At 37.4% G+C, this 277,269-nt stretch overlaps 34 protein-coding genes, 8 long non-coding RNA genes and 1 other non-coding gene across 68 annotated transcripts; 28 read left to right on the top strand and 15 right to left on the bottom strand.

Moving 5' to 3' along the window:
* Positions 1–3,488: 3,488 nt before the first annotated feature.
* On the bottom strand, positions 3,489–15,571 carry LOC103404172 (uncharacterized). Of its 14 annotated transcripts, none has more exons than XR_011577866.1 (9): positions 15,373–15,571; positions 14,993–15,164; positions 14,383–14,477; positions 14,092–14,196; positions 13,841–13,921; positions 12,994–13,112; positions 12,479–12,594; positions 10,100–10,177; positions 6,130–6,270 (listed from the first exon to the last, which is right to left on the bottom strand). It is a non-coding gene; the product is annotated as an uncharacterized lncRNA (long non-coding RNA). The 14 variants fall into 14 exon arrangements; XR_011577868.1 differs by having other exon boundaries at positions 10,111–10,177; XR_011577869.1 differs by having other exon boundaries at positions 10,115–10,177.
* Positions 15,572–20,013: 4,442 nt separating this feature from the next.
* On the top strand, positions 20,014–21,794 carry LOC103425779 (uncharacterized). Its single transcript, XR_527999.4, has 2 exons — positions 20,014–20,482; positions 21,442–21,794. It is a non-coding gene; the product is annotated as an uncharacterized lncRNA (long non-coding RNA).
* LOC103425780 (protein LAZY 1-like) lies at positions 20,547–23,399 on the bottom strand. The gene is made up of 4 exons (XM_029097690.2): positions 23,327–23,399; positions 22,071–22,834; positions 21,226–21,508; positions 20,547–20,923 (listed from the first exon to the last, which is right to left on the bottom strand). Exons 1-4 carry the CDS (start codon positions 23,397–23,399, stop codon positions 20,904–20,906), a joined length of 1,140 nt encoding a protein of 379 aa, XP_028953523.2. The 3' UTR covers positions 20,547–20,903.
* A 3,191-nt stretch (positions 23,400–26,590) lies between these two features.
* Positions 26,591–31,195, top strand: LOC103425778 (probable metal-nicotianamine transporter YSL6). The gene is made up of 7 exons (XM_008363877.4): positions 26,591–27,405; positions 27,590–27,762; positions 28,107–28,204; positions 28,411–28,548; positions 28,915–29,104; positions 29,343–29,475; positions 30,063–31,195. The coding sequence occupies exons 1-7, from the start codon at positions 27,033–27,035 to the stop codon at positions 30,995–30,997; spliced, it is 2,040 nt and encodes a 679-aa protein (XP_008362099.3). The 5' UTR covers positions 26,591–27,032; the 3' UTR covers positions 30,998–31,195.
* Positions 31,196–38,922: 7,727 nt separating this feature from the next.
* On the top strand, positions 38,923–40,665 carry LOC103425776 (transcription factor TCP20-like). The gene is made up of 2 exons (XM_008363876.4): positions 38,923–40,379; positions 40,471–40,665. The coding sequence occupies exon 1, from the start codon at positions 39,217–39,219 to the stop codon at positions 40,159–40,161; it is 945 nt and encodes a 314-aa protein (XP_008362098.3). The 5' UTR covers positions 38,923–39,216; the 3' UTR covers positions 40,162–40,379; positions 40,471–40,665.
* A 1,468-nt stretch (positions 40,666–42,133) lies between these two features.
* Positions 42,134–42,674, top strand: LOC139193654 (uncharacterized). Its single transcript, XR_011578004.1, has 2 exons — positions 42,134–42,250; positions 42,410–42,674. It is a non-coding gene; the product is annotated as an uncharacterized lncRNA (long non-coding RNA).
* A 7,351-nt stretch (positions 42,675–50,025) lies between these two features.
* Positions 50,026–53,277, top strand: LOC103404170 (ACT domain-containing protein ACR6-like). Its single transcript, XM_008343059.4, has 7 exons — positions 50,026–50,357; positions 50,831–50,876; positions 51,038–51,152; positions 51,262–51,329; positions 51,719–52,327; positions 52,499–52,603; positions 52,690–53,277. The coding sequence occupies exons 1-7, from the start codon at positions 50,290–50,292 to the stop codon at positions 53,029–53,031; spliced, it is 1,353 nt and encodes a 450-aa protein (XP_008341281.3). The 5' UTR covers positions 50,026–50,289; the 3' UTR covers positions 53,032–53,277.
* Positions 53,278–57,335: 4,058 nt separating this feature from the next.
* On the bottom strand, positions 57,336–60,341 carry LOC103425773 (cation/H(+) antiporter 15-like). Of its 3 annotated transcripts, none has more exons than XM_029097336.2 (3): positions 59,969–60,341; positions 58,725–59,738; positions 57,336–58,605 (listed from the first exon to the last, which is right to left on the bottom strand). In XM_029097336.2, the coding sequence occupies exons 1-3, from the start codon at positions 60,221–60,223 to the stop codon at positions 57,391–57,393; spliced, it is 2,484 nt and encodes an 827-aa protein (XP_028953169.1). In that variant the 5' UTR covers positions 60,224–60,341; the 3' UTR covers positions 57,336–57,390. The 3 variants fall into 3 exon arrangements, with proteins under 3 accessions (XP_028953169.1, XP_028953170.1, XP_008362094.2); XM_029097337.2 differs by having other exon boundaries at positions 58,725–59,664; positions 59,969–60,327; XM_008363872.3 differs by having other exon boundaries at positions 58,725–59,667; positions 59,969–60,109.
* A 1,791-nt stretch (positions 60,342–62,132) lies between these two features.
* Positions 62,133–69,167, bottom strand: LOC103425850 (protein ESSENTIAL FOR POTEXVIRUS ACCUMULATION 1-like). Of its 3 annotated transcripts, none has more exons than XM_029096943.2 (11): positions 68,744–69,167; positions 68,215–68,280; positions 67,982–68,073; positions 66,665–67,504; positions 66,397–66,493; positions 66,149–66,307; positions 65,934–66,046; positions 65,398–65,815; positions 63,170–65,308; positions 63,018–63,090; positions 62,133–62,813 (listed from the first exon to the last, which is right to left on the bottom strand). In XM_029096943.2, exons 1-11 carry the CDS (start codon positions 68,817–68,819, stop codon positions 62,405–62,407), a joined length of 4,482 nt encoding a protein of 1,493 aa, XP_028952776.2. In that variant the 5' UTR covers positions 68,820–69,167; the 3' UTR covers positions 62,133–62,404. The 3 variants fall into 3 exon arrangements, with proteins under 3 accessions (XP_028952776.2, XP_028952777.2, XP_028952778.2); XM_029096944.2 differs by having other exon boundaries at positions 68,218–68,280; positions 68,744–69,138; XM_029096945.2 differs by lacking the exon at positions 68,215–68,280 and having other exon boundaries at positions 68,744–69,127.
* A 730-nt stretch (positions 69,168–69,897) lies between these two features.
* Positions 69,898–72,019, bottom strand: LOC103425774 (large ribosomal subunit protein eL8y). Its single transcript, XM_070816883.1, has 7 exons — positions 71,818–72,019; positions 71,638–71,688; positions 71,312–71,513; positions 70,769–70,938; positions 70,546–70,674; positions 70,367–70,459; positions 69,898–70,239 (listed from the first exon to the last, which is right to left on the bottom strand). The coding sequence occupies exons 1-7, from the start codon at positions 71,818–71,820 to the stop codon at positions 70,108–70,110; spliced, it is 780 nt and encodes a 259-aa protein (XP_070672984.1). The 5' UTR covers positions 71,821–72,019; the 3' UTR covers positions 69,898–70,107.
* Positions 72,020–73,008: 989 nt separating this feature from the next.
* Positions 73,009–77,184, top strand: LOC103425775 (actin-related protein 2). Its single transcript, XM_029097683.2, has 15 exons — positions 73,009–73,205; positions 73,388–73,498; positions 73,660–73,794; positions 73,883–73,954; positions 74,083–74,161; positions 74,472–74,521; positions 74,697–74,800; positions 74,908–74,976; positions 75,079–75,142; positions 75,437–75,505; positions 75,712–75,795; positions 75,896–75,954; positions 76,276–76,342; positions 76,588–76,671; positions 76,804–77,184. Exons 1-15 carry the CDS (start codon positions 73,164–73,166, stop codon positions 76,882–76,884), a joined length of 1,170 nt encoding a protein of 389 aa, XP_028953516.2. The 5' UTR covers positions 73,009–73,163; the 3' UTR covers positions 76,885–77,184.
* Positions 77,185–78,024: 840 nt separating this feature from the next.
* Positions 78,025–80,036, top strand: LOC103404168 (omega-hydroxypalmitate O-feruloyl transferase). Its single transcript, XM_008343057.4, has 3 exons — positions 78,025–78,160; positions 78,391–78,861; positions 78,942–80,036. Exons 1-3 carry the CDS (start codon positions 78,158–78,160, stop codon positions 79,800–79,802), a joined length of 1,335 nt encoding a protein of 444 aa, XP_008341279.3. The 5' UTR covers positions 78,025–78,157; the 3' UTR covers positions 79,803–80,036.
* Positions 80,037–80,790: 754 nt separating this feature from the next.
* Positions 80,791–86,367, top strand: LOC103404167 (uncharacterized). 2 transcript variants are annotated; one of them, XM_008343055.4, is made up of 8 exons: positions 80,791–81,093; positions 82,754–82,890; positions 83,329–83,576; positions 83,830–83,949; positions 84,062–84,212; positions 84,311–84,450; positions 84,550–84,585; positions 85,162–86,367. In XM_008343055.4, exons 2-8 carry the CDS (start codon positions 82,815–82,817, stop codon positions 85,945–85,947), a joined length of 1,557 nt encoding a protein of 518 aa, XP_008341277.3. In that variant the 5' UTR covers positions 80,791–81,093; positions 82,754–82,814; the 3' UTR covers positions 85,948–86,367. The 2 variants fall into 2 exon arrangements, with proteins under 2 accessions (XP_008341277.3, XP_070672983.1); XM_070816882.1 differs by having other exon boundaries at positions 80,862–81,093; positions 82,792–82,890.
* A 17,537-nt stretch (positions 86,368–103,904) lies between these two features.
* LOC103404149 (glutaredoxin-C1-like) lies at positions 103,905–104,796 on the top strand. Its single transcript, XM_070817037.1, has 2 exons — positions 103,905–104,465; positions 104,672–104,796. Exon 1 carries the CDS (start codon positions 104,046–104,048, stop codon positions 104,424–104,426), a length of 381 nt encoding a protein of 126 aa, XP_070673138.1. The 5' UTR covers positions 103,905–104,045; the 3' UTR covers positions 104,427–104,465; positions 104,672–104,796.
* Positions 104,797–107,458: 2,662 nt separating this feature from the next.
* Positions 107,459–110,803, top strand: LOC103404150 (membrane-anchored ubiquitin-fold protein 4-like). Its single transcript, XM_008343033.4, has 4 exons — positions 107,459–107,969; positions 108,145–108,354; positions 109,803–109,973; positions 110,489–110,803. The coding sequence occupies exons 2-4, from the start codon at positions 108,225–108,227 to the stop codon at positions 110,542–110,544; spliced, it is 357 nt and encodes a 118-aa protein (XP_008341255.1). The 5' UTR covers positions 107,459–107,969; positions 108,145–108,224; the 3' UTR covers positions 110,545–110,803.
* A 1,477-nt stretch (positions 110,804–112,280) lies between these two features.
* Positions 112,281–115,071, bottom strand: LOC103404515 (GRAS family protein RAM1-like). The gene is made up of 2 exons (XM_008343445.3): positions 114,076–115,071; positions 112,281–113,402 (listed from the first exon to the last, which is right to left on the bottom strand). The coding sequence occupies exons 1-2, from the start codon at positions 115,069–115,071 to the stop codon at positions 112,281–112,283; spliced, it is 2,118 nt and encodes a 705-aa protein (XP_008341667.3).
* A 4,011-nt stretch (positions 115,072–119,082) lies between these two features.
* On the top strand, positions 119,083–120,302 carry LOC103404151 (uncharacterized). Its single transcript, XM_008343034.4, has 2 exons — positions 119,083–119,585; positions 119,749–120,302. Exons 1-2 carry the CDS (start codon positions 119,387–119,389, stop codon positions 120,090–120,092), a joined length of 543 nt encoding a protein of 180 aa, XP_008341256.3. The 5' UTR covers positions 119,083–119,386; the 3' UTR covers positions 120,093–120,302.
* An 893-nt stretch (positions 120,303–121,195) lies between these two features.
* LOC103404153 (exocyst complex component EXO70C2-like) lies at positions 121,196–124,768 on the bottom strand. The gene has a single exon (XM_008343035.4). The coding sequence runs from the start codon at positions 123,910–123,912 to the stop codon at positions 121,465–121,467; it is 2,448 nt and encodes an 815-aa protein (XP_008341257.3). The 5' UTR covers positions 123,913–124,768; the 3' UTR covers positions 121,196–121,464.
* An 834-nt stretch (positions 124,769–125,602) lies between these two features.
* Positions 125,603–128,622, top strand: LOC103404154 (uncharacterized). Its single transcript, XM_070817232.1, has 7 exons — positions 125,603–126,051; positions 126,246–126,408; positions 126,580–126,780; positions 126,865–127,107; positions 127,512–127,659; positions 127,906–128,137; positions 128,220–128,622. The coding sequence occupies exons 1-7, from the start codon at positions 125,706–125,708 to the stop codon at positions 128,555–128,557; spliced, it is 1,671 nt and encodes a 556-aa protein (XP_070673333.1). The 5' UTR covers positions 125,603–125,705; the 3' UTR covers positions 128,558–128,622.
* A 2,407-nt stretch (positions 128,623–131,029) lies between these two features.
* On the top strand, positions 131,030–134,949 carry LOC103404155 (probable protein S-acyltransferase 7). Its single transcript, XM_008343037.4, has 5 exons — positions 131,030–131,495; positions 132,100–132,282; positions 132,994–133,290; positions 133,740–133,973; positions 134,085–134,949. Exons 1-5 carry the CDS (start codon positions 131,397–131,399, stop codon positions 134,607–134,609), a joined length of 1,338 nt encoding a protein of 445 aa, XP_008341259.3. The 5' UTR covers positions 131,030–131,396; the 3' UTR covers positions 134,610–134,949.
* A 387-nt stretch (positions 134,950–135,336) lies between these two features.
* Positions 135,337–137,858, top strand: LOC103404156 (double-stranded RNA-binding protein 3-like). Its single transcript, XM_070816623.1, has 4 exons — positions 135,337–135,535; positions 135,660–135,908; positions 136,013–136,232; positions 136,329–137,858. Exons 2-4 carry the CDS (start codon positions 135,663–135,665, stop codon positions 137,315–137,317), a joined length of 1,455 nt encoding a protein of 484 aa, XP_070672724.1. The 5' UTR covers positions 135,337–135,535; positions 135,660–135,662; the 3' UTR covers positions 137,318–137,858.
* LOC139193537 (uncharacterized) lies at positions 137,177–138,887 on the bottom strand. The gene is made up of 2 exons (XR_011577739.1): positions 138,758–138,887; positions 137,177–137,272 (listed from the first exon to the last, which is right to left on the bottom strand). It is a non-coding gene; the product is annotated as an uncharacterized lncRNA (long non-coding RNA).
* A 4,400-nt stretch (positions 138,888–143,287) lies between these two features.
* Positions 143,288–146,048, top strand: LOC103404157 (glycerophosphodiester phosphodiesterase GDPD1, chloroplastic-like). The gene is made up of 7 exons (XM_008343040.4): positions 143,288–143,660; positions 143,758–143,939; positions 144,523–144,582; positions 144,684–144,965; positions 145,091–145,186; positions 145,284–145,480; positions 145,587–146,048. The coding sequence occupies exons 1-7, from the start codon at positions 143,564–143,566 to the stop codon at positions 145,804–145,806; spliced, it is 1,134 nt and encodes a 377-aa protein (XP_008341262.3). The 5' UTR covers positions 143,288–143,563; the 3' UTR covers positions 145,807–146,048.
* A 2,249-nt stretch (positions 146,049–148,297) lies between these two features.
* On the top strand, positions 148,298–150,073 carry LOC103404158 (NAC domain-containing protein 83-like). Its single transcript, XM_008343041.4, has 2 exons — positions 148,298–148,997; positions 149,270–150,073. Exons 1-2 carry the CDS (start codon positions 148,811–148,813, stop codon positions 149,881–149,883), a joined length of 801 nt encoding a protein of 266 aa, XP_008341263.3. The 5' UTR covers positions 148,298–148,810; the 3' UTR covers positions 149,884–150,073.
* Positions 150,074–156,489: 6,416 nt separating this feature from the next.
* On the top strand, positions 156,490–161,710 carry LOC103404159 (uncharacterized protein At2g33490-like). Of its 2 annotated transcripts, none has more exons than XM_008343044.4 (11): positions 156,490–156,890; positions 157,336–157,408; positions 157,868–157,942; positions 158,220–158,281; positions 158,398–158,466; positions 158,921–158,949; positions 159,029–159,236; positions 159,332–159,583; positions 159,929–159,982; positions 160,091–161,108; positions 161,453–161,710. In XM_008343044.4, the coding sequence occupies exons 1-11, from the start codon at positions 156,777–156,779 to the stop codon at positions 161,461–161,463; spliced, it is 1,965 nt and encodes a 654-aa protein (XP_008341266.3). In that variant the 5' UTR covers positions 156,490–156,776; the 3' UTR covers positions 161,464–161,710. The 2 variants fall into 2 exon arrangements, with proteins under 2 accessions (XP_008341266.3, XP_008341264.3); XM_008343042.4 differs by having other exon boundaries at positions 161,444–161,710.
* Positions 161,711–162,806: 1,096 nt separating this feature from the next.
* LOC103404160 (probable inactive shikimate kinase like 1, chloroplastic) lies at positions 162,807–165,379 on the top strand. Of its 2 annotated transcripts, XM_008343045.3 has the most exons (10): positions 162,807–163,107; positions 163,202–163,248; positions 163,351–163,405; positions 163,522–163,594; positions 163,688–163,775; positions 163,870–163,952; positions 164,049–164,175; positions 164,303–164,381; positions 164,467–164,531; positions 164,641–165,379. In XM_008343045.3, exons 1-10 carry the CDS (start codon positions 162,933–162,935, stop codon positions 164,707–164,709), a joined length of 861 nt encoding a protein of 286 aa, XP_008341267.3. In that variant the 5' UTR covers positions 162,807–162,932; the 3' UTR covers positions 164,710–165,379. The 2 variants fall into 2 exon arrangements, with proteins under 2 accessions (XP_008341267.3, XP_028953586.2); XM_029097753.2 differs by lacking the exon at positions 163,202–163,248 and having other exon boundaries at positions 163,340–163,405.
* Positions 165,380–167,924: 2,545 nt separating this feature from the next.
* Positions 167,925–172,700, top strand: LOC103404161 (uncharacterized). 2 transcript variants are annotated; one of them, XM_008343048.4, is made up of 7 exons: positions 168,084–168,375; positions 168,459–168,624; positions 168,917–170,664; positions 170,752–171,003; positions 171,200–171,280; positions 171,735–172,331; positions 172,508–172,700. In XM_008343048.4, exons 3-7 carry the CDS (start codon positions 169,354–169,356, stop codon positions 172,559–172,561), a joined length of 2,295 nt encoding a protein of 764 aa, XP_008341270.3. In that variant the 5' UTR covers positions 168,084–168,375; positions 168,459–168,624; positions 168,917–169,353; the 3' UTR covers positions 172,562–172,700. The 2 variants fall into 2 exon arrangements, with proteins under 2 accessions (XP_008341269.3, XP_008341270.3); XM_008343047.4 differs by lacking the exon at positions 168,459–168,624 and having other exon boundaries at positions 167,925–168,375.
* A 470-nt stretch (positions 172,701–173,170) lies between these two features.
* On the bottom strand, positions 173,171–178,760 carry LOC103404163 (phytyl ester synthase 2, chloroplastic-like). Its single transcript, XM_070816586.1, has 14 exons — positions 177,969–178,760; positions 177,270–177,321; positions 177,049–177,104; positions 176,639–176,797; positions 176,281–176,385; positions 176,049–176,149; positions 175,659–175,780; positions 175,351–175,459; positions 174,917–175,047; positions 174,335–174,707; positions 174,108–174,221; positions 173,925–174,010; positions 173,678–173,787; positions 173,171–173,580 (listed from the first exon to the last, which is right to left on the bottom strand). Exons 1-14 carry the CDS (start codon positions 178,399–178,401, stop codon positions 173,390–173,392), a joined length of 2,142 nt encoding a protein of 713 aa, XP_070672687.1. The 5' UTR covers positions 178,402–178,760; the 3' UTR covers positions 173,171–173,389.
* Positions 178,761–184,458: 5,698 nt separating this feature from the next.
* LOC103404164 (CASP-like protein 1F2) lies at positions 184,459–185,557 on the top strand. The gene is made up of 3 exons (XM_008343052.4): positions 184,459–184,826; positions 184,931–185,060; positions 185,146–185,557. The coding sequence occupies exons 1-3, from the start codon at positions 184,603–184,605 to the stop codon at positions 185,368–185,370; spliced, it is 579 nt and encodes a 192-aa protein (XP_008341274.1). The 5' UTR covers positions 184,459–184,602; the 3' UTR covers positions 185,371–185,557.
* A 245-nt stretch (positions 185,558–185,802) lies between these two features.
* On the bottom strand, positions 185,803–188,984 carry LOC103404165 (uncharacterized). Of its 3 annotated transcripts, none has more exons than XM_008343053.4 (12): positions 188,678–188,984; positions 188,211–188,459; positions 187,999–188,073; positions 187,850–187,908; positions 187,607–187,742; positions 187,433–187,529; positions 187,274–187,340; positions 187,012–187,110; positions 186,789–186,878; positions 186,529–186,683; positions 186,313–186,414; positions 185,803–186,230 (listed from the first exon to the last, which is right to left on the bottom strand). In XM_008343053.4, exons 2-12 carry the CDS (start codon positions 188,407–188,409, stop codon positions 186,059–186,061), a joined length of 1,251 nt encoding a protein of 416 aa, XP_008341275.3. In that variant the 5' UTR covers positions 188,410–188,459; positions 188,678–188,984; the 3' UTR covers positions 185,803–186,058. The 3 variants fall into 3 exon arrangements, with proteins under 3 accessions (XP_008341275.3, XP_070672686.1, XP_017179311.3); XM_070816585.1 differs by having other exon boundaries at positions 188,607–188,681; XM_017323822.3 differs by lacking the exon at positions 188,678–188,984 and adding an exon at positions 188,597–188,673.
* Positions 188,985–196,179: 7,195 nt separating this feature from the next.
* On the top strand, positions 196,180–199,060 carry LOC103404166 (uncharacterized). The gene is made up of 5 exons (XM_070816584.1): positions 196,180–196,515; positions 197,922–198,020; positions 198,115–198,223; positions 198,307–198,506; positions 198,644–199,060. Exons 1-4 carry the CDS (start codon positions 196,334–196,336, stop codon positions 198,394–198,396), a joined length of 480 nt encoding a protein of 159 aa, XP_070672685.1. The 5' UTR covers positions 196,180–196,333; the 3' UTR covers positions 198,397–198,506; positions 198,644–199,060.
* Positions 199,061–200,962: 1,902 nt separating this feature from the next.
* Positions 200,963–201,806, top strand: LOC103404147 (uncharacterized). Its single transcript, XR_011578443.1, has 2 exons — positions 200,963–201,123; positions 201,317–201,806. It is a non-coding gene; the product is annotated as an uncharacterized lncRNA (long non-coding RNA).
* Positions 201,807–202,943: 1,137 nt separating this feature from the next.
* Positions 202,944–204,900, bottom strand: LOC103404148 (GEM-like protein 5). The gene is made up of 2 exons (XM_029097569.2): positions 204,062–204,900; positions 202,944–203,689 (listed from the first exon to the last, which is right to left on the bottom strand). Exons 1-2 carry the CDS (start codon positions 204,597–204,599, stop codon positions 203,160–203,162), a joined length of 1,068 nt encoding a protein of 355 aa, XP_028953402.2. The 5' UTR covers positions 204,600–204,900; the 3' UTR covers positions 202,944–203,159.
* A 3,005-nt stretch (positions 204,901–207,905) lies between these two features.
* On the top strand, positions 207,906–209,873 carry LOC103404146 (cysteine-rich and transmembrane domain-containing protein WIH2-like). Of its 2 annotated transcripts, XR_011577726.1 has the most exons (4): positions 207,906–208,062; positions 208,172–208,469; positions 209,509–209,737; positions 209,840–209,873. XR_011577726.1 is itself a non-coding variant. In XM_008343029.4 (3 exons), the coding sequence occupies exons 1-3, from the start codon at positions 208,020–208,022 to the stop codon at positions 209,558–209,560; spliced, it is 393 nt and encodes a 130-aa protein (XP_008341251.3). In that variant the 5' UTR covers positions 207,906–208,019; the 3' UTR covers positions 209,561–209,873. The 2 variants fall into 2 exon arrangements, 1 of the variants encoding a protein (XP_008341251.3); XM_008343029.4 differs by having other exon boundaries at positions 209,509–209,873.
* A 197-nt stretch (positions 209,874–210,070) lies between these two features.
* LOC103404145 (protein AUXIN SIGNALING F-BOX 2-like) lies at positions 210,071–214,078 on the bottom strand. The gene is made up of 3 exons (XM_008343028.4): positions 212,675–214,078; positions 211,121–211,616; positions 210,071–211,020 (listed from the first exon to the last, which is right to left on the bottom strand). Exons 1-3 carry the CDS (start codon positions 213,124–213,126, stop codon positions 210,250–210,252), a joined length of 1,719 nt encoding a protein of 572 aa, XP_008341250.3. The 5' UTR covers positions 213,127–214,078; the 3' UTR covers positions 210,071–210,249.
* A 5,530-nt stretch (positions 214,079–219,608) lies between these two features.
* Positions 219,609–220,541, bottom strand: LOC103404144 (histone H2A.Z-specific chaperone CHZ1-like). The gene has a single exon (XM_008343026.4). The coding sequence runs from the start codon at positions 220,342–220,344 to the stop codon at positions 219,775–219,777; it is 570 nt and encodes a 189-aa protein (XP_008341248.1). The 5' UTR covers positions 220,345–220,541; the 3' UTR covers positions 219,609–219,774.
* A 652-nt stretch (positions 220,542–221,193) lies between these two features.
* Positions 221,194–225,350, top strand: LOC103404143 (long chain base biosynthesis protein 2a). The gene is made up of 12 exons (XM_008343025.4): positions 221,194–221,750; positions 221,850–221,915; positions 222,126–222,214; positions 222,312–222,457; positions 222,560–222,684; positions 222,767–222,860; positions 223,225–223,388; positions 223,574–223,735; positions 224,157–224,283; positions 224,447–224,613; positions 224,713–224,820; positions 224,973–225,350. Exons 1-12 carry the CDS (start codon positions 221,625–221,627, stop codon positions 225,069–225,071), a joined length of 1,473 nt encoding a protein of 490 aa, XP_008341247.1. The 5' UTR covers positions 221,194–221,624; the 3' UTR covers positions 225,072–225,350.
* Positions 225,351–228,649: 3,299 nt separating this feature from the next.
* LOC103404513 (B3 domain-containing transcription factor FUS3-like) lies at positions 228,650–231,882 on the top strand. Its single transcript, XM_008343443.3, has 6 exons — positions 228,650–229,000; positions 230,744–230,833; positions 230,965–231,065; positions 231,218–231,264; positions 231,360–231,436; positions 231,533–231,882. The coding sequence occupies exons 1-6, from the start codon at positions 228,650–228,652 to the stop codon at positions 231,842–231,844; spliced, it is 978 nt and encodes a 325-aa protein (XP_008341665.1). The 3' UTR covers positions 231,845–231,882.
* Positions 231,883–232,223: 341 nt separating this feature from the next.
* Positions 232,224–232,296, top strand: TRNAK-CUU (transfer RNA lysine (anticodon CUU)). The gene has a single exon. It is a non-coding gene; the product is annotated as a tRNA-Lys (tRNA).
* Positions 232,297–232,418: 122 nt separating this feature from the next.
* Positions 232,419–236,018, top strand: LOC103404142 (V-type proton ATPase subunit C). Its single transcript, XM_029097269.2, has 11 exons — positions 232,419–232,685; positions 232,792–232,860; positions 233,098–233,225; positions 233,334–233,433; positions 233,787–233,854; positions 233,943–234,084; positions 234,281–234,397; positions 234,603–234,728; positions 235,093–235,176; positions 235,261–235,340; positions 235,565–236,018. Exons 1-11 carry the CDS (start codon positions 232,572–232,574, stop codon positions 235,665–235,667), a joined length of 1,131 nt encoding a protein of 376 aa, XP_028953102.2. The 5' UTR covers positions 232,419–232,571; the 3' UTR covers positions 235,668–236,018.
* Positions 236,019–236,969: 951 nt separating this feature from the next.
* Positions 236,970–244,057, top strand: LOC103425770 (uncharacterized). 2 transcript variants are annotated; one of them, XR_527995.4, is made up of 4 exons: positions 236,970–237,337; positions 237,432–237,501; positions 237,821–237,893; positions 243,731–244,057. It is a non-coding gene; the product is annotated as an uncharacterized lncRNA (long non-coding RNA). The 2 variants fall into 2 exon arrangements; XR_011577980.1 differs by lacking the exon at positions 237,821–237,893.
* Positions 244,058–261,162: 17,105 nt separating this feature from the next.
* LOC139193738 (uncharacterized) lies at positions 261,163–262,497 on the bottom strand. Its single transcript, XR_011578193.1, has 3 exons — positions 262,426–262,497; positions 262,126–262,184; positions 261,163–261,292 (listed from the first exon to the last, which is right to left on the bottom strand). It is a non-coding gene; the product is annotated as an uncharacterized lncRNA (long non-coding RNA).
* A 2,869-nt stretch (positions 262,498–265,366) lies between these two features.
* LOC139193526 (uncharacterized) lies at positions 265,367–269,677 on the bottom strand. The gene is made up of 2 exons (XR_011577725.1): positions 269,480–269,677; positions 265,367–265,545 (listed from the first exon to the last, which is right to left on the bottom strand). It is a non-coding gene; the product is annotated as an uncharacterized lncRNA (long non-coding RNA).
* Between the last annotated feature and the right edge of the window lie 7,592 nt (positions 269,678–277,269).

Here is a 277,269-nt window from a genome sequence, read left to right as displayed (position 1 = left end):
CCAGTTGAATTAGTGAGTGAGCCTCGCCTCTAGCCACGTCAGCAATTAACAAAAAAATTAACAAAAAAACTGACAGATATCTGACATTGGAACAAATTTGTAAGATGGGGTATGAAATTGTCATTTTAAAAAGATGAGGTATGATAGTGTCATTCGACCCATAATTGAGGTAGTTTTGTGTAATTTACCCATTGAGTTATCTGGTGAAGTGGTGTTAAAGTTTACATAAGTGTCAAAAATGAACTTCTTTGCAAAAGAATACAATAATTTATGATGAAAATCTATGAATACCAACCAAAATTATATAGGGGAAAGAAACCTTACCAAATTAAAAGGATATGATTAGACCCAATACTCTTTGATGAATTCCAACAAACTGAATAGGGGTTTAGACAAATAGGCAGAAATTAAAAAAAATGCATTCAAATACATGAACAAAAGATAATAAAATAACAAAAAATCAAGAGAAATCAACTTTGTAGTAAACTCTAGATCCCAAAACAAAAAAAATTATTCCTTCACTATTTCCTTAGCTAGCCACCGCTCTCAAAATTCCTCAATCCCTTATATCTCACAAAGAGACACATGCATGTCCATTTCAACTCTTAAAACCGAAAGAAATGTTAGGGTTTCTTAGTTTCTTACCCAAATCCACCAATTTGAATCAAATCTCTGCAACACAGATGTGAAACAGATACACAAAACACCAACATTACAATGGTTTTTTTCTTTCATTCAAAGCTTGCATAATTGAGAAAGTTATATTTCTAAGAAAGATTAAAACCTTTTTACAAAACACACTTATTGAAAAACCTCACATTTATAAAGACCGGAAGTTTTTGCTCTAATTTAGTTCCTACTGAGAGAGTAGTGTTGAATCTACTTTTATTATACGTTTAATTTATAATCTAATCTTATTTTGTCTTAAATTTCTTTAGAAATAAGAATTTCAATTTCAATTTTTTTTTTTTAATTCATATACTTACCTTTCTCTTTACATATTCCTGAAGCTTATGATATGCCTTCCTCTTTAGATATAGATATATCTTCATTTTATGCATTTGGATGCTTTAGTTTTTTATGAACAATTGTTTTGGCTGAACAATTTATATGTGCAGAGTAATGAAATCTATCATTGGTATCAGTGGCATTCTAATGATATATCTAATGAATGATAGAAAGGATGGATATAATAAGCATTTTCTTTGTCATTTCAATGCAGTGATAAGCTAGGTTTAAGCTTTAAGCGTTGAATTGGGTTCCTTTGCGATTGAACTAATTATATCAACTACTGATCTCATATGGTCAATAAATATGTAAGCTGTCTTTATACTCGAGAGAAATTAAGTACATTGGACAACATCAATCGTCCTCATTGTTTTTTTATTTACTTTTTTTTAAATTTATTTTCCCCCTCAATTTTTCTGCCATGCTATTTCATTTGGTTTTTTATTTTCCTAAAAGTTTTCATTTGAAAGGAAAGTATTGCATTCGAAAGAATTCTACGTCGATGCTCAGGTTTATATTTTTTTTTTGTTTTTTTCCTTGCTTAGTCATTATCTTCTTTTCGCTGCATATTGATATTGAGTTTCTGTTTGGAAATGCCTCTGTTTTTTTTTTTTGTTCACTTGCTAAAAATGTCTCTGCCAAAATTTAAAGGGCCTTTTCTTTGTTTCTTCTTATATTCCTCTCTCTTTGTCCAATTATAAAGCAGTTTTTAGTTTTTGTCAACTCTTTCTAATTTAAATGCACTCTTTTTGTCACACATTGTATCTGATAGAGCAAATGAAAAAAGAGCAAAAAACGGTTATATATGCTCCCTCATTATCATAAGAAAACTCCATCTTAGCTTTTGGTTATGTGTCCCCCATTTGTTTACTTATATGTTGTACTGTTTTGAGTTAAATTTAACAAACCATCCACACTAAGAGCTCCCTATTTCAAAATGCGAATACAGAGAAAATCCATAAGAGAAAATTGCAAAATCCTTTTTTTTTTCTAGAATAACAAATTCCATTTCCAGCTTACCTTATATATTATTCTACATATGTATGCCCTCCTCCAATACAACATTGTACAACAATGTCTTCTCTATTTTAACTTTACATGTTATTCATTTGTATGTTGTTGCTCTCATACTTCAAATAATCCTCAATCGCTTTTTAACACTCTAATGTTGCATTGTTTGCACAAGATTCCTTTATATATGGTTTCTTTGTGAAATTAATCACATCAAATTATTACATCTTCGCCATAATGATACCTTATTTACTATTTTAATTTCTACATACACATTTGTTTTTTGACTGTTTTTGTTGCTACAAGTGATTTATTTGAACTCCCCGACTGTCAAATTAGTATCACTGAGATATATTTGATATAGGACTGAAGTGCGAAAAATGGGTTGGTTTGAATGCACTCATTTTAGTTTTTTTTTGCATCTGATAGAGCAGATGAAAATAGAGGGAAACAAAAATCTCATTTGCACCTTCAGGATCACAAATGAACTATATCTCAGTTTTACTTATGTTCCCCTTTTGTTTTCTTATATGTACGAACTAACAACTCCTTTTTTTTTTTCAAAATTTGTAGGAACTAGCTGAAACCTTAAACCTCAACATAATGAAGATGAAGATGAGCTGGAAACAGTGAAGTAGGAAAATCTAGATTCAATAACATGTTCATAGTCTATCTAAATATTTTGAATAATGAGCAGTTTAATGCTGCTAATTTTTTTATCACGGTAATATGTTGCTAATTTACCTTCTTAAACAACAGACATGTAAATATTGATATATAAAACTTATTTTATGTTAAATAGTATTGTCTTAAACGGTGTTCTTAAAACCCACAGCAAAACGCGGGTATTCATGCTTGTAGCCCCTAACTGTGGATGGAGGGCAGCATTTCCATCCTCCCTATTTCCTCATAAGCCTGGAAATCTTTTCCCAAATATGGGAAAGCCAATAATTTCTCATATTGGCACCAACCCGCTTTCCCACCCGATAAAATCATCAAGTTTTCTGCATTAAGTATGATATGGTTTGCACCAACCCGCTTATTCACTTTCTTTTTAGGAAAAACATAATGAAAATTACTAAAAAACTTTAAATTTTAACCATAAGTACAAAATAAAAGATAAAATAAATAGTACCATTATTGACTTTTTAGTATAAAAAATGTGATTTTTCGTTAAATCGAACAGCACCTAAAACTTTTCGTTAAAATTCCATTCTTTTTTATTCCACAAGACAACAAACCATACATGTTAAAAATGCCAAGAAATTTTTATTTTTATTTTTCAGGCCTAGGCATGAAGGTGACGTTTTGTCAACAAAAGAACCTAGAAGTGATTTAACAGACGGTTATGTCAGCTTACACGTCACACCTTAGCAAAGCGAGTTAATATCTATTACCTAGTAATTTGAATATGTTATGTGTCAAGTAACCAGGGTTGCACAATGCAACTGCACACATCGAATCTAAACTTCGCAATATAAAATGAACAGAAACTGTTCAAGTAATTCTTCAATTTCAAGTTGGATTCTAAGCTTTCAGAATGCAAAATCATACAGAATCAAATCTGTAATTGAAGATGTCAAACAACGAAAAAATTTCACAAGTAGAAGTACAACAATGACTAAATCAACAATATTATATCAGCAAAATCCAAATAATTTAATGGCTTAGGTTGAGACATCAGCGGAAGAGGTCTTCCTCACGAAGCTCCTTTAGATCTGACCACCTTGACTGCCTCAAAGGGGCAAAGGGCAACGCGCTTGCATTGCCGGAGGGAGGATTGGAGGAGGAGAGATTTCGAGAAGATAGCCATGGCAAAGGGCAACACGCTTCCTCTCGAAATATCCGATGATAATTCCATGGCTATCAAGATACAAACAGTCAGGGATTCAAATCTTTCCAACTTACATGAATTTAACGTCCCCAGTGTGGAACAATATCCTTGTAAAACCTGCATTGAAAAATATTCACATGTTAATCTTAACGACGACAATTTTGTTTGAAGCAACAAAACATGTATATGTGGGTGATCATAAACATTACAATGATGATGCAGTACAACTTGATAAGAACTATAGATCGATCAAAGTATAAGAATCAGGAGAAAATCTAGAGAGAGAAGGTGGTGAGAGTGAGTAACTTATGCAATGTTTCAATTTCTTCATAATGAAGTAATACATCATTTTACAAAGAATATTTATGCCCTGTTAGTTTTACAAACTTCATATGATACACTCAAAAGATTTTCACATAGTTGGAGTGAAGCTGAAATTTCCAAGTCACATAGTTTCATCCAATTTTACAGTGACGGTGTTAGAAACACCTGGGAATCAAGATGAAATCGGTGACTAAGTTTAGACTAAATGACTGGCAGAAACCATCATGACACACAGCAACAAGAACAACACTCTCAAAATGTAGAAGAAACAAACAATTGATTATCCCCAAAATCTAGGGTTGCACAATGCAATTGCACACATCAAATCAGAACTTTGCAATATAAAATGAACAGAAACTGTTCAAGTAATTCTTCAATTTCAAGTTGGATTCTAGACTTTCAGAATGCAAAATCACACAAAATCAAATCTGTAATTGAAGATGTCAAACAACGAAATTTTTTTACAAGTAATTCTTCAATTTCAAGTTATATTCTAGGCTTTCAGAATGCAAAATCACATAGAATCAAATCTGTAATTGAAGATGTCAAACGACGAAAAAAATTTCACAAGTAGCAGTACAACAATGACTAAATCAACAATATTATATCAGGCAAATCCAAATAATTTAGTAATTTACCCATTTGTTGGCTTAGGTTGAGACAACAGCGGAAGAGGTCTTCCTCTCGAAGCACCTTCAGATCTGACCACCTTGACTGCCTCAAAGGGCAACGCGCTTGCATTACCTCTTGCAATTCTTATTGTAAGTACCACGAGATACATGGTAAAAAACCTAAATGTGTGAAAAGCTTGTTATGAATAGTATTATGCAAAGGGTAGTGGGGTTGTAAGCTATCTTTCAAAAATAAGATTTCCAAAATCGAATCTTTCGTTTGCAGATTTTTCTTTTGTGGTTCCAACATCGAAAGTAAAAGGAACAACTGTGATTGGAATCCATCATGGAATACTATTAGCTTATGATTCCAGGGTAACAGGCCAAGTCGACAAAAAAGAGCCTCAAATACGTAATTCCCGATATGGTTTTTCCTTATTATTCTCATCTTTTTGTTTTGGATATTGCAGGACTGTTATTTCCTACTTATCACTAGTCTAATTTCCAATCTCAGATAATTACAAAAAGGTTATAAAGTTTGGGAGGGTCGAGATTGCTATCATTGGTGAAGTTGAGAACCTCAAAATCTGCTAGGTGATAAGCAGGATCATCGTGTCTTGGGAAGTTCAATTAATTCAGATCCTGGAAGTGACTCACTTCTCAAGACACGATGATCTTGCTTATCACCTGGCAGATTTTGCGGTTCTCAACAGCACCAATGATAGCAATCTGGAGCCTCCCGAAATTTATAAACTTTTTGTAATTATCTGAGACTGAAAATTAGACTAGTGATAAGTAGGAAATAACAGTTCTGCAACATCCAAAACAAAAAGAGAAGAATAGTAAGGAAAAATCATATCGAGAATTACGTATTTGAGGCTCTTTTTTATCGACTTTGCCTGTTACCTTGGAATCATAAGCTAATAGTATTCCATGACATTCGAGGATTCCAATCACATTTGTTCCTTTTACTTTTGATGTTGGAACCACAGAAGTAAAACCTGCAAACGAAAGATACGATTTTGGAAATCTTATTTTCGAAAGATAGCTTACAACCCCCACTTCCCCTTGCATAACTATTCATAACAAGCTTTTCACACATTTAAGTTTTTTTTTACCAATGTCCTTATGCAGTTTCCCAAAGGAAAAAAAACATAGAAACTATGTGGTCCACTTTTAAATTCATCATATCAGTTAGTAAAGAAAACAAAAACTTCAATGGGAATTTTAAAGTTACCTCTTGCAAACTTTGTTGTAAGTATTACGAGATACAGTGGCCATGTATCCACTAGCAAAATTCACACCATGCTGCAAAGATTTAGTAAACTCGAACCAGCAAAATTTTGTTGGATACTTGTCCGTTGTATCTTGTGATACTTGCAACAAGAATTTCAAAAGGTAACTTTAAAATTCACATGTATTGAAGTTTTTGTTTTCTTTTCAAACAAGGTTTCATGTCAATGCGTTATGAGCGATGCCCTCCTGCGCATCAAAACACAAAAAACATTCAACTTATTGGCAAGGCAATGCCTAAGTACCCTAAATTCCAACGTTAAACACTTCAAAAGGGTTTGACGTAACTAAAAAACAAGTGCAAGAATCCTAAAATAAATGTTATAGACATTATAAGTGGCATCGTAGCAATTGTGTTTACAAAATAAATAATAAAAATTGCAGAAACGAAGAGGGGCACTGTCACAGCAAACTTACCTCTCGGATAGTTGAGCAAAATTTCTCTCCATACTAATAAGTCATGTTATTATGATGTAGTGGAGCATGTCAATTTACAAGATGTAGACTCTGAAAAAGTTATACAGCTAAAAATAAATCCTTGTTCTTGGCAACCTTTGAGAAATATTTTATTTCATCTTTACACTATCACGATTCACGACTAACTTACCTCTTGGATTGGAGGAGAACTTTCATGGCACGAGGACAGCAACATGGTACCCGTGGAACTTGTTATCATCGGCTAGTTGAGCAAATTCACTTAAAATAGCTACTAACTTTAGTTAGATTTTGTCGAGCATGCCAATGTTTAGAGTGTAAACATTGAGGGAAAACTATTTTAATTCATCTTAAATTAATATTCCGACCTTGAATATATTTGGTCTTATTGACAATTATTAGTATGTAAAAGTAAATTTCTTAGGGCTTAAGTCTCATCCGTTAAACAACACCTAAAAAGTACTTACTGATACAATACGAATACTTGCAATACAAAAGATCATATAAACTTGCACTCAAGTCGTTAAACTCTTGAAACAATTTGAAAGCTCGCCTCGAAACTCTTGAAATATAAAGAGAAATGAAAATTCATATAAAACTGAGAATGCATAAGACAAACGTAAAGTTTGTAAAGGAAGAAATAAAAAAATCAAATGCACTTACCATACACTTGGAAAAGTTTTTTCGGTTTGCTTGAAACACGAGTATGACGGACAATGAAAATATATTCATCAATTTTGAGTTTGGTGTATGAATTAGTATGAATGTACGGTTTATATAAACAAAAAAAAAATGATGAGGTTGTGGGTAATGCCACGTGGCACTACGTGATTGGTTGAAAATCTTATTGAAATCTTGACTAAATCATTGTAACTAGATAGTGACAAGTGACGTGTCAGAATTGATTTAAAATCTTATCGGAAATCTATCCACAAAATAGTACTTTCGGATAATGACACGTGACATGATAAGATTGGTTAAAAATCCTATCCGAAATTAAAACTAAATTATTTTATTAAAAAAATAATAATAATATTTTAATACAAATTGACTACAGATTGTGCCAGCGCATATTTTAAAGGTGGAAATGCATTTGGTCAATTACTGTTTATTGGATCCTTTACTATTCATTTGAATGGATTAAATAGGCTGACTGTCAATGCATTTTTAGGGCTAGAATTGCTCTTAGAAAAAATGTTATGCATAAATAAATAAAAGTAAAAATAATCTAATGAACTCATTGGGTCATTCTTTGGCACAAATTAAGATGAAAACGTGCCACATTAATTTGAGTTACGGGCTTAGCCTAACACAGATAATAATTTGTTTGATTGACACATAGTTATAATTATTCTAATTATTAGTATGAATTTCATAACTAAGACAACCTAATCTAATTTAGATTGGGTTGTCTTAGTTATGAAATTCATTTTTTTTATCTCTGTGTTAAACTAAATTAGATTGGGTTGTCTTAGTTATGAAATTCATACTAATAATTAGAATAATTATGTGTCGCAGAGACAGGTATGGGTTGTCGACTATGATAGAAGGTGAACCAGCCTCCTATGTTTCTCACTATGAGGTGTATGGTTCTGGAAAAACATTTGCTTCCCAAATATTAGAGGCGTGCTTGGAACCTTATCAGACTTTCGAAGAAAGAATAAAAGTATGCAAAATGGCATTGCTAGATGCGGCAATTTGGGACCCATCACAAAGGATTCTTGAGAGGTAATTTTATTTACAAATCATTCCAATTGCCTTGTATTTGTATGAAGTGTCTCATAAGGTAATTGTTTACAGTTTGTTTTCTTAGCTTCAATCACTTATTGAAGCAACTGTGATCGAGTTGTATAGTGTGAGCTTTGATGATTGGAACCACAACTGCCAGAGATGCAGAGTCATGCTGATATATAACATTTTTGGGAGTGTTGTTCCAGCCAACGACATAAAAAAGCGGCTGCAGTTAGTAATAGTTTTATTTCGCCATTAAACAATCTTTTTTTTTTTAGAAGAACCATTAAGCAATCTATATTTAATTATATTTAGGGTTTTGGTAGGGTATTAAAAGAGCAGAAGTGAAGTTTGTCAGTTCATGTCTTACCAAGCTACATGGGGCATACTACACTCGATTGGTCATTTTTGCAAGTGAGGAAGGTGCTCGTTAGACTTTAGACACAGGAGAAGATTTGTACAAGAGATGCAAAAGCCTATTTTTGCGTTGCAAGGGAAAAGGTTGAAGAAGTTTTTTGCAGCAGCTAAGGAAATCTGGATGTGTTACCTAAGGAAGGAAAACTTGGATGCATTGGTCCCACAGATTCGTTGACACTTTAGTATCGTTTAATTTCTAATAGCTGAGTCTCATGACCTATTTGACAGTAAAATGACACAGATTCTCCGAAATTTCAGTCATGATACCCCTTGTTGTAAAATAATTACTGGTTCTCCAAATTTGAGTTATCGTGACTGAAAAAACTAAAAACTCGAACCAGTAATTGTTTTACAGCAAGATGTATCATGTCTGAAATTTTGGAGAATCTGTGTTATTTTACTATCACAGAGGCCATGAAACTCAGCTATCAGAAATTGAATAATACTAAAATGTCAACGGATCTATGGGACCAATGCATCCAAGTTTTCCTTCCTTGGTTAACACATCCAGATTTCATTGGCTCCTGCGAAAAAACTTCTTCGACACTTTTCCCCTGCATTGCAAAAATAGGCTTTTGGGACATCTTCTCCTCCATCTAAAGTTTGACAAACACCTTCCTCACTTGCAAAAATGACCAATCGGATGTAGTATGCCCCCACATAGCTTGGTAAGACTCTTTTAATACCCCTGCCAAAACCTCAAATATAATTAAATATAGATTGCTTAATGGCTCTTCTCACAAAAAGAAAAAAAAAATTGTTTAATGGCAAAATAAAATTATTACTCGCTCCAGCCGCTTTTTTATGTCGTTGTCTGGGACAACACTCCCAAAAATGTTATAGATCAACACGACTCAGTCGTGGTTCCAAATCATCAAAGCTTGCACCATACGACTCGATCACAGTTGTTTAAATAAGTCAGTTGTTTAAATAAGTGATTGAAGCCAAGAAAACAAACTGCAAACAATTACCTGATTAGACACTTCATACAAATATAAGGCAATTGAAATGATCTGTAAATAAAATTACCTCTCAATAATCCTTTGTGCAGGGTCACAAATTGCCGTATCCAGCAATGCCATTTCACATACTTTTATTCTTTCTTCGAAAGTCTGATAAGGTTCCAAGCACGACTCTAATATTTGGGAAGCAAATGTTTTTCCAGAACCATACACCTCATAGTGAGAAAAGGCTGGTTCACCTTCTGTCATAGTCGAAAACCCATACATGTCTCTGCGACACATAATTATAATTATTCTAATTATTAGTATGAATCTCATAACTGAGACAACCCAATCTAATTCAGTTTAACAATCAAAAAAATGAATTTCATAATTCCAATTCTCATACAACAGAAAAAAGAAAAAAAGTAAAATAGAGAAGAGGATGTGAAGCGATCTAAACAGACAGTATTGGACAAACAAAATCAAAGTACCGAGTTTGAACCTACTATCCCCTGCTCCAGCAGCCCAAAAGCCAAAACCCCAGATCAACTTCCATCCCGCCGCACCGCCTGTCCCTTGCCCCGGTTTGAAACACTCATTCGCATAACTGTGGTCGAGTCACTCAGTGCGAGTTTGGACCAGCACAACCCTACGGTTCAAAGTGACTTCATTCTCATCCATAGCCATCAGAGCGTTGCCTAACTGGACGACATTAAAAATTGGCTCGAGTGAGTTTAATAATTTTATTTTCACCATTAAAAATACATTTTAAACGTATATTTAATTTATATTTGCAACTTTCACATGGAGATGGGACCAACGAGAGTAGAGCGTGTCGGTCCACGGCTTACAAAGCTCTGTGGGCAGTACTACATGAGGCTGGTCTTCTTTGCAAATAGGGAATGTGCGTCTGGGACATATGATGAGGCAAAAGAAGTTCAGAAGGTGCCTATTTTTGCCACGAAAGGGGAGGGTTTCAAGAAATTCACTGGAGGAGCTGAGGAGATATGGGTGTGTTGGCTTACTAAGGCCAACTTGGAGGCAATGGTCCCTTAGATTGATGATTGAGGCAGCCCCACCGGAACTGGGATTTACTTCTCAATGTTTGAGAATATGTAGAGAGTTACTGAAAGTAGCTGAGTTGGATATCTATCCTATAGCTGTGAGATATCCAAGTCAGCTACTTTCAATAACTCTATATATTCTCAAACATTGAGAAGTAAATACCAGTTCCAATAGGCTGCATCAATCATCAATCTAAGGGACCATTGCCACCAAGTTAGACTTAGTAAGCCAACACACCCATATCTCCTCAGCTCCTCCAGTGAATTTCTTGAAACCCTCCCCTTTCGTGGCAAAAATAGGCACCTTCTAACTTCTTTTGCCTCATCATATGTCCCAGACGCACCTTCCCTATTTGCAAAGAAGACCAACCCAATGTAGTACTGCCCACAGAGCTTTGTAAGCCGTGGACCGACACGCTCTACTCTCCCTGGTCCCATCTCCATGTGAAAGTTGCAAATATAAATTAAATACACGTTTAAAATGTAATTTTAATGGTGAAAATAAAATTATTAAACGCACTGAGTGACTCGACCACAGTTATGCGAATGACTCTTTCAAACCCATAGCAGGTCAGGTAAGAAACATGTGCTGATAACCCCTCTATTGCTGTAAAACAAAATAAATTCGTTGTCTTTCTAATCTAACAATTTTAATTAGGATTTTTGAAAAGTTTATAATACTTCGATATTTCTAATTAGGATTTTTGAAAAGTTTATAATACTACAGCGATTTTCAATTACAATTTTAAGTATTTTTGAAAACTCTAGGCCTATTCAATTAGGATTTTAATAAAAGTTTATAATACTTTAGGTATTTCTAATTAGGATTTGATTTTGAAAAAATCGAGAGAATTCGAGAAATATCGTAAAGTATTTTAAGCATTCACAAATCTCGCGTCTCCTCTTTTAGATTTTGAGATAATTGAATTTCACTCATAATTTTGCTTGAAATCTCTAAAACAAATCAATTAAAAACACATCATATTCCACAGACTTATATAACTTAATTGATATATCTCAAAATCTTAATTGAAATTGAACACATGATAAGTAGCATTTGGAAAATTTTATAGCATTAATTACTATCTTTTTAAGTAGCTTTTAAAATAAAATCATTTTTATCGATTCTTATTTATTGTAACTACCTAAATTAGAGAGATAAAGTATGGTATGAATTAAAAAGGAAGTTAAACTACTAAGCAATCCACCACTTTTACGTTAGCTATCTTTCGAAAATAAGATTTCCAAAATCGTATATTTCGTTCTGTGGTTCCAACATCAAAAGTAAAAAGAAAAACTGTGATTGGAATACTACTAGCTTATGATTCCAGGGTAATAGGCAAAGTCGACAAAATAGAGCCTCAAATACATAATTCATTCTCAATATGGGTTTTCCTTATTATGCTTTGTTTTGGATGTTACAGGACTGTTATTTCCTACTTATTAGTAGTCTAATTTTCAGTCTGAGATAATTACAAAAAGATTATAAAGTTCGGGAGGCTTCAGATTAAGAGCATTAAAATAGCTCTAAATTACAACAATAGGATGAACTACAAAATGATAGAGGAAAGATTAAGAGCTTACCCTTGCAAAATCAAATGAAAGAAGCAAGACTTGTGTTAACAGTTATGTGATATGTGCATTTGCAGACATCAAGATTTTACATGTGCAAGAAAGGGAATCACTCCATTAAAAAGATAGGAACTACTGATATTGCAGGTACATCAACCGGACCACTAATTTTAAATGACAGCATATGCTCGAGTAAGCGAAAGACTAAAAGACGAAAAGAAGAGGGTTGTATACCCGTTTCAATGTCATTGTCAGGGCCCTCTTAAACCTGGTTCCAGAATGACGATAGTCCAACACTCTCATAGTAACTAATACTTATTGTGACCTTCACCCAGTTTGTGAATTAGAAGCTTGAAATACACCAAAAATTATATTAATAGCCATTCCCTTAATTTTAACTACTAACAGCGTAAAGAATTTGGAAATTACAATTAAGACCAACGTTTTCCCACTTTTTTTCATTGCCATAAAAGGCAGAAAAACAAAGGCTTCTAAAACTCAAACCAACCGTCTCATTTCTTCCCAAAAATAAACAAATTTTAATCCAACATTCATAAATGCATGGTCAAACAGGGGAAAAATTATGTTAATTTGGGTTTCAAATTTACAGACAGAACTGTTTACAATAAGCATATATAACATGATTTGGTCTGCAGTGCTTTCATCAATAGTTATAAAAAAATAAAAAATAAAAAATAAAAATAAAAATAAAGATTCTAAAGATATGCATGCAATAGAATGACTATTACCTCCAAGTAAGCAGTTGTATGGTTGCAATCTAAGTTGCACACATCATGTTCAAACTGATAGCTTCAGTATAGCACTTCGACAACATTATTTCAGGCTTTTCCTTAAATGAAGTATTTCCCTGGGAAAAGATTAGTAAACATAGAAATTGAAACAATACACATTAGTACATTGGTATCCCGGTTCTTTGCTAATAGAAAATGAAATTAAGGGGATGAAGAGATCTAATTTCAATTTTTTGAAGGAGAACACCATACTTCATTCATATCAAAGAATAGCATGATTCCAATTTCAATTTTGAACATAATAAAACATATAGCATTCATATATTACTTAAACTTCTTTCAAATTTACTTTTGTATTTAAAGATCGTATATTTTAATGAGTTTAAATTGACTTTATATATAAATTATAGGTTTTTATATTTAAATAATAATGTACATTGTATAATTACATTTATAATCCATGAATACAATTAGAGGCCCTTGAGTTGTATAATTACATTTATAGTCCATGAATACAATTAGAGGCCTTTGAATTTCTTTGCAAGAGAAGATTTAAAAGGAAAAGCAACTGCAAATATACAGACGGAGGGAATTTGAGGTTTGTAGACCATCTACTCATCAATTTTTTACTATAGATACAACTGAGTAGTGAGAGAGTTTTAGCTAATACTATTCCATTCCACAGGTAATTATAAAAAAATAATCATATAATTTCTCACAATAAAAATCAATGTACTAAAAACAAATGATATATATCAACTTTGATGATTTCTCTTATTTTCCCTCTCCTTCCCAGCAACCAAACAGGGGCAAAAATTACCAAAATATGAAAAGATTGAAGTACCTGAGCAAGTTGGAATGCCTGGGTTGCCATATACACTTGGTGTAAAAATATCCGGGTGGGCATTTTCAGAGCACCAAAATCCTTGATCCATAAACGTATGTGAAAAAATCAACAAAATAATATTGTGATTGCATTAATCCGTAGAAACAAATATGCTAAAATCGAACTTCTTTATCAGAAAGTAAAGACACGATCCAAAAATCCGTTAACATAAAAAAGATGTCAATGTCCATTAGCAGCAAGTGTCTCACCTGGAAGACAAATCTCTCTTTCATTCCTTGAACTGATAGAAGACCTTTCATACGATATATGTCCTCACTTCATTCAAACAACAGTGTACCAAGTCATATGTTAGCCTGAAAAAATAAAAACGAAATCAGTAGTCTTTGTCAGGTTTTCTTTCATACATGCCTGGACAAAGACTCTGGATGCAACTGGCCCTCAAATGTGTACTTGTCTCATTCAAAGGCAACAGGTCCACATGGAAGACACAGAATAAATTATCAAATATATTGCGAAATAAGACAAAACATAGATCCTACCTTTTCAAGATCTAAGTTCCCTTCACAAACTATGCTGACAGAAGAAACACCAGGATCATGAACATGATCATAGGTGTGGTGATCCTCATGATGGTCTGCATATCAGTTTCAAATGTGTGAATATTAGTTCATAAATCTATATTAAAAATAGTAGCAATGTCAAATTACAATTATAGTGGAAGATCAGAACTCTTAAAGCAAATCAAAATATTATCCAATCAAAAACCAAACTAAATAAATAAAAACCTAATTATCCCCAACTTCGAATATGTAGTTATCTATTATCCATTCCAAGAAATGCGAAATGCATAACAGAAAACGTAAGATAACTGGAGTAGGAGGGGAGAGACTGAGCTGCTGAGCGCAGGTAGTACAATAAAATCTTATCCTTTACACTTCGGTAATTAGTACCTTTCCTACAGAAATAAATTCAACAACAAATGGTAAATAAATCAACAAAATAATATTGTGATTGCATTAATCCGAAAGAAAAAAATATGCTAAAATTCGTAGTTCGGGTGCAAAGAACTTAATTTTCAGCAATCCAGAGTCAGAGATGCACACAACAGGGAAGAGAGTATATTTTTTGAGGCACAAACCGAGTCTTTACCTTTGCTTTTTGTGGATCTCGGAACTGGATCAATGTTTTGCTCTGAAACTGGAGGATCGAACATGGATCTGCGAGTTTGAGCGAAATATCATCCATAGGTTGACGATCCTAGAGCCCTAGCATGGAAATATCATCCTTGGGTTGTTGGGATCTAGACTGCAATGAACATGAGCTACGCAACAATTAAAACCAACCTGTTAATTAATTTTAAAAAAAAAATACTCAAATCATGCTTCTACAGAACAAAAACACAAAATTTATAAATTCCAAAAAACGAACATTCGTTATCAAACTTATGGAAACACGATAGGGTTTGGGAAAGAACGAATCTCGCTATCAAATTTCTGTAATGTTAGGGTTTGGGTCGGAGCTAGGATTACCTGATAATGCCAAAGTCTTCGCCGGGAGGGAGGCGGATGGAATCGGGGTGGAGCTGCTAAAATGGAGGCCGTGGTTGAGATAAATTGGACAAGGGACGGCTAGGGTTAGAGAAATTGAGTGGCTAGGGTTTTCTTTTAGAAAAATGGAGAAGAATAGGGGTGAGCGGCGCTGGGGCTAGAGGTTGGAGAAATGAAGAGAGAAAAAGAAGAAGTCGAAGGCGGCGAACTCTACGGACAAAATTACCCTAAGTTCTAATAATTACCCTTCCAATACAGCCCAAATCTGATGGGTTTCTTGTAAATAAGGTAAAATCAAGGGGTAAGCCGTCCTAAACCCTGCTGACAAAATTACCCTTCTAAGTTCTAATAATTACCCTTCAAACCCATCCCAAATCTCATGGGTTTCTTGTAAATAAGATGAAATCAAGGGACACAAAATTGACTATAGCTAAGCTACAGTTAAATCCTTTCTCAATTTTAGAATAGATAATAATAATAATATGAATCTGCTAGGGTTTCCATCAGCACGTGTGCTTAGCGCCTCATGTTGGATCAGCAGGTCACGAGTTTAACCCCCGGAGCCATGCATTTTTTGTGCTTTATTTTTAAATTTTGCCAGCGCCTCGGTTTCCCATGATCATGGTTGTCCAATCCCTTTTATTTTCTTTTGTTTTTATTTGTTATTTTATATTTTCTTTTTCTGTTTTTATTTTTCCTTTCCTAGTTTATTTTGTTTGCCTTTGCTCGATCTTTTTTTTTTAATTTGTTGTTCTAGAGAGTAGTCTTTTTTTTTTTCCACACCTTGATGACAATGTGTGATTTAAGTTTGGAGGTGGGAAGTAAAATTTTTAATTTGAGTCCAATAAAAAAATTCATTCTTTTTAAGTTAATATTCATAGATTATTTTAAATGTTAGACCAAATGGACATGGTGAAGGTTGATCCCACAATAGAGTCTTTTCTATTTATCGTTGCTTAGACACTAATTTATGAGTTATACTTTGAAAATTTGCACATTCACACCAACATGGTTTGTGGGGAGTGAAATTGAAGCACTTACTTTTCATCTAAGTTAATTTTTAATTTTTGTTCTAAATAAAATAAAGTTTTGTTATTATTATAAATAAAATAATAATTGTTCCACCCGAGACTTTGCTTAGTAACCGAGCTAGTCCTATCTGATCAACAGTGATTCTCGCGTCAAACGGTAGAGTCTTGGCATGAGACACGGTGGTTAGTTGGTTTTGTAGCCTTTTTAGCTCGAGTTAATAAGTTCTTAGGGGTGTTCTACACTTAGTACGCTAAAGCCTTAGGGTTTGGGGAGACATTGACCTAAAGCTTGCATGTGGGGTTGGTTAGAAAGCTTAAGGGAACTGACATTGCACGACCACTACTATGACTAGAAAAAATTATTATGAAAAGAAAAAAAAAGAGAAATAAAATCGAAATAAAATAAAATAAAATGACTATATAAGTGTGTGAAGGATTAAATAAATGAAGTTTTAACGAAACACTTCCGTTACTATTCACTTTGAATGAAGAATGACATTTTAACTTTCTTGTTACTATTCACTTACACATATATTTGCCATTTTTCATTAAAAATAAATAGTACAGAAGAATTTTCGTTAGTTTTCCTTTAAATAAAAGGGATGAGAGGTAAAGGTTTTAGTCGAGTCCCCTTAATTATGATGGTTCACTTTACACCGAATGAAGTTTGTGAATTCTTTTCTAATTGACTGGCTTAGACTCTGTTATAGGATTCGTTGGAACTTTGAAAATATGTTCTAAATTTTAAAGTTTTCTATGGATTGCAACTTGAAGGTGAAAATTGTCTTAGTTAAGTTTTGTTTAAGTTCGTACTTTGTTAGTTTTTCTTTTGTTTTTTGAGTTTTATTTTGCTTGAGGACAAGCAAAATGTTAAGTTTGGGGGTATTTGAGGAGTCAATATTTTACTATATATTTTACCATAATCTTAGTATTAATTTATTGGTTATTTTGTGTAAATTTTGATACTTTAAATTATATTTCTAATGTATAACATTCGACTTCCTCTTGAGCATAAAGTAATCAAATGGACGAATTTTGAAACAATTCCAATTAGAGAAGGTTTGTGAGTCTTTCAAGATTATTGTATCAAAGTTTCAGATTTTTCTACCAAGCTGTTTAACTATGACGATGAAATAAAGATCCAGCGCGCAGCTTTTTCAGATTGACGTTTCTAGACATTTTGGGTATTTTGGAGGTCAAGACGGTATATTTTGAGGAAGATTCATTCTGAGGATTTGTAGGGGACGACTTAAGCTTTCAAAAGAGACCTTTGGGCACCAAATCGGAGTTGATTTGGGGATCAAAAGTTTGGTTTTCTGACAAGTCCGAATTTTAGTTCAAATATGAAACATTTTATTTTCTATTTTATTATTTTATTATGTTTCCTAGTTTTATTCTAAACCCTTTTAGGGTTTTATTTTGTATTAGTATAAATAAAGATATTTAGCCATTAGGGTTTGGGGAAAAAAAGGAGTGGGGAAAACACATGAACTATTTTGGAGGATTTGTACTCTTCTTTCAAGGTGTTTTCTGTAACATCTCACATCACCCAGGGGTATGATCCTTAAATGTATATTCTCATTCCTACAAAGCACGAGACCTTTTGGGAGCTCACTGACTTCCGGTTTCATAGGAACTCCGAAGTTAAGCGAAAAGAGGGCCAGAGCACTCCCATGATGGGTGACCCACTGGGAAGTTGCTCGTGAGTTACTAGAAACAAAACCCTGAGGGCGTGGTTGGGGCCCAAAACGGATAATATCGTGCTACAGTGGTGGACCGGGCCGGGGAAGTGATCCGCCCCGGGCGGGGATGTGACAATTTCTTTCTATGTTCTTAATAATATTTTGTTTTATGATTATTTGTAACTAATCCGTTTTGCTAGGGCGAAGTCTTGAGCCGAATATGTAATTTTTATTTAATTACTTATGATATTATGCATGCATGTTTTGAATTATTAATCACCATTTTAAACTATCTAAGTGTATTCGCAACCATTAGGATATTTAGAAAGGTAATTTAATGCAGTTTTGGTCGAAATGTTCCTTGAAATTGGCGCTGACTTATTGTGGTTAATAATTGTAATTTAACTTAAGATGAACATCACGTCTTAAGGGTCGCATGGTTTTTCAAAAGGATTTTCATAAAACTTAATGAGTCTTTCATGTTCATATTTGATCCGAACGTCTGGACGGGTTGCATGTTAGATATACGTTATATGTTAGACGTTCCAAGTAGAACATATATTAGGAAAATCTAACATTCGAAATATGCATGGGTAATTTATAAGTAATTGGAATAACTACGTAAGATTGTTAAGGTGACGACTGAACCCTAGGGCTTTTACAAATTGATTTTCTTTAAATTGGTTTCTAGTTGATTTATTTAATTGTTCTTAATTTAAATTCGTTTTTATTATATTAAATTCTAAAATCAACATTTTCCAAACTTTGTTTTAAATAATTAATTAAGAGTTGGTTTTAAACATAAATTATTCATTCAATCACTGTGGAAGCAACCTTACTTGAGCTGCTATACTACGACAACCTTGTACTTTTGCAAGTATTTTTAAGTGTTTTTATCCTTACTTTTGCAAGTGGTATTATTAACTTTTTAACATACATATTCTACCATTTGTATAGTAACACGTGATGTACCGCTCTACGTACCGGTTATACCAAAAAATCTCTCCAAGGGCAAGTGGAGAAAGAGGACAAGTGAAGGCCGCACGCATAGGACTGCCATCCGGGAGAGAAGAAATTTGTACGAGTATTGTAAACACAAGCGTGTTCACAATAATAACGTCGCTTGACCCTCGAGGAGTAGGGAACGGTCAGGAATAAGACGTTAAAGATAACTAATAAGATCTACGACTATATGCATTTTGGCTCCCGGTATGCGAATTTGCGACAGAGCATAGCTATTTCCTAGTGAATTTCCATTTTAATTTTTGTCAATTGTTATAAGCGATGGCAAGTGGGCCTCTATCATAATGGTGTAGAGAAGTGTTGTTCTTGCACAATTACTGTAAGTTCGAACCTCGTCGGCTTTTTAATCCAACATCTAATCTAACAGATTTATCGTTTGACAAAAAAAAAAATAAAGAGGCTCAAAGGGCGTATTTAATTGAGGTTTAATTTTAATTCTTTCATAAACATAGCGATATTCAATTACAATTTTAAGTGATTTTTGAAAACTCTAGGCATATTCAATTAGAATTTTAATAAAAATTTATAATACTTTAGTTATTTCGTAAAGTATTTTAAGTAATCACAAATCTCACGTCTTCTCTTTCTAGATTTTGAGAAAATTGAATTTTGCTCATATTTTCCATGAAATCTTAAAAAAAAATCGATTAAAAGCACATCATATTCCATGGACTTATATAAATTAATTGATATATCTCAAAATCCTAATTGAAATTGAATACACGTTAAGTAGCATTTGGAAAATTTTATAGCATTAATTACTATCTTTTAAAGTAACTTTTAAAATAAAATCATTTTTATTGGGTCTTTTTTATTGTAACTCCCTAAATTAGAGAGAGAAAGTATGGTTTGAATTCGGTACAAAGTGAATTATAAAGGAAGATCAACTACCAAACAATCCACCACTTTTACGTTAGCTACAAACCGTTGGGGGCTGAGCTCAACATTTATATCTGCTCCGACAAATCCAAGGTCAATGCGTAGAGAGTGCCTTTCAAGGTTTATATCTGCTTCGGCAAATTTTAGTTTTATTTTTTAATGTAAAGATAAATTAAGCGGATTGGGTTTGTGGGGGTAATTTAGATAGTAATCTTGGTTTAAAAAGATAGTAATAGATAATTTAGGTACAATATGAGCGCTGGAGTAAGTTGGCTGAGATAATATTGGTTTTCTCTCGGTCTCCATTTCCGGAAATCCCAATGTGTAAGTTCATCTTACTTCCCCAAATTCACAATCCCTAAAACGTAATTTGCTGCATTTTCTGATCATTCAATATGTCGGCAACGTCAGCTACCAGCCGCCGGGGACTGAGCTCAGCCTCCTCAGTGATGTTAGCCTTTCGCTTCCGGAGAAAAGGTACGAATCTGTGGCCTGAAAATATCAAATCTTTTTATTAGTTTTCGCTTTCGAATAACTTGCTAGTCACCTATGGTGTTCTTGGATGCATAAAATCTTGGATGCATATGTATGACTAATTTGAGTACTTATTCAAGAAAACCGTGGATTTTTCTTAAGTCGTAACCGTTCGATAAGAAATGTAGATGATCAAAATCTTGCTTATTGATTCGGAAATTTAGATAGAACTTATTCACAAGACTCAATTTCATCACCACACTGGAGGAAGATAAATACCATCTAGTATTTTTCATCTTTTCTTGATTTAGCAACACTCAGCTCACTCACAAAGACGTACATTGAAAGATAATATTACAAAGCACAATATTGACGTTCTGTCTCACGAAGGACGGCATCTGTCTGTTTCTTACAACCGCGGTTGCTACAGCTCCAACACCAAATCTGCAATGCAAATAGTACCGGACTGTTAAATGTATTCGTAGTAGGCTCAGTTTTGAAGACGTCGAATGCATGATGGGGTGCATATGTGTAAAAACTTGCTATGATATGTCTAGATAGAGCCCGGCGAGTTAGGATATAGGTTCAGTTCGGTGTGGTTTCTTTTAAAGTTTCTTTTTTTGAAGAAGGCTGATGGTAGAGTTTGAACTTTTTGTTCTCCCAAATTTTTGGTGTTCTGTACTTGATTTGCCAAAACATGTAGGGACTAAATCAAAGTTTATCGGCGTATAAAAAGTAATACTTACATTCTGCATCTGTTTTAATCCAGTGCTCTGCTCTTGTCCCGTAAGTGCTGCCATTCAGCCTGTACTGGGGGAAGTTCATGTATTTCTTACAATTTTCAGTCCCCTCCTTTACCAGTGGCCCTTCAGGGAACCTTCTGTTGTCTCCACCCTTGAGCATCATGTTTTCATTACAACCACTATCTGCACTGAAAATTTTCTTCTTCTTGTATTTCTCAGACTTGACAACTTCTCTAGCAGCAATAGAGCTTTCAGGATGGATCGTTCTATGGAACATGCGTAAGACCTGCATGCCAGACAAAAGGACCAATAAGTTGTATTTGAAGTAATAGGTTCTTTTTTATCCTCAATATAAGACAACAGCAGGTAGTTTGGGAGAAATTATTCGAAGAAGGATTGTTCTCTAATGAAGACATCTAATGGAAACACTACTATTGGGTTTAGATAAACAAGGTTCTGTAGCGGGGTGCTAGGTTTTCCAGGGGTCAGTAAACTGGAAACAACACCTTACTTTGAGTGTGTAGATCATATTGTAAGACCTGGAGATGCTAACAAAGACAATTTTCATGCTACATTTGCTTCTCACAATTAATTTATGTGTCAGTGTTACATTCTTTGTGCGTGCTGAATCCCATAAACAACCATTGATGTTTCTTTGATCTAGATGCTGAAGATCAGATTGACAGCATTGGAGTATCGTGTTTGACTTAGCTGTATGTGGGATGACATTGGTGAAATTATTGCAAGGGAATGATGTATGTGTGTATGTAGTCATGTACATCTGTGTGTGTGTGATGAAGCGTCATCAGATGCGCTGTTCTCGGAAGATCCAGTTATAGGAACCCAACCTTATGGGGTTTCTTCTTGGTTGAAAGAGAATCAGATGCCTCACCACATTTCTTCTTGATGGAAACAGAATCAGTTGCATCACCACCTGAGCTCTTTGAAGAAGCATGGAACTTTTTAATCATCTTCTTCATGAACCCCATGGCAGATTTATGCTTATACTTGACTTCTGTCTCCTCACTTTCACTTTTCTCCTTATAATCAGTTGTGATTTTGGTCCTGTCAAACAGCTCTTGCAGTGATGCCTTTTCTTTCTTTGCTTCCATTGTTTCTGGTAATTCAGTTGAGGACCCAAAGAGATATCCTTTGAGCGGACATGCTGCATCCTTCCAGTACTCTTCATCTTCGGACTCCTCCATTTGCTTTCCATTGGGTGTAACAGAGCTAGCATGACTGTCCCTTGCTGACGATACACGAACCCCTTCTTCCTTTGTCTCAGCATCAAGAAACTTCTCTAGCTCGTATCTGATCAGCTTCAAGTCGTTTTCAGTCACCTCTGCTTTTTGCTGAGTTAAGTTCTCTAAGGTCGTCCCAAAAGTTGGTGTTTCGGGCTCATTGATACCTGACTCTGAGCCAAGAGTTCCAATGGTGAGAAAGCCAGGAAAAAGCTCTGAGATGATAGCAGATGTTTCTTCTTCTCTCTTGGCTTCAGATTCAGAAAAAGATTTTTCTCGGTCCCTTGCAGGTGGCTCCAAGGATGTAGATCTGTATCTGGAGCCAAAGCTTGACTTCATATAGGCATCTTGGTCATCAAGTGATGGCTGAGCTGAAAGGCAAACACAAGGGTTCCCTGAAATTAGTTACAGAAAGAATTAGGTCTGTTACTCACATTGGAAGAAAGGGTTGATACGTGCGTATAAGTACGTCATCTCAGAGGCTGCACGGCTGGCCAAATAAACTGGTCAGTGTGATATGGCTGAATGATTTCATTAGTTAGTATAAGTTGGTCGGCGGTCTTTGGTTCGAATATCGTGAATGGCAAATTCGATACCAAACTAGGTTGTTTATTGTGTGGCTTAGCCGAACTCCCCCTCCCCTTAGTGTAAAAATATCGATGTACTAAAAAAAAAAGTTGGTCAGCGGTCGTGAGGCCACTTGATTTCCAACTTTTTCTTGAGATTCCGAGTTAGTTCTAAACTGCAGCTTAATATATAGTAAAGTCAATGATTATTTGCTAATTTCTGTAACCTGATTATGTGTGAATTATTAGTGCTTAAGATGGGGAAAAGATGAAATGTACGGTGGTAGGAAGCAATACCAATAGTGAGATCCTTGAAAGGCTCAATGCTACCGTGCCGAAATTTGTGGTGCACCCACTGTAATAACTGCATCAATGTAATGCTAAGATAAAGTAAAAAAGATTGAAAACATCTCTCGTTCTAAATTTGGTTAGAGTTTACACTTACCTTCATTTTCAGGTGTTGGAGGGCTTGATGTTGATATTGTTTAAGTAAACATTGATGAAAGAAAATATATATAGATTTAGTTTGCAAACAAAGACTGGCTATAAAAAGAGATGTTAGGAGGAGGAACAGAATAACATCTTTTCATGAGGATTTCCGAAAAGCTGTAGACGTCACCAATTGCTAGAAGGGTCCGAGGGTGGTTGAGTAGAGAGAAACATTTAGAAAGATACAAGATTGTAGTTGGCTCTTCTTATCAAGGCCAAATCATGTAGACAAATTGAAGGGTGGTTTGAGTATGCATAAGTATATTAGTAAAGTTGCATGTAAGCTTTAATCAACGCGTAATAATGTTTCACATAAATCTCCATAAACTTGATAAACAATTGTCTTTTGGAGTAGCACAACGATGCACCCGAGGGGAAAAGGGGTGTAAGCAAATCTACCTGTTTCATTGTGAAGTATAGATTTCTGAATATGGTTACGATAAATTACTATTATGTTGCATTCACTTCCAGCGTTATAAGATAGCTTGCAGATCACTGATGTCATTGAACTTTACTTGCATATCACTGATGTCATTGATGCAGCATTAGGGTTGTTTTCTCTCTGTTACTTGTAATAGTCTAAACCTCATGTGCAGGTATAATTTTGACGTTAATAGCTATAGATCGAGGTTTGGATTTGACCAATTGTCTTGTTTATCATTGTCTAAGTATCTTATGGATGGAGGAGGAGGCATCAGGACAAGGTTGCTGGCCCAGAAATATTTGCATGCCCCCACACGCATCTCTGGAAGTTAAGTATTTAGCTTTAGGGAAAGGGTATAGCTGCTGTAGGCTTAGAGACAGTCATAGTCATTAACCATTCGTGCTTACATCCTTGATTAGACCTCATACTGTCTTACAAGTGGGCTCGATAATTACGCAGGGCAGAGGAATGTCGAAGATAAAGGAAGAGTCCTTTACAGAAAGAACATTCATAGTTTATGCATGTAAACTGATTTTATGAATTCGCTTCAAAGCATTGAATATAACTGGTTTTGCAGAAAGTATGTTGATAGTTGCAGAATTTGTTATGCAAATGCGAGCGATGCATCATGTTAGTCCGGTAGGGCTATATCGGACATTTTGTTGATACGTCATCGATACTGTGTTAAAAATGGACATCCTGCACATGGAACTGAGTATTCTGTAATATGAATAGCTTCTTTGTTTTGTTTTCCTTTTCTGCATGAGATGATTTTGGGACAAGACTGGTGAATGAGTCACCGTATATAATTGAAACCATGATTAATTAATTGAGACAAGCTTACTCAAATCTGTCAACATTCTAACCATTAGTTTTAGGGTATCCCTAGTTTTAGCTACTTTTGGAGGACTAAAGACAGAGAGAATCACTCCCCATTCGACCTTCCATACACCACAACAAACACTTCCAATCCAGTTGAACTTGGAAGAGAGAAAATCTTGTCTCCTTAAGGTCAAGGAGGATCTCCTTCTCAAAATATTTCGAGACCTATTCACAGAACTTAGTGTTTATGATCGAAACTGTTCATATTAGAAGTCACTTTGTAACATCATTCTTGCAAAAAATCAATCAACTAAGGTCGTTAGTCAATGATTTTACAAAATCTGTCAATTTGTTCTTATATAGTTCAATGACTAAACGATCTTGGTTTTATTTGATTTTTTGTAGAGATTATCTTTACATAGTGATGTATAATATGAATATTTCGATCATAAACACGAAGTTCTATTAATAAGCCACAATATTTTAAAGAGGAGTTCTTCGTCAATCCTTGAGGACTAGTCAAGTCTTTCGGATGAGGATCCTCTCCGGATCCTCTTTGTGGGGATCCTAGGAATCCTCACATCCTAACCGTTTATCGTACATCGTACGGCCAGTTTTCGTCAGGTATTATTTATATTTAATTTTAAATAAAAAAAGTCAAATGATTTTTTATTGTACAATATACGATAAATCGTTAAAATGTGAAGATCCCTAGAATTCTCACAATTTAGATCCTATGTATGTCTTTATTGTTTTTGTATTGGATGGAGTTATTGCACGATCATTACCATCATGTTTGTTCTTATTTGTATGGACCTGTCGCATGATATGATAAGACCCCAACTTAGGGCAGTTGAGCCATCTTAATTTTTTTATTTAGGGGATCAAACCAATTTGGTTTCTAGGCATTTGGATTATCATCGTGGATACCTCAGTGTTGTGGTTGATTGTTGTTGAGTTTCGAAGAAGTCATTGTGGACTTCTTGAATACATTTTTTCTTGTGTTTTCATAACGGAAGAATCAAAACTACCATTTGTGTACCTTTGGGTTACGAAAGACTACTTTCTCTAAGTGCTAATAACAAATCTTCTTAATATTTTCCCAACTTGTAGAATGGGAAAAAAACTATACATCGGAAAATTGAGTGGACCAAAATAAAGGGTCTCATGATTTTATAAGAGCCTCGTTACTTATGACGTTTTTTTCATGAAACCATACCAAGGCTAACAAGGAAAAGACATTCGAAATTGTTGCCCTACCAAGACAACTTTCACACCAAGTGAGACTTTATAGGGCTTGGTGGGACTAAGAGGAATGGCTTACTTATACCCCGAATGCCCCATGTCAACCCGAATAAATGACACATTATCATATATTTTAACTTTCTCACATTGCATTATATCATTAGTTTAAGATGTTACTGTGTAATCCTAAAAACATGAGTAGAGTTTCACCTGAAAAACGGTCAAGTTCAATCCCAAGAGTCTCGGAAAGTCTCTCCTGCAAATGATTTAGTCAAACATCTTACTAAAGTTTTTCTCCCAAGTAAATACTTATAAAACCAAAAAGGGTGATCGCTTCCATTCACCATAGTCATCTAGTGAATTAGTTTACACATTTAGTCTCTCTATTATTACTCTATATGTTTACTTTATAGGTTGTTCCTTATTCGCGTTCATAGTGTACATTATCCATGAACCAACTTAGAGTTAATATTTTTTATATTAACTAAATGATATGAAAATTGATGATTAAATTATTACTTAAACGTTAATAAATATGTTCATTTATATTGGTGACACATCATTTAGTTCGAAAATTTAGTCTAAAAATTCAATCTTACTAACATTACTATATCAAAATACAATGACTCAATGAGCATGAAGGGGAGACGGGCAACATATTTCAATTGGACCAAGCAAAATTTACCCATGGCCGGATTGGTTGGATAAATTGATTTTCAATTCAAAACGGCTCCGTAACCTTTCTCCCAATTGGATCATCTCCGGATACTTTTGATAAGAATCATGAAGATCGTGTTCAGTATTTATCAAATATTATTTATGTTTAATTTTAAATAATTTTTTACCGTACGAAGAAGATCCGGAATCACCTTTCTCTCTTGACAACAAAATCTCCAGCTACCTCTCTGCAACTGCACGCCTTCTCCACGCGCCATCCCCTGAAAAATCCATTGACCTCGATTGAACAAAAAAATCCCAATTAATATCCCAGCAATCCACACCGTCTGATCATCTCTCGCAGTCATGGGGACCGAATCATCAGCAGCGTCCGTGGAGATATCTGAGCCGTTGCTTCACAATTCCGACGACAAAATCAAGGCCGTAGAGTCCGACGACGACGACCGAATCCCCGAATGGAAGGACCAGATCACCATCAGAGGGCTGGTCGTCAGCGCCGTGCTCGGCAGCCTCTTCTGCATTATCACCCACAAGCTCAATCTGACGGTCGGGATTATCCCCTCCTTGAACGTCGCCGCAGGGCTGCTCGGGTTCTTCTTCGTCAAATCATGGACTGGCTTCTGGGGAAAATTAGGGTTTTCAGTTACCCCCTTTACCAGGCAGGAGAACACCGTCATCCAGACCTGCGTCGTTGCCTGCTATGGCCTCGCTTTTAGCGGTAAACCTAATCACTTCTGTTCCGTTCCGTTCTTCACTAATTAGTTTTAATCGCATCCCTAATTAACTGATTAGCTAGTTCTTAGCTCTTATTCTTCGTCTTTTGTTAGTTAATTTTGATCTCAGTCAAGGAAAATTGGTGTTTGTGTAATCATATAGTTTGTAAATGTGAAATGAATTGGCAGGGGGGTTCGGTTCGTATTTGCTTGCCATGGATGAGAGAACATATAATCTAATTGGTACTGATTACCCGGGTAATCGGGCGGAAGATGTTATCAATCCGAGCTTGTGGTGGATGAGTGGTTTCCTGTTTGTTGTCAGCTTCCTGGGCATTTTATGTCTCGTTCCGCTTCGCAAGGTGACTACTTTTTCTGTGGATATGGATATCTTATGGTTGCTACCCATGTGTTTGACCTTGTGCTAATACTGATGTTAACTTTCTAACTGAATTCTGCATTGGTTCTGGCATTTACACCGATAGAATTGTCTTTTTTAAGTTGCTATTGGCATCTCAATTCATTTCGCGAATGTTATAATCATTAGACCCTCTGATAGAAACAGTTGTTGCTTGATGTATGTTCATTGGCTAGGACGTTTTGATGGCAGAAGGTTAACGTGCCCGTTGGCTACCTATTATGGTATTTGTTGTATACTTGTCTTTTGTTAATGTATACTGTCTCATCTTTATTAATCTGATATCAGGTTATGGTCATGGATTACAAACTAACATATCCCAGTGGGACAGCCACAGCAATGTTGATAAATAGCTTCCACACTAAGAGTGGAGCAGAGCTTGCCGGGTAAAGTCTATGTCTCAACCTTTTGATGTGTTTTATAGTAGTGCACTACTGCACTTTGCTTCCACCGAAACTGGGAAACTGGTTATTCTTTCCACTCTAAATAGTTGGTCTGAAAACTCCTTAATCCCTTTGTATCTATTTTTATTAAAATGGATGAATTCAAAATGAATCTTTTAAATTAACACCGTCATAATCTTACTTTGCAGGAAGCAAGTTCATGCTCTAGGGAAGTATTTAAGTATAAGTTTAATTTGGAGCTGCTTCAAGTGGTTCTTTGGTGGTATTGGAGATTCATGCGGATTTGACAATTTTCCTAGCTTTGGTTTGACACTGTTTAAGAACACGTAAGGCTATTGGTTCTTTGGTTGTCTTCATGATTCTTCTCTTCATTCTCGCTCCCCTTCACATCCACATCCTTTCCACTCTTTCACCACTTGTTTATAAGTTGAGAAAGTGGCAAACACTACTTGGTGGAGCTAGTGGGGATCCTTTCTTTTTTATTATTTTCATACCCATTTTATGATGAAACAAATATCAAAATCAGAATAGAATTGGTATTTTGCATTCCTGATTATCAATGGTGAATTCGAGTTTGACAAAAAGAAAAGACAAAAAAGGCCTTCTGAGGAAGTGGCATTCTTTTTAGTAAGATCTACAATATTTGTACAACAGTGAAGTTGCTGATGTTTTACATGACTGGCTTCGTGCAGGTTTTATTTTGACTTCAGTCCAACATATGTTGGATGTGGTCTTATATGTCCTCACATAGTCAACTGCTCAGCTCTTTTTGGGGCTATCTTATCATGGGGTTTTCTTTGGCCGTTAATATCCCAATATTCTGGGGTCTGGTATCCAGCCGACCTTGGTAGCAATGATTTCAAAGGTCTTTATGGATATAAGGTATTATGCTTCGATTTCCATTTCAGGCACACTACCTTGATTCTTAGGCTAATTACATGGGTGTAGTACTATAGTGTAACTATTTCCAGTATGGATTTTGTTGCATTTCTTATGACAAAGACCTAAAGGTAGAGTAAGGGAAGAATAGACTGTTGCCTACACACTCATTCATAGTTATTGTTTTTGGTCATCTATTTGGCTCAAAATGCTATATTCTTACCCATTATGCTGTTTGCAGGTCTTTATATCCATTGCCCTCATCCTAGGGGATGGTCTCTACAATTTGATAAAGATTATAGCCTTTACTCTCAAGGAACTATCCAATAAGAGTAGCAAACAGAGCAACCTTCCTGTTGTCAAGGAGGCCTTAGGTCAGTATTTATATGGTCTCTGATATTCATTGAAAATGTCGACTATTCGTTAGATGCCAATGTTGTCACTCTTCACCGTAAACGGTTTGAACCCATAATCCATATAAGAAGGCATGTGTTCCCTGCAATGATGTTTGAACTGTATGATCCTGTAGTAGTGCTTGTGTATTAGTAATCTTGTTTGAGTTGTGACATAATAGCATAATTGGCTGAAATCTTAGTGCCAATTTTGGCTGTAGCAAAATCTATGTATTTACCACACAGGCAGTGTATTGTGCTAGAAATAGAAACTAAAATTGAGTTCTCTTTTGTATTTAAATGTATAAGGTATTTTCAAGAAATACTCAAAATTTATACTTACTTTTGGTTCCTTGAACCAAATTAATTGTTCATGGCAGCCTTTATTGGCTAAGATATCTGATTGGTATGATATTGCCACTTATTATCGGATAACCTGTCAAAGAAAAGAAGAGGGGATGACATCTTACACGTGGCATAGTATAAACAGATTAAAGTTCGCATGTATTAATTTTGAGGTAACCTATTTTATGCTGAAGAATAATAGGTTGTTGATATGTGCTAAGCAGGTGATGAGAGTTCAGAAGTACCACTAGAGCAAAAAAAGAGGGATGCAATATTTCTTAAGGATAGGATACCGACGTGGGTTGCTGGAGCTGGATATTTGGGCCTAGTGGTAATATCCACAGCAACAATGCCAATCATCTTTCCACCTCTGAAATGGTATTTGGTTCTATGCTCATACATCCTTGCTCCTGTCCTTGCCTTCTGCAACTCCTATGGCACTGGCCTCACGGACTGGAGTTTAGCTTCAACTTATGGGAAGATTGGTCTTTTCATCATTGCATCGTTAGTTGGAAGTGACGGTGGGGTTATAGCTGGGTTAGCAGCATGTGGGGTGATGATGACGATTGTCGCTACTGCAGCTGATCTCATGCAAGACTTCAAGACAGGTTACCTCACTATGTCCTCGGCCAAGTCTATGTTTGTAAGCCAGTTAGTGGGGACAGCCATGGGTTGTGTGATTGCTCCGTTAACATTCTGGTTGTTTTGGACTGCATTTGATATCGGATCACCTGATGGTCCATACAAGGCACCCTATGCTGTAATATTCAGGGAAATGGCAATCCTAGGTATCGAGGGCTTCTCTGAGCTCCCCAAGCATTGTTTGGCTATGTGCGTCGGTTTTTTTGTGGCAGCGCTAGTTATAAACCTGCTGAGGGATGTGTGTCCTAAGAAAATATCACAGTTCATTCCGATTCCAATGGCAATGGCAGTCCCATTCTATATCGGAGCATACTTTGCCGTCGACATGTTTGTTGGGACTGTGATATTATTCATTTGGGAGCGAGTGAATAGGAAGGATGCGGAGGATTATGCAGGGGCAGTGGCCTCGGGTTTAATATGTGGTGATGGGATTTGGACAATCCCGTCGGCGGTCCTCTCAATTTTCAAGGTCAATCCACCCATCTGCATGTACTTCGGGCCTTCTTTGAGCAGATGAGTTGAGGCACATGCAGTACTGTGATACTAGTGATTGTAAGTTCAAAATTTGAGGTGTTGGGAGGTTTGGTTAGATTTTTCTAAATTAGTACTCGAAGTATGATTCATTACTCAGTTGGGGTGGTTCTTCCAGTTCCATGTACATTAAACAAACAAACGGTTGAATGCTCCGAAATCAACGAACCACAAGATTGAAGTATATTGTTGTTTTTGTATGGTATGGAGTTATTGCATCATCATTCATTCCCAAAAACCTTACAGAAATCAAGCTTAATTAAAAACGTTTTTGTGCCACTCAATACTACGGTCTGTTAGTATTCTTCTTCACTTGGAAGTGAGAGGTCTTAGGTTCGACTCTCGTTGATGGCGAATTCGATACCAAATTAAGTTTTCCATTGTGTGGTTTAACCGAACTCTCGTTGATGGCGAATTCGATACCAAATTAAGTTTTCCATTGTGTGGTTTAACCGAACTCTCTCACCTGTAAAAATATCGATGTATTAAAAAAAAAAATGTTTTTGGTGAATGTTGTCACATGTATTAAACATTAGGCTGGAGTTTATCTCGGCCCAAACTTTGAGAAATATGGGCTTACCCTTTCGAGTTATCATCTCTTGCGCATCAAAACACAAACAATAAAGATTGAGATGTATAAATTTTTGTTTTAACCAGTGTTTTGTTCAGGACTCGTGGGGGAGCATGCTGTGTAACGATGCATTGCTATATTGTTTTTATTTTTATTTTTTAGAACATCGATATTTTTAGACTATGAGAAGGAAAAGTTCAGCTGAGTTACATAATGGGCAGAGCCTAATTTGGTATCGAATTCGCTATCCATGAGATTCGAACCTAAAACCTTTCACTTTCAAGTGAAAATAAATACCACCAGGCCGTACTACCGAATAACAAGAGAAATCCAATTAATATAACTAAATGTATAGGCTAAGTAATCACAAATGTGAGTTTTGGAAACGGGGCACATGGCATAATGGTGACCTCTCTAGTCTCTGCCTAGCACACTTGCACTTGCACTGGATTCTTTTTTTCTTTTTCTTTTTTCATATCTCTAATTTTGATAGATTGATGCATCTCAACGACCTATCAATTAGGTGATGGGTTATATCTATCTATCTAAAATTATTGCCATCAATTCGTCAAGTAACATCATCGATCTATACCAAAAATTGCAAATTCATCAATTGTTTTTCTACATGTATTTATATATTGTCAAATTTAGAGATTAACTAACCTATGTAACCTTATGAAATTTACTTTATGTATATTTCTCTGAGATTTAGTTTCTATTATTTTTTTTTATGAAATTTTTTCAAAACTTTGGCATGTTACAGAAATTGAAGAAAATCCGAATGTTCAGACAGAAAATTACACAACTTGAAAGTCCCAAAACAAAATAACAAATAAAAATTAAGCAAAAGAAAGGGATGGCACGTAGAGAGAGAGAGAGAGAGAGAGAGTGTGTGTGAGATGAGGATAATGGTGAGGTCCATTCCGTGAAGAAATTTTTAGTTGTGACGGGGAATATGGATGGTACACTACGTGTTTTTATGTAAGTGGTGAGAAATTTTATTTTTAAGTTATTAACTTTTTAACAAACATATCACACCATTTATACAGGGACACGTGGCGTATCATCTCGTGTGACGGTTACACTGAAAAATCTCTCCATTCCGTCTCTCTCTATCTCTCTCTTGATCTTTATCAAAAGGAAGGAGGCATTCAGTTAGAGATTCTGGCTTTTTATTAATTGGAGCTCAGCAATTGGAGTGATTTGGATCCTCTCCTGAGCCCAATGAGAGGATCCTCATAACCAAGGATTGTGGGCAGTTGGATGATAATCCAATAGCTATAATTATTATAATTTTAAAATGACAATCTGTTTGTAGTTGTTGGATAAAAATCCAACGGTCCACAATCCTTAGTTAGAAAGATCCTCTATTTGGGCTTAGGAGAGGATCCAAATCCCTATTGGAGGTTGTGGCAGTGGCGCTCCTGTTTGATGTGCAGCATGCAACTTCTGCTGCTTTTCCCATTTCTCATCATCATTCTTCCTATACAATTACCATATCATCCTATTCTATGGAAAAGGATTCTCGTCAGATCCCTTTTCTGGAGATCTTTAAGGATCTCGTGATCGGAACCGTTTATTGTACATCGTACGATAAGAAATTATTTAAAATTTTAAAAATTTAAATTAAATATATATAGTATTTAACGAAAACTGAGCGTACAATGTACGATGGACGATCCTGATCACGCGATCCTTTTCCCTATCCTATGACCTGCTTTAAGTCGTTGATTATCCAATATTGTTATTGTACGTTGTTAGTCCATCAAGTCCATCTATCTGGACTCTTGAAATTTGATTTAACGACTAAAATTATTATAACTTTTAAAGAGACCCTATGTTTGTAGCCGTTTAATCAAATTTCAAGAGATCAGATAGGTAGACTTGATGGAAGAAATCCGAAGAATATCAGTTTCCGTTTATATGCCCTACTGGGTGTTGAATGATATTAGTCTTTTATAAACCTAGATATATTTATATGAAGTGAAAGCAAAGTAGTTTTCCGATTGAAGAATTGAATTCGTGGGATAGTATGTATGGGGTATGAGATTTCAACAGCTAACTTTAGAGGAGAGGAGGGGCCTCCTTTGTCTCCGTGATGGGATGCACATACCACTATCAATTCAATCACCACCACACACGTCGCCCATTCCCGCCATTATTATCATCACACAAATCAATAGTCTTCTCCCACACCACACCATATCAAGCACAAACCTCATGAATATATACAAACAGCTATGAATATTTTCACACACAACCCATAAAAAGAGGAGGGAGAAAGAGAAAAAAAGTCATGCTCTTTAACGGCTTAATTAAAGTTTCTTATTAGCAATTAATCATGTTCATTATATATATATATATATATGAATATTAAAAATTAAATTGAAATATATGGTCACTCTACGGTGACCGAAGGCTGCATGCATGCATGAGTTCGATGCGTTCATTTCTTCATCATGCGGAGGAACTGAGGAAGCAATGAATTAGCTAGTGATGTAGGACAAAAATTAAATTATTTTACATGCAATAAAATTAAACGAAGGAAGCAACTTTAAATGAATAAAAGTGATTAGAGAATTAGGTTTGTAATTTTTTCGACTATTATTCCATAAATATGAGTTTTCCCTCTTTCTTCCTAGTAAATTTTAGAGTTTGCTAGTAGTTTGATAACGAAGGATTATTGTTCGATTTTCCATGTTCAATATATCCCCTGTGTCAGCTAAGTTTTCTAGTTCTTTTTAGAAGAAACGATAGTAATGTATTGATTCAAGGATGAGGCCAAAGCAGCCCCAAACCAAAAGTTACAGAGTGCAGTTACATAGATTCCTCCACAAGGAGGTCAGTGATAAAGCTACGAGGATAAGCAAACCAATCGCATTGGTTGCCAACATTTAAACTAAAAATTTAGCTAATTTGTGAGCAACCGTGTTGACTTGGCAGCAGATATGGGTGCAAAATTCTTCAGTGATTGTGGTAAGGATGCTCTTTGTATCTTCAACACTCTGCCAAATTATGGACAAATTAGTTGAGGAATCATCAAGGGCCGTCACAATCTGAAGAGAGTCTACTTTCAACAAGAAACCGATACATATATACGAGTCTACGACTGATATATATGAGCTATATATATACACATATGTACTGAACTCCTAATTAAATAGTAAAAATGGGAACACAATAATCATACCAACTTGCAAACTTTAGAACTTTGAAAACTAAGCAACTTTGGACCAACTAAACCGACTAATCAAACCACTCTCGTGGTTTATACATCACGAAAGCGATATCAAGTTTCCTTCAACAAATGTTGTATATAATTATTATTCAACGCTTTAGGTCAGAAAATATACAAGAGGCGATGCATGCGTCTCCTAGTCATTTATTGAGTTAGAAAATACACAAGAAGCAACACATGTCACCGTAGTCGCAAGTTTTTGCAACGAACAACTAATCACTCAACTTTTAAGAGTTGCACACACGCGATGATACGTGTAATGTGGTGCAGTTTCGATAAGGCAAGAAGAGTACCATATAATATATGATGTGCTAATTGAGGGTTACAATATAAACAAAAACTGAATTAAAGAAGTGAGGTAATGTACATTGACCGTAATGTGTATCATCATTGATTCTTCGACCTTACTATCCACATTGTATAATGATAGTTAGGGATAATTGGGTACATTTCATAGAGATTAAAATAACAATGTGAGCATTAACAAGTAGCTTCTTTTTTCTTTAAAAATGGACCAACTGGTGGCTTCGTGAGTCGTCACAGTAGGCCACTCTTTTGGGGACCGGCAAGACTCACAGAGGCATTCCAACCTTCCTGGGCACCATCGTGTGATTCACCAATGTCACTAAATCAAACCAAGACGTGCCGTGTAAAATACGAGTCTGGAATTCGTCCCCAACGAAGATGTGTCGTGAGGTAATGTACATTGACCGTAATGTTTTCCACATTGTATAGTGATAGATAGGGATAATTGGGTACATTTTATAGAGATTAAATAACAATGTGGGTATTAACAAGTAGGTTTTTTTTTTTTTTTTGTGGCTCGCCACGGCAGTCTATTATTTCAAAGGTTGGCAAGACTCAGAGGCATTTCAGCCTCCTCCTAGTCACCATCATGTGATTACCAACTTCAAGAATCAAACTCAATACATGTCGTGTAGAATACATGCCTGGAATTCATCCGAACTATTTAGCACTATGTGGTGGTTGGTATTAACAAGTAGCTTAAGTTGAACTTTATGTTTAAAAAATTGAACTTGTGTGCTTTACTTTTGTTCTTTTTTCTTTTCAAGTAATGGAAGAAAACATAACGTGTGTGCTTGTTGTGATTTTAGTATATTTGATGGTTGATATTTGTAAGTTTAATTAATCCCTTCTATTATGAACGGTAAATAACACACACACACACACACACCTACCTCATCAAAAATAATATTTCTTGTCGGGATTATTCATATTTTATTCATGCAAGATGATATCTAATTAATTATGTGGTGGACGCTAACACGTAGAAAATCGCTTTCAAATCACAATTAAAAATGGGTTAATAGTTTTAAGAAATTGGGATTAGGCATCTTTGTAATACGAGAAATTTAAGGTTAAAGATAAGGGACTCTTTTGTCACTTTGCTTACTTGTTATTGGCATCCAGTGCTCACACCAATTACATTGACAAAAGTGCATCTCTCTCTCGTGCAGAACAATCTCTTGTGCTTCTATCATCATTCTCGTGAAGGAGAATGATTTACACAAAACAAATTTATTACCATATAGTGTCTTCTGTTTATTAATATGTGATAATATATTATTAGATCGGGTCTTACGTGACGATGAATTTGTTCTATATAAGTTGTTCTCTAAAGACCATAAGAAATATAGATGAAAATTACAACATCGCCTTTTTCCGTGAACAAATTAAGGGAAATTTTGTTTTTTTGCAATTATATGTACTAAATTATGTAACTTGATATAACATTTAATTTTCAAGGTTGAATATAAGGGTATAAAAGTGCATGCACTTTAATTCAGCGAGCATGAAGGGAAGTAATATAAGCACATAATTCTTTTTTGTAAGTGTGTGAAGAAATTTAACATTATAATGTTAGGGAGACCAAAATTTTAGATCAAATTGTATAAACTAAATAATGTGGTTGTTGATGATTGGATTATTAATTAAATATCGATTAACCTACTTATTTACTATTAGTAACACATAATTAAATTTAAAATTTTAATCTCTCTAACATACCCTTTTAATTATTTATAGTTTGGGTGGAAAGTAATGTCTAATTGTAAACATCCAATAGAGCACACTTCGATGAGAAGTAAGATTTTGTGTATGGCCCAACCGTCAGAAACTAGAGTATAAGGCCCCACCCCACGGAGGCCCACCAAGGTAGTATATTCCTTAGAAAAAAAAAATTTCAATATGCGAGAAATACGACTTAATATACTAAGTGTTATAATATAAGTGGTTAGATATTTGAAAAAAATTTCAACCACTTGTATTATGACACTTGACACTTGTACTATAACACTTGGGGCACGTTTATTTGCCCTCTTTAGCTTTCATTGGACTACACTAGATTAAATCGTAGTGTAATCCTATGTTTGTTACACACATGGACTAACTTTAATGAGACTCGCTCCAACTAAGCTGGACTACAAGCTTTGCTAGAGGGTCTTAGTGAGACCCCCCAAAATCGGGTGAATTGCTAAGCCCAGCTCCGGAACGCTTCACCCTTCCCGCTTCGCCCCTCCAATTCTCTCATTCCTCGCCTCCTACAACCCTTTCAAACCCTGATCTCGCAAAACTCGAAACAAAAAAAAAGAAAATCTTTTTCAATTTTTCCCTTTTCAAAACCAAATCCAACTCCCAAAATTTGAACCTAGAAAAAAAAAAAACCCAGAAAACCAAACCAGATTCAACCCCTATCTCCCAGCTTCCAATAACACATGCATCCCACCCCAACTCAAAATTCAACACCTATCTCACACACGAAGGCAAAGGAAAAACAAAGGGAACAACAAAGCAAGGAGCAACTTGGTACAGAGAACAGGAGGGCAGAATAAGAGAGAAAAAGAAGAGAGGGGAGGAAGACAGTGGCGGAGAAAACAATAGGAAAATATGATTATGGAAAAGAACAAAAGAAAAAGTAGAAGTAATAATATAATACGAATAAATATAAATATAAATTAATAATAAAATATTAATAGGTACGAATTAAATAATATAATATTATAATCATGTTTCTTAATTCGATACTACACAAAACATTTCACTAAATCAGTCCAGCTTAGTCTATTCCAAGCTAGTCTAGCTTAGTCCTTGAAGTTAGTTCAGTCCGAGATAGTCCGGTGTAACAAACGCACCCTTGATGTACTAAGCCGTGTCCCCGACACCGATTCAATAATATAAGTAAAATTACATAACATTGTACTCTTGAATTAAAATGCTACTGCGGTCTTGTTCCATGCAAATTACTTTTAAATTGTATTATGTGTAAGTTGCTCTGTGCAACTTAAACAACAATATGCTTTGTGGCCTGTAAAAACTCCATATCATTAGCCTTGATGTTGCTGAATGCTGTTGATCCCATTACATAATCTTGTTTTTTCCTCTCCGTCTTTTAAAATTCCTATCAATTTTTATATCATATCTTAAGGATGGTCCTAGACCTAGAAGAGTGGGATAGAAGCAAACCCCACCACCAGCCATTCATGAGTTGCCACGTGTCGAAATCTCAAGCTGTCCAGCTTGGAAGTTGAGTTCCTTGTAAGAGATGGCATCATATATTGGTTTGCTATTGCAATTATAGCATATGCAGGCAGCAGGAGAAATCAATAATGAAGAAGGGGGTGAAGGGGGAATCCAATCAATCCATAGACCATAGTCCATGTGACTCCATAGAATGTGGGGAAAATTAGAGAATGGGCTTTTGATTTGTCTGCTCTATTGTTTTAGCGTACAATAATGTATAATGATGTTATTGAACTTAACGATAAGATGTTTATTTAATAATTTAAGAGAATTTAACGGGTTGATCCAAATCACTTAAAAGATAATGTGATATCATACATTGATGCACGAGAGGGAAATACTCTTGTCTGAGGGTACGAGAGAAAAATTTAAATTTAGGTGTAGATGACTAAACTTGACAGAACTCATATTTGCACAAAAAAAACTTTGTCTGACTAATCATATCTTGTTCTATGTCTCAGCTTATTTGTATTAACACATTAACATTCTGATACGAGGGTGTGAAAACACGAAACTGGCAGTTGTGTTCATATCTGCCTAGTCAAACCCCGCTGCAGTGTCAAAAGTAACGAGAGATAAAGTAAGAAAGGAGGACAGCTTGAAGAGAGAGAGAGAGAGAGAGAGAGAGGGAGAGTAAAAAACAACCAAAGCCAGTCTACCCGGAGGAGAGAGTAACATTTGACAATGGGGTACGCTGGGATTTTAATAGTATTTTATGGGTTTTGTCTTCTCTTTCTTTGCCAAAAACAGTGAAAACTCATGAAAGTGTAGGACTTTTCAGGTCACCTTCTTCAATCAAAGAGGACCCATTTTTCTCTTTTTTTTTTTTAAATTTTAATTTATTAATCCCCTGTTCATGGATCCCAAGGGCTCAAAGCAGACACAAGACATACCTAGCTTCTTGAGCCTCCCCCCACAACCTCAGCAGCAGCAGCAACCACCACCTCAACCCAACAACAACATGAACGACGACAAACCTGCTGAAATCAAAGACTTCCAGATTGTAATCGCTGACAAAGACGAGTCGGGGAAGAAGCAGTTGGCGCCCAAGAGAAGCTCCAACAAAGACAGACACACAAAGGTCGAAGGCAGGGGAAGGAGGATACGGATGCCGGCCCTCTGCGCCGCCAGAATATTTCAATTGACCCGAGAGTTGGGTCACAAATCCGATGGGGAAACAATCCAGTGGCTCCTCCAGCAGGCCGAGCCGTCGATTATGGCCGCCACCGGGACCGGGACGATTCCGGCGTCGGCTTTGGCCGCGGCAGGGGGCTCTGTTTCGCAACAGGGGACTTCTCTATCAGCTGGATTGCACCAAAAGATCGATGAATTGGGGGGGTCCAGTGGAGGTAGGACCAGCTGGGCAATGGTGGGCGGGAATTTGGGGAGACCCCATGTGGCAGGGGTGGGCGGGCTATGGCCCCCTGTCAGTAGCTTTGGGTTCCAGTCGTCATCTGGTCCTCCATCAGCCACCACAAATCTGGGCAGTGAGAGTTCAAATTACCTGCAAAAAATTGGGTTTCCTGGCTTTGACTTGCCTGTCTCTAACATGGGTCCGATGAGTTTTACTTCAATTTTGGGTGGGGGCAATCAGCAGCAGCAGCAGCTTCCTGGGTTGGAACTTGGGTTGTCACAGGATGGACATATTGGGGTCCTGAACTCACAGGCTTTGAGTCAGATTTACCAGCAGATGGGGCATGCTAGAGTGCACCAGCAGCCGCCGCAGCACCACCAGCAGCAACACCACCACCACCACCAGCAACCACCTTCCAAGGACGATTCTCAAGGCTCTGGACAGTAGTAGTGGTCGCATTAGATTCTGTGAAATTTGGATGGGAGAATGCAAAAAGCAGTAGCATTTTGTTGGGTGGCTGAGTTTGTTGTTTTGGTAATGGTAATTGTATTGTATAATTGGAAAATGTTAGGAAAAAAGATACTCGAGGGAGTTCAATATGGACTGGATTTTGTTTTCCCCTTGTTTTTCTCTCCACTGCATGACTCAAGTCTCCATATTTACAGGTGCTTCTGCTTAAAAATGCTTAATTTTTCAGCACTCTTCGTGTTAGCCATAGCCTATAGGGGAATTTGATTGTTAAAAGTGCTTTTGCAGATGGGATAATTGTGCACAGTCAAATTGCTTTGGGTTTGGGCTTAACTGCTGCTGCTTTGAATTCAGAGGTGTGTTGATTGTAGTGTAAGGCATCTTTTTAATTGGTTTTGTTCTTCACTTGGTGTGGATCAAATGGTGCTCAGTTTGTTTGTGAGAATTTAAACATAGAGCTCTATAGTCATACTTAATCTCCAATTTTCTTCTTAGATTTCTTAATTATCTTACATCTTCATTGTGTTTTTCCACAAATTAAGGGGCAATTACTTATCATACTACTTGCACTATACTTGCTCTATACTTGCTCTCTCAAGCCACTTCCGAAGAACACCTCGCTTCGTCTTCATAAACCATTTGTGTTTTCCCCCCATGAATTCCTTGCAACCCAATTACTTTTCTTTTTTATGGGAATGTCTCCTTGGTCTCACAGCAGTAGCATCATTAATAGGCCGATAGCCTAGTTGCCTTCAACGTTGCCTACTTGAATGTCCAATTGCATTTCAATCCTTGGAGATGATATTGCATTCTAAAGTCCTTGACGCCGGAATTCCAATCAGGAACTCAAATTTTTTTGTAGCTTTGCTAATCGATCTGGTTTACATAACTTAAACTGTCGCTGGATATTGGCTAATATTGTCGCCAGTACGATAACCTAACCACAAAATACTAAGAATATTCCAAAGTAGCTCACTTTAAAGATCTTTAGAGATCTTCTTTCTTTCGAGCATCTGAGTTGTGCAGTATTTGTCAGTATATGGTGTTCCCAGTTAATGTTTCACCATTACACTGCTTAATAGCCATTAGCTGTGCTTAGTGTTTATATACAAGAACAGTACATTAGTGGGACTTTGTAACCATCAGGTGGAATGGTGGATCAAGTTTTTGTCACAAAGTAAAGTCAGTCGGCTTTGGCATATTACAAGGAGAAGGATGGAAATTAAGAGTCTTTTATAGTTTCAGAACATAAGAAGGGAACATGTAGAACTCCATTTGGTTTCCCTAAGAACTCGACTATTCTGTCAAATCTGTTTAATTATCTCGATTGTCATTACCATGTGGAAAACTGCTTCACTAGGCCACTCATCAAACTAGTCTCGCCTCGTAGTGTCAGATTGATCTTTGGTCTATAGATTCAGTAGCTTTTCGCTGAGCTTCACATATGATGGATCATCGCGGGACAGATGATCAACATGTTTCGTGGGTTCACGTTGTAAAAGAGATTATGCAGTTCATCGAACTTACGTCTTTTGGCATTGTCTAAATTGTTTGAGATGTTTATCTGTTGTGTGTTTTGAAAATGACTTTTGAGGCTGCCGTAGTTATGCTATTGGCCTCTCATTCATTCTTTGTAGTTGGCAGCCATACAGTCTTTGTCATGGCCTCTTCTATCTCATTGGAATATCTTTCTGCTTCTCCCTTATCTCCTTTATCCGTTTCTCTCTCATTTCGCATATCACCCGAAACAGCAGGGCATCGAACTAAGGACTTTGTGCAGCCGATGCTAATGTCTCCATACAAGAATTCTAGTTTTACCATGTCCGAAAATTTGTGTGTTGTTTATGAACTAGGACTGAAATTTACCCTTAAACCCCACGAATTATGTTTTTGACTGTTTCCCATGAAATTTCCTGGCGCCGCACTCTCAGTAGTCATTCACTGATTGCAGGTCTAATTGTACATAATTTCCGGCATTTGTGGGTCTTGATTTGGAATCGAATGTGATGTACATTTAGTCGTATATGAGATTCTGAAGCATAATATATATATAAAGCCGTCTTCAAAGGTACGTACGTTGCCATCTGATATTAGGCGTTCTAGCCGTACCCTGTCATTATGAGCAGTGGCGGATTCATGAAATATTATTTGGGAGTCAGTATGACTGGCGCGCACATCACGCAAAGTTTTTTAGATGGAATAACATGCAAATTGGCATTTCATGTAGCCTTGGTAGGCCTGCGGTCATTTACCAAGTATGCCGACAATGCCAATAATTTGTGAGCGAGCATGCCAATAGAAGTCAACGTATGACAAGTGAGCTTATTGACAGATGCCCATAACAATGCATATGAGGGCATTGAGACTAGCAGCTATCATGCCTAGTGCCCATACAGACAATTCATCGAGCAGTTGAGAGCAGTTTTCCGACTATGTTATTTGTAAGATAACTCTCAAAATTAGGACTGCAGAATTTATGTATTTTGATATCACTGACTTGTATCGGTCACGTCAGAAAGACCCGCCGACATTTTTCTCGACCATCTACCACATGTAAAAGGGCATCGCGAGCTGCTGTTTCCATGAAGATTCGCAATTCGTCCTCACCTAGCCGGGGAAACCACATTACTAATGCTGCCGAATGTCCGTTAGTTCGTACTGTTTTTAAGTCGAAGTTTCGTACCTTGGTAAGAAAACTATTCATTAAGAAAGCAGAAAATAAACAAAGGGTGTATTATTGGGACAAGCTTTTATCTTTTGCTTATCTACATATTGTAGCGGATCCAAGAATCAAGTTTTGGGGGTCCAGTGTTGAATATAAGTTTTTTAGATAGAGACAGAGCGTGAATTGTGCAAAAAAAATTTAGTTTATTCACTAGGGCATTTCGTCGAATATTTAGTGCATTTATTGTCGTCAGCCATACCATGTTGCGCACATGTCAAGAGATATCGACATATGTCAATGCATTCTGCTAAGTAATATAAAGAGAACTTGTCGAGTATTGTCGACGCAACCTGTGGAGATTTGCCTAGCAATAATTACATCAAACACTTAATAGGCACAAAAGAGAACCGTATCAAACATTCATAGGATCCTCGAAAGACCTTCACATATATATTTTTTAGATTTCAAGTGGTCTTGGGACCGCCTTGATCCCAGTGTCCACCCCTGTCTACATAGCATTATTCAACATATTATCCACCTTTTCTACTATATATATTCACAAAAGTATGGATATGCACCGGAGTTTTAGACCGTAAGATTCTTTAGACTCTTTAACCAAATGAAATAATAAAATAAAAGGATCTTGATCCTTTATTGGTTTGATGCATGTCATACACAAGAGATTTTTTAATGTGACCGTCACATAAGGTGATACATCACGTGTCTTTATATAAATGATGGGTTATGTGTGTTAAAAGGTTAATAACTTAAAAATTAAAATATTCCACCATTTGTATAAAAACACGTGATGTACCATCCGTATTTCCATTACAACTCAAAATTTCTCGTCATACACCAAAACATAGCAAAATTTTTGCAGACAAAAAAGCACTTTATTTAAGTAAAAACCGGCGGCTCTTGCCCATGACCCCTCGTTTGTGAGTAAAGAAGAATTTGCCCTGAAGTGGAGAGGAATAATATAATAGTATTAAAACCAGCAACTAGAGAAAACATGGTACTCCCCCATCACCTTAAGAAGACGCGTACGTGGACTGATCCTTCTATAAATAAACAAAGAGTTTAGAGGAATGAACCTGCTGTTAATAATGCTATCCCAATAAGGCAATATTTTTCTTGTATTAAGATCATATTGATGGCACGACTAATTGCCAACAACACGACCTAGAAACAATCAACCCTACCACGAAAATACATAGCTAACTTGACCTATGTTTCTTTTCGAGTGTGATTCACTTCATATTGTAGAATCGTTAAATGATATTTCTATTAATTTGTCTTTGATTGGACATTTTGTAGAGGACATCAAGGCATTGCTTCCGACTTTGTCACCAAGGCTTCTTTTACCCATATTTGCGCCAAGCCAACGATTTTGTTCATAGGCTTACTCACTTTGGTCTTAATGTTAGTCAATTTTGTGATTGGTTAGATTTCCCTTCGAGTTTGATCCTCAGTTTACTTGTTGAGGATGTTGTGTTGCCTTGATTGGCTGCTTGTAATGACCTTTTACTTATGAATCTACTATCGTTTCTTTTTAAAAAAAAAAAACTTGACTTGTTTTCCTTTCAGGAATTAGTTTTTTTGGTTAATTGTTTTCGTGAATGCATGACTAAAGGTCCAAAAGTAACAAAATGGCCGGATTTGCTCAAAACCTCATCTCCACCAATTGATGGGTTATAATTTTATGGAGCACAAGAATATCAGGCTGGCCAAATGTAACCCCCATAGCCCCCTTTTGGGGCTCAGCTCCTCAATTGGAATAATTGATTTAAGTTCAACGGCTAAATTTGAAAGCATACAACAATAGTTTAATTAAATTAACCAATAAATTTAGAGTATAAACTTAAAACTAATAAAGTAGTGAGGGGCTAAACGAGATGATATATGAGTATGGCCTAACATTGTCATTTAAATTTTTTTTTTCAAGACTATAATTTTGGACGGAATTATATTTAATTATTTTGGATGAAGATGGCCTCAAACATCCATAAAATAATAAGGTACAGAAAAACTAGAGAAAAACTCCAGCATCAGTGTCGCCGGATGAACATCTCACGCGATCAGTGTTTGGCTCGCGATTGTATATGACTGTCCAAGAGCTCTTAGGAGGAAGCCCAAAAAGTTTTTCGACGGTTCGACCATATTCCTCTAAAAGAAAACCCATATATGTTGCAACGTCCTCGTGTATACAAGCCGAGCCCATATATTTTGCTCAAGGTGTGAAGTGATGACGCTTGTTTACAACTTCCTGCTGACGCTGCAAATCCCAATTGTCATGCATGCATGCATGCATGCATTCATTCTTTAATTTTATTTAGGTTTTCTTGTTGTAATAATTATTGTGTATCTAATTCTGGTATCTACCTTTTCTCACGAGACATGACGACGACTGTACAAATGAACTGAATTGTAGGTAGTGTGTGTGTGTGTGTGTGTGTGTGTTGAGAAGTCCTAAATATATCTAAATATCTAGAACTAGTTTATTTATTTTTCTATTCTTGTTATAACAATATTCTCATCTAATGTAAATAACGTTATAAATATCATCAATATCTTCAGTTAAAAGTGAAGAATATTAAATTTGACTTGCAAGGATATAACGAGTTTGATATCTAATTATGATTATCCTATCACGTTGCTTAGCCTAATTTTCACCCTCCAACATCATCGTATCAAAATCAACAAAGAATTGAAGAGGGAGATATGAACTTAGATGTCAACTGGGAGCATATATACCATCCTAGCTAACTTGGCTAGAATAAGTAGCTTAGCTACATTATGCAATCCATTCTTCTAGATTTCTAATATGCATCTTGTCTCATCAAAAGCAACTAATGCGTATCAGGAATGCTACATATAATAGCAGGTAATTGGCTCGTCCTATTTTCTGTCTATCATTCCAGGTTGCATAGAAGTTTCCATCCCAACGCATCCCAACTTGTTCATAAACAATTAATTTAGTAGACTTTATAATTTTGGGACCCCCATTTTGTTCCGTCATGTTATTCCACCACCACAAGTGTGGAATTGTGAATCCATCATTCAGCTCTCTTATGTTTAAGACTTACAAGAAACAAGTTCACCGTTATGTGACGTTGATTGTCCAATAATATATTATTATGTGTAATTTTGTTTCTCTACATGCTAATGTATTAATCAAAAAACCACATAAGGGTGAATCCGTTCGTATAAGTTGTTCTCTTTATTTGGATATTAGATGCATATTTTGTCCTTCTCAAATGCCCCAAGGGGCAATCCAGCTATCCTGGCAGCTGCTGGCTTCCCTTTCACTTTTAATTATTCCTAGAATCCTCGCTTTTTAGCAGGAGAGATATTTCTTCAATTGGGGGTTTGGGCATTTACCTACCCGTAACTAGAATATGCTACCTCCTTGATTACGCCACATGGATGAAATTAAGTGACGTTCGTTCATGTTGGTGATGCGATGTGGATAGTGTTCTTCTAGCTGTACGTGAAGCTGAAAGATACATACTTAGGTAAGGATTTCAACTCTTACATGCCAAATTAGCAGGCTCATATTATCTATTTTTTAGAATTTAATTAGAATAATACTTAGGTAAGGATTTCAACTCTTATATCTTAATCCTCCTTACATGGACGAAGCTAGAGATTTATATGAGCGGGAGCATCCTCAAACAACAAAGTCACAATTAAAATTTTCAAGAATTTATTGAACAAAACACTAATATATTAATCCATAAAGTTTTTCATACAACATATTACATTATTCCTCGAATCTTTTTCATGTTTTGAAAACGTTGCATAACAATATCATTACCAATACCATTAAATATCTCTTTATATAAAAATAATCATGTTATCATTCATCCATTGATCTCTAAATTAGAAAACTAAATTCTAAATTGAAATGCCAAAAACAAATTAATGAAGTAAAGCCGTATAAAATACCTTGTGGAGTAAAATTCTTGCGTTGAATTTTGATAATTGATTACTTGAACTCCAACTGTCTATAACACTCCAAATTCAATTGAGTTTTGGTTGAATGAAAGGGGAGGAAAAATCTAGAGAAGTTGAGGACTGGAATTGCTTTGCCATATGTGGTGGGATGAGTTTTGTGTGGATTATCGACCTAGGGTTAGAAAAACGGGAAGGCATAATTAAATTAATTGTTAATTAAATTTTCATTAGTAGGGCATTTGGGATCCAAAATGGTAGACTAGTTTAGTTGCCTACCAATTTTTTTAATTGTAGTTTAATTAAGGCTGATTATTGAGAATTGGAACGCAACCATACATTTTTTTAAGGGAACTTTAACGAAAAGCCCCAAGTACTGTTCACTTTAACGAAAAACCATATTTTTACACTAAAAAGTCAATGCTGGTACTATTCACTTTATTCTTCATTTTGTCTTTATCATTAAAACTCAAAGTTTTCAAATCATTTCCAATAGTTTTTTTTTTTTTAAATGAGTGGGGGTATCCGCCCTCCCTAGGCCTACACTAGCTCCGTCCTTGCCCTCCTTATGATCTGATTCTCTTTTGTTAAAGTTTAAAAAGGAGATTCCAACTTCCAAGTCACCCGGAAACAGTGCATCTGTGCATGAAATTTACGATCGGGATTAAATCCTAATTTAGCCAAACTTTATCCTCTGCCCTAATTGGAATTAATTGTAAAACACATATGCCTTGGAATTATGGACCTTTATTCTTTCCTTCTTTACACTGCAGCAGCCAGCTAGCAGGCGAACTGATCTCATCTGCTAGCTATTGCCAGCTGCTTAATTCCTAAGGCTTCTTAAACTACGTTTTCATTGATGCCATGAGTTGCCATATTTTAATATACTTCATAAAATATAAGAATAATTTATAATTTCTTTTTTAAGAATAATGCTAGGTTATCAAATTTATGCACCAAATGATGTGACACAAATTAAATTCGTACTTTAGTTCAAATTGAAATTTGATTAATAACTAGAATAAAAAAATTCATGGTATAGAATGCGTCACATCATTTGGTGTATAAATTTAGCACACGCATGTTTATTTGGTCCATTGATTCTTTATAAAAAATGCTATTCCTACTCTTACCACATTTTTTCATACTACATTTTATCATTTCTCTAATAAAGATGGGATCCATATGTGTTGTGGGCCCTGACTCTACTAAAAATATGGTACAAATATGATATAAAAATATGGTAAATGTATCAGTGCTCATTCTTTATTGACGTACTTCTTCATCTTGAAGACTAGAAATAACATGTGTGCGTACAAACAGATGTGTGGAAGTTACTTCCTATATATACACACATATATGTATCTATATATAAAACATCTGGATCCTTGGTTTGTTTTTGTCGAACGATATCCGTGTTATGTAGTTTGGCAATCTCCACGTTTGTTGCTTGTTTATCACTCTCATATATCTCCAAGTCCAAGGGTAGTTATCATCAACTTGCCGTTAAATCGATCGACCGTCGATCTCAAAGTACGTAATGACAAGATATCAGAGATAGATAATTGACTCTCGTACTTTGGCCTCGAGAGCTCATCAGCTTCTTCCTTTGAATCCTTTCTTTCACTTTTCGACGCTCCAAATTAAACCATAAATACTAATTTATATGTTTGTTTATAATATTAAGTTATATTAAACGTCAAAAGAATTGTACTTAGAACCTTGAGTGTAATAACGATGAATGTTCTTAACCAACTAAATGGTTAAATCGGAAATTTATGTAAATATGCAATACATATCCATGCATGCATCCAAAACAGTAAGAGTCTTAGATATTAATCGGAAAACAAGCTAAATAATGTACTATACCACGTTAATAATGGTGGACAATATGGTTGATATGTCTCACTTTTATAAATTATTTATCGTTATAAAAACTGAATCCACATATTAAAATTTGATTGAAAAAGTAACATCACGTTGATCGTGTTTTAGATGACTATAAATTTAAGCAACAACATATGTTGTTCTAGATAATAAATTTAGGTGAACATGCATCAACAATGTACTTGGATCTAACGGAGGACATGACACAGAATCAAGCACAATGATGTTATAGGATTCATATAGCCGATCTCATTTAGTAAGAAAATGCTTTGTTGTTGTTGTTGTATGCATCAACATTCTTTTTCTTTTTTTTTCCTAATAAGGGACTATTTGGTGGTTTCGCCACGGTAGCCCATTTTTTCTGGAGTCAAGAAGATTCACAAAAGCACATTAGCTTCTCCTTGATCATGTGATTTAGCAACGTCAGAAATCTAACCCAATAAATCAATGCCATGTAGAATACGAACCTGGAATTCATCTTAATTACTGAGACACCGTGATTGTTACCAATAGACTTTTCTTCACTATGCATCAATAGCAGTCAGTAATTTCTTTTTCTTCTCAACTGTTCATTTGCAAAATAAATTGGGCATATGATTTCCGGGGGCAGCAGGAAACCAGTCGCTCACGCTGGAATTGCCGCCAAAAATACCGGTAAATCTGCGACCAAATTGCAGCGAACACGTGCCTCGTGTCACCTCACGACCAAAAGTCACGTGGCATTGGAATCCCTCCAGCTCATTGTACGGACGCCCATACCGTTGCCCAAAAAAAGAAGAAGCAAAAACTGTTCAAAAATCACGGGCCCTCTCTCAAAATAGTAGGATTCTCTCTTTTTTTTTTTTCTTTTTTTTTCTTCTTCTTCTCTCTTATTTGAACGGTCAATGTTAAATTACGTCAAAATATTATATTAATTTTTTTATAAAAAGAGACAAAATAAAAAATGTGAGAAGAGGGGTTGGATTGGAAGGGGATAGAAAGAGGAGGAGAGATAATCCCTCTCAAAAGAGCACCACAAACCGATTGATAGCGGGCCGCGAAAGATTTTTCAGTGAAATCGACATACGAGGTGGTATATCACGTGTTATTATATAAATGGTGGAATATGTATGTTAAAAATTTAATAACTTAAAAAATAAAAATTCTCATAATTTACATAAAAACACGTGATGTACCTCGTGTTCGTGTTCATGTCACAATTAAAAAAATTCTCGCGGGCTGCAATCTAACCGCTGGCTCTCCCAAATTCCCAATCACAGCTAAACACGTCACGAAAGTACAGCTTACGACGTACCATTTTTTCTTCAAACGGGATTTTGGGACCCCACGCCCTCCCCCTGCCCGTCCTGCCCGCTGCCGACTCTACTTTTTTAAGTACCTTTCGTTTAGTTAGTCTTGATTTAAATCTCTCCCCTCTCTCTCTCTCTCTCTCTCTCTCAGAGGGGTGGGATGGTGTGGGAGAATTTCCTTGAATGTTGGAGGAGGCATCATTGTATATAGTATATTTCTTAAAACCATGTGCTGTGAAGTATAAGATTGTCGGTTTTTTGTCTCAATTCTGTCTGTTTTGAGGTATTGGGTTGTTCGGAAATCTCCGGTAGATGTGGGAGAAAAGAGAAAAAATGGATGATGAGTATGCCAAGTTCGTCAGGAGGATGAACCCACCCAGGTATTTTCCCCTTATCTTTCTGGGATTTTCTGTTTTCTGGTAAATTCTTCAGCTTTTTTGGTTTCTGGGTTTTGTTTGTTTTTGTATTTATATGTTTTTTCTTCTCTCAAGTTTTGATTTTTGTACCGTTTGGTTGATGAGAAAGCAGAATTTTTACTTGTTTAAGTGAAACTTGAGTGGCAATTATTCCCTTCCTTTCCTATTGAGTATTCTTCTTCGTTGATTCAGAAAGTAAAGATGTATTTTTTGAATTTTTATTTGTTGATTGAATTTTAGTTTGATATAGAGGAATCATGCGCAGAAGTGATTTCCGCACGCTCATTTTCTCCTTTGCAGAAGGAGAAAAGGGGTATGGGGAAATCGATTCCCGTCTTCAAGAAACTTCTTGTTCGGCCCATTTGATTGTCCTCTTCTGTGAGGTATGTTCGTGGAAGGAAAAAAGCTTCATCTGATTTACCCTCTTGTTCTTGCAGAGTTGTGATTGATAACGATTCTTGCGAGGATGCCACCGTTATACAGGTGAGGCTGCTTCTACCTTCTGACTTTTTTATGTTTACTTATCATGTGTATTTGTTGATTTCATTCATGTAATATGAAATTATATTTGTACCGAAGAATGCGATTGAAGAAGCATTAGAATATCCGTTTGAACTTTCTTTTCGTTTCAATTTTTTAATTAGGTTGACAGTGTCAACAAACATGGAATTCTTCTGGATGTAGTCCAAGTGCTCACCGACGTTAACCTTACAATAACAAAAGCATATATCTCATCTGATGGTGTATGGTTCATGGATGGTAAAGTTTTTTGTTCAACTTCCCAAGTCAAGAGTCAAGCTTTCCATTTTTCTACTTCCGTTTACATCTTCTCTCTTACTGAGTCTTTACCAAATTATATATTTTTCAGTGTTTAATGTGATTGACCGTGACGGGAAGAAGATCAGAGACAAGGACATTATCAATTGTATCCAAATGGTAAGCAGTCTATCCTTTTTGCGGTTCCTCTGGCTGTTAAGGAGTCAGAGGAAAAAACTAAAAACGAATTTCATATCTTTATGTTCTTCTATGTTCATTTAATGTTTTACAACAATTCGAAATTTAGAAGAACAGGATTTCCTTTGACAGCACTTAAACTCCTGAGTTTACTGAATATTCATCAGGTTGCCTATCACACCATACGTATTTGACATCTAATTTATGCTATAATTTTCAGTTTTGTTTAAGGAACACTATTTAAAAACTAAAAACACATCTGTTATTGCATCCGATTGCTTCCTTTCTGTGAACTTATCTATCTGTGGACCAAGATATTTTGACTTGTGGGAAAAGGTTGTCATTTTTCATTTGACTTCTTTATTTTGCAGAGACTTGAAAGCAATGCCGGCTTTGTACCTTCTATGAGAGATTCCGTTGGTGTGATGCCCTCAGAAGAGCACACCTCCATTGAGCTGAGTGGTACTGACAGGCCAGGTTTATTGTCTGAAGTGTGTGCAGTTCTTGCAGACCTTCACTGTAATGTGGTAAATGCTGAGATATGGACACACAACACTAGAGCTGCAGCTGTAGTTCATGTCACAGATGATTCCACTGGCTGCGCAATTGAAGATCCAATCCGTCTCGCTGCAATCAAGGATTTGCTTTGCAATGTCCTCAAAGGAAACAACGAGTTGAAGCCCGCTAAAATGACACTTGCAACCCCTGGAGTTACAAATAGAGATAGAAGGTTGCATCAGATTATGTTTGCTGACAGGGATTATGAAAGGGTTGAAAGAGCAGAACTATGGAGAGTTGAGGATAAGGGCTCAAAACCCCATGTAACCGCGTTGGATTGTAGCCAGAAGGATTACACAGTCATTACCATGAGGTCAAAAGATCGACCAAAACTGTTATTTGACATCATCTGCACTTTAACAGATATGCAGTACGTTGTTTTTCACGGCATGGTCAATACAGGAAGGATGGAAGCTTATCAGGTAAGATAAATTCCTATTGAAATTGGTCTGCTGTAATTGTTCTGATTTGCAAAGCCAGCAAAACTCAGCTGGATTTGACAAATGATCAAATGGCAGACATTTTATTTGCAATTTTTGCTCTGTGTTGGGGATCTCATTTCCATCTAACATATTAGGTATTTTTCCTTGTAGGAATTTTACATTCGACATGTTGATGGGCTTCCTATAAACTCAGAAGCTGAGCGAGAACGTGTTGTACAGTGTCTTGAAGCAGCCATTGAAAGGAGGGCATCTGAGGTGCGGTGAACTCTTAACTGACGAGAACCCTCATATTCATTTTGCATGTCCACAAATTTGCTAACACATCTTGCTTTACCATGCAGGGCCTGGAACTACAACTCTGCACAGATGACCGGGTTGGACTTCTCTCGGATATCACCCGGATATTCAGGGAGAACAGTTTGTGTATCAAACGAGCTGAAATTTCAACTAAAAATGGAAAAGCGATAGACACATTCTATGTCACTGATGTTACAGGAAGCCCAGTAGACCCCAAGATCATCGATTCAATCCGCAGACAGATTGGGCAGACCATACTGCAGGTGAAATGTAACCCAAGCCCTGCACCAAAGCCTACTCAAGGGACAAAGATGGGATATCTCTTTGGGAACTTATTTAAAGCTCCAAGTTTCCAGAGTTTTAAGTTGGTTAGATCCTACTCTTAAGGTTCTCCATATTCTTGGAAGTAAGCACTGTAAAAAAGAAGAAAATTAGGAGACGTATTAAGTCGGAAGCTGTATATAGGAAGAAGAAACCCAGAAACCACTCTGGATACTGTAAAGATAGTGGTTGGGTTTGTATATTTTGTACATTTGTAAAGATTGTAATTGTATAGTGTGGTGTACAGACTACAGAGGTTGTAAAAAGATGGAAGATTATACAGATAATAATGTAAATATTTTTAGATTAAATTGCTCTCTTTTTTCCTCTCATTGTTTGCATAAGATGATAGCTTTGGTGCATTTTCAGCATTGTTGAGTTTTTGGAAGATCTATTGCGCGAACATTAGAAAAAAGGTGATGTTGTTCACACACTTGTTTTTACCTCTCGTACAATTCTCTTAATTTTCTGCCATCGGATCAAATAAATTTAAGAAGAGAAAGCTAGGTGTAGCTCCAAGGAGTAATGATTATCGAAAGTTCACATTGAATTTTGTTGATGCACAAAACCGGGGCGGTCTTGGTACAACGTAAATCCGACCGTGAATCTGCAAGTAATGTAAATGACACAAGATGTATCGTGGTTCACCCCAAGATTTGGGCTACGTCCACACTGAATATGTATTTATCTGAGAGTATTTGTGAGAGAAGGAACTCTGTGAGTGAAGAGCTTTGAGAGGGGGTGAGAGGCTTAGGAATTGGCCTCCGAGAGTGAGAGTGAGGCCTTTTCCAATTGTGAGGGTGAGGGGTCCTTTTATAGAATAAGGATTCCTCACTTATTACATATCTGCCCCTTCCTTTATCCCATAATTACATTTAAGTCCCCTGAGTATTTGTACGAGATCTAAATACGAGGCCCTAAATATGGTATAAACAGTAGTCCCCCAAGTCTTCAGTCAAGAGAGTCTTTTGGCTGGAGACTTGAAATTCAGTCCATGCGTGGGCCGAAGTAATTAGATGCTGTTCTTGAACTGATGTTCGATATAAGGCCGTGCTCAATCTGAAATGACGCTCAACTAGAAGTAGCACACGCTGCGAGGCTGCTCGGCTCGTGGCTTATGTTGCCATGGTTGGCTCGGCTTGCGGCGTTTGAAGGTGAGGGAGTCCCTTTTATAAAATAAGGGTTCGCTCCTCAGTACATAAATGATGGGTGCTCTCTAATGAAAGTGAGGAAGTCCCTTTTATAGAATAAGGGCTCGCTCCTCAATACATAAGTAATGGGTTAAGTCCCCCAAGTATTTTTTATGAGGCCCAGTTGAGGCCCAATATATGGTACATAATGTAGTCCCCCAAGTCTTCGGTCAATAGAGTCTGTTGGCTGGAGACTTCAAATTGAATCCATGTATGGGCCGAAGTGGCGGTTGTTCGGATGTGGTATTTGTATACCCTGCACTGAAGCTTTGTAAGTGAAGTTTTGCAAGTGAAGCTTTGAAGCTATAGCTCTGTAAATGAAGCTTTCGAAACTGGAGCTTTTGTAAATGAAGCTGTTGAAGCTAGAGCTCTGTAAATGAAGCTTTTGAAGCTGATTGACATGAGTGATGCTCATGAATGTTTATGTTGATTGACATGAGTGATGCTCATGGATGTTGTCATGAGTGATGTTCATGAAATGTTAACATGAGTGATGCTCATGAATGTTGACATGAATGATGATCATGAATGTTTATGTATGATTATCATGATTGATGCTCATGAATGTTTATGTATGAATGACATGAGTAATGCTCATGTATAATTTGGAGTAGTAGGCGTACTTTTAGTCACCTGGTTGGTGCTATTTCAAGCTTATGGGTCTTCGCCTTCCACAACATGTCAGCCCATTTGTTTTGGGCTTTTCCTTTTTCTTTTTTTTTTTTTTTTTTTTTTTTTTTTTTTTTTTTTTTACCCACTGATGGGGTTTATACATATTACCCACTGATGGGGTTTATACATATTACCCACTGATGGGGTTTATACATATTACCCACTGATGGGGTTTATACATATGTCTCCGAAAGATAATAAATTACATCATTCTGGTGGGGTGTTTATTCCTTACTTTTGCTTTCTCTTTTGCCTTTTCTTTTCACTTTAAGATCATGGTGTCGTCTGTGAAGAGTGAGAACATGCATGATGAAAGTTGGTGGGCATCTTCTGCGTTGTCATCGTGCCTAGTGGATTCCCTTAATCAACTTGGAGCTTGGATTGCTGTGCATTAGTGGGTAGCCATGCTTTTTTCTTTTTTCTCTTTGCTTTCTCTTTTTGAAAAAAGTCTTCTGCTCTCATCCACAGCTCATCGTCGCTCGTCCTTCGAGAAGTAAAATGCGCACAGCAACAACGCATTGCCACGCTTTCCTTCCCCAAAAACCTCAGCCATCGCTTTCAACGAGTCCCTCAAATCAAAGCTGTGAATCCTGCCGTTGAAGAACATAAGTTTGTTTCTCTCCGCCTCGGTGGACCCGTCCGTGACGTCATCTTGACTTATTCGCCAGCTGCTGTCGGCGCTGTTTCCGGAGGCAGAGCCAGTCCAACCTGCAACCCACGTTTAACAGTTGGTGTGGCATATTCCCAATCCACGACCGACCCACAAAAGACAATGCTCAAAATGGCAATCTTGAGGAACAGGGATCGAGATTTGATGGTCTGGAGATGAAACATCTGGGTATTTATCCAACAAACTCAAGAGCATGGCGATTGCCTTCTTTTAAACGAAAACCTCACTGCTCGAACTCGTTGGTGGAGGTGAGGTCCTTGCGGAGCTGGTTGGTGATGAGGACGAGGACGAGGACGAGGTGTCATCGGAGAAGGAGTGGGCGGCGGCGTGGTAGGCTTTCTGTGCGACAGTCTCTTGATCCTGAACGGACACCGTCCACGTTGGCAGCCGCCTCGGACTGGTGACTCAGCTACGACTCGTGACTGTTGAGGACCAAACCCTCGTCGTGCTTGCACTCAATCATCTTGAAGAAGCGGCTCTGCCCTAGAACTTCCTTCAGGACCATGTTGTAGGACGACGGCAGGTCGTGGATGTAGTACTTTGACGCCGACACTTGCGTCGTTTGAGCGATCTTGTTCCCCATCGATTTTCCCTCTGCCTTTGCCTCTCAATCTCGTAATTAATTTCAATTTTCAAAGTAGGGTTTAACATTAAACTTTGGGAGCAGGCAACCACCTGGAGAGCCTGATCCGAGCTTTTGCTTTCTGCTGCTGCTGCTCAATCGAAGGAGCCACCCTCTTGGACTTCGAACGACTATTGAAGTTTTAGCACCATGGTTTGCCAAGTTTAGAGAGCTGGTGGTGTTTGCGGATCGGATTTGAAAAAATTTCGAAGAAGCAGAGTTGGATGTCGAAGTCGAGTGAGGTCGGCTGGGTCAGGAGGTCTGAGTGGGTCTCATTTGTTGAAGAGGTGGAGCTCCACACTTACCTCTCTGCCCTCGCTGCGGTTCTCTTAGCTTACTGCATCCGCCTTGATTGGTGAAAGCTTGAGCCTGAGCTCCTCTGCTCTGAGCTTCTTAAACCGCTCTAACTCGTGCTTCTCCACGACGGGGCCGCGGCAGCCGCTTGATCTGATCCAGCCCCAAAATCACCAGCTTCCTGGAAGGGGTCTTGAACAGAAACGCCAGTATCATAAGCATTTCTGATAAAATCACTACGAACAGTAACTGAATCATCTTTCTGGTGTTTTTGTTTTGGTGGGTTGTGGGGAAAGGCGTGAGTTCAGAGGCAGAGAGAGAGAGAGAGAGAGAGGGCTCTGTGTCTGTTTAAGATTTTGATCTTTTCTGTTTCTTTCTCTCACCAGAAAATGGAAAACGAAATGGGTTTTTGGGTTTATTGCAGATTTTGCAGATTCACAGTGGTGAGATTTGATGAAAAAAATGAAAGAGAACCGACATAGTTTTTTGTGTCGTTTCCCACAGACGGCGCCAAATGTTGATGCACAAAACCGGGGCGGTCTTGGTACAACGTAAATCCGACCGTGAATCTGCAAGTAATGTAAATGACACAAGATGTATCGTGGTTCACCCCAAGATTTGGGCTACGTCCACACTGAATATGTATTTATCTGAGAGTATTTGTGAGAGAAGGAACTCTGTGAGTGAAGAGCTTTGAGAGGGGGTGAGAGGCTTAGGAATTGGCCTCCGAGAGTGAGAGTGAGGCCTTTTCCAATTGTGAGGGTGAGGGGTCCTTTTATAGAATAAGGATTCCTCACTTATTACATATCTGCCCCTTCCTTTATCCCATAATTACATTTAAGTCCCCTGAGTATTTGTACGAGATCTAAATACGAGGCCCTAAATATGGTATAAACAAATTTGATTTCAGAGGGGCGGATATGTGAAGCAAAAGAGTTGGGCAGTGTTTATAATTGTGTATTACGAGCATCTCATATTAGAATTGGCAATCCTCAACATCATCCATTATCAAGTTCGTCTCCCTCAAGTTTCCTGTATGACTCTCACATTCGTCATTCACCGCTTTGGTGTGTTGTTGCACCACCAAAACTCCGGTTTCCCCCATGAAATCTGCGGTGGCTAGCACCTCACCAATAGCTCCCAACTCACTAGGCTCCTCCAAGTCCACAAGACCTGACAGGGATGGTGACCCTTTGTCTTGATTTCTTCCTGCTATTACTAGTTCGTAGTTACTTTGCATGGAACGGAGCACAGCCATAGTCCCTGAACCGTCCATCACCAGCTCTTCTATGTACATGACCCGATAGTTGTCTGTCATGCTTTCCCTGAACTCACTCAACACCTCGTCGTCAAGCCAGTTCTGCTCCACGTCCTCATTAGTATTTATTATACTTCCGTCTACAAGAATCCGAATCAGCGTCAAGTTGATGTTTGGATGGGCAACCATTCGTGACCCTAATGCCATTGCCTCTCGGTCATCAGGTCCTCCAAAGAAGAGAATAGCAACATTATAACAAGACTCGCTCTCGCTTGTCAACTTCATTGCCCTTGAACTTCTCTTGAAACTTCTCTTGAAACTGCTGCTGAAGAGCCCACCACGGTGAATAAGGATTGCAACAGAGCAAGGTGCTTTTTCCAGAACATTTTTGTTGATCATCCTCTGTTTTCTGGCATGGAGCATCGGGTAAAATGGAGCTATTATGAGGGAAGTCTTTTTATCAAGCGCAATTGTACAGATATCATCGTGCATTGTGGCACAGTGAGATATTGCGGTAAAGGGATGGACCGTGGCAAGGCTCCGGTTCCTTTGCTCGTACTTTCTAAAGGCATTGACAATTTGTTCCGAGGGGCTGGCCTTTGAGGAGGTCCTTCTTGTGAGCTTATGGGGGATGAGAAGAGGGTTTGCACGGCCAACAAGCTCTATGAGGTGGAGTAGATAGATGGCAAGAGGGCTTTTTCCGGTTGGATTTAAGGCCTCAAGGAGCTTGATTGTGTTTTCAACATCATCTTGGTCATGTACGCAGACAAGTATGGGGAGCTGGGAGTTTGGTCGCGCATTCATCACTGTTCTTGTCTTGTAAACTATGTACCTCTTCGAAGGATCATAGAGGCGTTTTATAATGGGCGTGATACCCCCTGTTATAAGTATAATGGATAAACACATCACAACAAATGCTTCGTGATAGACCGCCTGCAAAAGCACAACGTTTTGGAAAATTAGATGTTTTTTTCAATGAGAATTGACAAATCAATCTATGGTTTCTGTTCACATTAGGATATTGGAATTGGACTGGATTGAAGATGCCATACCATATTCCTCTTGAGCATTTTGAACAAGCCAAGTTCGAGAAAGCCTTGCGCGGTCATGACAAGGCCAAGCGAGATAGCATCCGTGGCTGGCATTTTGGTGCACAGGAGTGAACTGAGAAAAGCTCCCAAAAACTTTCCGAGTGCAGCCACGAGGGTAGTGGATTGGAAGATGGTATAATTCTTGAGTCGAATGGCGAAGATATCCATAACCAAGCCATTCTTGACGTAGAAGATGGGCATGAAGATCCAGGAGGTGATGAGGTCAAGCTTCTCCACAAGAGCAGACCCAACTGGCGGCCCTGCCGGTATAGTCAAGCCAAGAACAAAAGGCCCATAGTAAGTGTGTAAACCTGTGGTATGACTGAAAAGGCCAGTCACCAAGACTCCGACAAGCAGTTGAACAATGTGGAGTTCCTTCATTGGCTGTCCCACTGAGTCGCTCCTTATCAACCATTTGAGTGCTGGCCAAATGAGGAAAACGATGACAAGCGCAACAACACCACCGGTGAATATTATTTTTAGCATGTCGTAGGTATCATCACCCGGCATTGGTTTAGCGGCTTCAGCCAGAACAGCGACAGTTATCACAGAGAAACTGCACAACCCGCTCACCATGGAAGAAGACATTGCCACCCTCCCAAAATCAGAGTTTACGATCTTAAGCTCACCCAAAAAGAAAACAATGGTTGGGTAGGCCAGCACACTCTCTGCTAGAGCCATAGCCGGAAGTGAACTGACCACCTCTATATCCAAATTCACATAGCGGTTCAAGAGATACCACCATCCTTGAGTCAAGAGAACTGGGACAATCAACGTCGCAACGCCAATGGCAAATGTCTTTCTGTCAATCTTCTTGACCATGAAGGGATCCGTTTGTACTCCAATGAGGAAGAAGCAGAACATGTATCCAAAAGAGGAAACAAGATCCAGCAGTATGAAACTTCTGAGAGGAAAAAAACTATCGATAAATGCATCACTCCGGCCTAGAATCGAAGGACCTAGTATTATACCCCCCTGTTAGGTAAATGATAACCAATTAACAAAATTTTGAAATCTTTTGTTTTGATTTTCCAATTTTAAATGCAAGAAAATTTTGAATTATGCATGTGATTGTAACGTAAAAAATTTTGAATTATGCATGTGATTGTAACGTAAACCTAAACCTCTGGTTTTCGTTTTATTCATTTTCCATGCTTAATATATAATACGATTGCAATGATATAGAACGGAGAATGATTACTTACTAAGACTTGCGCGACGATGACAGGCTGGCCGAGAGGCTTGAGGAGCAAGGAGGCGAGGACAATGACGCCGGTAGCGAGAGAGAATTGCATGAGGAGAAGGGGGAGTGAATACTGCAGAGGATTGTTGTGAAAGAAGAAGCCATTTGAATGTATCATGTTCACCGACGTGCAAATGCGGGTGGAATTGTCGAGAGGAATTGAATGAAGGGCCGCGTAGGTTGCTATGTCCTCGGGTTCCATGGCGATGGAACCCATGGCTGTAGCTAGGCAGGCCCCTCTGGCCTTACACAGGCTAAGCCTGGGACTGGGACGACCTACCACCAACAAGAGGAACACGAACAAACAAAGAGATGAACGAGAAAAAAAATAGGAAAAAAAAATTAATGATCAAAGGAAAACCAGAGTAAAAGATGAAAGAGAGAGAATCAAGCGCCACGTGGTCGGCCCAAATTTGACGTTGACTATGATAAATTACAACAGGAGGCGGACTTCGCACATGCAGAACAAGGTGAACTCCCAGGTGTTTAGAAAACGAGTCAGGCACGAAAAAATAGATTTTGAAGAATATGAATAAGATAGTTTGTTGTAGTGGTAAGAGAAATAAAAGAAAAATGTACAAAAAAAGATTCAAATTCTTGAGGACGCCAAAAAGGCATGCGTGACTTTCTGCCACCGGCAAAAATTTGAATCATTTTTGTTAATTTTTTTTTTATATTTCTCTTACCACTATAACAAACTATCATATTCATATCTTCAAAATATATTTTCTCGTACAAAGTCTATTATAATTCATATTTAAACACTTATAATCAACGATTTAAAACCTAAATTTAAAGATATTTGAACATTTCCTTTTTATTAATTTTTCTAGCCTTCAAATATTTGGCAGAGGTTCTCCTTTTGTGAGAATTTCGGCCCTTCAATATAGAAATTGTCGACCTTTATGTTTGTCTGAGGACCTTGTATTTATAGACTTATCAAAGCTTGCCTTTGGATGGATTTGGCTTTGATTTGTGTCTTGATTCGTTCATGGGAGAATTTAGGCATGTTTTGTGTTTTAATTTCAGTCACTTTCCCTTGCTTGGCCGAAATCTATAGGACTTTCTTGCTTATTTTGCTAGCAATCTTCAATTATTGCTTGTTTTGTGAAGATGCTTTAGCTTTCTTTCTGGTTTTGGGAGCAATTTGTGCCCTTCACCGATTTTAAGAAGATTTCTTCCCCTTTGCCACACTTTAGGAATGCTTTTGAGCTTCATTTGCTTGATTTGTGCCACATGTCATTGATGACTTGTCCATTTGTGATGAGTCATATGTCACATGGAGTTTTTTGACGCATCATTTGCACGCAACGAAATTTACATGTCTACATATACATTTGTAACTCAATAAATCATAAAACCGCTTCCAAATACCTTATAAAGTTTTCCTTAATGCCATAGAGAATATTTTGCGAAAATAAAAGAATTTGCACTTAATAAAAAAAAACATGGGAAAACACTCACAGGTTTTTGTCTGTTTTGCAAATTGGTACATAAATCATGGTTCAAACAATTTTTTTCACCTTAGTCTCACCATGAAGTTTTGAAAATTAAAGTAAGACTTTCTGTTCATACTCTTGTGGGTGGAACCCTATTTTAACAATGTTTTGAGCCTCACTACTATATTTTTCACTCTTTTTTTTAGTTTTTGGTTTAAATATCATACCACATTTACATTCATTGATCATTAAACCATAAAACCGCTTCAAAATATCTTATAAAGTTTTCTTTAATGCTCACTGAAAATATTTAGCGACAATAAATAATTTGCATTTTTGATAAAAAAAAAATGTAGGTTAACACTCACGATATTTAGTCGGTTTTGAAAATTCGTACATAAGTAATTGTCCAATCATATCGTTGATATTCATTAGAGATCATATATCTCGCCGATGTAAAATAAAATTTGCATTTCATCGCCTTTCCATATCCATCTTTGATTTTTCAAATATTTCGACATAAATACCAACACTTTCAAGGATATTTTAAACACTGAATGCAGAGTCTATAAAGTTTCGTGTTTTTATAATTCTGCTGTCGGCTTACCAAAAAACGTAAGATAAATAAGTAAATAATAATAATAATAATAATAAAGGAAAAGAAAAGAAATCAAGGGAAAATGGAAATTGGTGTCAAATAAAATTTTCGATTCTCTCGTACAAAAATTGACATTTATCAGTGAACTTTGTTTCTCCATTTACATTATACATCCGGTCAATCACTGCAACGGTTAGAAAACTATGTACAAGGTCTACCTTGGAATCCAGAGGATTGGAAAACTAAAAGGGGAAAAAAAAATCTGAGATAACCATGTCTCTTTAATTAGCTCTACATTTTTTACACCGGGAACGAAAAAATCTGAGATCACTATGTCTCCTAAATCTGAGAAAACTATGCATCAATCATTGAGGCGATGGATCTCGCCCATCAAGATCCGGTTGCTGGAAACCTTAAAGCCGAGGAGAGCAGGATCAATCTGTCTTCCCTTCTTCCCTTTCTTCTTGCCCGTCCGCCCCGCTTGGCCACCTCCATCAGATGACTCCAGTGCCACTGCTCTGTTGGCTGCATCAGCCTCTGAAATGACTGGTTTCTTGAGCATGTCTATGAATGATGCCTCGGACACTGTAGCGTCACTGTAAGACGAAGTCCTCCTAAATTGCGCATCATTCTTGCTAGATGCTTGCGTTTCAGAGACCTGGGTTGCAGCTGGATTTCTTTGTGCTGCCTCAGACAAAACGTCCTGGGAACATAAAACCCGGCGTCTATGCAAAGCATTGTCGTACCCTTTGGTTACAGTAGAAGGCAGCCTGTCAATGTACCATCAAAAAATACAATGAGACGGACACTACAGCAATAGTATACATGCAATATATAGGCAATGAAATAAACCTGGTCATATCACAATGAACCAGCAAAAAGCACATCACTCGAGAATACCGGATGTTCAAAATGATGCACACACATTCGAATAATAGTACTGCACATAAAAAGGAAAAAGAATAGAAAATTACCTCCCATTAGAAATCTCTTCTCCAAGCGGTTTATCTATTCCTGTCTCGGAGCTGTAAAAACTCCCACCTCCCCCTGTACCATCAAAAGAGTTTGAAACTCGTCCAAAATAAAGATGAGACTAACTAGGAAATAAGATTATTTGACAATTTACCAGCACTGCTAAGTGAACTCTGCCTGCTATGGGCATTACTATGAAGTTCCCTTGATGTTTCTTCTTGTTCTACCATGTTGCCTTCATAGCTTTTCACAACCTGCTTCTTCCAATTATTTCCCTCCAACTCTGATAAATCTTCCATAAATGCTCTGGGATTAGATGTAAAGGGCCCTTCCGTGAAAGAGTTGTTCATACCAACTGCTTGATCAGGGAGAAGACTAAATGGATGATGTACAGATTCTCCCCGGTTTCTAGAAGATGATAGGTGATGCTGATAATCAACTTCTGATAACCGTGTAGATTGACGACCGATTTTTTGGTGAAGGTCCATAAAAATTTGTTTTGAGGGTTCTTTATCACCATCGGATGAAGACCATATATTTGCATCAGAAAAATCCATGGCAGCTTCTGAGTCTCGGCGGGTTTGCTCGGCATGAAGATGCGAATGCGGTACAAGTGCTTCAGCGGAGCCATCTTCCAGATGTCCATTGTTCCCAAAAGGCAAGTGCTCCAAACCAAATGGATGAGACGAATAAAACTCATCCAGACCCTGCCCACGTGCACTGAGAATATCCAAGTTCATCCCAAGCGAACTAGCAGGAACAGATGACCTCTCAAATTCCAGAGAGTTAGGTTCGTAGAACCCTCCCTGGAGTTGCTCACGTATGGCATGATTCCAGTTGAGATGGCTTAGTTGCGGTTCATGGGTGGGAAGTTGCTGGTAATTTTCTGAAGAACTAAATCCTACCATCTGAGCCTGGTGATGACCAACAGGATCCCTAACAACTTGGCTTGCTTCATCTACAAACCGGTTCGCACCGATATGCCTTTCCCCTTCCATCTGCAGTTGCTCCCTCAATGCTGCGGACAACTGCTGTGCCTGCAGCTCATGCTGCTGAAGACGAGGTTGCAGCTCCGAAGTGTGCATATTCCTTTGCTTGGCCTGAGATATCAGGTCAAAGAAATCAGTCTGTCCCGGGCGTCCTATATTTGCTTGGATGATGTGCTCTAATAATGGATCATGCCTCGAGGAATGGGACATCTGGTGCAAGTCATCTAGAAGGTGCTTCCTTGAATGTAAATGATCGAAAGGGTTGCCTCTTGTAGCATCTGCCTTCCACTGCCCATAACCAGAATCGGACATCTGTTGATGCAAAAAATGTTCAAGGAGCAAGTGTTGAGCTTGAGATTTCTGTTGTTGCTGCAATTTCATTTGGTGTTGGTGAAGTTGATCCTGCAAGAGACGCTGTTGCTGAAGCTCCAGCTGACGCTGCTGCTGCTGAAGCTCCAATTGACGGTGGTGCTGTAGCTCCAACTGATGCTGGCGCTGAATCTCCAACTGACGTTGGTGTTCCTGAAGCTCCAACTGACGCTGGTGTTCCTGAAGCTCCAACCAACGCTGCTGTTGCTGACGCTCCAACTTACGCTGCTGTTGCTGAAGCTCCAACTCGTGTTGCTGCTGACGAAGCTCCAACTGACGCTGCTGCTGATGCTGCATTTCAAAAATATGTTCCATATCTGCCACTGGATGATGGAATGACGGCTGGATATTAGGGTTCTTGCTGTCAGAAAAACCAAATCCAGGGAACCGGTCCACTCCTGTTCCTGCACTATGTGCAACGGTAAATGGAGAAAGATGGTTCAGCTGCTGAAGCTGTTCTTTTAGTAACTTCTGTGACATTATATGTTCTGCTGGGTCAAAGCCATTGCTTGCTTGCCCCATGTGAGGTAAATGGGGAGAATCTATAGAACCCAGACTAACATTGGTGTTATTTTTTATATAATTATCAGGCCGTGTCTCCACGAAGGAAGGTTGATCAATCATGGCACCAAGGGAATCCTGATTAGCAACAGTGGCACCTTCAACGAAGGTATCTCTAAAAGGAACCTGATCATCCATGCCGAAAAACGAATGAGATGATTGAGCAGGCCTTAAAAGTGAGTTGCCTCCGAGCTCTGACATCAACAGGCCAAAAGGATGCAGCTTTTCGTCCTGCTGATCAGGGATGTTAGTTTCCGAAACTTCATTTGCAAGGGAATGAAGGCTGGGAAGATTTGCAAATGAGCCATGAATGTCAGGTGAAGACCTTAAAAGGCAATCGCTGCTGCCTTTAGACCTTCCAGGAAATACAATTTCTGTACAAACCAAAAAGAAAGAAGCCATTAAACAGTGTAGTAGACATAAACAATAATATAGAAAAGTAAAAACAAGAAACACAACACACCCTCATCTTCTGCAACAACATTCTGAATGCCTTGATTGTTTAGAATAGCAGACCCCCCATCATAGTTAGGAGCAGATATTCTCTCGTCCAAGCTGCCTCCAACAGCACCCAATGGCTCTAATTGAGTAGGCAAACTAGAGTCGGAGACAGGCCCAGATTTAGTTTTCAGATGTGGCATCATTTCACCAAGTTCTTGGAAAGGAGATCCATTGGGAGCATCAAATGAACGAACTGGCAAGTCAATTCCGAAAAATCCTTGCTCAAACCATGCAATTATATCGATCCCCAGGAAAGGCCCCTGGATATTCCCTTGAGGATCAAGGTAGCACAAACTCATATCCTCAGGTGAGACAATTCTTTCCAATAGAAGGGCGTCCTCATTGCTCTTGAAATAGTGATGATCACTGCTTGAGGTTTGCTGAAAAATGGAAAATGAAAAGGGAGCTTGAATCATCAGGAAACTGGATATCGACTTAAACTGTAACAAATTTAAAGCAGTCCAACAAAGGATGCTTCAAGAGACCAAAATCTCCTACCTCCTGGCACCCTGAACTTCTTGAGTTAGCATCATCATTACTAGGACCAATCTCCCTATCTGCCGCTGCTGTGACTGTCAGAACTTTCTGCTCACCTTCAGTAGCAACACATTCTGGAGAAAGTGTAAACAGTGTATTAAAATACAAGAAGCAGTAATACCAATAGTTTAAACGAACCAGAAAGAAAGATAAGGTCTACAAAAGTTTTTCCTTACCCTTTAACATAAATGTTTGTAAGCCACAAATAGGTGACACCTCAGCGACAGTAACTGGAAAAGAATTGTTCAAAATGACCTTTTCGGCAGATTGGACATTTTGTTCTGGGTTAGCTGCAAAGTGTCCTTCCTCCTTGCTTAAAGTGACATTGCTAGATCCTGAATAGGTGGAAAAAACTAGTATCAGAAAAGGAAAAAAAAATGATAAGGATAATAGGCAAGAGTCCCACAAAATGCAACTTATCTACCTTTAGCATCTTCATTTAATACATTCTTGTCCCCAGACAAGTTGTATACCACTTCACTGCTAGTAATTCTTCCCTTCAATATATCTCCCAGACCAGCCTGAAAGCATCACATCGGCAGTTAATGGTGGTCAGAGAAACAAGTCGGTGCTTACTTGTAAAACCAAGATAACTTCAGAGCAATTCCTTATGGATAGTAAGCATGTCAAGATTTCTATATACATCTATGGGTGAACATTTAAATAAATATTTAACAAAATAATCCATATACCTCTTCCTCTGCATCAGGTGCAACAAAAGCCAATGGCTCAATCGAGCCCACTTGGGTTATTGGTGATACATGCTCCATCCCATCAGGCATAATATCAAAAGTTGAATCCTTCTTTTGCTTGCGATAAATATCAAGGAGCTTTCCTCTGGGATAGCAATACATATCAGCAAAATGGCCAGATTTTCCAAGAACAGGTTTGCCAATCTGTAGGCATCCAGTGTTAGACCTCCCTCGTCCAGCAGCAAATCCTACTTTTTCCACACGCCCCCGAGCCATCCCAAATCCTGGTGCAGCATGATATGGGGCTGCCCCAGCTGGTTGAACCTCTATGCGATGGCGCGGCCTCCACTTATCACGAGAATCACTATCACGCTCAGAAGCTGCACGGTTGCTATTGGAAAAAGACTGCTTCTCAGCATGTACATCTTCCCTCTCGACCTCAGCCCTTTTCTCTATCCGAGAGTCCTTGTCTTTATCTTCAGGCCCCCACCTTGATGACCATTTGTTATCTCTTCGGGATTCATTCCGGCGGTCAGAAGACAATAGTTTATTTTCTGCAGCATCCTTAGTTGAAGTCGCACCTACACGGCGATCTTCTGCTGTATTCTCAGTAGCATCCCTCGTTAGACTAGCACCTACATGGCGATCTTCTTTCTTTCGATCTCTCCTACCAAGTAAGCCTGTTTCTCTCTCCTCTTCACGCCAGCGGCGGCTACTATCTAAATCAGGTGCACTCCTCTTCCAATCTTTTTTCTCCTGAGATCCATCTACACGCCAAATGTCTCTCGAATTGGGATCAGTTGAGTTTCCATGAGACAGAGAATCATTTGCATGCATTTCCTGTCATTTTATCGGTATTCAGAAACAGATAATGACAGCAGAAAACAAGGCGAATTATAGTCATTTACAGAGACAAAATCTACATCCTTCCAATCATTGTTGAAAACATAATAATTCACTCCTCTCACAACTCATTGTCCTTTTTCAATTCAACCACTAGATCATATACACGGCTTAAAACACATTAAGATAATCCCCACAAGCATAGGCCAAAACCCAAATTGAGAGGCTTAAAACCACTATAGTGCATTTAAATTAGTAGAATTCACCAAACTATGGTCTTCTGAGAGAGAGAGGGGTAAAGATATCAAAGTATTTTCTGACAGCAATCACCAGAGGGGTAAAGATATCAAAGGCTAGAAATGTAAATCTAGTTGTATGCTCAGCCCACACTAACATTTAAGTTTTATTTCAAATTACTTTTAAAAAATTAACAGCAGCACAAGAAATTTAAGAGAAGAATTAAAATGTACATACTCCTGATGCTCCAGTTGCCAGTGTCTTGGAATCTGGTTTAGCATACAGCCACTGGGGAGACAAAGGGATGCTGCTGTCTGAGGCAACTTGATCTGCAATTAAGACCATGTTAAACTAATTAACCGGCAGGCTCACACTTTAATCATAAAGAAAAATACAGTAAAATGATAGCCAATGAGGTGAACAAAATTGAACATGGGAAAAACAATGGATAATAAGAAAGGAAGCACAACCACCAATTGACATGTCAAGGGACCCCGTTAGCGCCTTCTCCTCAATGTTTCCTTGGAAGGCTTCATCTAAGATGGCAAACAGAAAAGATAGATATTTACATGCATTCTTCGAAATCAGATTGTCCATGATTTACAAATCCAAGAGGTTCACTATCGAAAGTAAAAATAAAATAGGTGGAAAAAACAGTGTTCAAATACTCCAATGAACTGCTAATAGAAGACAGACGGAAAGACTCTTGCACTGTACCAGCACTAAAATGAAGGACAGAACAGAAAGGAAGATGACATGAGCACCGTGGCAACAAAATTATCCCACATTTCGTTCCCAAATTAACATCGAAAAGCAAAGCCATAACGATATCAAGAACATCCAAAAGCTTTCATCACACAACATTCTAAAGAATACAGATATATATATATAGGTGTAATGCGATTTAAATCGAGCAAGGAAGAAAATGATGCGGAAGCAACAGAGAAAATCGATGCAGCGAGAAGAGATACGGATTGAAAAACGCAGAAGAACGCAAACCTTTGGCGGAGAAGTGTGAATCGACCAGATTCGAGGGGAGGAGATCTTGAGGGAGACTGACTTTTCCGTGCGCCATCGGAGACCAAAACGATTCGAATTGCAGAAAATTGGCAGGCGAATGACGGAGACGAGAGCGCAGCTAATCGTGCTTCGAGATGCGGCAAGAGAGAGGGGAAAGCGCCAAAGCGGAATTAGCCTCTGCAAGCGAACACTTGCAGTTGCAGGTGGGTGAAATGGGAGGAAGACAGAGAGACAGATTTCTAGGGTTTGGGGAATTGCAGGGTTGCCAAATGGGAGAGAGAGCGGGAGAGATGTCGCAGAGGGAGAGAAGGAGAGAGGGTGAGGGTTTGGGTTGGTATGATCAGAACAGCCAAAGCGAAGTGTAAATTTTGTGGAGGTCTTGCAAAAATCTATATATGCATATATCGGGGGACTGAAATTTGTTTTTTCAGTTAAAAACTTTTTACAATTTAACAAATTATTAGTTTTGGAAAATAATTTTTGTAAATCTTTCTCAAATGCAATTTTTTTATCTTGTTGGGCAAACATTTTTTTTCGGTTACTACGGCAACATCAATAAACTCATTATTATGACTTTTAAGTTGTGGTACTTATCCTTTAAGGATCTTTAACGAAAAGTTCTGTAACTGTTCATTTTATCAAAAAATCATATTTTTAAACTAAAAAAATCAATTTTCAAACATTTCTCATTAGTTTTTCTTTCAATATTCACTAATTAGAATTTCCTTCATATTTTTAGACTAAAAATCAATTTTTAAGTATTTTTCATTAGTTTTTCTTTCAATATTCACTAATTTCCGTCGCCATTCAAAATGTCAGACATTTCAAAATCATCTCCTTTGAAAGATCACATGTAAAAAGCACTTATAATTTTTCTTGAAAATCAAAACTTATTGAAACTCCTCTCCAAGAAGCACTAATATCATCGAAAAGCAAATGTCTCACATGATCAAAAGTGCTTCTATTCACAAAAAGAACTTCTAGCCAAACCCAATTCTAAACATCAAAGAACACTTTTAGCTGTTCCAAAACACGCGTTTTCTTCTCAGAATACAAAAATATAATTCTATAGCGTTATACGAAGTAAGCATACAGCACAAGGTTTGTGGTGAAGAAACTGAAATCATACAACATAATATAAATGGTCATCAATAGATATTCCAAAAGCCGTACCAAAATCGGCATGTCCATTGAGTCTAATCAAAACAGCTAAACAACATTGCGGCATTTAAAGGAAACGGAAAACCTCAGCGATTGATCGAAATAAACTTCGAACACTCACAAATCTAGAAGCAGACTTGACAATTTTTCCTAGGTAAGAAGAAATACAAAAACAACCAGACTTAGTTCAGCCTTTGAGCAGCTTCCTTCGCAAGGAGCTTCTCCTTCGCCCTAGTTTTTGCCTGGGATTTGGAACCCATGATGCCCCCTCCCCACTTTTTCCTGTACTCTTCGTACTTGTCATTGAAGTTGGCCTGCAACAAAGTGAGACACCACAACGATTAAACAAAGCGATCGATCAAATCATGGACAACGCAAGCACTACGGAGCAGTCAAACAACAGCTTAAAGAAATTTCACAAGGAATTTAATTATATCCCACCTTGATTGCCTCCAAGACCTTGCTGAACTCCAACTTATCCTCGTTCTTGACTGTTGTCAAGCACAAAACTGATGCAGTTTTCTTGTGGACAATCTGAAATAAGGGTTTGTTCTTAGTCCATATATATAGACAAACGATTTAAAACAATCAAATAATGCAGAAATATAAGAATATATTACCGATCCCAAGCGTGCTTTGCCCTTCACAATGCAATATGGGACTTCCATCTTCCTACATAACGCAGGAAGCCAGACAACCAACTCTATTGGGTCAACATCGTGCGCAATAACAACAAGCTGGGCCTTGTTCTGCAAGTAAAACACAGTTGCATAAACATGTTACACAAAATACAAATGCCGTAACAAGGAACATAAAACACATGCACACGGCAGAGAACAAGACCTGCTCAATCAGGTAAGTCACGTGGTTGAGACCATATTTCACAACAATAGGCTTCTTGGCCTCAACAGTTTTCCCTTCGGTCTCGGCCTGGGCCCTTTTCAAAAGGCGCTCCTTCTTTGCAGCTTTGTCCTCTGGCCTGTACTTGAGAAGCATCTTGAACAGGCTGGTGGCTGCACACAGGTACAAGAGACAACATTATAATTTGAGCACTCCAATAAAAATACGGCAGAAACAACGAAGGCCATCACAATACAATAACAAAACAATTTGGGAACGCAGCAACGAGTTGCCATATCCGCAATACAATAACTTAAAATAGCTATCATCATTTCACATTTTCTTCTACACAATGAAACAAATTACACTGTGCCGTAAAATGTACGCTAGAAAAGATTGGTTGTAACATCACATCACATCACATCACATCACATCTATAGGAAGATAAATTTCAGAAACTTGTCATTGGCACATTCTCAATGATATACTCCAAAAACATAAATAGATAAAATGCTTAATAAACGCAAGAGAGTTATCGAAAAATACCGAGGTTCTTATCGAGGGTCTTGGTGAACTGGTTCAAAGCTGGAGGAACCTTCAACCTCTGCTTGAGGATCCTCTTCTTCCTCTGAATCTGAACCACCTTGGGCCATTTCACGAACCGGGTCAGATCCCTCTTCGGTGGCAATGCCCCACCGATACCGAACTGCTTCGGGCGCTTCTCAAACAGCGGGTTCACAACCTTGTCCTATAAAAATCACCACACAGCGCCACCCATCACAATCACCATAGAACCAAATCGCAAAATCATCATATATAATATAAACATATATTCGCACATATATATATATATATAAACAGAAGATACATACCGTCTTCTTCTTGGAAGCTGCAACTGGAGCTTTTACGCCTCTTTTGGGGGCCTGCGTAATTAAGGTCGAGAAAATATGAATATGTCAGTAGAACATAAAGGCGTGATGATTAATTGACGATTCTACGCGACCGAGATGGAATGGGAGGCGGAGGATGACGGAGAGGGAGCAAATACTCACCATTTTCGGAGGCTGCTGCTTCGACCTGCTTGGTAGCCCTGAAACTCTTTTGAACGGCGTAAACCCTAGAAGAAAGGCTCACGATTTATACATTAACAAACAGTGACTGTACGGGCTGGGCCTTCAGCTGAGTTAAAGCGATGCCCTGTGGGCATCGTAAAGCATAACCAGACCCAATATAAAATATTTGGGCATATCGCCCTAAGAATGGGACCCGAGGCCCATAATTTAACTTAACCTTACTAACCCTAGCCTCTAAGACAGGAGATGGAGAGCAAACAAATATTTAAAAAACTAAAAGGTTGTGCGGGAAGTAAAAATGATCGTGTTAAAATTATCACGTAAAATATCACAATCATCTCTATAAAGGAGCAATCTCAAGTCATAAAAATTTACGGTCCCAATTTGGGATCAATTATGTATAGCATAGAAATAAACTTCACATTGCAATAAGTTATAAGTTTTTTGTCTCATATTAAGAAAACACGTCTCCGTATAATAATAATTTTCAATGAGTACAAAAATATGTAATATCACCGACAAAAGTTTAAGATGAACTAAAATTTTCTCTAAAGTTGTTAGGAACAATACTTTGGTTTTAGAATTGATGTCAAGTCTTTGAACTTGCGAGTGCATATGTGTAATAAAATAAAATACTTAGCAGCCAAAAAATCCTATTTAGGAAATACAACATTCATTAAGGATAAATAAGTCAATATATAATATTTTTTAACCACACATCTATTAAGTAATGACCTCCATGCAGGCTTTACCGCAATGGCGCAAAACAACTATGTATATGCACTCTGGTGCAAATTTGATCTTCACCGATCACCCTCTCCCGCCAACACTTAACAATGCCAACAATGAACAATTTTTTTTTTAACAAACGATATTATCTACACTAAGGGGAAGAATGTGCACTTAGTCTCACAATAGGTTAGCAATAATATGGTTCAAATTCGACTTTAGCGAATATCGAACATAAGATCTCACTTACAAGTGAAGATGAATATCACTAAACCGTAATACCAAGTGGCAACAACTAACAATTTTACACACTAATGCTATCGTTTTTTTTAAATAAAAAAAAAAGAAAAATAAACCTCCCTCAAGTAATAGAATAGGATTGGTTTAGTTCCAAAAATAAACCGTATCACTTGCAAAAAATTATGGATACGACGTCGTCCTCGTTTTTGTTTGGCTCCTTTTTTCTAACTTCGCGACCACGCAGAAATCCCGTCACACCCTCTTTCCTGCAGTTGGACGAACTTCGGGTTGAAGAAAATGCAGTAGACGAAAAACCAGCACAAACAGCAACAAACTATCAACAGCAGCAGCTGAACATGAACAGTCGAAACGTCGTCGTGTGCGACAATGGCACCGGGGTAAACTCCTCTCGCTAGCTTTTCTGCTTTCCCTCACACATACAGAAAAAGCACTTATATTCTAATCTGTGTTGAAAGATTTCAACGATCCGGCAAATTTCGACCTCCGTTTGGGATCTGTAGGTGTTGGGATCATACTTTATTTTGTGGGTTTTGTTTATTTTGTTTGATTTAATTTGCAGTATGTGAAATGTGGATTTGCTGGAGAGAACTTCCCCACCTCTGTGTTCCCTTGCGTAGTTGGAAGGCCACTGCTTCGCTATGAGGAATCACTTATGGAACAAGAAATCAACGTTGATACTTTAATAATCTTTTCATTACAAGTTTTGATCTTTCTGTTCGAGCTCTAATCAAGGTTAAGAATTTTATTATGTTCTTAATGTGATTGAGTGATTAGTGATTAGTTCTGAGTTCTGAGAGCCCTTTTTTTCTTAAATTTTATAACTGCGTTTAGGATGTCATTGTTGGAGAAGCTTGTGCCGAATTTCGGCATCAATTGGATATAAATTACCCGGTTAACAATGGCATTGTGCAAAACTGGGATGATATGGGCCATGTCTGGGACCATGCATTCTACAGTGAACTAAAGGTAAACTCTTGCTGCTTTTGATTGTCAATTTCGATATTATAGTTTCATTCGGATTGTTAATAATATGTTGTGTATTTTCTGTCAACAGATAGATCCTACTGAGTGTCAGATATTACTCACAGACCCGCCTCTTAATCCTTCAAAGAACCGTGAAAAAATGGTTTTTTTTTTTTTGCAATTTCTTTCTAAAGTAGTAATTTGTTTTGGTAACCATACCTGTACCATAGTATATATCGTTAATTATGGCGTTGTTGGTATTTCATGATTCGTCTTGATTCGATATTTCAGGTTGAGACCATGTTTGAGAAGTACAATTTTGCTGGTGTCTTCATTCAAATTCAAGCTGTTTTAACGTTGTATGCTCAAGGTGCTTATAGAGATGATTAAAGGTTAAATGCTTATGATGTTGTTTTTACCCCCAACTTCTTTTGTTTCTCCCTTTTTGGTTTTCTTCGTCTTATTTCTACAAAAAAAAAAAAGTCTTTTTGACTATTGCACTTTCAAATTCTTGGAAAACATCGATGGGGAGAGTGAAAGCACTTAATATAACTTGCCAGAATTATATGTTGGAACAGTCATCACATTACTATAACCACCATTTCTACTTATGCTTAGGTAAAGTTTTGTTTTTTTTTTTTTTCGGTCATGGGCTTCATTATTTCCTTGTTTTTCTACAGGCTTGCTAACCGGATTAGTTATTGACTCTGGTGATGGTGTTACACATGTGGTAAATTCCTCAAAAACAACTTCTACGTTTTGTATTTAAAGTACTGTCAACAGCTTGCATGGTGTGTCACTCTGTAGTTAAATGTTTTAGCGATTAGTTAAATATTGCACAGCAATGGAATTGAAGGGAAATCAAACTCTATATCGACTTTTAATTAATTTGCTCAACCTTCTAGGTTCCAGTTGTCGATGGCTACTCATTTCCTCATCTTACGAAGCGAATGAATGTAGCTGGCCGACACATAACATCCTATCTTGTTGATTTGCTCTCACGGAGGGGGTGAGAACCATTTGCTTATACTTAGCAAGATCATTGTGGTTTGCATTATCTTTCATTTGTTAAGTGAAACTTTCATTTGACTGAGGATTGTAACTTTATTCGTGAAGGTATTCAATGAATAGGACAGCTGATTTTGAGACTGTTAGGGAAATCAAGGAGAAGCTTTGCTATATTAGGTAAACAAAACCTGTATTCTTATGTTATGGAACTTTTCGTTTTTGGTGAGGAATGTTGTCGAAACATTAATTTCATGAATTTTTGTATCAAATCTGATGCAGTTATGATTACAAAAGGGAGTATCAGTTGGGACTTGAAACCACCATACTTGTAAAAAATTACACTGTAAGTTAGTTTCAGTAGCATCTCATTAGATATCCAATTCGTCTATGTATGGCTTGACTGAAAAGACATAGTCGGGAGCAGCCATATTATTAGTTCGTCTTTTATTTGCTTATGTTTTTTGTATGTCACTCTTTCTTTGCTCTAATGCCAGTAATTTTTTCTTATTTTGGTGATTCTTCGTTTTTTGTTTGTCATTTTTCTCTTTGATTCCCTCTTTTATTGTATCGATATAGTTTTAATCAAGAGTTATATATATTTTGATGCTAATACTCTGATATGTGATGGTTTATTCAGCTGCCAGATGGAAGGGTGATTAAAGTTGGCACCGAAAGGTTCCAGGCTCCTGAGGCTCTTTTCACTCCTGTAACTTTCCAGTTTTCTTTGCTCTTTCCTTGACGTTGGTTATTAAAACTTTTCTCTAGTCAACAAAATTGCTCAAATGTTTTCAATCTAAATTGCTCAAATTGTACCTCTTCAAAGTGATATTAGCACCTACAATTCTGGGTTTGGAGAAAAAGTTTATAACCGGTTGAAGTCTTTGAATAATCATTAAATTTTTCCTTGTACAGGAACTTATAGATGTTGAAGGTGATGGAATGGCTGACATGGTATTCCGCTGTATTCAGGAAATGGATATTGACAACAGGATGATGGTAGTACCTATATGAATCCGATTGCAAATTAGCATTGATTAGTTCTTTATCCATTTGACTTCCTGTCATTGATTGTATGACTTTATTGCATTTGTTGCAGCTCTACCAGCATATTGTTTTAAGTGGAGGGAGCACGATGTATCCTGGATTACCCAGTCGGTAATATCTTACCCTTCTTTGCATCACTTGGATTATAAGTTTCTTGTTTGAAGTAGTTTTTTCAAGTTATATCTGACCTGGCGTGTCAATTTTCTGTTATTAAAAAGAAATTAAAATTAGGTTGACGTTGTGTGGCTTAGCCGGAACTCCCCCTCCCCTTAGTGTAAAAATATGGATGTACTCAAAAAAAAAAAAAAAAAAAAAAACTTTTTTTTTACATTAAAAGTTGAATTCTTTTTCGTCCTATGGGCATCTTGTTTTCTTATTAAAGATTGGTTTGAAATTGATGAAATTCTGATATTAAATGTGGTGTTTCTTCAGTTTGGAGAAGGAAATACTGGACCGTTATCTTGACGTTGTTTTGAAGGGTAACAAAGATGGACTCAAGGTAAGATAAGAGTTTTGTGTTTCATGGATAAGAAAGGGAACAAACCGAGCTTTTAAAAAATACGAAACATACCGTGTGTATTATGTTGGTATTGAAGTGGTACTAAACTGACCATGTATAGGTCGGGATATCCCAATTGATATAAAAAAATTAGTGATTCGAAAGAATATCATCAAGTTGAATCTGGCATAATAGACTGAGCTCAGTCGTTCTATTTCTCACGCTCTAAAATTTGTGGTGAACAGAAATTGCGATTGCGAATTGAAGATCCTCCACGAAGAAAGCACATGGTGTATCTAGGTGGTGCAGTCCTTGCGGGAATTATGAAGGTACATTACATTGTTTGTCCTCTCTACCTTTTAGATCGAGTCTCCATATGATGTCATTGATATCCCACATTGGAGATGGGTAACTGCAAGCCATCTAAGAAAATTTCAATGTGGTGGGGTTAACACATGCAGGATGCTCCTGAATTTTGGATCACGAGGGAGGATTATCTAGAAGAAGGAGTTGCTTGTCTAAGCAAGTGTGGTCAGGCATGACTTTTTCGAGGTCAGTTTGCCACCCGCTTAGCTGTGTTCAGTATCAGTTGTTGGAATGGAAAAGCAACAAGCAAAACCATGCGAGGCCTTGACATTGAAATATCGATTGCTATCCTGAGTAACCTATAGGAATTTGTTGACTTTTGATAAGTTTTGTGCAAGCTACCTATGAGCCGAGTGCAAAGAGTTTGTGATGTTGTATCAGTATGGCTGGAAATGTCTACCGTAAAATTGTAGAGATTCTTTTGTATTTCTAACTCTGTTTCCAATACAATTTGTTTGTCAGCGACAAGTTTTATACACCCTTCTCTCTCTCTCTCTCTCTCTCTCTCTCTCTCTCTCTCTCTCTCTCCTTGCGTGATAATACAAAGCATCCAAACTAGAAAACTATCGTTTTATATTCTACTTCCACGACATGCTTGATACTTCGCATCTGAAAATTGGTTCTTCTAATTTATATTAAAGACGTAACTAAACCCATTAGAAAACTCGCAGTTGGTTAATCATTCATCTTTCCCGGAATCCTTTCTAGTTGCTCCTTTCCTGCTCTTGGACTTGGTCTTCTAAGTTCGAAAGGTAGAGCATGTCACTCTGTTTGTTAAAAAGCAACCTAATACACTTTCAGACAAAGATTTGAGCGTGTTTTATTTGTACTTTCGCCATTTCGACCACGATGATCACCGGAATTACGAGTCCGGCGGGAAAGAAAATTACAAAAATGAGATCTGAGAAGCAAAGATGGGGCATTGTTATGTGATAACTTGTAACAAGAGACCATTGACCAAAAAATTAAAAACTTGTAGTACGAGAATAAACCAACCAAAAGGGGGTTATGGAATTTGGATACCAACCCCACCAAATAATCCCCTACCCCTTCTTTATGACATCAATCTCTTATCTGGCGTGTTAGGTTTCGGTATCAGTGGCCTACCCTCACCCATCTGCCTGCCCTACATTCATATTTTCCAGATGAAAAACGCAGCATCTGCAGTGTCGTGTCGTATCGTTGCCCGAAACATTTGGATTATCACTCAGGTTTCGGGCACAACTACCTGTCCCTTTCCACCATTATCTTCTCTTTCTTAAACAAGTAATACAAGATAAGTTGGTCCATTCCACCTTTCTATATTTATCCTGCTCCTCCAGTCCTTCTGAAACCTCCAGAGCCATTCCCTTTTCCGCCCTCATCAATTTTCGGTTTCTTCATTCGAGTTTTTGAGCATTCCTTTCAGCTTTTTACAGAACTCTCCTTTCCATTCGTCAGCTTGCTCACATGGTTTGTTCTCTCATAACTCATATTAAAGGTTTGTTTGGAACTGCTTCGAGGGCTAAGTGCTTCTGACAGAGTGTTTCCTCTAAAAATTTCCAAGTGTTTCTAATAGAAGTACTTCTAGCAAACGTTTATGAGCAGAAATGCTTCCTAAAGAAGCAGCACCAAACGAGCCCTAAATTCTTTGCAAAGTTGCTTCTTCTTTTTCTCTGCATTTTTTTATACTGTGTTTTCAGGTTGCTGAATTCGGAAAGCCTGTCGCGATGGACAACACCACTAATGGTGACGCGTTCGAGCTGAGAGTGAAGCAAGGAGAGCCAACTCTGGTTTCCCCTGCAGTTGAAACGGAGAAGGGTTTGTACTTCCTCTCGAACCTCGACCAAAACATTGCGGTGACTGTTCGTACTATTTACTGCTTCAAGTCGGTTGATAAGGGAAATGACGAGGCAGGGGAAGTGATCAAGGATGCTTTGAAGAAGGTTCTTGTCCACTACTACCCTCTTGCTGGGCGGTTAGCAATTAGCGCGGAGGGAAAGCTCATTGTGGATTGCACGGGGGAAGGAGCTGTTTTCGTCGAGGCTGAAACAGATTGCGCGATAGAAGAGATTGGTGACACAACAAGGCCGGACCCCGAGACTCTTGGGAAGCTGGTTTATGATGTTCCGGGTGCAAAAAACATACTGGAGATGCCTCCTCTGGTGGTTCAGGTTTGTACTTGAATCTCTTCATTACATTTCACTTATTGTATCTTGAATTTGCATTCATAAATAAATGATGATTTTATTAGGTGACTAAATTCAAATGTGGAGGATTTTCTCTTGGCCTGTGCATGAATCATTGTATGTTTGATGGCATCGGTGCAATGGAATTCGTGAACTCGTGGGGTAAAATTGCCAGAGGTTTGCCATTGACAGCTCCTCCGTTTTTAGACAGAAGCATACTCAAGGCGCGAAACCCACCTAGGATAGAGTACCCGCATCATGAATTCTCAGAGATTACCGGCACTTCTAGCACCAACAATGACCTTTGTGAGGAAAAAATGCTGTACGGATCCTTCAGTTTCGACAGTGAGAAGCTTGAAAAACTCAAAATGAAGGCCAGGGAAGAGGGGGCGCTTGAAAATTGCACTACTTTCGAAGCCCTCTCTGCATTCGTGTGGAAAGCTCGGACCAGAGCGCTAAATCTGCTGCCTGAGCAGCAAATAAAGCTCCTGTTTGCTGTTGACGGGAGGCCTAAATTCAGGCCGCCGCTGCCAAAAGGGTACTTTGGCAACGGCATTGTGCTGACAAATTCCATCTGCCTGGCAGGTGACTTGCTGGACAAGCCGCTGTCAAATGCAGTCGGACTCGTTCAAGATGCAATCAAGATGGTCACTGACAGTTACATGAGATCAGCCATAGATTATTTCGAGCTGACGCGAGCTAGGCCTTCGTTGGCCTCCACACTCTTGATCACGACTTGGTCTAAGCTGTCGTTCTACACCACTGATTTTGGTTGGGGAGAGCCCGTGCTATCGGGTCCGGTGGCATTGCCGGAGAAGGAAGTGATCTTGTTCCTTTCTAATGGGACGGAAAAGAAGATCATAAACGTGCTTTTGGGGCTTCCAGCTTCTGCCATGAATGTCTTTCAAGAACTGATGAACGTCTAGAGTTCAAACAACATCGGCGCGAAATTGTTTTTTCAAACTAAAGCTCTTGTATTTCGAAATCATTGTCACTTGTTGTAATCTTTTTATTATTTGTTTGTGTACTGCTGCAAAAATTTATGCATACAGTCAGTGAGATTGCTGATATGCTTTGAGTTGTTGATTGATGGTTCATTTATCATCTTTTGCTGTAATTAGAGCAAAAATATCATTTATAATAAAAGAAAATAATACTAATTTCCAGGCTCGTGCTCTGGTGCGTGCCTAGAGACTTGGTTGATGATTTATCAACTATAAATGTCCAAGGGTTTTCTTGAAATTCTTGTTCAACATGAGCAACAATAATGAAGGGAAGAACGAATACGAGACCTAAAGAGATGACGGAATTGCTGCATTGAGGAGAACATAGGATGCGCCAGGTTGATACGAGGTGTGTGTACGTGAAGAGTGCTGCGTAAGGTATGAGGAGTTAGGGTACGAGAAAATATGTAGGGTGTATTTAATATGTACCGTGAATTTAACAATATGTTCGATGGAGATAAAACAACCTGGTCAAGAAATTATATGGAAAGTAATAAACAACCTTAGACTGTCGCACACGTGAGAAATTGAGAATGATGTATGGAGAGATTGTTCAGTGTGACGGGAACATAAGGTGGTACATCACGTGTCATTATATAAATGGTAGGATATGTGTGTTAAAAAGTTAATAACTTAAAAAATACAATTTCCCACCACTTGTATAAAAACATGAGATGTACCATCCGTGTTCTGATCACAAGGAAAAAAAATTCATATGTATGAGTTAGTACGACGAGAGATTTTTCGATGTGATCGACACTTAGAATGGTACACCACGTATCATTATACAAATAGTAAAATATATATATTAAAAAGTTAATAACTTAAAAAATAAAATTTTTCATCATTTACATAAAAAAACTTAATTTGTGTTCCTGTCATAAAGAAAATTTTCTTTAGTACGACGTCATGGGTGGACATCTTTTGTACACTTGGCATCCCGGCTAAAACCCCTAAAACACAACTCAACAAGAAGGGAAGGGTGGTTTCGGAACTTTAAAAATCCCCGGAGGTGGTAAGAAAACCCGACGGAGAAGAAGGAGAAGAAGAAGCCGTTGAACTCAAAAAAGATTCCGTCTTTCGGATTTTTCCGAGTCCGAATTCAGCTGGGTAAGCTTACCCCCCAATCCTCCATGGACGAACTTGTGATTGCTACTTGTACCCGCCGCTGAATATTTTTCTCAGGCCACTGCATTTCCTATCAATTCAAAAGGTGCCTACTCCAAGCTCTAGGGCTTCAGTTTTTAGTTTATTTTTGTTAATTTTGTTTTCTATTTCTTAATTCTACTTTGGGGCTGTCTAGTTTTACTCTCATACAATATTTGAATAATCTTTTTTTTTTCGTTGCTGAATTTTGGAGTAAGATTTTGAATTAACTGATTTAATTGGATAGGAAAGTCAGGGATAACATTTAAATTATGGAAAATATTAGAAAATAAATTCTGGGTTTTGGCTGAATGCTGCTTTTGTTAATCTTTGCTTTGAATTAGTATGTTCTGTTTAGTAGTTTCAATTAATTGTTTAATTTTAATTTGGTTAGTCATTGACTCATTGAGCGTATAATGTCGAGTATTTGAATGATTTTGAAGATGGAAACTTTATAAACAAACACATTTGATGTTTGGTGGTTTGTAGATACCGTGAGTATCACGTGTGGCGAAATTAGGAAAGATACTGCAGATTGTGTGGATTGGTGTCGAGAATTAGATTCAGTGCAATGAGTTCTTTGTTTGTTACTACCGTTTTGGTTATTACCAAACTGTAGAGTAGCGTGCGGTCTATTTGGTAACACCTTTATGGTATTGTCAACGAAGAGTTTACTTATCAGTCGATGAAGGAAACTTGTCGTTCTTTCATTACATAATCAGTACATGTTAGGCACCTGGCCATATATCATCGTCAAAGGAAATACAAGTACGTAATAGGCAAACAAAACATCAAAACCAATTTCGGGAATCTAGGATCACATTTGTACAAAAGCGGTCGCATCTAGAAATCTCTAGAGCTATTCTTATTTGTGCACATCTGCTTCTAAATCTATACCCCAAAGATAAAAACACGATCGGATTATGTAGCCCATGAGCAGGCCCAAGGGATAACCAATGGCCTACTTGTGTCATCGGAAAGTTTAATCAAATCATCTATCCCCCACATTTTCATCGGTTTCACAAACGGTTTTAAGTGTATAGGCAAAGAGACCATCATTACCTCCTACAAATTCTAGATTGGGATAGTGGATTATCTTTCTTTTTAAGAGGTAGCCATCTGAATTGAGTTTTGACTGTATTCTCTCTTCCGGAATCATTACGCACTTGCTTGTTGCCAGTTAGCACACAAGTATGGTATTTATTGTCTTCTCACACTGGACATTGGTATTATATTTCTGGGCTTTATAGAGGCTTTACAGCCAACTCCAAATTCAGAGTCAATTCAATTTCTATCTTTTGTTTATTATCCCTACTAGATTTAAAAGCATTTATATCAATTTTTCCTAGTTTCCATAGGCTCATTATTCTTTCCATTCTGGTTTGGGTACTGGAATTTGTAAACACAAAATGATATTATATGCTATTTCCAAATGTGATGCTAGAGGGATAAATAGTTGATATATGGTGCATGGTTACAGTTTGATCATGATTGTTGCTTTTGTAGTTGCAACTTGCAATTGCAAGGTTTCCCAATCTGCAGGCTTTTTAAAAAATCATCGTATTCTCTAGACCCTAAACCCTTAACATTTTGTATAGTAACGTTGTAAGTTATGCTTGCTTATGATTACATGAAAATTTGCTTTGGTCAATAAATCGTGCCTCTCGGTATCTTACTAGGTGGAATCTGTTACTATATATCTCAATGTTTATTTGTTTTGCTTGAAGGTTTTCTCAGTTTTAAAGGCTCCATTTTGCGTTACTAGTTGGACCAACTCTTGCTGGAATCATGGGAAGTGCGTTCAATCCGCAGATTTTAGTGGAAAAGCTAGCCAAGCTCAATAGTTCGCAAGCAAGCATAGAGAGTATCCTTTTGCTGACATCGCCTTGAAATCAATGTTCTTTTTAGTTTTTTCATAAAGGAACAGTAGACCATTTTTCTGGCTGTTCTAACTTACATACCGAGCCAGATTTTTTTGGTGGGACAATTTGGCCACCCTCTTGTCTCATAACTCATATCTTTGGAAAACTTAATTGGATTTTGAAATCCATTGTCAAAACCCACATATCCAATGCATTTTCCCAGCCAAATTTGAATCCCTGCACCTGCTATTCAATGAACACTGTTTCGTTTATTGTCTAGTCAATATTATACTTTTCTCATAAGTGTTGAATTACAAATACAACTAGTAATACTTGTTGTGCATCTGAGCTTTGGCATATCTGCTTATTTTTGCACATGTTGTCAATGTTTGTTATCTTTGTTGTCAGAGTACTTGGCTGTTATCCTTAATGCAATTTAGCTTTATCACATTGGTGCATTTTCCATATGAATAAAGCAAGACAAGTTGTTGAAACATGGGCTAGGCAATTTCATTGTGCTCCACGCGACCAGAGATTGGCTTTCTTGTATCTTGCAAATGATATTTTACAGAACAGTAGGCGAAAAGGTTCAGAATTTGTTGGTGAATTTTGGAAGGTTCTTCCAGATGCTCTTCGTGATGTAATTAAAAGTGGAGATGAATTTGGAAGAAATGCAGCACAACGATTGGTACAACTGCATAACCTGTTTCTATATCTTTTTTTAAAAGAAAAAAAAATTGGAATTGGTTGTCATGGAGATGGTTTCTATTGAGAACAGAATAATCCAAAGGAAACCTCGAGCAAAACCAAAATTTTTTAGTTTATAAGATGGATAGAAGGACTCAACTCTTTTTATGTATGCATGTGCATGTATGGTTTTTTTTGTTTTTTTTATTTTTTTTGGTGTCTGATTGTTGTGGTTCAATATTTTTACTTTGTAGGTTAATATATGGGATGATAGAAAAGTTTTTGGTTCACACGGCCAGATTCTCAAGCAAGAGTTTGTTGGACAGAACCCGGAAATTAGTAACAGAAATGGGAAGCATTCGGGTGCCAGATTGGTAATGCAAATCATATGATATGCCTGTATTGCATGAGCATTTGTTTCAGTTTGCAATTTGATGGCTTAATTTTGTTTCCTTTTATTTTCTTCGTTGAAAAAAAAAAAAGCAGCATCCTGCTGGAACTGCGTTGGACAAAATAGTTTCAGATTACCAAGCTAGTCATGGCCAGATGGATGAGGACACTATATTGAGCAAATGCAGGAGTGCTATTAGCTGTCTAGAGAGGGTTGATAAGGAAATTGGTGCCGATTTCAGCTCAGGTATCCCGAACATGTGTAAATTCTTGAGAATTTTCTCTAACTTTTAACATGTGTAATGTTCGTGACTTACTTTTCCCTAAATTATGTTTCTTGACTAGGGCAATTTCATGGGTCTGCATTTTTGGAGGAGGTTCAGGGTCAGAATGCTATACTAAGGAATTGTATTGAACAACTAAGAGCTGTTGAATCATCAAGAGCTAATCTTGTGTCTCATCTAAGAGAGGCTCTTCAGGAGCAGGTTGGTTGGTAGACAATCCTAGGAGCAAAATATCAGAATTTTCATTCACGGTTTTACAAGACTACGATTTTACGCGAACTAACATGGTTTTCTTATTAGGAGTACAAGCTAGATCAAGTCCGAAACCAACTTCAGGTACGCTGTGTATATCTATCATATCATCTACTTTTGTTGTGGAAGTGTAACATTACTGTATGAATGTTGGTTAATTCATCACGATCAAACTAAACTGAATGCCCAAACTTTAATTACATATATAAAAATATTAACAAAAGGCTCCTCTAAAATTATTATAAATCTTCTGCTTCTTGGAGGAGGATGAGTTGCTTCCCTTTCTTTTAGGACTCATATGTTAATGCAACGTGGTACTCCATGGGGTTGGGTTGGGTTCCCACCCTTGTGAGTTTCAAGTAAATTGCAATTCCGTGCATATAGTGTCCATTATCAATCCTTGGTTTTGGATCAACTTTATGCAACCCAAACTCATGTTGAATTGAATAATGATGCTAACTTTTATCCGTATATGGAAATAACTGATCTATGGTTTTGTGAATTAAGTAGTAAAGAAACACTTATACAGATATGCTAATTGTATATGTACATATATCACATAATGGTTGTTGGTTGTGTTGCCATTTATAACAAAATCTAGTTGTACAAAATTGTACAAAATCTATTCTAAACGTACATTATGCATATATTGTTTTCCAGGATGCAGAGTCCCAGTCAGAGCTGGCCACTAATATCTGCCATCGGTTAATGAATGGCGACAATGCACAACAGATTGCAGTCCAGAGCTCAAAGGAAGCTCATACCTCTGTAGCACCTTCCAGCTTTATGGTAGGAAGAGAACAATCAGCTCCAGTAATGTACACACAGCAGGTTGCTTTTGCTGAAAAATCCAGTCACGGGGAGGAAGATTCGCGCAAGTCTGCAGCTGCTGCAGTGGCAGCAAAGCTGACCGCATCAACATCCTCGGCCCAGGTGCTCTCTTATGTCCTCTCCTCTCTGGCATCCGAGGGTGTCATCAGCAATCCCATTAACGAGTCTTCTGGTGATTATCCATCCGAAAAGAGGCTTAAGCTGGAGCATGACCAATCGTCGTCCTATTTACCCCGGAGCCCTAACCCGTCTGCCTCTCCTCCGTTCTCGCATTCTGAATCTCACCCGCACAATGTCCCTACCACCAACCAACAATACACTCCCACTCCCAGTGAGGCACCACCTCCCCCATCATCTTCTCCTCCACCACTTCCACCATTACCACCCCAACCACAGTACCAAGTGCCCCAATATGTGCCGTCTCCTGGACAATACACCTACAACGTGGCCCAACAACAGCCACCCCCAATGCCTAGTTATCAAGCAGGAGCTCCAGTAAATGGCGTTTCTCCCTTCATGACAGCGGCCAATTCTTATCAGAGTTTTCAAGGTTCAGATGGTAAACTCTACAACCAGCAATCACCGGTGCAAATGACGCCGATTTCGAGGCAATAAAAATCTCAGTTTCAAGAGGGGAGAAGGTTGTGCTGTAGTTTCTCCCTGCAGAAGGAACTTTCTTGCTTTTGTGCCTCTATTTAACTGCCTAATTAAATCTGCATAAAGTAAATTATTGTAATTTTAAAATTTTCAGCTGCTCAAATCGTGGGGTTACTTAAAATTTAAAACTTTCATTCACTGTTTGAATGGAGCAAAATAGCATTAGGAATGTTAACTTGTGCGTATCAGCTATTGCCGCCGGTTGTGGGATGTTTTGGTGTTTTTTATAGGGTAAAATTCGGACACACCCGATTGGACATAAGATAGATTTTCCTTGTACAACTGTCTGTAGTTCCCTGTAACATTTGATCCCATTGATAATCTGTTTGGTTATGTAATTGTATTCAATTAAGTGTTAATATCGTTGTTATTGTTCAATTTTCTGTACAAATGGAGTCTGGTTGAAATTGTGCCGAGTTGCCAAAAGATATGGGTCCATAACAGGCTCATTGGGTTGGACTTGGGCTTTTGCACCGTTAATCATTTTGTAAGAAATTTTTGTTAAATTGAGGGTATTTTTGTCATATTAACCAATAATTGGAAATGGTGGTTTTCTTTAATTTAACGGTGATTTTTTACATAAAGACCAAAATGAGTGACGGAGAACAATGTCAATAACCACTTCTATTAATTTTAAATCTCAATAACCAAAGTGAAGAATTATAACAATCTCAGTGACTATTTTAGCTAAAAATACCTTGGAGTTAAACACTTGTCTTCTAATAATAACTAACATATGGCTACACACTTTGTATGTGTGAACATTTTTTATTTTTTTTCAAAATGGGAAGGATAGAGGGAGGGAGAGAACTTGGGAGTGGGAGTAGGGATGGGCAAAATACCCATGGGTTTGGGTAACTGCGGTTACCCGCCCATTTGAAGTTCACAATTATGGTTATGGGTATAACCGTTTATCCATGAAATTAAATAGGCGGTTATGGGTATTACTCGCGGTTATAACGAGTATCCATCGGTTATGGGTATTAACCGCAGTTATAACGGATATACATCGGTCCTGATTCACCAGGTACTCTATTTCTACTAAAAAAAAAAGTTTCTTTCGAGGGTAACCTTGCATCAATAATATTCTCTTGAACCTGCAATGGAAATTAAATTGGACTTTTTTGGTTTTGCATTGCATGAAAGGAAGGAAACAGAAAATTGTTCGAATAAAACACTCTGTATATCTGTATAAAAGAATTGGTCTTTCAAACTTAGAGGAAGTTTAAAACGTATTGAAAAGAGGATGATCAAATGAACTACCTGTGGTTATAACGAGTATCCATATGGATTATAATGACTACTTTTTGTTTTTAGAAGCTTTATTTTGTAATCATATGGATTATAATTAAAGACTTGCTTGGGTGTAGCAGAAAAATATCGTTCGTAAACTATTATTTCAATTATTGAAATTGTATAAGTACTTAAATGATTAAAATAGGGAAATGCATGCTAAATGTACCTATAACGGTGTTTAATTGTCAGAAAACAAAAATTATGACAAATTTTTCTCTTGTAATTTTCAAGTTGTTAAAAACAAAACATGTAGACGGGTGAAAAAGGGGTAAATGGGTAAAAAAAATGATAAACGGGTTCAAAAATGGGTAAATGGGTAAATGGTTATGGTTAAATAGGTAAACGGTTATGGTTAAATGAGTACACGATTATGGGTATGGTTAACTGTTTATAAACGGTTATGGGTATGCGTATAACCGTTTGTGCAATTACCCAACGGGTAAACGGTTATGCGGGTATACACATAAATGGTTACGGGTAAATAACCGCGGTTACCCACCCGCCATAATCGTTGCCCATCCCTAAGTGGGAGGGGTACTATAATTTCTTGTTGCGGTCATTTTTAGCATACCTCAAGCACCTGAATTATTAGGGTAGAGACTTCACCTAGCAAAAACCAAAATTATATGTTCTCACCATGGTAATTTGATTTAGTGTGATACCATATATAAGAATTAGACAACTTGAGTTTAATACTTATAACACCACTACTACATTAGTGTGAGTTTAATATATTGATATCAAACTCATGAATTTAATATATCACACTCATACGTTTAATATATAGACTATAATGGTATTACATTACATTTTTCCAACTAAACTATAAGAGTAGAGTATGATTTCGATACGACTTCAATATAGTAGTATCACACTTACTTTTTATTCAGCTTACGATGGAAGGCTCCCATTAACGAACAACTCGAAGCGATGAAAGTACTTAAAACTGAGAGAAAAAGAGGGATGTGTTATGTTTACACGTGGGAAACAAAAACACTAAACCTACGATGGAAGGCTCCCATTAACGAACAACTCGAAGAGATAAAAGTACTTAAAACTGATTAAGGCTGAGAGAAAAAGAGGGATGTGTTATGTTTACACGTGGGAAACAAAAACACTGAACCCTACAAATGGAATATACAATTAATAACATGTGAAGTAATACAAATAATCAAGGACGGTGGTGATGAAAAGATCACGTTTATATGACGTGACCGCGGCCTTTTTACAAAACAAAACGGAGACCATATGCATGCGTCATGCATGTTTGCTGTTTCGACGTCCACTCTGCTCTCTCTCTCTCTCTCTCATGGCTTAAAGACATGAAATATAAAGTGAAAAAAAAAAAAAGAAGCGAGCAGTGGAGCAGACCATTGTCTACGACTGTCTCATTCTTTTACTGTATACATTAACATGGCCAGCACCACAGCACATATCATATGATAGCTTCATGTTTGACCGAAACCTCTGGTCATTTCAAAATCACGAATCGTTTCGTGTTTTAAGTTTCTTCATGACAATATATAATTGGTTTAAGATATGACTATAGCAGCATTATTAAGCAGAGAACTTGTTTTATAGATGAGATCGATATATATAAGAACCATGACATTAATTACTGCAACTCCACCCTTACCAGTTACCAAAATTACCATAGCAGGGAGCAAGAGTTGCCCATAAACTCCAAAAAAAAACCTCCGGCGGTACCAAATTGTCATGGCAATGGCAATTAGTGGGACCTATATATCCTGCCCGACTTACCCCCACACAATTCTTGCCCTAGCTGCTCTGTCAATTTGAAGCCAGGCTAACGTTGGCATGACATTAGTCACATTTTACTTTTTTTGCGATTGGAGGGTGGAGTTACATTAAGAGAATTAATATTCAACATGGATAGTAACTGTCTTCCCCTTCCCCTCCCCCGGGAGCACAATATAACTATGGCATATACTGAAATCTACAGAAGGCATTTTTTGTTCCTTTTGTTTTAAGCCTTGTGACCCCAAGGGTCCGGCTTTATAATACACTAATATAGAGATAACATGGTTCCCAACTTTGTCCCTCCGCCCTCCCCCCATTCCCCACAGGCAGCATATGGTCAAGAGAAACGACACAAACAAACGACAAACAATTTGTTAATGCTGGTGCCAAATCTTGAAAAACCACCAGACGGTTAGTGTAAACTAACCCTTTTGTTGATTAATTAACTAAATCATCTTCAACAAGGCTCTAATGTATATGTATATATGTTTGTCTGAAAATTGTTAAGACACCAAACAAAGATTAATTTATTTACTTTCTCTCATTTTTTTTTTCTTAATTATTTTGGTAACTCGTGATTTGGGACCATCGAACTTTAGTGCGCAAGGTCCACCCAAATAAGGTGAGGAATAAGTAATTGAGGAAGCCAATCAGGAACCAAGACAGAAGAGATGAAGACAGACATTGCCGTGTGTGTCACCTGTTGAGTTCGAGTACTTGCCCTACTACTGTTGGAGTTGGAACCACAAGGTGAGACAAGAGCACCGACAGATCCCAATACCGATACACACTCTCCCCACACTTCAGTTTAATTCCAATTGCAAATATTAAAGGGGAATCTTGCAAGCTTCTTATTTGAAAATTTCGCTTACCTTTTGACTTTAACGTTTTTTTTTTCTTCTTTAAAATAAAAGGAATTAGTTGGTGGTTTCAGGCAATATATATTTTTTAGGCTAGAAAGACTCACAGATACATTTCAACTTACTCTTGATCACCATTTTGTGATTTACCAGTGCTAACCCATAATGTTCCATATGAAATACGAACCTGAAATTATTTCTAACTATTAGATCACTCCGTACTAATTAATAAGAACGGTTTATTTTAAAATTACAATCTAAAAATAACCATATAAAAATCGTTTCTCGACAACTCTACTAACATTGTTTTTAAATGAAAAAAAATATTCTATTTATTATGTGATAATCGTAAGATGATAAAATAATTTGGACTTAATTTTTTTGAAGAGTGGTTTAGAAAATATGCCATTTAAACTATCATACAACGTTACAAGATAAAAAACAAACAGACATAGATGATATAGAACTCAAATTCCAAAAGGAACAGGAACACGGCCTTGATACTTGAAGCCCCTAAACCTAACTGATGTCCATGACCAGTGACCACAAGTGATATTTAATTAAATAAAAACGTGTTTGCAAGTACCCAAACTTAGTTATTAATCACATATAATATAAACTTAAGTAACGTATTAGTAGTAAAAAAAATAATAATAATTACGATGTACGAGAGCAAGGAATGGAAATGGAAAAGAAAGCATGCATGGTTGTCGAAAGTAAAAGCGACAAACAGGAAGCTAGAGGGCAGCAAAAGTTGGGAAAGAAAGAAAGAAAGAAAAAGCAGTCAGCAGTGGGCTAACGTCAGCCGGTTAGCAAAGTTGAGGAACAAAAGGCTGAGAAAAGCCGTCATGTCGTTTTACTTTAACGGCTCAAGGAGCTATGGGCAATATTTATACTATTCAGTATCCGATAAAGTTACCAGAATTTGCCTTCCCTTCCTTCTCTTGCACCCTTTTTTTTTTTTTGAAATTTGAAAAAGAATAGAGAGCTGCGTCAGACTTTTTTTTTTTTTTTTTGGAAAACTAGCTGCGTCAGACTTTGCACAGCAAACTACATCGTCATCACCATCCAGTTTCAGAACACGCATGAGAGAGAGAGAGAGAGAGAGAGAGAGAGAGTGTTTGGTCAAACAAATGCAGGCTGACCTAATTTACCCTAAAAAGTTTCTTCTTCATGCTACTTTGTATGTATACTAACTAATTTAAAACAAGCGTGAGCTTCGTTGGTGTCTCTCTTGTAAGTTTTAAGCACAACCCTAAACTTATGGTGTATCAAGAGATGGGCAATGGTTATGACGGACGTGTAACCGCGGTTAATTTACCCATAACTGTTTATGCTCATACCCGCATAACCGTTTACCCATTGGGTAATTGCCTAAACGGTTATACTCATACCTATAACCGTTTATAAACGGTTAACTATACCCATAACCGCATACCCATTTAACCGTAACCGTTTAATACCTGTTTACCCATTTATCATTTTTAACCCGTTTATCTTTTTTTTTTTTACCATTACCCTTTTTTCACTCGTCTACATGCTTTTTAACAACTTGGAAATTAAAAAAAAAATTGTCATAATTTTTTTTTTGACAATTAAACACCGTTATAGGTACATTCATCATACATTTCCATATTTTAATTTTTTAAGTCCTTATACCATTCCAATAATTGAAATAATAGTTTACGGACGATATGTTTAACTATTACCAATGAAGGTAAATATAATATTTGCTAACTATTATTGGGTTACAAAAATTGTTTAGAAGACATTTATGCCAAAGCATTTCTTTCAATTTCACGGTTACCCGTAAGAAATTTAAATTAATTTGGCCAATTCCTTGATGTGAGAATCATCATTCCTGTAGTAGTGTTATTGAGAGAATGACCGATGAATTCCTTGCTAATTTATTGGGTGCTAAGTATTATTGGATCAAGAACATGGTTTGTATTAGTTTTATATATATAAAATAAATAGGTAAACGGTTACCCGTTTATAACCGCAGTTAATACCCATAACCGCCCATTTAAATTTTACGGGTAAATGGTTATACCCATAACCATTTATTTATCTAAACGGTTACCCATAACCGTAACCGTTTAATTTAAATGGGCGGGTAACCGTGGTTACCCATAACCAATGGGTATTTTCCCATCCCTAATCAAGACCGATCCAACATGTTCATTCACTGCTATGCGATAATCAAAGTTGTTACGGACACAAAATTTATCTGTCATTTTACACTTTTTAGTGAGCATATTCACAATATAACGTCAACATCTTTGAACAAGAGTATTTGAACTATGTTTGTATCATACTTAGGATCTCCGTATTTAGATCTCGTATAAATACTCGAGGAACTCAAATGTAATTATGTAATAAATGAAGGGGCAAATATGTAATAAGTGAGGATCCCTTATTCTATAAAAGACCCATCACTCTCCTAATTAAGAGAGGCCAATTCTTAGGCTATGGGGGAAAGCTCTCTCACCCTCAGAAACTCTCTTCCTCACATACAAAGCCACAAGGCTCACAAACAAAAAAATACAATATCAGTGTGGACGTAGCCCAAACATTGGGGTGAACCACGATACATCTTGTATTATTTACTTTCTTGCAGATTCACGATCGGATTTACGTTGTTCCAAGACCCCTTCGATTTTGTGCATCAACATTTGGCGCCGTCTGTTGGAATCGATACAAAAAGTTGTGTCGGTTCTCTTTTATTTTTTCACCTCCGCCATGAATTTGAAAAGAAAACCCAGGAACCAAACAACCCAACACCCACACTCAGAGACACACCCATTCAATTTACAGAGAGAAAGAGAAAAACTCAAACACAATACTCTCTCTCATATCCAAATCTCTTCTCTCTCTCTACACTTTCTAACCCAGATCTCTCTGGTAATGTATTCAGATCTCAGATTCAGAATTCGAACCATTCAATTTGCCGCCCGAATCAGTTGATTGATCGTCGCTGCTGCTAGGTTTGCTTTCTATTTGTGGATCCGATTGAGCTTTCACGGAGCTTCAACCACGTACCCAATCATGAATCCCTTCTCGTCCGGCACGCGTCTGATGGAAATGATTCGGGCTATACGTTCTTGCAAAACTGCGACAGAGGAACGTGCTGTTGTTAGAAAAGAGTGTGCTGTTATTCGTGCATCCATAAACGAAAATGATCATGACTACATGCATCGTAACCTTGCTAAGCTTATGTTCATCCACATGCTGGGTTATCCCACACATTTTGGTCAAATGGAGTGCTTGAAATTGATTGCATCTGCTGGTTTTCTCGAGAAGAAAATAGGGTATCTTGGCTTTATGTTGCTTCTTGATGAAAAACAAGAAGTTCTGATGTTGGTCACAAACTCATTGAAACAAGATCTCAATCACACCAACTAATGTATTGTGGGACTTGCTCTTTGTGCTCTGGGAAATATTTGTTCAGCTGAAATGACTCGTGATCTTGCACCAGAAGTAGAAGCAGTTGAGAGCCCAAAGCCAAGGAAGCAGAGCGAAGCCGAACTTGTAGAATTTAAGCGCGTAGCTCACTGACTCTTCCTCTGACAGACCCAGTGGGCCGTCTATGGTGGGCCACCTCATCGATGCAGACGGAATCAGAATCGGGTTTCTTCTCGGGCTAGGGTTTAAGGTTAGAATTTCCGAGTCATTCCGTGAAGTTTCCATCTACAACAATACCTCATCCGCCCAATCCTGTGAAGTTTGAAACGATATCGCATTGCTGCCTGTTGATTCATTTGATGTTCGTTGGTGTTGTGTTGGGCAAGGATGGTAACCAAGAAATGAAAATGGAGTAATGAACCGGTTATGCAGGCCAGCGGGCGAATACAAATTTCCCGACCCAATTCCCGATTTCGCTGATATTGAGACAGAAAAGTTTAGGACCCATCTGCTGGAACAAGCTGGCTTGACATGCCTGCACCAACCATGACCCCGAAGTTGCAGAAAGATCTCCAACTACTCAAGACGTTTTTGTGTTTAGTCACCGACCTGGATCCCACCTCCTGCGAATACCACGACCATCAGTGGAAACCAAGCAAAAGATAAGATTTCTTACAATAATTCAGTTATTATTCCCCTTTGGTGCTGTCTACCATATGCCAAAAGAAAAAAGAAAAAGTCTGCCAAAAGAGAAAAGAAAAAGTATGTTAGGGCAGCAGGAGGAACATTTTTGTCAAGGCAGCAGTTGGTTTCTAAGTCGATGAGGCTCACGAAATGGGAGCAAGGAAAGCAAATGGATGCTGTCAGAAAGGAAGTGAGCCCTATTGGAGCAGGGAGATCAAGAAAAGCAAAAGAAAAGCAGAAAGCAAAAGAAGATAAAAAGCAAACATACTTGCGGTGGTGATGACATTATGGGTGTGGCCCATTGAGCAAATGGTCAGATTTATTTTTGAATGATGTAATTTATTTTTCTTATCTTTTCGGAGACATATGTATAACCCCATCAGAGGGTAATAATAATAATAAAAAATAATAATAATAATAAAAATCGCAAGCCCAAAATAATGGGCTGGAATACTATGTGGAGGGAAAAGACCCGTATGCCCAAAAAAGCCAGGCCCTCTATTATCACCAACCAGGTGATCAAAAATACGTCCAATACTACAAAAAATTATTCGGCAGCCTGCCACTATTATTACCAACCAGGTGATCAAAAGTACGCCCAGTACTCCAAAATTATTCGGCAGCCTCCCTCTATTATTATCAACCAGGTGATCAAAAGTACGTCCAGTACTACAAAAATTATTCAGCAACCTGCCTCTATTATCACCAACCAGGTGATCAAAATTACGTTCAATACTACAAAAATTATTTGGCAACCTGCCTCTATTACCAACCAGGTGATCAAAAGTACGCCCAGTACTCCAAAATTATTCGGCAGCATGCCACTATTATCACCAACCAGGTGATTAAAAGTATGTCCAGTACTCCAAAATTATTCGGCAGCTTGCTTCTATTATCACCAACCAGGTGATCAAAAGTACGTCCAGTACTATAAAAAATATTCGGCAACCTGCCTCTATTATCACCAATCAAGTGATCAAAAGTACATCCAGTACTACAAAAATTATTCGGCAACCTGCCTCTATTATCACCAACCAGGTGATCAAAAGTACGCTCAGTACTCTAAAATTATTCGGCAACCTACTGCTATTATCACCAACTAGGTGATCAAAAGTACGCTCAGTACTCTAAAATTATTCGGCAGCCTACTGCTATTATCACCAACTAGGTGATCAAAAGTACGCCCAGTACTCCAAAATTATTCGGCAGCCTACCGCTATTATCACCAACTAGGTGATCAAAAGTACGCCCAGTACTCCAAAATTATTCGGCAGCCTGCCGCTATTATCACCAACTAGGTGATCAAAAGTACGTCCAGTACTTTAAAATTATACATGAGCATTACTCATGTCAATCATACATAAACATTCATGAACATCACTTATGTCAATCATACATAAACATTCATGAGCATCATTCATGTCAACATTCATTAGCATCACTCATGTCAACATCCATGAGCATCACTCATGTCAATCAACTTCAACATTCATGAGCATCACTCATGTCAATCAGCTTCGAAAGCTTCATTTACAGAGCTCCAGCTTCAAAAGCTTCATTTACAAAGCTCCAGCTTCAAAAGCTTCATTTGCAAAGCTTCACCTACAAAGCTTCAGTATAGGGTATACAAATACCGCCTCCGAACAATTGCCACTTCAGCCCATACATAGATTGAATTTGAAGTCTCCAGCCAACAACATCTATTGACTGAAGACTTGGGGGACTACACTATGTACCATATATTGGGCTTCCACAACTGGGCCTCATGGAAAATACTTGGGGGACTTAGCCCATTATTTATGTACTAAGGAGCGAGCCCTTATTCTATAAAATGGACTCCCTCACTTTCATTAGAGAACACCTATTATTCATGTAATGAGGAACGAGCCCTTACTTTATAAAAGGGACTCCCTCACCTTCATTAGAGAGCATCGCCGCCAGCTGAGCAACCGCCTCGCCGCGAGCATCACTCCTAACCCATCACTTATGTATTGAGGAGCGAGCCCTTATTCTATAAAAGGGACTCCTTCACCATCATTAGAGAACATCATTCCTAACCCATCACTTATGTATTGAGGAGCGAGCCCTTATTCTATAAAAGGGACTTCCTCACCATCATTAGAGAGCATCGCCACCTACTGAGCAACCGCCTCGCTGCGAGCATCAACTCTAGCCCATCATTTATGTATTGAGGAGTGAGCCCTTATTCTATAAAAGGGACTCCCTCACCTTCAACGCCACAAACCGAGCTAACCAAAGGCAACATAAGCCACAAACCGAACAGCCTCGCAATATGTGCTACTTCTAGTTTAGCATCATTTCACATTGAGCACCGCCTCATATCGAGTATTCAGTTATAGACGACATCTAGTTACTTCGGCCCATACATGGATTGAATTTCAAGTCTCCCGCCAAAATACTCTCTTGACTGAAGACTTGAGGGACTACTGTTTGTACCATACTTATGGTCTATGTATTTAGATCTCGTATAAATACTCAGGGAACTCAAATGTAATTATGTAATAAATGAAGGGGCAAATATGTAATAAGTGAGGGGCCCTTATTCTATAAAAGGACCCCTCACTCTCCTCATTAAGAGAGGCCAATTCTTAGGCCATGGGGGAGAGCTCTCTTACCCTCAGAAGCTCTCTTCCTCACATACAAAGCCACAATGCTCACAAATAGAGAAATACAATATCAGTGTGGACCCAAACATTGGGGTGAACCACGATACATCTTGTGTTATTTACTTTCTTGCAGATTCACGGTCGGATTTACGTTGTTCCAAGACCCATCCGGTTTTGTGCATCAACAAACTATATTTTTTAATCGTTTTATGTGTCTTTTTAATGAAGTTGAGACTTATTTCTTTGAATCTCACTTTAGTTAAAAAGAAGATCATAGTGTAGTTCAAATAGCAAGCATATATGTTTGTTTTCTTCATGATACATCTTGTATTTTTTTTGTCTTCTATGTCCAAATGAAATATAATTATTATTTTTTATTACAAGCGATATTATTATTTTAAGCTAATAAACAGAGGAAAATAGTTTAAATTCAAAATGCAGTAGAATAAACTCCGTAAAATGACATCTACAAAACATCCAACCCAGTACAATTACCAAAAGGATTATCAAATTTGTTCTAGTTTTGTATATATAGGTCCAAAGTTTAGAGAAAGTTATATATTTATATTCACGAGTACTCCAGAATCATATATATAAAGAAGACTTTCCATTAATATACGTGTCTCAGCTTATCTAGCTCCAGACAAGACTCTTATAAATGCTCATTCGTCTTTTGGGATATTTCTGGACACTCCCGCGCGCCTTGTTTTTTCTCTGCATGTTCCTCTCTAAATGGTAAGCTGAATATATATATATATATATATATATAAGCTGAATATATATATATATAGTCTGAATCTGAATAATGAATCAGCTGCTAGCTGATAGCAGAGAAGAAGATAAACATTGCGACAAAATCCAAAAAAGCTGAGGATTTCATCACGCGACCCTTAAATTCATTCCTGCCAAATGCTACACAACAATACAGCTTTTGTATATACCAAAAACATTAACTTTTGTACGATTGAAATTAATAGGTTAAATTCCTTTTTCTTTCTTTAATGGTTTTCTCTCTTTCCCACTTAAAAAAGAAGTAGATTCCCGAGAGTCAAAGTACACTCCTCTACCGTCCACCCCTCCCGTCCGATGAATTGTACACTATCATCCCACGGCCATGATTCTTTATACGCTGAAGGGTGTTTTTAGTATGCACTAATATATAGTATACGTGCGATAATGATCTTTTGATGTTCATTTAGGGAATGGATCCTCTCCTGAGCTAATGGAGATGATCCTCCTGATCAAGTGTTATGGACAGTTGGATTTTTATCCAACGGCTACAAACAGGTGGGTCCTTTTAAAGTTAATATAATTATAGCCGTTTGATGAAAATCCAACGGCCCATAACACTTGGTCAGGAGGATCCTCTCCATTAGCTCAGGAGAGGATCCACGTTCATTTAATAGTCATATTATAAACTGGAACATAGGAGAATTTTTTGACGAGATCTTTGATTATTCTGTTTGTTCAAAGTTCAAACCATTAGATTTCTTTTGAGTTTTGATCATGAGAAATGTTAGGGAGACTAAATTTGTAAACTAAATTTTGAAAACTAAAGGACGTGGAAGTTAATGATTAATTTATTAATTACTTAAGTATTGATAAACATTCTCATTTCTATTGGTAATACATTATTTAGTTTGTAAATTTTATCTTCAAATTTAGTCTTCCTAGCATTACTCTTTGACCATATAGTCATAGATGGTACGTATGTTGAGTGGAGGGACATGCATGCCTGTTGTGGCATTTCAATCCTTTAAGCCCCTTGACACAAAGAAAAGGTACGTGTACTTCACATACCTATGTGTGTGTACATATGTATCCGGTGTTTCACAGTCCAGGATCTGAACCTCATCTCGCCAACCGTAAATTTATTCTACGTACTGAATATACACTCGTCACCATACCATTCATCTCTACGTACAGTTCGTCAAAAAGCATATTCACGGTCTGCATGTATATATACGTGCGTATATACAGGATGCATGCATATATATAGAGACGTAGGTAGGGCATATGCGGGAGGGAAGACTGAAAAGGGAATGGGGTAAAAATTAAATAAAAGTCGCTGACAAGTGACGAAGCAAAATCGAATAGTATCATTTTCTTTTCTTTGCCCAGCTCCAGCTGAGACTTTTATTAGGTGATGCATATCCTTCGCACCCAAGACATAACCTTAATTGCTTGCCTCTGTGCCTCTGCACGCAGAGCCAGCGACCCCAAAAACTAAAAGCAGAAAACCTACTTTTTCCTGTTAAACCTGTACGGACTTCATCTCTCCCTCCTCTGGGTTTGGTTTGGTTTGGTTTGGCTTCTCCCCGTTATCTGTAATATTAATTAGAAGTACTAGACTACTAGTACTGGAAATTGATCAGCAAGATTCAGGAAATGAAAAAGCTACTGCCACACATTGGACTGCTGCATACATGTCTAAGCATGCGTGCTGTGAGCCATGGAGCTAAGCATGCATGTGCCCCCACCTCCAGTACATTTATTCATTACAAATAATTCAAAGCCAAAAAAGCTATCCAACAGTACTAGTACAATACTCGTTAATTAATCAGCCATTTAGTTTGATTTTCCCTCTAATGTTCCATTAGTACAATACAACCTTGATGTAATTCAAATTAAAATAATCTCCGTTCAGAAATATAACATTATCCATTTCTCGAACCAACGCAGATTTCAACTTGAGTTTTCCTATAATAAGATAATACTATAGAGAATGATTAATTGGATAATAGCTAGTATGATACCAGCGATATTTTAAGTTAAATTTATCTAAAGTACAAAGTGGGAGATTCGAAATGATTAATACGATAATAAGATAATACTATATATAGAGAATGATTAATTGGCGCAGATCTATTAATTAAGTGAAAAAGATAAACTCGAAGGATAAACACATAAAATATAATATAAACTATCACTAGTAATGAATTATGAATCCCCATCCCCCCACGTGCAATATAGAAACAGCAAGATAATATGTATATATGGAAGAGTTTGTTTTCGATAAGAAGGATAAAAGAAACCGTCCAAATCCATCATGGACGTTATGAATATTCATCTAATCCTAATCAAGCATCCCATATGTATACATAATAATAAGGGTGACTTTGGATGCAGTTCCCATTTATTAATGTTATTTAACTGTAACATTGTTGGTTTTTTTTTTATTTCATTTTATAGAAGATAATGTGAAATGACAATAGCTATTACAGTATTGTATAACGGATGTTCCTGACTCGTTGCTGCGTTTATTGAAGTCCCTGAAATTAATACAATATGTATTTCTATGTAGGTTATTATGATTTTAAATTAAAATTTGATATTTGTAGTACTTATATTAATAAAAATTTAAATAAAATCCATGATTTGTGGGATTGAAAATATTAAAAAATAAATTATACTTAAATAAAACCCATGATTTGTCATTACTTATATTAATGGCATTTTACATACAAAAAGTTGGTGCATTTATATAAAAATGTGGGTACATTTTACATACAAAAAGTTGGTACATTTTATACAAAAAAGGTGGTACGTTTTATATAAATAAAAAACAATGGTACATTTTGCATTAAAAATAAATAAATAGGTCTTACATTAAAAAATGGTACTTACAAAAAAAGGTATATTTTACATATAACAAAGTGGTACATTTTTAAAGACAAATGGGTACATCAGTAATAAATTATGGGGACAAATAACAGGTTAAACAAAATATGAGTACAAATAATAGTTTGAAAATTATGGACACAAAAATAAATTAATACATGGGTACAAACTAAAACTGAAAAAAAAAATTGTTACAATTTAAAAAAAAAAAGGGTTGCAAACTAAAATGGGTACAAAGTAAAAATAAAAATATATGATACAAAATTTATCCATAAATATAAATATATCAAATGTAACGTTTCTAACACTAAATGAATATGTTTAGAAATAAAATTTAATTACTTTTGACATGTAAAATATTATATTATTGAAATAATTAAAGATATTTATTAAAACAAAGAGACCTTAATAAAAATTTGAAAAGGAACAAGGTTTCAATCAATAAAATTGAAAAAAGACGAATGAAAACCTAATTCCTCCTAATAATAAATTAGCTTTGCCTAAGTCTACAAATTCCATCTTATCCAACGATAAACTGTCCAAACAGATCAATAGAAATTTGTTTTCTTAATTAAAACTAGCATTTGCCTACACAGTGTGTATGAAAGAAAATGAGAATGAGAGAGAGAGAGAGAACGTGGGGGAGTGAGAGGTTTATTTATTTATTTATTTTAATATTTGAGGTATTTTAATATCACTTGTAGGTGATGCTTCAATAAAAAATAGTAAAATTTAGACCAGTAAAATTACATTATTGCCCATCAAATTTTTTTTTTGTGATAAAAAATTAAATTATATTTTCACCATCTTTTAATTGATAAAGATGATTTTATTAATTAATAGATATAACATTATAAGGTGTTTAGGGATGTAGATAAAGTAAAATGCTCATGAAGGGTTACGTCAAGAGAAGGAACAAAGGTTTGTGATAGGCACGTTCTTCCCTTTTTTTTATAGGTTTTATAAATTTGATAACTAGTCGGATGGTGTAGATAGGGCCGACAACAAGGACGGACACAGCCGTTTATCACCCAACTGTCTTCTGATAAAGCCTGACCTTCATGTCTCCTCTCCTCTCCTCTATATAGTATGAGTCTCCATAATTCCATTAAATTATTAATGGATAGAAAATCTCATATGTGTTTACCAAAAAAAAAAAATTCTCATATGTTTTTATTTACTGATAGGGTAATATTAGAGAAATTATTTTTTTAGATTTATTTTGTGATTATATGATGCAATGTGATGGTTGGATTGATTTTTTTAATTATGAGATCAAAATTTTATATTAAATTTTGTGATTATATGATGCGATGTGATGGTTAGATTTATTTTGTGATTATATGATGCGATGTGATGGTTGGATTCATTTGTTCAACCAACAATCTTTATATCATATGATCTATAAAGGGCACAGATTTAAATATCGATATTATCAGCGAAATATCGCCGATAATATCGATTTTTCCGGTCGGCGATATTTTAACTGGTTCCCGTGGGGTTTTCGGCCAAATATCGCGATATTATCGATAATATCGATAATATCGCGATATTTGGAAATTATCGGCGAAATATCCATGGACGGTGGAATCGGAATCCGAGGCGACGTCGGAGAAGAACGCCGGAGACGGTGGGGCGATTCCCGGGCCGGTTTCGTCCCAAAAACCTTGCAAAAACACGAATCTTAACATTAATTTCACAAATATACATCAGATTTCACAAATATACAAACGATTCAAGGAAGGGTGAAGTCGGAGAGATTAGGGTTTAGGGTTTCATGGAATCTCACCTGACGAAGCGGAATACGAACGATCCTTGCTCCGCGGCGCACCTCTGACTTCGCCTGAGCCACGATCAACGGCGATCTCTGTGTGTGTGTGTGTTTGGGAGAAGAGAGATCGGAGATCTCTCTTTGTATGTGGGTGTTTGGGAGAAGAGAGATCGGAGAAGGGAGAAGAGAGATCGGAGAATGGAGATGAGAGATCGAGAGATCTCTGTGTGCATGTGTGTGTTTGGCAGAAGAGAGATCGGAGATCTCTGTGAGTCCGATCTCTGTGTGTGCGTGTGTTGGACTTGGATCCGATGTCAACCTGTGGAGCTCTCTGTGTGAGTGTGTGTGTGGGAGAAGAGAAGGGAGAAGAGAGATGGAGAAGGATGATCGAGAGAGAGAGAGACTGAGGAGCTCTGTGTGTGTGTGTGTGTTTGGAAGAAGAGAAGGGAGAAGAGAGAACGAGAAGGATCGAGAGAGAGAGAGACTGAGGTGTGGTCTGCGTGCGTGCGTTGTGTGTGCGTGCGATGTGTTTTTGACAGTGATGATGTGTGTGGGTTCCTCCTGTCAGGAGGATAAACTCACTCAATAGTTTTACAATTATTTAGACAATTTCATGTAGCTTTTACAATATTGTGGTTCTAAAGTGTAAAATATTGTACTAATTCATTATATATAAATGATTATGGTGTGTTTAGACTTCTTTCATTAATTACTACATATTTTCTACACTCATAATGTTTGTCAGATCGCTATATAATCAACTTGATAATGTTAAATCCATCATGCAATGCATTTCCTTCCAATTTTTTGTGATAAACTAATAGATAATTGACTAAATAAACATCCTACAAAGTTTCAATAAAAATTTCCAAGTTTTTCTTACAATTTCCGTGGTTTCCATGTAATTTTTATCGATATCGATATTTTACCGATATTTCCATCGATATTTCCGTGTTTTCGGACTACCGATATTTCCGATATCACCGATATTTTCTTCCTTGATAAAGGGATAAGATTATGAGATCAAAATTTTATATTAAATTTGTAAACTAAATAATGTGTTATTAACTGAAAATAAACATATTAATCAACACTTAAATAATAAATTAATCATTGACAAGGTATAAAATATCGATGATATCGGAAATATCGGTAGTCCAAAAACACAGAAATTTCGATGGAAATATCGGGATATTATCGATATCGATAAAAATTAAATAAAAACCACGGAAATTGTAAGAAAAACTTGGAAATTTTTATTGAAACTTTGCAAGATGTTTATTTAGTCAATTATCTATTACTTATCACAAAAAAATTGGAAGGAAATGCATTGCATGATGAATTTAACTGATTTAAGTTGATTATATAGCGAGTTGGCAAACATTGTGAATGTAGAAAATATGTAGTAATTAATGAAAGAAGTTTAAACACACCATAATCATTTATATGTAATGAATTAGTACAATATTTTACACTTCATACATTGCATGGTAAGATACATGAGTGACTTAGTACCACATAGAATTCCTATCAAGGTCTAAAATATCGATGAAATTGGAAATATCGGTACTAAAAAAAACATGAAAATTTCGATGAAAATATCAGGATAATATCGATATTTTAGACCTTGATCATTGACAATCACATTATTTAATTTACAAATTTTAATTTAAAATTTTGATCTCTAAGGAAAAGATCTCCCCCTCTTCTCTTATTCTCTCTTGCATGCGCTGACCAGTGACCACTACAATACATATAGACCCACTATTTTTTTTTATTCCAAGAATACCCATTAAATAAATAAAATATAACGGAAAAGAACAAACACAAACCCTAAATAATTAAAAGTTGAACCGATAGGCCTATAAGTACAGACCCTCTCTTCTCCTCTGTGCCTCACCAAAATCTCACTACTTTCTCATACTACTTCTCACCTGATCTCTCAAGTACTTAACAAAAAAGCCGCTTTTCTAGCCAGTTACACTTCACTTCAACACAAGCCCAACTTAACATTTAACTTAAGCTAGCACAATGCACTACCAGACCGAGTCATGGGGCTCCTACATGCCCACAAGAACCACCATGGGCATGGGGGACCCGATGGAGCGCATAGAGCGGATGGCGTCGGAGAGCGCGGTGGTGATATTCAGCATAAGCAGCTGCTGCATGTGCCACGCCATTAAGCGCCTCTTCTGTGGCATGGGCGTCAATCCTACTGTGTACGAGCTGGACGAGGACCCCAGAGGCAAGGACTTGGAGAAGGCGTTGACGAGGTTGCTGGGGACCTCCTCCGCCGTCCCCGTCGTCTTCATCGGTGGCAAGCTCGTTGGCGCAATGGACAGAGTGATGGCCTCTCATATCAACGGCACTCTTGTCCCTCTTCTCAAAGAGGCCGGGGCTCTCTGGCTCTGAGATTCGTTCGACCTCTTCTGTCTTCAAATAGTTTTTGTGGTAAGAAAGAAGAGAAAACAAAAGTATGAAGTACTACTTAATTACTTAATTACATAGGGCGGGCAGGCAGAGGACGAGGAGTGGCTTTTGTGAGTCCACCTCCGTTTTGGACACTAATTAATCACTAATGTCACTTAATTAGCGAGTTTAATTTCTCATCTGGGTTTCCTTTAATTTTTTTTTAATTGTTTTGTGTTGCTCTCTAGGTCATATGATATGAGTGTGTTAGACTGTCTTCGGGCTTTTACTGCGGGCGTTCAGAGATGTAATTGCTCCCTCCTCTGCATACAAAAATGAAAAGAAAAAAAAAAGAGTTAATTTCTTACTTTAATCTCCACAACTCTTGTATTTGTCTCCGAATTTATTTGCATTTTTGCAGAGCTAATTAACCATATTATTACAGTTTTAGGCTTAGTTCGATGTATTTACTTGCCATACCCATACATGTAAATTGTCAAAGAAGATTAAGATTATGTAGAAGAGAAAGGCCAGCAAACAAAAGACAAGCTTTTGGATATTCTGTCTTAAGTGTGGGACCTACAGGAACGGCGTCGTTTTAAGCATAAAACAGTGCCGCCGGTGCGTCACTGTTTCTTCACCTAGTTTAAAACGCTGAAGTTAAAGCTTAAAACTGTAGATATTCCACTGTATAACAAGCCGTGTTGTTTCTTTCACTCAGTTAGTCTCTCTCTATCCCGCAAATCGGAAAATCTGCCCTAATATGTTACATTGAATAACTCCGCTATTACATCGGTGTACTTAAAGTTGCCGGATATAATTTGTCACTAAAAAGCAGTCGGTTACACGCAAATTTTTAACTAAAAGAACCACACAGATTAATGGTCGAGCACTCGGCCACTGCTACATATCTCGGGGGCTTGCGCCGGAAAAGTTGCAAGTTTGGTCTACTTCGTTATTCTTGCTGTGGGTTGGGAAGTTGGGACCTAACTCCACTGTGGCAGTCACCAGACGTTGACAGTTCATGATCAAGCTTTGACTGGCCAACTCATTGGATCGGAAAACTTTTCAGCGGAGATGACGGATGGATGGTAGGCTCAAGTCTTTTCCGTTATGTGTTATAGGTCCCGCTACAACATCGGAACCCTTGCGGCCACGTCGTACAACAACATAGTCAAATCCCATCACGCAGGACAGGAGTCAAATGATGGTCTATGTTTAATTTAGATGTGCGTCGGCGTTGTGACTGGACAAGCTTTTAGGCATGACACGTGCTGCATCTTCTTGTTGCTAGTAAAGTATGCGTCAGTGACATGAAATTTATCATATTACGACCGAAAAATGGTACAAGGGTGATGCTATGTATAGATGTATAAAGTTGACATAGTTAGTACTTAGAAAAAAGGTTTCAATGTACTAGAATATCGACACCCGATGTTGTGATGATGCTAAATTATAATTTGTGCTTTTTTGTTACCTTAAAAGCGATATATATCAACTTTGTATAAAATTTGCCTTACATAACCGATATATTCTCTAATATAAAAAAAGCCATGTACGATAATAAACTCTTTTATTAAAGAATTTATCAACAATACTTTTGTAACACTAAACCTAGTTATTACGGGTTGGAATTCTCTGTGTTCTCTAATGAGTGCTTGCTCCAAGTGCCGCCCAACCACGCTCCCCCTATCGTATTCTGACCTTCGGTTGCCTAAAGTGGAAACCAAGTCCTCTCAGATAGAGATAGAAGAGAGTCAAATAGAGAGAGAAAATGGGAGAAAAAGAAGAACATGAAAAAGTTAGTTAACTCCTAACCGTTTTGATGTTCGGCTGAAGAACAAGATTGAAGGGTTTGGATGGAAGGAATCCGAAGAGGAAATGGTCATATTCCAGCCATTAAAAAAATGGGAGTTTTAACGAAAATCCATGGTACTATTCACTTTAAAGAAAAATCACATTTTTATATTAAAAAGTCAAACATGGTACTATTTACTTTACCCTTTATTTCGTTCGTTAAAACTCAAAGTTTTCAAACATTTTAAATTAGTTTTTCTTTAAAAAAAAGAGGAAGAGAGTGGAGCCCACGTGCAATGTCTTGTGGTTCGGGCTGTGTTTTGGACGAGCGGGCCCGAAGTGCATGTATGGCTGGACCCTCTACGTTAATATTTTGGGTTAACATAGAGTTGGGTTGGGCGGATGTTATTGGGAAATTATACTAAATTTTTAGTGGATCAGCCTGAAGCATATGATATCTTTCTTGGATTAGTGTCCTAACGTCTTGTAGGAACTAACAACTTTCACACACCTATCTAAGTGTTAATTTTTGGCGGATGAAGTCTCTATATTAAGAGCATCTCTAACAACAATTACTACGGGTGGTTCAGTGGTTGCAACAAATTCTTGGACCGTATTACACAAAGTTCACTCTCAGTTGAATTCTTAACATTATTGAATCACACAATAATGATTAGAAGAAGGTTGAAATGTCTATGTAAGTCTTTTCGGCTTTCAAAATAGTAGAATATCGTGGTTTCGCCGCCAGCTGGTCCCCTTTTTAAGAGCATTTTTAACAGCCTAGTTAAATAAGGCCCTTTGGCTACCTTAACAAAAAATATAGAAAAATAAAACTTCAACAAGCTAGCTAACACCATCTCCAAAGGAGATGTCAAGTTATGGAATGTCTTGCAATCAAATTTAAGGAAGAAACTCTAACATATATGTCAATCCTACTTGAATTGACATATAAATTTTCTGTTACAAAATTTGACATATGAGAAAAGTGATGTCAATCCTACACCAATAATAGATCTTGAAAACTTACTTCAATTGATTTCTTTTTAAAGATGAGTCTTACAAATGTCATTTGTAACAAATAAAAAAAGAGTTTGAAAAAAAAAATTGACATTATCACGGAAATCATTAAATTAATATTTAACATTTATTTTTTTAACATCTCTATGTGGTATAACGGCTCTAAATGACTATTTATCTTAACTTTCTATAAATATAACACCTAGATTTGCCCGCGAGTTAACCTCCCCTCTAAATTCTGGTCAATGTGAAGGGACCCAGAAAGTGAGGCGACCCTTCCTACTCCCAACTTCCGCCATTCACTCTTCATCCGACAATTAATGATCCGGTCACAACTAAAAATTTCTTTTCACTCAATCGTTGGGATTACTGCGAGTGTCCCCGAAACAGAGGACCCAGATTCTCTCGTTCTTACAGGGTCTACTTTTACTCACAAAAAAAACCCAGATACTATTTACTCACTGACAGCATTCGAAATCCAAATCTCACTTTTTTCTTTTCTATTTTTGGGTTAAATGTTCCTTTCGTCCCGAGAAAATTAGAAAAATAGAAGGCAATTGCTTCCCGAATAAAACAATTTGAATTATTTTTCTACTATTTCTGCTGGAGAAAATATCCAAAAGAAGCAAGATCGCGTCTTAGGGTTTTCTCCTCGCCTAAAACCCTAATCAGACACGCAAAGGGCAAAAGCAACAAAGCTCTCCCCTCTGCCCGATCCTTGTCTTCCTTCTGGTATGTTTCCTGATTACTCCGATAGTTGTGGAATTATTTGGCCATTTTATCTCTTTTTTATTTCTTGAAATGAAGAATTAACCAGCTCCAGTGCATTGATAAAATGAGCTAATTATTGGGGGATTATCAAAATTGTGATTAAATTGGGTGTTTATTTTTTTTTTTTGGTGGTCAGGAAGTAAACAGAGTATTGGAGTGGAAGCGTTTTGGTGTTGAGTGGGTTGAATTGGTGTGGAAAGTTTGAGCTTTTTTCAAATGCCGGAGGAGGACCTGGTGGAGCTCAAGTTCCGTCTGTATGATGGATCGGATATCGGCCCGTTCCGCTACTCGCCTGCGTCCACCGTGGCAATGCTCAAGGAGAGAATCGTGGCCGAGTGGCCAAAAGGTCAGTGACCTCCACTTTCCGTTTGATGATTTTTTGCGAGTTTTTATTTTTAAGTAGTGAATGCCACTTTCATGGATGTAATGTTTATTGAATTTTCGTTGTTTGTCGATGACCAGAATGCAAAAGTTTCATCATTTGGATATTTCTCGGTCATGGAATGGGAATTTATTAGAGACCAACCTTTTTCATCTGCAGATTTTGCTGAAGTTTTCGTAATTTTTTTTAAGATTAAACCCAACAGAAGGGATTGAGTGCTGTTAAGCACTCTTGAAATATGCGGTGTTAGAAGTTGAACAAAAATACTTCTGTAGTTTCTGGTAACTTCTTTGTTTCAGGTGTTTTGCATTTCAGCCGTTCTGGTATTCAGATTTTATTTAAATATGGATTTCACGTAACCATGGAAACGCTGTGTTCAAACTTCGGAAATGGATTGCCACAGTACCGCTCGCTTTCTTTTTAGGCATGTGGGAAGGGATAATATAAAGGTCCAAGATAAGATATTAATGATTGGAAAGCTAGTGATTTGTTTCTTGTAGACCAAAGAAGTTACTTTTATGTGAAGAAGAAGATATGAATGGAAGGATCTGTTTGAATTATTTTGAAATAGGAGCATTTTTTAGCAGGTAGAACCCACCGCCAAACGGTGGACCCATATAATGGTGCCTGTGAAAACCACTTTTATAGGATTATTCTGCATGACATCTCTGTTTGGCCGAATAATTAGTCCGACAGACTTTTCTACAAAAGTGATCAGATCACGAGTGTGCAACTTCTCATGATCTTCATGCTTATGAAGGCAATGTTTCTTTTGGGCTTATTTTGACAATTTGTGATAAGGATCTGTTTAATTCTGTATTATGTCCATTTGTACTCGCTGTCTTTCTTTAGGATACCTGAGATCTATGCAACTAAAAGACATGCTCTGGGATCCTTTATGTTACTAGTTTAGTATGTAAACCAAACTTATAGTTATTATTGGTGTGCCTTTTCTTGTTGCTTCGTTCTAGTACCAGTAGGTGGTTTGAGGCGGTAGTGGACTTGTCTGCATTTCACTTCGGCATTCCTCGCACACATGAACTTTAAATGTTTAACCATGCTGTTTGTGAAAATATCTCGATGGTTATCTTGTAAAAGTTATCTCCTCAGTCTAATAAGCCTATACCACACCAAGGTGGATGAATCTCTAAAATATGGTGTTCAAAATCTTATAGCAACATTTTTTCTTTTTTCAAAATTTGCTAAGAAGTTTCTCTCTGATGTTAAGATGTTACAAATTCTGCTACCTTATGGCTTTCAGATAGTGAACTATTTCGAGCAGGATTGAGGAGGAACCTTTTTTACATTACACTTGTCCCTTTTTTCTTCTTTTTATCATTTTCTTGTGCTCCTTAACTTTAATCTGCTCATCATTTTTATTTTCTAAAATTATTTAAATGCCATGATATTAGATAAAAAGATTGCACCAAAAGGAGCAAACGACATAAAATTGATAAATGCTGGGAAGATTTTGGAAAACAACAAGACTGTTGCCCAGTGTAGAGCACCATTTGGAGAGCTTCCAAGCGGGATTATCACCATGCATGTTGTTGTTCGGCCTGCTATAGCAAAACCAAAAACAGGTAGTTTTCATCTTAGATTGTTTAATGTGATATCTATTTTGATGTGAAATTGGTACTTTGCGTACCTGTTTATGCCTGTTTGGTCAGATTTCTTACTATCACACGACTTAAGCTAGCAGCCAATATTTTTTTTCTTCCCTGTTCATGGCTGGTCTGTCACTGGCTAGCGGCACTTCCTACTTCCCTTGATCTTATTTAATGCGATAAACTTGAAGTGGACTTTTGTTTTCCTCGGCACTACCAAAGCATGGGTAGTATCAACTAGTCTCATTGCTAATTCTTTTTCAGGCAATCATGGGAACCTTAGAGGATTATCCTTGCTCAACATCATGCAGAAAACTTATGATTCCATTTTCTTTGATATATTATGATGGTGCTAGAATTCTAGTTTATTTCAGCCTGAGATCAATTATGTGTTAAAGGTTGACTCTTGTGTAACATGTGACGCGCATTACAGATATGTTGATATCAGCTTCATTTGCTGAATGTTAGTTTGTTTCTCTTTTCATGAACAGAGAAGAAGGTTGATGAGGTCCCAAGGAAAAACATGTGTTCATGTTCAATATTGTAAGGCGGCGAGTCATGGTGAAGACTTTGAGGCTGCCTTGGGGTGGCTGAGGTCTGCTGGAACGTGGAAAAAAGTAGCTGGAGAGAAAATAATTTGTACCACAGTCCAATCCCCCATTGGCACGTGTTTGTTGGAGGGAATTCCTGTGTAACGGTGCATTTTAGTGAAGTACTTTGTGTTTTATAAAAACGGGTGCGTGATTGGTGTATTTTTATAGCTTTAGTATCTATATTTTACGAAATCATTACAAAGCTTATGTGAATCGAATGGTCTCTCTGTTTAGACTTCAATTCCTATTGGAATGGTGCGGTGCATTGGCAATGTGATGCGATACTTGTCGGTCGATCCGATCGCTGTTTTCCGTATGTTATACATTTGCTGGTGCAAAAGAAGGCTGTGCAAATTCGATTCTTTTATGCTTTCTTACAAGTGGAAGCAATGTTTACAGATGGTTTATGCAGCAATTATTGGTCGGTTGGGCAAATACTGCAATGCTGCCGACTGATAAGGAACAGGTCTTGGTCGCAAATTTGAGGCATGCCAAGAACTTGAACTATGCTCTCAATCTTTTATGAATACTTACAAGCATTCAGTGTTGACGTATATTTGATTCAACAGTTTTTGACCACTTAATTTAATAGAAATATGTATCGACCCTAAATGTGTGCATGTAAGACTAAGCAAAGCGTATATAACTAAAATAAGGCGTGGCTACCCTAATAGTAATACTATAAGGTGGTGCTATCCACACCTAATTTTACCTTTCACACATTCCTTGTTAATTTATGTCCTTTAATATTTTTCAATTCATTTGATCTAACGACCGAAAATTGAGAGAGTATATAAGAGATAAAAAGGAGAGTGTGGATAGCAACATCCATATAAACCTATTTGTAACTCCAAATATTATATAGGTAAACAATGTACGACGGTGGGGAAAAGAATATAGTTGAGGGAAAAAACAAGACTATTTTGCCTCCAATTTAAATAAGTTTTGCACATTCTTGTTTGAGTGTGACAGATGTAGTGGATTATCCGGCTAGCTAATATAGTGAACAAGTTAGGGATAAATAATTAATTTGATAATTTAGTATGCTTTGCATTGTTTATACCAAATATTATACGAAATGAATAATAGAAAGGTAATGTTAGGTTGACCAACTATTTAGATTAAATTTTGTAAGCTATATGACGTGATTGTTGATGATTAGACTATTACTTAAGCGTTAATTAACGTTTTCATCTTATATTAGTGACACATCACATAATTTATAAATTTAATCTATAAATTGATCTGCCTAACATTGGTTGTAATAAAATCCCTTCCTGAACGCACCATACCACCAATTGTTATATTATCAGATCTCTAGTCCAGTGGTTACGACACAATGCTGGACGAAAATCAGATACTCGACTCGAGCCTGTATTGAGCAACAAACAAAATTAATCAAACAATTATTTAATTTTATCCTCATTAATCAACAGAAATAATAATATTGTATACATAAATAAGTTAATGGAATCAATCAATATTGACTTTATATTCTTAAGATATCATTCTCTACCCAGCAAACAAAATCAACCCTTTTCGTTGTTTTCTCTAACCTTCTTCTTCTTTGGATTTTTTGCATGGATTTTCTTAATTAGACAAATAATATTATCTAAAAAAAGGAAATCTGATCCAATTTAGAAAGAAAAACAAATTAGCAGGCACGTACGTGTACGTAAAAGCAAAAAAATCAGCATCTCCATGCAGAAGCAGCCATAATAGACCTGTCTTGCCACCCCAAGAGCAAGCAACCTTTGTCTTCCGTCATCCTATACCCGTCGCAAGAATACAACCCTAGCAATATCTTCGACTGAGTCACCGCGTTCGCGCTCAGCGGCACGCTCTTGAACCCTTTACTCTCCATCACCTTCCTCCACTTCTCCAACCTCTCGTGCCTCTCCGTCCGCTCCACCCCTTCACAAGCCACGATGTTGCGTATCTCCGGCGCAAATATGTACTGCTCCACCTTCGCCCTCTGTGCAGAGTCCGGTGGGAATGTCGCGTCCAACGAGTCAAAAATCGCCGAGTAGTAATGTAAAGCCTCGAGAAACCTACCCAAAAAGTAGGGCCCGTTATGACTTGCTTCTTGTTCCACCAATGTCACAATGTTGGGTGCTTGGTCACGGATCATGGCTAGCAAGTTCCCTAGGCAATTGACCGAAACTCGGTGGAGTCGGTTAACGGTGTTCACAGCCAGCGCTTCGCCAATCCTCCGGTTAAACATGTGTGGCTTGAGATCTTCAAGTTGCTCCCCAACTGCATGGAACTCAAATGGGACGTGAAGAGAGAGGGCTAATTCGGTCAAACACCGGCCTGTCTCTTTCACTCCCTCTATGCAGGGGCCCACCCCGGTTATTCGTAGAAAGGGAGCCCCGCCTGGGCGGGCAGCCAAGGCCTGCATGAAAGCTGGCCACTGATATCCTTGAAGAATATCTAGGTCGATGACGTGTACACGTTCTTCGGACTCGAACGCCTCGAAGATGGCTTGGTTGGCGGTGAAGTGTGCGAATTTGATGTAGGGGCAGGCTTGGTAGACTATTTGGTAGATTTTGAGGATTTCAAAGGAGTTTGGAGGGAAAGGAGAGAAGGGTTTCGAGGCGGAACTGCTAGGGGTTGTGGTTAGAGTGGCGGCCAAGCGTGCGCTTAGAGCTTCTGTGAAGCAAGAAGCGACACGCTGCATGGAATCGCCGAGTGGTGTCACCACTCGGTTCAGGTGGTGAAGGTACCTTCTTGCTAACATGTAGTCTTCTTTTGCAACCGCCTCGGCGCATGCAAGAAGGAGGTGAACCAGTTGGAGCCCGCTATCTTGTTCCTGCATATTCATTCGTGCATGGAATATTAATTAATGAGAGGACATATTTGTGAACACATTATGGGAAAATGCTGCATATAATTTAATTGTGAAAGCAGCTGAATAGTTGAGGACGTGGCAATATGTGATCTTATCAATAATATTAAGTTAAGAAGTTTGTTCCACAGTAATATATATTTGTTTCTCAGATCTGCTTTTACAGTTTACACGATCACATAATATTACTAATTCATATATTATAATACAAGTCTTCATTTAATGAATAAATTCACATATTAAAAACATTAAAACTGCTAATATCACGCATGATAATATGACAATACCATACTCAAAAGCTTCTCCGGCAATAATTGTGTCCTCAAATATGTTGACCGACTTGTATACATTATATAATATCTCATGGTACATATCTTTTTTTCGGCAACAATCTCATGGTAAATATCTTACCTGTTCTTTAAATATATGAATTTCGGCCTCAAATTTAAGTAAATTCCACACTAGCAAAATTTGGTGACCCTAAGATCTATATAGTCAAGACTCAAAAGTATTCTTTTGGCCATATGTATAGTCAAAGTTAATTTACCCATAATGAATCTTCTGCTTGTTTATATCAAACAATTAAGTAAGATGGGTGCACGTACAACATTTAAATGATTAAGATAGAAAAATTCACCTGCTCATGTGCCATAGGCGGCATCATATTGTAATGCAGGTTCTGTTGTTGTTGGTGTTGGTGTTGGTGGTGTTTGTGCGGCTGCATCAGCGGCTGTTGCTGCTTCTCTTGCATGCGTTCTTGTTGCAATTGTTGTGAAAGTGGCGCACCGCCCATCTGCTGATAGCCACTTCCCCTGCTGCTCTCTTGGGTCAGCTGAGAATTACCAGCGGTAACCAACGACGCTTCGCTCTCCGATCTGCTAAACCTCGAAGAGTTATGTATCGGCATGCAGTCCAACGTGGCGGATGGAACTGTCGATGATGCTGGCAAATGATCGTGATGATTGTAAGACTGCGACGAGCTTCCTGACATCTTGGACGATGTTGTTGTCGGGTAGGCGACTATGAATCCGTCACGTTGATAATCGTCCAAGAAGTCTTCGATGGAAACAGGGAGTGACTGCATGTTCTGATCAGCGGGCTGCATGTATTGGTTGACAGGAGAGTTGAAAACCCTACGGAGCGGGCTGAGTCCCTTGCCCTTAGGGTTGTGCGTGCTGCTGAACGCTCCGAGATGCGGCGAAAATCTAGTGGGAGAGCAACCCGAGAGGCTCTGCCCTTGCATGGACTGAGCGTAATTGTAATTGTAATTGTAATTCTGATGAGTTGCTGAACCACCGTTTTGGGGCGAGTTCGGCATGTTGTTTGGGACGGGCGATAAGACCATGAAATCTGTATCGAATTGTTCGGAGAACAAAGAATCCCAGATGGAATGGTCGGGAGATTGGACTTCAACATCGTCTAGCTCGAACTTGAGCGTCGGAAAGTTAAGGCTCAGCGGAGTTAAGCTGCTTTGCTGATCCAGCTCTGAGGATGGAGGAGTGGTGGTTTTCTTACATTCTGAGATGGACATAGACATCGTCGTGGATTCCGTCGGAGACGGCGGTTTGAGGTCGGAGGTGCATGAGTTCTCACTCTTGACAGACTCCATGCTCCCAGAAAGAGCATTGATCATCATGGTGATTGATACCAATTGATCCTTGTAGCTAGCTACCTACCAGGCTACCACCCAAATAATAACAGCGAACTATCAAGGCGATATTTAATAGTTGGTTCGAAAGGATAATCAGCCAAAATAAAACTGAGACACGACCCAATAATACTGATGAAAAATATATGTACGATGTCAGAGTAATTAACTAGGGTTTAGAGTGGCTAATAAGCTCTCATTAAGGTAGTGATTGAGCTTTTAGACTAATTAGCTAGGCATGGAGGAGGAGTTTGGTTTTGGTATAGAGAAAAAGCAGAAACTCTTTTTTCTCTCTACTTATTTGTTTGGAGGGAGGGAGGGCTTGGGATTTGTCTGTTGGCCCAAGATTTTGTGTAAGAAAGGGTTAAGAGATTTAGGGACAAAAATATTAAAACGAATGGCTTGTGTTTGTTGGTTATGATTTCATGATTTCACGACCTCCATTTTAGCTCCATTGTACTGAGCAATAAGCATGGTTGTTTTCTAGGGGCATTATTTTGTCATCTTTTGTACCTGATTTAACTGTACGTTCACTAGCACGAGAAATTTTTAATTATGACGGGAATACAGGTACACCACGTGTTTTTATGTAAATGATGAGAAATTTTATTTTTTAAATTATTAACATTTTAACACACATATCTCATCATTTATATAATAACACGTAATATACCATTCTATGTGTCAGTCACATCGAAAAATCTCTTCGCTGGCAGTCTAGCATTAGCTATGGCCATGGAGAGCACAAGAGACAAATTCAGTTTGTTCGGGTCCCACCTTTCTTGGGCCGGCCCAGCTGAGAACAAGGAGGGTTGGAATAATGGTGACAGATCTTCTTAAAATTATTATTTTTTAACAAAAACAAATAAAAATATTCTTGTTATTTTATTTAATTAATATTTTTCACTCTTCATTAGTTGTGAATTTGGGATTGGCAATTGGTTGGACGAGAATTACAAAATGGGGAAAACAGGAAAAAAAATAAAAAGAAAAGGACAAAAGGCTTTTTAATCATCGCAATTGCGAAAAGAACTTGAAAAATTGATATTGACATTGACAGAGAGATACCAAGACATATTATATGTCTCTCTCACTATCTTTAGAATTTTTGAGGTAAATGGGTACAAAATTTGGGTAGCTAGAGGCTCAAGGAAATGGTCCAATTGTAAAAAAGGAGTATGGAATGATTTGCATGTCAAAATGTAGGTACCAACGTTCTCGTTAGTCTACCCTTTTGAGATTATTAAGATCAATAAGACAATTTTAATTTTGTTACATGGTAAAATTAGATTTTGGTGTCAATTACTGAGAACTTACGCATAAAACTTGTCCTTAAAAACCGAGTAGAAGCCAAGTGCCCAAAAGCTCTTGAACCACTCCAAAATACGCTATTTTTCCATGTTCATAAAAAGAAACTTGCAATTTACCTATAAGATTATAGTATTTGGTTGCCAACTTGCCAATAAGGGAAAGTGTGGAGGTTAGAGAAAGACAAAGGGATTTAAGAGGAGAAATTTTTAGTTGTGACGGGAAACACAAATGGTACATTGCGTATTTTAATATGAGTGGTAAGCAATTTTATTTTTTAAGTTATTAACTTTTTAGTACACATATCCCACAATTTGCATAGTGATACGTTATGTCCCACCTTATATATCGGTCACACTGATTTTAAAAATCTCTCATTTGAGAGGGAGAAGGGTAGGAATTAAGGCAATTAAATTAAGAAATGGGAAGACGCGTGCGAGAGCGGGGAGGAAGAAAGAGGCCAAGAAGGGGGCATAGGCACCGTCGTCGGATGTGGCGTCGGTGGCGCCGCCTAAGCCTTGGATTTGCCAAAGGAATGAAGTGCTTGTCTCAACTCTCCGTCCCTTTTCCTCTCTTTTGTCCTTTCAAGGCGGCAAACTCCTCCCTGTCTCCCTCCATTTTTATCATTTTTATATCATTATCATCAATATACGTTTTGTTTGCAGTCTTGCTTTAATTCAATACATAATTCAAATCAATGTAGTTAATAATTAAACATGCATATAAGTCAGCTGTACCTTGGGGTGGATCCAGATTTCGATCTTTAAGGGTCCAGTGTTACAAATTTTTTAAATAGAAACAGAGCGTGACGTAATTTTTTTTTAGGTTTATTCACTAAAGCATTTCATTGAACACTTGGTGAGCTTGTTATCGTCATTCAAATCATGTTACGCACATGTCAATGGATATCGACATATGCCGAAGTAATATGATGAATAATACAGAGAAGATTTGTCAAGTGTCGTTGATGCAACCTATCAAGATATACCTAATAGACATTACAACCACAGCTCACTATAATTCTTCACTACTCGTACAGGAAGGTAAGAAAAACTTGCATAAAAAACTTGGTAAGCACAAAAATGACTCGTACCAAACATTAGGAGGGTTTTCATAAGACATTTACATGTATATTTCCTGAATTTCAGGTGGTCCTAAGACCACCTTGGTCCCAATGTACATCCGCCATCTGACTACACCTTCACCAATTAATGGCTAGTCCTAGCTAGTTCCATTCCATATAATTAACCTCTACTACACGAGAAAAACTTGTACATGCGTCGACTCGTCATATGCAGCATGTGTCACATGCAACGAGTCTTTAATTTGCAATATCACGTATTAATGCGAATATACATTGCAAATAAGTAACACATGTTGCATGAAAGTTTTTCCATAGACATATTCTATAAGTGTAAGGCAGAGGGCAATTTTACAGCTCTGCTGGCTTGGACTATATTCTGCCTAAACGTATGGCCAAGTCAAAGCCTTGCCTAATAGAATCCACATCAATTAATCAGAGGATATAATTGTCAGCTCAATTTGTAGCTCTTTAATTTTGAGAAAAAGAAAATGGTGCCAGATTTATGCCAATTGTATAGATTGGGCCAGGACCCAAAAGACTTGTGGTGCTCTGAAGAGTTGTGAGATAAAAGAGTTCTAAGGGGCCCATAAGGGGATCTGGACTCCTGTGATGGATGTGGGGATTGAAAGAGAAATTATATTGGGGGCATCTGTTAAGCCCATAGCTACAGTACAACTTGCAGTGTGACCTGACCTCACATTTTGACAATTTGTGGTCCCCCCTCTCTCTGCTCATATTAACTAGAAACCCTGCAAGCTTCACATTTCTCTATAACACAATTTCAATTTTCATAACTAAGAGCAAGTCCATCGAAGGGTATAGCCTGATGGATAGGGGACCAAAAAAACCCAATAGCCAGCCTTCCTTGCTCCAGCACATGCGGGTAATTGGGTTAAGGGCGGCTCCGTGGGAGAGGGGAGGCAGGAATTATCGGCTGGAGCATATGAGGGTGCTGATACAAGGCTAATATCATGACGTCAGTCACATTATAAAATTAATAAAAAAATGTAAAAAATTAAATAAAAAGTAAAAAATTAATAAAAAATGTAAAGAAATAATAAAAAAATGTAAAAAATTAATAAAAAATCCGATTTTTTTTTAAATTAAAAAAAAATGATTTAAATTTTCTATAAATATCTTATCATTATCTTCCACTTTGCACCACAATTTTATATTTTCTCAAATACTTTGGTTTGTAATTTCTTATTTAATGATACGTGTCTCAACAAAACTGATTAAAAATCCTATATGAAATTACAAATATTTTTTTATTATTATTTTATAAAATAAAAAATATTAATATTTTATTACATATTGCCATGGTTATTCAGTTTAAGGGTGGAGATGCAAAAGACAATTACTGTTCATTAAAAACAGTTACTATTTATTGAAGGGGATTGAATAAGCAGTTGACCTGGGAGGCCTTCCAACACTGGAAGTGCTCTAACAGAATACATCAATGTATGTGTACGTTACGCTCTAAGCTTGAGAATCACTCGATGAATGCTCTAGCATTCTTCAATGTGCATCCAACTGTAAAATTAGTATATAATTGCATAAATAAGAATGAGCTTCTGTCATTGGATAATTTGGAATTAGACCTTAACAAATAAAGCAATATCCCCCTAATCTCTCCCTCTCTCTCTCTCTCTCCTACGCACCAATTACATATGTTGCCAAAGGACATTCACATGTCTATGTTATCTAGTGAAAAGGATAAAAATTCCTCCCCCACCTTTTTGCTTCCCAGTTGGATCTCAATCATCTACACTCCCCTCTTCAGTTTCCTCGCTATCCATACAATTCAATTAAACTCATCATCTTCAAAAATGTCATAATGCTCTCAAACTCGATTCACAGAAAAACCAAACCCTAGCAGCTCTCGTCCGATCCTCCGCCGTCACCGCCATGAATCCAGTAGTTCTCGTGGCCATTTCATCTTTCTTCTTCCTCCAGTCAGTAGTGTTTCTGGGAGGAGTTGAAGCAGCAACAAAAGTCACTAAAAAGGCAGTAGCAAAAGGTAACTCCCAGATCATTGTAATGGGCCTTGTTTACTGTGACATCTGCTACAACAACACCTTCTCCAAACACAGCTACTTCCTACCAGGTGATGCTAAATCTTAACTAGTCATTCGTTATTTGAACGCATGCATCATTTTTAGCCTCTTGTGCTTGTGTAAAATATTCAGTTTAGAGCGTAGATGGTTAAAAAAAATAAACTATTTACTGCAAAAATCGCTACCATAACTTTTTTGTTTTTTTTTTAACAGGTGCTGAAGTAAAAATCGATTGCATCTTCCAAGCGGTTTCGCCAAGAACCTCAGAGCACATATCGTTCTCGGTGAATAGAACTACAAACAGATATGGGGTGTACAAGTTGGAAATCCCATCTGTTGAGGGGATCAAATGTGCAGAGGATTCAGCGATTGTATCTTCCTGCCAGGCAAGCTTGATGTGGAGTTCTTCTTCTGCATGCAATGTTCCTGGTTACAAATCCACATCAAATGAAATAGCAGTCAAATCGAAACAGGCCAATCTCTGCATCTACAGCCTAAACGCTTTGAATTTCAGACCTTCAAAGAGAGATGTTAAATTGTGTGGGAAGAAAAAATAAAGACTTAATCATGTTTTCAGCTTTCGGAACTCGATTTTAATCAAAAGAAAAACCAGTACCATGGAATCGGCTTTCGTTTTTCCTTTCTGCATTTCTTGTATGGTTTCTGTGATGTACTAGCCGGAATGGGTTAAGAATATTCATGCATGTGTAGTTTTGGATGCAAGGAGCCTCATTGATTGGTTAATATATATTTTTGTAGTTATGAAATGTGTAATTTGATTTGTCTTTAGAAAAACAAAATTTAATTAATTAACCCGGGAACCCAAAACCAAAAAGAAAAACAAGTTTGGGTGAAGTGTGTCAGAGACATACCACTGTTCACTGTCCACCGTAAAATCTGTTGAAATATTTTTAGATCTACGGGTCCAGAGACATCATTCTAACGATATCGATACTATCTTTAATTTTATCACTTATCAAATCTGTCAGGTGTGAGATTTTATCACAAAAAAACGTCGATATTAGTTAAAGTATGATAATTATATTTAAGATCACCCATTGTCGACTTTCCCACCGATACATGATTTCAACAAAATCTCACAAACCCGAGAACCCAAAACCTAGCATAGCCCGTGTCTCCTTCCTCCACAGCGCCTCCCCTCAGTCACTGTAGCTGGCAGCCATTTCTTTCTCAATCACTGCATCTTTCAAGCAACACAAGGCGGTAGAGCCCATCTCCTTCGTCTCTTGCGCGAAACCTTGATTTGCGTGGGTTGCTGTAGGAACTTGGTCTCCGGTGTCAGGCCACCCACCACCACATGGATAAAAAAAACTGGTAGGTCCGAATTCAAGGGCCCAACGCCATGTCCGTAACGGTCCGTGAATCGTTTCCGTCAGTTATTATCAAAGTATAGTTTATATTTAATTTTAAATAAAATAATTTTAAATAATTTTTTGACCGTATAATGTATAATGAAATAATATGATTTACGGATCTTCGTCAAGAAAATCCGACGAGAATCCGGATTGTAACAGTCCCATCTTTTCCTATTTTGTCAGTAATTTGTCTTTGTTAAATAAAAAGACAGGTGTACAAAATTAATTAATTAATTAGTTAATTAGGCTGTGAGCCTGTGGGGGCTGTGCAACTGAGCAAGTAATTAGACAAACAAATCAATTGAGGAGTTTTGTTTAAAGAATGAATGGGATGAGTACTGTTCATAGAAAATGGCAGGATCAATAAACAAAAAATACATGAAGAATTTCGATACTCCAGAAATGGTCTGGGGGCTTTGGACGTTTCACCGGATCTGATGATCATCACATGATTAATTAGTTACACTTGGCTAAGCTCCTTTTAATCCTCGATTAATTTCTTCTTCGTCTTCGCGCTTGCTACTGCTATTAAGGGCCTTCTTTTCGTTGTAATTTATGGTTTCTTTTTGAATATGGAGGAGTTGGGGTTTCCATCAAATAGCTCCTCAATGTACGTCTCTATATCTTCCGGCTGGAATTTTACGTACTTCTCCGTCTGCCTCCCCGCATCGAAAACCTGCGAGAACCGCCCCAAGAATGATCGGTACGCCGGAATCACCACCGCTGATATCGACACCCTCAACTCCGACTGCATCTGCTCGTCGCTCACCACCCACGTGCTTTGCGTCTTGTGGATCTCATCGAACAAGGCGTTGAAGCTCTTGAACCTCTCCTTCAACACCGGCTTCGCCACCTTCCCGTTCACGCTCAGCCCTTCGTGGCTCAGGCACTGCAGCAGCCGGCCCCACGTCTCCCTCTGGTAGTTCTTGTGGTACTGCCTCAGATCCGACGACCGCCGACGGTACCACGTCTCGCCTATACACGAGTTGATCTCTGCCGACCCTTTGATTTTCTGCAAGATGTATCGCCCGTTGTTCATCATGAAGATGGAGCTCAGAGCCACGTCCTTGTACAGCTTCGCTTTCGTCTCGAGATTCGAGTCCAGCAAGTCCATCACGCGCATCAGCTGCAAGTAAAACGGCGATTGGTCGTCACTCGCGTTCCCGGATCCCTCCCCTGCCTCGTACTCGCCGCGTTCGGGCCGACTCGTCGAATCGGCGCGTTCGATCTTCGAGTGCTCTCTGAAAACCAATTCGAGCGTGTCCTTGTACTCGCACGCGTACCTCAGGTAATTCATCGTGTATCGGGTCAGCGGATGGACCGCCCCTCCCGGAACCGGGTTTCTACCCGTCTCAGCCTTAATTGAGTTCTCCAGATCACAGAAAATGCATATCGCCGCCACGCCGAGGCGGGTCCGGACATTAGAGGTCTCGTGCTTCAGCTCGTTCACGCAGTCTGCCGGAAACAAGTTGTCCATTTTGGGGATCACCTCCCGCAACGCCTCGTACATGTCCAGCGTCTTAAACAGCTTCTCCGCCGACCGCTTCGATATCGCAATCCCCTCCGCGAAATTGAGAAGCTGTATCATCACCCCCTTGGTCAAATTGCTAAACAGGCTCGACGAGATGGACGGGTAGTCAGCAAACACCGCCTCCACGAACTTCCGCTCGCCGGAGAAGTATACGGTGGTGCATTCCTTGAAGGCCTTCACCCATGACACGATCTCTCTTTCGAGCGATTCCCAGTGCATTTTCTGAATGTCGTCGAGGCTGTGCTTCTCTAGTCCCAACTTGTGCAGAGTCTCATCGAACAAGTGCCTTCTCGAGATCATGTAAACCTCGCAACACTCCGTTTCGTATCCGCTGGATATCATCTCTTTGGCTATCTTGTTCAGATTGTTCGCTACCTCTTGAGCATATCCAGGGAACTGATCGGCCTGTAATTCATCTCCGCCGCCTCCCGACTCCGCCTGATCCGGCAATGCGCCGCCGCTGCTTTCCTGATCTTGATGATCCTGTTGCTTATTACTGCCGCTGTTATTATTCCCGCCTTTAGTACTGTGCTCTTCGCTGTCCTTATGATCTTTATTGTCCTTATGGTCGCCGGATGCAGAGTCAGTGACGGTGCAGGTTCTAGATTCTTCTAGAAGAATTCTGAATTCTTCTTCCAGATACAGCAACGCTCGGTGCTGAATGCTTCCGAGGTGGTTGATCAACGCGCCGTGACTCCCTTCGAATTTCAATCCGAGGAAAGAGAGGTACTTGCTCAGCCTCCCTATCCGATCAAGAGCATCCAGAAACAACGCGTCCTTCTCAGGCTCCTGACACCATTTCACCTTAGCGTCGCCAGAGTCGCGTTTCGCCACCACCTCGTCCTCAACTAGATTCAAAAACTTTCCCACCAGCTTCGGAAGCTCAATCGGAAACTTGAGGGCGTCCACGACGTCGTTTTCAAGTTTTTCGGTTTCAGGCAGAGACGAGATGCAGTGGTCGAGATCCTCCGAGACCTTGTCGAGGCTAGGTTCCTCTTCCGGTTCAGGTTCAGGTTCAGGTTCGGGTTCGGGTTCGGGTTCGGGAACTGGATCTTCATCCAGTACCGGAAGTGGATCGTTCTGATCTTCAACATTCTCAGCTTTAAAATCCTTCACTCTGGTACTATTGACCCTCATACTGCTGAACTTTTTTATCTCGTAATCCGGGTCATCACCTTCCTTCCCTTGATAAACTTTGGTCTCGGCGTTATTTACATTTGGATCATCAAGCTTTGCAATGGAGTTCTGCTCATCCTGAACCTCAGCCGTTGGATTAGACGGCTTTTGGTCATCGTCTGGCTTAGTGCCAGCGGACTTATTATCGCCGTCAGGACTTGTAGTAGCAGTAGCAGTGGTGGTGGTGGACTTGGGATCGTCATTAGGCTTTGGAATTGTAGCGGCGGCGGAGGAGTCCGGTGGCGGTGCGTCGGGTTTGGGCTGATCGTCTTTGTCCGGAAGGTTCTTCTCCATTTTCCAAATTGTGGGAATATTTGGATCAATAATTCACTGGAGATTACAATGGAAGGAGAGGGAAGGGTTTGAAGGAAAGAGATGAATCAATGATTCATTTTGTTCGTTTGTTTGTGTTCTCGGAGTCGGAGGAAATAACCAAAATCTTGATTTGCGCTTCTCTTTCTCTCCATCTCCATCACTTCAATTTGCCTATTTGTTTTTTGAATTTCTGATTTGGTTTTGTTTTGTGAAGGGATGGATTGAACCGGTCGTTAGAAAGGGCGCGAGAGAGGGGAACGTACGGACGTGGTGTTTCCTGTGTAGGGAGGGAAAAGAGAGCGCTAAAATTGCTTTGTGGCGTGCGTTTGTTCGACTCTTTTGGTGGTTGCAAATTCTTTTTGTGGTCGCCCCGTCGGAATTGGATATTCTCCGAGGCAGCCTCGGGATCCTACTGATTGGACAATATGGATCGTTGAATTATGATCTAACGGTTACAATTATTATAACTTTTAAATGGATCACTGTTTGTAATCGTTTTATCAAAATCCAACAGCTGTGTTGTCCGGTCAGTAGAATCCCGAGGCTGCCTCGGAGAAGATACAATTCCCACCCCGTCTTTCCCCTTCACTCCTCTCTTTTTTTTTCTTTTTTTTTCCCCCTTCAATAATCACTTTTCCAGCTAGTTACAAACTGCACCCCTGAAGTTTGGAGTTGTTTTGAAAATGGGCATAAACTTTTAATTCTTCCCAAAAAGTGTGTGTGTATTAAAAATCATCCCATTCGGAAATCACACGACGGTTGGATTACATTTAATGTTTTTTTTTTGTAGAACAGTTCTTGTATATTTTTTTTCAGTAAAAATGAATGTCTTAATTCTTTTGAATTTGTTTAATTTTTTTACAAAGATAATCCATTAATATGATTTGAAATATAGACTGTTCAAAACCTTGAAAATAGTTACAGAACGAGAACTACAAAAATGTAGGTCAAAATGTATGTCTTAAAATCTGAACTTATAGTTAAACTATCAAAACATTATATATACATAGAGGAAACCTTTAAGGGAAGGGATCCCTATTTTTTTTTTTATAAAAAAATAGGGATTAGTTGTAGAGTCCAACCACATCAACTTTTAACGATTCAAACCGTCTATTTTTCAAGTTGCACCTCAAAAATCATTCTCACAAAGTATTAGCCAAATCGGAAATGTTTAAGACATCTAATTAAATTCAAATAAATTAACAAATACTTTGCCATATAAGAAACAATGAAATTTTATCTTGATAATTAAATAGGCAAATGATTTCGGATTGAATTGAATTTTTGTAAGGATGATCTATGAAACGAGACTTACAAAATAGACGATTCGAATCATTGAAGTTCGATGTGGAGTGGGTCCTACAGCTAATCCCCATTTTTTGAAAAAAAATGATGATCCTTTTACATAAAGAGCCTGTATATATTTATATATATTTCAAACTCTCACGATACAATGTGAAAAAATTGAAACCCTATGGTCTAACTTTAACAATTACTAAAATATGAAAGGTATAAAAGCACTTAGCCCAAAATTTTAAGTCGACGTGCATGATTTTCCCATCGGACTTATTGATAGTGGGCTGTGGGCCTTAGAAAATGCCGGGTGCATTAAAATGTGGCCCAAGCCCAACCAACATCCATTCTGTTTGTATTTTGTCTGAATCAGTCACTGCGAGTGAGCTTGTTCAGTTGAGCTGGACGACGACGAAGCGAGCGATCTGTGGCTTCCAGATCCATATCCATTCACCGACACACAGGCAAAACGAAAAAAGATGAAGGAAAAGATGAGCTATGGCGTTTGGCGAAGGAGGCGGGTGTCCGTCGGATCAATTCTGATAGTCTGTGCGTTGTGTGCTGGAGCGGGGCTGTTGATGCTCAACTTACGACAAGTCGATCCTCCGACGAGCCCCGATTTCTATATGCAGATTGGAAATTTGGATTCGGAGTCTGAAAACGGCGGCGGAGTTGAGCTGGAGACGGAGCCGCAGAGCAAGAGTAAGCGTAATTCGAGCTCGTGCGCGACGGTGGAGGAGATGGGAAAGGAGTTCGAAGGAGGAGGGTTTTGGGAGGAGAGTCTCAGAGTCAGGAAGTTTATTCAGCATCACTTTGACTTGAATGGTATTGTTGCTAATTTTTCTGCTGATTGTGAACGCACTTTTACATTTTCTGCTTTTTATGGAAGTGATTATTGATTTCTTATTTGCGTTTGTCAAACTTGATGGCATCATACTTTTGAGTTAGAGTGTAGAAGCTGTGAGTTATTGAGTAGAACTTTTAGGTGAAGGAAGCTCATGCAGTTCATTCAATTTCAGGTGCTTCCAGGGTAAGAAATCTTCCACCGGAACAGTTTTGTCAGCACGGATTTGTGATGGGTAAAGCATCAGAGGCGGGTTTCGGGAACGAAATGTACAAAATCTTAAGTGGTGCAGCGTTGAGTATAATGTTGAACCGGTCCCTGATCATTGGGCAAACCAGGCATATTGGTTCTTTCCTCAAGCCTTTCTTTTTTTGTATTTCATAGTAATGTTCTTCCTGCTGTAACCTGAATTGTTAGAAATAGCTGGTGATTTTGCTTACCGCTAAAGCATATTAAGTTGCAGCAATATATACTTTTTCTTGTGCTCATATTGGTGTTGCTTGTTGCAGGGGAAAATTCCCTTTTGAGGATTACATTTCCTATTCCAATTTTTCCTTTACCATCAGAGAAATTAAGCATCTTTGGAGACTTAATAAATGTGCAAACAAGTATGGAAGGCAACTGGTTATGAGAAGTGATGACTTTGAGAAGCCAGCACAGACCAATGTTCTTTGTAGCAACTGGATAGAATGGAAGCAACCCATTATATGGTAAAGTGATAAAAGTGTTGCGATCTTTCTGTTAACTCGTCATCATTGGATATCGTCGCATGATTGTTAATGTTAACAATGCAGGTTCCAAGGGACGAATGATGCTGTGGCAGCCCAGTTTTTCTTGAAGAATATCCACCCTGGGATGAGGAATGCTGCTTCTACTTTATTTGGGAAGCCAGAGGATCTCCATTCTCGGCCTAATGTATTTGGGGAGCTGATGAGAGTGCTTATAACCCCTTCTGTGGATGTTCAGGAAGCAGTCAATTGGGTTCTTGGTGGAGCGGAACCTGATATTTCACTGCACATGCGAATGCTCATGAATAAGTAACACAACCTCCCTTTTAATTCATTCCTTGATTAGATTAAGTACAAGGTTCGGAAATATAGGGTTGATGAGGTAGGACATCTTAATCCTGTTAAAGCAGTGAATATTACAGAAATGGATGTAATTTTGTGAAAAGTTGATAAGAATTTCTAATGTTGGAAATTAACAAATACCTTTGGTTTTTCTTGATTGTTGTGGCCAATTCATTTTGAAGTTTTATTATCGTTAAGCTTCCCCAGTTAGTTGATACATTTTCCGAAGCATGCTCGGCGATGTAGTTATTGGAAGTAAACCATCAAACTGGTATTAGAAAGCTTGCATGCGATGCACACACACACAGAAATGCCATGTATTCTCCCTATGAATTTAATCAATGACACATGTTTTGCCTCCTGTATTTCAGGTCTGTGAGAGCTGCACAGGCAGCATTGAATTGCATAAAAAAATCCATGCACAATCTTGGCAAGTCCCCAAGACCTAGGGTGGTGCTAGTGTCAGATAATCCCTCTCTTGTGAAAAGTATTACTCCAAATATAAGTAAATTTGCGGAGGTAATATACTTTGTCTGTGGAATATCCGAAATCTAATTGCATGATCAGCGATTCAGCATAGTATATCACTCATGAAATTAATAACTGTAGGAACTTTGTCCTTTTGAAATCTGTAATAAGGATTCGGGAATGCAACCTTAATTTCTTTCACATAATTGAGTTAAATTGTTTGAAAGTCTCTTTTATTACGCGTTCTTTTACAATCTAACTCTGTTCTTTTGTATCTGATTCATTTGTGCATCTTAGGTTATTCATTTTGATTATGAACTATTCAAAGGAAATATATCCGATGGCCGTAAAGGATTGCACAGTTTAGATTTTAGAGTGAAGGATTGGGGTCCAGCACCTAGATGGGTTGCTTTTGTGGACTTCTTTCTTGCATCGCGTGCAAAACATGCTGTTGTCTCCGGGGCTCACAGGCGTGTTGGGACTACCTATGCTCAGTTAATTGCGGCACTGGCTGCAGCAAACAATCTTGGTACATACATACAGTGCCCGAGTCCTCTCTACTAACAAATGTTGCCGAAAAGTGTTCTAATGTTCGTTCTATTCTTTCTCAGGCAACGACCCAACCGGTTCAAGTTTTGCATTCTTAAGCAGCTTCCAAGGTGATTTGTTGAGAGAAGGTCTAAGGTTTCAGATCGGTTGGGGGCATGTGTGGAACAGATTTGCTGGTCCACTCAGTTGCCATAGCCAGCCCAATCAGTGTGCTTTCACGCCACTTCTCCCTCCGGCTTGGTGGGATGGTCTTTGGCAATCCCCGCTTCCTAGGGATATCAAGAGGCTGGCGGAGTACGGGATTGAGTTATCCGGTTTTGGCACGATCGACGAAAATCATCTTCGGTCTTTTTGTAGTTCAAGGAAGGTGGTTGTGAAAACTATTCCGTTCCTTTTGTAGTAGTTATCATTCATTTCGTTCATGCACATTACACGTTATTTCTCTTATTATTCTACTTCTAGCAAGCACCTCTTGGTCGAACTGTTGCTCAGGTAGTTGCAGCGCCGGCTGCCGCCGAAAGCTTCACCGTCATCATTTTACTACCAGTGTCAACGGAAAGGTTTCGCCATTGTTCTATCACCATCAAAACCATAGCCGGCTTTAACATTGCACAAGAATAATAACGTTTCTGATTTTCACTCTTTCTAATTCCAACAGACCATATGTGGTGCTCAACTTGTACTGTATATGGTGGTCCTTTTCATCAAAATAATACTTGGTCTAACGCACATCTGCAACTCTTATGGCTATGCACCGAAGCATGACATGCCTCAGAGTTCTACAAAAAAAGCTTCGAACTTAGATGTAAATAAGTTAATAACGTATAGTTGTATTCACTAGTCAAACCTACGTTTATACACATTGTTTTACCATGCACCAAAACATGGTATGCACCAGAATTTTGTACTCGTTGAATTATGTGGACTATTTGACTAAATATATTATAAATATGATGATATACCAATGTAGTATAAATATGTGGTCTCTGTATCAATAATTTTAAAGTTTTATGTATGTATTAAGCAAGGAGAACGGAGCATGATTGCACCTTGTGTTTTCATTCCTACGTTGGATTGAGTTTAAATGTGCAGCTGCAACAGTGCAACTGCAACTGCATGCAACCATCGTGGATTTTCGTGCAGGATGCATGGGGTCATCGTTCATGGCAATCACCATGGATTTCCTATTTACCTAACAATCTAATTTTCTTGAAGTTGCTTGTTCATCTCATCTGCGACCGACTTTACAACAAAGAGTCTATGGAAACAAAGATCTCATTTTCTTGGTGTTTTTTGTTCTTCAGTATCTAATTCTCTTCTAATTTCCTTAAAATAAAATACCGGTCAACTTTACTTTCAATACGTCTTAATTCTATGTACTTAACCGTTCCGATCGAATCCAAAGAGCCAGAGGAGGGTAAAAGGTTTGCAACTTGACTTGTGAGAGCAAATTCACTTGGCCATCCATTCATCCTTGACCACCCATTCCTGATCAGCAAGGGAAAATGGAATTATAAAGTAAAAGCAAAAGCAGAGATTTTTTTTTTCTTTTTCTTTTTTTCCGATTTGACATTGAATCCCCTAAAGTTTAGAAAGACAAAGCAAAAGTTGAAACAAATCCTCCTCCTCCTCTTTCCTAAATGCATGCCCCTATTAGGACTTTTAGCATTTCGATTTTCATCCAGAAAAGAAAAGGGCCAACATTTCTATATTCCAAAATTCTATTTACTTTCGAAAAAGTTTAACGGTAATGCTAAAAAAATTAATATTTACCGAATAAAGCTGGTCAGATCAATTATTCCTTCACATAGGGAACTTTAACGAAAAGCACCTGGTACTGTTCACTTTAACGAAAAACCACATTTTTACACTAAAAAATCAATTCTGGTACTATTCACTTTACCTTTTATTTTGTCCTTATCATTAAAACTCAAAGTTTTCAAGCCCTTTTCATTAGTTTTCTTTTTTATTGTTAACTCATAAACATTGTTCACATATTTAACCATATAGTTTTTACGTAAACAATAAATCACACCTTGGTAACCATAAGATTTATATTAAAAATACTTGAAAATGCTCAACTAGTGAAAAAATGAAATGAGCATTGGAGTCGTGGAGGACACCATACATTACCACCATCGCCATGACATGACAAGTGTTGCAACATCTCCTTCTAATCTTGTTCTAAGAAACAATATGCCAGAACGGCGGACAAAATCTTCATTTCTTTTTCCAACAAAGATGTCATTCTTAATAAATTCCAATTATTTTATAGGAGCTTAATACTCCAAAGGCATTTTGAAAAGGGATGTGCTATCCGCATATCTTTTTTTACTTTTCACACACCTTTTTTTTATTTTTGTCCCTTGATATTTTTCAATTAATCCGATTTGACAGTCGAAAATTAAAAGGTTGTATGAGAAAATAGATGTGTAGATATCACATCCCTTTGAAAATTACAAATGCTTTAAGTTTTTTTTATTGAAATTTGGGAAACAATAATATTTTACTACTAAAAACATGAGTACTAACTCTTACTTAAAATTCTCTATGTTTGAATCAAATAGCTTTGTTTTGTTATCAAAATCATTCATATTACATACAAATCACAATGTAAAATTCATATGTGCAAAAAATGAATTAAAGTTAAGGTCGTTTTAATCAATACATTGTTACAAATACATAAACAGAGTCTATCTTTATAAAATAGTTTATAATATGAACGATTTTAATTATAAACTTCTATGATTCGGCAACGAGCAATTTTGAGTAAAAACTCATACTCATCCCGTCACGTATTCTCTGGTGCGGGTCTGGTCCAGCCCCAAGCCCCTCCGCCGAATAAAATCACGCCACGTCAGCCCATCCCCCTGTAAAGCACAGACACACAGCAGTGATAGAGCGAACCCCTCTCTCTCTCTTTATCTCTCTCTCTCTCTCTTTCGGCTCTTGCTGCTGATAACAAAAAGGATAATGAAAAACCCTTTTGCTCCTTTCGCTTCAACCCCACCCGCCCACGCGCCTTGCCGCCCGGCTCGCCGGAACCCGACCCATTAGCATTTTACTCAGACCACATCGACCGCTTCAGCTCCTCTTTTCCGTTATTTCTGCTTCGGAGTCCGGACCTGAGTCAAAAGCGACTACTAGAGAGTAGAATCGACATGGCTGTATCGAGAATCCAGCGAGGACGATCTTGCTGAGCTGAAACTGAGAAGGCTGTTGTTGGCGGCGAGGAAACGATGTACGTGGTGCCTCCACCGCAGCGATCGGATCAGGCTTCCGGATCCGCCGGCGCCGCCACTGATTTGCGGGTCTACCAGAATTGGAAGGGCAGCAATGTCAGTTCGTTTTTACTCTCCTTTTTCGTCTTCTCTCTTTCGCTTGCTCAGATTTCTTTCTTTCTTGTTTCATTTCTGCTAGATTTTTTTTCCGGAATAATTTCAGTGAGGCTATGTTTTATATAATTTAAGTTTTAGAGCTTCATAGATTATGGTTTCGGTCATGCATTTTCCATTGTTAGGTTTTTACTATTTTTGTCCTATTGCGATTGGTATTATTCTTCGCAATTTTATGCCCTTTTTTCTTTCAAATATCTATTTTTGGATAATGTTTTAGTCAAATAATTAAAGTTCTTATTTTGCCCCTGTGAGGAATTTGAAAGTAACAAAGAAAAGATGTAAAAAGGAGATATTGCATATACATTTGAGACGAAAGCGAGGATAATGATGAATTCAACTAAGTTTATGTTGATAAACACGGAATTAAAGGATCGGTTGTGTTTGTTTATAGTTTGATGAACATAAAGCTAATGTTTTACAAGTATAGGGATGCCAAGTTTTAAGCTTTTAGAATTCAGATGGTGGTTTGCAGGGCAGTAGCTTGCTTTGTCGTGAATGCCATTGTCGAAAATTACATAAATGTATTGTATTTGCTTGTTTGCAGATATTTTTCCTTCAGGGGAGGATTGTTTTCGGACCAGATGTAAGATCGTTGGGGCTGACCATATTTCTGATTGTTGCTCCTGTCACAATATTCTGCATCTTTGTTGCCAGAAAGTTGATGGATCATTACTCACATCACTTGGGAATATTAATAATGGCTGTCACTGTTGTATTCACTGTTTATGTGAGTTCTCTTTCCAATTCCCACACAGCTTATTTGTGTAAAGGAATTTTATATTTTGCCAGAAAATCTGCTGTGTTATGTCGAAAGGAACTCTCTCTCTCTCTCTCTCTCTCTCTCGGTGTATGTCTACGTGTGTGTCTCTGTGTGTGTGTGTACATATATGTAGTATTTGAGTGTATTGCATTGGATTGGAGTGTGGGTTGTATGTTGTGATAGGACTGTTTGGCATGCTCCAAATGGTAGTGGTAAGTTTCCTATAGTTTCCGTTAGTTGAAAGAGTGTAAACTTACATTGGTTGGACTGCACTTTAAAAATGCTAGCCTCTAGTCAAAGAGATTAGGGAGGAACATGGTACGTTATGGAGCATATCACTTCCTTTTAAGTACAATACTCTTTCTTACGGTGATTGTTACCAATACAATTTGTAGGTTGGTGTAACACTATGCTGTTGAAAATTTTACCACTTTAGACAGGCTCTTATTTGAATAGATTTTGGAGTCTATTTTGGTAGTCAGTTTTTTACCTTGACGAGTCATGTATTGATAATCAACTAGGTTTGTAGAGTTGTTCTAACAAGTTCTGCAGCTTCTAGTAAAATTGTTCCTTCAAAAGCACTCATTAGCTGGTGCATATAGTGATAAGTTGATAACTATACAAATGTCAATGTATTTGCACTTTGTGAAAAATGCTCACACAATGTTCAATTTCCAGGATTTAATTCTCCTCCTGCTAACCTCTGGAAGAGATCCTGGTATAATTCCCCGTAACACACACCCTCCAGAGCCTGAAGGATTTGATGGGAATATAGAAGGTGGGGCTGGACAAACACCACAGTTGCGCTTGCCTCGCATCAAAGAAGTTGAGGTGAATGGAATCTCTGTTAAGATCAAGTATTGTGATACTTGTATGCTTTATAGACCGCCTCGCTGCTCCCACTGTTCAATATGCAACAACTGTGTAGAAAGATTCGATCACCATTGTCCCTGGGTTGGGCAGTGTATTGGGCTGGTAAGTAATTCTTTCATTAGACTTGTATTCTAATTCCTCTGCCAATGAATATGAACTGAGACAAATGCAAGCATTCTTGCATGTATTGGTCTTAGTAATATACACCATAGTAATTGTAGTAATGTACGAAATATTGGAATATATAAATCTCCACCTGGAATATTTAAATCTCAACCTGAAATTCACAAGGAGACTGGACTTTCAATTGTTTTTCATAGTCACATGAGGTGCTTTAGCTTATCTGGTTAAATGTGCGTGCTTGTGAAAGACTCAATAGGACTAACATAGAATGTACAGTCGTTAATACATGTTTCTTGATTTGGCTTTATTTAATTAACTCATGTTGCTTATATGGTGGCTTCTCAGAGGTCTCCTTTCAAATGATACTTGATATGTGAAACTTTGGGTATAAGGAAAATGAATCTGAACATTCCCTAATTTGGTTGCAGAGGAACTATCGATTCTTCTTCATGTTTGTCTTCTCCACAACTCTTCTTTGTATATATGTTTTTGCATTCTGCTGGGTGTACGTTAGAAGGATCATGGGAGCTGAGGAGACAACGATTTGGAAAGCATTGATTAAAACTCCAGCATCTATTGTGCTGATACTCTATACTTTCATATCGATGTGGTTTGTTGGTGGTCTTACAGCCTTCCATTTGTATCTCATCAGTACAAATCAGGTCAGGAGACCCATCTTGAACCTGTCACAACCCTTTAGCATAGAACTTTATCTGTGTGATTTATATATTAGCACTAGCGTGATCTTATATCTGTGGGCATTGTTTTTGCAGACTACATATGAGAATTTCCGCTATCGATATGATAGGCGAGCCAACCCGTATAACAAAGGAGTGATCGACAATTTCAAAGAGATATTTTGTACCACCATTCCCAAGTCCAAGAACAATTTCAGGGACAAGGTTCCAAGGGAACCGGCGTTACCTCCTCGATCAGGGGGTGGGGGTTTTATGAGCCCAAATATGGGAAAAGCTGTGGATGACATTGAAATGGGCAGAAAAACAGTGTGGGGTGACATGAATGCTGGGGGAGATAATTACGACGGGCAGCATAACGGCAATGATCGCGTGAATGTAAAAGATGGTGAATTAAGTGAAGTATCCCCAGATATAAGGACGACAGTTGATGAAACTGTGGATCGCGCTGGAATACATCCCAGGCGATCGAGCTGGGGAAGGAAAAGTGGAAGTTGGGAAATGTCCCCAGAAGTTCTTGCTTTGGCAGCTAGAGTCGGGGAACCAAACCGCATGGGCAGCAGTAGCAGCGGCGGCTTGACGAACGAGAACCGACATACATAGGCAGCCAAAATGCGACAGACCAGCTGACTAGCGACACGGAAGATTTGATTGTCCTGCAGAGTGGTGGTTTGTTTTCGTGCGCAGCCATTTAAGTCCGACATTAATATTATGTGCAATATGGGGAAGGGACTTTCACTGTAAGGTGTTGGGTTTGGCCGTTGTGCAATTTAGGAAGGAGTTGTGTGTTGTATGGGTGAGCTTTCTTGTTTTGTATTGCGTTTGTGGAATTAGTTAGTTCCTAATTGTATTGCCATTGTGGAGTTTCTCTCTCTGTGGTTCACCAATTATATTGTGAATTATTGTTACACTATCGCGTGATGTTATTACAACTTTTAGAGGATCCCTCTGTTTGTAGCCGTTGGATTAAAATCCAACAGTCCATGTGCTTTGCTCATGAAGCTCAACCTTCTAAGCTCAGGAGATGAACCAAATCCGATGATATGGTCTTTATCTTTTCCCCAAAACAAAATAAATTGATAATTTGGTAATGTATTACTGCAGGGATTGTTGTGCAATTTGACCTTGCAGATATAACGGGAAAATATTTGATTTGAATTAATAGCAGTAAAGAATTCTGTTTCCCTAGTTGGTAAAAAATCTCAAAAAGAGTAATTAAAGCTTCGTTTTTTGACATTTTCCACTCCGCCTGCTCCGAGATTTTTCTCAGTGTGCTGATAACACTGCTCCGTACAATAAGATTTTACCAGCTGCTCGTAATTAAAGCTTCACCATTTCATTTCCTTTTCGCTTTTTCTTGTCCTTCTTCTTCTCCACCTGCTGTCTCTCAGAAGACATTTACTAGTTGTAACTTTTGTGCTCGTAGCCAATGTAGGACTGACTGAGGAATCTGCTCGTCGCTCGCAACTAGTTTAGTTCATTATCTTTCACTCTTGATATCTCTTAAAAAATCCTGCTTTTAATTACATGTAAGTTTCTCCGCTAATTTAACAACCATTTTTTGTATGATTTTTGCCACTTGAAATGATGGGTTTTCCTTGTAATTATGTTTTATGGAAGATTTGGTGGGTTTTTTGGATTTGTTTTGTGAAGGAGATGTACAAGAACCAGCTGCAGGAGCTTGCACAGAGAAGCTGTTTCAACCTGCCTTCGTACGCGTGCACCAGGGAAGGACCGGATCATGCGCCGAGATTCAAAGCTTCCGTAAACTTTAACCACGAGATCTTCGAAAGCCCGGCCTACTGCACCACGGTGAGACAGGCGGAGCATGCAGCCGCAGAAGTTGCTCTCAATAAGCTCTCCACCAGAGGCCCTTCCAGGTCTCTCACTGCCAGAGTTCTTGTAAGTTCATTAACATCCACCATAAGCCTCTCTGTTTCCAAAGTTACGTTGAATAATTATTTAGCATGGTTTTTTATTGAATTTTATCTTACGTAAATGTGAAGGATGAAACTGGAATTTACAAAAACCTCCTCCAAGAAACAGCTCACAGAGCTGGGCTGAAGCTCCCTGTATACACCACTGTACGATCAGGTCCCGGCCATGTCCCGGTTTTTACGTGTACCGTGGAGCTTGCCGGAATGAATTTTACTGGCGAGCCGGCCAAAACCAAGAAGCAAGCAGAGAAGAATGCTGCAATTGCAGCCTGGTTTGCCTTGAAAAAAAGTATGTATGCATTTTCTGCATATTTTGTTTTAACTGTGTTTTTTATTAGCATTATGCAATTGCTTCATGAAATGTAGTATCTTTGTGCAATTCCAGACCTGGGGTTTTCCACAAATAAAGAAGCAGAAGAAGAGCAGGCAGTTGTGACAAGGTTGCTCTCAAATTTTAAACCCAGAGATGATAACAACAATAATAATAGCAAGCAATTTATGAGGAGGATGGATCCAATTCAAGCAAGGAGAAGAATGGTGAGATCATCATCGTCGTTGTCATCGTCATCATCTTCATCCAGTAGTAGTACTAGCTCTCTGCAGAATCAAAACTCGAGGCTGGTAGATCTGTTAACTGATTTGGTTCCACAAGTTTCAACAGTTCAAAAGCAGAACACTTTTGCATCTCTTCTTCCTCCACCTCCCCCTCGAACCACCTCGAAGATTTTGCCACCATCTACAATGCTCAACAAAGACAAGTCCCCTTCCCATCCGCCATTATCCGATTATAGGCCAATCCCAGTACAAGTGAGTGTGAGGGAAGGTTCACAAGTTATACCACCTCCATTAGAAGAGCACCAAAGGGATGAGGAAGAATGGCTTGGTATTGTAAAGGAGGGTCCTAGTGGTTCAAATTCAAGTGGTATATTTGGTTCATCAGGTTCTGCATACAGGCAATTTCCTGTGTCTAATGCCGGAAATTATGGCGCTTTTGAATTGTCCGGTCCAATTAAGGCCGCACCTGGTGTCAAGATTTCAAAAAGACGGACTAGTGGATTCAACATGTATAGTGGAGGGTTAAGTCCTCACAAGAATTTTGCACCTGCAGTTCAAATGAGATCGGTGATCCCAGTTTGTGCAGCACCACCGGCACCAGTGAGACCTTCCATACCAACAAAAGTGATGGCAATGAAAGGCATTTCTTCAGAAGCAAAAGCAGGCTTAAGTTTAAGTGATTCTACTAATTCATCATCATGGGGCAGCTCAAGGTGGAAGATGCCCGAGTCAAGTTCAAGTTTAACTCAGCAGCTGGGTTCCGAGTTTAACAAGCTGCAGTTAGGAGGAGGCAACAAAGACATTAGTAAGATGATCTAAATCATAACTGAAAGTTACTGCCTTTTTACTTGGATGGAAATTAAGCAGTTGGGATGACATGTTTTTACATGCATTGTGGACTGGCCACAGAACGAGAGAGAGAGAGAGCAATAAATGAGAGATGAAGAGGTGGGTTGCAGTTGCAGAGGATAAGAGATCGGGAGAGAGAGGCGGTTTGGGAGAGCAATGAAGGCAGCCTGAAGACGGACAACAGACACTGTAGCGATTAACGCAAGCAATTAATATACTCTCAGAGATATTTAATGCTTCTGTATTTTCCATTAATGCTTCTTTCTTCTTCCTCTTCTTCTCAGTCCCCTCCTCAGAGAGAGAGAGGCAGACAGCTTTTTCTTCATCTTATCTTCTTCTTCCCCTAATCGGCTATTCCTATTGTTTGTATAATAGCCTCTCCACTTTATATGCGACAGATTCAATGTCACGTCTTGATTCAATTCTCTACATGTTAATGTACTATTGGATTAGAACGTTACATGACGGTGAATCTGTTCTATATAAATTATACTGATTGAGTTTAAGCCTACGTCCCTGAATATTTTATAATAATGTGTGGACTTAGATTAGAGGGTTACAACATTTTGAATGAATGAGAGAGTTGTAGCCGTTGTGTTGTGATGGGGTGGTGGGAGTACAGCTGTAAATACCATTCGGTTCAAATCTGTAATAGCTATTACCAAAATCGAAGCCTAAGTATTTATTTGGTGTCGGTAATTTACAGAAATGTAGTGCCAAAAAGTAGATTTCCGGCATGAAATTAAAAAAAAGCTTGTAGTGTGACGAAATGGCACGAAAACAAGGATTGTGACGATTTTATTACAACATAGCAAAATGGGTGAAAAAAGTTAGGTCTCGTAAGCGATTTCTAGGGTTTGGAAAATCTCTAAAATGAGACCATGAATAACAAGTAAAAGGAGTAGTAGGTCCCATAAATGATTTTGTGTGAGAAAAATCTCTGAAATGTCTACCTGAATTTTAATTAGCTTAACAAGGTTTGTGACGGTTTTTTTTTTTACCCAAAAAATTTGCAAAACCAATTTAAAATCGTGACTTATAGTTCATGGTTTTTATGAAAAATGTAAATTTTTAGCTTCACAAGATCTTTTGTCTGTATATAAGGAAACTGTTATTAGTCATTTATAAGTGGTTTTACCATTTACTGAGCCACATAAATAGATAACAAAAGTGTTCTGCTTACCATTTATTTATATCATCATTTGTAAAGTCATGCTGAAAATGATTTATGGGGATTTGGAAAAACTCGATAATGTCCAATAACCAATATGATATTATAGAGGCTTGCAAGTGTATCGAAAATGGCATGAAAACAAAGGTTGTGATGATATTTTTGGAAGGGAAATTCATGATACTACAAGAAGTTTTTGAAGTATTTATATAACTAAAATAGACATTTGATATTCCTACCTATAGGTTGCACAGCATTGGAGGCAGTGAAGTGAGCATCAGATTATCTATGATTCTATGTGAACAGAAGCACGTGAAATTTCATCACAAAGGCTTGGAGAGATGGAGATGTTGGAGATGAGAAATTTTTTCTAGTGTTTCTGTATTTAAGCGGGTACTTCACCTGTTATAAAATAAGTAGAGAGATGCGAAAAATATATCATTTTCTCCACTTGTATTATGATATATGGAGTACGTACAACTTGAATACCCGACACTTGAAAAAACCTCTTAATGGAGATGATGTTGTGTCAAAACCCCGAGTCCCTTTTCCGTTCCGTTCCCTTCCTTCCACACCTGTTCAATAACTTATTAAGTAATAGAAGGACCAAACCAAGGAAGGAAAAACAATTCCAACCCTAGCTAACCCCTTACGAGCCAGCTAACTGATACAACTTATACAGAATACAAAGACTTGTGGTCCAAATCAAACGCTAAATCCTTTGCTGATTTATAATATATAGACATGTACGTGAGTGAGTGCTTTAAGACATGAGTTACGCAGCCCTTACTTGCCTTGAGCAGCCCGATCAATCAGATGTCCCCAAATAAAAGCCCAATGGAAGACATGAGGTCAGATATGGGTGACACAAAAGATCATTGAACATGTCACGATGCCTATTGGGTATGAGAAAGGGGTGGCTAGCCAGCAAGTTCTCATGCATGATGGATATATGATGGAATCTGATTCATTAAAGTGAAGAAAATGCGGTAATAATTTAAGCATGCAATATGAGAGAAGTAGTGCGACATTGGAATTCCATGACCTAATTAATTAAAATCCCAAACAAGACGAATCAAACGATCCACTCCTGCATAAAAATAACGAACGATCAGATGAGATGTGAAAAAGAAAGAAATTGGCTACATCAATCGTACGTACGTTCCCAATGGCCACTGTAACTCATGACGAATGGCACCAGATACTCGTTGCTTTAGTGACAAAACATACCTAAATGTTTGCTTTTAGTGACAAATTAAAAGAAAGCTCAATACGTATGGAACATGCATACCAACAAATACTATGCATGTTCAGTCGCCATCCAACTCTGCAGTGTTAGTTTCCGCTAAATATTAAAGGGTAACTTCGTAAACTACCTTTATTTTTTAGGAAAATTAATGAAAATTTTGAGTTTTAACGATAAGGGTAAAGTAAATAGTACTATAATTGACTTTTTAGTGTAAAAAATGTAATTTTTCGTTAAAATTCCCTTATTTTTTTCCTTTCCTTTCCCACATATGTTGGGTAAAGACGCATACATGCATGCCTACGTGACGTGTATATGCACAAGTAATTAAAATAGATGTTTGGTTTTTGGTATGAAACGTCACGATTGATAATCTCTAAAAAGAAGAATACTTAGAGGAAAGCTGGAAGGTACAGAAAATTGGGAAATGACAAATTCAAACGCTCTAGGCGACCTTTATAATGTGGAGCTGTGGATTGATTTGAGATATTACACATTCCTAGTCAGTCCAGCTTCAAGATCCCCAATTATTGGCTCTCATTTTTGGCAGATGACATGAATGGAAAGAGATGCTGAATCTCTTCTACCAAGACTACCGGATCAAGTGATGTAAATCTTTAAAATTTGATTCAACGGTTAAAAACATGATCCCCTTTAAAAGTTATAATAACTTTAGTCGTTTGATTAAATTTCAAGGATCCAGATCACTTAATCAGATGATCTTAGTAGAAGAGATCCGGAGAGAATATATTTCCAACATAAACATGTGTGAATTGATTGATGGTTGCTGGCACCAACTGTTGAGATGAGATGAAATGTTTGTTGGAGAAAGTGGATTGTTGGGCTAATTCTTATTAGTTTAAGTTATCAGATAAGCTTACCGTGGTTACACGTCATGCAATGCATCATCACCCTTATCATAGACACATTCTCTTACGTAATTAATTTTGTCAAAGTTTAAGAAAGATGGATCAATTGTTATACTAATAGGGTTTAGTTTAAAAAGAATCTGTATATTTAGAAATAGAACCATATAATCATAAAGGATTGCAAATTGTTTTCTCAATATACCGATGTGGATTTTTCAACAAATTATCTGTTTGTCAATCATTTATTGGACGAGTATAACACTTTTTTAATATGTTACAAATATTAAAAATATTTTATTACCATCACATCGAACTTCCATCATTCCGTTCATTTTCTTATTAATTTCTTATTATAATTTGGTTCATCGTTCAAAAAATTATACCTAAAGCGATTTGAATTTAAGTGTAAACAGAGAAATTACACGCTATTCTAACCAACTTAATTTAATCGATCAATACTTCTAAAATTTCTCCTTTTCATATTTGATTCTTTTTTTCTTTTCCAAACAATAGATACCTTATATGTGTGAGACCAATAAAAAGGTTTATCTAAACTTGGGTTGGACAAACTAGTTGTGGCTCGAGTTCAAATCTTTCTTTTTCTTGTAAACAAAAGGAGTGTAAAAACTAAATAAAACAAGTCATTAGGCACACAAAACTCCTCAAGTTGTAGTAAAAACTCGACGTGGAAGCACAAAGAAAGCAACTGCGTGTGCATGGAGCCCTAATATAAGAGCAAAGGCCCTTCCCCTTTATACCAGACCAAAACTAAATTGATTATATTTTCATACCAAAAGAAAAGAATAGATGGGCATGTCACATGTCACATGTCACCTGTCACCTGCAGAAAATGGGGCAACAGATATATGTATTCTTGTCCACTTATTATATTCCATTGCTGTCTTTTATATGTGTTGTCTAGTTGCAACTTGCATGGTAGGTAATATGTATAGTTGGCTGGATAATTAGTGAGTGAGTATATGCTTGGTGGATATTGGATAATCAGGATCATGTGGCAGCCTGTAAGATCCAGGCCAAGAACCAAAACAATTCATCGTTTACTTCTAGTAGTTTAGAAAAATGAGAAATTAGGTTTTCATTCCTTTTTTTTTACTTTATTGATTAAAATCTTATTTTTTTTGTATTTTTATTAAGATCTTTAAGTATTAATAAAATTCATTAATTATTTTAATAATAAAATATTTTTTATTTCTAAATATATTCATTTAGTGTTAGACATGTTATATTTTGTATATTTATATTTATGGCTAAAAAATCTGTCATATATTTTTATTTTTAGTTTGTACCCATTTTTTAATTTGTACCCATATATTAATTTCTTTTTGTGCCCATATTTTTTAAAGTTTTATTTGTATTTGTACCCATATTATTTAATTTATTTGTACCCATTTTTTATTTTGCTAAATGTACCCATGCTAATTATATGTATTTAGATTATGTTTTAAAATATATCAGTAGTTATCTTTTCAAACATGTTAATAATTATGTGGGTACATTATTTCTTGCAATAATTTTGTGAAGGACAATATTACTCTAATATTTATTTTTAAGTATTTATTATATTTTTACTCATAATTTGTGGGACATTAAATGCATAATTAAATCTCTTAAATGATGTTAAAGATCTCGATCAAAATATTTAAACAAACAAAATTTCAATCTAACAATTAAATTGATTAAGGATCGAAATCAAAATGAATGTTAAAAAATATAGTGCATACAAACTTTCTAACGGAAACATACGGTTAGCGGGAAAAGAAAACCGTAACATGGCAACGTATACGGGCGGGGACAAGGCGAAGACGTGGAAGCATGTAGACAACTAGACATTTTACATTGGCGCCAACTCACCTGTACTCGCCGGTTCGGAGACCCGACACTTTCGCACCACGCCACGGGTACGAACTTATCTTATCCGATACACTTGGCTCTGACGCGAGTCTTATATGTTTGGACAAGGATTGTCCGCCATCCTTATTTTCGTAACATTTCATACCTTCTTATTTGTGTGATCACGGTTAATTCACGTTAATATTTTATATTACTATTTATTTTTGTCTTATTATTTTTATAAAAAAAATAATATAAAATGTTGACGTGGCTTAACCGTGACCACACAAAACAGGAGAGCATAAGAGAGCATGGGAACAAGGAGGGCAAACAATCCTTGTCCTATATTTTTTATGTTTTCCTGTCTTAAAAAACATATTTATTTGTGTTGTGACCGTAGAAAAAGGAATTGGATCCTCTTCGAGATAAATTGTCGTGATCCTCTTGATCTATTAACATGAAATTGTTATAAATGTGAGATCTTTTTAAAAATTATAATAATTATAATCTTTAGATAAAAATTAAACTGTCTGTGTTATTAGATCAAAAAATTATGAGAGTTTGCTCCGGTGAGAATACAATTCCGTCGAAAAATAACAATATTAGTTTTTGGATATTCGAGTGATCTTCCACTCCCCCGATTTCCAGAAAGTGCAAAATCCGACAAATAACACGTGGAGATCTGGTTGTCGCGCCAAAATTATAAAAAATTTCGGTTTTTTGGACAAAGAAAATTAGAACGGTTGACGGTTGACCGATATGAAGCGCGTGTTTTGGTTATTTGGTGCAAAGAGAGTAGGAAAAATGGAATATCCAGAGATGCGAGGGGGAATATGCTTCAGAGAGATCCCGTCCCGTTTGGCGCTCTCTCTCTCTCTCTCTTCCGCAGGTCCCTCCTCCTTTCCTCCTCCAAAATAAATAGCCCCTCCTCCTTCTCACACTCGTGCTTCCATCAACAAATTACACAGCTCCACGTTCACCTTGCTTTTGCTTCCGGGCACCCCTCTGGTCTCTCTGTCCTCCTTTCTTTTTATTTAGTTTAATTTTCCCGTCTTTTCTTCTCCCTTGATTTTTTAAAAATGGCTCTCAAGGCCGTCCACGTCTCCGACGTCCCGAATCTCGATCAGGTGCCGGAAAACGCCTCTCTGGCGCTCTACTCCTCCCGCTTCCCCAAAGGTATAATCTTTGATTAATTAGTCCTCTAATTAATTTATTTATGATCTTGTCAATTAAATAAAAAAGGTTGTTAATTTGAATAATGTTGTGCTTATAGGTGTGGAGATGAATCGGGGGGCACCGAGGATACCCAAGTTTCTAGTGATCGGACACAGAGGGAGCGGAATGAACGCGCTACAGTCGTCCGATCGGAGAATGAGAGCCATTAAAGAGAACTCCATCATGTCCTTCAACGCCGCCGCCAGCTTCCCCCTCGATTTCATCGAATTCGATGTTCAGGTGAGACCTTAATCTCTCTCTCTCTTTCTCTCTCTCTCTCTCTCTCTCTCTCTCTCAATTCAATCAAACCAATGGTCCCAATGTGTTTCTGAATTTTGGCGGTGGGCTTTCCGGATATTTCAGTTTTTATTTAAATGAATTTGCCGGAATTTCCATATCCCACCTGCATTTTCTTGTCGCCGAGTACGCCGTTTTGTTGTCGGCATTTGCATGAGAAAGAAGTTTGATTTTTTTGGTTGAAAGTTTGGATCTTGATCGAGTCTGCAGTGAAATCCGGTTCTGGGTTTTAGGGTATTTCTGTAATTTCGGCTACTTTTCTATTTTTGGTGAATTTCCAAGCTGGGGTTTAGCTTAATAAGCTCTTAAATCAAGATCAAGTCCTTTGCTTTTCTATTTCCGGAAACTTGTTTTGAGTTTGAAACGGTACTGATTATCTCCTTTTCTGCATTTTTTCTCCCTTAATTTTTGGAAATTGGATTAAAATTTGAAGATTGGAGGTGAATGAAGAAAAAAAAAAGTGAAAAAAAAAAGAGAGAAAAACTGAAACAGGAAAGTGAAACCCAAATGTGGTGGCTTTTTGTAGGTAACCAAAGATGACTGCCCGGTCATTTTCCACGACGACTTCATCTTCTCGGAAGAAAACGTAAGCATAATTTCTCCACCCTCCATTTACTTTTTACTTTTCCTTGTATGTTTACCTGGTAATTAATCTTCAGCTTACAAGTTAAATTTTGGTTTCATCAGGGTACTGTGTTTCAGAGGAGAATTACCGAGCTGTGTCTCTCGGAATTCCTAAACTATGGTCCGCAAAGAGAGCCAGGGAAGGAGGGAAAGTTGTTGTTAAGGAAAACCAAAGATGGTAAAATAGTAAGATGGGATGTCGAAAATGATGACCCCCACTGCACGCTCCAAGAGGCCTTTGAGCAGGTCGAGCCTTCCCTCGGCTTCAACATCGAGTTGAAATTCGATGATTACATTGTTTACCAGGAGGACTCTATCTTCCGCGTCCTTCAGTCCGTCTTGCAAGTACGTCCATCAATCATCGTATTTTTTAAATTTGTACACGAGATTAAATCCTAGGCGCCAAACGAGGCCTGATTGTTAGTTTCGATAATGCTTGTGCTCATATGGATTATAATTTTGTGGAACAGGTGGTGTTTGAGTATGCCAGAGATAGGCCGGTCATTTTCTCAAGCTTCCAACCTGATGCGGCCTTGTTGGTTAAAAAGTTGCAGAACACTTACCCTGTAAGCACTTTTCTCGTATATAATTTACTTTTGAATGCGATCGATGTTCAATGTAATCAGTTACTAATTACTGTTCTGAATGAATTGATGATGGCAGGTCTTTTTCTTGACAAATGGTGGGAATGAGCTTTACTATGATGTGCGAAGGAATTCTTTGGAGGAGGCGATAAAAGTATGTTTGGAGGGTGGTTTGCAAGGTATTGTGTCGGAGGTTAGAGGCGTTTTCAGAAATCCCGGGGCTCTAACCAAGATCAAGGAGGCCAAGCTTTCACTCCTAACTTACGGCAAATTGAAGTAAGCTTGCGGAATTCCGTTTGCTTGATGAATTCGAGTTAGAGTTGAACTTAAAAAATTATGTATGAATGAAAAATTGTTGATGAAATTGATGATGACATTGCAGCAACGTGCCGGAAGCAGTATACATGCAACACCTAATGGGAATCGAGGGAGTGATAGTGGATTTTGTGAAAGAGATAACGGAGGCGGTGTCGGATATGATTGAGCCATCAGGGGGGGCGGAGGAAGACGGGAGCATAATGCAGGAGAAATCAAAGCCGGAGTTCTCACAGAGGGAGCTTTCTTTTCTGTTGAAGTTGATTCCGGAGTTGATACAGCTTTGAGGTCGATCTTTTGAAGGATTTGTATCTCCTTTGTAAAATTAAATTAGGGGGCAGAAGCAATATATGCATACTCAGGAATCAGGTTGTGGAGGTTGTCGCATCGTACATGCACTATTTGTTGTACATATAATTTAGTCTTGAGGGTCACAACCCTATACACATAAGTTGTGCGCTCCTCCTTTATGTATCTCAGAGGTAACCAAGTTTTATGTTGTTTTATGTTGGTTGAGCATTCAGCCGTTTGTTTTGGTCTTCTTCTATTTCTGTCTGTTTTTTCTCTCTCTAGCTCTCACTGCTCTAGTTCACTAGTGCCTTTATATTTTACACGTTTTTTGTATTGAGAGTGGAGAAGTTCAACCTTGTTATACCAAGAGAGCCATGCTCTCTTCTCTTGGAGAAGATGGAAATAGATTTGAGGAGGAATTGAATTGAGAAAGAAGTCGGAATGAGACGGAATTTAAATCAAATTCCTATTAAAACTGTTTATTAAATTTTTTTGAAATTAAAGTAGGAGTAGTACTGATGTTTACTAATTCACATGAATATAAATGAAAATCAATGTGCTTACTGAAAATGCCCCACTTCTAGTAATTTAATCTTATATATTTTAACTTTGATAAAAAAAACTTTAATTATTTTTAGTTTGATATTTTTAGCTGAGAGAACAAAATTTGGAGCTGGTTATAAGGAGTAGGATTCTTCAATTCCCACTAAATTATAGAGAGTTCAATTCCTTCAAATTTTGCAGTTAAATTCTGCACGTATGTAATAAATTGAAGTACTCTTGAGTTTACGCAGACAGCTGGGCTTCTTGAAAGAAGAACCAAGTTAATTAATCCAAAGTTCTATTGACAAGTGTAGTAATTAAGGTGCTAATTAATGGAAATGGACCCTCCTCTTCGCATCTCTCTTCCTCTTAATCCATCAAATCAAAAAATATGTACTATTAAAATTTGATCCAATAGCTGAGTTTATTATAACTTTTAAGATAGACCTTTACTTGTGATCATTAAATCAAATTTCAACGGCCCACATTTTCTAATTTGGTAGATTAGAAAGAAGAGATCGGATTCTTTCACCTAATTATTGTGCGTCTCCACATGATAACGATTCTCACAGCAGCACTATGTCAATTCAAGACAAGACCACACTACAAGGTGGAGCATATTGAATACATTGTTTTCTTCAACTAGACGTGTGTTTCAAACACACATCTCCCTACTCCCTAGACATATGTATGGTGTTGGTGTTCTTCAAAGTCTCAACTTCAATGTCATTTCTTAACTTTTTATCCATCTTCGTTATCAGCATGGTTGATTTGACCCTAGAGATAATGAGAGATGTGAGGAATTTTTTATATTTGTAAACTAAATAATGTATCATCAATAAAAAATAAATATTTTAATTAAATAATTAAGTAATAATTTAATCATCAACGTTCACATCATTTAGTATACAAAATTTGATTTAAAAGTTTACTCTCTCTAGCATTACCTTTGATCCAGACTAAGCCAAAGTCATTTGTATATGCAAAACTGACATATGAAAGTTATTTGTTAAGAGATCATGTCTGAATATTATTTTGGAATACCTCAGAAAATGAGAGAAACTCTTATTTTGATTGAGGAGAAAATGAATAGTTAACTGGAAAACAACATTAAGAGTTGTTGCTGGTCTCAAAATGGGTCTCCGCCGAAAGCCAAGGATTTTGAGATCTGTTTGTACTTCTTGTTTTGTGTTGGGGGCGTGCCAACTTGCGGCTTAAGGTCAAGCGAGTAAAGAAAAGTTGGTTCAAACAAAATTATTTCCTCAAAATCTAAACCAATTATAATATAGGATAATGCTATTTACATTCTATTTTTATTTTTCGCACACATTTCTTAATTTTTGGTCTGCGGCCTGAGCAAATGAGTTAAAGATTATTGATAACAAAAAAATAAACAAAGATGTGAGAAAAGTAAAAATAAATGCGTGAATAGCTGAATAACATTATTCTCAATTTATATCTCGATATAAATGATGCCTGTGTATAATGCTGTCAAATCTTGTAAAATATACAATTTTGGATTCTTTAAATCAATAATTACTGAAAACGTACTTTGCAAGCAATCATGAAGAAATTAAGGTTAATCAATCTCTGCCAAATGTACAGTATGTGTGTGTGTGTGTGTGTATGTTTAAATAGATGAGAAATGCTAAGGGGAGTAAGGACACACAAGTTAGAACAAGAGATTTCTGTACCTACAATACAACAAGGCGAGTAAGGACCAGAAGAACAAACAAGAGATTTAAAAAATAATTAAGAGCACACAACGTGCCACACATGGGGGGGGGGGGTCTCAGCTCACAGTGCTTTTAGTAATACAGAAGAAAAGCATGCTTAATTGCTTATTGACCAAAACCTAACTAATTAGTCCTCACACGGTTGCGATCAGTTGTGAACACAAATCAAAGACCCGTCAAAATAAAGCAGCAACCGATTCCTACCCCATTTTTTCCTTTTTCTATAATTTTACTCATCCACCACACTATTTTCATTTCCCGAGTCAAGGAAGGAGAAGAGCTTTCCGAGTCAGAATACGAGTCAAGAGTTTCTTGGCACTACTGCATCCCTCTCTAGACCAATTTATTTAAACGATACCTCCCTGTTTGTCTATATATCTATATATATGTGTGTGTTGATCTCCCCACTCTCCAAATCTGCAACTGCAAGAAAGCACACAACACCAGGATTGCCAGCTGCCGCCCAAGTCTTCTCCTTATGCCTTTTACGTCTGAATCAACTTCCACACATGCCATTAACTAGCTATTGCTCTCTCTCTCTCTCTCTCTCTCTCTCTCTCGTTGTTCCAGTTGCACAACACTAACATATATTACTGCTCTCCTACACAACTAATATATGAGTTGCTTGCTTCTGCTACAATTAATTATTAAGCTAAACCTAGATCATATATTCATCAGATATTTGATTAATTAATCCATAAAAATATATAGATATATAGAAATGGAGAATATTAAAGAAAATTATGTAATTTATGGAGGAGTGAAGATGCCGGTTGGGTACCGGTTTCGTCCCACGGACGAAGAGCTGGTGATTCACTACTTGATGAGGAAGGTTCATGCTGCCCCATTGCCTGCTTCCATCATTCCAGAGTTTGATGTCTTCGAAACTCATCCCTGGGGCTTGCCAGGTTAGTTTGTTCATGTTTTTTTATTACTCTATCTTGTTTTAACAAGATAAGTGATTTTTGCACTCTCATTTTCTCTGTCGGTTAGACTTCATGCATGTATATTTCTTTGACACTACTCTAATTTATTCATGTTCAAATGACAAAAATGATCATGAGTGTGCATAAATCATTAGGAGTGTGCGGAAATCACTTTCCTTTTATTAATAGAGTTTTATTCAAATTATAAAGCAAGGCTAGCTAGCTAATTGATTCATCATTATCGGGTTGTGCAGGTGATATTAGGGAAACAAGGTATTTCTTTTATAATGAAAATATGAATAAGTATGTTGGCATCAACAGCAAGAGAGCTGCTGGTTGTGGGTACTGGAAACCTATTGGCAAAAAGAAGCAAATTGTTGCTAATTCTAAATCCAATGAAGCCGTTGGGATCCGGAAGACGTTGGGTTTCTGTGAAAGGAAGCGCCGCCGTTGCCACAACCACTACCACGAGAGTACTAGTACTAGTACTACCACTCAAACTCGATGGCTCATGCATGAATACCGCCTCTTGGCTTGTCAAGCGAATCCAACCCAGGCTTTCAAAGCGGAAGTGGGAAACTGGGTGGTGTTTCGCATATTTCAGAAAAAGAGAAGGCCTACTCAAAGAATATCAGATGACATGGGAGTAGTTTCTCAACGTTCATCAAACTGCAAGAGGAATCGAAGATTAATGGAGGAATATATCTCTGCAGCTGATCATCGTTCACGACGTTCGGATCCTGATCTTACAACACTTTCTTCCCCATCATGCTCGAGTGATATCACTCATGAGCTCACTTCCAATGACAATGGCGAGCTAGACGATGATCAGGAGGGACACAGTGTTAGCGTGCGGATTAATATTTAGCTAAGCTATTATATGTTGATCACATTAATCTTGTCTTGTTTAAGATCAGTAGTACTAAGTAAGATAGCTTTGATTAAGCTTCCTTAATTCCGTATAATCCATCATGTAATCCAACTATCTTGCGCAACAAATTAAATGAGAATGGCCACCAACACCAAGAGGCAAATGAAGAGGCATTCATATTATTGTACCCTTCAATTTTGTAAGGCTTAATTATGAGTACGAGCATTAGATAAGAAAATTGAAAATGGAACGCTGAAGGTTTAGTAATATTCTGTCTGAACTTTAACTTCAAGTAAACTTTAATCACTAACGTTAATTAGCGATGTAATAGGGTGGATAAAAGACTTATATGCTATCATTGTCAGCTTTTTTCTTGTAGTGTATATTGTTTTAACTGATCAAATTCACCAAATATAATTTTATAACAATCCTATCACAGCCAGAGGAAAAAGATGTGCAATGCAAAGATGGCATATGATTTGTTTCTATGTAAATCAGGAGTTGTCTTTCTCTTTTCTTATCAAAGGGGCAAATGATCTCTGAGCCAAAAAGATAACCCCATTGAATTGGGTATATCTATCTATCTAAATCTAATTTGATAACCAACTGCCTGACAAAAAAAAAAGGATGGAGGTTTAAGTCTTGGCGCTTTTAGTTTTGGGCATGAATGAAACGAAAGAGGTTCTTTAATTCTATTATCTAAATCGAATCATGGCACAACCACGACAAGTGGCTCAGTGGAAAAGTGCGAACAACAGCTCTCTAAAGAAAAAACAGGAGATCAGGGATTCGATACTTTGTAAGCTGTGAATTTGCTTGATCGTGGCACAGGAAGGGTGAAAGTCCCAACTAACCTTCTTCAGGGCCGGGAAAGGTGAATAATCGTAGTTCGCCGCCAATTAACTCCTTTTTTTCAAGAAATAAAAAAAGACAAAACTAATGAAAATGGTTTGAAAACTTTGAGTTTTAATCACGAACAACAGCTCTCTAAAGAAAAAACAGGAGGTCATGGATTCAATACTTTGTAAGCTGTGAATCTGTTTGATCGTGGCACATGAAGGGTGAAAATCCCAACTAACCTTCTTCAGGGGTGAAAAAGGTGAATAATTGTAGTTCGCCGCCAATTAACTCCCTTTTTTCAAGAAAAAAAAAACTAATGAAATGAGTTTGAAAACTTTGAGTTTTAATCAAAATGACAAACATGTGTTGTAAGTGAATAGTACCAGGAGTGATTTTTTAGAGTACAAATGTCATAAAAATGTCATTTTCATTAAAAGTGAACAATATCATAAGTGTGTCGTTAAAACTTTAAAAAAAAAAATCGAATCATGATACGTAAAAATAAAATAATCATAAATATGTTAGTGGTGGCAGACAGCACCCACGCTACACTAGTGCACTTGACCCCTTATTTTTCCATACAATTGATAACTTAATGCTTCGATTTATGGAAACTAGCTTATATCTTTTTGGCTAATCCATTAAAAATTGAACAAGATTTTGTCTTCTTCGTTCATATATACGATCGATAATTATTATATTACATATAATTAATGAGTGTTAATTTGATTATTTATCTCTACTAATTAATAAAATACTCATTGTCAACCAAAACTTTATGAAATTACCAGTTTAACCCTCTAATTAAAACAAAACATGAATAAGAAATATGTGGTAGAAATAATTGTGAGAATTCAAGTCTAGAATGATAAGCCTTCAATAACACAATGGATTCAAAACATTAAAAGCTGGTCATCGTATGAAGCAACTTAGTATTACAGTATGAGGGTGGTCAAAATGTCATTATAATATCTATTTGCTTGCACCTCCGCCTCACTGTAAGATTTTGAGAATTCACGTAAGATGGAAATGACAAGCAAGTAGTTGATGCCCACCATGACCTGAGTGTCGCCTTGGACAACTGGGCTAGGGTCAATAGCGTGGTACCGATCTTTTCCTATTCCAACTTATTTATTTATTTTCTTCTTTTTTTCCTTTAAGTTTTGTCTTCATACATTACTTTATTTAAGTAACAACTAGTAAATTCAAATATCTTTAAATTTAGGTTTTAAATCGTTGTTTTTAAATGTTTAAATATGAATTATAATAGATTTTTCACGGAAAAATAAATTTTGAAGAACATTAATATGATAGTTTGTTGTTATGATAAGAGAGATAAAAAAATTAACAAAAAAAATAAAAAAAAATTGAAAAGGGGGGGTCGGTATGAAGCTAGCGATTTAATCGGGGCTAACTCGCTACCAACATTACCAACATACTGACTTTTATAGAATTAGATCGCTACCTTTCTAGTGACAGCTCTCGTAGACAATCGGTAGCAAAGTTTTGATTGTATCATTTTCATTTTAGCTATTTATTTTCTGCTTTTTTCTTTTCCCATTGCATTTTTTTTTCCTTCCTACGTTACTTTATTTAAATTCAAATATCAATAGAATTAGATTTGTAACAAACCACTAGGGCAAACCACAAGAAGCCAAAAAACATCAAAAATAAATAGCTCAGGGAGCAAAAAGAACACCCACAATCAACGTAAGTGCAAGAGAAATCAACAACAATCATCTAACACATGGTTCAAGTTCCATTTATGAATATTTGGATTCTCAACAGTAGGCTTGAAACCACCAGAGCATGAAGAAGTTGCGGTTCCACCACTAATTGACAATATGAGGAGTAGTCAAATTACTTAATAAGCATACACAAAATCCCTTCTCTTATTATTGTGGGATTCATTCTCAATAGAGCAAAACCACAACTTAACAATGGCGAGAATCGGAGTCAGCGCAATGTCATGCTTTCTATGTACTTCAAGAGTTCAAGTAATGCAACCTCTCAGGGGAGCTTGAGAATAAGATTCGTACTGTTAATCCCACACCAATGGAAAAGAATCAAGTCCAACTTAAACGTCTTAAACAAGGCTTTCTTCAATTATTTCCTCTATTCAACTCCCTCCTTTTCTCGATCGAGACCTCTCCCCGGCCCCCCAAAACATGTATACTCGCAATCAGGTATAAATGTGTGATGGATATCAAGCACAAATATTGATCTTCTTATATATATATATATATATACACTAGTATTTGCTTGCACACTTTGTGTGTATGAACACATTTTTTAGAAAATGATAAGGAGAGAGGGAGAGAGAGAGAACGTGGGGGGAGCGAGAGGTTTTTTTTTTTTGTTTTTTTTTTTAATATTGAAGGTATTTTAACATCACTTGTATGTGAGGTTTTAATAAAAAACAGTAAAATTTGGACATATGAAATTACATTATTGCCTATCATTTTTTTGTGTGATATAAGACTAATTTGTCTTTTCACCATCTTTTGATTGACAAATAAGATTTCATTAATTAGTAGAGATATACACACACACATACACACATACGGTTTTGAGTTAAACCACAAAAACCTACATGCATGGGACCTGTACGTTGAGCTTGTTTGCCCCGAACGAGGGTTAACTTGCACCGACCAGTCGAAAGCTTTATGTACTAGACTCCTAACTCGTAAGGAAAATACCGTATCACAGGGATCTCAGGCTATGCTTCAAAAGGCGGCTCTCTTCGTTTGAAAACGGTTATGCTATGCTATGTTCCCTTAGCCTTGGGCTGCAAGAACCATGACACACCTTTTTGAATTTTGACCCATCAAAGTCTTTATTCAAACAACTATAATTAATATCTTTGCTTTCATTTCCTTCAGTTCCTTCATTTCCCACTCAATGCTCCTATAAATTCAAAGGCTAGCTAATGTGGAGCAGTATAAAGTGGAACGACAATGATGTATTTCCCTAAGAAAGACCATTTGTGTCTTCAAAATTGCAACTATACGTCTTTTTATGGAAGTTTTAACTAAAAGTCTACGGTACTGTTCACTTTAACGAAAAACCACATTTTTACACTAAAAAGTCAATCCTGATACTATTCACTTTACCTTTTATTTTGTCCTTATCGTTAAAACTCAAAGTTTTAAAGTTATTTTCATTAGTTTGTTATTTTTTTTTCAAGTTCACCATTTTTATTACATAAAAAATGATAAATAAACATAATTTTTCTTTTCTCACTAAGTTTGTTAATCACGTTTCTTATTTTCCTTCGATTTTATTGAATCCGATGATCATAATATTTAAAATATATATTAAAAAAAAAACTCAAAAAAGGTGTGAGAATCCTCTTCCTTTCTCACATATGCTTAAAAGCCAAAAAGCACTTCCTTAAGATGAAAAGTGTATGTATACGTGAGCTATGTGAAATGCTAAGGAGACTCTCTCAAAGTAGGAGTTTCCGTCACTTCACAGTTTAATGTTAATTTTTGTGCAACATTATAAAATATTGTGCTAAAAAATAAGGTCGCAGAAAGTTCATGGAAAGTCCCACTTTTGAAAGAGTCTCCTCGAGTGCATTTTTGCTCACCACCATAAGCGATGGTATATGCTCACCATACACCTTGTCATTTGCCAATGTATCTTTTCACCTAATTCTGGTTAACTTTTATATTAAATATTCATTTTATAATTTAAAAATATTAACTATAATTAAATGAAAAAACACGTGATAACCAATGAGGTGTATAATAAGCCACACTATAATTATGGTGGTGAGCTAAAATGCTCACATTTTCCTTAGCATTTCCTTTTCTCAAATATTATAGTACGCATGTTACTAAAATTTACCCGTGAAGTTTCATCTATTTCAAAAACCTATTTCAATGATTGCGTTCTTGGTCTCCCTTTTGAATAGAGGATAATATAATTTGTTAATTAATGCGAATCATCTGAAATGTCCAAGCCAAATTTTGGCAGGAAAGTTTTAAAAGTATAAACCGTCTTTATAGATTAAAAAAAAGAAAAGAATGACTTGTGCGACCATATGTCATGTGCACCAAAGCATCATCAGGCCTACAGGAATATATATATAGCTAACAAAGTTTTCAAAGTATTCCCACAATCATTATATTATTTTAATATTAGTTATGTTCAACTAATCTTAATTAATGTTTGAATAACTACATTGTATATTCTCTAATCTCTATTTGTCAATATCATCAGCATTCTTGGTCATAGCTACATAGACTCACTTCGATTATTCCAAGGAGTCCCATTTACCGGCGGATGCCCATAAGTAATTGGCCTTTCTTCTAATCATAATGTTGCCTCTAATGTAAACGTTTTCATTCGAATTTAATCAAATTTCTATTATGTGAAAAAAAAAAGTGATGTAGCCCAAGCGCGCACCGGTTTTATGATGTACCCGAAAAGAATTATTGAGTATAACTCGCGATTATTAATATCTCTTTCATCATGTGACATGATATATATAATAAATTGCTTATCAATGTTGACATTTAAGACGTGGTTGTAATTATAAATGAAACTCCAAACTTACTATATAGTCTTTAGTTTACTATTTGAGGTGGAGTTACAAAAATAATGATAATATAAGTGGATGATAAAGTTAATATATCTCATTTTTAAGCAAACAAATAAAAGTAATATACTTAAGTTTAATAAAATACAATGTGACATTATTCCAAATAGATAAAATACCCTTCTAAGGCTCAGTTGGTATTACCTTTTTTTTTTGTCCAATAACAGGTTCACTTAAAATTAAGCAATAAAAGTGTTTGGTAAAAATAAAATATTCTAATTATTTCAAAAGCAATGGCTCTAGACATCAGACTACTTTTAAAAGTTGTTATAATAAAAAACATAGTTAAGACTTTAATGAATATTTTTAATTATTGTAATACGCTCATTAATTTAAAAAAATTACATTATTTATACTTCTAGACGCATTTTATCCCTTAAAGAACAAAGTGACCATCACCACCTAACACTACAAGCCCTATTCGCTTAGACCACCATTGTCATTACCACCACCACACCATAATCGTGCCATGACCACCACCAGTTGTCGTCATCATCACCGACATTATCATGTCCATTTTGTCATTAAATACAATTATATCACTTTTATATTAATTTTTACTAAATGCTTTTTACGCTGCTTTTTATACTCACAATATTTTTAAAAATACAATTTATTAATCGCTCAACTGCTTTATTTTACAGTTGATTAATCTTAACGTACAACAAAAACAATATTGAAAAAAACAATGCAAATCCAAATTAGCTCCAACTTACCTATGAGTAAAGTAACAAATACAAAGTGAATGGTGATTGAAGTGCGTTCCCCGCTCATTCACCTTGTCTTGCAAGGGATTACAACCAAATTGAGGGACAAAAATGGTAATTCGGGATCAGTGGAGGTGCGGATCTGACCCACCCACCGGCGCGGTCAAAGTAAGATAGTTTTCGTTCTAGAACCGCTTCTTTCTCGTCAGCAATATCTGACTTTGACTATCATCCGCTACAACTAAGCCCCCGCATGTCACTTTCAACCGCCACTCTTTTGTCTCCACGTCAGAAGTTATCCCATCTCCCGTAGACAGACGCGCACTGGATTCTTGCCTCCCACCACTGTCCCATTGCTTGATTACCAAATTGCCCTGCTTTGATACGTGTCTCTTTGTCAGTACGCGCTGTTTCACTCTAGTAAATGACGTGAGAATGATCCCGTTTTTTCCCTTTGTCCATTTTCTCCTTGTTTTCCATTTTTTTTTTTCATTCCGCAGTTTCTCTCTCCTTCTTTATCTGCTACAAGTCGTTTTGTACGATCCACCGAGCGTAGCTCCTTCATCTTCTTCGTCTTCCTCCTTCTCGAATGTCGTTTGAAGCTGCAGAGTTAATCGCAGTCGTCGTTTCGTAGATTTGGAGTCGAGCGTCCTTGAATTTCCAGGGATTTCAGTTTTCACGAGGCGAGTAGCTCCGAGTCGTCGTCCCAGTCATTGCGTTAGGGTTTTTCAGACAATATGAAGACCTCGCTCGGCATGTTTCGGAGATTCGAACTGCACAAAAATGATGCCAAAGAAAAAAGAGACATTCAACCTTTGGCTCAGGTCGATGAGCTCGCTCAGGCTGCTCAGGTACAGTTTTTTTTTTTAAAATTTTATTATTATTTATTTGGAGTTTTTGTGCTTGCTTATTATGTATAATTTGCGTTAGGACCTTCTAAAGAAACTGAATAGTCTTTCTCCGGCTAAATAAGCGAATTTGGAGGACTTTTTTTGTGCTTGATTGAGAAGAATTTTCATATAATATTTACTCCGGAGTTGTTAGATCAATGGTTTAAGCTTTGTAATTGCTCTTGAAAATTACTGGATCTTCGCCTCAGTGAGTGGATGATTGATTTGACTGTGAATTGTAAATAGTTTGCGCGGCGCATATGATTATGGAGGATTAATGGATCGGGAAACTATATATTTCACACTTAATTAGCGAGGACAAAGCTTTTCTAATTGTGTTGTAGTTTGCAAATAGTAGTGTTAATTACGGGAATATTTAGTTGGTGAGAGTTTGTGCATTTTGCAGGACATGCAAGATATGAGAAGTTGCTATGATAGCTTACTCTCTGCAGCAGCCGCTACAGCAAACAGCGCATATGGTGAATACTCTACTTACTGTCATTTGTCCATTTGTTTTTAATTTGATGGTTACATATTGTACTATTTCGATAAAGGAATATGCCCAAATTTGTCGACTTCACCAAAATGTAGAGAATGGTGTTTATATCTCGTATACGATATGATGCCCCTATCCACTCTAAGACACTTTTGACATATTATAACTCCCTCATGAAAGCTGATAAGCAGAAAAGTTGTGCTTAAATCCTGCAAGGACTGACTAATAGGGTGAGCTTGACAGTGAGTTCAAATGCTTATTATAGAAGGTTGGGTATTATTTCGGGACATGACAATAAATTTGGCTAATTCTGAATTATTGAATGTGTCTACAATGCATATGGACTTATTGGAAATCCCAATGTGAATTTTTTGAGATTTAAATTCAAGATAACAACTCAACGCCATAGATTTCTGCCATTTGACCTAATCTGCACTTTCAGAATTCTCGGAGTCACTGCGTGAAATGGGTACTTGTCTGCTGGAAAAAACTGCATTGCATGATGATGAAGAGAGTGGTAAGTCCATCAAAGTATATGACCCTTCTTTTTTTTTTGTGTGATGAAGGTGGGCAAACCTTCAAGCTTCATTTTCTCACCCATGGCTAAGGTTATTTGGAGATGAACATAACGTGTGTATTATATCCATGAATTTGAGTTACGGGGATTTTTAATCTTTGAGCTGAACATAGCATTTGCATTATATACGTGAATTTAATTATGAGGATTTTTTTGTTCTTTTTGTGAGTATTGAGGATTTTATGATACATATGCCTGGTACTTAATTGGAATGCAGGTAGAGTATTTCTGATGCTGGGGAGGTTGCAGTATGAACTTCAAAAACTTGTTGATAGATATGTGAGTTCTTCCTGTTGTTTTGTGCACATCATGCTATCTTTCTAAAGCTTTTCTTTCCTTTAACTGAAATACCTTCACCTTAACTTGGTGTTAACTATTTGTTTCCTTTACTTCAGCGCTCTCATATATTTTTGACAATTACAAACCCATCGGAGTCTCTTCTCAATGAACTTCGGACAGTTGAGGTTAGCTCGTGTATTCTCTTATTTTATTTAGTACTAGAGGTTTTCTCAATAAACCCTCAATTGCCTGCAGCTATATGTTTCTACCCAAGAGATATCTGCTGTAATTGATTATTAAGTACTCTAGCTGTGTCACAAATCAGAAGGAATTTAAGTGCCTGGTACATTCACACCTGCCCAAAGTAGAATGCTAGGCATGCCCAAAACAGCAGTGAGAATAATATGCCATGGGCTAGGTGCAGTCTTGGTAATTGGTTTTTGTAAAATCCAACCTGTCATGGTGTTCTGGAGACGTTGAATTTAATATTCAGTGAAGGATACTCTACCTTTTTGCACCTCAGAGGGATTTGTCGAGGATCTGTTTCCTTTGGTATCACCTAGACACAGCGGCTGTATATATTCATATCTGTTCCCTTGGTTTGTATCACTGAATTTCCTTTCTTGTTATCTTATGCAGGAAATGAAGCGACAATGCGACGAAAAAAGGTCTATTCCGTTCTCTTTTGACCCTTTTACTTAATAGAAGTAATTTTTTTCTGAATTTGGTTTGTTGTATCATCTTCAGAGAAGTGTATGACTACATGGTGGCACAACAGAAAGAAAAGGGGAGGTCAAAACGTGGAAAAGGTGACAGTTTTACTTTGCAGCAATTGCAAGTAGCTCATGATGAATATGATGAGGAGGCTACATTGTGTGTCTTTCGATTGAAGTCTCTGAAGCAAGGACAGGCTCGAAGTCTTCTAACACAGGCAGCTCGTCACCATGCTGCTCAGGTTTTCTTTATATCTCCAACCAATCATAAAAACTTCAAAAGTCTCGTTCTTCTATTTGGCTGACTCATAGTTAGCATTCTTGTTCTTTGAATCAGTTGAATTTCTTTCGGAAAGGACTTAAATCACTTGAGGCTGTTGAACCACACGTTAGATTGGTTACTGAGGAGCATCATATTGAATACCAATTCAGTGGACTTGAAGACGATGGTGGGGATGATGGTGGGGATGATGTTGAGGATAATGGTGAAAATAGCTATGATCCTACTGAAGATGGAGAATTGAGTTTTAACTATAGGTCAAGCAAGCAGGGGATTGATGTCACCTCTGCATCAAGGAATTCAATGGAGGTGAGGTCTAATGTAATTAGGAATTTGTGTTGTTGTTTAAGGCACTATATTCTCTATTTATCGTGTGGTGGTAAACGTCTCCAAGATTATATTATAATCTATCTATTGGATTTTGAATTTCCTTTTTCCGTATCAGTGACATTTAACTTCATAAACATTATGTGTTAGTTTTTCTTAAAAGATTATATTTTTCAAATTTTAGTTGTGCTGATATTGGTACAAGTGCCAGTACTGTTGGTGGTTTCAATTGTTGTTCAACATAGTGCTCAGGGTGTGAACTTTTGTCGTTATGGATTTCTTTGACATATTTTGTTTGTTCTTATGATCTAACCGCTCATTTCTCAGGTTGATGAAGTGGGACCTTTGTCTCCTAAAGCTACAAGATTGGAACATGCAGATGTAAGATTTCATTGCCTTTTGAATGGTAGATTTGAAACCAAACTTTGAAGACACAATTGTTTGCCCTTGAACTCCAAATATTGTATTCATAAATCTTTTTCCTTGTAGATGAATCTAGACAGGAACCAATGGGATATGAGGGCCCCAAGTAGAGAACCAAGAATAGGCAGCCACTCAGCCCCAATTTTTCCGGGGAAGAAGTTTGATCCTGCTGAGAAAGCTAGACAATTGCAAGCATCAACACCACGGAAGTCTAATACGTATGTACTGCCCACACCTATTGATCCAAAAGGTTTGAGTTCTTCAAGAACAAGCAGCGCGGTTCCAGAAACAAGGCCAGGTAGACGCAATCCAAATTTATGGCATTCTTCCCCATTGGAAGAGAAAGATCCTGGTGATGATAATCTGCCGAGACCTAATTTCTCAAAAACTCCGCTGGTACAAAAAGAGAGCAATGTCAGTAGTACCTCCACCCAACTACCTCCTCCACTGGAGGGACGCGTACTTCCACAGCTTGATACGTTGAATACATCTGATACAAATAAGACTAAGAGAGACGCTTTCTCCGGCCCAATACCTAGTAAATCGTCATCATCAAAGCCTTTATTATATGATAGTGGTCCTATTGCATCAACTGAACCACCGCAACTAGTTTCCGGGATGTTGTCTCGTTTACCAAATCCCCAACCTTCATCTCCAAAGGTATCCCCATGTCCGTCACCTCCCCTTGTTTCTTCACCCAAGATCAGCGAGCTTCATGAGCTTCCTAGACCCCCCGGTAATTCATCAGCTGCCAAACCAACAAAATCCTCAGGATTTGTTGGTCACTCTGCTCCACTGGTCTTCAGAAATCAAGAACATAGCATGCCTAATAAAAACCCTTCAGTGGCATCAAATGCGGCATCTCCACTTCCAGCTCCACCATTGATAGTTCCCCGAAGCTTCTCCATACCTTCAGGCAGTCAAAGAGCAATGGCAGTGCATGTAGCAAGACATTTGGAGTCTCCTCAAGTTCCAGGCAAGGCTGAAGAAGTTGATTCACCTCCATTGACGCCAATTTCCCTATCAAAACTCAAGCTGGTATCAAATGTTTCTGAAGTGGCCTCCCACTCTAGTCCCATCCGAGGTGAGCGGGCGTTTTTCAGTATTTTTCCTCACCAGTTGATGTTTTCTTCTTAGAAGTTGGAACTAAATTGCCCATGCACGGGACATATATGACGGGGGGTGGATGTTGGAACAGTTTGTGCCTCATTCTTCCCTCCATCTAATTTATCTTTTGTTCCGCTAGGGTTGTGATCATATGGCAAAAGCCTACCTATTTGTCGGTTGCATCCTGCATATAATTTACAGATTTTCTCTTGATTCCTGCTCGGTCGTTGTCATCACCATCATCTTCACCTTCACAATCATAGCCGAATGATAATTCTTATTTTTAGGAATTCTGATTTTGAACATCTTCAGTGCATGCAGGTGGGAGCTGATATCATACAGATTGGTGATGCAGTGAATTTGTCAGGTTTCCTCCGTGAGATTGTTGCCGGTCTCATTTTTTTTCATTTAGGTATAGACAAGTCTGTAAATATGTTGTTTGATGTATTGTTTAGTTTCTCATCCCAACCTTTTACTCTCTTTGTTGTTGCTTATGATGAGAACTAAACTCTACCAAAGTCGTGCCTTTTACGATGTATCATGTATATTTCTTCAAATGAAGAATTTTGTTAATCACCACCGCCGGAAAGGTTTTTGCCTTCTTTCAGCCTGCGGAAACAGGTCGATTGCGTGTGCTGACGGGTAGTAAATTAAAATCCACCGGCGTATACTTTTGCTAGTCTGAGTTTACATTTTATTTTTTGAGTAAATTGTAGTAAGGGTTCTTCAACTTTAATCAAATTGAAGCAATGGTTCTTCAACCTAAAATTCATTACTATTGATCATTCAATTCATCAAAACGTGTAATTGTGGTCATTTTCGTCAATTTCTTCAGAATTTTGTCAAAATGAGTTCTGTTGGAATGACCATTGCTACAATTGGGTTAAAGTTGAGAGATTATTTCTTCAATTGTGTTAAAGTTGAATGACCATTTCTCCAATTGGATTAAAGTTGAGGGATTATTGGTAACAAATTTTTAGTTGAGAAATTATAGATGCATGTTTTGACGAGTTGAGGAACCAATGATAATGAATTTTTAGTTGAGAGATCATTATTTTAATAAAGTTAAAGTTGAGGGACCATTGGACCAATAGAGATTACACTTGTAATTCTCGACTAGCACCATAGTAAGCTTGATTTCGTAGAATGGACTAAGCGTAAGTTAGGCTTGTAGCTCAAATGATTTAAATGTCCATTTGATCGGAATTGGATATTGTTTATTCATTTTATATTAAACAAATTGATAATATGAATGTTAAGTATCAGATGACTTTTTTAAAGATAATCTATAACTTATTATGAAAAAAATTCACGATTCGAATTATAAAATTTGTGCGATAAAAATGTGACTTTACCATATACTCAACTCCACAAGAGCAACTTGGATTAAATATTACCTTAGATTTTTAGATAAAGAAACGCCGTCGTTTAGTCTGTTGAAAACCTTCTCTTCCTTTTGGGAGCTGCTGGGCTAGTAGGCGGATAGGATTTGGATTGTCTGCCCTCCCCATTTCGGTACTCTTTATGTGCCCTCCTGTTTTGTGTGATTACGGTTAAGCCATGTTAATATTTTATATTAATTTTTTATAAAAATAATAAAAAAAAATAGTAATATAAAATATTGACGTGGTTTAACCGTGATCACAAAAGGACACCGAAATGAAAGGGTAGACAATCCAAGTCCAGGCGGATAAGGTAATGACAGTTTTTTGACAGTTACATGATACTGCTGAAGTCGTCACCAACACAAGGAGGAAGCGAAAAACCGTGAACCGCCGCCGTGCTGTTGTAAATTGTAGAAATGGAGATAACAAGGAGCTTCCTCCTCCATTCTTCTTGCTCCGAGCTCCCACTCCGCACTCCCTTCCGCCACTCTCAAGTTGCGGCTTCCAGTTTCTCAATTCCGATTACCTCTCGCACCCACATCCGAAAACCTCTCGCCACTTCATGCTCCGCCTCCGACGGCGGCGATTCCAGTAAGTTCGACTTTTTCTTCGACGAATTTCTGATTTATGCTTTCATGCACACCACTGTGTGATAATTTGCTTTCGTCACTTTGTTTATTTGAAGGCTCAGCAGCCAAGGTTTCTGTAGCTGACCTCTCTTCTGCAGTAAAGGTGAGCTCCATGTTCATGGATTCGCCTGTGTTTCATGAATTTTGAAATTATAATTTTGTTCTCGCTTGAAGTGCTGATTGTAACTGTTCAGTTTTAATTCAGAACAAGGCAATGGATATAACCCCTGAGCTGAAGGGAACTTCCATATTTCTTGTGGGTAAGCATTAATTTACTTAGTGCTTTGTAAAATTAATTAAAATGCATTCAGAACTCGAATCCTTTGATGTTTCGTTGCGTTACGGATAGAATTTTGATGATCGTTCTGGTGGAAAGGCATGAAGAGCTCCATGAAAACCAGTTTGGGGAAGCTCCTAGCCAATGCGTTGCGATATTATTACTTTGACAGGTACCTGTATATGCTACATCGTTTAAGTATCAGGATAAGTTTCTTTGCTCTAGCTGTTTTGGCTGAAATTGTAATTTGTGTTGTTTTGTCCAGTGATAGTTTGGTTGAGGAAGCTGCTGGAGGTGAATCTGCTGCCAAATCGCTTATGGTGGCTGACATAAATGGTTTTCGGGAATCCGAGGTGATAGTTTGCGACATATTTTCTGTTTGCTCACCTTTATAAAAGTTGGATTACTACCATTCAGATGGGGCTCTAAATCGAGATATTGGTGCAGACTGAAGTATTGAAGCAACTGTCATCCATGGGTCGATTGGTGGTTTGTGCCGGAGATGGTGCGGTTCAGAGTTCAACTAATCTGTAGGATTTCTGATATCATTGCTACAACCTATGTCATTTATTTATGTATTAATGTTAGTAGTGCAATTCTGACTCGCTTCCGATTAACATGTATAGGGCTCTTCTGAGGTATGGAATCTCTGTATGGATTGATGTACCTGTAGACTTGGTGGCCAGTGGCATGGTCGAAGATCAAAGTCAGCTTCCTGCACTCAACCTATCTGCTTCAGCATCTTATCAAGAGGTCATCTCTTCCTCCCCAAACTTAATAACCGTACACAACCTCCTCCTTTGTTGTCCTCAGATGGAAAGTAAATAGACTCTACCATGTATGGTGCGGATGATTGACTTTTGTAATGAATGGTAACCAGGTTTTGACTCACCTAAGTACTTCGTATGAAGAAGCGAGAGGTGGATACGAAACAGCTGATGCAACCGTTTCCGTTGAAGGTATATCTCCATGATCTTTTCTTGTTCTTAATGTACTATATTATGTTTCCTCGGCGGTTCTAACCATTTTTTTGTGTCCGATCAGAACTAGCTTATCAATTAGGTTATGATGACCTTGGTGATGTAACGACAGAAAACATGGCTTTGGAGGTAACGAGTGTAGTTTTGAAATGCAGACATTGTTTGAAAACTGTAGCAAAGTGATTAATGAAATGAGACAAACCCTTGGATTCTTTTCCTCTCTTATCTGTGAACTCAGGTTCTCAAGGAGATAGAGAAACTGACCAGAGTAAAGAAGATGATGGAAGCGGCCGCGAGACCTTTTTAACAGTCCGGTGGTATAGATCCCCATTTTCATCAATTGGAACTAGTTCCTTCTGTAAACCCCAAATTTTGGGGATAGCAATCAGAGGTTTCGTTTTGTGCATGTCTTGTGTAGGCTACAATTATGTGCATGCCGTAAGTACGTTTTCTACCATCCCTTTTATTGCTCTATGTCCTTTGCTATACCCAAAAATTGCATCGCAGAGAAAAAGTCGTCGTCGTCGGGGGAGGAGGAAGGAGAAGCACTTCTTTTCATCCTCCCCTCCGCTCCATTCCGCTCCCCCTTTTCATTTTTCTATTCTATTGTGGTGAATAATATTCCCCTTTGTGGTGACTAAGTCAATCCTTCTCCCCGAATCCTCCCTCTTAGTTTATTGGATAGTGTGGGTTTGTCAAGAGATGGGGTAGAATTGTTGTGACATGGGTTTTCTAGATTATAGTGCGGCTTTTGTCCATGTTAATTTGCTCTTTTGGGTTTCTTTCTGGTTCATGTCTTATAGTGGCGTTGGTCCGGTTTATCTTTATGCAACTGGTAGCTTCGTTGGTGGTTTTGTGCGTAGAGTCTCTATTGGAGTGGTTACTATTTGTTTCTTTTGCAGTTTTTGATTGGAGTCGACGTTGCTTGTATGCAAACAGTGTTCCTTATCAATTTTATTGACGATTTTGTGCGTAAAGTCTCTCAAGTGGCGTATTATGAAATGATTGAATTTCTAGTTGTATGGATTGAAGTTCGTTTGGCTTTGGAATGTTATTTGTGTTTTTTTTTATTTACATTACAAGTCTGCCGATATGGTAACTATTAGATTAACCGACCATATTTGCCTTTTTTTTAAAAAAAAATTTGGAGTCTTTTTCGTTTGGTGATCCTTTGAATTTAATTTAGAATGCTCTCTTTGAAGTTTGTACATTTTGTAAGACGCTAATAAACCGCTATAGTTTTGCTTAAAAAAATCCTATTATATGAGATCGTGTCACGCGACAACACGTGCGCTTTGATAAACAAGAACAATTGTAAATTTTGGGCCTCGGCCCATTTGAAAATAAGGCGGGTTAGTTGGTTATTATGGTAGGTGAGGTATTAAATATTGATGATATCGGAAATATCGGTAGTCCAAAAACATGGAAATTTCGATGAAAATATCGGGATATTATCGATATCGATAAAAATTGAATAAAAACCACGGAAATTGTAAGAAAAACTTGGAAAATTTTTATTGAAACTTTGCAGGATATTTATTTAGTCAATTATCTATTAGTTTATCATAAAAAAATTGGAAGGAAATGCATTGCATGATAGATATAACTGATTTAAGTTGATTATATAGCGAGCTGGCAAACATTGTGAGTGTATAAAATATGTAGTAATTAATGAAAGAAGTTTAAACACACTATAATAATTTATATATAATGAATTAGTACAATATTTTACACTTTGTATATTGTATGGTAAGATACATGAGGACTTAGTAAGGTCTAAAATATCAGTAGTCTAAAAACACGGAAATTTAAATGAAAATATCAGGATATTATGGATATTTTAGACTGGCGATGATGGTGATGGTGGTGCATAAAAAGTAGCAAAAGAAACTGGCAATGCAAAAGCAATTGGATTAGCAAACAAGGAGACAGACAGTCACAGGATCAGCGGATGAGGTCGGTGCTCCTCACCTGATTACTCCTGAGGGTGCACCCGTTTTTTGTATTCCCGTGGCCGCCTAGCCTTGGCTAAGCCTACACCTGTCTCAGTTTACAAGAGTTAACGCCGACTTGTTGCCACGTCGCACTCACACTCAATCGCATCGCCTGCTGCCACGTTATGCTTCGAGGAGGCTGTGTCGTATATTATTGTAAAGGATTGTGGGGATTAGGGTCCTAGCAGTATTTTCATTATGAAGATTTGAAAGATCAATTAATTGTGTCGGGTCAAAAATTATTTTAAATTATTTATTTAAAATTAAATATAAAGCCAACTTCTTGGGCTACGAGCGGAGAAGAGCGGACGTGGGGATCTGGGTCGGGGGGCAACATAACTAAGAGAGCCATTCCATTTAAGGCGAGACAGAATGGGCGGGCACGAGTGGTTTGGTGTCCGAGCCAATTGGTCCGACGACGAGTACTTCACTTATTATATTAGTATTAACCGCCTATCCCAAAATGAAATAGGACTGAATAGAAAGAACGCGAAGCGCTGGCGCTATAGGATCGGTTTTTTTGAGGGATAAGCTTGGGAAGAAGCAAGCTTATTCCCGTACGTAATAAAAACTGACAAATAAACGGACACGATTGATTGATCTTCCAAATCCCCACAAAGATATCCGAAAAATATCCTCATCCGGATTGTGGAAATGCCCATGCGAAAGTGAAATGATTAGTTATTTCCAACTGCCAAACACAATGATAAAAACATGCACACCTTCATTCACAAGCCAAAATAATATAAAGAAAAAAAAATGAACGGCCCTTAAGACTTTGGTGTATGTATCTGTTGGACGGACCCATTCAATTTTTTTTTTTTTTTTTCCTTTCAGTTTTGGTGTTTTCTTTAGATTTATTTTAAACTAATTTTGAATGACAAGGGGTGGGGAGCTTGCTGATGAGAGCTTCACGTTGAAGATAAGATATATATTTAAAAGACATTCTTACCCAATTTCAGAAGCCTTCTCTTTCAATCTTCTCCCTCTTAAATTTGCCTAATCTTCGAAATCATATTGTCCACTCAATTATTCTATAATTTTACCCATCATGTTTTTATATCCATATATGCCCCATTAAAATTTTGAACGTCTCCCATTAAGCGAGAATGAAGAAAAAATACACGATACAGGTACGTTGTCAGAATAGTATTATGTGTCATTGACATAAAAAAAAATTACATTTATTATATTATTATATAACATAATTTTGTTTTTATCAAAATAACTTGACAATAAAATTATGTTAATTAATATGTTTATTTCATACATGATTATTAATTTATTATGGATGTGGTTTACGTAGCATTACTGAAATAGTTAATGCGGTGCGCTTTATACGTGTCGATAGATGAGATGTACGCAGGGATTGCAGCGTAGGGGGGCACAAGCAAAACGAAAGACTGTGGTGGTCCCGACTCCACAGGCGCCAAACAATGACAAAGAAAGTGAAACGCACGGGCAACTAGGCAAGGCAGGCAGGGTAACATTCATTTTATTTTTAAACTCAAAGCGTCGAAAGGTAAAGAAAAAGCGCAAAAATTAAGAGAGAGAGAGAGAGAGAGAGACACAATGGTGCGAGATTGCGAATGAATGGAAAAGTGCGTTTTTAAATATTAATTGGGGGTTTTGAAAATTACAGCGGAGAAAAAGAAAAGAAATTGAAAATGGAAATGGAAATGGTGCTGCTCGTATTTTGGGATTGGGATTTGGATTGCGATTATAAACTGAGCCTCCTCTCCCTTTTCTCCTTCCCTCCGACTCACACTCCACTTTGTATTTGGTCTCTGCCTCTCTGCCTCTCTCCCTCTCTGCCTCCCTCTCTACCAAACCAAAACCAAAACCTTCTCTTTTTTCTGGTTTCAACCGCATCCGATTTCACAAGCGTCGGTGGTGGTTAATCGAATTGTAGAGTGATCACAGTTTGCATGGATGGTGATTTTCTGACATGATTGATTGCTTCATCACAGCTTCTCTCGGTGCGTCTTCTGCTACTCAATTACTAATCAATCTCTGTTACTGCTTTGATTTTCTTCTTTTTGTTGCTAACTCACTGCAGCAGATGAAACAAACGGATTCCGAAATATCATCCATGACCGCTGATCCTATCCACCTGCTTTGATTTTCTTTAATCTTGCTCTTGGATGCTTCAATTATCCATTTCTTCAACTCTCTCTTCGACGGTGAAATTTCCAAATTCATATAATTTTTTGTCGTCTCAAGTAAACGTACGTTCTACACCACTTGGATGGTTGGATTGCTCTTACTTTTTCTTCGGAATTCCGATCAATGCTTTGATCATGATTTGACAATCTTAATCTTTTGATTTTTGAGGAGCTTCGAGGATTAGATTCATTGACTAAACAATTTGTTCTACTCTGTGCGATCATTGTTTGTGTATGTAGTTGTATGTGCATTTCAATTGGCCCAAAATTCTGATCAATGCAAACACTGACTACGTTTTTCGTGTGTGACTTTTCTTTTCTGTACTGATACAGATTCATGCGAATATTGTTTCAGGCCTAGCTACTGATTCTTCAGGCAATCATGAATTACGTGTGTTTCATGACTTGCTGCTACGGAGGTCTGAAGATCCGCGCTACTCGTGATCCTCACACGACTCCCATGTGCTTCAGCATCTCTTTGGAAAGAGTGGTAACTCAAATGTTTGAATTCTGGCTCCCCTTGGTAGGTACTTAGCAGTTAGTAGTAGCTTCTACAGACCACTTGTATTCTTAATTGAAGGAGAGATTAAGACCACTTATTAGTTGTAGTGGCAGCATAGCAAGTTGGAAATTTTTTTCTTCATTGGATTGGAAATAGCAGCTCTATCAATTGATGAGCTGATCTGATCCGACTCCCTCGAATCCTCGACAGCCCTGCCCATTCTAGAAAAAAAAAAAAAAAAAAACGAAAGAAAGAGACTAGAGTTAGGGTTAACCCTGTGAAATTTAGAAATGGGATTGCCTCAAGTGCCCTCAACTGTAACTTCTGAGGAAGTGCTAGCTCCTTCTCCGGGCTCCTTTTTACAAAGCCCGCCTCGATTTTCTAGTATGAGCGCGTGTGATATGGATGGGATGCTTGGTGGCGGTGCAAGCCAAGTGGGAGGGAATCCATTATGCTCCTCTTTAGGAGATTACCAGACTAGAACCTCCCTAGAATTTTCAAAGCTCCCAGATGATTCACTTAGATTTAGAGGGACCGTGGACGTCACTAACAATGTTCATGGTTCTTCAATAGTTTCTGTTGATAAAGCTGATCAGATCACTGCAAGAAATGGACGGAATATTCAGACCCCTGCTTCTAGGATTGTAGGTTTTGAATCGACCGGAACAAGTTCTCTAAATGATGATTCGAGGGGTGTTTCATGTGGTCTTGTTCACTCTTCTTCTGCAGTTAATGTCACAACTAATGAAACTGTGACCAGTGGGTCACTAGTCAGGAAGCGATTGTTGTCCCCATTGAATACTATGCTTTTTCCACACCAGTTTAAAGGTGATCATTTGGACATTGGTTGCAGAACTTCTGGAACAAATTATCCTGCTATGGGTGATAATTTTAGTACACCTATTGCACATGATCATAAGAAAGCAAATGTTGGGATCAAAGGTAGTTTTACCAGGCCAACTTGTTCTCTGTCTAGTTACTTGGAGCAGAAGAGCATGCCATTGCTACATGATGATAGTATTATGGAAACCAGTTTTTTCACAGATGGCCCTTTGCTGGAAAACAAGGATCTTGTACCTCAAAATAGTTATCGATCTTCACCTAGACATGATGAGTTGACAAAATGGAGTAATGCAAAAATCCAAAGTGGGGAAATATCAATATCTCCGAAGGAAGTGATCTCACCTTTCCATTCTTTGTCACCTCTTGGCCCCAGGTTGTCTGAAAGATTGAAAATTGCAGGGGGCTGCAGGACTACCGACAAAGAGTTGGAGGATTGTCATTCAACCTTAAGGAATGTAAAACAAACACTTTACAAGTCTGATGCAGACATTCCCTTTTCCCCTGAAGTAGGGGAGTTTAGGATTGCTAGTAAACTATTTGAAGATGTTGATATTTTTCACAGGGAATTCCTTCCATCTTCTCTAGAGAACAGTACTGGCGTAAGTTATTCTTTGTCCCACGCCCACGGGTCAGCTCCCAACTCCCATTGCATGAGGTTTGTTAGAAGTTTGAGTGGCCTTTCTGTTCAGAGATCCTTGGTTGGTTCATTCGAAGAGTCTCTACTGTCTGGTCGGTTCATATCAGGCAAACCCAGTCAGGTTAGTGTCAATGTTCTCTTGTGTAGTAAATCCTGTACATTATTCATTGTTGCTATGTTATAACTGCTGGAATATTTAAATATGTAGAGAATAGATGGTTTTCTGGCTGTGCTGAGCATCACTGGGGGAAACTTTTCTCCGCAATCACAGAAGCTTCCTTTTTCAGTAACTAGTGTAGAAGGTGATTGCTATTTATTGTATTGCGCATCCATACATCTTTCGGGAAATTCTGCATTGAATAGGAGTGGAGGACAAAAGATTAAACAAGGCCTTAGCAATGATGGTTCACAGATTGTCACAAGCCGCCTGCGTATTCCTGTGAAGGGCCGTATACAACTGGTATTTGTTGTCTGTTCCTGCATACATTTTATTATCTGATTGCCAGAGATATTGAAGGGTCAAGTTTTTCATTACCAGAGTACTGGTTTGACTGAATTACTTGTTGAAATCGTCACTCTGTGTAGCATGTTACATTGTGATGGGTTATCATTATTAAGCATACTAAATTAAGCTCTCCATACTTTGATTTATGCAGGTTCTAAGCAATCCTGAGAAGACACCTATTCATACGTTTCTTTGCAACTATGATTTAAGTGACATGCCAGCTGGTAGCAAAGTAAGTTTAGTGTGTTCATATCTTGTTGTTACTATGTGATGCTTACGAACTTTGTGTTAAATATAATTTGTTGAAATTTATCCATCATTATAAATTTGAGATATAGCAGAGAGTTGTAATCCTACATCCAAGGAGAAAAACGTTGCAACTTAGAACTTAAGTACAACGACCGTGGTCTAGAATTTCATTTTAGAACCATTCACAAGTACAGATATATGCTTACCTGGCAACATATGCAAGATGCATTAAAATAGATCTGCTACGTATAACTTAACTTCAAATTTTGAATTATATTGCTTTAAAGCTGCAGTGATGGATTTTCAAACGATTTTGTAGTTATAATAACATTAAGGGACTATAAAATTATGTCGTGTGGCTTATGATATTCCATGTTTCTGAGGCTAATTTAATTTTTTTTTTTTTGTTTATTTCCCATCTGTTCAAAACGAAGTAGACTTTCTTACGCCAGAAGGTCACCTTAGCATGCAGCCCAAATTCTCCCCTGTCAAGACAAGGGAAGACTGATTTGAACTCAAAAGTGATAGAGGCGAAGGAAGTAGAGAATACAGCCGGAGTACACATTGTACATACAACAAGATCTGTAGATCAGAAAACTGAAATTAGAAGTGAAGGCTCTAATTTTGTGGATTCCATAGATGAGGGGGATATGTCCAAGGTATCCCCTAAAACGGGAAGGGTGTCCATTCCTTCGTTCCTAGTTGAGAAGAGCTTCAACAATGAGGAGTACCGAAGCAGCAACGGAAAGGAGCGCAAGTGTGTTGATGCATGCTATGGAACCGACAGGAAACATGTACATGGCTGTTCAAGGGTTAACCAAAGCAGTAATGGTGCTCTTCGCTATGCTCTTCATCTCCGTTTCATATGCCCTTTTCCTAAAAAAAGTTCTCGGTCAGTCCAGAGGTGCAAATCAGATCCCCTATCAACACCACAAAGAACAGGCTTAGACATGGATGGGGAGCGCAGGTTCTACCTGTACAATGACTTGAGGGTGGTGTTCCCTCAACGCCACTCAGACGCTGACGAGGGAAAGGTAATGTGCATATTTACTTGGTCATGCATACACATCACACACTCATATCAAAACTAAAGTGCTCTTGATGAACGGAATTTTGCTTATAAATTTGCATTCGTCTTTGCGATGTGCAATAATATTGTGCAAGCTTAGCTGATAATGCTCTCTTGTTTCTTTGGATCTTTTAATCGCAGTTGAACGTGGAATACCATTTCCCGGATGATCCAAAGTACTTCGACATCAACTGAAACGTCCAAGTTGTTTTTGTTTACTGTATTCCTCCGTGTACATATTCTCACATATACATATATAGTTGGTCATTTCATCTCAAATGACACTAACCCTGTTCTACCTTTGTGCAAATTAATAAAAACTGAATTGGGTCAATAGTTTTGCCTTTCATTTGGTTGGTTGGTGAATGGTGATGCGGACTGATATTTTGTAACACCGAAATTAGTTTGGGCCGGGCCATTGCGCTAACTTTGTTATTTTTTGAGGGAAACTCCAGATATCGTGTTTGAATTTTGTAACACGGAAATTAATTGACGCAAAAGTGACGAGGGGTTTAAATTATATTTACAAAATGGCACAAAACCTTAAGCTCTATTGAATCCAAAATTTGAAGAGGGGATTTAAATCAAATCATTATTTATTTTATTAATTTCAAATTTAATTATGATAAAAGAGTATCAAAAGCAACTCGCTCTTCTAAGCAGATGTTTCTCAAAATATAACTCTAAATTCCGACTTCAACCGTCCAGCAGAATTAACATAATAACTCGACTAACTAAACCTGCATATGCATTCCTGAGTGAAATGTAATGAAAAAGGACGGCACATGAATTTGGGCACAAGGATCCAAAACCATAAGCGTGATATTATTATAAAAAGGCCTGAATATTACACTATTTTACAACTAAACCACAGACCATACAATTTTGAATCAAATTGCCCTCTTCTTCAACGGTCTGTTTTTAGAGTCAAGTGATGAGATGAGCTATCCTGTGTTTGTGACCAAGGATGTTCAAGGAGGTTGTCCGTCGATCGCCAAGATCATCGACGAATATCTTCGTCGATCAGATATCGAATGTAGGAATTTCAGATGTGAAGCCATGTCTGACCTGGTATTGTATCCGAGACAATAACGTTCTGTAAGGATCCTTCTCTCTTTTCTCCTTCAAATAAGCAAGGCAATCCTCAACTTCTGATTTCACTTGTAAATACAGTTCATGAGCTTTCTCCCTGTCTCGTAATTCCTGCTTCCTCCCTTCACATGGACATTGTTCCCAGTAACGTTCAAATTAAGTCAATCAGCTTGCACAATTGATCATACGTAAACACATGAACAAGTATGCAGAACTTACCTTCTGTTTCAATTGGTTTTCCAAAATAATAATAGAACCTGCCTGGAAATTTCGGTATGATTCCCGGCAGGTGTACATCCTGGTTTCCTACCTCCCCGCCAACGCCAATTCTGTTATCACAAGATCGCATTGACATTCAACCATAACGTTGATCTTTCGAAGCAAGGATGACAAGGAAATGTATAATCACACGAAGACCGAAAGTTCTACTGGAATCAACGAAAAAATATCATCTCAGATCGATTACCTCACTTTCGCAACCTCATCTGTTACCTCCTGTATAGACTTCTTGAGTGGAGGAATTCTCATTTGGTCGTTGTAATCCAATAAAAGCTGATTACAAAGAAGAGACAATAATTATTCTGAGAATGAGTGGTGTGAATAACCAAAGCTCAGCAAACCTGTGGTTTTATTTAACGAGGAGCCTTACTTCACCAATATCATCTTCTCCAACAGCGCCAAAAGGTACGATTTTGGCTCCAAATCTAGCTGCCATTCTCACAAACTCCGACTGTTGTGGCCAGAATAACTTATATTCCTCCCCCTGGAAATATTCCAAGTTCAGTTCAGTGGAACTGGTCCACTAAGATAATTGGAATTCTAGGCTTATCTAGTCTTCTCAGAGACAAATAATAACAATAATAAAGTGATTGCTACCTTCCGGTGAAGAGCCTCACGCACTCCACCTGGATATAGTAGGACGTGAGACTTGGTGGAGAGGAGTTTGTATAAGTTTGCACCAGAGACAGGAACTGCACCCAGAAGTCTGATTGTGTCGAATATAATAGAGGGATCAGGAAACTTTCCTTCTCTGAACTTCATAAACATCATCGGATGTGCTATTCCTCGCAATTGGATGTTTCTTTCCTCAAACATCTGAATTACCAAGGGAGCCATTTCAAACCCCAGTAACATGTGATAACCAACAAACAATACAGGGCCCTCGGAAGGAATCCCGGCAAGGCCCCTCACAATCTTCCCATCTGCTAAAGTTGAGAACATGACTGGGCTAGTGGCCATGGTTAAAAATCTACACAAAATGCACAGTGATCAGACATTACACATTAGAGGTTTAGTAATATTGTAGCCAGCTTATGCATAATTTCCATCAGCTCTTTCTTCTGTGGCTCAATATAATACGACACGGATAAATAAAGCTACTGTCTTGGGGGCTTCATACACAGCTAAGATAGCAGAAAGTACAACTGCAATTGTAAATTCCAGGAAAATATTACCCACCTGTTTGATTCAATTATATTTTTGACTTCTGAAGGCGTTAGTGGTATGTAATCAGTAACAAAGTCATGAGTACTGGAACGACGATAGAAACAAGTGGCCTTGATGACAGTTACCAGATCAAAATTATCTTCCTGCCATGGATTGCGAGAACAAATATACGTATCAAAGTAAAAACTTACAAACTCAAAAATCTGGTTATAAAATAACAGCATAGCATTGGAATTTCAGGCATAGCAGAGAGTAGCTAATTCAACAAAAGTTGATCCATTACTCCAATTAAATGACCCTAAGTATCTAACTCTACCATTTAACTTTTTTCCTTGGAGATGTTGGGTTTGGAAAGTAGCAGAGAGAAAATTCATTTGTTTTATCAGGGCTTATACTATCACCAATAAGAATGTAATGTATACATGCACATATAGAAATCATCCTACCAGGAAGAGGAAATGACCTCTGTTGGCAAACGTACGAATCTCACATTTTGCAAGGGTGCGTTTGAGTCTTTCTCCTTCCGCTTGACTAGGTAACAACTGATCCAGTCCACTTATAGGACAAATAAAAGTTAAGTTAGCCCCATCATTCTAGAAAGATGACAGGCGAAAGCAGTAAAGTGCTCCGATGCATGACTATACTTGACGAGCAGATCACAACTATTCCAATAAATTTCCGTAAACTCAAATTACACCCTATTTACATGTTTACTTGCAAACTCTTTGTGTAGCCTTGAAAAAAAATAGTAGACCTGGAAAGTATCAGCGTTTCAGCTTTCACAGCGTGGAGACGTGAATTGGCATATTGAGATGCTGATCTAATCATTTGTAGCTTCCACAGAAGTGTTTCTCGAGGTAAGATGTCACCAAGAGCCTGTGGCTTCAACCATTAATTCTTTCCGCAAACACAATTAATAAACATGAAAGATCAGAAGACAACCGATCCTCTTTTAACTGACTTCAGGGGTATGGATTATACTAGTGATAACATATAATGCTACATAACAGAAGCTTGAAAACAACACATCATAAGCATCCATATATGGAATGAGGATTGAACACATTTTGAATGTATAGACTGATCCGATGTTTGAAAACTTGCGAACAAAGCATTGTTAGTTTGTCGCATAGTTGTGTCTTACAGAGAGGTAAGACGTTGACGCAAGAAGATCACGTGATAGCTTCTCAACTGTCTGTGGCAGAGGACGTCTAAGTCCCGTCACCAAGTTACCCATCAGAAAACCTAAATTCATGAAAAAGAGTTGCAGGTTGTTCAATAAAATTCTGTTGTTGCAAGTACATGAACTTCGAGCCAGTAATTCATCATAACTTGGAGCAACGAACATAATAAAAGGTGGAATAAAGAAAGCAGACCTGTCGTTGAGCTCACTATGTGAGGAAGGCTAAGAGGAAGTGAGTCAGGAATGACCTGCAGTAAAGGTATTAATGGTTGAAGTTGGGACTTGCTGAAGGACGTAGCTGCACATGGATACCAGGTAGGAGCTAACCCGAGTGAGCAAAAGTATCAATTGAATAGCTTCCGTATTAGAGCTAAATCATTTAGTTTTTTATAGAAATGCTAAGCATTTTGCGCTTATCTAAGATGAATTAGTGAAAATTCAATGGACCTAGTCAACTAATACAGTTTATACATGAATTTTCGTATATCAGCATGCTTATTTACTACTCGTTTATCCCGGAATCTTTGAACTTTGTTTGAGGAGCGTCTTACCTGGATTAGCCAAAATTAGAACAAGGTCAATATCAGGGTTAAGGGCAGCCACAGAAAGCGCAAGACATGCTCCAAGAGATTCTCCAACAAGATAAATAGGCCTATTTGGAGCGAGACGATGCTCGGATCGAACTGTTCTTTCAACCAGCTTCACTAGGTCTGACACATGGAAATTAATAGAAGGACCAAATTATATAGGAATTCATCGATCTCTTTCATCCAACCAAATAGGAAAACAGGAACAAGGTGCGCCGTTTTATCTTCACATATGATTTTCACCACTGTTACGAATACTATGAGGACCGAGTGAATCAAACATTTTGTGCCACACAAGATCAACAATGCTAATGAAACTACCTAATGTTTGTATCAGTACAAACTACAGAGGCATATCAAAGAGAAGGAAGAACCTGTGAATGGTGTTCGATCCTTTACAGGAATATGCAAGCACCAGACATCAAAAATCCTTCACACATCATCAAGTAAACAAAAAATTAAACATATATGATATCAAATCAATTAACTAAACAAAATTAGTTCTAGCAGAAGGAACAAAATTATTCAGTTCAAAAAGTTGGAAAACAAAAAAATTAATTCCGAAATGCAGAAACAAATTTGAGTTAGGACATACTTTCCAAGTTTCTGATGATGCCTTGTGAGCCCAAGTCCAGTCCCATCAATTCCTACATTATTCATTCCAAATATTTTTTAGGAAAAAAGAATTCAAATACTTTCGATTTTAATTTAATTGAAGCAATAGTTTCTCAACTAAAAATACAAGATCATTGGTCCCTTAACTCATCAAAAAGTGTAGCTATGGTCATTTTCATCAACTTCGTCAGAATTCCGTCAAAATGAGTCATGTCGGAATGACAATTGCTACAATTGAGTTAAAGTTGAAGAACTATTGATCCAATTGCATTAAAATTGAGGGATCATTTCTCTAATGGGGTGAAAGTCGAAGGACAATTTTTCTCATTTGTTTTTCCATATTTGCCTTTTGATTCGACCTTACGTGTGGCACGTGACTCATTTTTATGAAAGTTCTGACAGAGTTTATGAAAAATATCATAATTGCACAGTTTGATGAGTTAAGAACCAATAATCATAAATTTTTAGTTGAGCGGCAAAAATACAGGCTTGAGCAGTAATTAGACATGCGCGATAATCATTGAACTTTTATCTCTGTGAGCGATCGCAAATCAGAATCATTGTCTCGTAATTGAAAGCTCACATTTGTAATGATGGTGATGATGATGCCGTCATTTGCAGAGATTTAAGAAAAGGTCAAAGTTGGATAAAGTTCAAAAAGCAGAGTGATTTTTATTACCAGGCAAAAAAAGAAGCAGAGGAGAATTGTCCAAGCGGGAACCGCAGCCCAAAGGAGAGAACCAGCGAGGCGGTCCACCACCACCGCCACCGTCGGAGCTGATGAAATCCTTGGCTTGCTCGAAGTAATCCTTCAAGCTCAGGCCCTGCTCTTCCGCATCCAACTTCTTCTCCTCCTGACCAGCCTGCCTCTTCGTCTCTGCAGCTGACTTTGTCGTCGTCGTATGAGCATCCTTCTCAGAGGCCTTGCCGTTTCCGATATTCACTGTGGTCAGGCTCGTCGGAGTGTGGTCAGTAGACACAGCGGCTAGCCTCCGAAATGGAGTCGAGATCGGATTGAACTTAGATTTTCCGGATGATGATGACGACGTCAGTTCCTGACGGATAACGGATGGCAGGCGGGCGGGGAAAAGACAAACTCCGGTGGAGGCCATGGAATAACAGAGGCTGCTTGCGGGGAGGCCGATGGCTCCCGGCTGGCGGTATTTAGAGATTTGAACGCTTATCAGTCAAAGTTACTCTATCATTTGAAGAATAATAATGATTATTAGAGAATTTGAACACTGCTCGTTTAATCGAGATTATTAAATTTGACAAGGGCACTAAACAAAAAGTGCTACTGCTAAGTAAGTAGTAGTGGAGGAGGAAAGGAGGGGAAAGATTTTTCAGTGTTTCCATGGAAAAATATTTCGGAGAGACGGCTCTAGTTTGTCTAGCGTGGCGTTGTCCTTTCTCGCTTCTGTCTTTGTCGTTTGGAGTTTTGTCCAACTTGAGATGAGAAAGGTAAGGAGTTGGATGGCACGCCACTGCTACAGTAGTCTACTTGGGTACGTCTGTGTACGCGAGATTGTAATGATAATTTCAGTTGAACCGATTAGTTTGCGCATTGAATAGTGCTTATTAATATATTCACGGTTCAATGTCACGTTATAGCTCAACGGTCATACATATTCTATATCACCTCGTTTGTGTTGTTCACATGTTAGACGTAAGATCATCACATGTGAGAGATCTTGCATAAGCTTATAAGTAAACTAGATTGGGATTGAAATAGCTCTCAATATGTCACCTCACGTATGGCGAATTTTAAAGCTTAATACGTAGAGAACACAAATCAGGTAACGTGGAGCACGTACATGCATGACAACTTGCATACAACCACGTGTGTTCCCACACATATGTGCCACGTGCCATCAAAGAAGTGATTGTCATACGTGCCACGTGTGTTACCACACATACGAAACAAGGGGTTTTGTATTTTCTCATCACCCAAGCTCATGTACTGGGTCTCACTTATGTAAGGAGTACTGCATATGACTAATCGTATAAATGAATTTATTGACATTGTGACATTCCAAACGGATAACACATGGTTATTTGCTTTAACATTTTTCACATGATCAACGCAGAATACCATGACGGCGTTGTCGGGTATCTAGGAAAGTCTCCTGAAAGGAAACTTAGCAAGAGATTGAGGAAAATAGTTTGCAAGTGGAAATCCTTAAAATCCTGACAAAGCAAATCTGGATGGGATCCTCTTCCGTAGTAAAATGGTTAGAAACTTTAGGAGTGGATTTGATGGATTTGTGATTCAGCAATAGAAAGTACAGGAACGGCTAGTGTGCATGAGAGCAAGTCCACCCCTAAAGACTTTGCGTCAGCACCCAGTCCATTTATCCACTCAAGTGAACAGTGATAGACTCTAATGAACAGTAATAGACCAATGCATCTCCACCCCTAAAACTAAATAGCCTAGTCAATTTTATTAAAATATTATTAATTTTTATTATAAAATAATAATTTGGTATTTTACTTTCTGACTTCTTCCTTTTTTTTTCTTCTGGAAATGGACCTCCTCCTCCCCACACCAACGCTCCCGCACCACACCATTCCAGAAATTTTTTATGGTGTAAAATGACGAGGCTGCCCATCTCATCTTCAGATCCCATGGTTTGGATGATGAGTTAGAGGGGTAGAATCGTCTTTTTATGAATAGGGTTTCAGATTGGGGTTAGTTCCTTCCCCCGTCACTTCGTTCTTTCTTCGGCGCAGGCAAAGCCATGCGGATCCTGGCATGGCAGAGTGGAAGGGAGACAGTGAGAGAAAGAGCAAGTGACAGTGAGAGAAAGAGAGAGTGGTTGTCCGGATAACAAGGAGAGAAACAGAGAGGGAGGGGTTGGGATGGTGAATAGAGTCGATCCTGGTCTCTTCGTCGTCGTCTCGCCGGAGCTTGCAAGGGGAAGGGGGATATGGTGTTGAATATATGGATTTATCAGGGGAAGGGGGTTGATGGGGTAGCCATGACGTCAACATGGCGTCAAATGACCCGTCTCCTTCCTCTGTCGATTTTAGGTCGGCCTGTGGACTGGCTTAGGCTGGGTGCAGTCTATTCCATGGGCTGGAGTGAATTGGCTGAGTCCCAGCTTGTTTTTTCCACTGAGTGCCGGGCTATTCCACCTCCGGTGGAACTGCTCTAAAAAAGACCCGCGTTGCTGGCTTGCTTGCTTGCTTGACCGAAACAATACACAAAAGAAGGAAAAGAAAAGGACGGTTGGGTTGGGAGTCGTTTGTTTTTTGGGATGGAACCACTTTTGAGTACACACACTCATTACGGCAACGTCGGTAAGAGATGGAGGTTATAAGATGGACTACTTCTATAAGTTTATGAGAGATTTTTTAGTGTGCTTGCAATACGAGAATATAAGTCATATGTATGTTATTATACAAGTGGAGGAACATTTGAATAAAAATCTTTCATCCACTTGTATGATAACATATAATATATGCCTCGTATTACGGCATATTGAAAAATCTCTTCAAGTCTAGAATAGATTCAGGAGAAATTTTTTAGTGTGTTGGGAACACGGCTCGGTACATCAAGTATAATAATACAATTGATTGGAAACTTAGAAAAAAAATAAAATAAACCTAACTAATTATATTATGATACTTGATGCATCGGCCTATGTTTCTAACCAATTATATTACGACATTTGATTAGAAACTTGTAATAATGCACAAATAATAGTAAAATAAGTATACAAGTCACAATCATGATAAACTATTCCACATGATGAACATACCAATTCATAGTTGATCAGCTGGTTTAGCATCGATATGTATTTGATTAGAGAACTGTAGTTGGGATGTGATCCACTTAGATTAGTCATAAAGCTCTTGAAGGTTGCAAGAAGCAAACAAAATACTTTCAACTTTGCCATACCTAACTCCAATTACTCCATCACAGGAGATAATAAACTAATGCAGACGTTGAACAATTGAAATTATTACTATTACTTCCTGTCATAAAGCTCTTAGATTTTTCGTCACTATTACTTCCTGTCATGTCCAAATTTTTTTGGCGTTTTGTTCTACTTTATTACTATATTTTTTTGGCCGGAATTGAATCAGGAGCCTCAAGGTCAAGGAGGAGTCACCTGCATTGCACTAAACTAAACCAACACAGGATTTTCATTTTATAAAATAATTCTTCTAGAAATAAAGTGTATATACAGAATACGGTATAAGGACAAGGAGTGATGATTAATTACAATTCAACACGTGCCAGTTATTGATGGCTTCATCTATTTGTTTACTTGTGTAATTTGAAATTTGTCACAGTATGAAGCAATAATATTTTTAGGTGATCTCTTTAAAATTTCTGACAAAAACAGTTAAATAATCATTTTTTAAAACTTTTATTAAAAAGGTTAAAAAATAAACTAGTTACTTCCACAATTGCACTAGAATTTTAACAACGAATGTTGTAATTTGACTTTGATTTGAAATAAGCCACGATGATTGAAATTTTGTGTCACTCTCAGTCACGAGTCATGTGACTTGTCCCGATCTATGTTCTTTTATTTTTCTTTCATGATTTGATTGATTAGGCGGTTGGAGTTTCCTCTACTTTAATCACGCAGAGCACCACACATGAATAAATTATAATTCCATTCTATTCCAATATTATGTTATGTTATCTCTACCTCCTAATTTTCCAACTTTTTTGTTCTCATAAGATCATCTTTAATCTTTGGGTTAAAAATCAAATTTTTTAGTCTATAAACAGTTTTTCTGCTCTAACCCTTCTGGCCTAAACTTTTAGCCTGAGATTATTAAATAATGAATTTAGACCAATTTTTTTCTTAAATTAACTTTTTTTTTAAATTCAGTGGACTATCGTAAATTAATTTTATGAACATTTTAATATAAAAATATTTAAATTCCGATAAATATTGAAAAATCACTAAATCTTTTCACAAAACAAACCTTCAACTTTCACCAATCTTTCAACTTTCACCAATTGTTCAACTTTCACCAAAAAAAAAATAGTGTAAATAATATTGTAGGAGAAATGGTAGAAAGAAAAATTGGAAGAACGTAGGTGAAAAGTGCGTTTTGTGTAGATGTTTGAACAAATACATAGGTATTTATAGAGTTTTTGGGTGAATTTTGAGTTAAATAATTTTTTTTAATTATTTTAGCAGTTGGATTTAAATTTGAGCCGTTAGATTTTTATTTTTTTTTACCATTAGATTTTATTATATTCGATCTCAGCCGTTGAATTTAATATATTTTAAAATTACATTTAAAAAAAATTAGAATCTGGACTGTTGGATCAACCAACGGTCCAAAAAGCCCAGTCGTTGGGTTGGGTTTGGTGGCCGACACATGCATTGATAGCGAGGCCTACCTTGTCGGGAGTTGAAGGGTTCAACCCGCGTGGGGCGAGTTGGGCGCGTGATCGGGCTGAGAGTGGGCCGAGAAAGGGAGAGTCCACGTGTTTCTGGGCTATTTCTTGGGGGGAATTTGGCCCTCAATTGGCATTTGGCTTTTAGCCCAAAGATTTGGCTTGGGTTGGGTTGGGTTGGGTTGGGTTTTGGGGGGGGATAGAATAGTGGGGGAATTTGACATTTAGCCCAGGATTGGAGAAAGTATAATAATACAAAATCATAAACAAGGATACACGCTCCGATAGTTAGGGCCGCCATTACCAAGCAACTGTTATGGCCGCTTCTATGAGTGGACCGGTCCATCATAATCTTTAGGGCAAAATTTCAGGCCCACAAGCTTGACTCGCAATGGTAGTGGCTACTCCATAAACATGGTCTTAGGTTAGGGGTTTTTAGGAAAAAAAATAAAATAAAAAGAAGGTCACAACCAGTTCTAGTACAATCAAATGGTAGAGGGTTCTTTGTCGCGGGCTTGGGTGGGGGGTTGCTTGAGGGCAAGATTCTATCCCAATATGGAAGTAGCAACATTAAAACACATGCTAGTCACTTTGTCCGTCATGAAATTTGTCTCTCTAAAGACATGCTTCCAAGAAATAGAGTCAAAAGAAGTCGCCAACCACTTAATATCTTCAATAGTATTCCTCAATCTCCAGAGAATTGAGCAAGAGCCGCTAACTGCATCAATGACTAATTTGAGTCGCGTTCAACACACACATTCTTGTAGACCACCCCCTTTTGTTTATTCATTTTTCTCTATCATTTAGTTTGAATAAAATAAAGAGGATGAAGAGAAATAAAAAATAATAATGTAGGAAGAAAAATAGTGTAAAAATTAGAGAAATTTGTAACAATCATCTCTCAACTTTAACTTAATTAGAGCAACAGTCCCTTAACTAAAAATCAATGACCATTAGTTCCTTAATTCATAAAAAAAGTATAGCTATGACCTTTTTCTTCAACTCCGTCAAAATCCCGTCAAAATGAGTTATGTTGGAATGACCATTACTACAATTAGGTTAAAGTTGACGAATCAATGCTCCATCGGATTAAAGTTGAGTGACCGTTTCTCCAATTTAATTAAAATTAAGGGACCATTGCTAAAAAATTTCTCATTTGATTAAAATTGAAGGATCATTATAAAAAATTTATATTTAAAAAAAAACACTTAATAAATGGTTCAAATTATAACTTTGCATGAAAACAAGGTCACGTCTTCGCCAAAATTCAAAATCCGGGGTCCGAATGCCACACTGTGTGTTTTCTTTCTCAGAATTTGCCTTTAAATTCGGACAGAGGACCCATTTATGAAGCTTTTCCTTTTTCCGTCCTAGTTAGGTTGGACTCACTTATTATTACCATCTCTAAAACCCTCAGATCGCAATTCACCATTGGATTTTCTCCTCCTTGCTCTTTGACAACTGTTGGTCAGCAGCAACTCCTACTGATGACCAATCACAACTGAACAAGTGTCTAAGTTGTTGATTTTTTTTATCACAACTCAAACATGTGTCCAACTGTGATTGGCCATCAGCAGGGTTGCCCTGATTTTTTCAACAACCAAGTTCTATCTCGCAATCCCATTTTCTCTGGCTTTTTTTTTTTTTGGAAAACTAATGAAAAGGGCTTGAAAACTTTGAGTTTTAATGATAAGGACAAAATAAAGGGTAAAGTGAATAGTAACAGAATTGACTTTTTAGTATAAAAATATGATTTTTCGTTAAAGTGAACAGTACAGGATTTTTTCGTTAAAGTTCTTTTTTTTTTTTTTTTGGCCAAAGACTTTTTCCACCTTTGATAAAAAGATTCTTTTGCATTTTCTGATGTATTTAGGCTCTCTCCTCCTCTACTGTCTCCGTCTTCTGTATCCATTGGTCTGATCAAACAACCCATCATCAAATCGAAATGGCGTCAGAGACGCCCAAAGAGAATAGCTCCTCCGTCCTCCAAGTCACTTCTTCAGGCGTACCACGGCGGAGGATGTCTTTGTTGACCGCTCAAGTTGCTCTCAGAATCTCAGCCATTGTCTTCACACTCATCGCCATCTCCGTTACGGTCACCAACAGCCAATCCGTCGTCGTGTTCGGATTCAAGTTCGAAGCTCACTACTCCTACTCAACTGCCTTCAAGTAAACCCAGATCCAAAAAGCAAATCAAAGATCCAATTTTTTACAACAGATATGACCACTTTTATTTATTTATTAACTTCTTTTGGGGGTTTCTGTTGTTACAGGTTCTTGGTTGGTGCTAATGTTGTGGTGTGTGCCTTCTCAGTGCTCTCATTGATCTTCCTATCCTTCTTCTTACGCCGTTCTCCGTCTCAACACCTCAAAAACTACTTCGTTCTCTTCTTGCACGACATGGTTAGCAAATTTTTGGAGCGTGAATAACAATTTCCGTTCGTAATTTATCATTGCAGCATTAGTTAGTTAATTGTGTTACTTACAGGTGATGATGGTGATGATGATATCCGGGTGCGCAGCCGCGACCGCAATCGGGTACGTGGGGAAGTATGGGGAGAAGAAAATGACTTGGCAGCCAACATGCGGTTATGTGAAGGAGTTCTGCAACAAAATGACCATTTCTCTTGCGTTTTCTTACCTGGCTTTCTCTGCCTACTTGTTTCTCACTCTCATAGCTGCTCATAATCTCATGCCTCGACCTACTGAATGAACTCAGCAATACAACTTACAAGAGATCTATCCCTTCATCCGAAAACGACATCGAAAATCTCAGAATAGTGGTGGTGGTGGGGTGTTGAATTGATCATTTTGCTATACATATGTTCTCTTAACGATTTAGTTTACATATTACCCCCTGTAGCAATTATGGGCCAATTAATCGTATTTATTTGTACTAATTGTCTCCTTGATGCTTGATGAAATGGTGGCTTCTTTGATTAGGAGATGTTGCAGAAAGTATTTGTGTATTGGGAATTTTCTTTCTTCTATCACCAGAGATACGTATCTGTAACGGGACGCAAATGTGGAAACGCCCCATAGTTTGGGTCCAGTGGTAGGTAAGTTCTTCTCGTTTCTTTTCAATTTTGAAGGGAGGACATTTAATAGGGTCTTTGACAACTTAAGAAAATATGTGGGAGCAGTATTTAATTTCATTGGCACCTAGATTGCAATTAGGTATTTTGTCATCAATATGTAGTGTAACAAAAGGACATGCCATTTAATTCAACAAGCTTGTCACCAATGGGGATGACCCATTTTATGTGCTTGTCTGACTGCCTGGATCATCATATTGCAGTGATGAACATGATCATATATAAAACATATACATAGTGATGTGATATCTGTAATTAAGCTTGTTCTAAATCACTAATAACATGATTAGTGCTGGTCGAAAGACATCACTCTGGAGTTTCAATCTCGTCGTCGCTATCTTTTAGGTGCTCTTTCAAGGTCTGGCCCTCAGCTTCCCACTTTTCGGAATCCCAGGCCTGGTCGATTTCAGGTAGCTGATAGTCATCAGGTCTTAATGACAGTTGAAATTCTGGTAGGTCAGGCAATGTTTGTAGAACCCTGCGTCCGTAATTAAAAGGTTAATTAGATGTTTAGGGGACTCAGATAATTGAGGAAGATAGAGAAAACAATGGCCCCTTACTTTTCTTGTTCTAAAAGGTAGCCATACATCTGGGATTTCCTTGTTGCAACTTCAGGAATTTTCTGATGCAAATGCCTCATAGCTCCCCAGAGTGGAGGAGCCCTGGAATTTAGAAACAAAGAAAAAAATAAATCAAGAATAATCAAGGCAATTAATGCTTATGAAAAAGGAACAAGACTCTTATTTAGGGTAGTATTAAGAGTCAATAATATACACCTGGTAACTGGAGCTGCAAGGCAAAAGGTTAAGCAAGCCTTCTTGCTCTCTGATACAAGTTCTTCCGCTGCAAGAAAACAGCACACAGCGCTAACGTGGCATGACGGTTCATTGCCCTTGTCAAGGATCAGGCCGTGGTAGTAGTATGCTGCAGCCTGCACAGATAATTTACATATGATACAGATATACCTTGATTGTACATATGCAGAAAGAGGAACAACATCATAAGATTTGGGTTTATTATCGATTTTGTTTAAAACCTTTGACTCGAGAAATTTCCATTTGATGAACCAGATATGCTTCTTCCCGCACCCATTATTTGTGTCGCATCCTGACAAGCAGTGATAGGCCTGATGTCGAGAACAGAACAGACACAATAGATAGAAACTGAGCATATAGTCGCAGTCGTCTAAGTAAATTCGAAAGAAGCATAAGCTGTAGGTTTGAATTGAAGTAATGAAGGACTAGAGCATGAATACAAACCTGACTAAAATAGGTCAACTGTTCACATGCCAATCTCCTTTTAACTGACAATGTGGCCTTCTGACATTCAACAGCTAAGCCAAGCTGGATTTCTGTTCCCTGTATTTTTCATCAGGATCAGTAAATCTGTAAATTTACCTCCCAGCAATTACTGTAACTTAAGACTAATCTAATTCATGTTTCTCCACTGCAAATCACCATTGATACTCAATCGGTGTCAATGTCAACATAAGAAAATCGATTCCACTCATCAAGAAAGTACCTGGCCTAGAGTTTGATAAGAAATGGCCTCCAACACACCATCCCGCAAAATTTTGGGCAAATTTTTCCTGTGTTCATGACATAAATTATGTATTAGTTTTAAGTATTGGCACCGTCTAAATCCCAAATTTAATGTTATGTTACTTTCAACTCTACGTACTTGATTTCGGGTGGTATGCGAACCAGGACATCCCGGACACAGAATTCCAAGTAGCCGGATGCCTTGAGCAATAAGTCGACAGCTTCTCTCTTGGAATCTGGAAGAAAAGAATATAGTTAAGGTTAGCCATCAGGTGAACATGTATCATAAAAGCATGCGGACAAGAGTACAAACCTGAAGAAACTGTCCTTGTAGTCGAACCAGAATGGTCGAGCGGGATCATCAAGGTGTCAGCCTCCGACAATGTAAGCATAGCCATCAGGTGCAGAACAGACAGTACTTCAAACCAGGAGTTTGCCGCACATGCTTCCTGCAAGTTATCACATTTGATCAGACCTCGATTGCAAGGAAAATTAATAACAAATCATCCGGGTTATCCCATCTTGAAAAAAAGCTAGTTTTTGATGGTCTATTTACCTGTTTTCCATCCTCCAAACATTTCCACTTGAATTCAACCAATCTCTCCAGACCATATTCTGTTGCATTTTATATGCAAATTAGCATTTGTTTGTGTGTGTACGAGAGAGAAGAGGGGAGAGGGTGGTAGCAACTTCCTAGTTTCAAACCTCTCTTGGTGAGCCCAATTAAAACAGACAAGTACTCCTCCAATGCTCGCCGCAGTTCTGATATAGCAGATCCACCTGCAACAACAACAACATTTGCACTAAAACTAAATACTTGTACATTTTCCCAGAAACCCAACATTGACTGTTACTGAGGAGCCAATTATCTCTCCCGATCCTCTTCTGTTTAATGTAAAAAAGATGGTAGAGCATACCAGTATCCTCTGCAACTAAGACAATCTGATTGCGAAGAGACGACAGTCTGTCAACAAGATCTTTTGGAATGAGGCCTCTAAGACGCTTTTGAACATCAGACTGAGCCGGGATTCGCGTAGACGGGACAAAGACCACGACTTCAGGGACAGTCAACTTCTTCTTTCCTCGAATAGCATAAACAGAAGAAGCGCACCCCATTTTGTTTTGTGGGTGTAAATATTGGTTTCAAACATAACAACAAGAACATCCTGCACAAAAAACCAGCCATCCACCTCTATGTTTAGCCCCATCAGAAAAACAAAGATTAAAACAATAAATGCAAAACAAACACCAAAATGTGTACAAGTTTATTAGTAAATAACAAGTGAGAGATTAGAAGATAGACCGTCGCTGACCCGACTATGAAATCTTAGATGGATACATGGTGCATGAATAAAAATAGAAGACAAACCGAAATATAACTTACTGGCTCCAGAGAGGATAGGACAGTGAGAGAGCTGTGAAGCTTCCATATCTGTATTTCTATCTCAGATATGTGAGAGAGAGAGAGAGAGAGAGAGAGAGAGAGTAGAGAGAGAATCTGGAAACAGGAAGCTCAGTGACCGAGACAAGTCTCACATGGCGTAGACGTTGAAATGTCGATTCTGTGCTTTGTTAAAGGAGCCTCCGTTGAAATTCATCGAAGAGAAAGAGTTTGTTTAATCCAGGTGGACGACGAACGTGCGCATGTGGCTTGCGAGCTAAGGCAGGCAGCAGAAATTTTTAGTTGGAACGGGAACACAATAGGTACATTACGTGTTTTAATAGAAGTGTTTGGAAATTTTATTGTTTAAGATATTAATTTTTTAGCACATAAATTCCACTATTTGTATAGTAACACGTGATATACTATCCCGTGTACCAGTCATAATAAAAAATCTTTCCACAAATGAGAGATCCCATGGGGACCATCTTATACCAGCTGGCTGATTTTTCCTATAAAATGTCTTGGTCCTTGGATCTGCCACGTCATATGCCGGTAATTTGGGACGAGATTTGCTCCATCACTTTTTCGGATTTCTCTTTAGCTTTACTCTATTATCTACGATGTTAGTCAAATAATGGGTTAGAATGTGACAATAATTTCAATGAATAACAGGAAAATAATGTATTGGTCTTTTATGTTTTGTTACTCAAGTTGGAAGGACTCATTTTTTTAATAGTTATTATTAAGGAGATGAGACGTTTCGAACTCAGGACGTATGAGTATAGAATCCATATTTTATCTATTAGGATATTAAATCACATGCAAATTAAAAATATTCGTTAACTTGCAAATAGGCTACAAACTCCCTCACTAACAAAGTGACAATGAATAATTTATGCCTATAGTACTCGAAGATCAACAATAATTGAACGTAGAACATCATGTGCATTTTTATATGACCTTTTTTTAGTGTTGAAAACTACCAGAGAGAGATAGAAAAGCAGATTCAGGGGGTGTCAAGTAGTGCCAATGAAACCGCAATGCATGAACCCCACGAGCACGTACGAAGGATGCATGACATCATTATTCTTCATGATTAAATATATATATATATATATATATATATAGCCACATCCATTTTTAAATATTTTGGAAAGGAGGGGAGGAAGGTCAGATGCTTTAAGTTTCCAATAAAATGAAAATTAATGTAAAAACAACTTAATTAACTTTGTAAGATCCATCGATCATGTTACCAAAAGGATGTGGACACATGCATGTAACGCTAGCCTGGTTTGCAGAGCAAATATAAATTCAAAACCACACAATTGTACAAAATTTGTAGCACTAGCGTATACGTACGTCAAGACTAAGGCTTACACACTCACTACCTACGTACTCAGTTCAACTCTATATAGCATGTATATGTAGGACTGTGGATACGAGTCGAGCCAAGCACCAACGGACTTGTCAGGACTAAAATATGAAAATCATACTGTGAACACGAAAATTTCCTGAAACGAAAGAGATAAGAACAACGTGCACAAAATAATATTTGTATTTGATGATTTCGGGTTACAATCTCTCTCAAATTTGATCATCTGATTCGATCTCCATAAGGTATTGATTTGTGGATGTTTCGTTGATCCAAGGGCCGTCGAGGCTTGATCTTGGATGAACTGTTGGAAGTTTCTTCAAGGGGCCGTGGGCTTGATCTTTGAAGGTGGATTTGAGCGGATCTTCAAGGAGCCGTTGGGGCTTGAACTTGAGGATGAGTGTTTCTTCAAGGGCCGTTGAGGCTTGATCTTGAATAATGGTGATGAACGGATCTTTAAGGGCTTTTTGGGCTTGATCTTGAAGAATAGTGATGAACGGATCTTCAAGGGCTTTTGGGCTTGATCTTGAAGAACGGTTGTATGTGTGGATTTGTCGACGTTGTTGATCCAAAAGGTCGTTGGGGCTTGATCTTGGATGAACGGATGATGAACGATGGTGCTTTCTTCAAGGGCCGTCGGGCTTGATCTTGAATTGGTGGAAGTTCTTCAAGGGCCTTTGGGGCTTGATCTTGAATTGGTGGATGGTTGATCCAAGGGCCGTCGGGGCTTGATCTTGGAAGAACGATGAACGAGGAACGAGGAACGAGGAACGAAGAACACTTTCTTCAAGGGCCGTCGGGGCTTTGATCTTGAATTGGTGGATGATTGTTGATCCAAAGGGTCGTTGGAGCTTGATCTTGGAAGAACGAAGAACGAAGAACACTTTCTTCAAGGGCCGTCGAGGCTTGATCTTGAATTAGTGATTGTTAATCCAAGGGCCGTCGGTGCTTGATCTTGGAAGAACGATGAACAAAGAACGAAGAACGAAGAACACTTTCTTGATTCTTCGGGAACCTGGATGCTTGAGAGCTTCGGAGTTTCAGAGTTTCAGAGCTTCATGAATTTTGCCTAATGATTTTGGTTCCCCCCCTTCCCAAATGAATGAAATGGGCTTGTATTTATAGAATTTTCCAAGGCCTAATTTTGAATATAATATTCCAGATGAAATAAGTCGTTTCTGCCAGGTGTTGACACGTGTCCTGTTTGATGACTTTTCCGATGATTCTCGATTTTTTGTTTAGACACACGCTACGTGTAAAATTTATGTAATACATGAGCGCTGAAACTTTGATTTATCGGTCAACATTTATTTACCGAAATTTCGATGTCTACACATACACTTTGAATTGAAAAACAGGTTCATACGAGAGAGAATTCTCTATATTTCTAAGATGGCACTATGACGTTTCATACTAATAAATACAATTTTATTACACGAAATTTAAAACGTGGAACATTGCATAATTAGCCGGAAATATAGAACATTACATGTGCTTTTTCATGCACTCATATCAAACTTTAGTCTTTGGGCCTTTTATTTGAAAAAGGTCAATCCTTATAAGTTGACAGAAGGAGCTGCCATGCACAAACAAAACATGAGCCCCTTGTATTGGAGCAAGGTTTCTTTGGGCCGTGGCCACGCCAATTTTGTGAGACATGCAAAGTTGCACACAGTCGGCCACATGTAAGAACTTCTCATTTCACAAATCTGGTACGTTACTTTCGTCAAATTAACTTTTTTCTTTCATATTCAACAATGGGTGTATTTGAAAGAAAATAATTTAGTTTAGATTGAATAAAGGGTTCTTTAGATATAAACATTTGCATATCTCAAATTAAAAGAACATTAAAGATGAAAATAAACATGAGTGTGAATAGAAAAAATTAATGTGCAAAAGTCATTTTTCTTGAACCGTAAATTGATGCGATTGAGCTAGAGGGTAAAATCAAACAAGTCAATGACGAGAAAGCGTGGAGATTTGGTTATGGTTTTCGTGGGGAGGCATTTGACATTGTAAGAACAGGTGGATGAGTGGGGCATCTCAATTCTCAATTAATGGGTTGACACTTGACCGATGCCGCTGGAAAAGTCTGGAATCATGTTCTCCTAGAGATCACGGCTGAGTGAGAGATGTGAGGCAGAGGGATGGGTAGACGAAGAAAAAAGGAATAGAAAGGGGTATCTATTATCTAGAGAGGAGAGTGGTAGTACTATTAGTAGTAGTGCTGGTTTGGTATTACTGTACTTTGAAAAAAAATTTGATTCTGTTGTGCTGTGAGAATAAACTCATTTTTGTTGCTTCACGTTTTCAGCATTTTTTTTCACTTAAAACTGTGAAAATAAGAAATGTTTACCAAACACATTTTTGAGCTCAATTTTTTTTTATACCCATTTTTTATAAAAGTACTTCAGTACCAAACTAGTACGTAGTGTTCCATATTACTTGTATAGGTAAGGGAGAAGGATTTTATTTTAGATTTTGTTCTTCTTTCCTTTATATCTGATGTCAAAATCTTCTCTTTCTATCTCTTTTCTAATTTCAACGTACGTACAAAAGTGGCCATGAAAAATAAGAGATTGGCACGAAGAGAGCAATCCTTCCTCGCATTAGATTCCCATACTCATATGTGAATAATGAAATTAGCTAGTCACCAACACTAGCGAGCCAAGGGATGCACACGCGCACCAACATCGGCACTATCCCATAACCAACTAGTCAGTATGAGGCTCTTTATAATCGCTTATATATGATTAGAGCCCGTATCAACCTAGCTAGTAGTGCGCCGATATGTGACTCAACACACCTAGCTAGCACAGCATGGGGCGTTGCAAACAAATTACCATTAGACTTACAAAATATATACTTAATTAAATCACTAGCAGAAGAGAGGTAAGTATTGCCAGTTGCAGGGCAAATCTTGGCTTTGAGATGTGTGGAGCAAAAAATAATCGAGAAAAATATGGAGGTGACATGTGGATTATAGGGTGAAAATGACAAAATTACCCTCGAGGAATACCGGAACTCTTAAGCGCGAGCAGTGGACAATCATGACTCAATCAAGGTCAAAAGTGCTCAAAATAGGTAATTATTCAAAACATATCTCATCTATCCTCATCAAATCTTATCCACAAGGTAACCTCCAAATCAATCCTTTCAAATTATATTAATTAGCTAATTAATTGATTTATTACTCAATTAATTTATTAATTAGCTAACAAATTATGAAGCACACCCAAAAAACCATCCAAGTGGCCGGTCCCCATCCTCCCAAAGGGGCTGGTCATACCCCTATAAATTCTACCTCATTTTCTCCAAAACTCAATTCTAACTCTCTTGCAAAATTCTCTAAATTCTCCAAACACTTTTCCCTCAAAATTCTAACTTTGGTATCGGAGGTTCTTCAGCCAAAGACCCCCCCCCACCAATTCATTGGGCGCGTGAGGCTTTTGGCCTTGACCTAATGTGTTATTTGTTTTGTAGATGCAATTTTGTCCAAGAAGAAGAAGACGGAAATTTACTTCCAAAAGATGCATCCATGATCCAATCCACTGAGGCCTACAAGTCCTTCAAAGCAGCTAAAGGGTCGGCATAAAAATACATACAAGTAATTGAGGAGGATAGAATATATTCCAATATATATGGTATGGGAGGAGCCAAAGCCAAATTAAAGCCATATGAAATGAGATAAAGGATATCTGATGAGGGCCAATTGCAGTTGATGATAGGCGATGATCTATTGTTGACCATGATGCATTGATCAGAATCTTATCTCGACCTCTAGCTATATGCATGCATGGTTAATATTATTCCTCTCAATCGATCATGATCACTACTTGGTATGCCAGCTTATAAATAGGAGTCCGAAGGATTGAATTAGAGCATGGGATAGTTAGATGAGATAGATCACATTTGGTGGTCATCAAAAGGAAAAGGAAATATTGAAGAGAGTGTATAACATGAAGAGAAGAGTGTTGTTTGGTAGCCAAGGATGACTTGCCTGCTGTGCTGCCGCGCCCTCCTAATTCCAATCCAATCCAATCCAAGAGGTGGCAGTACGTAAGTACTCACTCTCCTACGTGTTGTTGGGTTCTCCGCAGCAGCCACCAGGCAGTCTCCTTTGGCTAACTTGACAGCCTCTTCTTCTCATGCTATACCCTTCTCTTCTTCTTCTTCCTCTTCTTCTTCTTCAGCTTCTTATAACAATGCAGGATCGGTTGTCAGCATTGTGCATTGTACCCGTAAAGAAGCAAGATCGATCGATATATGATGGATTGAGTTTGACCAGTGCATGCAGGAAGCTGGAGGCCTTACATGAAGAAAAGAGCATTGTTTGGTAGCCAAGGATGACTTGCCTGCCTCCAATCACATGAATGGCATTGTCGTATGTCTAAAATTCATGTTTGGCTGCCAGGCAGTCTCCTTGGCTAATCTCACAGGCTCTTCTCTTTCATGCTAGGCCCTCCTCCTTCTTATTCTTCTTTCTCTCCAAATCACTTCTACTACTATAAGCCCCTTCACACACACACACACACACAAACACATATATAATAGTGCATGTATTAGTTAACAATATACACAATACACTTCACGTACTTACACATTATGATGATGTTTATGTACAAGGTATGCATAGCATTGTTTTCAAACTTATTAGTTATTTCATTCTATGTCAAAGAAGAAAATTTCTAACTTTACCAAAACAAAAATGAATAAGGAATTAAAATTGTATATCTTCAAACTCTGTTCGTATATCTAATAAAATAATGAACTTGATGTAGATATTAATTTATTGATCATGAAAGGTGTTAATGCTCAAAACTTGTAAGTTAACAAATTAAAATATTAAACTCTTGGTGGGTTTGAGATATGGACTGAAATGAAATGAATACAAGGATATATAGTGGTTCGCTGATAAACGAAACTACGACCACTGTAATCTGTTTATATATTTGTGTTACAACCGGACTGACTTGGGAGCCTTCCCCAGATGGAAGGGTCCAACCCCCTTTCTTTACATAATGACCTCTTTATATAGGCAAACTCACCTTGCTAAGGAAGGCCAAATGGGTGGTCTCAAATAAAGGTCACGTGACATCTTCCTATCCACCTTATAAATATCTAGTCTTGGTCAATATGCCTTCATGTAGTGGCTGTTCGAAGAGCACTCGGGGATGTGGTCGTCCACAAACAACTCTGCATGCCCAGCACTCTGCTTAGGACTGCATGCCCAGCACTCTGCCTAGCATTGCTTGCCTAACACTATGGTTTAGTGGTATCAACCTAGCACCCTGATCTAGTGGTCTCGGCCTAGCACTATGATTTGGTGGTCTCGGCCTAACACCTTGGTATGGTGGTCTCAGGCTAGCACCTTGGTCTGCTTAGCACTTCACGTAGCACTGCATGCCTAGCACTCTAGAGATAGTTTACCTTGTGCCAAAAAGTTGTCTCCTGGTCCTCCCTTCTTCCTTTGGGCCTTGGTCATCTCTTATTTTTCTGGGCATTTTCTTAGGCCTGCATCAAAAGAACCATGCGTTAACAAAAGGAAGTTACCTTAAGTACAAGAACGTAGGCACACTCTTGTACATTTATATCGAAGCACGATCAATCTTAAGGATCGTGACATACTATTTCAGTTTGTTTTAAAGATTTAGTAACACATAAGTCGCGTGGGTCTTAGAATAAAAATTGGTCTTATGAGCTATAAGATAAAAGAAAATATTTGTTTTTTCTGTTTCTTGTTAACAGAAACAAAACAAAATTCAAATTGTCCATTTTATTTAAAGTTTCAACGTTGTTTTTTTGTATTTTTGTGAAAAGAAAGAAAGAAAAATAGATAGGGTCAAAATTAAAATATACTCACCTGTCACCAGCATCAAAATGGGCCCGGTACATTAGGCTAGGGTCTCCACCCTCTATCCGTATAGAGGGGAAAACTTTTAGTTGTGACGGAAATACCGATGGTACATCACGTATTTTTATGCAAGTGGTAGAAATTTTTAATTTTTAAGTTAATAACATTTTAACACACATCACCCACCATTTATATAAAGACACATGATGTACCACTTCGTAAGGCGGAAACACTGAAAAATCTCTCGTATAGAGGAGAGTCCAATTAAGTTTAGTTACGAAACAGACCCTAGGGGTTTTCCTTAGGTCCGTAAGTGTGAATTTAACATTTTCCCGAGTTGAGGATCCCAAGCAAACGGGTCTAAACCAAACCTCACCTCCCCTCACCTCAGCGACTCCGTCACGACTCACCACCTCCATCCGAAATCCAAATGGCGATTTCGATCGGCAGCGCTCTCCTCTCGACGGTGGTAGCTCTCTTGCTATTCACGTCGGTGCTCGCGAGCTCCGACTTGCCCTTCATCGTCGCCCACAAGAAGGCCTCCCTCAACCGGCTCAAGTCCGGCGTCGAGCGCGTCCTTGTCTCCATCGACATCTACAACCAAGGATCTTCGTACGGTTCTTCTTGTCCCTCCATTTCCGATCTCAGTTTTCGTTATATCTGCTTCTTTATTTACAGATCCAGCTTAGCGTTCAGTAATTTTACATGCTTGCTGTTAGATTCGCTCGATCTCTATGTGCTTGTTCATGTTTATCCATCCTTGCCTCCATGTAGGATTTTTCTAGCTTACCTTTTGTTTGAAATGGGTTATCTATCTCTGAGTATTGCGGTTAAATTGTAAATTGGTTGTTGTTTATTGGATGTGTATGTTGAATCCTGTTTCTGTTTGGTTGCTGTGAAATTTTGAGCAAATTAGACGAATTAGGTTTTCCATCTTGGAATTTTACTTGTTTCTGTATTGGATAGAAATTCAAAACCAGAATTGTTTCGTCAACTGATCCCCAACTGATGGTCTGCATGCCGCTGTAGACATTAATGTTTTTTATTCTGTATGGATGATTTGATAAAGAGGTCGCACTTGGTGCGATGGCAAGTGCCTTCGCCATGAGCGGTAGGTCTCGGGTTCGAGACTTGGGAGCAGCCTCCTCATAAATGGGACATTCACCTCTCCCAGACCCTACGTAAAGCGGGAGCCTTGTGCACTGGGTACGACGATGGATGATTTGATAACATAAGCATTCCAAAGATTAAGCTGCAATTAATGTTTGAATCTCAATGTTGCAGTATTAGTCGGGTTTATATTATATGTTGTACCTGTTGCATAGAGAATGGCCGTGTTACCGAAACTAATTAAGGCATGGTGAAAAAGTTTGGGGAAGGTGAGGCAAGAGAAAATTGTTGAAGGAATTGGTCATTTTTGAGGGATCGATTGAAGATATGTTTGAGTTGAAGTATGTACTAGTGTTACAAGTTGTGAAAGCATTTCAGTTTTTAATGTTCGTTTTGTAGTTTTCCCTTCAACGTAAAATAGCTTGGTGATATAAAATTCCTTAAATTTAATTCTTTTATAAGGCTAACGTCATGCCCAAATGGGTATCTAATTGACATTTTAGCGATTGACAAGATTTAGTAGCACCCTGCAACTCATTTTAGCACTATTCTCAACAATTTTTTTTTGTTTTGTGGAATTCGTTTTTATGTATTTTTCATGTCTGTGTGCCTTATATATAACTTAACAATGCTCTTTGAGGTCAAATATACGAGGATTTCTGAATCTCTTTTCCTGCCCACTTGCATTAGCTTTAGTTGTTTAATTCTGCATCAGGATAAAGGCACAACCATTTCGTCAGGCTTTTGTTTTTGTATGGGAATCCACTCTTACATTTGTTCGATTTTCCACCACTCTATTGGTTGTGTGTGTTAAGTTAACTGAGATTTATTTGTATATTATTTTTATTTTTATTCTCAGACGTCTTCTTATATATTAGTAATAAAAGTTTGTAATGTGTCCTTTGCAGAACGGCTTATGATGTAAGCTTGAGTGATGATAGCTGGCCTCAAGATATCTTTGAGGTTGTCAGCGGTAACACTTCCAAGTCATGGGAAAGGCTTGATGCGTAAGTTCCAGCTTTTCCTCATAACATATTCTGCTTTGCATGGCTTACTTTCCTTTTGTTTCTTAGTTAATGGCTGCCTAAATGGGATTTGCAGAGGTGCCATTATATCCCACTCTTTTGAATTGGAGGCCAAAGAAAAATTACTTTTCAATGGTGCACCAGCTCTTATTACATTCCGCATTCCCACAAAGGCTGCTTTACAGGTGAGATGCCTGCGACCGGTTCCTTTGCTACTCATTTTGGCTGTATAAATGTATACCTTCTGACTTTTTTCTGTTTCTTATAGGAGTCTTATTCAACTCCAATATTTCCTTTGGATGTTCTGGCAGACAGGCCTCCTGAGAAGAAGTTTCAGTGGGTAAGTTCCATTAAATAAGGGTTATATTATGCAATCTGATTTCGGACAACTTTTACGGTGTTAACTGAGGTGGTGTTTTGTGGTTTCATGAAATTATCTCTGCTGGGGGCCTGACTTTTCAGGTTAAGGTATGAAATACTCTTTTATATGCTGTTGAATCTTTTGTTCTCTGAATTTGTCAAAGTCATCACGAACTTTACAATATTTTCTGAACTGAACATTCCTTTGCTTCATCCCTAACATCTCGACCTTTTCTTATATGCAGAGGTTTCTGGCAAAGTACGGGTCTCTGATCTCTGTTGTCTCCATCGTGGTTCTATTTGTGTACCTGGTTGCCAGTCCATCCAAATCCGGTGCTGCAAAAGGAAGCAAGAAGAAGCGTTAAATCACTGATCTTTGCTTGATGCTAGTGCATGCACCTATGGTGTTGTGAGTTGGTATTTTCTAGTTAGTGGCACATGTTAGTTTCCAAAGCTTCCAAAAATGAATAGTTTAACAAGTTAGTGTAAGATGAACAAACTGATACATACAGCGGGTTTAACCCGAAGGAGGAGGTCTTTGGTAGTGCTTCGGAATCAGTAATTGCTAGTCAATTTTGGATTGAATGTTATTTTTTGCATTTGAGTTTTGATGCTGTTAAACTTGAATATTGGAAATGATACTTGGTACCATAAGCTGTGCATCAATGATTGTAACTGTTCGGGCCTCCTCGATTAACCGAAGAAAAGAGGGAAGATATTGATCGATCCCACCAATCCCTCTCTCCTTTAACAACTAACAATTTAAATCATTACCGTTATCGTTTGTTAAAAAAAGTATATCGAGGATTAGTTCAGTGTTCTTGCTCAGATATTTCATGTGACATGTAAAGATAAAAAGTTTGAGTGAGTTAATCGGTGTTCTTTCGTAATCTTCTAAATGGCAAAAATGAATAGTAGTATAAAGAGAAGGAAATTATTATTTTGTTTTCGCTAAAGAGGGTGTTGAAGCCAAACATAATCATTGTCTGGCCCTAAAAAGGTCATTCTAATCCATCTCCTAAAAGACTAAATTATAAACTAAACCACTCTAAGGTTCACAAAAGTTGTGAAGTCCAAATCTTGATCATGCCCTAACTGAGTCAAAAAGTCAGTAACACAATTCAATTCCGGCTAAACATGATTAAATCTGCAATCCTCAAATCTCTAGCTAAAAAGAAAGATACTAATTGAAAATCCGACCCTATTTAAGTTTAAAAAGAATCAAGATGCAATATTTTTTTTCATTTGTAAGGACATTCATACTATTAAAGATGTTCGGTTTCTCTTAATTAATGATAAGTCACGTGACAATTGTTCGATTTCTCATAATTAATGATAAGTCACGTGACAACTATTCGATTTCTCATAATTAATGATAAGTCACGCAACGACTGTGACGTAACAGATAGACTTATTATAAATTAAAATATTTCTCTAATACATTTTTTTCCTTTAAAAAAAAAAGAACCGGTGGCTAGCCACGATTATCCACCCCTTCCGGGGGCTAAAAAGACTCACAGAGACATTTTAGTCTTCCTCAACCACAATCAAGCAAACTCAGCATCTTGGAGCCTCAAACATGAGACCTCCCTTATTTTTGTATTTCTAATACATTATATGTGGTCAAGGAACTTAGATTGCCATCATTCATCATATACAGTCATGTGGGATATATTAGATTGCAAGACATATATATGAAAAGGTTTTGTACACAAGTCTTATTATTGTAATAACTAATAATCTATATTCATCAAAGGCATGTTTATTTATCAACCTCCCACCAGCCTTCGTTTTTTTTTTTAACAAAAAAATATTATCTTTTTTTTTTAAACAAATGATATTATGATATTATCTACACTAAGGGGGAAGATGTAGGCTTAGCATCACAATAGGCTAGCAATAATGTGGTTCAAATTCGTCTTTGGCGAGAATCGAACCTAAGACCTCTTACTTACAAGTGAAAAGGAATATCACTAAACTGTAGTACTAAGTGAGTAATATTAGGGAAATCACATATTTGTAATAATGTAATGAGTAATATTAGGGAAATCACATATTTATATCACCTAATCAGTATATGTCTATTACATTCAACTCTATAATCACTATTACTTGGATTTGTAGGGAAAATTTGTCATTTTTCATCACATTTAATTAATTGTGTTAAATGACGTAACTCTGAACTTACTTGTCGTTTATTATAAACATATCGCGTTTAGGTTAACCCGCATACCTTATAAATTAATTATAAACTTAAGAACTAAGTTTTAATTAATCCTTTGTTTCCCTCCCATAATTCTTCTTTTTATTTATTCAATTCGACTGCTAAAAAAATGAATAAAGGGGAGAAAAAATGATTGCCAAAATCATTTCATTTCTTTATTGTTTACCTAATAACATTTCATTTCTTTATTGTTTACCTAATAAAATTTATCACCACAAATTAGCCCGATAAATTTCCACTGGGTGTGCAAACCCCAGATAAAACCAAATTAATTAAGGAGCCAGCCCCATTGTTGTAAGTTTGTAGTCTATAAATACCAGCAACTCACTCAATACTCCTCACTCTTTGTGTTTCTTGAGCTTCCTAGGTTCTATGTTCATTTTCTAAATCTCATTTAGCAAATTTCATACTCTTTTCATGGATCCTTCTTTGTGGGCATTTCTTCAAGGCAGTCCTGAACAATCTGTTCCCTATCCGTGGGAACGCTGCTTTGACGTTGAGGTGAAATTGTCCTCTCTTTATCTGGTTCTGGAAGCACACATACATTGATACATACACACTCACTCAGTCAGATCTTTTTTTTATGGGAAATGATTCTCCAAACACCCTTTTTCTCTTGTTGTCTCTTGATTCTCTTTTGATTTATTCAATTCAAGAGTAAGAAATGAACATGTGTGTGCATGTATGTTTGCAGACGCAAATTCTAATGTACAAAAACAGGCTGAGGGGAGCTGTTATTCTGGATTTAAGGCCAAGAGTGAACCTGGGAGGAGGTTTGTACAACGTCAGCGACATGTGGTTTCTACTGACCGATCGCTACGACTTATACCCGCCGGCCGCTGTGACTGCCGGCGTGCAATGGCCTCTTAATCTGTTTTGCAGGAACATTAGTGTGCATGATCAAGACACGCCTATTATGATATGTTCCACCTGCTGCACTCGCCAAGTCATTTATCTCCTGGTACCCCACGTCGTCACACACTGCCCTCTGTGTGGCTGCCTCATGGGTTTCTTTGCTTAATATTACTTAAGGTTTAATTAGGTCAAGTTGTAATAGACTACAGTGCAATTAAGCCGTACTTATCTTAGATTTGTGTTTCTCTTTTCTTTTTCTGGTTAATTTGACTGGGATGTAAGATTTTAAATGATCAATCTCATGACTCAATTTCTGGTATGTTATTCGATTCATGCCATTTCGATTAATTAATGCGATAGTTTTTTCAGTTGGAGTTGAAATTAATTCAGTTTAATGCGACCAAGTTTTTTTTTTTTTTTTTTTTTTGCATGGCCAAGGCCTTGGTGTATCTTCTTTTTCAGTCAACCCCGCAATTAATGACATGCAAAAGAAATTTTCTCACCAGTTCCATTCTTTTTATTTTATTTGTTGTGTGTTTTAATACTATTTCTGGTTTAATAACAGCACCAAGAAAAATTGTTACGATTAATCTTTCTTTTAGCTTTGCCGGTACTATTTTGACTATGGAAAAAGGAGGACGCAAAACCAGAAGCGATATACGCATGCGCAGTATTCTTCTTCGCAGTTCTTGGAGAATATTGTCTGGTTTTGTTAAAACTGTGCTTTTATTACTTCTGCAAATGTTAAATATTCGATGCCTTGTTTTTGTGCTAATTAACTAAGATTATTGTTTCCCTTTTTTACTTTCTATATATTTGTTCACCCTTTTTGTCAACCTTATCAATAGTACAATGGATTGGCAACAAACCCTATTTACTTCATGAGGTCAATTCCAACTTGTTTAATTAGGGATATGTCTAGCTAGGTCAGATTTCCCTCAAGTCAGTTATATTGTGACGTTGTTGCAAGCAAATCTGTTACATATTTCCTAATTTCTAATCCTCGTAATTAATAAGGAGGCATTTATTATGTGATTTAAAAAAAAACACATGCACTGCTTGAATATCTGGCAGTAAGTTACAATAGATTGAACAGAAAATAAAAGAGTTATGTACAGAGTAATCTTAACTACTTACATGGTTTAAGAGTTCTTGAATTTTTAGAAACTTAGTGTGGAAAAAATGACATCAAAAACAGATTTTATATGATGACTTCTAAATATTTGCAACACCGAATAAAATATGAGTTACATATCACAGTTTTGCACGCCATTAATTAACAAATAAGCCTTGTAGAAGCTGTCTCAACATACAATTTATAAACACAGTTCCAGAAGTATTTTTACAGATTTTATAAGTTAAAAATGGAGAAGTTATAAAAAAATACTAGCTGAGAATATGTCATTTTAATTAGCTTATTGTGCGGCTACGACGATACGAAAATGAGGATTGTGATTGATGTGGGATTAGCAAGCACGGAGGTTTATCGTATTATAACAATCAAGAAATTACAATCAGTGAAAGAGTATATATAACTGGCCAGGCCAGAAATTTGGAAATGGAACGAAATAATCTCGGTCGATCGGGTGAGAGAATTAAAAATTGTAAAAGAAAAGCAAGACAATATAATTTCACGAGCAGAGCAGAGAAGCAATAAAATATTAACAAGATTAGTAGCTCTCCTAATAGTCAGCCTTGTCAGGCTTCTGGTATGCAATGTCATTGTCAGCAGCAACGGCTGGTTTGACGGCAACTCCAGATGCCACAAAGGTTGAAATACTTTGGGTCAAATGCCTCGACGCCTTTTCGTAATTAACAAAACCCATGAACCAGAAATCATGGCCGTCGATCGTCACAATCTGGATGTACTTTTCCCTTGGATTTTCCCTCATCACCACTGGATTGATAGTTGCAATATTTCCCAATGGTACCATGATTTTGTAGTAGCTCCAGGTGACCTGGCCGGAGGGGGCGGTGAAGGACAAAGGGCGGTCGCTGCAGAAAGCTGTATGGAAATTAGAGAGGTAAAGAGTTCCGGCAACTGGTCCTGTGGATGTGGAGAGATAACTGGCAAATGACTTATGCAGCTTCTCGTTGGGATAAGTCGCAAATGTCTGCTTGTACAGGGCCTCAAATCCTCCTCCTGTTATTGCTTTCGCAGTCAGGTTCATCTTCGCCCACGCAGCTCCAGACACCGATGTCCCCGTTTTCACTGACATGATATCATCGATCAATCAAATTAGTTTAGATGTTAGTTAATTTGTATCAATTTAATCGATTTTTGAGCGATCATAAGACAGACGACGTCCTGCACTAAAATTTTATGCGCTTCTGGAATAGTTAAAAGTGTTTTCTACAATAAAAAAAATGTCTCCAACTGCGTTTGTTAGCAAAACATGATGTGCCAGGATAAGCACATGTCAAATGATTTCCATATATAAAGCAATTCTAGCGAAAAGACTTAAGGGCAGAATCGCTTTCTCAAGAAGCGGTTCACACAACACTTAGATACTTAATATGTTCATGAGTTAAAAGTAACATATATAGACATATAAGAGATGAGAAACATAATATATATACATACAGTTGTGCCAGATGTTGTTGGCCATGGACTCGGCCTTGTTGGTCCAGGAGTTGAAGACGTGGAGCATGGATTCCATTGGACTGTTGTTGTTGGACTTGTCAAGGGGTTTGTACTGGAGGTAGGGATTCTGGGCTTGCTCGGATCCGGCAGCACCCCACAGAGCTGCTTTTTTGTTGTCCGGATGGCTAGTTGGGACGGCAGGGTGCCCCATGACGTGAGTCCCCCACTGCGCTGATTTTTCTTCCTCACTTGGAGTTGGTGGGATTGACGGAGGAGATGAGCCGCTTGATGAGGATGGAATATCTTGATCATGAGTAGCTTGTTTTGGTTCTTGGGTTTTCTCATTCTGCGGTGAGGATGCATCGTGAGGAGGTGTTTCTTCGGACGAGGATGGCGGCATTGGCGGAGGTGTTTGATGAAAAGGGTTGATGTCTTCAGCGGGAGGTGTTGGTAGAAAAGGGTTTGTGTTTTGGTGTGTGGGAGGAGAAACGGAGGGGTAGAGGGGAGGTTGGGATGCTTCGTTATTGGGGTGGTTCATTTTGGCTGGGAGCAATGGAAAGGAAATAGCAAAACAAATGTAAAATGTATGATTTTGTGGTGTGAGACTGAGAGTTTCTTGGATTGGAATTTGGATGTGATCGATTTGGTTTGCAGAAAATTGCAGTGCTTTTGATTGGTTGGGAGACCTTATTTATACACGGGAAAATTTTAGTGGATAGGATAGTCCAAAAAAAATTAAAAAAAAAAAGAAAAAAGAAAAAGAAAAAAAAGGTTGAAAATTGAAATGGCAGACACGGGAGGTGATTGAAGACTTTCTAGAAACATGTGATCAGATGTGTATTTGTTTTATGAATTATGAATTAATTAATTATTTAGGTATATATAAGATCAAGTTTTAGAGAAAGGAATTGGTCACTGCGGGGCCTGTGAAAGCGAAAAGGTTGACTCAGGCGGAGGAGGAAGTTGCTTAACCGTGTTATCAAAGCCAATAAGTTGTAATTTTCTTCAACAGCTATGACTTCTAGATGAGATATTTCATCCATTGATGCAACCCTCCACAGCTAGGGATGGATTTTTTTGTCAAATTGTCGTGCCAACCGAATTGTCAACCTTGTCATATTGATTTTATGTCAATCGATAATGGTACGGTATTGTACCATACCGAAATTTCCTGGTACGGTGTAGGTAATAGATATCATTACTATGGTATTACCGTATTGTTATGAAAATATAATATAATATAATTTATAAATGATATAATATATAATTATATAATACATATTTATAATATTCCAATAATTTGAAAATAAAACCTTACTAGGATTGTTGTTGGTGACTTTGTTCTCTTGAGTTGGTGGAAATCAAACACAAAAGAGTTTCCAATTCTTTCACAAATAGCCAAGGATATATTTGCAACCCCGACTTCTACTGTTGCTAGTGAAAATGCATTTAGCATATGAATGAGGGTTGTGGACCCCTTTAGGACATCCTTAACTCCTAAAATGGTAGAGGCACTAGTGTATTCTAGTGATTGACTTATGATAGATGAAGTAAACTTCTACAATGAACAAACGGAAGATATGCTTCAATTTTACAAGGAAATGGAAGAAGTGGAACAAGTAAGATATGCTCAAAGTTTTTTAGTAAATTTGTTATTAAATGGTTTTCAACTTTAATTATTTTTGCTACTAATATGTTTTCTTTGTTTATAATGTAAGCTTGACATAAACTCAATCTTCTACAAGTTCAATGACTCCTCCAAAACCTTCCACATCTCAAGCTTGAAGAATTGATCGATGAATTTTACTTTTTGAAGTTTAGTTCCAATTTTCATTTGGTTTGAAACTTTAACTTCTATTTGTTTTGGTTCGTAACTTTTATTTGGATTATAAGCTTAATTTTCATGAATCTTGATGCATCATTTGAATTATTGTGTGTGAATTGTGAATGATGAATAATAGATGAATTTAGGCTACAATGTATGAGATAAAGGTACAAAAAAAAAAAAATTACCCTTGATTGTGTTAAAAAACACAAAAACAAATTTTGTCCCAAAATAAAATGGCAATTACCATTGCTATACCATACCAACCGAACTATTTGGCAATACCGAACTTCAGTATACCAAAAGTTTGGTACGGTAATGGTAATAAATTTTGGGGTAAATTACATTTTACCCCCTCAGGTTTGTGGTCGATTTCAATCCCTTATAATATTTTTAAAACATTTCAATTTCATACATTAACTATCATTGTATTTCAATTTCATACATTCGTTAGAGAATCCGTTAAGTAAACCGTTAAGTGATGACGTGACAAATATGGAATCCACATTTGTGCTGACGTGGTTGACAAATTTGTGCCACGTGGCAAAAAAAAATTTATGCATTTAAAATATAATAATATTTACCATATTTTTTTTATTTAAAAAAAAATCAAACAAACCCAGAAACTCATCTTTTCCCTCCCCTCCCAACCTATCCTCACCTTCATCGAGCCCAAACCCATCCACCTCCGATGCTCTTCACCGCCACCATGTCCAACCCATTCCTCCTCACACTCCTCCTCCACTTACTCGCCACAACCGGGGCCCACTCCGACCACCAAAACGACACCCCCGTCGGTCGCTTCCAAAACTACCTCCAAATCAACACCACCCACACCAACCCAAACTACGCTTCCCCCATCGCCTTCCTCACCGCCATCGCCCAAACCCTAAACCTCCAAATCTAGTCCCTTCATTTCACCCCGTCCAAATCCAAGCCCATCCTCCTCACCTGGCCTGGGTCCCACCTCTCTCTCCCCTCCCTTCTCCTCAACTCCCACCTTGACTCCCTCCCCGCCGAGCCCAACAAATGGACCCACCCTCCCTTCTTCATCCACTGCACCCCGGAGGCCCTCATCTTCGCCCGCGGCGCACAGGACAATAAGTGCATCGCCATCCAGTACCTTGGATTATGGCTCAGACCATGGACCCCTGCAATTCTTCCATTGGGACCATCGCATACATGATTTTGGAGAGGATCAACACTAATATGGGTTTTTTGGGTGGGGTGGGGAGGTTGTGGGAGAGATTGGATTTCTGGAGCTAGGGATTAGAGAGAGAGAGAGAGAGAGAGTGTGTGTGTGTGTATTTGATTTAAGGGTGGGTTGCTCAGGTGGGTAGAAAGGGGTCGGGTTTCTGGTTTATTTTATTTTATTTTTTATTTTTAATTAATTAATTTTTTAAAAATTTTAAAATTTTTTATTAAGTGCTTAGCCACGTGGCACAAGTGTGGTAGTTAAGTCAGCACAAATGTAGAACCCATATTTGTCATGTCATCACTTAACGGATTTTCCAACAGATGTATGAAATTGAAATAAAATGATAGTAAATGTATGAAATTGAAATGTTTTAAAGATGTTATAAGGAATTGAAATCGAACCCAAATCTGAGAGGGTAAAATGTAATTTACCCTAAATTTTGTCAAATCGAAAATTTAGTACAGTAATTGGTACGAAAATTTTGGTATGATAACCGTACTGAACCCACCCCTATCCACAGCTTCATGTTGTTAGTACATATCTCATATGGCAAAACAAAAAGGAAAATAAAAGAATAATTTCAACAATAATTGAATAGTGGGCTTTTTCTACATTGGGCTTTTTCTATATTAGGCTTTTGAGGTTTGCAAATCATAAGCCTTATCTCCCCATAGAAAGCCCAAGAAGAAAGAGAATGGGTTTAAGTTTAACTAATCCATCTACCCGCCAAATGCCAATGGGTTTAAGTCAACCTCGCATATTTCGTTGAATGACAGGAACCACCCTCCTGCCAGCCCACAGAAACGTGTCGAATATAGTTAGAAACAGTCTGGGACCCACGGTTACTATATGAGGATGTTCGATTATCTTAATTAATTCTCACCTAAATCTTTTGATCAGGCTAAGCAATCCGGAACAGAGAGCCAGCGGAGAAGATGAGTTACCAGAAAGCTCCCCAAGAACCCTACCCTCCTCCAGGTATAACCAAAACAAACACGCTTCCTTTTCAGAGTTTCAAATCTTTTCAATGCAATTGTTCAATTACTTTTTACTGATCGATATTATTATTTGTTTTTATGTAATCAAGGATATCAGTATCCGCCGCCGGGCTACCCATCAGCTCCGCCGCCACCGCCGCCATATGAAGGGTACCCACCGCCGCCGCCTCCACCGTACGAAGGCTATCCACCACCACCACCTGGGTATCCTCACGGATACGGTCCGCCTCCGCCGCTGCGTGATCCACCGTACGAGGGGTACCAAGGTTATTTCAATCAGGGGTACCCTCCGCCACCTCCTCCGCAGCAGCAGCAATACGAGCACTATCACTGCGAGCATAACAATTACCAAGAGCAAGATGGTTGTATGTCTTTCTTACGAGGCTGGTATGTAATCTTCCATCTCTGCCGTCTACTCTTTACCAGCCCATTTCAGATTCTCTTCCTTTGTTCCTTACATACACAATTGGAACTTGATTAAAATTTATCTAATTTACTGCCAAGCTCCCAACTTTTGAATTGGATTAATGGTTGTGTGCATAAATAAAGGTTTATGCTTTTGAATTTTCATAGGAGAATGTCCAAGTATTTTTGTTAGTAAATTCTCTATCTAGCCTCTAGCATTGAATCCTCAAGCTTTCCTACATGTCATAGTGTCTTTTGGTTAGATTTTTTTACAACACCTATATCACTAGTTGTTGTCCTACACCAAATCTTATGCACGAGAGATTTTCTCATGTCACCAATTCACCACGTGGCAAGCGCTTATAGACGGGTGGTTCACTTTTTGAACATCTGGTAAACGTTTACTAGACAGCCACATGTGATGTGATTATGATAGTGCATTGGTTTTAAGAAAGTTTTTTCTCCTCGTGCACAGCTGATATTCTTATCAGAAGACAGGAATACAGAATGTTGCTTTGCCTTTTTGTCCTCATGTAATAATGCTCGGACATTCGTTCAGGATATACGCTTTTCAAATGAATAATGGCACAGTGTTCGCTTCTGTAGTTTTTCAAAGGTTTAATCTTGGACTGTCAAATCATGAACACTTACATTGCTCGTCTAGAAGAAGCCTGGTGCTAGGATTGAACAAAAGTTTTTAACTTGTGTCCAGGCGTTAGTTACTCCCTAGGCGTTAGGTACTCCCTCCTAAGCTTTTTAGGCTCATCCCTAATTCTGAGCTGATATGAACAATAGCTAAAATAATGTGAGTGAGAAATTTCAAGCCAAATACATGTCAAGCTCGCTCCGGTTAACGCAAACAGGATTCCTTTGCTTAATCTCGAATATGTTTTGATCATGCGTTTGGTTTGCTAAATTATGCTTATACTATCATGTGGGATCTTCAATTTGTTATTACGCTAATTATTTCTTTCGAATGATAAGGGAGGGAACTAATTGGTTGTTTCTTTTGCTTGTGCAGTTTGGCTGCGCTATGCTGCTGCTGTTTGCTGGAGGAGTGCTGCTTCTTTTGATGATATTGAAAATGGATATTTGTTTCTGAAGCCCCTTCCACAAATTTGAGCATCAAAGTGTGTTCGTCGGTTAAGACTTGAGGGCGCTTTTGGAATGATTTATAGTATATTCTTGTTTCGTGCATTGTTCTACCCCAAGACATGTAAGTTGCAAGCAGTAAAGACTACAGATTTTAGGTGTGGTTTTATGAATCGCTGCACTGTTTATTTATTCTTGTTTCGTGCATTGTTCTACCCCAAGACATGTAAGTTGCAAGCAGTAAAGACTACAGATTTTAGGTGTGGTTTTATGAATCGCTGCACTGTTTATTTATTCTCTTGTGTGTTTTTTTCGATGTTTATGAATCGTCCACCCGCCTGGATACTGGATACTGGATACAGGGTAGGAACACAATTGTTTACGTTTGATTTCTTCTATTGTCTAGCTCCTCCCAAGTCTCATCAGGTTGCCAAAACAAGTACCCGATTCAATCGCCTTGGGGCACCACGAGGATATTGATAGCAGGGCAATTGGAAATACTGGTTCGAATCTATTTATAGCAGCATATAGATACAATGGCCAATCTCTCTGAATTTAAACACCTTATCACTAACTCATCACCAACTAAAATCAACTAATCAACTGGCCTAACCAAAGTACAAACTAGTTAAAACAATAAGAGAAAAAATTGACAACCTAGAAAATGCACCTACAGAGTCCACACAAATTCCGGTGTATCCCTTCTCTTCCCCACTAGGGTGCGATAGAGGTACATCTTCTCCACTCGTTGCTCATCATCGACGCCACTCTCCATCTGATCGCTCTCATTTATGATCTCCACATTCAGTCTTGGCATCTCCTTTGCTAGTGCCTTGCAGCCTCCAAGGGTAACTTCGCAGGACGACATCCAAAGGGATCGCATTGTTTCATACTTTCCCACGTCCTTTAGAAGTGCCTCGTTTCCGAAGGGGCTGTCCCTGATCTCAAGCTTCCGGAGCTTCTTGCATCCATTCAACACATAAAGCATACCATTGTCGCTGTCCCCGGCAAATGCAATAGACAGCATCTCAAGCTGCTCAGCATACATTCCAATGTACAGGAAAACCTGGTCGGTTAAAAGGCCAGAGAGCGATAAACGCCTAATATTCTTGCATGCCTGGACAATTGCCCCAAAACCTTCATCCAGGGGCCGCATGGTAACAGCGTCAGGTTTAGTGGGGTCAAGGATGCACAACCTGAAACGTATAAAGTTTGGGCAGTTCTTGGCCACGGTTATGAGAGCAGCATTAGTCATCTGCTGGCAGAAGTAGAGCAACGAATGAAGCTTTGGGCAACCAGCAGATATGGCAACAAGGCCTTCTTCTGTTACGGAAGCATGCCCAACTGCAAATGGATCAGAAGGAAAAACTCTCAATTCCTGCAGTTCTTTACAAGTCGAGGCAACAACTCCTAGTCCTTTGTCTCCAATACAATCCAGAATCTGCATAAAAACAGAAAAAATTATCAATCAGTTCTTTTCTTTTTCGGTAAAGAAGCTGTGGTAAGAATCATTTTCTGTAGCAAAAACAAATCGAGCATACCCATAATCGCTGAAGCTTCACACATTGGCGAATTAGTTCTATTAACTCACTGCCATGAACCCCTGGAGCATAGCTAAGGTTCAAGGATGTCAGGTTTTCCAATATTGGGTAAATAGAGGGCAGACATCGAGGACCAACCTCCAAAAACCCTGACAAGCTCTTAATTGATTTACATTTTACAACAGTAGCCTTGAGTTTATTGTAGGTATCTGAATCAGGATCCAGAAAATAAGACCCAGTTCCCAAATCCACTAGTTGAGGCGCTTGCGCCAATACTTTCTGAAGAGTGTCAGGAGGCACTGCACGGTTTAACCTCAAGACTTTGAGGTTAGGAGATCTCCCCACTAGTCTCTCCAGAGCTGGTAGATTAATTTCACCTTTGAGGCAAGCAAAATTCAGGGAAACTAATGAGGTACTGCTCTCAGGAAAGCAGCTTAGCCAATGGCCTCTATGATCATCAATATCATTTTCCTGCAGATCCAGCTCCTTAAGAAGCCTACGCAGAAGAAACGTTGGAGGAAGTTAAGAGCACACAAATGAGAGGCAAAACTCAAAGTATTCGTGAAACGCAACTTTAGATAATCGGGATATAGACTCTAGAGACACTTCACACTGCTCCATTCAATTGCTTTCCCATTCACAACATAGAAACATGGTTAAAATTCGAAAACAAAACAGTTGAAAGAAGAAACCCGAGATGTCCCATTAACCGTTTACAGTATGAATTATGCAAAGATATAGAAAGTAATAAATTGGAATCATGGGGAGCACCTACCTATATAGAAGCCGCATACTCTAACGGGGGTGTATTCAATTGAGATTTTGAAGGATTTTAATTCTTTTAATGAAACTAGGAGTATTCAATCAGGATTTTAAGTGATTCCCTGAAATTCAATGCGTATTCAATCCGGATTTTAAGATAGTTTATTAAAATCCTTATAAATCTGGGTGTATTCAATTAGAATTTTAAAGAAGTTTATAACATTCCAGGTGTATTCAATTAGAATTTGATTTTAAAGAATTTCAAAAAGTTGAGGAATTAGAGGGAATTTAAGAGAATTTGTAGTGTATTTTAAGCATCCACAAATCTCACATCTTCCCGTGAAATTTCGAGGGAATTGAATCAAAATTTTACATGGAATCTCTACAAATTAATTAAAGTCCATAAAAATCCATGGATTTATAAATCCATTAAAATCTGTCCATTTCCCAATTGTATACACCCCCTAAATGTAAAAGAGAACAAAATTGGATGGCCCAGATTGGTTTAAAAAAAAACCAAAAAACAAAGTCACAATATGAAACAAATATTGAAGATAACAACACTTGCATTCAACTTTGCTGAATAAACGCCACTCCATACATATGAATCGAACAAATAAGTCAAACGAGGGTCTAAATAGCAAATTAGTCAAAAAATTAGAAAATAGAAACTCCATTTGAGCATGTAAAACAAACAAGCAAGAACAACACAACACAAATCCAGATTAAGCAAATAATAAGCGAAATTAACAATCTTATAAGTTATCGACAAAAGGAAGTAGATATTGTCACCTGCAATTGGCAGCAATAGCAGCAAGGCCGTCGGTGGTAAACCCTTCACAGCTAACAAGAACCAAAGACTTGAAATTGGGGAAGGACCTGGAAAGAAGCTCGAGGCTTTCGTCGGAGACGATCATCCTCTTGAGGCGGAGCTCCTCCAGGCCAACCCGGCCGTCGGCGAGAGCTTCAATCCACGGTTGCAGAAAGCCACCCCATTCATGAGGAACCAGATTGAAGTCGGCGAAGTGAGGCTTTCCCTTCAAAGTCAGGGACTTGAGCCCCGGAAACCTCTCGATCACTCTCTCCGGACTGATTGCATAGCAATTCCCGATGAACACTCTGTCCCTACTGAACCTCTCGATTTTGTACCATGATTTGCACACCAACGACACCGCGTTTCGGTCCTTCTGCGAGGTCACTGCCTTGAATATCTGCTCGATTACCTCGTCCGGAAAGTAATTCATCCTTCTCTCCTTACCATTCGACCCCACACTTTCCCGGGAAAAATGTCAAAGCAGCATCCAACCAAAAGAAATCAACTTTCCCAAAAAATGAATTGAAAAACCCAACAAGTAACTACCCCCACCTCACATATCTCTCTCACTCTCCGTGTGGAAGATCTGTGTCCTGGATTTCAATCCGTGACAAAATTTGACACAAAAACCCGAAACCTTTGAAAGAGAATCTTAGAAAAAACTACATGAATGAGACCACATCAGCAGATCTAAATATATTCAAAGATCTGGTTTTTTTTAATTGAAAATCTTATTTGACATCATCCGTTTCACCTGAGCTGGGATCTGCAGTGAAAGAGAGAAGAAAAAAAATACAAAGGGTGAAGAAAATAAAGGAAAATATTTTTGTTTTGATTCTAATGAGTGATCATCTGGAAATCAAAAAGTGATGATTACAGGCATGGAAAAAAAAAAAAAAAAACAGACGAATAATATTTTCCGTAGATCTCTCAGAATCTACAACGAGTTCCCGAATTAGAAAATATCAACAAAATGGAAAATCTTATGATTCTAAATAACGAGAGAGAGAGAGCCTCAACCCCAGAAGGCTCAAGCTTGAACCTCAACCCGTGTTAAAGCGAAAGCTTTTAACTCTGATGAGGAGAGAACCAACAGCACGAACCAGAGCCAACCCCGCTTTGTTATTGACTAACCCTGGTTACTTCGCATCCGACGGCCCTGCGTGACTTAATGGAGAACACGAAGCGAATCTTGACCGTCCAATGAGTGATCAGGCATGTGTCCTTGTCACTGTTTCCGACGAGCCTCTCCCTCTCTCTCAGTCTCTCTCTCTCTCTCTCTTCTGCCAAAGTCATTGATGGACTGTCAAGGAAAGGAAAAATCATATTCCTTTGAGACGTAAAATTACCAAAATGCCAGGTCTTGGATAAAGATTGCTCGCTCACTTCGTTTGTACTCGTGCGAGTATGTTCAACTCGCTCCCTACGGCTACGACATCCCCATGTGAGGTGCATCGTTTTCTCCTTGTCTCGCTCGTGTGCAATGGCGGGAGCGAGTATTGCACTTACACACTCTCCCGCGTAGCATAAAATCTCTTCCCCAATTACGCAGCGCAGTTGCATATTTACACGATGATATGATTCAGTGTGTGATGGTGCACCGCAAGATTTGTGACTTTTAATAGTCCGACGTAATTGGTTGCATCACTTGCTTGCTGGTGTCTGGGACCGTACAAGAGTTGGCGCAGATAGTTCTCAGTCAAGATATCAAAACCGGTAAAATTTTGAAATTTAGAGACAAATCTGGAAAAGATGCCCAGGTTACATTATTGGAAACTTCGAAAAAAAAAAACTCTCGGTATTATTTAATTTAACGAAAAATCATATTTTTATATTAAAAAATCAATCTGGTACTATTTATTTTACCATTTATTTTGTTCTTATCGTTAAAACTCAAAGTTTTCAAGTAATTTTCATTAGTTTTCCTTACATTATTTAGATACTTCTTACTTCTCACAAAAGATGTCCACGTGATTGAATTTTGATTATGCTCGACTTCATGTCACAGTAGTTCCATTCAGTGTAAGAATGACATTTTTACTGAAATTCTTCTCATCATCGTCTCTCTACAGCATGTTTAGTTGCTAAAGTCATCATCGTCTCTCTATGGTATGTTTAGTTGCCTAAATTTGACAGGTGAAACAAAAAGTCTCATATCCCTCTTGATTTACAAAGGTATGAGGAGTCCCTTTGATTGGCTTTAAGGGCGCGAATGCCCTTTCATTTTTTAGTCAGAAGTGCATGTTTACTTGTTCTTGAAATAAAACGTAATCAAATTAGATGCAATTGCGTATTGTAATTTGCCATAACCTTTCTCAAGCCAGATGCTCTCAAGTCTCACCCTTCAACTACAAGTATGGAAGTTTCCAATATTCCAAACATGTCATGCTTAAGGACGACAAAATCTAAAATGAATAAGTCATTTTCTTTTATTGATTTTGTTTGTTTCATTTGTTTTCTTGACAAAAAATTATTGTTGATTGATACTTCAAATGTCGTTTAAAAAATTTGCGAGTTAAGTGGTTAAGAACGTTTTCTTATTCGCTAGACTCTTTACTCCTCAAGCATCAGTCATTTAACAAAAATTCTACAATACTATTTATGCTATTGAAGTATTAAAATGATTTAACGAAAGCCATTCAATTTATTTTTTATAAATTAATGATGAATTTATGGGACTAAATACCATGAGCTTGTTCGTTATTCAATGCCTTTGGTACTATGGGACTAGGTACCTAGCTAATAGTACCATAGGAATAGGTATCTTTAGGGTGACAATTATGGAAGCTAAGCTAGTGTAGTATAGTGGTATAAGAAAAATTCTAAAGAGATTATTTCAAAATGAGACTGTCTATAAATTTTTTGATACATTACATTTTAACGTCAATTTATTGTCAGTATTATAAAAAATTGTGCAAAAAATATGAGTTATGAACTGTGAACAGTGAAGGTGGAAGAAATATTGCGTAACATGTACTTGAGAAATATATATATAGAAAATCTCCAATGATTGTTTTAATTATTTATGAATGTACGCGGTGTGAACAGTGAAGTCAAATGTTGATGCCAAATCATGATGTGCTGTTGCGTGTTAGTGCTTTGTTTTCCAAATTCTATCTGCTTGCGTTGAATTTTTCCAAGTGAGCTGCAAAGAAAGAAAGCAAGCCACAAAGCAAAAGATGATTAGGAATTTCGATAGGGATAAATGAGGAGCCTTTATATGGCCATGTGGTGGTGGGCATACTCTTTTGCGACTTGTTATCCCCTTGCTTTTGGCATTTGACAACTTCCTGCCCGCCACGTATAGCTAGTTCATTGGTCAATATCCTAAGATGGGTCACAACTCCAAGAAAATTTTCAATGTAGAGACACGATTCGGTACACCAAATATCATAATACAATTGCTTGAAATTGCCAAGTAATACTATAGTCTAGCGATATTTCTCTTCACTTGTAATTGAGATATTTTAGGTTCGATTTTCGCCAAAAGAGAATTTAAATCACATTATTGTTAGCTCATTATGAGGCTAAACTCATCACCTCTCTATTAGTGTAAATAATATCGTTTGTTAAAAAAAAAAAATTGCTTGAATTTTTTTTACAAGTTTCCAACCAATTGATTACATTTGGTGTACCAAATCGAGTTTCTATTACATTGAAAAATCTCTCTGCAACTCTTTTGTTGTACCAAGATTTTTCATAAAATGTTCAAAATGATTGGTCATGGACAATACTTTATTAACCCACATAAAAAAATTATATGTTATTATATAATTGAACGAACACTTGAAATTATCTTTTCTAATCATGTACTCACATTTAGAATCCAGTTTCCTCATAAACTGAAAAGTATAGATAGATTATAAGGAAAACTAATTAAAATAGTTTGAAAACTTTGAGTTTTAATCAAAAAGACAAAAAAGTGTTGTAAGTAAATTATATCAGGAGTAACTTTTTAGAATAAATATATCATTTTTCGTTAAAGTAAACCGTACTAGAAATATTTCGATAAAACTTTCTTGATTATATAACATTATTCAGAGTAGTTTCTAGGCTGTCAATGTTTGTCTGGCATTAGCCTACGACTGTACTTACTACTGCTCCGCCCGCATAACATCTAACAACTAATACGTAATACAAGGATGACGTTGGTTTAATGCAACCATCCAATCAGAGGATCGTAATTTGCATTCGAAAGCAGGGAGTGGTTAGGCCAAAAGGGCCATAATTAAATATAATTGGTAGCCCCACTCCCATATAATTATAATTATAATTACAAGGACTAGGACAAGAATATATCATACATGATTCAACAAGGTGAAAGGCACCGAAGTATATATATGACTTTTAACACACTTCATGATCATTTCCATCTTCCTCTCTAAATGCTCTCTCAATCATTAACTAGTATTGCACCCATGTGAGGTTCATCAAGCTTAGACAACTACCTAGTTAAGGGGACAAGAGTATCGCTTCTTTTTTATAATTCAAAGTTTCAAATGACACATGTTTATCGTAGATCGAGTAATTAAATTTAGTTACTAGAGTATGTGTCAGGAAAAATTCTTGAATGTGAATGACGGTATCTCGTAACCATCAGACCATACACACAACACATCAAACCCTTATATTTTGGTCCACGCACCCCTTGTGCCTGGTGCCCTATACATGCTTCCGGAGATAAGAATTTATCGGGTGTCTGTGTCTGTAGTGTGCTCTATAGTTGTACAAAACTTTGGCATCCAAGGAAAGAAATTTGAACAAAAAGATTGAGGGTAGAGAGGGCTAGAAAGGGCTAGAGAGGTTAGAGGGCATGCGATATCATAACGCATGGAATTGAAGGTGCACCGTGGTCCTGGTACTGCGTTTTTTTGGAACGTTTGGTGTAAAGCAGGCTGAAAGCGACTGGACGAGAGAGGCAAGGCATGTCATATATAACTAGAAGATGTCCTCAAATGTACTCTACGCATAATTGTCGCGTATATTAGAAAACCTGGTCCCAACCCCAAGCAAGTGATATAGAGGCTACAAGTATCTGTCCCCACCCTCGTGCCTTGATAGTAAGTAATCCAAAGCAAACCCAGACAATATGAATGGGTGGTCGTGGTCGTGGTCGTCGTGTTCGCCGTGGTGGTATTGGTCTCCAGATCAAAACTACATAATATCCATGTAACAAGACAACAAGAGAGAAAGACAGAAAGGACCACATAACTGTTGTTACTGTTAGCTAATAGCTAGCTAGGTTGTTGATGATGATGATGATGTCATCTTCCCTTCCCCTCTTGGAAGATAAAGGGAGAAGAAGAATTACAGTTGACAAGGGCTAGGCTATGGAGTGGGAGTTCAATTCATAACGTCTATCAGAACGACAGATGGTCCAGCCAGGCGCAGATTTATCGGATCGCTAGCTAATGGCCTTAATATGGAGATTAAGACTTGCTTTTAGGCCTTTTCAGTTTTCTGTCCACCAAAGTGAAAGGATCTCAACTTATGGGCCAAAGCCCAAGTTGGGGGCATTATAATTCCAACATATGAAAATGAGATGATTTCCACACCCGTTTTTTCTCCCTTGCACTCCTCTTTTCTTTCTAGCTCGAGTACTGAATAAATCCAAAGAGAATCAAGGGATGAAAACAGAAGGAGAGTGCAAAAGAAGAAAATGGCTGTATGGAAATCACTTCAATACAAAATCATCTCAGACCAAAAGAAAAAACCAAGAGAAACAGGAAAAGACCACCTGCATAGTGCATAGATAGACGAAGCGGGGAAGCATAGACCATATAAGTTGCACCTCTCAAGTCCACAAATATGTGCATAACAGCCAGTAAAATCTAAGACATAGTCATCTCCAGTTACCCCCATATGTTGTGTCAGCCAAAGCAAGAGGAGAAGAAATAGAGCAACATTTATACGACCAACATGGAACGGAAAACATGAGCGGCACCACATATAGGGGCCAATAGAGCTTGGTCCTCGATTCCTCATAAAGATAGGTAGCAAACAATCATCAGCCATGCAGGTAAATACCAAGATTTCCCTATGCAAAGAAGATTAGGTATAACCAATGCGTATATTACCGACCCTGAAGTCTTCCAGATCCAGACCGACCACATAGGCTACACAATTCATAATCTACAGACATTATAAAGACTGAGATTTGGACACATTAAGTAGATCTAAATGAAACAAAATGCTATGGGTTAGGATCACATCAAAATCAGTCCTCCCTGCTCCAGTGGACCATTCCAAGTAACGGTCTTTCCATGCGATGGGAACAAGGACCAATCAACAATAATAGACATGATACCCTATGACAGATTATCCACTTGTATGAAGATAAACTTCAGAACTACAATGTGATTTGGTCAGAACTGCTACTTTGGCATAGGCAAGTGATGTTCTTCAAAAGGCCAATTGATAAATCACTTCCTTAACTAGAGCTATGGGTTACTGAATCTTCTCCCCTTTTCCTCCTTGAAGTGCGCTCGCTATTTTTAGCCAAGGCAAACTCTTCAGCGAGACAGTCCAGCTTTAAACCCTAACGATGGCTGTGGAAATAGTAAGACTAAACACCCGGAAATCCCCAATAGGGACTTTGAGGAGATGTCACTAAAACTTCAGAAAGGGGGATACATTGAGGCTTAGCCTAGTCAACGCGAAGAGAATTACCTTTCCACAAATAAGTGAAAAGGTCTTTGTTTCAAAAGTTCGGCATGTTTGTGCTCTGCTCTCAAAATATTCGTCTTCCTAACTAACAAAAAGTTCACAGTGAGTTTTGGTCAAGTTTTCACACATGATTTCTAAAATTACAGCTTGTAGCCACTACTCTGCCATGTTAAAGTATAACACATGCATACACACTTCAAATATGAACTTGAAGGAGGAAAATACCGACGAAATGATACAATCCAATAGGGACTAAAAGGAAGATACTTGGATTGAGTAACATAAAGTATTCACAGCCTTGGCCGCAATACAGCAACTAATTAGCATAGCCTCATCGAATCACTTACTGCTAATACTACTAATACTACTTTCCGAAACATAATGTCAATTTTTACTGACCTTCCTCCTCAACTCAATCATCGCTGTCATCACTGTCGTCTTCTACTTCATTTGCAATGTCATTAGCAATGTAAACTCCAGGCTGCACCTGCCGTCTCCGAGTCCTCGAAGGAAGAATGTTATCCAAATCGACCTCTGCAAGAGGATCATCCGACAAATCGCTGTCTCCGTCTTCGAATTCGCTTCCGCCGTCGCTCGAATCATCGTCGCTGTCGTCGTCATCTTCTTCTACCAGTTTCCCTTTGCCCTTGTCATCTCTCATAATCCCCTTCCCCTTGCGATCCACCTCCGCCTTCCCATTAGACTTTTCATCGTCTTCTTCTTCTTCTTCGTAATCTTCCTCCTCGTCTTCGTCTTCGAGGTCAGCATTGGCTTCAAACTTACAGGTTTTCTCTTCGCCAGCGGAGGAATTGTTGTTGAAATTTTCTGGGGTTTGACTTTTAGCTTCCGCAGCCGACGGACTGTCATCGGGAACTTCAAGCTTCTGGGTTTTGTTGGGGCAGTCGGGCTGGTCGCCGCAGCTGAGATCGGGTTTGCGCTTCGCTGGAAATGTGGGTTCGCCTTGGTCCCTAGCTTCAGCCATGAGTGAGCTGCAGAAGGACTGGCTTTAGTGAGAGGTTAGCAGGGAGAGAGATTGGACCTCTTGGGATGGTGAGTTTTAGGGTTTTAAAACGCCACAAAGAGAGAGAGTAGTTGAGGCCCTTGAGGGATCTCAATTCGTACGAGAGGTCTGCCGCCTGCCTGGCGGCACGAAGAAATTTCGCTCGGTTTTAATAACTCCTAATTTTTTTAGGGCTTTATTTGTTAGCAAATTTCTTAATATTTATTTATTTAAATTTTCTAAAATACCTAAGAATTTCTTGATTTTACCTAATATCCTCCGGTTACAACGAATAAAAGTATTCCTAGACCGTTGTTGCCCTATCATGTTAATTTATATTTGTAGAGAAATTTAAATCGCATCTGCTATATGAAATGGAAAAACAAATTTCTTCCTCACCTATTGTCTTTTGGAGTTCTTAGTGGTATCAAATTCATGCCAAAACTTATTACTTTTCATGTTCAATACTCAAAGACTAACTTAATAGTAGTCGGTAAATTTCTTCCTCTTCTATTGTCTTGTGGAGTTCTTAGTGGTACCAAATCCACCCTGAAACGGATTATTTTTCATGTTTAATATGCAAAGATTAACATAACAGTTGTTTGGTCGAAAGTGACAACAGTACAATAAATCTTAATTTTATTACCTTTTTTTATCGATTTTAGAATTAAATTATTGTAACATTAACAGTTACACTGTCATCTTTAAAAAAAGTTACAAATTGTTATTTAACATGAAATAAACGAGGCCAAATGCAACAATTTATTTTAAATGAAAATGGAGATTTTCTCTTTTTTCTTCTTCACATTAATAGTAACGCATTCAACTTCATTTCCCACTAAAATTGCACATAATAATATTCGTTGTTTATTATTTGCTGGGAAAATTGTTGTCCGCCGTTCCTAAATGAGCTGGAAAGTGTAAAATATTCACAATTTGATATGGCTTGGAATTTTCGCCAGCGCCAACGCGGTCACTGAATTGAATCCAAAGAGTGGGGCACCAAAAACAGATTGGACGACTAGACACGACGATTCTTCTCCCATCGCCTCTCATTCTCTCCCTCCGTCTGAGTCTGACCCATCCAACGGGTCAACCCGACTCAAATACCGGATCTGGGCCACATCTCTGATCTGCACACCCTCAGAAACTCCTGCTCAGAGCTCCGCAACTCCCAGATTCTCCGATCCAGTTCACGTCGCCAAGCTTCACACAGCTTAAACGACGTAGCTTTCGGATCATACAATCATCCCAGCGCAAAAATGATTGCGATCCCTTATTTAACCGCGTTAACCACGTACTTCAGCTATGGATTGCTCTTCGTTTTCGGCCAAGTCAGAGATTTCTTCCGCAAAATCATTGACTGGTGGAGTGCTAGCAATTTGCAGGTTCCGTAATCATTTGACATAATTTTGTTTCCATTTTAAAAAAAAAATTCCTGTAATTTTATGTAAAAAAGAAGAAGATTGTTTTGTTGCGAGAAGCAGGGTTATGCTCCAATCTGTTTAGGACTTGAAGATTTCTATATTCGCCGGCTTTATCTTCGAATTCAGGTATTTTGTTGTTGATTTGATTGCGTTATATAATATATATATTTTTTAATTATTATTATTATTATTATTTTGGGTTAAAGATTGCGTTATATTTCTTGCGCTGTATGGAGTGGATGCACCTGCTCCTGCAATTAAACATAAATCCATGGAGTCCCGTAAACATAATTATTGATAATTGCTGGTTAATTTTTTAAAGTTTTGACTGGTCAGGACTGTTTCAATAGACCTATTGCAAGTGCTCCTGATGCTTGGTTTGATGTGGTTGAACGCTACTCCAATGACTACAACAAAACACTCAAGTAACGATTGCAAATCTCCTCCGATTTTGTAATTTCATGAATCCTGTTGTTATGTTTTCTTGATTTATATCCTCACTCTGTATTTCGGCTAATGCAGGCTGACGAAAAAAACTAGTCGATGCCTTAACTTAGGATCTTACAATTACCTTGGCTTTGCTGCATCCGATGAGTACTGCACGCCTCGCGCTATTGAGACGTTGAAAAAATATTCTCCCAGTACCTGTAGCAGCAGAGTTGACGGCGGTTTGTATACTAATACTACTTTGCAAGAAAATTTGTTTGAACTGTTTTTCTAAATGAATTTAAGGATCCCATGAATTCACCATGATACGCTTCTATTATCAGGCACCACCGATTTGCATAATGAGCTGGAAGAGTGTGTTGCAAATTTTGTCGGGAAACCTGCTGCAATAGTTTTTGGAATGGGTTATGTCACAAACTCTGCTATCCTTCCTGTCCTGATGGGGAAGGTTTGCATCTTTTCTCAAATTTATGACCTCTAAACTTTGTCTTTGCATTCCTTATATGAATTTGTGCCATTTGACTTTACAGGGAGGCTTGATTGTTAGTGATTCTTTGAACCACAACTCTATTGTCAACGGCGCAAGAGGATCTGGAGCTAGAGTTTGTGTTTTCCAACACAATAGTAAGTTTCTTAGTTACTATCTTGTATAGCATGGATGCTGAAGCTTTTGACTTGGGCATCAAATTATGCGTCTCAGGGTTTTAAATGATGCATATTTTCTTTACACTAAGACAATCCAGTGAGGAAATATTAGTTCATAATCAGGTTTTTGGCTATTTGTCCTTGTTTAAATTCATGTGTATGGATTTAATTGATTACTTGAATGAACGGGATGTTCATCGGATACACATTTCCAAGATGTTGCGTTTTTCTCTGAGATGTTGATGATAGCATGAATAGAGTTTTACTCATTAAAATTAAAAGAAAAATGTGAAGCTCAGGTTGGAGGTTGCACCGTTATATCTATCTGTTGCTTTATTTACAGCTCCTGCTCATTTGGAGGAAGTTTTGAGAGAAAAAATCGCAGAGGGGCAGCCTAGGACCCGCAGACCCTGGAAGAAGATAATCGTCATTGTGGAGGGGATATACAGCATGGAAGGGGAGCTTTGTAAACTTCCTGAGATTATAGCAATCTGCAAAAAATATAAGGTTGCACCTTCTTGGTAGCTTTCACTTCAATAAATGTTGTTTTGGCCACCTTATTATATGCAGTATATTGTATCCTTCAAAGGACTATTACTTTTCTAATGAATTGGGAAATACCTTGCTAAACTGTTATCTGAACAGTGAATAATTTTTGTCTTTATTCTCAGCAACTTCCTTTCTTGTCTTAGGCATATACATATTTGGATGAGGCCCACAGCATTGGAGCAGTAGGGAAAACAGGAAGAGGTGTTTGTGAGCTCTTAGGAGTCGATACAGCTGATGTAGATATCATGATGGGAACATTTACCAAGTCATTTGGATCATGTGGTGGCTATATTGCAGGATCTAAGGTTTGTTTTTTGAACCTTCCTTATACTTCGAATATGTTAATCAGTGCGTGGTGGGACCTAGCCAGACTTTCAATGTGGAAAAGGCATTCGTTGAAATAGGAGAGACTTAATTATGCATTATCTATATGACTGGCTGGCTGGCTGTCAGTTTCTTTTACTTAAGTGCCATTTATGGATGATCAACCTAACTCTTAGTTGAAAAGCAATTTTGATTCTGGCAGAAGGTCTTCTCCGTTGCACGATGCATTGATGTGATTCTTAGACAAATTACCATGTATTGAGTTTTTATATTCTCTTTGTAACAAACACTTTGACTCTTGTGCCATCCTTTTATTCACATTATGGTGTGTCTTTGCAGAGTAATAAAAAAAATTCATGAGCTTCGTATTCAATTTAACGTGGTCAATGATGTTATGTCCAGGAGCTTATCCAATACTTGAAGTACACTTGCCCTGCTCATCTTTATGCAACTTCAATATCACCACCAGCTGCCCAACAAATAATATGTGCCATAAAGGTCCTTCTTGGAGAGGATGGTTCCAATAGAGGTGCTGATAGATACTTGTTTCTTTTCCTCAGTTTCTCTTTGGTTTTCTTTCCTCTGTTTTCTTTGGTATGTCTTGTGTTTAGTAGATATTGTGCAAGTATCTTTAGCCTTTAGTGCTTCTTCTTTATATGATGGTGACCGAAAGAGCTTTTGTTTCCTTGTAGGTGCCCAAAAACTTGCACGGATACGAGAGAATAGCAACTTTTTCAGGTCAGAACTACAAAAAATGGGTTTTGAGGTTTTGGGGGATAACGACTCTCCAGTAATGCCGATTATGCTATACAACCCAGCCAAAATTCCTGCCTTCTCACGGGAGTGCCTCAAGCAGAATGTGCGTCCATACTTCCCCCACATTTGTCCTCTTATGGTTTAATTTTTCTGTTGCCTCTAGGTCAATATAATTACTGCTGTATGAATGGTGCTGTTACAGGTAGCTGTTGTGACAGTAGCATTTCCAGCAACCCCGCTACTGTTGGCAAGGGCACGTATATGCATATCTGCATCTCATACAAGGGAAGACTTGATCAAAGCCTTGGAGGTAAATTCTTGTATAACATGTTCAATATGACGTCCATTCTCTGGCTTCATGTATTTCCAATTGTATGCAACATCTTATAACACAGTTGCAATATTGGTTGCAATGTGAGAGAGTTTGTGGCTTGATGTTGTTTTGGGGTTTGGTTCTTTCAGGTCTTCGGGAGGGTTGGTGATCTGGTGGGTATAAAATACTTCCCCGCTGAACCAAAGAAGGCGCAGGCCGAAGAAGAAAGGTTGCTGAAGGTGGACTGATTAGCAAAACTGAAGATGGAGGGATGCCTTGGAGCCTTGAATCATCATTTGTGAGCCGTAAAAGGGGTCGTGGAAGATGGACTAGAGTCTAGGATATGTGATCACGTATGTCAGTGTGTACCTTGTGATTTAACTTGCGGTGTCATCAGCTCTTGTTGTAATGTGGCATTCTCTATATCAAAGGTCTGCACCGTGCTACGCTCGAATAGGGCGTTTCTTGTTCATACATGGTGGATTTTGCTATTTTCTCTTCTCTTCCAATAGTTTTGTTTGTTTAAATTGGTCTTCTCTTCTCATCGTATGAGCTGTACAAATGGAGCCTGTTTAGTTTGTGACCAGAATTTACTATTTTCTTCAGTTATTTTCCAACAATTCCAATGACAAATGGTCAACTGAATATCTAACCAAGTGGGATTAATAGATCTTGTTTATTTCCAGCTAAATGTTATCTGTTTTTACCTAAACAGTTCAGAAACTTCGAATTAAATTGGCGAATTGCAATTTGCAAGACCTATTTGCAGCAGAGAGAAATGCTAGGAGGATTCTTAAAAAATGAGGCTCTTCATGGACTCTCTACTGTTTCATGGTTTTTTCACAATATTTTATAATGTTGATACAAAAATTATATTTAAACTGTAGAGTGACAAAGAGTTTATGAAAAGTTTCATTTTGAGAAACTCTCCTTAATACAATAGTTACCTTGGGATTGCCCTAATCGGAAATTACTGTCAACTATTTACTCGAGAGTGTAGACTATGAGTGAAGAGAAATTTGTAACCCGAAGTGGGTATATCACGTGTCACTATACTAGTAATGAGATACCTGTGTTAAAAATTAACTACTTAAAAAATAAAATTTCCCTCTTCTTATATAATGACACGTAGTGTATTACCCGTATTCCGAACTCAATAAAAACTCTCCTAAGTTTTTTTTAGTACATCAATATTTTTTACACGAAAAGGAGGGGGTGTTTGGGTAGGCCACACAATGGGTAATCTAATTTTGGTATCGAATTCATCATTCACGAAATTCGAACTAAGAACTTTCACTTTCAAGTGAAAATGAATATTATCATATCGTAATACTGTCAAATATCACCTAAGTTAAGAGCTGTAATTTATTATTTCATTTATCGGACCAGAAATTTAAATAAAATAAAATAAAAATCATTTGACTCAATTTTGCATGGCGTCCAAGTGGCAGCAGAAGCATATCGCTGAGGTTAAAAGAGAGTGCGTGATGACCGGCAAAAAGACGAAAGGTCTCTACAGGAAAATTTTTAGTTGCAATGGGAACACGAATGATACATTACGTATTTTTATGTAAGTGGTAGAAAATTTTAATTTTTAAGTTATTAACTTTTTAACATATATAACCTACAATTTATATAGGGACACGTGACCACTTCGTGTGATGTGAACACTGAAAAATCTCTCTTACAATACAGTGTATAGTGCCAATATTTTTTCTTTATATCACCATTTTAATTGCCAATATTTTTTCCTTATATCACCATTTTAATCTTGATCATTAATTTTTTTTATAGTTATGTTTAACTCTCACAGTTTTGTTCAAATCGCGCCTTTCTTTCGTCAATGAGTCGAATATGAGACCTTATTAAATCAAGTTAGAGTTCTATGTCATCCAAAGTTTTTTCTTCATACAAGCGCCATTGAGAAATTTTGGAAAAAAGGTGTATCAATTTTTTTTTAGATATATAGGCAATTAAGTCTTTCACGCCTAAAATAATAAATTTTACAAATTTTGAAAATACGAGTAAATTTTTTTGGACCTCTAAAACATAATATTCCAAAAATTTCAATATATTTTACATATAATTAAATTTTAAATTATAAAGAAGAGAATTTAAATTCGAATACCTAAAATCATCTCTAAAGGAGATGTCAAATTTTGACAGCTTATGTAGCATTTTGACCTCTTTTAAAGATTTGTTCTCCAAATAAGATATGTCAAATTAAATTATTATTTTATAAAATAAATTATTAAAATAATTAAAATTTAATAAATGACATTTAAAGTTTAATTAGTAATTTGTTCACTTTCTTTTTTTTTTTTGTCAAAATCTGTTCACTTTCCTTGATTGAAAAGAAGAAAAAAGTAAGATAATTGCATCGATCAACTCAACATTAATTATATTAAATGATTAAACTAATTAATTTTTTTAATAATTAATAAAAAAAACATTTGAAGCTGATGTCAAATTTGATAGCAATCTCTTTTACTATCAATTCATGTCATCGTCACATAAGATTTGACACTTCAGTTGTAAAATATTAGTTTGATCTTTTGTTTTACTGTTATATCTGATGTATACATTTTAGCATCTCATTTGAAAATGTTCTAAGGAAAGTCCATCCCCACCAGCTCATGTCCACACAAAAATCAAAAGTTTAAGTGGAAATGGATGTGGTAATAAATAAAAAGAAATGTGAATCAAATAAAGTGGCGTAAAATCTGGGAATCAGATGGAGCCCAGAGGTCTTTTTATTTGGTCACCTAAATCAGATAGCCGTAGATTTTGCGAAGTAAAACGATCTGAACCGTGCGTTTTAATACACCATGCTTGATGTGAATAGTAAGTACAATAGTCCATGGTATGAGTATCACACCGGAAACTCTCCTTCATCCCTACCGCACGTAAAACTCTCTTGTTCGTCTCTGCGCGAGGAGAGAGAGAGAGAGAGAGAGAGAGAGAGAGGGAGAAAAAGGAGGGTGTCTAGTCTGGTTTTCATCACATGAAAGAGAAAGAGAGAAAGTCGGGAAAGAGAGCGGAGAGAGAGATGCCATTGAATTGATTACACAGTTGCATGGGGAGTCAGAACTTTTGCAACACCTGGAAGTTCATCTCAGACCAACATTGCTGTCTTCACCGTCCATCCGTCACTCCTCCGTTGGCCACACTCCAACTACCACCACCACCCACCTTATCCCCTCCTCCCCCTCCCCCACCATCCCTTCCACACTTCTCAACACTAACCATGGTTTGATATTTAAGTTAACTAGCTAGGTAGGTTTAAATAAAAATAAACAAAACCATGAACGCATATTGCACATTTGTCATCCGACCCAGAACAAGAGGTCCTCTTTTGTAAATTGCGAACACCATAGCTAAACCCTAAATATGACTTTTTCTTCCAAATACCAACGCTCATTAATAGATACAACTCTATTTGCACATAAACAATTAAAAATACGTGAAAAAAGAGAGCAAGCAAAAGCTTATGTAAATCATGATATGACTGAATGCAGGCTGCACAAATGTCACTGGAAAATCAAGGGTAGCAGCAGCAGCTTTAATCTCCAAAAACCCTTGCCAAAAATAGCAAAGAAATAAGAAAAATTAAATAAAAATTAAGAAAAAGGTAGCAAATTAAGCTGGGAGTTGCACACACCTCCACAGCCACCCACTAGCTAGATATATATTCTTCTCTTTCCAGAGAGATAGCCCACCCATTTCGCGATTGCCGAGCGTCCTTCACAGCCACTGTTTCTGAAATCCAAGGTCCAACCTGTACTAGTAATTTCCTTTGCTTTTTAACACTTTTGCTTTTGGTTTAATGGACCAAACAGCGGCGGCAGCAGCAGCAGCAGCTGTAGGTCTTCGTGAGAAAACCGAGGCCTCTGGCTTGAGGGCAGGTGTTGAGGCTGAGCTCGGCCTTGTCACTGCCAAGGGGAACAAGGATAACGCGGATCACAAGAGTACCTTTCACGGGTCGAATCGGAGCGGGTCGATCCATGACCTTGTCCGTGCTGTGACTAGTTTCGGTGTCCTCAGGAAAAAACGAATGACCAGACAGAGGCGATCCTCCACCATCAACTTTCACGACCTCTCTTCTTTCGCGGCAGCTGCTGCTTCCGCTACCCCCTCGCACGTGCTACCACCGCCCTCCACTCTCCCTCCTGGACGTGTGAGCCTCCTTAATTCCCTCTACCTCTCATGTATATTAGTATTAGTTGCTTATTTGTTCTTCAAAATTTACCCTTCTTTGTTTCAGTTAAATTTGATTGAATATTTTCCTTCCTTATTTAATTATTTTTCTGCGATTTATATGCTCCCTTTTGTTATATAGTTGAAATCTGATGTTTTACTTTTCGGTTCATGTGATCTGACACTGTTCCATCAGATGTATGTAAATTTGTTTTTTTTTTCTTTGATTTTCTTCCATTTATTATTATTATTATTATTGTTATCTTGAGATACATTATTGTTATTTTGAGATATACAAGGACTAGATTGATTTGATTGACCTTTCACATGTTCAACTGGCCTGATATAACTGATATATAACCCTTCCACTTACAGTTATCGATGTGTCAGATTTTTTCAAATGGAGTTTCCGGCTTCCTTATAAAATCTTGTGATTTGGATGAGTAATCAAAGGCAATGTAGATACATAGTTGTATGTTTTTCTTGGGGGAATTTCTTCTTTAAATTATTATCCAATTTTATTCTACTTTGTATATGCTGTTGGTTCAATAGAATCGGTCCTATCTAGTGTTTAAGAACTTAATCTATGCGATGGCATTATCAGGTTGGGCACCAACTGTATAAATCTACTGATAGATCGGTGTATGTCATCGTACATGACGTATACAGCAACCTTTACTAATTAATTTGTATGTGTTCAAAAGGAGTCCCCGTAATCCCGTTCCTCATAGATATAGATTTTGGGGACACTCAATAGTCAGATTTGTCACATTCGATATGAACATTGTATAATTAAATTATTAACTGTTGGACTGATGAGTTCACCTTTTTTTAGTAAGTGTTCAAAATGAGTCCCTATAAATCACATTCCACTTGGATATAGATTTTGGGAACACTCCACAGTACAGATTTGTCGCATTTGGTATGAAGACTGTATAGTTGAATAACCGTTGGATTTATGAGTTAACTTTTTTTAAGTATGTGTTCGAAATGAGTCCCTGTAAATCATGTTCCACTAAAATATAGATTTTAGGGACACTCAATAGTCAGATTTGTCGCATTCGATATGAACATTGTATAATTAAATTATTAACTGTTGGACTGATGAGTTCACCTTTTTTTAGTACGGTGTTCAAAATGAGTCCCTATAAATCACATTCCACTTGGATATAGATTATGGGAACAATACAAAGTACAGATTTGTCGCATTTGGTATGAAGACTATATAGTTGAATAACTGTTGGATTTATGAGTTCACTTTTTGTAAGTATGTATTCGAAACGAGTCCCTGTAAATCATGTTCCACTAAAATATAGATTTTGGGAACACTCCACAGTACATAACTTGTCGCATTCGATATGAACATTGTATAGTTGAATAACCGTTGGTTTTATGAGCTCACCCTTTTTTTAGTTAAAAGACCCTTGAATTGACGATTTCACTTTTTATAGTAATGTTTGATGAGTGAATCATCGTTGGATTTATTCGTATTTGATATAGAATCCCTAATCTAGTTTGGATTGTAGATTCTGAAGTTCCTAACTGTGCTAGTGCTAATCTTCATTTGATTTTGTTGTCCAAGAAATGACATGATAGAAAACATTGCACCTTTTTCACTTATTTCAGTTGCAATTTGAGCATATTTATATGCTGTCTTACTGTTTCAAGATCAGTTTGTTCAATGCATATCTTTTTTTGCCATGAATGGATCTGGACGCTTCAGGTAATTGATCCAACACGGCTGCGATTTCTTTTCCAAAAAGAGCTCAAGAATAGTGATGTGAGCCCTCTCAGAAGAATGATACTCCCCAAGGTAATTACTCAATATTTATCGCTTTTGTAAATGGCTATGATATGATTACGAATATTATCATGCTAACTAATTTAGCTACTAAGGTTCATATGTATGTATTTGACAATGCTGAATTGTTTACTTAATTGCAGAAAGCAGCCGAGGCTCATCTCCCTACCCTCGAATCAAAGGAAGGAATAGCAATCAACATGGATGACATAGATGGTCTGCATGTTTGGAGCTTCAAGTACAGGTTTGAAGTTCTTCAATATCTTTAACGAGTTCTCTATTCCTTTCAATCCCAGATCAATTTTCTAGCAATTTATGAATGCATGAAAAAGTCATTTCTTAAGATATTTCTAATGGCGGATCAATCTATGTTTTGTTATTTTTCCAATTAATCAGGTTTTGGCCTAATAACAACAGCCGAATGTATGTACTTGAAAATACTGGTATAAATATCTCCCTTTTTTCCCTTTTATCAAACATTTGGTTATATATTATATATGTTCAATTATCAGTCTTTTAATGTAGAATTTTTTTTCAGGTGACTTTGTTAATGTACATGGCTTACAGTTTGGAGATTACATCATGGTTTACCAAGATAATCACAACCAGAATTACGTAGGGTGACCAAATCACTATACAGTTCATGATGATTTGATCATTATTTAAACAGATACTAATTTAAATTGTTCGTGACCGTACGTGCATTGGCAGGTTATTCAGGCAAGAAAGGCATCTGACCAAGATCATGTATACGGAGACATAAGTGGTATGAACAATGCGGTGAGCGACCGCTATGTGCACGAGTCTGAGGCTAACAAGTTCAGTTCGAGTTCGTTTTACATGCCGAAAATGGATGAGGATATGACTGCGGGCATGTCATTTGTGTACGACACCACCACCTTCTCAAACGACTCGCTGCTTGATTTTTTTGGGGGATCAATGATGACAAACTACTCCAGAAATGGGTCTCTGCATGAAAGTTTCGGATCTGTTGAAAACTTGTCTCTTGACGACTTTTATTAAGTTTTAGCATAAACTAATATATATGCAACATTAGTATAAATATGTAACCACCTAAGTGACATGACCAAATGGGTTAGACTCTCTGTTTTTTGTACCCTTTGTATTTTGGCAGCTGATCGTATGCACCAATAAGGGCAATAACAAGTGTAGAAACTTGTAACATGTATTGTACTTGTCCAACTTATATATTTATAATATCGTTCAATCTCCTAATAGCTTGCTTAAGAAATTAGGATAATCCAATCAAGTAATGAACTGAAAACATGTGTAATTGACCCTTGCTGTTTACTTTACTGTTGATTACACCATAGTCTCGGTGAAAAAGAACTTGATTACAGGCATAATATGGTGCATCTGTTTCTGCTGTAAACAACAAGTTGCCCGTCTAGCTCAGTTGGTAGAGCGCAAGGCTCTTAACCTTGTGGTCGTGGGTTCGAGCCCCACGGTGGGCGCCTTTTTTTTTCTTTCCCGGGTCCCTATGGGTTCTTCCGTTCTAGTGCGGTTTACCGGGTTTTTTTTTAATATTTTAATATTTGTCCTATTAATAAATATATATAATTTTGGTAGGAAAAAAAAAAAGGAATTAAAACAAGAAAAATAGAAATATACAGAAAATAAAAGGAGGAGGGGGAGCGGCACTCTGCAGAGAGAGAATTTAGGAGTGAGAAGCAAACTCACAGAGCTAGAAGAAGAAGAAGCAGAAGAGAAGGGTGTGCAGATTGATTGAATGGCGAGCAGGTATTGGGTGGTGTCTCTGCCGGCTCAAAACTCGGCGTCGTCTCTATGGAACCGTCTGCAGGAACAAATCTCCAAGCACTCCTTCGACACTCCCCTCTACAGAGTACTTGCTCTTCCTTTCTTCCTTTTGATTCGCAAGATCTGATCTGATTTGTTTTTCAATTCATTTCTCTTCTTATCAATTTAATTACCCCTATCACTTTTTGCAGTTCAATATTCCCAATCTCCGTGTTGGAACCTTGGATTCTCTTCTCTCCCTCAGCGACGATCTCTTAAAGGTATTCTCGCATTTGTTGTATTAATAATTTTGGAATTCTGAAACTTGTTTGGTAGCTTAATGTATTATTAATTATCTTTTGTCAGTGATAATTTTCAGACACCTTATCTTTATCCGATTGGAATCTCATTGGATAAGAGTTCTCTTTATCATTGTTGAAATGTAATTTGTAATGCAATTTTGTTTTGCTCCGATCTGCCAATTTAGTTTATATTTTGTGATTTTTGGCAATTTGCAGTCCAACAACTTTGTAGAGGGTGTTTCTCATAAGATCAGGCGCCAGATCGAGGAGCTCGAGAGGGTTTCAGGGGTGGAGAGTAGCGCTCTGACTGTCGATGGAGTGCCTGTCGATTCATACCTCACCAGGTATTAATTCAAAGTTCAATGAGATCAATTATGAACTTGAGGTGTGGTGCTTTGGTTTATGTGTGGTCACTGCCTGTGAGTATTGAATTTGGGTTTTTATTATGGTAGGTTCGTTTGGGATGAAGCCAAGTACCCTACGATGTCGCCTTTGAAGGAGATTGTTGACAGCATTCATGGTCAAGTTGCAAAGATTGAGGATGATCTCAAGGTAATGCTCCACGTTTTTCCTTCAACCTAGTTCTGCCATTGATGTAATGCAAGTTTTTTGATATACTTATTGGAGTGATAAACTGTACATACTCCATAAGTTTTAGTCACTAGAAGCATTTATCTGTTGTGATGAGAGGACTCAAGCTGTTGTTGGTAAATGATGCAATTTGTTGGAAAAAAACAAATGATATTTGTTGCTGGAGAAGTGAACTACTATAATTAATGGCTCTCAGTTTCTCCAGACTCACCCCTTAGCATAAGTTGCATAACTTAATGATAAGTTGAATTATATATATTTAGTCCGACTCTTTCCAAGAAAAATAAATCACCATTTTATGACTCTTATGTTAGGTTCGAGTAGCCGAGTATAATAATGTCCGCAGTCAATTGAATGCTATCAATCGAAAGCAGAGTGGAAGGTATAATTATTCTTTAACTCTAACGCTTGCAATAATATGACCATTTTCATTACGATTCTTGGTTAACAAGTCTCTTGGTGTTTTTCAGTTTAGCAGTCCGTGATCTTTCTGGTTTAGTGAAACCAGAGGACATCATTATTTCAGAACATCTAGTGACTCTCCTTGCAATTGTTCCCAAGTACTCTCAGAAGGATTGGCTATCAAGCTATGAGACCCTGACTAACTATGTGGTATGATTTTCCTCCTCCATAGCTTTTTACTTCAGCTGCTACTAACACACTAGGTTATTGCGGTTGGTTGGAGATAGTTGATGAACTTGTACATCCTCTCTTGCAAAGTTTTGAAATAACAGCTAGGACTTAATTTGTTTATGTTTATTGCAGCCTTCTTGTTTCAGTCTTATTGATCATGTTAAGCAATTTGCAGGTGCCAAGGTCCTCCAAGAAGTTATTTGAAGATAATGAATATGCTCTTTACACTGTAACACTGTTTAATCGGGTCGCAGATAACTTTAGAACAAGTGCTCGTGAAAAGGGGTTCCAGGTGAGTACTTTTGTTTTTTGTGCATGTTGTTCTGGTCTTCCATGAAAGTAGCATAAGTGAATCTCCTTTACAGTTCATGCAATATCAAATCACTGTTCATGATAAATGTAACTGCACTAGATGATTGGTGCAAATATCCCAATTCCTTTTTTAACCCTCCGAGAAGTTTTATAACTGACTTGTGGTTCTTTATCATGTGGTTCAGATTCGTGATTTTGAATACAGTTCTGAAGCACAAGAAAGTCGAAAGCAGGAGTTAGAAAAATTGGTGCAAGACCAAGAAAATTTAAGAGGCTCCCTTTTGCAGTGGTGCTATACCAGTTATGGGGAGGTAATTTTTGTTTCACTCAATTTACTTTCTTCATAGTTATGTCACTGGCCATGCAATAAAAATGTAGCCAAATTGTGGTAGCTTGGGTCATGTTGTGTTAGTTGGGGTTATTAAATTGTGGATGTCTGTCTAGTAATCTTAAATCAAAGGTTCCCCTGATGGCCTAATTTAAGTAGCCTGCATACATAATGCCTGCTGTTCGCTCTCTTTGTCGCTCGGTCACAGTTTTCCAGAATTGTTCTTGGAGGAATTGTTGTACTATTATCATCAAATGTTAATACTATTGTCGTATCATTTATATGCATGCCCTACTATGACAGATTTTGGAAATTTCAAACAAAATGCACTCGTTTCTCGCCTGCAGGTTTTCAGCTCCTGGATGCATTTTTGTGCTGTACGTGTCTTTACAGAGAGCATTTTGAGATATGGTTTACCACCAAATTTCTTGGTAAATAAGTTTCATCTTTTGTCACTGGTTTACCACCATGCACTTAGTATTGACTAAGCAGTGGATATTGAAATGAAATTTCAGGCATGTGTGTTATCCCCTCCTACAAAAGCTGAGAAGAAAGTGCGTTCAATCCTTGAAGGGTTGTGTGACAGTGGCAACAGGCAAGTCCATAAGCATTCTTTATGTTTGTTGCACACGAAGGGAGAACCTCACCTCTTCCATAAAACATAACTGACCAATTGTGAGGTTGAAGTCATGAATGGTGTAGATGCCAGATGACTTGAGGACCCATGTTCACCATACTAAGATACCTTGTGTGATATGTTGTGTGCTTTTAACGCGTCTCTCTTACGTTATGCCCTTGATGTTTTTGTTAACAACGCAGCACCTTCTGGAAAACTGATGATGAAGTCGGCGGAGGGGTGCCTGGTCTAGCAGGTGATGCGGATGCACATCCATATGTTTCGTTCACGATCAATCTTGTTTGAATGGGCGCTTGAATATCCCGTCAGAATCTGAGGATCTCTTTGGACGACAATAACAGTGGACGGGGTACTTGTATATTAGCATTTACAGTTGTATACTTTATTTATTTATAATTGCTGCTTTGGGATTCCTTGTGAGGGTTCATTGGGATGTTAGAGGTGAAATTTATGGGGGATTTTCATCCCTAAACTTGTAGCCTTTTTGTTTTGGTGCTTAGAACTTGGGTAGTTTTTGGGGCATTGCGCACTAATATCTGTAGAGCATGCAATCAATAATCGTTTGAAGGATACGATGTGAATAATATCTTTGGGTTTTCTTCCCTTCGACGAGGAAGGTAAGAACTACTTTTTTTCTGGAGGGAATCTTTTTTTCTTCTTCCAATCAAGATAGATTTGCCTACAAACAACGGCATAAACCTCCGGATAGCTGGGGTGAAACACGGAGCATTTCGGATGTCTAATTGACATTTTTTGTGGCACTCTCATCACTATTAACTTTTTGAAATTACAGATTTGCAGCCAAAATCAAATGATAAAATTCATCCTCTTCAAACCCGAAAGCCTGGCGGAATCAACAGAACCACAAAATTGAAGTCTAGACAGAAGCAATGCATGATTGAAAAGTAAATAGCACATACTTCTTCGAGAAAAATACAAATTTTTTTATTGTTGTAAAATATTTTCGATCATGATTAAAAGTAAAAACATCCTCTCGAGATGTTAAAATATTAAATTAGCAATAACGATAAGAAAAGGCATCAACAATATTTTCCAACCGAGCAGCCAAATCTGATATGGCATGATATGAAATATCATCTCTTTTCCTGGCTGTCATATTTGTCAGCAACTTCAAATTTGACAACAACTTCAAATATTTTTTAATTTTTAATAGAATCTCCAATTTTATCATGCATTTAAGACCAATTTTATCATTTATCGAGCCACAAATAAAATTTTAATAAATATTTAAGCTAAAAAACTGAATATTAGATGGACAAAAATAGTAATGCGACCCAAAATATTGCCAAAACGGCACTCCAACTACACAAATATCAACAAAAAAATTTTTTTACATGAATTTCAAAACATTATGTGTCACGATCCGTTTCTAATTGTTATTGTAAAATAGTTTCTCTGACTATGAAATAACCAAAATACTCCTAAAAAAAGTAAATTTCATCTTTTGTGGGACTTTCAAGCTCAAGACACCTGGTTGATAATATTTTATTTTATATAAATAATCAGATTTAAATTCATTAGTTTGGAATCTTTGGATGATAAAGTTACGAAATTTCCAAATAAAAAGGGCAATTTGGTAAATCCGAGTTGAACTTTCTAGAAGCCTGCCAAATTGCTTGTTTCTTTTTCTCTTCGTGCAGAAGCAAAAGCTGCTGTTCTTGTTTTTCCTCTCCTTTGCCCTCCTAACGACCAACCATCATATCTTTTTCATTCGGACAACGATTTCGACTAATCTTATATCAAAATTCATGCCGTAGTCGCGCCCAACACTTTTGTCACCTTTGAATCTCTGAACAACCACTGCACCAGGCAGATTGAAGGCGAGGAAATAAGTCACCTTCGTCGGAAAATTCGATTTTCTGGCCAAACCGACGGGAAATGGGTCTCGGACCAACAGATAAAGTTGATCCTCTCCTCACGGGATTTCTACCTATGTAAGTGGGTTATTTTGATTTCAACTTTTGGGTTCTGAAGACTTTTCGAAATTCAAGGTTTTAATTCTAATTGTGGTTGTTTGTTGAAGTTTAGACTCGATTTGTTGACTGGACGAGGAATCGAAGCTCAGCTGCAAGTTAGGACATGAATACGGACGATTTGGGTAAAATACTAAAAACCCTAAACCCTTTTATTTTGGGTTTAAGAACTAGGTTTAGTAAATGGTGTACTTTGCTGTGTTGTTGTGAAATTAAGTAATTCTTAGAAGTTGCGGTCTAGTGTGGAAGTGGGTAGGTTATGTGTTGAAATATTCTCGACATTACTAAGGTTTTGGTGTGGTTTTGATGATGGAGTCTGTATGCTAGAAATTGTGAGCAAAGAATTACGTAAATTTGAGATTAGAAGACCGAGTCATTAGAATCTGTCCATATTAAATTACCTTTATATCTTGAATACTTTCTGAGTGAAAATGGCTTGTGTAGGTGCAAGGTCTTTCAGACAGTCTAGACACTTAAGAGAGCATCCTCCTCACAACAAGGACAGAGCGGAGTTCCTGTGAGTGGACCTTGTATTCATAAAATGGTTTCCTTATATTTCTATATAATCACAAATGATTTCGAATGGTTTTGACTATAATTATGATCATGCCTATATCTGGTTTTCTTATATATATATATATAATTACAAATGGTTTCGAATGGTTTTGACTACACTTGTCATCAAGTCTATACGTGGTTTACTGTTGATTATGGTTGATACTTCATACTTGAGAATTATGGTTTTATTTTGGATATGCAAACTATTGTGGGAATTTGGTTTTTTGAGATAATGGTTTCACTAATAGGCATGATCATGTATAATCCACCCCATTGGATTTATGATCTTATACACCACTTGGTATACATGTACTTATGTTATAGTATCTTTCTTCTACGGCCATAGAATACATTATTGTCATGACATTCATTATGTGTTAAAGTCCCTTGGTTGGGTCAGAGGCCCAACTCCATTCGTATCTGGGTTAGAGTCATCGGGGTGGGTTAGAGCCCCAACTTATTCACATTTTGGGTTAGAGTGTCAACTTATTCATATTATGGGTTAAAGTCCCAACTCGTTTCTTACTATGGGTTCAATTCTCTACATTTCCAGTTAGAGTCCCAACTTATCCATATTATTGTTTAAAGTCCCAACTCGTTTCTTATTATGGATTCAATTGTCTACATTTCCAGTTAGAGTCCCGGCAAGGTGCATATCATTTGGGTTTGAGTTCCGACTTAGGCATGTGATTTGCATTACCATTGGTGTAAGTGTTGGTTTGGATTATTATGATTATGATTTTGCTTTATGATGATGATGATTTACAAAGTTGGCAGCTCTAACACACTTCCAAAATGTAAGGAGCCTTACCCTTGTCATAGAATTTTTGTAATAAATCCATCTGTGCATGGATAAAGCATCTAGAATTTCTTTTGAATACTTTAACTTCCGCATACACATTAGTACTTATGCCCTGAACTATGAACATGCTTATAGTGGAGGGCCTGAGACCCGTTTGGTGTGGCCTTTTAGGGATGTTCAGTTGTGAAATATTTGTGAACTATTATGTATGCATGTTGGTTTTAATCATACTTTAAGGCAAACTACGCCAAAATTTTGAAAGGCCCTACTTGAATTTTTAATTCTTATCCTTTATGCATGTTTTGGCTTGAGTCACCTTACAGGTGTCCGCCAACACGACTTGATTCAGATGGATATCTGGGTCGGGACGTGTCTGATTGGTCTCAGAGCATAGCTTTAGGAATCCTGAAATCATGCACCTTATAGTGCCGTATGGGCAAAATAATCTTATGTTTTATTGCTAGAGCAATGCCACCTCGACATTAAACAATCACTCCACCATATAGTTTTCCTGGCTTAGATCAGTTAGGGATGCTACTGCACAAGGCTTTCAGAGTGTTAGGGTGGTGGTCACACCTTCCTTGAGATAGCACGTAGAATGGGAGCACTGACCCTTGACGGGGAGGAAATGGAGCGCCTCTTGCAAACCATGAATAACTGCCTTGAGAAGTATTGGGTTTCCACAACCACATTTTTCCTCATCTAGAGTGCAAGATCTCAGTGGAATGTTGAAATGCGTATGCTTCCTTGAAACACTATGGTTTCAAAACTAATTTCAAAGTCAGGTTCTTTTCTCCGGAGTTCAAGAACCAAAAAAAAAAAAAAAAAAAGAATTTTTGGATCTATAACAAGGAAATATGAGTGTCGGAGTATGAGAGGAAGTATAGTGAACTCCCAAAGTATTGCCTTGCCATAGAAAAAGACCTAGATGAGTTGTTTACTCATTTCATATTGAACTTAATGAGTACATTAGAATGGCTGCCGCATCCAATCCTTGTTGGACTTACAATGAGGAATTTCTGGTAGCCTTGAGAATAGAAACTTTTACTAATCTTGGTGTTGGTAGTAGTAGCTACAATTGATTTGGGTCCAGACAACGAGGTAGATTTTCAGTGGGAGGTCTGAGAGACCGTTGACCATTCAAGAAGAGTGGACAGAGCTTTGCTTCTTCTAGTGGCAATTCTAGCACTAACACTCCACGATCTGGAGGGAGGTTGTATGGTAGTTCTCGTTTCTCTAATAGCAAATAGTCTGGTGGTACTGGTAGTAGTGCAAGTCGTCCATATTGTTGACAATCTAGACAACACCAAAATGGCGATTGCAGACGGGGCACTTCTACATGTCACACGTGTGGTTAGATAAATCATTGGCAGCGAGAATATCCCTTAACAAAACATGAAAAGAGTATGGGCTCTGGACGAGTTTAGCGAGCAGACTGTAATGCAGGTACTCTATAACATATGTATCAACAGAATCAAAGTATTGGAGTAGCATCTAGTAGCAGGGCCTAGTATAGTTAGTTAGGTGTGGCAGTCAGCCCCAGAAGAGTCGAGGGGGCCGCACAGGTGGACAAGCGGGTTGGAGATCGTACAACCTAACCCAGTAGGATGCGCAGATCAACCAATGTCATTATGGGTACGTTAAATGCTTTTAGATACTTAGCTAGAGTTTTAATTAATCCTGGTGTCACGCATTCGGTTATTTCGCTGATGCTTGCCCAAAAAGTTAATCCACAACCAACAACTCTTGGATTTGAATTCCCATTCAAGGGTTGTCCGGTTTTCATCGGTGATGAGATGGTGGAGGCTGTTTTCATTCATTTGATTATTCTTGACATTGACCTTAGTCTGGAAATGGGTTGGTTATCTAAAAATTATTCCTTGGTGGACTGTTACACTAAGGAAGTCACTCTTAGGACACTTGGGAGATCATATATAATTTTTTAGGACGAAAGAAGAATTCTTCAGAACAATATAATTTCAGCGCTGAGAGCAAATAAGCTTTTGAGAAAGGGTTGTGAGGGACATTTGACTCATGCAGTGATGAAGGAAGATTCTCCTGTTAGAGTTGAGGATGTTCCTATTGTCAACAAACCTTGATGTATTTCCTGAGGATCTACTTGGGTTACTGCGAGAGAGAGAAGTTGAGTTCATCATTAACTTGGTTCCAAGCACTGATCTCATGTCTTTAGCACCATATCAAATGACTCTAGTTGAGTTGAGAGAGTTGAAAACTCAACTTTAGGACTTGATAGACAAGGGGTTTATTCAACCTAGCACTTCACCTTGGGGTGCTCTTTTTCTCTTTGTAAAGAAGAATGGTGAGAGTATGAGTTTGTGTATTGATTGGAGACAACTCAATAGGTGATAGTGAAAAGTTGCTATCCCTTGCCGTGTATTGATGATTTGTTTGATCCACTTAAGAGTGCACGTGTATTCTCTAAAATAGATTTAACATCAGGATATCATCGGTTACTTATTACGAGAAAGATGTTCCCAAGATAGCATTCATGACTTGTTATGGCACTATGAGTTTCTAGTGATGTCTTTGAGTTGATGAATGCTCTTGTATCATTTGTGGATCTAATGAACATGGCATTTAGACCATAGTTGAATCTGTTCGTTATTGTGTTCATTGAGAAAGGAACAATAATATGCTAAATTCAATAAGTACAAGTTCTGGTTGGATCATATTAGTTTTCTTGGCCATGTGATTCTAGTTGAGGGAATTTATGATGATCTTTAGAAGGTATCTGCAATTGTAGCTTGGGAGCAACCTAAAAATGTTACTAAAGTGAGAAGTTTTCTTGGTCTAGTTGGATACTAATGGCGCTTTGTGAAGGATTTCTTAGCTATAACTTTGCCGCTCACAAAGTTGATCAGGAAAATAGTAAAGTTCATTTGGGATGTAATTTGTGAGAAGTTTTCAGGAGTTGAAATACCATCTCACACATGTACTTGTATTAGCACTTCCTAATAAGAGTGGTGAATTCAAGATCTATAGTGATGCTCTTTTACATGGTTTGGGTTGTGAGTGGGTTGTGTGCTGAAGCAGCATGGGAGAGTCATTACATGTGTTCCAGACAACTTAAATCCCATGAAAAGATTTATCCCACTCATGACTTGGAGTTAGTTGCAGCGGTATTTGCTTTGAAGATTTGGAGACATTACCTGTACAGAGAAACATGTCGTATCTTCACATATCACAAAAGCTTCAAGTATGTCTTCACTCAGAAGGAAATTGAATATGAGGTAGATGAGGTGGATAAAGCTGATTAGTGATTACAACTGCATCATTGATTATCATCCTGACAAAGCTAATGTGATGGTCGACGCTCTTAGTCCTCAGTGGAATGAGAACAGATCTCACTGTCAGCAAAGATGGGACTTTGATGATGGGTAACCAACTTTTTGTACCAAAGGAGAATGGTGAATTAAAGAAGAGATCCTAATTTAGCTTATGCTATGCACATAGACAGTAGAAAAATGTACCACACTATTAAGCCCTACAACTACTAGTCAGAGATGAAGATGGATATAGTCGAGTATGAAGTAATGCTTGATTTGTCAACAAGTAAAAGCAAAAAGGCAGAAACCCTCGAGATTATCATGGACTCCCAATTCCATCTTGGAAATGAGAGGATATCACCATGGATTTGGTATATGGGCTACCTACCATTTCCTTGAAATATGATGAGATTTGGGTAATTGTTGATCGACTTCCTAAGTTAGCGCATTTTTTGGCAGTTGAAAGAACTACAAGCTGAGTAAGCTAGTAGAGATATGCATAGACCAGATTATTAGATTCCATGGTCTACCTGTCTCCATTTTTTAGAAAGTGACTCGAGATTCACTTTCGGGTTTCGAAAGCATTTCAGGATGCTATGGGTACAAAGTTACTGTACCCTATGGCCTTTCACCCATAGACAGATGGTCAATCAGAAAGGACGATCCAAACCTTGGAAGATATGCTGAGATAATCTGTTCTTCAGTTTAGAGATAATTGGGATAAACACTTGTCATCGATAGAATTCGCTTATAACAGCAGCTATCATTCCAGCATTGATACGACACCGTGTGAGGCATTGTATGGGAAAGTGTGCCGAACCCTTCTATGTTGGACATGGGTGGGTGAACGAGCACTTGAGGGGCAAGAGTCGGTTGATGAGACTAAAGAGAAAATCCAGGTGATTAAACGAAACTTAAAAGTCGCCCAGGATAGGCAAAAGAGCACAATAGACATGCATTCTAAGGACCGTGATAATGATGTTGGTGTATTTGCGTTCTTGAAATTGTCACCCTGGAAATGTAGTGTCGGATGTGGCAAACAGGGTAAGCTAAGCTCCTAATACATTGGTCCTTATGAGATTGTTGAGTGCGTAGGCCCAGTTGCTTATAGGCTAGTCCTGCCACCAATGTTATCTTGGGTGCACGATGTATTCCATGTATCCTTGTTGAGGAAGTACATACCACACGATGTATTCCATGTATCCTTGTTGAGGAAGTACATACCACATAAGTCACAGGTGTTGCAACCCCAACTAAAGCAGGATTTGAGCTAAGATAGTGATCCTTGACAGGAAAGAGAAGGTTATGAGGAACAAGGGGATACCGGTAGTGAATGTTCTATGGAGCAATTATGAGGTTTAGGCTACTTGGGAGATTGAGGAGCATATGCATGGTCAATATCTACACTCATCCAGTAGTTTGTTCTAGAAATTTGGGGTTGAAGATTTCTTAGAGGTGTAGATTGTTACAATCCGTCCTCGATTTTTCTTCTAAATTATTTTTTTCTTATTGCAAAATGACCAAAATGCCCCTAAAAGAGTAAATTTCGTCTTTGTGGGACCCTTGAGCTCCAAACACTTGGCGGCTAATTTTCTATTTTATTTAAATAGTACTCCTTGTTTTTCCTCTTCTTTGCCCCCCTAAGCTCAGATCATCATATCTTTCATTCGAATACTGAATCCGACTAATCTTTTATCAAAATTCAAGCCCTTGTCGAGCGCAACACATGTCACCTTTGTATCTCTGAACAACCACTAGACCAGGCAGATTGAAGGCGAGGAAAGAAGTCACCTTGGCTGGAAAAGTGGATTTTCCGGCCAAACCTACGAAAACGGGTCTCGGCGAGGAAAGACATCACCTCTGAACTACCACTTACTCTTTTCTTGTTTTGCGTCTCTTTTTAGGACCTAAAGTCAGAGATCTGGTGGATGTCCAGGACTGGCAGACAGCTTTGACACACTTCTACACTTGTCGTAAAATTTTTGTAATAAATCCATCTGCGTATCTATAAAATATCTCGAAATTTCATTTGAATACTATAACTTTTGCATGCACATTAGTACTGACGCTCCGAACTAACAACATGCTTGTAGTAGAGGGTCTTAGCCTTTTGGGGATGTTCTATTGTCAAATATTTCTGAACTACTATGTATACAGGTTGGGTTTAATCATGTTTTAAGGCAAACTATACCAACTTTTTTTACCTATTTTGCGATGAGGCGAATGTGAAAATGAAAGATGATTTATTCTGAATTTGCAAAATCGATTTTTAATCATGAGTGTTAACCCGTGAGAATTAAAGAAAACCTTATAAGGCATTTGGAAGCGGTTCATGATTATTGAGCAAACAAATGTATATTTACTAGGATATTTAAGATGCAAACTAAAACAATAAGTGAAAAATATATTAGTGAGGTTCAAAACAGTGTTTAAATAGGGTTCCATCCTCAAGAATATCAATGAAAAGTCTTGCTTAATTTTCAAAATTTCACGGTGAGGCGAAGGTGAAAATAAATAGTCTAAACGATGATTTATGTACGAATTTGTAAAGTTGACTAAAACCATGAGTGTGAATTCACCTATTTGTGTTAAAAATTCTTGAACATTAAAAAAACATTATAAGACATTAGAAATCGGTTTTATGATTTATTGAGTAACAAATGTATATTTAAGCCGAAAATAAAGAAAATATGTGAAAAATATAGTAGTGAGGCTCAAAACATTGTTAAAATGAGGTTCCACCCTAAGATCTTACTTTAGTTTTTGCGGTGAGGCGAAGGTGAAAATAAATAGTCTGAACGATGATTTATATACAAATTTGTAAAATTGACTTAAAATCTTGAGTGTTAACCCACATTTTTTGTGAAAAATGCAAATTTTGTATTTTCTCCAAATATTTTCCACGAGCATTAAAGAAAACTTTATAACGCATTTGGAAGCAGTTTTATGATTGATTGAATAACAAATGTATATTTAGTACAATATTTAAGCCGAAAATTAAAAAAATAAGTGAAAATATGCTAGTGAGACCCAAAACATGTTTAAATGGGGTTTCAACCTCAAGGATACCTACGGAAGATCTTACCTTAATTTTCAAAACTTCACGGTAAGGCGAAGGTAAAAATAAATAAATACGATGATTTATGTATGAATTTGCGAAAATGGCTAGAAATCGTGAGTGTGTTAACACACGTTTTTAGTGAAAAATGAAATTTTTTTATTTTCTTTGAGCATTAAGAAAAACTTTATAAGGCATTTGGAAGCAGTTTTATGATTTATTGAGCAACAAATATATATTTAATAAAATATTTAAGCTGAAAACCAAAAAAATAAGTGAAAACTATATTGGAGTTGCCAAAAACATTGTTTGAATGAGGTTATACCCTGAAGAATATAACCGGAAAGTATTACCTTAATTTTCAAAACTTCATGGTGAGGCGAAGTGGAAAATAAATAGATTAAATGATGATTTATGTGCGAATTTGCAAAATCGACTAAAAACCGTGAATGTTAACCCACGTTTTTTGGTCAAAAATGCAAATTTTTTTTATCTTTGTGAAATATTTTCCGTGAGCATTAGGGTAAACATTATAAGATATTGGAAGTGGTTTTACAATTTATGGAGCAAAAAAATATATATTTAGTAGAATATTTAAGTAAAAAATTAAAACAAAATAAGTGAAAAATATACTAGTGAGACCCAAAACATTGTTTAAATATGGTTCCACTGTCAAGAATATCAATGGAAAGTCTTACCTTAATTATGCAAACTTACAGTGAGGTGAATGTGAAAATAAATAGATTGAACGATGATTCATGTACGAATTTGCAAGACCAACTACAAACTGTGAGCACCACGTTTTTTGTGAAAAGTGCGATTTTTTTATTATTGAGAAATATTTTCCGTGAACATTTAGGAAAACTTTCAAAGGCAGTTGGAAGCGATTTTATGATTTATTGAGCGACAAATGTATATTTAGTACAATATTTAAGCCGAAAACAAAAAAAAAAAGTGAAAAATATACTAGAGAGGCCCAAAACATTGTTTAAATGGGGATCTACCATCAAGAATATCAACGGAAAGTCTAATCTAAATTTTCAAGACTTCACAAGGCGACAAACATGAAAATAAATAGTCTGAACGATGATTTATAGACGAATTTGTAAAACCGACTAAAATTCATGTGTAACACACGTTTTTTGTCAAAATTGTAAATTTTTATTTTTGCGAAATATTTTCCTTAAGCATTAAGGACAACTTTATAAGAAATTTAGATCGGTTTTACAGTTTATTGAGCACAAATGTATATTTAGTTTAATATTTAAGCCGAAAACTAAAAAACTAAGTTAACAATATAGTAGCTAGGACCAAAACATTGTCAAATGGGGTTCTACCCTCAAGAATCTCAATTGAAAGTCTAACCTTGATTTTCAAAACTTCACGGTGAGGCAAATGTAAAGAGAAATAGATTGAATAATGATTTATGTACGAATTTGCAAAACTGAATAAAATCCACAAGTGTTAATATATGTTTTTTTGTTAAAAATGCAAATTTTTTATTTTCGCGAAATATTTTTCTTGAGCATTAAGAACAGTTTTAGAAGGCATTTAGAAGAGATTTTATGATTTATTAAGCAATAAATGTATAGTATAATATTTAAGTTGAAAACTAAGAAAATGGAAAGTCTAGTAGTGAGGCCGAAAACATTGTTAAAATGGATACCACCCTCAAGAATATCAACAGAAGGTCTTACCTTAATTTTCAAAACTTCACGGTGAGGCGAAGTTGAAATGAAATAGAATGGACGATGATTTATGTATGAATTTTCAAAACAACTAAAAATTGTGAGTATTAACCCATGTTTCTTGTTAAAAATTCAAATTTTTTATTTTTGTGAAATATTTTGCTTGAGCATAAAGGACAGCATAATAAGGCATTAAGAAGCAGTTTTACAGTTTATTGAGCAATAAATGTATGTTTAGTACAATATTTAAGCCAAAAACAAAGAAAATAAGTGAAAGATATAGTAGTGAGACCCAAAACATTGTAAAAAAAGGGTTCCACCCTCTAGAAAATCAATGGAAAGTCTAACCTTAATTATTAAAACTTCAAGGTGAGGCGAAGGTGAAAAGAAATAGATTGAACGATCATTTATGTACAAATTTGCAAAATCGACTAAAAATCATGAGTGTTAACCCACGTTTTTTTTTTTTATGAAAAATGCAAATTTTTTACTTTCGCAAAATGTTGTCCGTGACTATTAAGTAAAACTTTTAAAGCCATTTGGAAGCGGTTTTAAGATTTATTAAGCAACAAATGTATATTTAGTAGAATATTTAAGCCGAAAACTAAAAAAATAAGTGAAAAATATAGTAGTGAGCCCTAAAACATTGTCACATGGGTTTCTACCCTAAAAAATATTAACTGAAAATCTTACCTTAGTTTTCAAAATTTCACTGTGAGGCGAAGGTGAAAATAAATAGATTGAACGATAATTTATGTACAAATTTGTAAAACCGACTAAAAACCATGTGTTAACCCACGTTTTTTTTTATTAAAAATTCAAATTTTTTATTTTCACGAAATATGTTCCTTGAGCAATAAGGACAACTTTATAAGGCAATTAGAAGTGGTTTTACAATTTATTGACGAATAAATGTATGTTTAGTATAATATTAAAGCAGAAAACTAAGAAAATAAGTGAAAAAAAATATAGTAATAAGGCCCAAAACATTGTCATCGGAGGTCCTACCATCAAGTATATCAAAGAAAAGTCTTATCTTAATTTTCAAAACTTCACCATGAGGCGAAGGTGAAAAGAAATAGATTGAACGATGATTTATGTATGGAATTGCAAAACCAACTAAAAACCCTAAGTGTTAACCCATTTTTTTTTGTTAAAAATTCAAATTATTTATTTTCGTGAAATATTTTCCTTGAGCATTAAGGACAACTTTATAAGGCATTTAGAAGTGGTTTTACGGTTTATTGAGAAATAAATGTATGTTTTGTATAATATCTAAGCCGAAAACTAAGAAAATAAGTGAAAAAAATATAGTAACGAGACCCAAAACATTGTCAAAGAAGATTCTACCCTCAAGAATATCAACAGAAAGTCTTACCTTAATTTTAAAAACTTCACAATGAGGCGAAGGCGGAAATAAATAGATTGATTGATGATTTATGTACGATTTGCAAAATTGACTAAAAATCGTGAGTGTTAACCCACATTTTTTGTTAAAAATTCAAATTTTTTATTTTCACAAAATATTTTTCTTCAACATTAAGAAAAACTTTATAAGTCATTTAGAAGCGGTTTTACGGTTTATTGAGTAATAAATGTATATTTAGTATAATATTTAAGCTGAAAACTAAGAAAATAAGTGAAAAATATAGTAGTGAGGCCCAAAACATTGTTAAAAACTTTAAATGGGGTCCACCCTCAAGAATATCAACGAAAAGTCATACCTTGATTTTTAAAATTTCACAATAAGGTGAAGGTGAAAAGAAATAGTTTGAACGAAGATTCATGTACGAACTTGCAAAACGGCTAGAAACCGTGAGTGTTAACCCACTTTTCTTGTTAAAAATTCAAAATTTTTATTTTCATGAAATATTTTCCTTGAGCTTGGAGGAGAACTTTATAAGGCCTTTAGAAGCGATTTTATAGTTTATTGAGCAATAAAAATATGTTTAGTATAATATTTAAGCTGAAAACTAAGAATATAAGTGGAAAAATATATTAGCAAGGCCCAAAACATGTCAAATGAGATTCTATCCTCAAGAATATCTACGGAAAGTCTTACCTTAATTTTCAAAACTTCACAGTGACGTGAAGGTGAAAAGAAATAGATTGAACGATTATTTATGTACAGATTTGCAAAACCAACCAAATACCGTGAGTCTTAACCCACTTTTTTTGTTAAAAATTTAAAATTTTTATTTTCGTGAAATATTTTCCCTGAGCACCGAGGACAACTTTATAAGGCATTTGAAAGCGGTTTTACAGTTCATTGAGAAATAAATGTATGTTTTGTATAATATTTAAGCTGAAAAACTAAGAAAATAAGTGAAAAAAATATAGTAGCAAGGCCCAAAACATTGTCAAATGAGATTCTACCCCCAAGAATATCAACATAATGTCTTACCTACTATATTTTTGTACGAATTTGTTAAACCGACTAAAAACCATGAGTGTTAACCTACGTTTTTTATTAAAAATTCAAATTTGTTATTTTCTCGAAATATTTTTCTTGAGCGTTAAGGAAAACTTTATAAGGCATTTAGAATCGGTTTTACGGTTTATTGAGCAATAAATGTGTATTTAGACTAATATTTAAGCCGAAAACTAAGAAAATAAGTGAAAAATATAGTAGTAAGGACCAAAACATTGTTAAAAACTTAAAATGGGTCCACCCTTAAGAATTTGAACAAAAAGCCTTACCTTAATTTTCAATATGTCATGGGGAGCTGAAGGTGAAAAGAAATAGATTGAACGATGATTTATGTACGAATTTACAAAACCAACTAAAAACCATGAGTGCTAATCCACGTTTTTTGTTAAAAATTCAAACTTTTTATTTTCGCAAAATATTTTCCTTGAGTATTAAGGACAACTTTATAAGGCATTTAAAAGTGGTTTTACAGTTTATTAAGCAATAAATATATGTTTAGTATAATATTTAAGCTGACAACTAAGAAAATAAATGGAAATACAGTAGTGAGGCCCAAAACATTGTTAAAATGGATTCCACCCTCAAGAAAATCAACGGAAGGTGTTACCTTAATTTTCAAAACTTCACGATCAGGCAAAGATGAAAAGAAAAAGATTGAATGATGATTTATGTACGGATTTTAAAAACGACTAAAAACCGTGATATCCACGTTTCTTGTTAAAAATTCAAAATTTTAATTTTCACGAAATATTTTTCTTAAGCATTAAGGACAGCTTTATAAGGCAATTAGAAGCGGTTTTACAATTTATTGAGTAATAAATGTATTTTTAGTACAATATTTAAGCCAAAAACAAAGGATATAAATGAAAGATATATTAGTGAGACCAAAAAAATTGTAAAAATGGGGTTCCACCTTCTAGAAAATCAATGGAAAGTCTAACCTTAATTATTAAAACTTCACAGTGAGGTGAAGGTGCAAAGAAATAGATTGAACGATGTTTATGTACGAATTTGCAAAACCGACTAAAAATCGTGAGTGTTAATGTATGTTCGTACATAAAAAATTTTCGTGAAAAAATTTCCTTGAGCTTTAAGGACAACTTTATAAGGCATTTAGAAGCGGTTTTATGGTTTATTAAGTAACTAATGTATGTTCAGTATAATATTTATGCCGAAAACTAAGAAAATAAGTGGAAAAATATATTAGCGAGGTCCAAAACATTGTCAAATAGGATTCTACCTCAAGAATATATACGGAAAGTCTTACCTTAATTTTCAAAACTTCACGGTGACATGAAGGTGAAACGAAATAGATTGAACGATGATTTATGTACGAATTTGCAAAACCAACTAAATACCATGAGTATTAACCCACTTTTTTTGTTAAAAATTCGATTTTTTTTTTGCGAAATATTTTCCTTGGGCATTAAGTAAAGCTTAATAAGGCATTTAGAAGCGGTTTTACAATTTATTAAGCAATAAATGTATGTTTTGTACAATATTTAAGTCGAAAACAAAGAATATAAGTGAAAGATATAGCAGTGAGACCAAAACATTGTAAAAATAGGGCTCCACCCTCTAGAAAATCAATGGAAAGTCTAACCTTAATTATTAAAACTTCAAGGTGAGGCGAAGGTGAATAAAAATAGATTGAACGATGATTTATGTACGAATTTTCAAAACCAACTAAAAATCATGAGTGTTAACCCATGTTTTTTTTTAATCAAAAATGCAAATTTTTTACTTTCACAAAATGTTGTCTGTGACTATTAAGTAAAAGTTTTAAAGGCATTTAGAAGTGGATTTAAGATTTATTAAGCAACAAATGTATATTTAGTATAATATTTAAGCCAAAAACTAAAAAAATAAGTGAAAAATATAGTAGTAATAAGTGAAAAATAAGTGAAGAATATCAACGAAAAGTCTTACCTTAGGTTTCAAAACTTCATGGTGAGGGCAGAGTTGAAAATAAAGATAGAACGAGAATTTATGTACGAATTTGTAAAACCGACTAAAGACCATGAGTGTTAACCCATATTTTTTTTTGTTAAAAATTCAAATTTTTTATTTTCGCGAATTATGTTCCTTGAGCAACAAGGATAACTTTATAAGGCATTTAGACGTGGTTTTACGATTTATTGAGCAATAAATGTATGTTTAGTATAATATTAAAGCCGAAAACTAAGAAAATAAGTGAAAAAAAATATAGTAATAAGGCCCAAAACATTGTCATATGAGGTTCTACCATCAAGTATGTTGATGCACAAAACCGGATGGTCTTGGTACAACGTAAATCCGACCGTGAATCTACATGTAATGTATATAACACAAGATGTATCGTGGTTCACCCCAAGGTTTGGGCTACGTCCACATTGAATATGTATTTATCTGAGGGAGAGAGAGAGAGAGAGAGAGAGAGAGAGAATGAGCTCTGTAATGTGAGAGCTTTGAGAGGGGGTGAGAGGCTTAGGGTTTATGAGGGTGAGGAGGCCCTTTTATAGAATAAGGGCTTCTTCCCTAATTACATATTTGCCCCTTCCTGTATTACATAATTACATTTAAGTCCCCCGAGTATTTATACGAGGTCTAAATACGAGGCCCTAAATATGGTATAAACAGTAGTCCCCTAAGTCTTCAGTCAAGAGAGTCTTTTGGCTGGAGACTTGAAATTCAGTCCATGTGTGGGCCGAAGTAACTAGATGGCGTCTGGTGCTGACACTCGACATAAGGCGGTGCCCAATCTGAAATGATGCTTAACTAGAAGTAGCACATGTTGCGAGGCTGCTCGGCTTGTGGCTTATGTTGCCTTGGTTGGCTTGGCTTGTGGCGCTTGAAGGTGAGGGGGTCCCTTTTATAGAATAAGGGCTTGTTCCTCAATACATAAATGATGAGCTAGAGTTGATGTTTGCAGCGAGGCGGTTGCTCAGTAGGCGGCGATGCTCTCTAATGGTGGTGAGGGAGTCCCTTTTTAGAATAAGGGCTCGCTCCTCAATACATAAGTGATGGGCTAGGAGTGATGCTCGCAGCGATACGGTTGCTCAGCTGGCGGCATTACTCTCTAATGAAGGTGAGGGGGTCCCTTTTATAAAATAAGGGCTCGCTCCTCAATACATGAATAATGGGCTAGAGTTGATGCTCTTTAATGGTGGTGAGGGAGTCCCTTTTATAGAATAAGGGCTCACTCCTCAATACATAAATGATGGGCTAGAGTCCCCCAAGTATTTTTCATGAGGCCCAGTTGAGGCCCAATATGTGGTATATAATGTAGTCCCCCAAGTCTTTGGTCAATAAGGTCTGTTAGCTGGAGACTTCAAATTGAATCCATGTATAGGCCGAAGTGGCGGTTGTTCGGAGGCGGTATTTGTATACCCTGCACTGAAGCTTTGTAAGTGAAGCTTTGCAAGTGAAGCTTTGAAGCTGGAGCTTTGTAAATGAAGCTTTTGAAGCTAGAGCTTTTGTAAATGAAGCTTTTGAAGCTAGAGCTCTGTAAATGAAGCTTTTGAAGCTGATTGACATGAGTGATGCTCATGAATGTGTATGTTGATTATCATGAGTGATGCTCATGGATGTTGACATGAGTGATGCTCATGAATGTTTATGTATGATTGATGCTCATGAATGTTTATGTATGATTGATATGAGTAGTGCTCATGCTCATGAAGATGAGTTCCTTCTTCACCTGGTTGGTGGTATGAGTGGCAAGTTGCCAAATGATATTAGAGTATGGGTTATACAATTCATTACTTGGTTGGTGGCATGAAGGAAAGTACCGGTTGTACATTTCATCACCTGGTTGGTGGTAATAGCGGCGGGTTGCCGAATAATTTTGGAGTACTGGGCGTACTTTTGATCACCTGGTTGGTGATAATAGCGGCAGGTTGCCGAATAATTTTGGAGTGATGGGCGTACTTTTGATCACCTGGTTGGTGATAATAGAGGCGGGGTGCCGAATAATTTTTTTGTAGTACTAGATGTACGTTTGGTCATTTGTTTGGTGCTATTTTGGGCTTATGGGCCTTTGCCCTCCACACAACACTCCAGCCCATTTATTATGGGTTTATACATATTACCCTCTGATAGGATTTATACAAATGTCTCCGAAAGATAAAATAAATAATTTACATCATTTCAAAAAATAAATCGGACCCTCTGCTCAATGGGTCATGCCCATAATGCCATCACTACCGCAATCAGTAAAAATCGAGTGCTCTTTGTTGGGACTCCTTGTTCTTGATAGGCTAATCGTCTCCCATCCGGGAGTAGCACCTGGCTGGCACTAGGAGGATGTATTTGTACTTTCATCACTGACCGGACCTAGCTGTCATTCTTGGTATTGACATTCACAGCTGTTAGTGATTTCGGTGCACCTGACTGGCACCATCATTACTTCCTCAGTGGGTAGCCATTGCTTTTTTCTTTCTCTCCTTTCCATTAATCTCATCCCTGGAAACTCATACTGTTTCGGTGAGGCCACGTGACCAGCTCCGTTCCCCGAGGCGATTATTCTCATACTGGTGCACGTATGATACCGTCAATTCTTCGTAGAGCTGCTTCAATGGTTGTGGTCAGGAAAATCAGCAAACTTGTAGAAGGAGACCACCACGAGAATCTGTGAATCCGAGTTACCCTACTCGGGTGAGTTCGAATTCGGTACCGGACTGGTGGGCTCGGAGAAGTTATGTTGGTCGTGGATCAGCTCTCCCTGCGAAAGGCACGGTTGAGATAGAAGTGAGAGATATACGCAGGAGTACTGCGAGGGTAGTGAAAAGCAGCAGCCATGGCGGTTGCAGCTTCATCTTCTTCATAGTTATTAGTTCCTGAACATCTTGCCAGGACAATGACTGAAAAGCTGCGGCCATGTTCCATCCCAGGTGAACCAAGAGATGAGAACAATGATGGTTCTGTTCAGAGGACCCCAAACATCTCTGTTAATTCTTCCCTGGGGTCCTTTGAGTATCAGAGCCGATTCACCAACCTGATCTTCGGGATCTCCGACGATACGCTTGACGTGACTTACCGACGTAACGTCCATGAAAGGGTCGGTGGTGATGATGACAAGCTTATCACCGACGGAGAAGTCGACAACCCTCGCCAGCGAGTCAAAATTGAACGTTCCACAGCTTGGCGGTCTGGTCGGCGCTGTCGGTAATGAGGCGGGCAGAGTCTCTGGACAGTCCGGCGAGTCAGATCTCGGAGCAGCCGACGACCAACTCCATGTCGAACAGGTACGAGAAGTGAACAGGTACGAGGAGTGCAAACGATTTGGAAGTGCAACGGCTTCTCCTTCATCCGTAACATTTTTCTCTTCATCGGCATCCGAAGCCTCAAGAACATCATCTGGCTCTTTTTCAACCACAAGTTCTTTGGTATTGTCTTTCAATTGAAGAAAAGGGTTCACGCTCGAATCTGGGGATGACAGTGATGTAGAAGATGACACAGAAGATGAGTTTTATGAGAAGGCACCGGATGGTAATTTAATAAATGGAATGTTCTCGAAGTTGGTTAACTTTAGCCCTCGTAGATCTCATGGTGAGAAAGTTGGCTTTAGGAGTGTGTCTGATGTGGGAAGGGAGGGGAAGAAAAAGTTTGATCGCCAATCTTTATTTTGGTACTGATGAAGTAACATGGAGGGAGGTTTTTTTGTCTGAATCGGTAAGTATGGAGCGAGTTGGCCTGACGTTTGGCGGCGGAGGCTGCTGCTGCTCTGAGTTCCTCGACAGCTGAATCGGTGAGTTCCATTTATCCGAGTCGGGGTTCGGAGCTCCAGGTCGATGCTTGTACCATTTGATCGAACGACGGAGATTTATATGTGTACCCGGCTGCCGGACACTTGTACATTATCAAAACCATTGATGAGAACACCAGCAACAGTTTCAATCTTAGTGGTGGCTTCATGATTTGGTTCTCTGATTGCATGGTTCTTGAGTTTCTGCAGATTCACGATGGAGGTGAAAAATTGAGAGAGAACCGACATAACTTTTTAGGTCGATTCCCACAGACGGCGCCAAATGTTGATGCACAAAACCGGATGGTCTTGGTACAACGTAAATCCGACCGTGAATCTGCATGTAATGTAAATAACACAAGATGTATCGTGGTTCACCCCAAGGTTTGGGCTACTTCCACACTGAATATGTATTTATCTGAGGGAGAGAGAAAGAGAATGAGCTCTGTAATGTGAGAGCTTTGAGAGGGGGTGAGAGGCTTAGGGTTTGTGAGGGTGAGGAGACCCTTTTATAGAATAAGGGCTCATCCCCTAATTACATATTTACCCCTTCCTTTATTACATAATTACATTTAAGTTCCCCGAGTATTTATATGAAGTCTAAATACGAGGCCCTAAATATGGTATAAACAAAGTATATCAACGAAAAGTCTTACCTTAATTTTCAAAACTTCACCGCGAGGTGAAGTGCAGAGAAATAAATGGAACGATGATTTATGTACGGATTTGCCAAACGAACTAAAAACCAAAAGTGTTAACCCATTTCTTTTGTTAAAAATTCAAAATTTTTATTTTCGCAAAATATTTTCCTTGAGCATTAAGGATAACTTTATAAGGCATTTAGAAGCAGTGTTATGGTTTATTGAGAAATAAATGTATGTTTTGTATAATATCTAAGCCGAAAACTAAGAAAATAAGTGAAAAAAATATAGTAGCGAGGCCCAAAACATTGTCAAATGAGATTCTACCCCCAAGAATATCAACAGAACGTCTTACCTTAATTTTCAAAACTTCATGATGAGGCGACGGTAGAAATAAATAGATTGATCAATGATTTATGTACGATTTGCAAAATTAACTAAAAACCGTGAGTGTTAACTTACGTTTTTTGTTAAAAATTCAAAATTTTTATTATGGCGAAATATTTTTCTTCGGCATTAAGAAAAACATTATAAGTCATTTAGAAGCAGTTTTACGGTTTATTGAGCAATAAATGTATATTTAGTACAATATTTAAGCTGGAAACTAAGAAAATAAGTTAAAAAATATAATAGTGAAGCCCAAAACATTGTTAAAGAGTAAAAATGGGGTCCACCCTCAAGAATATCAACGAAAATTCATACCTTGATTTTTAAAATTTCACAGTGAGGCAAAGGTGAAAAGAAATAGATTGAACGAAGATCCATGTACGAACTTACAAAACGGCTAGAAACCGTGAGTGTTAACCCACTTTTCTTGTTAAAAATTCAAATTTTTTATTTTTACGAAATATTTTTCTTAAGCTTTAAGGACAACTTTATAAGGCATTTAGAAGTAGTTGTACGGTTTTTTATTAACGCATGTATGTTTAGTATAATATTTAAGCCGAAAACTAAGAAAATAAGTGGAAAAATATATTAGCGAGGCCCAAAACATTGTCAAATGGGATTCTACCCTCAAGACTATCTACGGAAAGTCTTACCTTAATTTTCAAAACTTCACGGTGACGTGAAGGTGAAAAGAAATAGATTGCACAATGATTTATGTAGGGATTTGCAAAATCAACTAAATACCATGAGTATTAACCCACTTTTTTGTTAAAAATTCAAATTTTTTGTTTTTACGAAATATTTTCCTTGAGCATTAAGGAAAGATTAATAAGGCATTTAGAGTGGTTTTACAGTTTATTGAGCAATAAATGTATGTTTAGTACAATATTTAAGCCAAAAACAAAGTATATAAGTGAAAATATAGTAGTAAGGCCCAAAACCATGTCATATGAGGTTCTACCGTTGAGTATATCAACGAAAAGTCTTACCTTAATTTTTAAAACTTCACAGTGAGGCGAAGGTGAAAAGAAATAGATTGGATGATAATTTATATATGAATTTGCAAAACCGGCTAAAAATTATGAGTGTTAACCCATGTTTTTTTTTTTATCAAAAATGCAATTTTTTTACTTTCGCAAAATGTTGTATGTGACTATTAAGTAAAACTTTTAAAGGCATTTGGAAGTGGATTTAAGATTTATTAAGCAACAAAATTATATTTAGTAGAATATTTAAACCGAAAACTAAAAAAATAAGTGAAAAATATAGTAATAAGCCCCAAAACATTGTGATATGGGGGTTCTACCCTCAAGAATATCAACAGAAAGTCTTACCTTAGTTTTCAAAACTTCACGGTGAGGCGAAAGTGAAAATAAATAGATTGAACGATAATTTATATATGAATTTGCAAAACTGACTAAAAACCATGAGTGTTAACACAAGTTTTTTGTTAAAAATTAAAAAAAATTATTTTCGTGAAATATTTTTTTTTAGCATTAAGAAAAACTTTAGTCATTTAGAAGTGGTTTTACGGTTTATTGAGCATTAAATGTATATTTAGTGTAATATTTAAGCGGCTAAATAGCCAAAATAGTCCCTGAGATTTGCATAACTCATCACTTTGGTCCCTAACATTTCAAATTGATAAAAGTGGTCCCTGAGATTGTCCACCATCCATCATTTTGGTCATTCCGTTAAAAACTCCGTTAAGTGTCCCAGAGCTCTTAACCAGAAGTTTGGACAATTTTCAAAACTTCGTAACTCAATCGTTTCTTAACCAAATTTGACCCATAATATATCAAAATGAAGAAAGGAAAGTGCAGAATAAGATTATACCTATTTGGAAGTGCAATGGCTGCCGGAGATAGCCGGAAAATAGCCTCAAAGTTGACTGGTCCGAAAGAAAACTGGAAAACTCGCTGGAAACTGGGTAAACTTTAAACGTTCATAACTTCTTCAATACTCAACGAAATCAAGTAATTCAAAAACAAAAATCATACTTCTCGATGAGACGAAGGGAATGGTACTTTTTTAGATGGCGAATTATCAGTGTTTTGGCCAAAAAATGGCTCGAAAGTAGCTGTCTTGGTCTCGAGTTAGCCACTTTCGAGCCATTTTCCTGCCAAACCACGGCGATTTAGCCATCTAAAAAGCTACCATTCTCTTTGTCTCATCGAGAAGTAGGATTTTTGTTTTTGAATCACTTGATTTCGTTGAGTATTGAAGAAGTTATGAACGTTTAAATGTTATCCAGTTTCCGGCGAGTTTTCCAGTTTTCCTCAGACCAGTCAACTTTGAGGCTATTTTCCAGCCATCTCCAGCATCCATTGGGCTTCCAAATAGGTATAATCTTATTCTACACTTTCCTATCTTCATTTTGATATATTATGGGTCGAATTTGGTTAAGAAACGATTGAGTTACGAAGATTTGAAAATTGCCCAAACTTCCAACCAAGAGCTCCAGGACACTTAACGGAGTTTTTAACGAAAGAACCAAAATGATGGATGGTGGACAATCTCAGGGACCACTTCTATCGATTTGAAATGCTAGGGGCCATTGTGACTATTTAGCCTATTTGAGCTGAAATCTAAGAAAAAAAGTGAAAAATATAGTAGTGATGCCCAAAACATTGTTAAAAACAAAAAATGGGGTCCACCATCAAGAATATCAATGAAAGTCATACCTTGATTTTTAAATTTTCACAGTGTGGCGAAGGTGAAAAGAAATAGATTAAACGAATATCCATGTATGAACTTGCAAAACAGTTAGAAACCGTGAGTGTTAACCCACTTTTCTTTTTAAAAATTCAAATTTTTTATTTTTGCAAAATATTTTCCTTGAGCTTTAAGGACAACTTTGTAAGGCATTTAGAAGTAGTTTTACGGTTTATTAAGCAATAAATATATGTTTAGTACAATATTTCAGCCGAAAACTAAGAAAATACGTGGAAAAATATATTAGTGAGGCCCAAAACATTGTCAAATGGGATTCTACCCTCAAGAATATCTACGGAAAGTCTTACCTTAATTTTCAAAACATCATGGTGTTGTGAAGGTGAAAAAGAATAGATTGAACGATGATTTATGTACGGATTGCCAAACCAACTAAATACTATGAGTATTAACCCACTTTTTTTTTGTTAAAAAATCAATTTTTATTTTATTTTCGCGAAATATTTTCCTTGAGCATTAAGGACAACTTTATATGGCATTTAGAAGTGGTTTTATGATTTATTGAGAAATAAATGTATGTTTTGTATAATATTTAAGCCGAAAACTAAGAAAATAAGTGAAAAAATATAGTAGCGAGGCCCAAAACATTGTCAAATGAGATTCTACCCTCAAGAATATCAACATAAAGTCTTACCTTGATTTTCAAAACCTCATAGTAAGGGGAAGGTGGAAATAAATAGATTGATTGAAGATTTATGTATGAATTTATTAAACCGACTAAAAATCGTGAGTGTTAACCCACGTTTTTTGTTAAAAATTAAAAATTTATATTTTCTCGAAATATTTTTCTTGAGGTTTAAGGAAAACTTTATAAGGCATTTAGAAGTGGTTTTACGGTTTATTGAGCAATGAATGTATATTTAGAATAATATTTAAGCTGGAAACTAAGAAAACAAGTGAAAAATATAGTAGTGAGGACCAAAACATTGTTAAAACCTTAAAATCGGTCCACCCTCAAGAATTTCAATGAAAAGTCTTACCTTAATTTTCAAAACGTCACGGTGAGGCGAAGGTGAAGAGAAATATATTTAACGATGATTTACGTACGAATTTACAAACTGACTAAAACCCATGAGTGTTAAATCCACGTTTTTTTGTTAAAAATTCAAATTTTTTATTTTCTCAAAATATTTTCCTTGAGCATTAAGGATAGCTTTATAAGACATTTAAAAGTGGTTCTACGGTTGACTAAGCAATAAATATATGTTTAGTATAATATTTATGCTGAAAACTAAGAAAATACATGGAAATACAGTAGTGAAGGCCAAAACATTGTTAAAATGGATTCAAGCCTCAAGAATATCAACGGAATGTCTTACCTTAATTTTCAAAACTTCACGGTGAGGCGAAGGTGAAAAGAAATAGATTGGATGATGATTTATATACAAATTTTCAAAATGACCAAAAACTGTGAGGATTAACCCACGTTTCTTGTTAAAAATTCAAATTTTTTATTTTCACGAAATATTTTTCTAGGGCATTAAGGATAGCTTTATAAGGCAATTAGAAGCAGTTTTAAGTTTATTGAGCAATAAATGTATGTTTAGTACAATATTTAAGTCGAAAACAAAGAAAATAAGTGAAAGATATAGTACTGAGACAAAAACGATGATTTATGTATGAATTTGTAAAACTGACTAAAAATCATGAGTGTTAACCCATGTTTTTTTTTATCAAAAATGCAAATTTTTTACTTTCTCAAAATGTTGTCCGTGACTATTAAGTAAAACTTTTAAAGGCATTTCGAAGCGGATTTAAGATTTATTAAGCAACAAATGTATATTTTGTAGAATATTTAAGCCGAAAACCAAAAAAATAAGTGAAAAATATAGTAGAGAGCCCAAAAACATTGTCATATGGGGTTCAACCCTCAAGAATATCAGCAGAAAGTCTTACCTTAGTTTTCAAAACTTCACGGTGCGGCAAAGGTGAAAACAAATAGATTGAGCGATAATTTATGTACAAATTTGCAAAACCGACTAAACACGAAGAGTGTTAAGCCACGTTTTTGTTGTTAAAAATTCAAATTTTGTTTTCATGAAATATGTTCCTTAAGCAATCAGGACAACTTTATAAGGCATTTAGAAGCGGTTTTACGGTTTATTGAGCAATAAATATATGTTTAGTATAATATTTAAGCCGAACACTAAGAAAATAAGGGGAAAAATATATTAGCGAGGCCCAAAACATTGTCAAATGGGATTCTACCCTCAATAATATCTACGAAAAGTCTTACCTTAATTTTCAAAAGTTCATGGTGAGGCAAAGATGAAAAGAAATAGATTGAACGGTGATTTATGTACGGATTTGCAAAACCAACTAAAAACCATGAGTGTTAATCCACTTTTTTTGTTAAAAATTTAAATTTTTTATTTTCGCAAAATATTTTTCTCAAGCATTAAGGACAACATTATAAGTGACACACCCCGTCCCGAAGGAGGGCATGCTGGCCGTCACGTGAGAGTGACGTAACCATTTGCACAGTACGGAAGCTTTAATTATACAATTTATAAGTTGATACACCCGAAGGTGAGTCCTAATTTTGTTCAATCTGTCAGAACACCGTCGAATTCCTCGTAGTCACCACACCTTTGTGATTCCTGAACCTGGAGGGGCGCAAAATCAAAATTGAGTGGGTCAGTAAAACAATTCTTTTCCAAATCCAAACATTTCTCAAAACGTTGTAACCCCTCTCCGTAAAACCTGTATACTTTCCCAGAAATGTAAAATATAAATATACATATATATTCTCAAACTTCATTTTTACTATCTCAACATTTTTCTTTATCAATCATGCCATGCCATGTCTAATTCAACAGTTAAGTATGGATGCATCAACAATAATCATATCAGGTGCAAGAAAGTAATCAACCGGAGGCCCTCTAATAGCCATGTACGGTTGAACCTAGAGCTCAAAATCTATCACTCTCACTCTGCCGGAGTCACCTCTGTGACCTGTCCGGCCTTCTGCACACAAGTTACGCTCTAGTGCTTTCTCATCAATCATCTGTGCACATAATCTAAGGTCACCCACCAGTCGAAATCTCACTAACACTCTTCGACTGGCCCGTCGCACCCACTCCGCGTGGACTGTGCGACCAGCATCTACTTGGATCCAAGGCGAGCGTGCGATGCGGTGAATACTATAAGCACTAAACCATGGTGCAGGATTTGAGCTCAATATACATTAACATCATCATATCAGTATTTAAATACTCACCTGATACTCACCTGTGCGTCCGCCGCACCATTCATTCATATGCATCATATCTCAATTTCATACTTTTCATATCATTTCATGCATGGCAATTCGATTCACATTTCTATATACTTTTCATATAATTTTATACATTGCATTTAAAGCATACTTTCATTCAATTTCAATTTCTGGGAAAACGTCAAGTATATATATATACGGAAAACAAAACTGCCCACTCACCTGGAGTTCGCCCTACAACTCCCTAGCACAATACGCCAAGGCGTCATGACGATCGGCGCCTAAAACAATAATTAATTCCAACCTCAGAATTCATATCGATAGAATATATAACTTATATAAAATACGTCACTACGTAGTTCAATCCGGAAGATCCACCACTCAGATTTTAAATCCATAACTTCCAGAGGTCCACAATATATCTCTAGGATAACATCCTAAAATTTCATTACCATCCAACGGTCGGATCTCCGTCAATTTCCAAAACTAAGTGACGGTTAACATTTTATTTTATGAACTTACAACTCCAATTCCGGAAGATCCGTAACTCGGATTCCCAATCCGTAAGTTCCAATAATCCTCAAACATTACGTATTGCAACGTATTAAAGTTTGGTAACGATCCAACGGTCGGATCATCAATTCACATTTTCACCTAATGCGAAAACTATAAAACGTTATTCGAACACCTAACCAACAATCCTTAATAACTTTCTCATACGGTGCTCAATTTGGGTATATGAATATACCACAGTGATCTACTCGACGTCACGGACGTCGACATATTTTTAAAATAATTTTTTTACTGTAGAACGCGCCTCCACGCGCCAAGGAAGGCACGGGTCCACGCGCACCTTCTTCCTCGCGGGTTCGCCAGACTGGTTTTTCCGGTGGCCGGAAAACTGGGGAATTTTCAAATGCTTCGTTCTCCTTCGTTTCTCAACCATTTTCTTCGTATAATATATCAATTTAAAGCCCTCAACATGTAGAATCACAATATACTACTTTTAAGCTTCAAAAACAACTAAATCTCACCGGAAAAATCCAAGAAAAACCGGCCAAACTTAACCCTCGTGATCCCGACGTCCAAATCCTTCCAACGAAGCACTCCGAGCTTCCTTGGGACCTCACTAAGCTCACTATGAGCTTGGATTGTCCTAAAAATCAACCAATTCAAAGCTCATGAACAGTACACATTCACGGCAACTTTAGAAACTAGGGTTTTCGAAGTGAAACTTACCTTAAACTGGTACCTACGTGATCGTGGAGTCCTCAGGAGTGCAATGGTGGTTTTAAATCCGGCGTTGGTAATAGTTTTAGGTGTTTTTGATGGTTGCCCGTGTGTTCGAGAGGGTGAGAGAGAGAGAGTGAGGTCTGAGGAAGAGAAAGAGAGTATGAAGGACAGTATACGGGAAATGGGGAGGGAAATAAGGAATGGGGATCCCACGTGGTCCTTTTCCAATCCCCAACTCTAAACCACAAAAGTTTAACCTAAAAATCTAAGTTCCATCCTTATTAAATTCCATTTTATTTTCAAAACTTAGGAACCTAGATAATTATCAACTTGAGCTTCACATACTTAGTATTTCTTAAGGGCAATTTCGTCCATTCACAGCCACGAATGTAATATTTTGGAACGGGCTGTGACAATAAGGCATTGCGGTTTTAAAATTTATTGAGCAATAAATTTATATTTTTTTATAATATTTAAGCCAAAAATTAAGAAAATATGTGAAAAATATAGTAGCAAGGTCCAAAACATTGTCAAATGAGATTCTGCCCTCAAGAATATCAACAGAAAGTCTTACCTTAATTTTGAAAACATCACAGTGAGGCGAAGGTGGAAATAAATAGATTGATCAATGATTTATGTACTGTTTGCAAAATTGACTAAAAACAGTGAGTGTTAACCCACGTTTTTTGTTAAAAATTCAAATTTTAAAATTTTCTAAAATATTTTCCATCAGCATTAAGAAAACATTATAAGACATTAGAAATCGGTTTTATGATTTATTGAGTAATAAATGTATATTTAGCAGAATATTTAAACCGAAAATAAAGAAAATATGTGAAAAATATAGTAATGAGGCCTAAAACATTGTTAAAATAGGGTTCCACCCTCTAAAAAATCAATGGAAAGTCATACCTTGATTTTTTAAATTTCACAATGAGGCGAAGGTGAAAAGAAAAAGATTGAACGAAGATCCATGCACGAACTTGCAAAATGATTAGAAACTATGAGTGTTAACCCACTTTTCTTGTTAAAAATTCAATTTTTTTATTTTTGCAAAATATTTTCCTTGAGCTTTAAGGACAACTTTATAAGGCATTTAGAAGCGGTTTTACAATTTATTGAGCAATAAATATGTAAGATCCCACATCGCCCAGGGGAGTGATCATTATATGTATATTCTCATCCCTACCTAGCATAAGGCATTTTGGGAGCTCACTGGCTTTGGGTTCTATCGGAACTTCGAAGTTAAGCGAGTAGCGCGTGAGAGAAATCCCATGATGGGTGACCCACTAGGAAGTTCTCATGTGAGTTCCCAGAAATAAAACAGTGAGGGCGTGGTCGGGGCCCAAAGCGGACAATATCGTTGTCACGCCCCGGACCCAGGGTAAGTGGAAAAATAACTCCAAATCTGAAACGCGAACTAAAAACTAAGTAAATAAAATAAAACTGGAATAAATGAGTGTGAATTTCATATAAAAAGAAATCGAGAATTCTTTACAAGGCTAAATAAATAAATACAAATTCTAACCTCACTTCTATTTCGTCTCATCCCGTCTACCCTTTTGATAGTTTAGTTACTAAACTTGCATAACAATAGAGGGGTGAGCTTCAACAGCTCAGTAGGGACATAACCTTACCACAGTAGATTGACAATATTAAATTAAGTATCATGACATCTTATAATCAGTATCAAATCATCATCGATAACAATGCATGAGTGCAATGCAATACTCTTCATCTCTACCCGTTAATTCATATAATAAAACACGCGGACCTGCACATCCCATACCGTGCATTTTACCTCTGCAATAGTGGTTCGAATGTTCTAATATACAAATTAACCCCCTATAACTCAATCATCCCAATTTCCCTTTTTGTTAGTCATCTTGCCTAAACTCTTTGTCGCCAGTCCCGAATTACCCTTAAAGAATATGTGCACTGTGGGCTTGCCTGAGACTTGGTATCTGCTAAGAGTTTGGCTCAACTACACAAAAGATCCTTTCCAACTACCCTCATTTTCAGAATTCCTTCCTCAACACCGAAACTCCAACCACATGACCAATTATGAATGATTCACAAATACTTTCATTTATCATTCACATATACCACAATATATTCTCAACCAACAAAATTTCATCAATAATTCCATAACAAAAAAACAAGTAAACACACAAGGGCAATATTTATCCAATTAGCAAGCCATATCACATTAATTGACCAAGAAGATCGATAAGAATAATATAATGCTTCATGAAATTTAATAAAACCAATCTCTGTAAAGATTTGCCGTATTTCCCCTACCTGGAGTCCTAAGCTAGTCATACTAGAACTTAGCTCCATGTGCCAACCAACCACACCGGTCATACCTTGTGGAATTCGATGTTCTCTTCTTATTTTCCACATTCATTTCTGCATTCAATAACCAAAGAACAAAACCAGAATCCTGAATTAACAATAGTGAGAGCACTTTAGCCAAACAAATCTCAATAACTGTATTTCTCATATTAGTGTCCCTGATCTCTCTATTTTCCTTGTCTTTCTTCCTAATACCCATTCCATTTATCTACATATCCAAAACATTCTGTTCCATCTTGTTTTATAATACAAATATGTAGGAAAACTTTCCATTCTCTTCCTTCCTTATCGCACAACCCTAAAATATACAGAACCCAACATTATTGGTATTTGACAGAGGCGAAGCTACGTAGGAGCGAAGGGGGGTGTTCGCCCCTTCGCTCGCCGGAAAACAAAGGCAGGAGCGACGCTTGAACCCCTCTCGTTCGGCCGGAAACTGGGGAGCACCGGGTTCTGAATTCTGAAACCAGAAACAGAGTAGCTCTCGGGGAAGATGATGGGAGGGATTTTTTTTTAATTTTAAAATCCAGGCCAAAACGACGTCGTTTTGGGCCTGGTAAAAAAAAAATAAAAAATTTGGTAAACGAGTACGACGTCGTTTTGGTTGAATGAAAAAAAAAATATATATAAACAGGGGACCACTGGTCCCCATCCCCATCATCTGAATCCCTATTTCAAATTAAAAACCTTCACCCTTTTCCCCATATCCCATCCCGTCAGACGTCATTCCCGCCCCCCCACCCCACCTTTTCCCCCCTTTTCCCTCCCCCACACGACAAAACCTTCACTTTCCATTCCATTGGTTGTTGGCCTCCTCCAAGACCAGACATATCAGTCTAACTGCAAGCACTGTGCACTGTGCACAGCCACTCCAAATTCCAATTAAGGTAAAAATTTTAATTTATTTCAAACCCTAATTGATTATTGAATATAAAATTTTGTTTAATTGATGTAGGATTATAGGGTTATATATTATATGGTTATTGATTATAGATTATTCATATGAATACTATGATTATTGATTTTTTTTGAAGTACATAAAAGAGGATTGATATATTATATATACATTAACATAATGAACCCCAATTCAACTAACTAAAACCCTCATTCAAATGCATTGTTGGTACTTATTAATTACATTCGTAGTCTACATACTCTACTGTAGAATAAAAATTGATTATTCATATGATATGATTGTTGGTACTGATTAATTAAATTCGTAGTCTACTCTAGGACTAAGAGTCTAAGATATATTTGTTTTTCTTTCGTTATACAGTTACGTAATGGAACGATATTATAAGAAACAGTGCTTAAATCCTTCTCCAAATATTCCGGATAGTCCTCCTCTTCCTTCAAATATTCCAGGTAGTCCTCCTCCTCCTTCTAGTATTCCGAGTAGTGCACAACAAAGTGAGATTACTGAGTTGGATGAAATATTAGCTAATCTTCCGGCAGACCCTGGACTGAGACGTCGAATGCTTGATTATCCACTCAATTGTCGTGAAGCAATTCGTAGATACTACCTTCAAAATGAACCTTGTCAACCGAAGTCTCACATCATGCCAAGGAAAGCTAGCGACAATCGATGTTTTATTACAGGTTGGTTTGATAATTTTAAGTGGTTGGAGTATAGTATAGTAAAAGATGCTGCATTTTGCCGTTATTGCTATCTTTTTAAATGTGATTTTGATAAAGCGGGTGGTAGTGAAAGTGATGTCTTCACTACAAAAGGGTTTACAAATTGGAGGAAAGGACCCGAAAATTTTCGAGTCCACGAGGGAGGTGTTGGAAGTCTTCATAATAAAGCTATGCAACAAGCTAAAGACTTGATGACACAAAAACAACACATTGAAACATTTGTGATCAAGCAAACTGATGAAGCTCGCGTTAATTATCACACTTTACTGAGTGGAGCACTTGATTGCACAAGATGGTTGTTGCGACAAGGTTTGGCTTTTCGTGGGCACGATGAATCTTTGAAATCGAGCAATAGGGGTAATTACATAGAGCTTATGCAATTTCTTGCCGATCATAATGAGAAAGTTAGAAATGTTGTGTTTGAGAATGCTCCCAAGATTCTCAAGTATACTTCTTCCGATATTCAAAAGGATCTTGTTCGTGCTTGTGCTATTGAAACTATTAATGCAATCACTAAAGATATGGAAGGTACATTTTTTTCTCTTTTGGTTGATGGATCACGTGATGCTTCCAATAAAGAGCAAATGGCGGTGGTATTGCGTTATGTGAACAAAAAAGGAGAAGCAATTGAAAAGTTTTTGGGTGTTCAACATGTCTCCTCTACAACTAGTAGCTCACTTGAAGAGGCTATTGAGAGATTGTTTGCTACAACAAATTTGAGTATGTCCAAGTTACGAGGACAAGGCTATGATGGAGCTAGTAATATGAGAGGTGAGTTAAATGGTCTTAAAGCAAAGATTTTGAACAAATATCCTCAAGCATTTTATATTCATTGTTTTGCACACCAACTCCAACTAGCTCTTGTATTTGTGGCAAAGGAAAATGAGGATGTTGCCAATTTCTTCATCAATGCTAATAGATTGGTGAATCTTATTGGATCTTCGTGCAAGCGTCGTGATGCATTGAGAGAGAAACAACAAGAACAAATTCAAAAAGCTCTTCATCTTGGTAATCTTGAAACGGGTAAAGGGTTAAATCAAGAAAGTAGCCTCATGCGTCCATGTGATACACGGTGGAACTTGCATGATGGTACTATAGTTAGTATTATTGTTATGTTTGAAGCCGTGGTGGAGGTGGTTGAATGGATTAAAAGTGATCGCAACCAAGATAATCTCGGTGAAGCTACTGGGTTATTCAAAGACATACAAACTTTTGATTTTGTGTTTCACCTTTTCTTGATGAGACTTATATTGGGAATTACAAATGAGTTATCACAAGCATTGCAAAAGAAAGATCAAGATATTGTGAATGCGATGGCGTTAGTGGAAGTATGCAAGCAAAGACTACAATCCTTAAGAGATGATGACTTTGGGGACTTGTTGCATGATGTAGAAAAGTTTTGTGAGGAGCATGATATTGTCATTCCTAACATGGAGGATTTGCATTTCGTACCTGGAAAATCAAGGCGTAAAGCTCCAAAAATCACAAACTTCCATTACTATCGTGTAGACCTCTATTTTCAAGTCCTTGATATGCAACTAAAGGAATTGAATGATCGCTTCAATGAGGTAAACACCGAGTTGCTTCTTTGTATGGCATGTTTGAGTCCAGTGAATAATTTTGCATCTTTTGACAAAGAAAAAATTGTTTGTTTAGCCCAACTTTATCCTCAAGATTTTGATCGTATGGACCTCATGAATCTTCCAATTCAACTTGACAATTACATTCAAGATATGAAGATGCATAGTGAGTTTTCATCATTGAGAGGAATCAGTGATCTTGCAAAAGAGTTAGTGAAGACTGGGAGGTGTGAAAGTTATATGTTAGTGTATAAGCTTCTTACATTGGCTTTGGTGTTACCGGTTGCAACCGCTTCGGTGGAGAGAGCTTTTTCTGCTATGAAGATTGTGAAAACACCATTGCGTAATAAAATGGGAGATCAATGGTTGAGTGATAGCATGGTTGTTTACATTGAGAGAGATGTATTTGCTTTTATTGATAATGAGCCTATTATGCGACGTTTTCATGACATGAAACCTCGTCGACAACAATTGTAATTTGTTTTTATTGATTAATTATGGAAGACATTATTATATACAAAGATTTAGTTGTTGCTATTTTTTTTTAACCTTGCACTGTTTTAAATTCGCTCCTCCCCTCGAGAAATCCTGGCTTCGCCACTGGTATTTGAACCCACCTACGGTACAGTATACCATAACAGCCATAAACCCTATATACTTAAAGCTAAATCTCTTTATATGTGATCAAAATAAGAATCTGCTCAAAAACTAATTTGAATAACAGTGAGTAATCTAAGAATAAGAAGGATATAAAATATAGAGATCATTACCTCCATACATAACATGCGATTGGTTAACACCACAAGCCTTCTGTCAGTGTGTAGCTTCTTATTCCTTTCTCTTATACATATATAAACTTCTTGCTACTTCTACTTTACTCTCTCTCTCTCTCTCTACATATATATATATATATATATATATATAAAATATGTACACACTACGTGAGCTCCAGAGCATGCGTTGCATGCGAGCTCGGGCAGGAAAACAAATGGAGCTTAGCTCCTATTTATAGGGGCATAAAGGCGGCATATTTGCCACCAGCTTAACCTTAGTCACTATGTAAAGTGACACCTATCAACTACGTGGCCAACTCAAGTGACTTGCATGGGGGCTAATTGGTTTGCATAATTATAAATTGGACACCTAGTCAAATAGGTGGCTGTGTAGCTTAGTTACAAAACCAACCATACAGAAGGTGGAGATGTGAATATATTGTCCTTATCCTAGAGTAGAAAACATATGATCGATGGTGACCAAATAAAACAATTCAAAAAATATATATTTAATGGATTTAAAGTGACAATCTAAATTTTTAGTAAAATTCCCACGAGCTAAATAAATAACTTAAGACTTACTTAAAAAGAAATACAGGTTCTCACAATCGTGCTATGGTGGTGGAGCGGGCCCGGGATGCGGTGAAATGGGATTCTACCCTCAAGAATATATATTGAAAGTCTTACCTTAATTTTCAAAACTTCACGGTGACGTGAAGGTGAAAAGAAATAGATTGAACGATGATTTATGTACGGATTTGCAAAACCAACTAAATACCATGAGTATTAACCCACTTTTTTTGTTAAAAATTCAAATTTTTTATTTTTGCGAAATATTTTCCTTGAGCATTAAGGACAACTTTATAAGGCATTTAGAAGTGGTTTTACAGTTTATTGAGAAATAAATGTATGTTTTGTATAATATATAAGCCGAAAACAAAGAAAATGAGTGAAAATGTATGGTAGCAAGGCCCAAAACATTGTCAAATGAGATTCTACCCTCAATAATATCAACAGAAAGTCTTACCTTAATTTTCAAAACATCACGGTGTGGTGAAGGTGGAAATAAATAGATTGATCGATGATTTATGTACGAATTTGTTAAACCGACTAAAAACTGTGAGTGTTAACCCACGTTTTTTGTTAAAAATTTAAATTTTTTATTTTCTCGAAATATTTTTCTTGAGCTTTAAGGAAAACTTTATAAGGCATTTAGAAGTGGTTTTACGGTTTATTGAGCAATAAATGTATATTTAGAATAATATTTAAGCCGGAAACTAAGAAAATAAGTGAAAATTTTAGTAGTGAGGACCAAAACATTGTTAAAAACATAAAATGGGTCCACCCTCAAGAATATCAACGGTGAGGCGATGGTGAAAAGAAACGGATTGAACGATGATTTATGTACGAATTTACAAAACCGACTAAAAACTGTGAGTGTTGATCCATGTTTTTTTGTTAAAAATTCAAATTTTTTATTTTCGCAAAATATTTTCCTTGAGCTTGAAGGACAGCTTTATAAGGCATTTAGAAGTAATTTTATGGTTTATTAAGCAATAAATATAGGTTTAGTATAATATTTAAGCTAAAAACTAAGAAAACAAATGGAAATACAGTAGTGAGGCCCAAAACATTGTTAAAATGGATTCCACCCTCAAGAATATCAACGGAAGGTCTTACTTTAATTTTCAAAACTTCATGGTGAGGCAAATGTGAAAAGAAATAGATTGGGCAAGATTTATGTATGAATTTTCAAAACGACCTAAAAACCGTGAGTATTAACCCACGATTCTTATTAAAAATTCAAAAAAAATTATTTTCACCAAATATTTTTCTTGAGCATTATGGACAACTTTATAAGGCATTTAGAAGCTGTTTTACAGTTTATTGAGCAATAAATGAATGTTTAGTACAATATTTAAGCCGTAAATAAAGAAAATAAGTGAAAGATATAGTAGTGAGACCAAAACATTGTAAAAATGGGGTTCCACCCTCTAGAAAATCACGGTGAGGCGAAGGTCAAAAGAAATAGATTGAACGATGATTTATGTACGAATTTGCAAAATTGGCTAAAAATCGTGAGCACACATGTTTTTTTTTCAAAAATGCAATTCTTTTACTTTCACAAAATGTTGTCCGGGACTATTATGTAAAACTTTTAAAGGCATTTGGAAGTGGATTTAAGATTTATTAAGCAACAAATGTATATTCAGAAAAATATTTGAGCCGAACACTAAAAAACTAAGTGAAAACTATAGTAGTGAGGCCCAAAACATTGTCATATGGGGTTCCACCCTTAAGAATATCAACAGAAAGTATTACCTTAATTTTCAAAATTTCACAGTGAGGCAAAGGTGAAAATAAATAGATTGAACGATAAAATATGTATGAATTTGCAAATTCGACTAAAAACTTTGAGTGTTAACCCACGTTTTTTTTTTGTTAAAAATTCAAATTTTTTATTTTCGCGAAATATGTTCCTTAAGCAATCAGGACAACCTTATAGGGCATTTAGAAGCGGTTTTAAGGTTTATTGAGCAATAAATATATGTTTAGTATAATATTTAAGTTGAACACTAAGAAAATAAGTTTACAAATGTATTAGTGATGCCCAAAACATTGTCAAATGAGATTCTACCCTAAAAAATATCTACGAAAGTCTTACCTTAATTTTCAAAAGTTCACAGTGAGTCGAAGGTGAAAAGAAATAGATTGAATGATGATTTATGTACGGATTTGCAAAATCAACTAAAAACCATGAGCGTTAATCCACTTTTTTTTTTTTTTACCAATTTAAATTTTTTATTTTCATGAAATATCTTCCTTGAGAATTAAGGACAACTTTATAAAGCATTTAGAAGTGGTTTTACAATTTATTGAGCAATAAATGTATATTTTTTTATAAAATTTAAGCCGAAAACTAAGAAAATAAGTGAAAAAATATAGTAGCGAGACCCAAAACATTGTCAAATGAGATTCTACCCTTAAGAATATCAACAAAAAGTCTTACCTTAAGTTTCAAAACTTCACGGTGAGGCAAAGGTGGAAATAAATAGATTGATCAATGATTTATGTACTATTTGCAAAATTGACTTAAAACAGTGAGTGTTAACCCACGTTTTTTGTTCAAAATTCAAATTTTTTATTTTTGCAAAATATTTTTCTTCAACATTAAGAAAAACTTTTTAAGTCATTTAGAAGCAACTTTACAGTTTATTGAGCAATAAATGTATATTTAGTATAATATTTAAGCCGAAAACGAAGAAAATAAGTGAAAAATATAGTAGTGAGGCCCAAAACATTGTTAAAAACTAAAAATGGGGTCCACCCTCAAGAATATCAACGAAAAGTCATACCTTGATTTTAAAATTTTCATATGAGGTGAAGGTGAAAAGAAATAAATTGAACAAAGATCCATGTACTGTCACATCCAGGCCCGGGCGGGACTACTTCCCGGGCTCAACTCCGCCGTAGCACGATATTGTCCGCTTTGGGCCCCAACCACGCCCTCACGGTTTTGTTTCTGGGAACTCACACGAGAACTTCCTAGTGGGTCACCCATCATGGGATTGCTCTCGCGCGAACTCGCTTAACTTCGAAGTTCCGATGGAACTCGAAACCAGTGAAAGGCATCGTGCTAGGTAGAGAATAGAATATACATATAAGGATTACTCCCCTAGGTGATGTGGGATCTCACAATCCACCCCCCTGAGGGGCCCGACGTCCTCATCGGCACACCACGGTAGGGGTTAGGCTCTGACACCAAATTGTCACATCCCGGCCCAGGGTCCACCACATCCATGGCCCGCTCCACCACCATAGCACGATATTGTCCGTTTTAGGCCCCGACTACGCCCTCACAGTTTTGTTTCTAGGAAGTCACACGAGAACTTCCCAGTGGGTCACCCATCATGGGATTGCTCTCGCGCGCTACTCGCTTAACTTCGGAGTTCCAATGGAATCGGAAGCCAGTGAGCTCCCAAAAAGCCTCGTGCTAGGTAGAGATGGGAATATACATATAAGGCTTACAGGATCCACTCCCCTGGGCGATGTGGGATGTTACATGGACGAACTTGCAAAACAGCTAGAAACTGTGAGTGTTAACCAAGGTATTAAATATCGGTAATATCGGAAATATCGGTAGTCCAGAAACACGGAAATATCGATGGAAATATCGGGATATTATCGATATCGATAAAAATAATATGGAAACCACGGAAATTGTAAGAAAAACTTGGAAATTTTTATTGAAATTTGCAGGATGTTTATTTAGTCAATTATCTATTAGTTTATCACAAAAAATTGGAAGGAAATGCATTGCATGATGGATTTAACATTATCAAGTTGATTATATAGCGAGCTGGCAAACATTGTGAGTGTAGAAAATATGTAGTAATTAATGAAAGAAGTTTAAACACACCATAATCATTTATATATAATGAATTAGTACAATATTTTACACTTTATACATTGCATGGTAAGATACATGAGTGACTTATTCTTATAACGGGTACATATCAATTTTTTTATAAAAATTAATGGGTACAAACTTATTCTTATTTTATTTTTTATATATTTGAAATGTTTGAATTGAAAATTAATTAGAAGTTTAATAAGAATGTGAGTATTAAAACTCTAAATCAATTACTAATTTTTGTTATGAAAGTTATGTAACTTACATGTAATTCATTAATGCTAGGGACTTTGATCAAAATATAAAAACTGATAAGATCTTAGTCAATGAACATTAGAAACTAGGGATTGGATACTAATTTTTCTTTATTTTTTTAAAATAATAATAATTTGGTTAATCACATTTTACATCATCTAGTTTCGAGAAAAAAGAAAACTGTTTGGTCAACTTTGAAAGCCATATCAAAATTTTGAGTGATATTTTTATCCAACGTGTTAATACAAAATCATATAGACATAGTACATGATTATGTTTTGGTAATCAAAGACGCCACAAGTGTACCGCAAAAAATCGTCAATGAATATATGTCATAATAACGGAATCTAGAAACAGATAAATTTGAATAACTTCATATATCAGAATAAACTAATTGCAATATGAGAGATGTTCAAACCTGCACCCATTGAAACCATTTACATGATCAGATATTTAAGGATGATTTGTGATCTAAGCAGCATCATTAGTTATGTGGTGTTGGCTCCAGAGTTTAAGAGCCAAGTTGTAGGTGGCAGAGGAGTAGCAGTACGGGGAGATTTGGCATTGAATCTTCCCTCCAGTAAAGCTATCAAAAGGAGAGAAATGAGGCAGTCCAACATGTGCAGCACCGAGAAACCTAGAACAAAATTATAGGCTCTAGAAGTAGAACCGGAAGAACGCGAGCCAGACGAGGAACCACCACTAGAACAAAATTAGAGTTGTTGCTGTTGTCCCACATCGCCCAAGGCATAAAGAGAAGCTGGTGGAGGGACTATAAAATGGACCTGTTGTCCCACATCGCCCAAGTCATAAAGGAGAAGCTGGTGGAGGGATTATAAAATGGACCATCAGCCCAAACTTAAAAGCATACCAGAAAATCATTACCCTTAGCGATATTATCCATAATATCGCGATATTATCGATATTATCGCAATATATGGACGATAATTAAGGGATAAGTGTGAAAATATCGGTATCTTAAAAAAACGACAATATCGGCGATATTTCGCAGATAATATCGATATTTTGTTCCTTGGTGTTAACCCACTTTTCTTGTGAAAAATTCAAATTTTTTATTTTCATGAAATATTTTCCTTGAGCTTTAAGGACAACTTTATAAGGCATTTAGAAGCGGTTTTACAGTTTATTAAGCAATAAATATATGTTTAGTACAATTTTTCGCGAAATATTTTTCTTGAGCATTAAGGACAACTTTATAAGGCATTTAGAAGCAATTTTACGATTTAATGAGCAATAAATGTGTGCTTTGTATAATATTTAAGCCGATAACTAAGAAAAAAAGTGAAAAAAATATAGTAGCGAGGCCCAAAACATTGTCAAATGAGATCCTACCTTCAAGAATATCAACAGAAAGACTTACCTTAATTTTCAAAACTTCATGGTGAGGCGAAAGTGAAAATAAATAGATTGATCGATGATTTATGTATGATTTGCAAAACTGACTAAAAACCGTGATGTTAACCCACATTTTTTTGTTAAAAATTCAAATTTTTTATTTTCGTGAAATATGTTCCTTGAGCAATAAGGACAACTTTATAAGGCATTTAGAAGCAGTTTTAAGGTTTATTGAGCAATAAATGTTTGTTTAGTATAATATTTAAGCTTGTTGATGCACAAAATCAGCGAAGACTTTGGTACAACAGAAAGTGTCAGGTTTTGTGACCTTCGCTTGGTTGCTTGGTTGCTTCAGTCACTAGTGAGGATAAGTACGTAAATGAATAGAGACAGAGAAGCAAACACAGGATGTACGTGGTTCACCCAGATTGGCTACGTCCACGGAGTAGAGGAGTTCTTATTAGTAGTGAAGGGCTTACACAAGTACAAAGGATCAAGCTCTCAATTTAGTGAGTTCTTGTGAATGATTTAACACAAAATGGCATTAGGCAATATTGTGGGGGAATGACCCCTATTTATAGAAAAACTTGTAGCTTTGTCACATTGACATGTGTCATGTTATGATTGGTTCTTGATGTTGACACGTGCTGCGCTCTGATTGGCTTCTAATCTTGACACGTGTCGAGTAGTGATTGGCCTCCTGGTCGGAGGGGAACTCTTCTGGGTCCTTGACAGTATAGCGTTGGCCGGTGCTCGGTAGTTTCGGGATTGGTCAAGTATGGTACAAACAGTGCTCCCCTAAGTTCCCGAGTGAGGGAAACTCCTCGGTTGGGGACTTGCAAGATCCAATCCCTTGAGTAATCACGAAACTTCTAAGTACCGAAGTGTGGTCTGATCTTCATCTGCCCTTCTCTGGAAGTACCTTTCCTCCATCCGGGAATGGTGTATTTAGCTGATGTTGACGCACAAGGTAATGTATCAATTTCACTTGAAGCTTAGTTGTAGTTTCGGGCTTAGTCAAGTGTGATACAAACCCTATAGTAGGAGTCCCCCAAGTCGCCGAGCTAGGAGATCTGCCGAAAGAGGTGACAGACAAGGTAAGCAGTCAAACTTCCAAGTAAGCAACCCAGGATCAGAGGTTTGACGTCGGCTTCCGGTTGATTGTTCTCATTCTCCTTGTCTCTCATTCAACTGCCAGGATAATGAGAAGCAAATGGATAAGAGATGATATGAGATACTTTTGCTTTTGAAGAAGTAACTTTCCACAGGCTTATTCTTGAACTGTGCTGGAGGGTGTTCTGGTGCCCTTCAGAGTATAAGGCCGACTCAAAAATTTGAGGGTCAAAACAAGTCCATCAAATCTAGAGTACGTTCGACCTTGATGATATGGGATACTTTTGCTGTTGACGGAATAATGAATGTGGTATGGAAAGGTGTCGTGCTGTAGTGATCTGTTTCAGCTCACCGTTGAACCTTCTGCTTCAATCTTTTGCATGGCAGAAGTGGTGTGCAACCTTTGCATTTAAATGGTCCTTCAGAACATTCCTTCATAGTGACTCATCCACGCTTGGCAGCTTCAGTGTAAAGAGCCAATATCTGATCAACTGTCATGAGGTATTTGCCGGTGGAATTCGTGACCTTGACAGCAGTTGAGGATGAGTACTCGAGAGCAATGCTAAGTAAGCAACCAGGCAAAGGCTCCAGGCAGTCAGTTCCAAATTGGAGGTTTGATTTCAGGTTCCGACTGACTGCTCTCTTTCTC

Source organism: Malus domestica, chromosome 17, assembly GCF_042453785.1.
Source record: "Malus domestica chromosome 17, GDT2T_hap1".
NCBI lineage: Eukaryota > Viridiplantae > Streptophyta > Magnoliopsida > Rosales > Rosaceae > Malus > Malus domestica.
Note: the sequence above shows the minus strand (reverse complement) of the source record. Positions and strands in the feature narration are given on the sequence as shown.

Excerpts from the sequence above, each read along its gene's own strand:
- LOC103425780 (XM_029097690.2), bottom strand. The coding sequence starts at position 23,399 with ATGCAGTTATTACAGTGGGTGCACCACAAATTTCGGCACGGTAGCATT. Across the intron at positions 22,835-23,326 it reads TTTCAAGGATCTCACTATTG|CTCAGCCATCACTTGATGAC; the intron begins GTATTGCTTCCT and ends TTTGCCTTTCAG. Across the intron at positions 20,924-21,225 it reads GATTAAAACAGATGCAGAAT|ATTTGGTGTTGGAGCTGTAG; the intron begins GTAAGTATTACT and ends TTTGCATTGCAG.
- LOC103425778 (XM_008363877.4), top strand. The coding sequence starts at position 27,033 with ATGGGGACCGAATCATCAGCAGCGTCCGTGGAGATATCTGAGCCGTTG. Across the intron at positions 29,105-29,342 it reads AAGGTCTTTATGGATATAAG|GTCTTTATATCCATTGCCCT; the intron begins GTATTATGCTTC and ends TGCTGTTTGCAG. Across the intron at positions 29,476-30,062 it reads TGTTGTCAAGGAGGCCTTAG|GTGATGAGAGTTCAGAAGTA; the intron begins GTCAGTATTTAT and ends TGTGCTAAGCAG.
- LOC103425776 (XM_008363876.4), top strand. The coding sequence starts at position 39,217 with ATGGATCCCAAGGGCTCAAAGCAGACACAAGACATACCTAGCTTCTTG.
- LOC103404170 (XM_008343059.4), top strand. The coding sequence starts at position 50,290 with ATGTGGGAGAAAAGAGAAAAAATGGATGATGAGTATGCCAAGTTCGTC. Across the intron at positions 51,330-51,718 it reads TTATCAATTGTATCCAAATG|AGACTTGAAAGCAATGCCGG; the intron begins GTAAGCAGTCTA and ends TTTATTTTGCAG. Across the intron at positions 52,604-52,689 it reads TTGAAAGGAGGGCATCTGAG|GGCCTGGAACTACAACTCTG; the intron begins GTGCGGTGAACT and ends TTTACCATGCAG.
- LOC103425773 (XM_029097336.2), bottom strand. The coding sequence starts at position 60,223 with ATGGGTTCCATCGCCATGGAACCCGAGGACATAGCAACCTACGCGGCC. Across the intron at positions 59,739-59,968 it reads TCATCGTCGCGCAAGTCTTA|GGGGGTATAATACTAGGTCC; the intron begins GTAAGTAATCAT and ends TTTACCTAACAG. Across the intron at positions 58,606-58,724 it reads AAATGCTCAAGAGGAATATG|GCGGTCTATCACGAAGCATT; the intron begins GTATGGCATCTT and ends GTGCTTTTGCAG.
- LOC103425850 (XM_029096943.2), bottom strand. The coding sequence starts at position 68,819 with ATGGCGCACGGAAAAGTCAGTCTCCCTCAAGATCTCCTCCCCTCGAAT. Across the intron at positions 66,047-66,148 it reads ACAAACATTTATGTTAAAGG|AATGTGTTGCTACTGAAGGT; the intron begins GTAAGGAAAAAC and ends CACTTTCTCCAG. Across the intron at positions 65,309-65,397 it reads TGTTGTTGCAGAAGATGAGG|AAATTGTATTTCCTGGAAGG; the intron begins GTGTGTTGTGTT and ends TGGTTTGTACAG.
- LOC103425774 (XM_070816883.1), bottom strand. Across the intron at positions 70,939-71,311 it reads GACCCTCGATAAGAACCTCG|CCACCAGCCTGTTCAAGATG; the intron begins GTATTTTTCGAT and ends ACCTGTGTGCAG. Across the intron at positions 70,675-70,768 it reads TGACTTACCTGATTGAGCAG|AACAAGGCCCAGCTTGTTGT; the intron begins GTCTTGTTCTCT and ends TTTTACTTGCAG.
- LOC103425775 (XM_029097683.2), top strand. The coding sequence starts at position 73,164 with ATGAACAGTCGAAACGTCGTCGTGTGCGACAATGGCACCGGG. Across the intron at positions 74,162-74,471 it reads TTTAACGTTGTATGCTCAAG|GCTTGCTAACCGGATTAGTT; the intron begins GTGCTTATAGAG and ends GTTTTTCTACAG. Across the intron at positions 76,343-76,587 it reads GTAACAAAGATGGACTCAAG|AAATTGCGATTGCGAATTGA; the intron begins GTAAGATAAGAG and ends TGTGGTGAACAG.
- LOC103404168 (XM_008343057.4), top strand. Across the intron at positions 78,862-78,941 it reads TGCCTCCTCTGGTGGTTCAG|GTGACTAAATTCAAATGTGG; the intron begins GTTTGTACTTGA and ends TGATTTTATTAG.
- LOC103404167 (XM_008343055.4), top strand. The coding sequence starts at position 82,815 with ATGGGAAGTGCGTTCAATCCGCAGATTTTAGTGGAAAAGCTAGCCAAG. Across the intron at positions 82,891-83,328 it reads TTCGCAAGCAAGCATAGAGA|CTTTATCACATTGGTGCATT; the intron begins GTATCCTTTTGC and ends AATGCAATTTAG. Across the intron at positions 83,577-83,829 it reads GAAATGCAGCACAACGATTG|GTTAATATATGGGATGATAG; the intron begins GTACAACTGCAT and ends TTTACTTTGTAG.
- LOC103404149 (XM_070817037.1), top strand. The coding sequence starts at position 104,046 with ATGCACTACCAGACCGAGTCATGGGGCTCCTACATGCCCACAAGAACC.
- LOC103404150 (XM_008343033.4), top strand. The coding sequence starts at position 108,225 with ATGCCGGAGGAGGACCTGGTGGAGCTCAAGTTCCGTCTGTATGATGGA. Across the intron at positions 108,355-109,802 it reads CGTGGCCGAGTGGCCAAAAG|ATAAAAAGATTGCACCAAAA; the intron begins GTCAGTGACCTC and ends CCATGATATTAG. Across the intron at positions 109,974-110,488 it reads TATAGCAAAACCAAAAACAG|AGAAGAAGGTTGATGAGGTC; the intron begins GTAGTTTTCATC and ends TTTCATGAACAG.
- LOC103404515 (XM_008343445.3), bottom strand. The coding sequence starts at position 115,071 with ATGATCAATGCTCTTTCTGGGAGCATGGAGTCTGTCAAGAGTGAGAAC. Across the intron at positions 113,403-114,075 it reads CGCCTATGGCACATGAGCAG|GAACAAGATAGCGGGCTCCA; the intron begins GTGAATTTTTCT and ends ATGAATATGCAG.
- LOC103404151 (XM_008343034.4), top strand. The coding sequence starts at position 119,387 with ATGAATCCAGTAGTTCTCGTGGCCATTTCATCTTTCTTCTTCCTCCAG. Across the intron at positions 119,586-119,748 it reads ACACAGCTACTTCCTACCAG|GTGCTGAAGTAAAAATCGAT; the intron begins GTGATGCTAAAT and ends TTTTTTTAACAG.
- LOC103404153 (XM_008343035.4), bottom strand. The coding sequence starts at position 123,912 with ATGGAGAAGAACCTTCCGGACAAAGACGATCAGCCCAAACCCGACGCA.
- LOC103404154 (XM_070817232.1), top strand. The coding sequence starts at position 125,706 with ATGAAGGAAAAGATGAGCTATGGCGTTTGGCGAAGGAGGCGGGTGTCC. Across the intron at positions 126,409-126,579 it reads CTGATCATTGGGCAAACCAG|GGGAAAATTCCCTTTTGAGG; the intron begins GCATATTGGTTC and ends TGCTTGTTGCAG. Across the intron at positions 128,138-128,219 it reads GGCTGCAGCAAACAATCTTG|GCAACGACCCAACCGGTTCA; the intron begins GTACATACATAC and ends ATTCTTTCTCAG.
- LOC103404155 (XM_008343037.4), top strand. The coding sequence starts at position 131,397 with ATGTACGTGGTGCCTCCACCGCAGCGATCGGATCAGGCTTCCGGATCC. Across the intron at positions 132,283-132,993 it reads CTGTTGTATTCACTGTTTAT|GATTTAATTCTCCTCCTGCT; the intron begins GTGAGTTCTCTT and ends TTCAATTTCCAG. Across the intron at positions 133,974-134,084 it reads ATCTCATCAGTACAAATCAG|ACTACATATGAGAATTTCCG; the intron begins GTCAGGAGACCC and ends TTGTTTTTGCAG.
- LOC103404156 (XM_070816623.1), top strand. The coding sequence starts at position 135,663 with ATGTACAAGAACCAGCTGCAGGAGCTTGCACAGAGAAGCTGTTTCAAC. Across the intron at positions 135,909-136,012 it reads CTCTCACTGCCAGAGTTCTT|GATGAAACTGGAATTTACAA; the intron begins GTAAGTTCATTA and ends GTAAATGTGAAG. Across the intron at positions 136,233-136,328 it reads CTGGTTTGCCTTGAAAAAAA|ACCTGGGGTTTTCCACAAAT; the intron begins GTATGTATGCAT and ends GTGCAATTCCAG.
- LOC103404157 (XM_008343040.4), top strand. The coding sequence starts at position 143,564 with ATGGCTCTCAAGGCCGTCCACGTCTCCGACGTCCCGAATCTCGATCAG. Across the intron at positions 143,661-143,757 it reads CTCCTCCCGCTTCCCCAAAG|GTGTGGAGATGAATCGGGGG; the intron begins GTATAATCTTTG and ends TTGTGCTTATAG. Across the intron at positions 144,966-145,090 it reads TCCTTCAGTCCGTCTTGCAA|GTGGTGTTTGAGTATGCCAG; the intron begins GTACGTCCATCA and ends TTTGTGGAACAG.
- LOC103404158 (XM_008343041.4), top strand. The coding sequence starts at position 148,811 with ATGGAGAATATTAAAGAAAATTATGTAATTTATGGAGGAGTGAAGATG. Across the intron at positions 148,998-149,269 it reads TCATCCCTGGGGCTTGCCAG|GTGATATTAGGGAAACAAGG; the intron begins GTTAGTTTGTTC and ends CGGGTTGTGCAG.
- LOC103404159 (XM_008343042.4), top strand. The coding sequence starts at position 156,777 with ATGAAGACCTCGCTCGGCATGTTTCGGAGATTCGAACTGCACAAAAAT. Across the intron at positions 157,943-158,219 it reads GCATGATGATGAAGAGAGTG|GTAGAGTATTTCTGATGCTG; the intron begins GTAAGTCCATCA and ends ATTGGAATGCAG. Across the intron at positions 161,109-161,443 it reads CCACTCTAGTCCCATCCGAG|TGCATGCAGGTGGGAGCTGA; the intron begins GTGAGCGGGCGT and ends GAACATCTTCAG.
- LOC103404160 (XM_008343045.3), top strand. The coding sequence starts at position 162,933 with ATGGAGATAACAAGGAGCTTCCTCCTCCATTCTTCTTGCTCCGAGCTC. Across the intron at positions 163,595-163,687 it reads CGATATTATTACTTTGACAG|TGATAGTTTGGTTGAGGAAG; the intron begins GTACCTGTATAT and ends TGTTTTGTCCAG. Across the intron at positions 164,382-164,466 it reads TGCAACCGTTTCCGTTGAAG|AACTAGCTTATCAATTAGGT; the intron begins GTATATCTCCAT and ends GTGTCCGATCAG.
- LOC103404161 (XM_008343047.4), top strand. The coding sequence starts at position 169,354 with ATGGGATTGCCTCAAGTGCCCTCAACTGTAACTTCTGAGGAAGTGCTA. Across the intron at positions 170,665-170,751 it reads TATCAGGCAAACCCAGTCAG|AGAATAGATGGTTTTCTGGC; the intron begins GTTAGTGTCAAT and ends TTAAATATGTAG. Across the intron at positions 171,281-171,734 it reads ACATGCCAGCTGGTAGCAAA|ACTTTCTTACGCCAGAAGGT; the intron begins GTAAGTTTAGTG and ends AAAACGAAGTAG.
- LOC103404163 (XM_070816586.1), bottom strand. The coding sequence starts at position 178,401 with ATGGCCTCCACCGGAGTTTGTCTTTTCCCCGCCCGCCTGCCATCCGTT. Across the intron at positions 175,781-176,048 it reads CGTCAACGTCTTACCTCTCT|GCTCTTGGTGACATCTTACC; the intron begins GTAAGACACAAC and ends TTGAAGCCACAG. Across the intron at positions 173,788-173,924 it reads GATGAGGTTGCGAAAGTGAG|AATTGGCGTTGGCGGGGAGG; the intron begins GTAATCGATCTG and ends TTGTGATAACAG.
- LOC103404164 (XM_008343052.4), top strand. The coding sequence starts at position 184,603 with ATGGCGTCAGAGACGCCCAAAGAGAATAGCTCCTCCGTCCTCCAAGTC. Across the intron at positions 184,827-184,930 it reads TCCTACTCAACTGCCTTCAA|GTTCTTGGTTGGTGCTAATG; the intron begins GTAAACCCAGAT and ends CTGTTGTTACAG. Across the intron at positions 185,061-185,145 it reads TTCTCTTCTTGCACGACATG|GTGATGATGGTGATGATGAT; the intron begins GTTAGCAAATTT and ends TGTTACTTACAG.
- LOC103404165 (XM_008343053.4), bottom strand. The coding sequence starts at position 188,409 with ATGGGGTGCGCTTCTTCTGTTTATGCTATTCGAGGAAAGAAGAAGTTG. Across the intron at positions 186,879-187,011 it reads AGTTGACCTATTTTAGTCAG|GCCTATCACTGCTTGTCAGG; the intron begins GTTTGTATTCAT and ends TCTCGACATCAG. Across the intron at positions 186,231-186,312 it reads TACCTTTTAGAACAAGAAAA|GGTTCTACAAACATTGCCTG; the intron begins GTAAGGGGCCAT and ends TTACGGACGCAG.
- LOC103404166 (XM_070816584.1), top strand. The coding sequence starts at position 196,334 with ATGGCGATTTCGATCGGCAGCGCTCTCCTCTCGACGGTGGTAGCTCTC. Across the intron at positions 198,021-198,114 it reads TCATGGGAAAGGCTTGATGC|AGGTGCCATTATATCCCACT; the intron begins GTAAGTTCCAGC and ends TGGGATTTGCAG. Across the intron at positions 198,224-198,306 it reads CCACAAAGGCTGCTTTACAG|GAGTCTTATTCAACTCCAAT; the intron begins GTGAGATGCCTG and ends TGTTTCTTATAG.
- LOC103404148 (XM_029097569.2), bottom strand. The coding sequence starts at position 204,599 with ATGAACCACCCCAATAACGAAGCATCCCAACCTCCCCTCTACCCCTCC. Across the intron at positions 203,690-204,061 it reads CAACAACATCTGGCACAACT|TGAAAACGGGGACATCGGTG; the intron begins GTATGTATATAT and ends ATATCATGTCAG.
- LOC103404146 (XM_008343029.4), top strand. The coding sequence starts at position 208,020 with ATGAGTTACCAGAAAGCTCCCCAAGAACCCTACCCTCCTCCAG. Across the intron at positions 208,063-208,171 it reads AGAACCCTACCCTCCTCCAG|GATATCAGTATCCGCCGCCG; the intron begins GTATAACCAAAA and ends TATGTAATCAAG. Across the intron at positions 208,470-209,508 it reads ATGTCTTTCTTACGAGGCTG|TTTGGCTGCGCTATGCTGCT; the intron begins GTATGTAATCTT and ends TTGCTTGTGCAG.
- LOC103404145 (XM_008343028.4), bottom strand. The coding sequence starts at position 213,126 with ATGAATTACTTTCCGGACGAGGTAATCGAGCAGATATTCAAGGCAGTG. Across the intron at positions 211,617-212,674 it reads GCTATTGCTGCCAATTGCAG|GCTTCTTAAGGAGCTGGATC; the intron begins GTGACAATATCT and ends TCTTCTGCGTAG. Across the intron at positions 211,021-211,120 it reads TGAAGCTTCAGCGATTATGG|ATTCTGGATTGTATTGGAGA; the intron begins GTATGCTCGATT and ends GTTTTTATGCAG.
- LOC103404144 (XM_008343026.4), bottom strand. The coding sequence starts at position 220,344 with ATGGCTGAAGCTAGGGACCAAGGCGAACCCACATTTCCAGCGAAGCGC.
- LOC103404143 (XM_008343025.4), top strand. The coding sequence starts at position 221,625 with ATGATTGCGATCCCTTATTTAACCGCGTTAACCACGTACTTCAGCTAT. Across the intron at positions 221,751-221,849 it reads GGAGTGCTAGCAATTTGCAG|GGTTATGCTCCAATCTGTTT; the intron begins GTTCCGTAATCA and ends TGCGAGAAGCAG. Across the intron at positions 221,916-222,125 it reads GGCTTTATCTTCGAATTCAG|GACTGTTTCAATAGACCTAT; the intron begins GTATTTTGTTGT and ends TTGACTGGTCAG.
- LOC103404513 (XM_008343443.3), top strand. The coding sequence starts at position 228,650 with ATGGACCAAACAGCGGCGGCAGCAGCAGCAGCAGCTGTAGGTCTTCGT. Across the intron at positions 230,834-230,964 it reads GAAGAATGATACTCCCCAAG|AAAGCAGCCGAGGCTCATCT; the intron begins GTAATTACTCAA and ends ACTTAATTGCAG. Across the intron at positions 231,265-231,359 it reads GTATGTACTTGAAAATACTG|GTGACTTTGTTAATGTACAT; the intron begins GTATAAATATCT and ends ATTTTTTTTCAG.
- LOC103404142 (XM_029097269.2), top strand. The coding sequence starts at position 232,572 with ATGGCGAGCAGGTATTGGGTGGTGTCTCTGCCGGCTCAAAACTCGGCG. Across the intron at positions 232,686-232,791 it reads TCGACACTCCCCTCTACAGA|TTCAATATTCCCAATCTCCG; the intron begins GTACTTGCTCTT and ends CACTTTTTGCAG. Across the intron at positions 235,177-235,260 it reads GTTTACCACCAAATTTCTTG|GCATGTGTGTTATCCCCTCC; the intron begins GTAAATAAGTTT and ends ATGAAATTTCAG.